Source organism: Cervus canadensis, chromosome 2 (assembly GCF_019320065.1).
Source record: "Cervus canadensis isolate Bull #8, Minnesota chromosome 2, ASM1932006v1, whole genome shotgun sequence".
Lineage (NCBI taxonomy): Eukaryota > Metazoa > Chordata > Mammalia > Artiodactyla > Cervidae > Cervus > Cervus canadensis.
In genome coordinates this window covers 42,334,186-42,622,543 of record NC_057387.1, presented here as the reverse complement: position 1 = coordinate 42,622,543, position 288,358 = coordinate 42,334,186, and the positions used below count along the sequence as shown (strand labels likewise).

The 288,358-nt window shown below is 39.3% G+C and overlaps 2 protein-coding genes and 1 pseudogene across 7 annotated transcripts; 1 reads left to right on the top strand and 2 right to left on the bottom strand.

The window, feature by feature from the left end:
- Positions 1–7,927: 7,927 nt before the first annotated feature.
- Positions 7,928–42,172, bottom strand: LOC122428744 (annotated as a pseudogene).
- Positions 42,173–113,308: 71,136 nt separating this feature from the next.
- On the bottom strand, positions 113,309–237,726 carry PLPPR5 (phospholipid phosphatase related 5). 4 transcript variants are annotated; one of them, XM_043460562.1, is made up of 7 exons: positions 237,490–237,726; positions 192,727–192,859; positions 187,142–187,392; positions 152,182–152,358; positions 142,908–143,042; positions 118,352–118,488; positions 113,924–114,053 (listed from the first exon to the last, which is right to left on the bottom strand). In XM_043460562.1, the coding sequence occupies exons 1-6, from the start codon at positions 237,724–237,726 to the stop codon at positions 118,354–118,356; spliced, it is 1,068 nt and encodes a 355-aa protein (XP_043316497.1). In that variant the 3' UTR covers positions 113,924–114,053; positions 118,352–118,353. The 4 variants fall into 4 exon arrangements, with proteins under 4 accessions (XP_043316499.1, XP_043316500.1, XP_043316497.1 ...); XM_043460563.1 differs by having other exon boundaries at positions 142,923–143,042; XM_043460564.1 differs by lacking the exon at positions 118,352–118,488 and having other exon boundaries at positions 113,309–114,053.
- Positions 237,692–260,924, top strand: LOC122436653 (translation initiation factor IF-2-like). Of its 3 annotated transcripts, none has more exons than XR_006268069.1 (3): positions 237,692–238,189; positions 255,296–255,526; positions 260,874–260,924. XR_006268069.1 is itself a non-coding variant. In XM_043460566.1 (2 exons), the coding sequence occupies exons 1-2, from the start codon at positions 237,692–237,694 to the stop codon at positions 260,877–260,879; spliced, it is 504 nt and encodes a 167-aa protein (XP_043316501.1). In that variant the 3' UTR covers positions 260,880–260,914. The 3 variants fall into 3 exon arrangements, 1 of the variants encoding a protein (XP_043316501.1); XR_006268068.1 differs by lacking the exon at positions 260,874–260,924 and adding an exon at positions 259,279–259,337; XM_043460566.1 differs by lacking the exon at positions 255,296–255,526 and having other exon boundaries at positions 260,874–260,914.
- The last annotated feature ends 27,434 nt before the right edge of the window (positions 260,925–288,358 follow it).

Here is a 288,358-nt window from a genome sequence, read left to right as displayed (position 1 = left end):
GACCAAAAGTGGGCTTGTGATGGCTGATTTTGAGTCAACCTGTTTGGACCACAGAAACACAGAAGATTGTAAGAGAATATTGTAAACAGCTATATAACAAATTGGGCCTTCCCAGATGGTGCTAGTGGTAAAGAACCAGCTTGCCAATACAGATAGACATTAGATGATGTGAGTTCAATTCCTGGGTTGGGAAGATCCCCTGGAGAAGAGCATGGCAATCCACTCCAGTATTCTTGCCTGGATCCCATGGACAGAGGAGCCTGGCAGGCTACAGTTCATAGGGTTGCAAAGAGCTGGACATGACTGAGGTGTATAACAAATTGGACAGCCTAGAAGAAAAAGAGGATCTTGGAATCAGAACAAATTTCTAAGAATGAAGAAATAGAAAATCTAAATCAACTACTAGTACAGAGATTGAAGTAATCAAAAAGTTCCTCCAAACCAAAAGTGCAAGACTTTATCAATGAATGCTACCAGACATTCAAAGATTTAATACCTATACTTCTCAAACTATTCTAAAAAATTAAACAGGAGTGAACATTTCCTAACTCATTTTATGAAGCCAACATCACCGTTATACCAAAACCAGACAAGAACAACACACACACGAACATATGTGCACATACACATTACAGGTCAATGTCTCTGATGAACACAGATGTAAAAATCCTCAACAACATATTAACACACCAAATTCAACAATATGAGAAAAGGATCACATATCATGATCAAGTAGAATTTATTTTAAGGATACAAAGATGGTTCAAGTCAATCAACATGAGACACTGCATTAAGAAAATAAAGGATAAAAAGCATATGGTAAAAAGCAATCTCAAAAGGTGCAGAAAAATTTGACAAGATTCAATACACATTTGATAAAAACTCTCAGTAAAGAGTATAGAAGGAACATACCTCAGTATAATAAAGGCCATGTATGAAAACACACAGCTAACATCACAGTCAATGGTGAAAATTTGAAAGTTATTCCTTTAAGATCAAGACCAAGACAAGGATGTCCACTCTTGCCACTCCTATTCGACATAGTATTGGCAGTCCTAGTCAGAGCATTTAGGCAAAGAAAATAAATAAAAGGCATCCATGTTGAAAAAGAAGATATAAAACTATTCCTATTTGCAGATGACATGATTTTATGTACAGAAAACCCTAAAGACTCCACCAAAAATCTATTAGAAATAACAAAAAGTACAGTAGAGTTGTAGGATAAAATATCAATATACAAAAACTTGTAACATTTTTATATGCTAACAATGAGCTATCAGTGAAAAGACAACCCTCATAATGAGAGAGAATAATAGCAAATGAAAACAACTGACAAAGAACTAATTTCCAAAATATACTAGCAGCTCATACAACTCAGTATCAGAAAAACAAGCCAATCAAAAAGTGGGAAAAAGACCTAAACAGACTTTCTCCAACAAAGACATACAGATGGCTAACAAACACATGAAAAAGTGCTCAACATCACTTGTTACTAGAGAAATGCAAATCAAAACTATAATGAGATACCACCTCACACCAGTCAGAATGGCCATTATCAAAAAGTCTACAAACAATAAATGCTGGAGAGGGTGTGGAGAAAAGGGAACCCTTTTGCATTGCTGGTGGGAATGTAAATTGATGCAGCCACTGTGGAAGACAGTATGGAGATTCCTTAAAAAACTAGGAATAAAACCACCATATGACCCAGCAATCCCACTCCTAGGCATATACCCTGAGGAAACAGAAAACTGAACAATACGCATGTACCCCAGTGTTCATTGCTGCACTATTTACAATAGCTAGACAATGGAAGCAACCTAGATGTCCTTTGACAGATGAATGGATAAAGAAACAGTGGCACATATATGCAATGGAATACTACTCAGCCATTAAAAGGAATGCATTTGAGTCAGTTCTGATGAGGTGGATGAACCTAAAACCTATTATACAAAAGAGCGCAGTGAGTCAGAAAGAGAAATATAAATATCATGTACTGATGCATATATATTTGGAATCAAAAAGATGATACTGATGTATTTATTTCCAGTGCAGCAATGGAGAAACAGACATAGAAAACAGACCTAAGGACACACGGGAGGGGAGGAGGGAGAGGGTGAGATGTATGGAGAGAGTAACATGGAAATTTATAATACCATATGTAAAATAGATAGCCAAAGGGAATATGCAGTATGACTCAGGCAACTCAAACAGGGGGTCTGTGACGATCTAGAAGGGTGGGATGGGGAGGAGATGGATGGGAGTTTTGGGAGGGAGGGAACATGGGTGTACCTATGACTAAATCTTGATGCATGACAGAAAACCACAAAATTCTGTAAAGCAAATATCCTTCAATTAAAAAACTAAAGTGGCAAAAAACAGTCCCATTTACAAAAAGAATAAAATATCTAGAAATAAAGTTAACCAAGGAGGTGAAAGACCTATACTCTGAAAATTATAAGACATTGTTGAAAGAAATTGAAGAAGACACCAAAAAAAAAAAAAAAAAAGGAAAGATATTCTGTGCTCATGAATTGGAAGAATTAACATTGTCAAGTGCCCATGTTGCCTAAAGCAATCTACTGATTCAATGGATTCCTTATCAAAATCCCAAGGACATTTTCCACAGAAACAGAACCAAAAATTCTAAAACATATATGGAACCACAGAAGACCCTGAATAGCCAAAGCTCTCAAAGAGCAAAGCTGCAGGTGTAACACCTCCTGACTTCAAACTATATCACAAAGTCATAGTAATCAAAATAATATGATACTGACAGAAAAACAAAAAATTATCAGTGGAAATAAATTGACAGCCTAAAAATAAACCCACCTTTATATGAACAATTAATTTACATTAAGAACATACAAGGGAGAAAGGACAGTGTCTTCAACATTATTAATTATTAGAAAAATGCAAATCAAAACCAAATGAGATAGTACCTCAAACCTATGAGAAAGACTATTTTCAAAAGGGCAAGAAATGACAAATGTTGGTGAGGACGTGGAGAAAGGAATCCTCGTGCACTGTTGGTGGGAACCTGAATTGGTCCAGCCAACATGGAAGACAGAATGGAGATGCCTCCTTAGATTAAGAACAGAAGTACCATATGATTCACCAATCCCATTCTGGGATATGTATGAATATGAAAAATGAATATGAAAAAATGTGTTTTCAAAGAATATGAAAATATTAATCAAAAAAGATATTTGCACCCCATGTTCATTGAGGCAGTATTTATGATATCAAGATATGGAAACAACTTAAATGCCTATTATGGGATGAATGGATAAAGGTGGTGTTATATAGCTATATATGTATTATCACAAAAAAGATGAAATCATGCCATTTGTCACAACATGGATGGACCTTGACGGTATTTTATCATGTGAAATAAATGGGGAAAAACAATTGCTGTATGATTTCACTCATATGTAGAATATGAAAAATAATAAGCAAACAAAACCAAAATAAATGAATAAACCAAATGAAAACAAATAAGTAGATATAGAGAACAGTGTAGTGGTTACCAGAAAGTAACCACTAGTAAATGAGTAAAGGAATTCAACTATATGATGACTGATGGGAACTAAATATTGGGTGGTGAGCATGTATATATATATAGGCTTCCTTGATGGCTCAGATGGTAAAGTGTCTGTCTGCAATGCAGGAGACCCAAGTTCGATCCGATCCCTGGGTTGGGAAGATCCCCTGGAGAAGGAAATGGCAGTCCACTCCAGTACTCTTGCCTGGAAAATCCCACGGACAGAGGAGCCTGGTAGGCTACAGTCCATGGGGTTGCAAACACACGACCGAGCAACTTCATTTTCACGTGTGTGTGTGTGTGTATACACATAAAATAAAAACCTACATAATGTTGTAGGTCAATGGTACTTCAATTAAAAAATACAGTACAGTCATGGAAATATTAACAATCAGAGAAAGAAATTTTATCACGAATTTGGTACAGTTAATTTATTCTTTTTAGCTTTCAGAAATATTTCATAAAAGTAGACGGCACAGACTCTAATGTATAATCTTGTTGTTAGTGGGTGGTAATACACTGAGATATCTGACACCCAGTTGTTAGAAGATCAGAAAAATGCAAAGTCTAACTGAAAGGCTAATTGTGTTTCACATGTGGCAGCGCAGAAAAGGGGAGGCACACCATGGGGGAAGAACACACTTTCTGAAGGCTGAGAGCCATTCATTTTGCAGTATGTCCAAACAAATCTTACAGAGAAGAATGAATTTGTTCCACCTTCCTTACCTTCATTCAGGAATTTAATAATTCATTCATCAAAAGATCTTTAAAAATACATGAAAGGAAAATAATTTATTGATATACTATTCTGACAATATTTCTCTGGTTTCAGTACAGGAAGCAAAGACACTGGACATTGATTGATTCAGTGATTATCAGACTCTTCTCTCTTACCACTCAACTTTTCTTGACTCAACTGCTAGGTTGCACTTTCAAGAGCTGTTATCAACTAGTCATATGGCTCTCAGTCTTTTGAATCCAATTTGCTTGAAACAAACAAACAAAATGGTGTACAGAGGGTGAAGAGGTGGAGAAAGTCATCCACTAACTCCAGATGTTTATGGGTCACTGCCCTCGCCAGCATACAGGCTGCAGAGCTCCATCACTGCTATTTTTCAAGCCCATAATTCTTTGGGCTTATGGCCCCAATAAGTCTGATACAGAACTTTGATAACAATATAATATTGATTCTGAAATGATGTTTTTAAATACTGTATACTTGATCCTTGGAAGCCTGGTTGCCTCAACAAATTTGTTGGCTATCAACTATTCTTTTTTTTTCCATTGTGAATCTTGAGTAAAGTCAAAGGCTATGAGATCACAGTCCTCTTTCAGGAAAAAAAATGTTAGGGTTAGGTAACCCTGTTTGATTTTATTAGTAACAATGGATAAAATTTTTAATAATGGATAAAAATGTTAATGTGTCAATAAATTTACACACATAAAAGTCTTTACTTGATGAGACCAAAGCAATTATTATTATTACTTGTAAATAAGCAGAAAAGTGAAATTCTGTGTACTATCTCACATAGCAATCAGTATGATTCACACCAAAGTCTGTGTTCTTAGTGTTAGCCTCTCAGTCGTGTCTGACTTTTGCAATCCCATAGACTATAGCCCTCCAGACTCCTCTGTCCATGGAATTCTCTAGGCAACAATACTGGAGTGAATAGTCATTCCTTTCTCCAGCGGATCTTCCCGCCCCAGGGAAAGAACCCAGGTCTCCTGCATTGCAGGCAGATTCTTTATCATCTGAGCCACCAGAGAAGCCCCCTCCTTTAAAGTGCATTCCCTATAGAGAACTTCAGGTCTTTGTTTTGGATAAGCACAAGTTACTTGGCATTTCCCTGAAGCCTTGGGTCTACAGTGGTGGGGAGCCTTGGCATTTTCTAGCTAAATGCCTTGGAAAAGGATGAGGGTGTGAGGCAGTAGGAGGAAATTTCATGTCAACCAATTTGGTTATCCAACCAGTCCATCCTAAAGGAGATAAGTCCTGGGTGTTCATTGGAAGGACTGATGTTGAAGCTGAAACTCCAATACTTTGGCTACCTGATACGAAGAGCTGACTCATTTGAAAAGACCCTGATGCTGGGAAAGATTGAGGGCAGGAGGAGAAGGGGACGACAGAGGATGAGATGGTTGGATGGCATCACCGACTCAATGGACAATGAGTTTGGGTGAACTCTGGGAGTTGGTGATGGACCAGGAGGCCTGGCGTGCTGTGGTTCATGGGGTCGAAAAGAGTCGGACATGACTGAGCAACTGAACTGAACTGAATTTGGTGATCTACCAGGTAGGACTGAGAACTAACTTACAATAGATGTGCTCGGATAGGCTTTTATCTTGTAGCTGTGTGAAGTTTCTTCACTTCCTAAAATATCTGCACAATTAGGGAATGTGTTAGCTGAATGTTAAACTCAAATTATGTGAGTCTATGAAACATGAAAATTAGATTGTATTGGGTTGGAATATTTTCAATAATTGAAAACATTCATTGGGGTTTTTCTTTAAGATCTTATGGAAAAACCCAAATGAACATTTTGACCAACCCAATAGTTTCGTCTTCCTTTTAACCCAGCCCCCATCTTAGACCGTGTTGCTTCCTTTATAATACTCAGTTCAGCCTGTGTTTTTTCTTAATGAAAAAAATGCAGTGAGAAGGGAAATGGGGATAAAGAAGGTACAATTATCAATGCCACTCTAAACTACAGGACTTCAGAGAAACTGTGCTGTTCTTCCAAGTTAGTTTTTTTCAAAGTCTCTTAATGTACAAAATGACATTCTGAGCAAAAACCTCAACTCTGACTATTAGGAAGAAGTTTGAAGCAGGCCTATTAGTACTGTTGTGCTTACTGACCTTTCAATGACAAGGAGTGCCAAGATACACTTTGTAAATCCAGCATACATGTACTAACCCATTTATTGAATGCCATTCAAGATTTCTACTCCAGCTTTGCCATGGTCCTTTGGTAAATATTAAACCACTTTGCTGTTTCAATCCACTGGAGCCCATTATACAGAGTGAAGTAAGCCAGAAAGATAAAGAACATTACAGCATACTAACACATATATATGGAATTTAGAAAGATGGTAACGATAACCCTATATGCAAAACAGAAAAAGAGACACAGAAATACAGAACAGACTTTTGAACTCTGTGGGAGAAGGTGAGGGTGGGATGTTTCAAAAGAACAGCATGTATACTATCTATGGTGAAACAGATCACCAGCCCAGGTGGGATGCATGAGACAAGTGCTCGGGCCTGGTGCACTGGGAAGACCCAGAGGAATCGGGTGGAGAGGGAGGTGGGAGGGGGGATCGGGATGGGGAATACGTGTAAATCTATGGCTGATTCATATCAATGTATGACAAAACCCACTGAAATGTTATGAAGTAATTAGCCTCCAACTAATAAAAAAATAAATAAATAAATAAAATGAAATAAAAAAATAAACCACTTTCCTATTGGAGAAGGAAATGGCAACCCATTCCAGTATTCTTGCCTGGAGAATCCCAGGGACAGAAGAGCCTGGTGGGCTGCCGTCTATGGGGTCACACAGAATCGGACATGACTTAAGTGACTTAGCAGCAGCAGCAGCAGACCACTTTCCTACTGGTGTTTGTTTTATTTAGTTAATATGAGTGTTCTATTCATGATGCCAACAGGGGGTTTGTTATTCTAAGTTCTAAATGTGATTTCCTCACTTGATACTGTGATGCAAAAATGCATTTCATAGACTATTTGCAATCACAGATTATTTCTTGAAATACCAAAGACACTTTAGCTCTAAGGAGCTTAAATACTGTTGTATCTTCAAAATCCTTTGATAAAAACATTAGAAGAAAAGGAGGGATTCACAAGTGTTTTTTCAGTGCTCTCCAAACCCCACAGCACTCTACACAGGATTATTCCCAGATTTTTTATGATTCCATATACAACCAGTTCAACTTTTGATTGACTTTGTGAGTCAGTTCAGTGAAACAACCTGTCAGTTTCATATTATATAATGGTCTAACCAATTTAACTGAATTGCTAGGGACTTTGAAGCAACCAAGCAATCAACCCAGGCAAAGCAGTTAAAGTGATTTTACCTATAGGTACAGTCTGAGTGTTTGATATGAAGTTTGGTAAGTTGGTATGCTTTATCTACACAAAAATTATGTTTTATTTATTATAAAATATCCCTATTGTTTTAGCCTGTATATTCTTCTAAAGTTAAGTTTACATAGAAACATCCTGAATTTTATTTTTTATTTATTTATATTTTCCTTGGTCAACATAAATTTCCTTTAATAATTTCTCCATTTCCAGTAGGATTTCATTTTGAGGTTTGACATATCAAACAAGCATAAAGTTTTGCAGTTTTAGTAGATCTGACTTCCCAGTTATTTAAGATAGAAAATGGAAATGCAAAGTTTGCTTAAGAAATTTAATTTCCTTATGTAATGTCTGTCTTCCTCCTCTTCATCAATCATCTTCTGCTTGTCTATCATTTCTTAGTCGACAGGTAGATACCTGTCCTGTTCCAGATAAACATTTAGCTGATAGGGATTTCTGAAGAGATGCCTTTGATTTGCTCTTACGATATCTAAGGACTTCTAAACAAGGTAAATCATCTGGTGGATCCAGAGAATTTTGGAAAACCTTCAAGTCTTTGTTAGTCTCTTGTATATTTTGGTAGACATCAGTGTAGACCTCTACAGCTTCACTGTGAAATAACACTTCAATAGTGATAGATTCTGAAAATATAGTCTTTATACCCTTTATTTTCTGCTTTTCAAAATTGTCAATAGTTTCCTCCAGATGATGAGTTGTTCCAATAGCATCCACTGTAGCTCTTCGTAATTCAGTTTCTGCCTGTGAAATAACATGTCAATCAGATGGGTTTCTCTGATGTGTTCTTTCTAATTCAGTTAACTGTTTAACTTCTTGATTCCTTGCTGTTAATATTGCTTTGAGTCATCTTATTTTATTTTTACAATGATTCCATAAGCTTTCAAAGGTTCAACTAATACTTTGACTTCAAATCTTTCAACTTCTGCCTGTCAGTAATCCTGAAATCTGGCAAACTCATCAGCAAAGTTTTTCAGACACTGCTTTAAAGTTGGGGTCTCTGTAGAGACATACACATTAATATCATTCACCAGGAGTTCTGCTTTGTGTCACAGTCTGGCACTTTTCTGCATGTAAGCAGCAGAGATTTGGCACAGCTCCCCAGAATGCTTCTCCACATTTGTGACAGCATCTTGTAATTGTCTGGTTTAAATGTCCTAGTTTCCCAAGCTGAGTCTTGGGACAGACTGGGCTGTGGCCTAATGACTCAGGCTCTAAGGCATCCAGGCCCATCCTGAATTTTAAGAAAAAATAAATGTAAACTAAAGAATTTCTAAATTTATCTTTGCGGTTGGTTTAGTCACTAAGTTGTGTCCCACTCTTGTGATCCCATGGATGATAGCCCACCAGGCTCCTTTGTCCATGGGATTTTCCAGGCCAGAATACTGGAGTGGGATGCCATTTCCTACTCCAATAGTCTATTGAAAAGGACTCTAATTTGGCAGTAAAAACCAAAATTAATACACAGTACTTTAACAGATATCACCACTCAAGAATAGTATGAAAAGTATTAATTTTAAAAAGATAAAGTATAAAATATTTACTGAAAACAGTACCCATTAAACAACAACAGTTCAGGTCAAAGCCATCTATTTTTTTCTTTTCTTTTTGTCTGAGTTATTTCACAGAGGAATAGTTGAGATTCCATGATTGTATGTGATCATCTGAATGTTATGGTTGCTTATTTACTATTCAGAATGCTGAGGCTTATAGGTGTCACTCTGAGTAAGAATGAATACACTTAGGGATAGCCATTTTCAACTAAGATGTAATTTATGGGAACAGAATTATCACTGAACCTGAAAAAAATGGACAGCATATATGGAATAAGGGTTATCAAGGTATTATTATCAGGGAATGGAGAACAGTGATGCCCGAAAGGTGGGGAGAAATGTGGTATACTCTATGAATTTCCCTATGTTTCTATGTTGAGAGGGCTTCCAGGCCATAGAATATGGAGACAGGGTATGGCCAACATCCTGAGTTGAAGAGACAAAGCTCGGAGTTTGGGGGAAAAAAGCTGCCTAGAGTTTACCTACCCAAAGGGCTGCAGAGGAGAGAGCTGCATGAAAGAGAACCCAGAGATCTGAGCCCATCTCTGTTTCTTTAGCAGAGTGGTGATGAGTGAACAGGGGTGAGGAAACTACCCAAGACCATGAAAAGAATCACCTAAATGAGTTAAAGATGACAGTCCATGGCAGGGATATAGGGCTGGTTATAGCCTCTCTTCTCTCCAGTGAGAGACTGAAAAACCTCACAGTTCATAGGGCATCAGGTGGCGCTCACTGAAGAGTCTTCATCAATTATAGGATAGTATTGATCTAAAACACTTCTCCAACCTCACCTAACAAATCATAAAAGAAAGAACAAACAGTACCCAAGTAAATTAATTGTGACCCAGAACAAAGCTCAAGAATATTTATGACAATACAAAAATATCCAGTATCTAGCAAAGTGAAGTTCACAATGTTGGAATTCAATAAACAATGTTTGAACAAAATAATAGAAAATTATGACTCATAATGAGAGGGAAAAAAATCAATCAGTTAAAAGTCTGATGTTATAAATGTTATAATTAGCAAATAAAAACATTTAAATAGTTCTCAAAACCCTATTCTGTAAGTTCAAAAAGTATAGAAGTGGAAGATATAAAAAAGAAAAATTTCATGTATATAAATGTAAATTAAAATGTTTGATAAGAATAGCACACCGAATGGGATTTGTAAAGAAGCAACATTCCAGATGTAAAAATTTGCAAGAATGAAGACTTGGGAATATGTCAATTTACAGAAATAAAGCAGAAACAGAAATAAAGAATTTTAAAAAATGAATAGAGAATCAGTGTGATATGGAACAATTTTATGTGGCTAATACACTTAATGAAGTGCTCAAAGAAGACAGGGACTAAAAAAACATTTGAAGAAATAAAGACTGAAAAATTCCAAATTCAGTGAAGTCTATGATTCCCCAGATCAATAATATCAATGAATTCCAAGTACAAGAAACAAGAATAAAACAACAGTTTGTCTAATGATGCATTTGTTGAAAATGAATGGTAAAGAGAAATTTTTTAACTCACACATATGATGAAGAATTTATATCCAGAATATATAAAAACCTCTGAAACTCAATAAAAAAGAGAACTCATTTTTTTTTTTAAATGGACAGAAGGTTTGAATAGACCAAAACAGATATACTATTAAGGCAAGTAAGCAAATGAAGCAACACGCAGCACAATTCATCATTAAATAAATGCAAATTAAAATTGCAACGAAGAACTACCACATGTCTATGAGGATGGCTAAATTTATAAAGACTGAACATCCCAAGTGAACGTGGAGTAGCTGGAACTCTTACATAATGCTGAGTGCTCAGTTGTGTCCAACTCCTTGCAGCCCCATGGACTGTAGCCCACCAGACTCCCCTGTCCTTGGGATTTTCCAGGCAAGAATACTGGAGTGGGTTGCCATTTCCTTCTCCAAGGGATCTTCTGGACCAGGGATCAAACCCACATCTCTTGTGTCTCCTACACTGGCAAGCAGATTCTTTACCACTAGCCCCATGTGGGAAGTCCCCATATAATGCTGAAGAGGATATAAAATAGTACAATTGCTTAGAGTTTGGCAGTTTCTTAAAAATTACACCCACCTCTACCACGTTATCTAGATAGTCAACTCCAAAATATTCATTGAAGGGCAATAAAAGTCTTTTCCACACAAAGACTTGTAGAGTACTATTCAAACAAGCTTTATGTTTAATTGCCAAAATCTCTAAACGAATCAAACAAGTGAACAGATAAACTTGTATTTTATATGTTTGTCACATAATTTTACATATATATTATTTTATACAATAAATATTTATTAAAATTAATATAATTTTATACATGTGTATAACATTAATATAATTATTCTATGCAAAAATTTATATAATGGAATTCTACTCAGCAATAAAAATGAATGAACTGTTGGTATATTCTACAGCATGAATTAATCTCCAAATAATTATGCTGAGTGAATGAAGCAAGTAAAAATAGAGTATACTCAACATAATTCTATTTATATCAAATTCTAGGAAGTGCAAATGAATCCAGAGTGACAAATTAGTCTGTAATCTAAAGTGACAAATTACTTTGGGGACAGGGTATATGGGTGGAGCGAGGAGAGGTTGGAGAGAGCGTTTATAAAAACATAAGGAAATCTTTGGGAATGATGGACATGTTCATTACTTTGATCTTATTAATGGTTTCATGGGTGTATACATAAGTCAAAACTCATCAAATTGTACACTTAAAATATGTGGTGTTTGTTGTATGCTAATATAACATCAATAAAGAAGTTAAAAAAATAAGTATACTTAGGAATACATAGCTTTTCTATCCCTCACTACCCCTGTTAACACTTTTAACTTAGAATGTGCTGTCCTGGATGGTAAACTGTAAGTGCTAACAGTGGCAAAATAAAAGCTACATGTTTTCCTTTGACATTTTTGTGTGGGTGCTCCGTCTTGTCCAACTCTTTGTGACCCCATGGACTGTAGCCCGCCAGACTCCTCTGCCCATGAAATTTTCCAGGCAAGAATGCTGGAGTGGGTTGCCATTTCCTGCTCCAGGGGATCTTCCTGACCCAGGGATCGAACCCACGTCTCCTGCGTCTACTGCATTGGCAGGCAGATACTTCACCCCTGAGCCATCCGCAAAGCTCTGACATTACTATTATCTTATTCGATGTTACAAATAACTGCTAAGTATCTTTCTATATATACATTTTAGGGGCTTCCCGGGTGGCACTAGTGTAGCGGTGCAGGAAATGTAAGAGACACAGGTTCAATCCCTGGATCGGGAAGATCCCCTGGAAAGGCCATGGCAACCCACTCCAGCATTCTTGCCTGGAGAATCTCATGGACAGAGGAGCCTGGCAGGCCACAGTCCATAGGGTCACACAGAGTTGGACGTGACTGAAGCCACTCATCACACACGCATACACATTTTAATCATCTTGGAAACTTCTTCAATGGAATGTTTCTATTGGAGCTGCTGTTTTGCCAATAACTAGTTATGTTACTGGCATAGCATATCTGGCCTCTCCTGGTCTTAGCCCTGGAAGCCAAAGAAAGAAAAGCCTTCTCTGTGATGACTCACCAATCAGATTTCATTATGCAGCTAACTCTTCAGCACCGCAATCATTTATTCCGTGCTACTTGCCAGAGAAATTGTTCTTTGGGAAGTTTAAAACTTTTTGTGGAAACATTTTTGTCATTTAAAAACAATTCATATTTCTTAGAGAAAATTTTGCAAGATGCCCCTCCTCCAAATTTTAAGTATACTATATAGTTATAGCTGCTATTAATATTTGGCATAATTTACCTGTATATTTTATGAAAAATCATATTTATATGTTATGAAAATGCTCTATAAAGTTATATAACCGGCTTTTTCCACTTGATATGAAATGACATTTTTTATACTAAACATTTTCATGGCTGTCATAAATTCAGTCATTTAGATATACCATGATTTTTCACCCATCTCCTGTGTTTAGACTTCTATGTAGTTTTAAATGGTTTACTACTATAGATAACGTTGCATTGTTCACATTTTGCATAAAACTGTTTTCTTGGGGAAATTTCTCTGAAATGGAATTCTCTTCTTAAGCACATCCATAATCTAAAAATTCCTTTTTCTGGTTCAATAATTCATTATTATCTACTGAACATTTACCATGCAAGGTACTATATAGTAGAGGATAAAGACCTGAATGCAGTCAAGTCCTACAGAAGCTAAAGGAAGAAGAGATGACCATAGGAGTTTCAAAGTAATAAGTTTAAATTTGAATTTGAAATCTCTTAAACAGTATTTTAAAAATAGCAAATATGGTATTGGAAGAAGAATGGTGGAGTGTGCTGTATATCTATTCTTCTGCAGGAGTTCTATGCTCTCTGTTTGGGTGTTTCCCTAGTAGTCCCCATTAGCATCAATGTAACTTGAATCACAGGCTCATATGCTAAATAAAAATTACTTCTTGGTATGGCTGCGGTTTTGGTTTTATTGTTGCTATTGTGATCCCATGGACCATAGCCTGCCCAGCTCCTCTTACCATAGGGTTTCCCAGGCAAGAATACTGGAATGGGTTGCCATTTCCTTCTCCAGGGTATCTTCCTGACCCAGGGATTGAACCCTCATCTCCTGCATTGGTAGGCAGGCTCTTTACTTCTGCACCACTAAGGAAGCCTGACTTAATGTCTACATTGCTGATTTTAATGTTCATAGAAATGATACCAAGATGACAGTTTTTGAGCTCCTTAATGTTAGTATGCAAAAAAAAAAAAAAAATCCACATAAACTTCAAAAATTAGAGAATTTCATAAAATTAAAATGATGTATTTTTATTTTTTCAATGTGTATAGAAATTTACTTCCACAGAATTCAGATTTTATTATAAACACATTTTATTGGAAAGTATGCTGTTGGAAATATTTGCAAAATCATTAGTGGTGTTGAGTAGGCAAGAATGAACCATATAGTAAAGGATAAAAAAGAGAAAGAAAAAGAGCAGTCAGAGGCAAATTAAAATCCTGGCTGAATAAGCACAGTATTGGTAATAATGTTATATTGATATCAATGAAAAGACAAATATTAAAATGTACATTGAGGGTTATTTGGTTCACTATTGTGAAACATTTGAAAATGCTTAAAAATGGATCATTCACTCTGAAATGCTCAGAGAATTTGGATAACAATGGACTTTGTGAATAATGTCTGATTATTTAGAGAAGGGAACAATGGATCTGGGCTTCCCAGGTGGTGCTAGTGGTAGAGAATCCACCTGCCAATTCAGGAGACATAAAAGACTAGGTTCAATCTCTGGATCGGGAAGATCCCCTGGAGATGGGTGTCGCAATCCATTCCAGTACTATATTCTTGCCTGGAAATCCCATGGACAGAGGAGCCTGGAGGGCTACAGTCCATAGGGTCTCAAAGAGTTGGACAGGAGGGAAGTGACTTAGCACACACACACATAATGGAGCTAAGGAAAAATAGTGGAACTTATTCTATTCTGTACTGTAGTGAAGGCCTGGGATTATCTGGATGGAGGGACATATGGCCATTTAGTCTTCAGTATTCAGCAGGAAACTGCTAAGGGGTCGTTACTACCATTAGTCTTCTAAAAGCAGCTATGAATAAGCTAGAAAATGATTCATATATAGAGTCACTGGATCTAGTCCATCCCCTACCAGCCCTAATAGACATTCTCAATCAATTGTGAATTTTTCCCCATTAAACCTAACAGGAGTTCGGAATCCTTCTTAGTGTAACACCATGCATGTGTTCATTACCCACAGATGGGCTTTAAAGATATTTAATATGGCTTCCAAATCTGAGATATATTGATGTTTCAGTTTTCTCATTACCTGCTTATTTGATAGAACTCTTGTGAAGGGTACATCAAATAGTTCATGTTAAAGTACATTGTTAATAAAATGCTATAAACTGTTAATGCAGAGATGACAGCCAGGACGATTATTTGTTTATGATTATAAAAATGTGGCTAATGCACAAACAAGCTAAATTCCTTTACCTACAGCCTAGAAGCCCTTTCTGTAGGCAGACTTTTTTGTTAGAGTCACATTAACTCTATTGCATGTGTGTTTGCCATTATACAGTGTGCTTCCCAAGGGCAGGTTAGAGTATGTATCTTTCATCTTTGTATTTCTGGGACTTGGTATAACATTAAAAATATAGAATATGCTCAATGCTTGTGGAGCTAAAAATAGAGTATAAAGCTAGATAATTCGAACTCGCCATTCACTTTTATTACAATCTCAGATGAGGCCGGCAATTCACAATTTTACCTTCCATCTACATTAGGCATTTGCCAGCCACTGTGAGCTTGGATTTTATATAGTTTGGTCTGGATGTCTTCATCCAATTCTGTTGTGATATTTATAAGCCAACACATATGATATTCTTCTAAATTATGTAATAATGTGCTTGCATTTTGCTGGAGATGGTTCCCAAAAGATAAGTATTAATCCAACCACAAATATGTTTACTTTCTGAGATTCAAGGACCTAAAATAGTGATAGAATCTTTGACTGTGTCTCTGTTAAGCCTTGCTACCAACCGCCAACTGATTTTGAGATTCCAAAAAAAATCTTTTCGTGTGTGTCCTCTTGAGCATTGTGCACTTTATTTCCTAAGAATTTAGGATTCAACTCACTCTACTCTGAAAGTGGTGCATTTTAGTTTATAGAAATATTGAGACAGCAACGCCCTAGCAAATTTGTTTTGGAAGAAGAGATGACTATTTCAAGCTCATATTCATACTGCCTTGGGAGAAATTTGTAATCTGGATCCCACAGCTGTTGCTGGGTGAACCTGTAGGGTCGTTTTCCTCTGGCTAAGCCAGTAGGGGGTTCCCACCTCCCGTCTCTCCAGCAAGATGCTCTCTGCATTTTTTATTACTTGTTGTAACCTTAACAACTGTGTTTAGAAATGCATGATTTAAAAAAAAAATTCTCTTTATAAATTATGTATGCTGTATTGACTTAAAATCATGCTCATTCACAGGTTCTGCATTTGAGAGAAAACAAAGAGGATTTGGACAGGGCTAGATTCTTAATGTATTTTTCAAGAGAGGGAGCTAAAAGGGAAAGCTAATTTTTTGACTATCCTAAGAGATGGCTTGTGGATTGATGCCTTAAAATCTTGTGTGTGTGTGTGTGTGTGTGTGTGTGTGCGCGTGTGCGCGCGCACGTGTGTACGGGCACAAGAGACATGTCCCTGAGTATTAGTATGAGATGGATCTATTTTACCTGCCTCTCCCTCAGAGCACTGAGCTACTTCAAAACTTGACTCTAAATACCAAGGCTGTGAGACCCTGTGATAGTATAAGGCTGTGAGCTGAAGGAAAGCAGAGATGCCACATTTTAAGAGAGAATTTTCCAAGAGTAGATAAACAAAGAGGGGCAGGTGGTTGGTGCCGAATTTTCTGCAACACTATGCACCTCAGAGCAAAACGGTGTTTTGCAGATAATAAATTCTAGCAAATATCAGTCTTTTATAGTCTATAATCTTTGAGGAATGTTTTGGTCTGTTTAATAATTATACTTTTGGGAGAAATGAACTTGAAAACATATTAGCCATATGTGGTTTGCATAAGATAAATATACCAGCCTCTGAGAACACTTACTGTTTTTGTTTTCATAAAACCTGCTTTAGGAAGAAAAAAAAAAAAGACATATTTTCAAGGTTTGCCCCTGATTTTGATGTTCTCATTTTTAGAGTTTCTCTCTTCAGCCTGAGAGGAGGCCTTGAGGTCTTTGGGTCTATTCTTATCCTTGACTCAATTGATCCCCAAAGTTGATTTCTCATTTTTAAAATGCATATGACATCATCCATCTGTGTGAATAATGGCAGAAGAATGAACTCACTGTTAAGAATCACTTGTGATTTGGAAAGTTTGGTTTCTGTAGCTTTTAAGTGCATAAAACTGAGTTGAGGTGCATAATGAGTTTGTTTTTTTTTTCGTTCGACAGCAAGATGTTTCCTTCACTGAGCTTTGAATGGGTCTTATGAAGAGGATTTTCAAGTGGTGCCTGCATTTTGACTTTACAAGGCCGTCATTACTGACTTTACAAGAGCTTCTGCGGATATATGTTGCCCTACCACCAACTTTGCTGGTGATATAATTCAGCACTAAATTGGCTCTGAGAATGTTAACCAACAAATTTGGATAGCACATTTTCTGACATCTTATCTAGGGGAATCTTAGCTGTTCCCTTGCAGAAATAAGTTTGGAGCAGGGCTGCAATGCAACCTTAATTACAGGGCAGATGAACCAGCTACAAATGGACATTCTGCTACTGCATGTTCTGTTCCAGAGAAGGATGCAATCAGTTCAAGCTGTTTTTGACTGATGTTTCAGATCATGGTCTTGTAAACAGGTCTGAAAATAGCTGCTTTTTAAAGACTGAAAATTCCTGTAATTAGGGTATGCCTTAAAAATTAACCCTAAAAAAAAAAAAAAGGTTGGAGGATGGAAGAGCTTTCAGTTTTGAATTGCTAGCTGGATGGCTGCAGCACTGTTCTTAAAAGAGGAGGAAGCAGGTCATTAGAAGGGATGTGTCTAAAAGCTGTGTGTCAGAAAAGAAAGGAAAATGGAGTTTCCTTGCTGCTGGAGAACTGTATAATTAACTGGGATAACAAGCACTGATATTTATTGTAGTGGGATGCAAGGAAGAAGCTGAAAAACAAAACTCCTGGTGTCTCTGCTCCACATCTGCCAAAGTAATTTGGGGGTAATTTTATCATTTTAATCTGCGTGATGTTCTTCCCCAGTTGCTAAAGTACCCTGGTGCATACCAGATGTCAGACATTTAATGATGCCTCTGAGGCTCAGGATGGATTGGATTGCAGGTGTTTAATGCTTGCCAGGCCTTTAGATAAACCCAGAAATGGGTGTTTCCTGGTTAGCACTGATTCACAGTACTTCGATCCTTTAGTAAATGTTAATGGCCATTCTGGCCACTAGGAGGAGCTAGAGGCTACTCCAACCACTGCTTGGTATCACCCAAGACATGCAGATGGAAAAGGCTTCATTCAGGTAATTGGGAGCTAAGCAGTTGGTACTATTAAAGATGGAATTAAAACTCCCATATCTCCCAAGAGATATGGCTTGAAATACAGTAAAGTGACTAAGAGTGCATAGTTCCCAGAGGCTAGGATTTAAGTCCTGGCAAAACACTAACAAAGCTCTGAGTCTTGATTTCTTCAACTTTAGTGTAAGGATAATATTAGTACCTATCTCTTAGATTCATTGTGAGAAAAAAATTAAAATTATCCAAATAAAGAGTTTAGCTAGTGTCTGGTACATCCTAAATGCTGCTCCATAAATGTTACTTAGTTTTGATATTATTATCTGATTGTGGAGCTTGGCTTCCAGCTCAGGTGAATGATGACTTAGGTTACCTATGTTATAGTTCCCTTTCTAGAAGTAGTTTACCTGGATATTTGAAACACTAAGTCTGGGGTCGTACAGACTTGGATTAGAGTCCTGGTTTAGACATTCAATAAGTCTGTGACCTTGGGAAGTTTATTTAACTTTGTTAAACCTCAGTTTACTGATTTTTATTTTTTCCTACTTTATTGAGATACAACTGACACATAAAACCAGGTAAATTTAAGGTACAACATGACAATTTGATACAAATATATTGTGACATGATTACTGTAATAGGTTTAGTTAACCCTTCCATCAACGTACATAATTACTTTTTTCCTCTGTAGTGAGAACACCTAAGATTTACTCTGTTAGCAACATTCAAGCATATAATACAAAATTGTTAACTATAGTCACCATGCTGTACATTAGGTCCTCAAAGCTTATTCATCTCATACCTGAAAGTTTGTACCTTATATACATGAATGTTTCTACCTTTTGACCAATGTCTTCTCCATTTCCTCCACTTGCCAGCCTCTGTCAAGCACCATTCAACATCTTACTGGTCATAGGAGATTTTTTTTTTTTTTTTACAAATTTTTTTTTTTTTTTTTTTTTATGTGGATCATTTTTAAAGTCTTTACTGAATTTGTTACAACTTTGCTTCTGTTTCATGTTTTGTTTTGTTTTATTTTGTTTTTTGACTGGGAGGCATGTGGGACTTCAGCTCCCCAACCGGGGATCGAACCTGTGCCCCCTGCATTAGAAGGCAAAGTTTTAACCACTGGACTGTCAGGGAAGTCCCGGAGATTTTTTTTTTAACTGGACAAGTGAGTCTTCTCATTTCTACTGAACTCACATTCCTCCTACTTACAACTTTGATTCTGATGGTAAATTTGTCTCAGTCAATTTGAGATGATAGACTTTGGCTTCAAAGGATATGGTCTTTATTCTCTTAGTTTTAGATGGTTCATTATTTTAGGTAAATATTCCTTGATTTTTAATTTGGCTGCACTGGGTTTTAGTTGGGCTTCCCAGGTGGCTCAGTGGGTAAAGAATCTGCTTGCACTGCGGGAAGCACAAGAGACACAGGTTTGATCCCTAGAGTGGGGAAGATGCCCTGGAGGAGGGCATGGCAATCCCCCCCAGTGTTCTTACCTGGAGAATTTAGCTCTCCAGAGTTTTAGTTGCCCCATGGCGGGTATTCAGTCTTCATTGCAGTATGTGAATCTCCTTAGTTGCGGCTTGTGGGATCTAGTTCCCTGACCAGGGATCAAACCTGGGCCCCCTGCACTGGGAGCATGGAGTCTTAGCCACTGGACCACCAGGGAAGTCCAAAAATATTCCTGAATTTGAAAAGCAGCTCGATGTGATGTTTTGAGAAAGAATCTCTTTTAGCATGAGTTTCCTCATCCTTAAAATGGGAATAAAAAATATCTAATTTTCGACATTGCATTTAAAATGTGCTTACGAAAATAAAGCACAGTGCCTGGCACATGACAGGAAGTCAGTGAACAAGCCAGACTGCTGCAAGAGATGAGAGAGTGCTGGAGCAGAGGGAGCCATACAGTCCAGCTGCAGCTTGGCTCCATGATCTGGAACTTACCTCGTCAGAGGATAGCATCTGGACGTTCACTTATGTAGAATGCTTTCTCTTCCTCCTTTCGGCATGGACCTTTTCTTTCTGTGTCCATTCTTATTTCTCCCTTTCCATGATATTAGACCCAATTCCAAATCAACCAGGTATTAAGTATGCAAGCATAACGTGGTGCCTCTTGGATTGTTCACTGATGCTTTTTTTTTTTTTTTTACTGTAATGGGGGAAGAGTCAACAGTGGCTAAATGCATTGCTCAGATTCTGGGCAAAGTCCAGCGTGAGGACTCTGTCAGACTAGGAAGGTAACCTGTGGACCCGAGGACTGATGGTCAGGGTCAAGCAGAAAGGTGTATAGTATGTGCTCACTCTCTCAGTCATGTCCGACTCTTTGCTGCCCCATGGAATGTAGCCCTCTGTCCATGGGATTCTCCAGACAAGTATACTGGAGTGGGTTGCCTTTTCTTCCTCCAGGAAATCATTCTGACCCAGGGATCAAACCCAGGTCTCCTGCATTGCAGGCAGATTCTTTACCATCTGAACCATAGGGAAGCCATAGAAAGATGTATAAGAAACTCTAAAACAACTCTAGAACACATTCAAGATGTAGTGCCATTTTATTCAGGTTTCTGCACAGGACTCCTTTTTGTAGTTGGCTTCTTTCGTAGCTTGACTTCTGCCAAATCACACCTTGGAGCAAAAATTAAGACAAAACAAAACTTTCCTTGCCACCACTGATGAATGTCTCTTGAAAATTTTTTCAACGGGTGACAAGCACTCTGAGAACAACCAGTTGACAGATGCCTGAAGTCAACAGTTAGAGCTGAAAAGGAAAAATGCGTGTTATAGTGCTGCCTAGTGGGAATTAAAAAATTTCCTACTAAACTTGAAACCCTTTTAGCATACTTGCAATGGTATTTTCTGAGTTAGAAAAGCATGAGAGAAACTAAATGTGAGAAAGAACTGCTGAGAAGATGAAAATATTTTTGCTGACATAAAGGACAGGAAAGAACCCTACAACTTTCAGATGATATTTTGATCAGGACTTTGTAACATGTCCTTATAAGTTACTTTTATGTTGGTATGTGTAAATTATGAGTGAGGAAACACTGCAGAAGAAAAGAGGATTCCATATTACGTTAGAAGATTACATTACCTTGAGTGCATCTGATTACATTATCTTAAACACAATTGAAAAAGTATAAAAAGGCACTTTTCTCTTTCTTCAATAAGTAATTATTGAACAGATATTTTTGAAATGTTGGTTCAGATGTACATGAAATTATAAGCTGGTCTAACATCCATGGTCAAGGTATGGCACTGGCAGGGTGTTCAAAATATTCTGTTAGATATTAGCCTAGTTAGATAAAAGCCTTTGCTTTTAATTTTAAGTTTGATATGAAATAAATTATTTAACATGTCCACTAACACAGATGCTGATTGTCAATCCTGGGAAAAGGGGAAGGAGAAACTAAGTAAAAAAGGTAGCAATACTGTACTCCACAAAATCTGTTTTGCTTACATCACATTCCAGGAATATTGATTCATCCTTTTTCAATATACCCTCTATTTGGTGGAAATCCTTGTGACTGTTTTTGAGAGATGTGATCACAGACAGGAATTTTATTTCATTTATTTGACTTAAGGAGTCAAACAAATATGTTCTGAGGACCTAGACTGCATGTTTCTATGGATTCATGGAATGAGTGGAATGGAGGATTCATTTCTGTCAGGCGGTATAGAATTGCTTCTTTGAGGAGGTGACATTTGAGCTAAGAAGTTAAGGATAAAAAAGACCAAATATGAAAATCTAGAGCAGAGAAAATGGCTGGTACAAAGTCTTGAAGGCAGGAGTGGACCTGATATCTGGGTGCATTGGAAAAGAAGTTTCCCTTAAGAATTCTGAACCACAGACCTGAGTTCAGTGTATGAAACTCTCTTGCATGACTCCCCAAATACTAAGCAAAGAATTATTTTATGGTGGTCATGGTTGGCATTGCCCCAGGTACCTAACAGAGGTAAACATGGATTTTCTCTGCACAGAAAGCTCTCACAGTGAAGCTTCCCTAAACACGCAAAAAGTCAAGTCATAATAAGCGGGAGACAGCAGAACCTATAGTCTACAAAATTAAAGGCTCAAAAAATGGCAAATGCTAGAATGATCAAGACAGAATTGTAAATGAGCATGTTAAATATGTTGAAAAAAATGAAAGAATAGGGTCTCTTTTTAACTAAAAGACTTATATTGAACATATTTTATGTGCCAGGCAGTGTCCTGAGTGCAGATCTTAAACCTGCTAACATCTTAGATATCAAATCTCCAACATCTGTTGGATCATAGAAAAAGCAAGGGGGTTCCAGAAAAACATCTGCTTCATTGACTATGCTAAAGCTTTTGACTGTATGGATCACAACAAATTGTGGAAAATTCTTCAAGAGATGGGAATACCAGACCAACTTACCTGCCTCCTGGGAAACCTGTATGCAGGTCAAGAAGCAACAGTTAGAACAGGACATGGAACAACGGACTCGTTCCAAATTGGGAAAGGAGTCCATCAAGGCTGTATGCTGTCACCCTGCTTATTTAACTTCTATGTGGAGTACATTATGTGAAATGCTGGGCTGGATTAAGCACAAGCTGGAATCAAGATGGCCAGGAGAAATATCAATAATCTCAGATATGCACATGACACCAACCTTAAGGCAGAAAGCAAAAGAGCCTCTTGATGAAAGTGAAAGAGAAGAGTGAAAAGGCTAGCTTGAAACTCAACATTTAAAAATGAAGATCATGGCATCTGGTCTCATCACTTCATGGCAAATAGATGGGGAAACAATGGAAACAGTGACAGATTTTAATTTTCTTGGGCTCGAAAATCACTGCAGATGGTGACTGAAGCCATGAAATTAAAAGATGCTTACTCCTTGGAAGAAAAGCTCTGACAAACCTAGACAACATATTAAAAAGTAGAGACATTACTTTGCCAACAAAGGTCCATCTAGTCAAAGCTATGGTTTTTCTAATAGTCACGTACAGATGTCAGAGTTGGACCAAAAGAAGGCTGAACACTGAAGAATTGATGCTTTGGAGTGGGGGTATTGGAGAAGACTCTTCAGAGTCCCTTGGACTGCAAGGAGATCCAACCAGTCAACCCTAAAGGAAATCAACCCTGAATATTCATTGAAAGGACTGATGATGAAGCTGAAACTCTAATACTTGGGACACCTGATGGGAAGAGCCAACTCATTGGAAAAGACCCTTGTGCTGGGAAGGATTCAGGGCAGGAGGAGAAGGGAGTGACAGATGAGATGATTGGATGGCATCATTGACTCTATGGCTATTAATTTGAGCAAACTCCTGGAGATAGTGAAGGACAGAAAACCTGGCATGCTGCAGTCCACGGGGTCACAAAGAGTTGGGCAAGACTGAGGGGCTGAACAAGAACAACATCTTTTATGGTGTCCATTCAAGTTAATTAATTATCCCAGTTTTTCATCTCTGGCTGTGGAACACCTTTGTATGTGTTCCATCTCCTTGATACTCTTCTGAGTTCCATTCAAGGTAAGTTTGCTTGTTTTTCAAAATGTATGTCATCTACCTTTGGTTCTATGTTGTAGAGTGCATTATGGGCTACTTTAAGAGCACACCTCTTTTCTACTCTGCTTGTGATCCAAAATGAAAGTGCTCTGTCCTTGAGCCTGACACAATGGGCAGATTTGAAAAATAATGATTGATCCAATGGTACATTTCATTAAAATGCACATAGAACTGGCAAATGAGAATTATAAAAGGATTTGAATTATCTGGACCATTGGAATGAAGAGTGAAGGGCTCTAACATACACACACAAAATGATAAAAGAAAAAGGGAGAGAGAAAGAAAGAACATTGTTATTGACATTTGAGTTTGAATTTCATGGTTACTAAAATAACCATATAGATGATTTATACTCAATCTATTCTAGAAATAACAGAAAATGTAGGCACGAACTGATGGTATTGATTACAATTTAAAAAAATGTTTTCAACATAATTGAGAGATGTTGATTCAGTATAAGAATCTTAAATCTTTATTAAGAAATACTATGGCCTCATCTTCTCTGGTGGTCATGTGTCGTTTACTTGCTAAGTTGTGTCCAACTCTTGCGACCCCGTGGACTATAGCCTGCTAGGCTCCTCCGTCCATGGGATTTTCCAGGCAAGAGTACTGGAGTGGGTTGCCATTTCCTTCTCCAGGGGATCTTCCCAACCCAGGAATCAAACCCGGGTCTCCTGCATTGCAGGTAGATTCTTTACCTACTGAGCTATGAGGGAAGCCCCTCATCTTCTCTAGAGACACTTAAAAAAGAAATTATGGGATTCTTATATTCTTTAAACTTTCTTTGTTGGCTAAGTGAAGCTTTGTTTAACAAAAGAGAGAAATATATGAATGACCCATTAAATGAGGTTTCAGTATTCTGGTTTTGTGATATTATTTCACTTAGGCCCTTTCTTGGGTACTCCAGCAATGAACTGGATTAAACTAAAGAGTATGTTTGTGTGCATCTGTGTGTTTGTATTTGTATATTGTCACATACTTTTTTTTTTTTAAAGAAAGAGTATCATTTAAAGCATATGAACTTCCTTCTTTTTGATAGGACCAGCTAATCATATAGGAACAATCATATAGGAGCAATACTAAAAATCCACCATTTTTGTTTTAAGAAAAAGGTGACAGTGATCATGAAACTGCCCTAATAATAGTAATAATGAAAATGTTTAATAACATTTTCAGTCAGGCTTTAATCTTTTACCAAGCATTATTTCCTTTGAGTCTCATAACTGTATGTTTAGTGGATAGTTTTATCTCTAATTAGGTATTGTTTGATAGGAAGAGACCTGATGTACTCAAGCTAAATTAAGTAAAGGAAGATTTGTTACGAAGAGAAAGGAGTCCTAACAAAACCAAAGGATAGGTGATTTGGGAGGTCTCCCAATGTACTGAATCATAGCAGGAAAGCCCTTGGTAACCCAAGCACTTCTCCCCTGCTCTCTTGGTCTGCAAGTGTTTCCTAGTTTTCAGTGTCTGCCTGTCTGTCTCCCAACTTCCTCTTCTTTCCTTGCAGAGAGGTCATTATGTCTGCCTCCAGTTTTCATCTTTAACCCTGGGTCTCACGTGTTTTTCCTGGCAAATCTAGCTAATGACCAGAATCCCTATATTCCAATTTGAAATTTCTGGAGGACAGTGGGATGGGAGTAGGGAGCAGAGAAGCTGAAATGTCCTGTATGGACAAGGTGAAGCAAGAGGTGGGGCCACAGACCAAACTGTTATCTAGGGGTAACTCATCGTGGGTGGGGGCAGCTTAGAGGAGATAGGGTAGGCTAGACACCCAACCTCCATTGTGTCAAAATACATTCCCTTTACAGATGAGGAAACAAGGCTCTACATTCTTCACTACCCAGAGTCCAGCTGAGATCTCAAAGCCCTTAGCATGGTAATTCAAGGCGAAAGCAACAACAATCATTAAAATACATGTGGCAAAGTCCGTCAGTGTGCTGATGACAACTCTGATATTTTCTGAAATATTAAATTCTTTGGAAGAGTTTTTATTTTTTGGTATGTATCTGCTTTTTTGTTCTCTAAACACATAAACAAATAAGACCTTTACCACTCAGAAGAAAATTCCATGTCAAACTGAAAGCTGAAAAATGAAGGGGCTGAATTTTTTTAAAAATTAATTTATTATAATTGGAGGCTAATTACTTTTTTTTTTTTTTTTTTTCATTAGACATGGCTTTCACTTCATTTTGCATATCCTCCAAGGCAGCAGATACATCTTCAGACAGGTCAGGGATGTACACACCATTCGCCAAAGTCCCTCCTTGGGCTGCTGTGAGTATGTCTAATGCCATCCTATTTTGAATTACTGCTTTCCTCATCTGAATCTGTTCTTCGTTCAAAGCTTGAATGGCTTTAGTACTGTCTAAGAGGGCCTGTTTAATGAAATTAGTTAAGGCCTCTACCTTAACCATGATATCCGTTGTCCCTACAGAGGGTATAAACAAGGCAGCAAGATAGTCATACCATTGGAACACAGATCGTGTCCATCTTGCATGCAGATAAGGCAGGTTTACTGGAGGCTGGTGTAGGCTAGGCTTAATTCTGCCATGAGCGAAAGCAAATCCTAATGTGCAACGCCGCACCCAGCCAACTGGTAACCATGGTCATAAGTTAAGCCCACAGAGCCACTGGGTCCCACTGGGGGCTACCCAGTGGATTCCAGGATTATATTTCCAGTCGGAACCAGGCCACTGAGCAGACTGATTGGGGTGATAGGTAACTTCCAAGATTTGTTTACATTGTTCAGGGCACAAATAACAACTCTTTTGGGTCTAGGGGATGGTCTCCAAATCCAACTTTCTGTTCTTTTTGTTCCCAGCAAATAGTAGCAGGGGCAATCAACTGTCCTTTCTCAGGAGTCATCCAGAAATATTCATCCCAGACCTGGTAGTATTGCTCAAGGCACCGGGAGGCCTGTCCCCCTTTTGTAAGGGAGCCCTTTTCCTCTTTAATTCTCATATATGAGGTATAAGCCTTAGTTATCTCCGTAAGGCTGGTGTTCATGTTAAATGTAACCCTATGTCCCTGGCCCATTGATGGCTTCTTCTAACACCAGAGGGCAAAGAAAGGTTATGGTTGGTGAGAGAGAGGAAAGTTCCTTTCTGTTGTTAAAGTCCCCATAACAGAGTGACGATACCCACCAGGGGAGTCTGTCTATTACTGACAGGGGCATAGCCCCACATACCCAAGTTCAGAATTGCATTGGTGAGGCCGAGCAGCAGGAGTCGTTTACCCAGCTCCATCCTGTAGAGGGCTCGTCTGGGACCTCGTTTTCTTCTTCCTCCTCAGAATGATCTTGGTTTCCCGTGGGTCGGTGGGGTCCTTCTGGGTGGTCCACTCGGCGTCCTCCCGGTCAGCGTGGTATGCCTTCTTTGCTCTGGTGTGATGGATCAAGGGACAATACCTGCAACTTTAACTGCAGTAGGGGTAGTTAGAATAACATAAGGGCCCTTTCACCAAAGGGCTAGCAAATCATGTTTCCAATCTTTGACCCATACTTGGTCACCAAGTGTAAACTCATGAATCTGTTCCCCAAGGGGGAACAGCACCCTTTCTTGTACAAACTTAGTTACCCGATTTATTACCTTACCCAGTTCCATCTGCTGTGAAATCCTATCCCCCCTTACCTGAGGCAAATTTGTTGACACCTGTTTTATTATGGGAGGAGGCCTCCCATACACAATTTCGTGCGGAGAATAGCCTTGGGACTGTGGGGTCATCCTGAGTCTGAGCAGAGCCATTGGGAGCAAGTCCACTCAGGAGCAGTCAGTCTCTCTGATCCACTTGGAGAGTCTCTTTAAGTGTCCGGTTTGTTCATTCCACCATCTCAGAACTCTGGGCCTCCTCTTTGTAGATCTGTGCCTTCTTCTTCGACACAAGGTAACCTGCTTCCATCAACAGCTGGAGCAGTGCATTTGTCCCTTTCCAGCATTTTTCCTTGGTCTCAGGCAGCCAGCAGCAGGTTATCCCCCTATTGTAGGAGCTGACATCCATACTCTTCCGGATGGAATGAGTCCAGATCAGAAGCCAAGGCTTCCCCAAAGATGGCTGGGAAGTTTTTAAACCCTTGTGGGGGAGTCCAGATGAGCTGTTGTTCGGTGCTCCCCACTGGATCTTCCCATTCAAAGGCAAAGATGGGCTGTGATGCTGGGGCGAGGTGTATGCAGAAGAAGGCATCCTTGAGATCTAGGCAAGTGTAAACTTTAGTCCTCGGTGGGAGGAGGCTAAGTAAGGTATAGGGGTTTGGAACAGTGGGGTGTAAAGTCACAGTAGCCTGGTTGACTAGCCTGAGATCTTGTACAGGCCTATAGTCCTGTCCTCCTTCCCTTTTGACTGGCAGGATTGGCGTATTCCAAGCCGACTGGCACTCTACCAGAATGCCTGCTTGTTTCAATCTATTGATGTGGGGCAATATGCCGGTTCAGGCCTCCATCCATAGAGGGTACCGGCACCCTCTAACCAGGATGGTGCCTGGTTTGAGTTCCATTATCACTGGGGCATGATGTTCAGCCAGCCTGGGGGCGGGGGGAGGGTTGTCTTCCACCCAGACCTCAGGGAATAATTGAGTTAGCTCTCTCTCATGCTCTTCTGGCCCACCCGGTTCTGCCTTCAGAGGCTCATGCAACCTCCACTCATCTTGGGTTGGTATTGAGAGAGAGGGCAAATAAGTCATAGAGTCCGTCCAGAAGGTGGGCCTCTCCTCAGGGGAGAAAGTCACTTGTGCTCCTAGTTTGGAGAGCAAGTCTCCTCCCAACAGGGGTACTGGGCACTCAGGAATGTAGAGGAATTCATGAATCACTTGGTGCCCTCCCCCCATCTGACATTTTCTGGGCTGGCAAAACGATTTAGTCATCTCTTCTCTGGATACCCCAGTTACAGCGGTAGTCTTTGTGGACAGAGGTGCCACAGGTTTTGTTACTACCGACAGTTCTGCTCCTGTATCCACCATGAAGTCAATGTTTTGGTCCCCCACTTTTACGGTCACCGTGGGCTCTCAGGGACCTGATATCTCTGAGCCCTGGCAGCCTAGTTAATTTCCAGGTCAGCAAGCCCCACAACTGCGGGAGCTTTCTCTTCCTTGCCTTAGGGCATTCATTCTTCCAGTGGCCAAAAGCTCGGCGCCGGGCACACTGGTTTGGCTGTAACGGGCCCAGGGCCTCCCTTGGGACCGGCTGAAGGACTGTCCTGTCCCTGGGGCAGATGAGGTTTTCCGGAGGGCCCGAGATAGACTTAATTACTTTATAATATTGTGGTGGTTCCCTTGTAGCTCAGTCAGTAAAGAATCTGCCTGCAATGCAGGAGACCTGGGTTCAATTCCTGGGTTGGGAAGATCCCCTGGAGAAGGAAATGACAACCCACTCCAGTATTCTTGCCTAGAGAATCCCCATGGACAGAGGAGCCTAGCAGACTACAGTCCATGGGGTCGCAAGAGTCAGACATGACTTAGCGACTAAACCACTGCATTGTGGTGGTTTTTGCCGTACATTGATTTGAATCAGCCATGGGTGAACGTGTGTCCCGCCCTTCCTGAACCCCGCCTTCAACCTCCCACCCCATCCCACCCCTCTGGGTTGTCCCAGTGCACTGGCTTTGAGCGTCCTGGTTCATGCATTGAACACGGACTGGTCCTCTATTTCACATATGGTAATATACATGTTTCAATGCTATTCTCTCAAATTTGCAGTTCCCTGATTATAGGCTTGGTCTCCTTTTGTGAGTTAGGAGACATTCTTTCCTAGTGGTGTGTGATAATCTGGGGCTTTCTGCTCTCTTATATGGTACCCATATAATGTATTTAATGAGAAAATATGGTGTGATTTATAATCCATTCCAAGATATTCAAACACAGATTTGGTTTTTGTTTCATTTGAAAGTTGTAGAGTCATTATTGTTGCTTAAGTAACAGAAAACAGGTTCTTTCAAATAAACTGCAGTTTGACATATTCAATGGTGAATATATGTCTTACCTTTGTTTAATGACCCTAACATTTCTGGCAGGCCTCTGTCTCATGAATTTTCAACAGTGAGGCTCTTAGGGCTATGTGGACAAGGAGTATGAGATGCTGGCTTTTCCCTTACTTTCCTAATATGCTCATTAACATCATTAAGCAAACAATTCTAGGCCACACTAGGAGCGGTGCTTATTATCTTTATTAAATCCCAGCTTCTACTTCAGTGTCTCCCACATAGTAGGTGTTTATTCTTTATTAAATACTATTGTTTCACCTTAAGATTTCACCTGAAGAGACATTCAGTTGGAAAGTTCCACCATTGGAAGGTGTTCAGATTAGGCATCATTAGTAGTTCAGACAGATAACAACTATAAACTGATCCAGAGTGAGCAACAGTTCTGAGTGACCCAGAAATCAACCAGGCTTCAGGTTGCTGTTTCTCTAGGATATTCTGGAAACTGACATAGTATTCCATATTAATGCAAAGCTGAAGTAAGTTTAAGCACTGCTTATAGGCTACAATATAAGATCTAGATCTACAACATAGGATATAGAACATAGAAAAAAAAATTAGTTCCACTCTATCTTTATGCTATTTTCCCTTGTCTCCATTTCCATTACTTCAAAAAATATTTAATAATATCAAATATCCTGCAGGCTGGAAAACAGAGACAAATAAGACAGAGTCCCTACCTTCAAGAACTTTTCAGTTTGCAGAAAATAAAGCAAATTAATAAACAGTAATGAAACAATACTGATACTTCGATTAAGGGAATTATACAAGCATGCATGCCAAGTCGCTTCAGTCGTGTCTGACTTTCTGTGACCCTGTGGGCTGTAAAATGCTAGGCTCCTCTGTCCAAGAGATTTCTCCAACAAGAATACTGGAGTGGGTTGCCATTTCCTTCTCTCGAGGATCTTCCCAACCCAGGGATGGAGCCCGAGTCTCTTATGTCTTCCGCACTGGCCGGCAGGTTCTTTACCACTAGTGCCACCAGTGAAACCCTCAGGGTATTATGGTTACATGTAAAGAAGGAATTATTTTAATCTTGAGATTTGGAGAGTGGTGGTGTGATGTTTTCATAAAGTTTTAATGTGAATGGCAATTCTTTAGATATTTCTTACAGAATTTTTTTTTCACTTTGGGAGATTAAGAAAAAAGTCAGGTATTAACTTGTAAATGAGAACTTTCTACAAAATATTTTTAAGATTATCTCCTTTTGGGGGAATAAGTATTAAACAGACCACCAGGTAGCAGGGTTTCCCAAGCACAGAGAAAAGAGACCACTTGTCGTGCTTGATGAATGTAGGGCGGCTGCTGTGGAGCGTGGGGTGAGGGCATGTGTGATGCTAGAGATGTGCTCTTCTTGGCTGATGTGCAAATGTGTGGCTTTCTCCTGTCAAGGATTCTTACTGAATGTCTGATTCTGGGGTTTGAATTGAAAAGTTTGGAATGATAGTTAATAACCGTTTACTAAGGTATGGGTATATAAAATTCTGAGGGCAGAAAGGCAAAAAGGAAAGACTAGGATCACAAAATAAGAAAAGAAAAATTGCAGGGATTATGTTTATTAGCTCTAGGTGCTATTTTCTAAATCCTAAAACTTTTCATGGGGTTTCAAACCATATGGGTTTAATTAATTTTTTTCCTAGCAGATGTTCAAAGACAGTTTTCACATGCCAAAGATTATGAGAAATGTCCAGCCAAAAGGATACTGGAATGATAAATCTGACAGGTTTTGGTGGTGAATATAACAAATACAATTTACACACTTAGATGCTTATTTTTACTGCAAAAGCTTTTGGAGAAAATATTTAAATCATTATTGAAGGTCTCTGATATAAATGCCTATTAGTTGGCTTGTATCTACCACTGCCTGTCATCTCAACTCAGCCTGTTCTATAAACAGTACATTTTCCAAAACCATTTCCTGAAGTCTAAACACTGAATAATGCTTAAATGAAAAGATGGAAAATAAAGACAGAAAGCCTTCAGATTGGCTTTCTCAGGTACTTTTCCCCCACATTCTATTATTTTCCTTGCCGTTGGAGGTCTAGTGACTCAGTAACATAATTACAATTCATTGATCATAAAGACTAACTCATACTAACCAAATTTAAATAAACTGAATGGATATTTCACTACTTGAGACTAGGGATATTCATTTCCAGCAACCAAATAACCTTCTTCCACCCAAGTCAATTCCTCCCCAGACACAGAGTCTGGGGTATTAAATGGACAACCAGAATATTCCTTGTGCATGCTAAGTCTCTTCAGCTGTGTCTGACTCTTTGTGACCCCATGGACTGTAGCCTGCCAGGCTCTTCTGTTCATGAGATTCTCCATGCAAGAGCATCGGAGTGGGTTGCTATGTCTTCCTCCAGGGGATCTTCCCTACCCAGGGATCCAACCTGCATCTCTTACATCCCCTGCATTGGCTTTACCACTAGTGCCACCTGGGAAGCCCCAGAATGTTCCTTGGCAGGCACCAAATCAGATAAAGGAGAAGTAGAACATTTTGAAGATGGTTTTACTGATCCTGATGAGGCCCCACAAACCTTCCCTTCACAACAGATTTCCCCCTCTCTAGTAAATTTAAAAAAAGTATTTGTCGGATTTCATGTCTATTTTCTTTAGAAAGTAATGGAGTAATACTATCAAATTCATTTCTGCTTTCCATTTTTTTGTGTGTGACCTTTGAAGATATCTCTATTTCTTTTGACACTTTTTTCTTTAGACAGATTTTTTTTCACTCAGACTTGGGTGTCACTTCCACAGTCTCCATGGGTTGAGACAATCACAACAGCCTGTCCATCTTCACTAGGAGGGTACATAAGTCTCACCACTCAATGAGAGGAGCATCAGGATGACATCATAAGATGTCCTGTCTCGTATGGGACAAGATATGTTGATGATGGTCATCTTGCAAAATATAATCTGCCACAGCCTAGTCTTTGTCTACAACAATTCACATTGCTTTTGCATGCCAGATGTGTCTACCTTTGCCTCAAGAGTTCCAACGTTCCATCTCATTAGCACATGCTCAAAATTCAGTATTTCATCATTTGAATTAGGTTTGGTCTCCTCATGAGAGTTTCCTCAATTTTATTAAGTTTAGTACAGTTCCTCTCAATCTAAAGACACGTAAACTAAAAGAGATAAATTGTCTGGCTTTTAGCTCCCTGACCCTAAAATACAAATTCTGGTACATGAATAAGATAACTGCTCAAAATAGGGAGTATATGAAACACATTCATTCGTTGGCTGATAGCAGTTCTGAAATCCAGTGGGACACATTTCACCAGTTCTCTGATTAGGGTTCAATCTTACTTAATGGGAATTCTTGGTAGCACTTGATTCTGTACTCTGAGTTCTTACTCCCTCCCACCTCCAAGAAGCCTGTGGTTTCAGTTGAGAAGCCTTCCCAGCCTGCTTCCTGCTTGCAAAATTTTTTTAAGTGCAAATGTTTCTTTTCATTTTGTACTGTCTCTGTTTCTTTCAATCTGTGATGACAATACTTGTGACAAAGCTGCTGCTGCTGCTGCTGCTAAGTCGCTTCAGTGTGTCCGACTCTGTGTGACCCCATAGACGGCAGCCCACCAGGCTCCCCTGTCCCTGGGATTCTCCAGACAAGAATACTGGAGTGGGTTGCCATTTCCTTCTCCAATGCATGAGAGTGGAAAGTGAAAGTGAAGTCGCTCAGTTGTGTCCGACTCTTAGCGACCCCATGGACTGTGGCCTACCAGGCTCCTCCATCCATGGGATTTTCCAGGCAAGAGTACTGGAGTGGGGTGCCATTGCCTTCTCCGTGTGACAAAGCAGTTCTTTTAAAAAATATGACTTTTCTGTGAATCTTATTGGGGTTCGCTCCCATTGACAAAGCCACAAGTACAAGTGGCTTTAAGACTGGCCACCTTTTCTATTTTGGCCTTCCTGAAAGGAAGCTAAATGACAAAATGCTTAATATTCTTATGAATCCCAGTTTATGGTAGAATCTGCAAGGCATTATCTAAGATCTTTAAAGTGCTTTTGACTTGTCCGGAAGTTCTTATAAGACACTCTATTAGAACTTTATAAAGTCAAGAAAAGAGCCTATAACCCCTTCCAGGATTTGATCTTTGTTGCGACACTTAATTTGAGAATCATGTGCCATTTGGAGAGAGACAAGATATGAGAAATAGTTTTATTTTTGAGCCCAGCAAGTTCTGACTTTGATATTTAACAGTTTTTTCTTTAGCTCAACTTGTTCCTTTCATATTTTATCAAAACTTAGGAAAAGAAGCCAGGTGGTAAATTTAATATTTTGCCTGGAAATCTTAACTATATCATTATTTCCATGATAATACATTTTCTATTTTTTCACATTAGAGCAGGCAATAGTGTTGGCAAGTTTTCTGCCTCTACATAACAAGAAACCCATTTCTGTAGCTTCCAGTAACATTTTTCTTATTTTTCTTTAATTTCTCACCCATAGCCTTTGGGCTTTGAGATCTTTTCTATATCTGTAACATTCCCTTCATGTCCCTTCTAGCTTTCACAGTCTTAAGTTCCTTCTGGCTTCTACCCACTACTGTATCCCTAAACCAAAATCTCATATTTAGGTTTTTGTTATGGCCTCACTCATTTTGGAATATCAAATTATGTGTCAGGCATCTATTGTTTTATAGAGAATCACCCCAAATCATAGTGGCTTAAAACAATAACAATCATTTATTTTGTTCACAACTGTGCAACTTGGGCAGGGCTCGGTGGGGGTAGCTCATTTTTGCTCCATCCAGTGTCAAACAGGACAGCATGCTTGTGGTCTGGATGACCCGTTTTCAGGATGGTTCACTCACTGAAATCTGTTGACTGGAGTTCAACCAGGGCTTTTAGCCAGGGGCCTTGATTCCTATTCATGTGAGCCTCTCCGTGGGTTTCTTGGACCTGCTCATATCGTGGTGACTGAGTTCCAGGTTTGAGCATTGCAAGAAAACAAGGTAGAAATGCATGGCATTTTTCTGGTCTAGCCTCCAAAGTCATATAGCACACCTTCAGCTGAAGTCTACTTGTTAAGTGTCAAGGCCATATTGCTCGAAAAGCATATGGAAAGGGAATTATTGTTACAACCAATTTTGGAAAAAAACAGCTTGGTCCAACTAGGATTGTTGAAAAAGTCTTCTGGTTTATGGGCCATTGATAAGCTATTTTTTATCTAGTTTTCAATCTTAATATTTGACTTATTGATTTATATATGTTCTTTGTACATTGAGAATATTGGTGTCTATCATATCCATTGACAATATTTTTACTCCAGAACATTCCTTGTTATGGTCCAATAGCTTTTTAAATGGACCACACTGGTGTTGCCACCCCCAGCATCCATGCCGGAAGTGTGCTGTGGCCGAGGTGCACAGGCATACTCAAGTCCTCTGGGTTCTCATTTGCTACACCTATGAAAATAAACAATAGAAGAAAGCAAAAATTTATAAAGTAAAAATAAGAATATTATATTTGCCCTGTGGTTGCTGGGAACAATCCTATGCTAGTGAGGTATTTAAAGGAAAGAACTTCCTAGAGTAAGAAGTTAAAATATATCTCTTATATGCAAACACTGGACCGTGCCTAGCACATAGTAGGTGCTTGGTTAATGCTTCCTTAATGACTAGTTTCCTTCCATCAGGGATAGGCTTAGTTTGTGCTCTCCCAAAAGCAATCCCTTAGTATTTTATTTGGGAAGGGAGTTCAGTAACCAAAGAGAGGATGGTGCTATGATGAGTTTCTGGGTGCAGACAAAAAGAGACTTAATTTATCCGGGACTCTTTAAAAGGCTATAAGGAACACACTTCAGAATAACCCCACCAGGAGGCAAAGGATACTGCAATGTCAGGCTATCAGTGCTAGTGCCTGTGGGTTGAGGGTTAATTCTGGGAGCATTTGCCTATGATAGTCCCAGCCCTCTCTGAATGCAGGTGCTTGAGATAAAAAGCCACTGACCTGCACAGGAAGTGCATGCCAAGGCACAGTTGCCCTCTGTGGCAGGGGCCGATATTCAGGTTGGCCTCTGGCAACATTTACTATAGTGATATATTGGATAAAGGGAAAAAGAAAAGAAAACCTGTAAAGACAGACTAACAGAAATGGAACAAGAAAGAAGGGATTTCCACTTGTGGAAGAAAAATTAATTCTCTTACAGCTCCTAAGAAGGATGGAAAACCAGTTACTTTGGAGGTCAAATAATAAAAGTGAGAACTTTAAGTCAATTTCAAAGTTTAGCTGAGATGAATGTGTTGAAGTGGTACATTTCTGAATCAAAAGTAACAGACTTTGGGTGAGAATTATTTGCTCATAAGGTAGCTCTTTAAGTATATTAGAAAAGAGAATGCTGCTTTAATATCAAAAGAGAGATATGAGAGTTTTGAAAAAAAGAGAAAGTGCAAAATCTAACAGACATTTTCTATCTCTCCCTCCCATTTGCATTCCTTCTTTAGAATGTACAAGTCCAAGAGGAATATTGTTAAAAATAGCTATGACCAAATATAGTCTTAGCCTTACTATGAAACCTTTGCTTTTACCTTTTATGCCATCCTGGGACCTCCTAAGGTAATGACATGTGATTAATTGTTGCTTATCACTTAGGGTCTATTTGGCCCTTAGAAACTATCCTCTCTTTACATTAGCTGCAAGCTGCCGCAGTCTAATTACTATTCAGTACTGATCTCCCAGTGAATGATAATAGAATTAACTTAACAAACATACAGAGTAAAAATGAAATGTCAACTTTTATTACATACTTCTCTCCCATCTGCCAGAGTGATTTAAATGCCAGTTTTAAAAAGTAAAGAGACAACCAGCCGGCCTTTCAGCGGGGGCTTTCATATGGCTCCTCAGAGTGGATGGCGTTTGGTGTTCTGCACGCCGGCCCAGGGCACTGGTGTGGCATTGGGTAGCACATGGCAGTAATCCCTTGTCCATCTGTGTCCTTCCTCTGCCTGGGATAAGCTCTTATGGTTGAACAACTCTGCTTGGGCCTTCCTTTTCTGAAAGTTTCCTGAATTTGAATCTTGGCCGTTGCATTGGCAAAAGTTCTGCTTTCCTCATTCAAGAGAGATGTTGCATTTTCTCTTGCTTTCCAGACTGCTATTCTTGTTGGTTGTGAGCCAACGATATGGATGACAGCATTTGGGGCTTGGGTGGTAATTCTCTGATGAAATATGGCAGCTTGTAAGATCGATTTTGGAGGACAGAAAGTATAATTTTTAATCTTTCTGGATAAATCAAAGTCTACTCTAGGATATTAGTAACCCACCCAGAATAAAGCAGATATGTAATCTCCTCCACTTGGCTTATCAATACTTCTTGTATTTTCCCTGTGCTTACTTATTTTCTAGGGCTTCCCTGGTGGCTCAGTGGTAAAGAATGTGCCTGCAATGCGGGAGCCACAGGAGATGTGGGTTCAATCCCTGGGTCAGGAAGCTCCCCTGGAGGAGGCCATGGCAACCCACTCCAGTATTTTTGCCTGGAGAATCCCATGGACAGAGGAGTTTGGTGGGCTACAGTCCTTGGGGTTGCAAAGAGTCAGACATGACCGAAACAACTTAGCATGCACACACTTATTTTCTATAGTCCCATTAAAATGCAAGTTCCAAGAAGGTGAGAGCTCTATTATTACTTCTGTGCAAGCATACTTTCAGCCTCCTTGGTGCATAATAGTTGTTCAATAAATACATTTTGAAGTGTTGAGTGCATGTCATCTTGCTGCCTATTGAGTCCATCCATTTTTAAATATATTGAGTTAATAATCAATGAAATTGGCAAGAACTGAGCCTGCCTTCTCAAGAAGATACCTGGAAAGATAGCTTTAAATGTGCCTCAGAACAGTTCTTCCCCTGTCACTGTAGCAGAGAATGAGTCAAAAGTAAATAAATCAGATGCACTGAAGTATCTCACTTCCTGCTTCTGTCAGGTAGTACCCAAGTCAATCTGAGTTTGAGGTTGGAAGATATAGGACCACATTGCTTAAGGTCCAAAATAAAAAAGAGAAAGGGACCCAGTGATGGCAGAAATGTAGAAGGAGAAAAGATGTTGATTAGAAAATCCTGGAAAAAATATCAATAACCTCAGCTATATAATAACCTCAGATGACATCACCCTTATGGTGAAAAGCAAAGAGGAACTAAAGAGCCTCTTGATGAAAGTGAAAGAGGAGAGTGAAAAAGCTGGCTTGAAACTCAACATTCAAAAAATGAAGATCATGGCATCCGGTCCCATCACTTCATGGCAAATAGATGGGGAAACAATGGAAATAGTGACAAATTTTTATTTTCTTGGGCTCGAAAATCACTGCAGATGGTGACTGCAGCCATGATATTAAAAGATGCTTGCTCCTTGGAAGAAAAGCTTTGACCAATCTAGACAGCATATTAAAAAGCAGAGACATTACTTTGCTGACAAAGGTGCATCTAGTCAAAGCTATGGTTTTTCCAGTAGTTATGTGTGGATGTGAGAGTTGGACCATAAAGAAAGCTGAGTGCCAAAGACTTGATGCTTTGGAACTGTGGTGTTGGAGAAGACTCGTGAGAATCCCTTGGACTGCAAGGAGATCCAACCAGTCAATCCTAAAGGAAATCAGCCCTGAATATTTATTAGAAGGACTGATGCTGAAGCTGAAGCTCTAATACTTTGGCCACCTGATACGAAGAACTGACTCATTGGAAAAGACCCTGATGCTGGGAAAGGTTGAAGACAGGAGGAGAAGGGGACGACAGAGGATGAGATGGTTGGATGGCATCACTGACACTGTATGAGTTTGAGCAAGCTGCAGGAGTTGGTGATGGACAGGGAAGCCTGGCATGCTACAGTCCGTAGGGTCGCAAAGAGTCAGACACGACTAAATGACTGAATTGAACTGAGAAAAGCCAAAGTCAGGAGCCACAAATACTGGTGACTGGAGGGACCATTGGAGGATGTTTGGGACCCTGGGGAAATTTACCAGTTCATCAAAGGTTGCGATGAGACAAAGAGTTAAACCTCTTGGTGTGGCAGCTTCTAGAGAGGTGGCTGGTACATGCATTCTCACCGCCATTAGAAAGAAGTAGCACAGGTCTTCCCAGGCAGCCTTGCTAGGGGTCATTCCTCTTCTTAAAAACTATTGTTTCTCCCAGAATGATGCATCTCCCTGTTGGAGTCCTGGTGTAATAAGCTGTGAAATACTCCAGTCCCTCTCCAATGTTTCCAGTGTCCAAACGCCAACAGTGTTTTTTATTCCTTAAATTATGAAAATACAATAGTACATTTACAGGAGACTTGGAAAGTATGGAATAAAGTTACATGTATTTCCACTATATGTTCCAATTCTTTTTTTAAAGTAGATAATTAAGATTTTTTAGTTGGAGTTTCAATATCAAACTCAAAAATTAATAGAATGAATATACAAAGTAGAAGGAGATCATAGACCTGAAAAGCACTATGAACCAATTCAATGTTATTAAGATTTAACAGTTTTCACAAGCAGTACTTATTTTTTAAAAGAGCCAAATTCATCTTTGTATAGTTCTGATTTTTTTAAAATATTCATTTTAATATTTGTTTCTATATTTTATCTTTGGTTTAAATTCTATTCCTTAGGGAACAGAATTCCTTGTTACTTCTTCATATGACTGGGTTCTCAAGATGACTTGTTCAGTCACTAAGTTGTGTGATTCTTTGAAAACCCGAGGACTGTAGCATTCCAAGCTTTCCTGTCCCTGTCTCCTGGAGTTTGCCCAAGTTCATGTCCAAGATGACTTAAAGGAAGGACTTAAAGGAAGTCCTTATTCCCTGGAGTGCTCAGGGTGGTTAACTCTGGTGGCCATTTCAGATAAACCCTGGAATCTAAGTGGCTTAACACAGTGAAGGCTTATTTCTTTCTCTTGTTGGTCAGGATGTCTTTCTGAACCTTGTAACTATGCTTTCTGAAACATGGGGCCTTCTGGATCACTTTACCAAAGGAAAAGAAATTTGAAAGGGTCAAAGCAACTGAAGTGACACATGTCACTCAACCCACTGACCCAGCTTAGTCATGTAACCATAACTGAACTGCAAGAGATGCTGGGAAATTTAGGAGAGCACAAGGATATTTGGTCAACTCTGTGTTATATGCTACATGCTGCTCCCAGTGTTTTAAACTTTTTGACTAGCTGTATTTCCCACAGCATTTGACTCGTCTTTTTTTTCTTTTCAGTTATTTCTTATAAGACAGAATTTGAAGTACCCTCATCACCTACAACCATTTCGTTCATCAGCTGTGCTACACTCTCTGTATGGTCATTTTTTCTGACCATCATTGTATCCAGACACCTTTCCCACACAAAGCTGAGAGACTTGTACACAGGTGAATAGAACATTAAAACAAAATGTGAGAAGTGTCCTGCTTATGTAAATACAGAGTTTATAGCCACCCACAGAAGGTTTACCTAACCCAGACCTTTCCTGAATGAAGAGATGTCTAATTTGAGTTCCCAATAATTAATTGGAATCAGCCAGGTAGGAGCAAGGGGTTCCAAGGTGGTGCTAGTGGTAAAGAACACACCAGCCAAAGCAGGAGATGTAAGAGACAAGGGTTTGATCCCTGGGTGGGGAAGATCCCCTGGAGGAGGGCAATGGCAACCCACTCCAGTATTCTTGGCCGGAGAATCCCATGGACAGAGGACCCTGGCGGGCTACAGTCCATGAGGTTAGAAAGAGTGGGACATGACTAAAGCAACTTAGCCCTCACGTACGCAGGTAGAAGGAAAGAATTGAAAGTGGGTGTGTCAGGGCAGAGAGCATGTGGGAAGTCAAAGGCCCAAGTACAACAGTGAGCACTGATGCATTCAGCGGCCTCCCAGGTGTTCCCTTCTGCTGGAAGGTGGGATGTGAAGGGGGCGTGGCAGGGATGAGTGAGATACGGGCATCACCCAGACATTCAGGGACCTGTGATATATACTTATGGTTTTGACTTTATTGTAAAAACAATGGGATTCACTGACGTTTTTAAGCAGGGGCACACACGAATCAGAAGTATTTTAGAGAGATTGTTTTGGTTTCAGTGTAGAGGTATCAAATTCAGACTAGAATTGGATGAATTTGGAAGCAGAAAATTATACGAGAATTGTAATAATCTCAATGGAAATGTATAACACTAAAGGTGAAGTCAGAGATACTGGAGATTTTAGAAGATAGCTTTCAAGATATCTTCCACCTGCTCCATCTAGAACTCATCTCCACTGGGGTTTCTAAGTCAAAGGAATCACAACCAACCAGATGTTTTCAACCTCCTAATCTTATAAATAACCAAACTTCCAATTTAGGTTTAAATATGATACCTGGATAGGTGTATATTTATCTTTCTCTCAAATAAAATGTGGGCTTGTTTTATACTTCATTTTATCTCTGTCTGGATTTCTAGGCATATAATAACTATTAATATAAAAACAGTTACAGCATAATGTATAAATAAAGCAAACTTTGAAGTCATTATTATTACAAACACATCTACCATTTCTCAGATGATCTATCCAGTAATTCCTCAATCTTATAACAGTGCTTTGGAATATATTTACAGTTGAATGTCTTTACTTAACAGTAAGAAGAAAAATAATATGGATTAACTGGATGAAGGGATCCCCCAACAGTAACTTTGTTTGGAGGAAGATTTTCATGTGATTATCCCTTTAAGCTACTAATCTGATAAAAAAATATTCAAAATAATAAATTATATTCATCTTTGGAAGACAGACTAAAAGTTACATATTTGGAAGTAAGTGAAGCACATTTATTATAGGAAATACCAATAGCACAGTGTCTTTTTTGACAAGAGTAGGGAATGAAAACAAAAGTTTATTCTGATCCGCAGAGCTAAAGGCAGAAGGTGCTAACATCTAAAAAGAAAATATTGTTGACTCCACCTTTACTACAAATATAGAGCTTTCTTGGGCTTCCTAGGTGGCTCATGGGTAAAGAATCTGCCTGCCGATGAAGGATAGGAGGGTTCGATCGCTGGGTCAAGAAGATCCCCTGGAAAGATCCCACTTTCACACACACATCAATCTTTGGGGCTTCTCTGATGCCTCAGATGGTAAAGAATCTGCCTGCAATGCAGGAGACACAGGAGACCCAAGTTCAATCCTTGGGTAGGAAAGATCCGCTGGAGGAGGAAATGGCAACCTACTCCAGTATTTCTGCCTGGGAAATCCCATGGACAGAGAAGCCTGGCGAGCTACAATCAATACGGGTGGCAAAGAGTCGGACATGACCGAGCATGCACGCTATCTATGGAGCTTTCTTGCTCATAGTTGTGGTGTCAATGTTGATACATTCATAGGAGAATATTAGTTAAAATTGCAAAGTGTAGCTGTGGCATGCAAGCAAATCAGCCTCTTCAACACATACCTGCAGATGAGGTCCGTTCACCATCTGCCCAAAGTGCAGCCATGTCGTGGTTGCATACTTAGAGCTGATCACTCTGGCACAGAAATGAATATCTCAGTGGGAGCTGAGCACCACCACAGAGTTGAAATTCTTGTTAAATTAAGATTACCCAACCCCACTGAGGAGGATAATCCATTTACATATTTACACTCCAAGCTCTTAATTTTCCAGACAGGCCTTAGTAAGAAAGACTGAATTTGCTACAAGAAAACAAGACAATTAAATACTTATTGTATTCCTTTCTTCTTTCCACCTAAATCATGTAATAAATAACAGAACAACATGGTTGCTAATATTTCTAACAGGCTTCAATTTTCAAAGAGTTTCAATTTGAAAGTTTAAGCTTTATGAATTAAGCTGCTATTTGCAAAGCAGAAATAGAAACACAGAGGAAGAGAACAAATGTGTGGATACCAAGGGGGACAGAGGGAAGTGGGGGGAATTGAGAGACTGAGATTGATACATATACAGTGTTGATACTGTGTATAGAATTGATAACTAGTGAGAACATGCTGTATCACATGGGAACTCTACTTACTGCGGGTGGTGACCTCAACAGGAAGGAAGTCCAAAGGGAGAGCACATATGTCTATGTATAGCTGATTCATTTTGCCCTACAACAGAAACGAACACAACATTATAAAACAACTATGCTGCACTAAAAATTAGTTTTAAAAAAGGAAATTTAAGCTTCATGAGGGCAAGGATCTAGACAGTTTTGGTCTTTCTTAGAGTCTTGCCAAGTTCAGAGAAAGTGTTCAGTAAATAATCACAGAGTGAATATAGGAATGAATGGTTTATGTTGCTTCCACTGTACTTTTTGTTTCCTAGAGACCTCTAGCACTCAATTGCTAGTTTTATGATAATTTTATTCTAGTTAAGACTAGGTTTGTAAGGCTAACATTATGTTTCATAAGCAGCAGAATATAACAAATTATTTTAATTTTGAATATTTGCGAAGTTGGTTACAAACGCGTACACATTTTTGTTTCAATAAATTTTTAATAAAACTAAACCCTTCAATATGCCTCTTCATTTAATGTTGTAAGAAAACATGTTCAAGGAAAATGTTACTATTTTTTTTGTTACTGATTCATACTTTGGCTGTTCACAAGATAATCCAACATCATAATTCAAAACATGTATTCAACATATTTTCATAGATTTTTAAATATTATAAAGAGAATTTAGGTAATCGGATCTCCTTTGATCTTCACAGCTTCCATGTCTGTGTGGAATTGGAAGCTTTCTTCCATCAGTGCCTATAACTATAGATGCCACATTCCTGTTGCAAAACTGTTGCAACATTATTATTTTTCTTTTGACAAAGGTGAGTCAATACAACTAGTGTCCTTATAGCACAGAAAGATGATTCTGTGTTCCTAGTATAGGCCTTCAGTTTATATCACATTTGTCTTCTTATTAAAAAGCAAATAATTTCATTCATGTTATGACTATTAAATTCAGAAGTGCCTAATTTTTAATAATTCTAAAACAAAAATAAGCTATGGACTATAGATGTTCAGACATACTAAAGACTGAGAGAGAAATAATTATTAGCAAAATGAAAAAGAGTCACACTTATATCTATTAATCTAAGTAAATACTAAATAACAGTTTGAAATTATTGTAAAAATTCTTCCATAAGTCATATTTTTCACTTTAAAAATGCACACTTTACAGTGTTTATACTCATATTTTACTTATTAATTGGTTACTCAGACATAAATTATAATGTTTTGTGATTATTAAACTTAAACTCATGTCATATGGTGCTCAATGCATACATATTATTGGCAACCAAGAGAAAATTTAATAATGGACACATGATTTATTTCATTAGTGGAATAAAACTGTTTCTTAAAACTATATAGTTTCTAAAACAGCATGAAATAGCCATAATGGGGCATAAACAAAAGCTTTACATGTAAAGTGACCTTGTCATTTTTTTCTGCTTTCTTATCCAAATTGCAGGTTTTTACTTTTAGGCAATAGTATAGTCCTGCCGTCATACAGAACACGAATTTCCCTTGAGCCTTCATTCTTAAGAAAATTTACAAATTACACCAGAATTGATAAATTGTTCCTTCCACCCCAAATCACCGAAAGAACATCATACATTAAAAACTTTATGTCAGTTATCAAATGAGGCATATTGCAACCTAATGGTTACACAGGAATGGTGAGAAAGGACAATTGACTTTGATGTATGGCAGCTTAACCTGGAGAAACTAGGTTCTGCAAAGAAGAGCTCTGGTGAGAAATACACACACAGAGCCGGTAAGAAGGAAATGTTGATATTGTTAAATACACCAGGGTGCCAAATCTGCTCATGTATGCTAAGCATCAAAATAACATTCTGAGCATAAAAGACTTAGAAAGAAAAAAAATCCTGGTTCTAGAATGAGCAGTCAATAATATGACAACTGTAAAAGACTTGGAATTCAGAGATCAAAAAGGAGCTGTAGTCTTTGCAGCTCCATTAGGAATTAGACCCTAACTACTTCCTCTTTTATGACAGTATTCAACTGTGCGCTTTAGATCGCTCAACCGAAAGCCTAATGAGCTCTGTGGAGGCCACACCACCTGCCAAGAAAATAATCCATCCTCCAAAAGCCCCGGCAACAGTATTCTTCAAGGCTCAGAAAAAGTGCTGAAATGTCACTCAAAAGACTTTCTACAATCCTCCCTGGCAATCCTGGAGAATCTAATGAGTGAAAAGCCAAAGTACACCAAAGAAACATCATCTCCAAATTTAGAAGAAAAAAAAAAGGCAAGTTCCATAAGTCAGAAAATTAACGACTGACTGTCAAAAATGACCTTCTTGGAGTATCCAACGACGCCTGTCACAGCTTCTCAAATTACCCAGCAGGAAGGCCCAGGAACTGAGGGAAAACCGCAGTGTAGCAATTCACTGCCCTGCTAATGTGCAACCTGTCCCTAACATTTTTATTTCCATTTCATTTTTGGAGCTATATTTTAAGACTAGATCATCCTTAGTCCAGCGAGTGAACAAATCTGGAAACAAGTGTTACAAAGGAAAGACTTGTCTTTCTTCTTTTTTCCCCCACCTTCTTCTTTTTTATACCTCTCACTGGCTGTTTTTTCCCTCTCTCATGAAACATCAACATAAGTTTTATTTTTATTTAGAAAGAAATAGAACGCCCTCTGGGGCATTTATAAATCATATTTCTGGAGCCTCTTCCTCAGTGTATGGTCTGCAAAGGCATCGGGTGAACCTAGTGTCACTTTCGTTTCACCTCCAGCCTCTGCTCAATTTCCCATCTTTCAATTAAAATCTGTTTTCTTTGCTTTAAAAAAGGGAAACAATTATTTTTGATCCTGAAGTAGGTACTTGCCAGTAGATTGTTATAAAAAAATCACATGCAACCATGAATCAGGCATCCTATCTGCACTCAGAGAGTTTGTGTTAGTAGTTATTATATAAACAAGTACAACTAAAGTTACAATACAGGATGCTAATTGCAAATACAACAACAGAGACCTAACCAGTGCCTAAAGTTTGTACCAAATTTAGTCTCATAGAACTGGGGAACTTTTTTGGAAAAAATAATGATTAAACTGAGATCTGAAAAAAAAAGAACAGGAGTTGAACATTGAATGTGTCACTCTTTGACTCGACAATAAAGAACTTTAGAAAATCAAAGCTGTGATTTCAACTGACAATTCACTTAAGCTCCTTGTGACTTGATTTTTCTCTTCTCTGAAACTAGTTTTATATCCTGATAGGATGAGTGTGGGATAAGGACGTCTGAGACTAAAAAACTAAAGATAGGTACTCAGTGACAAGCTGTTACTATATATTTTATTATTTATAAAAGCTTACATGATGTGGTTCAGTTCAGTTCAGTTCAGTCACTCAGTCGTGTCTGACTCTTTGCGACCCCATGAGTCACAGCACGCCGGGCCTCCCTGTCCATCACTAACTCCCTGAGTTTACTCAAACTCACGTCCATCAAGTCGGTGATGCCATCCAGCCATCTCATCCTCTGTCAGCCCCTTCTCCTCCTGCCCCCAATCCCTCCCAGTATCAGGGTCTTTTCCAATGAGTCAACTCTTCGCATGAGGTGGCCAAAGTATTGGAGTTTCAGCTTCAGCATCAGTCCTTCCAATGAACACACAGGACTGATCTCCTTTAGGATGGACTAGTTGGATTTCCTTGCAGTCCAAGGGACTCTCAAGAGTCTTCTCCAACACCACAGTTCAAAAGCATCAATTTTTCGGCGCTCAGCTTTCTTCACAGTCCAACTCTCATATCCATACATGACCACTGGAAAAACCATAGCCTTGACTTTTGTTGGCTATGGATCAATAAAAGTCATGGACCTTTGTTGACAAAGTAATGTCTCTGCTTCTTAATATGCTGTCTAGGTTGGTCATAACTTTCCTTCCAAGGAACAAGCGTCTTTTAACTTCATGGCTGCAGTTACCATCTGCAGTGATTTGGAGCCCCCAAAAATAAAGTCTGACAGTGTTTCCACTGTCTCCCCATCTATTTCCCATGAAGTGATGGGACCAGATGCCATGATCTTAGTTTCCTGAATGTTGAGCTTTATGCCAAATTTTTCACTCTCCTCTTTCACTTTCATCAAGAGGCTTTTTAGTTCCTATGATGTGGTAGGCAACTATTAAGATGGAGACTGAAAAGATTCCTACTTCCTGGTATTTATTCCTTCTTATCCTCAATTATGGCCTGAATTAATTGACTCACTTGTAAAGATAGAATATGGCAGAAATGAAGGGATGTCGTTTCCAAAATCAAAGTGATAAAAAGACTGGGACTCCTGTATTGGGGCTTGGCTTTCTCTTACCCTCTCTCTGAATTCCTGACTTTGGGAAAGCCAGCTGCCATGTGATGAGGTGGCTTTATGCAGAGGTCCATGTGAGAGGGAGTGAAACTCTGACAATAATCAGACACAAGTGAGTGACAATAATCTTTGGCAATAATCTGACACAAGTGAGTTTGGAAATGGATGTCCCCCACATCCACACAGCTGAAACTTCAGAAGAGACCACAGCTCTGGCCAACAGCTACCTCATCAGAGACCTTGAGCCAGATTCAACCAGCTAAGCTGTGCCTGGGTTCCTGATATCCTTGTTAAACACCTTGGGATTTCTGGTGAAATGCTAGAGAGGTCACAGACTAGAAGAAAAAAGCATGACCAGAACTAAAGGATTCATCATAGGATTAAAGGCCAAACTAAAATAGTTCCCTCCCTAACAGAGTATAAAGTGAGCCTCCATTCACTCAAGGTAATCTGGCAATAATTTAACTGTATTCTCAGACAAATCTCAGTACTATTTGTTTAACAAATAGCTGTTTAACAGAACTCACACTCTCCATAAGTATCATTTACAGTGTCCAATATAAAATTTTTAAAAAATCTACTGGCTGGAATTAATAATACAATGGGAGACAACAGACAAAATTGTCAGTAAACCTGTAGATGGATCAACACAAATCGTTAAATCGAAGACAGACAGAAAAAAAAATCTCGAAAAATGAAAGGAGCCTTAATGTACTGTGGATAGCATCAAGCATCATCATGTACATGTAGTTTAAAAAAAAAATGGGCAGAAAGGAGAAGGAAAAAAAGTAGTTGAGGCAAAAAATACTAAGTGGCAAATGTCCAGATTTGATCAGTAAAAAAGCCTTACAAAGTCAGGAAGCTGAGATAAATACAAAAGGAAAGTTATATTTAGGCACTTCAAAGACAAATTGTTAAAAAGGAAATAAAGAGAAAAATATTAAAAGTGACATGGAGAGGAAAATGCTGAATTTTTGTCAGAAACAATAGAAACTTAGAAGATGAGACAATATTGTTAACAAGGTGATAGTGGAAAAAACCAAATCTGTCAACTTAGAATTCTATATCCAGATACATATAGATTGAATGTGAGAGAATGAAAAAAGATATTTCATGCAAAAGGAAATGACAAGAAAGTGGAAGTTACAGTACTCATAGATAACAAAATAGACTTTAAAGTAAAAGCTGTACACCATTTTTATCTTCATTATTATCTTTACTACTGCTGCCACCACCCTGAGGACCAACAGTGAACAATATGTGATTATTTCCATTTGGCCTATAGTTCACGATGGCTGAGTCATCAAGGAGTTCACCCAAAGTCACTTGGGAGCTTCCCTGGTGGCTCAGTGGTAAGAATTTAGCCTGCCAATGCAGGAGACAGTTTTGACCCCTACTCGAGGAAGATTCCACATGCCTTGGAGCAGCTAAGCCCATCTACCACAACTACTGAGCCAGGGCACTGGAGTCCAGGAGCTACAAGTGCTGAGTCTGCCGGCTGCAACTGCTGAAGCCTGCATACCCATGTGCTCCACAATAAGAGAAGCCACTGCAATAAAAAACCCACACACCACAGCTAGAGAGTGGCCCCTGCTCACTAAGAATACAATGAAAGCAGTCTTTAGAGGAAAGTTCATAGCAATACAGGTCTTTATCAAAAAACAGGAAAAATCAAAATTTGTCTACAAAAAGGCACATATTCAAACATTCATGGCAATGTTACTCATAATATTAAAGAAACCAGAAACAACCCATATATCAATTTATAGAAGAATGAATAAACAAACTATAGTACATTCACAATGTGTAATTTAGCACATCAATAAAAAGGAATGAACAAGTGGAACTCTTCAAGATTTGGGTAATGAATCTCAAAATATTATGTTGATTGAATAAATTCAGACACAATAGACTCTACAGGTGTGTGTCAGAAAACCCAAAATGAGGTCTTACCAATCAGACTGAGGCAAGGGGGAATATAATGCTGAAATATTCAAATGGTGTATTATAGATACATGGTCTTTAAACTGGGAGAGACGTAATCTTCAAGTCCTTTCTTCTTCTTCCTCCTCCTCCTCTCCTTCTCTTCCTTTCCCCTCATCTTTCTCCTCCTTCTTTTTCTTCTTTTATTAATGAATGAAAAGACCAAGAAAAGTAAATGATGTGAACCTCAGTAGTTGTAACTCATGGGCTCAGTAGTTGTGGCATGTGGGCCCTGGAGTGTGCAGGCTTCATTAGTTGTGAAACGTGGGCTCAGTATTTGAGGCTCACAGGCTCTACAGCATGAGCTCAGTAGTTGAGGTACATGGGTTTAGTTGCTCCATGGCATGTGGAATCTTTCAGGACTAGGGACTGAACCTATGTCCACTGCATTGGCAGGTACATTTCTATCTGGTATGCCACCAGGGAAGTTCTCACTTTTTTCTATACATCTGTGTTCTCAATTTTTTTAAAAAATAAAAGTATGTTTATTTTTAGTATCAGCCAAAAATATTAAATATTTTGAAAAGCTTAGAAGTATTTATTAACATTATTTTTCTGTGCAAAAGCTTGATTGAAATATCATAAATACTAATGCTTATGAGTGTGAAAGAGTTAAGATCAGAAAATAAGAGAAAAAAATAGAAGGATTAAAAAATACAAGTGTGCATGAATATATTTAGAAGGTACATATATGATTAACTTGAATTTGCCAATGCGGAGACTAAAAACCATAACTATAAAAAGCCATCGTTAAAATATCTTCCAAGATGAGATGAGAGAATGAATGAGAAAATGTGTTCCAAAGTAAAAATCTAGATAAAAATCCAGTGTTATTTTCTAACTGAGAATCATGAATCATAGCAATTTATAAAAGATGTCTCATAATTGGAGGTGGGGAGTGGATTGGCCTGACACTATCTGGCATGTTCCCTCAGAGAATAAAGTCATATTCTCACAAGATGGGAAAATCAGACCACCTGACCTGCCTCTTGAGAAACCTGTATGCAGATCAGGAAGCAACAGTTAGAACTGGACATGGAACAACAGACTGCTTCCAAACTGGGAAAGGTGTACATCAAGGCTGTATATTATCACCCTGCTTATTTAACTTATATGCAGAGTACATCATGCGAAACGCTGGGCTGGATGAAGCAGAAGCTGGAATCAAGATTGTCGGGAGAAATATCAATAACCTCAGATATGCAGATGACACCACCCTTATGGCAGAAAGTGAAGAAGAACTAAAGAGCCTCTTGATGAAAGTGAAAGAGGAGAGTGAAAAAGTTGGCTTAAAGCTCAACATTCAGAAAACTCAGATCATGGCATCTGGTCCCATCACTTCATGGCAACTAAATGCAAATAGATGGGGGAACAGTGGAAACATTGACAGACTTTATTTTTGGGGGGGCTCCAAAATTACTGCAGATGGTGATTGCAGCAATGAAATTAAAAGACACTTACTCCTTGGAAGAAAAGTTATGACCAACCTAGACAGCATATTGAAAAGCAGAGACATTACTTTACCAACAAAGGTCTGTCTAGTCAAGGCTATGGTTTTTCCAGTAGTCATGTATGGATGTGAGAGTTGGACTATAAAGAAAGCTGAGTGCCAAAGAATTGATTCTTTGGAATTATGGTGTTAGAGAAGACTCTTGAGTGTCCCTCAGACTGTAAGGAGATCCAACCAGTCCATCCTAAAGGAAATCAGTCCTGAATATTCATTGGAAGGACTGATGCTGAAGCTGAAACTCCAATATTTGGCCACCTGATGCAAGGAACTGACTCATTAAAAAAGACCCTGATGCTGGGAAAGATTGAAGACAGGAGGAGAAGGGGACAACAGAGGATGAGATGGTTGGATGGCATCACTAACTCAATGGACATGAGTCTGAGTAAACTCTGGGAGTTGGTGATGGATAGGGAAGCCTGGTGTGATGCAGTACATGGGGTCGCAAAGAGTCGGACATGACTGAGCGACTGAACTGAACTGAAGGGATCCATTCTGTCGACAACAAACAGTATTCAAAAATTCTGACATTTGCTAATCAAAATTGAGCTCCACCTGGAAATCAATGAAAGCAAATGTTTCTCAACTTTCTAACTGGTTCTCCTTTGTCATGCTCCTTGCAAGGGAATTTGTTGTTTGTTGTTTAGTCACTAAGTTGTGTCTGACTCTTTTGCAGCCCCCAAAACTGCAGCCCGCCAGGCTTCTCTGTCCATGGAATTTTACAGGCAAGAGAACTGAAGTGGGCTGCCATTTCATTTTTCAGGGTATCTTCCTAACCCAGGGATTGAACTTGAGTCTCCTTCATTGGCCTGTGGATTCTTTACCACCAAGCCAAAGGGGATGTCGCCTGTAAGGGAAAAACAAATATTTGGTATAATTGATGTACAAGAGCAGTATATGTTTACATGACTTGAGAAAAACACGTTATACTGAAAAACCCCTAGACATTTTTGACTAGTACATAGGATTTTAATAACACTATGCATAACAACTTGAAAGTTTGTAACAGGTCTTTGTTCCCCTTTATAGCCATTTTTTTTTCTTGTTGTTCATTTTGGTTCAGTGTGGTACACTCTCTGAGCCAGCATGGACTTCACATACATGTGTTTAAAAGTTCTAAATAAAGTGTTGTCAACCAAACTTAGAGAAGGATGGAATGCTTAGATAGTCAACTGATATATTATAGAATCATAGGGTTTCTAAACCAGAAAGGCCTTATAGGTCTATCTTCCAATCCAATCTTCTTACTTTTTGGAGCAAAGAGAAGAGAATAATTTGCCCAAAATCACATAACCAGAGAACCAGGAACAGACTCTTGGTCTCTTGGTCACCCAACTCAAATTCATTCAAGAAATAAAGTAACAATCAATCAAATAACTTGCCTTTTGGGGATGCTTTACAGTTTCAATGGTGTTTTTAAATGTATTTCATGTAACCCTTTCAGGTAAAGAGGATGTAATATTTGTATTTTACAGAGAAACTGAGGCTCAGATTCTTTCTAAATAAGTTTACTGAAAGTTCCAGTGCGTAGACTGACGTTAACATTTAATTTGTCTATTGAACAATTAACATGGACTAGACACTGTCCAGAGAAAGAAATGGCACCCCACTCCAGTACTCTTGCCTGGAGATTCCCAGGGACAGAGGAGCCTGGTGGGCTGCCGTCTACGGGGTCGCACAGAGTCGGACACGACTGAAGCGACTTAGCAGCAGCAGCAGCAGGCACTGTGTCAGGTAGGTAGAATCTCACCCTGCTACATATCAGAATCACCTGAGATGATTTTAAGTCTCATCCATACTCTGGCTACATCCCTAAAAAGCCAGATTTAGAAGGGTAAACAGTATGTTTAAAAGGTCCCCCAACAATTCTATGTGGAACCAGATTGAGAGGCACTGTGCTGTAAGAAAAATGCATGCTTGTTCATTTGACAAATATTTATTGAATGCTTGTTATGTGTCAAGCATGGTCTTAATTGCTAAACATGCAACAGTGAATACCACAAAACTATCTGTTCTCATTGTATTTTACATTCTGGTTGAGAGACAAATAACAAATAGAATATTGAAAATGATGATATAAAATGGAAAACAAGCAAACAAAAAAAACTGAAAGCAAAGGAGAGGAACTGTGGCTGTTCAGTCATTCAGTCATGTCTGACTCTTTGTGACCCCATGAGCTGCAGCACGCCAGGCTCCTCTGTCCTTCGCTATCTCCTGGAGTTTGCTCAAATTCATGCCCACTGGGTCAAAAGAGAAGGAGATAGACATTGCCAATTTAAATAGAATAGAACATAAGCAGACATGAAGGTGATGGGTTTGAGTTGAGTGGAGGAAGGGGGAGATGTTACTTTTGAATCAAGCTTTCTGGAGAGAAAGAAAAGCAAACGCAAAAGCTTTAAGGCAAGAGTGTGCCTAATGTACTCTAGGAACAGGAAGGAGGCTGTTAGAGCTGATTTAGTGAGAGCAAAAGTGATAGGAGATGAGGTAGGAAGAGGGGACAGATCATGGAGGGCTTGTGAACATTTTAAGGAATGTGGGTTTTATATAAGAAAGACAGAAATCCAATGGAGTACTTCAAGCAGGAGAGTGACAAGTCTGATTTTCATTTTAAAAGGATTACTGTGTGTAGAATAGATGTTAAGGTGGCCAAGACATAAATTGAAGGTTCAACAGAAGGCTTTACAAAGATCCAGGTGACAGATACTATAATTTAAACCACAGTGATAACACTGTAGGTATTGAGAAATAATTGGATTCTGGATATATTTTGAAGTTAGAACAAACAGAATTGACAATTTGATGTGTGAAATTAGATAATGATACTAACCCAGGATGACTGTGAGTTTTGGGTCTGATGGATTAGGATTTCAGGGCACCTAATAAAATTTCAAAACACTTGAAACCTAAAGTGATCAAACTGAAATAAGAAATGGACAAATCCACAGTTATAGATGTAGCCTTAATAATTGATGAACAAGTAGACTGAAAACCTAGTAAGGACATGAAGACTTGAGCAACATGCCCAATTATAGAACATTACAGTAATAACTGCAAGAGATCAACTCTTTTCTAATGCACATAGACTATTCTCCAAAATAGACAGTAAAATAAGTTAAATAAGTTTGAAAGGATTTAAATCTTTCACAGGATGTGTTTTCTGACTTTAATAGAATAAATTAAAATCAATAATGGTAAGGCATCTAGAAAAGCATCTGAAAATTTAGAAATTGAATAACTAATTCATAAATAATTTATAATTATTTATTATATTTATTATATTATTAATATATAATATATATTATTTATTATATTATTATAACAAATAACTACTGTAACATTACCCACTAGAAATATGTTCAGGAGAGAGCAAGATGGCGGAGGAGCAGGTGGATGCGGAGTACATCTCTTCCCATGGATACATCAGGGATACCCCTTCAGACACAGAAGTGTATGCAGAATACCAATTGAGAGTGGACAGGAATACCTGACCACCAGAAAAGAATGTATAGACCCACGCAAAACTTGAGATCAAGCCCTGAGCCTTTGGAGTGGGAGCACTGACTCCAAGACCCTAGACTACCAGAGAACTAACCCTAGGGGGTTTCAAATGGTGAGAACACACACAAAGGAACCCACTTGAATATAAGACCCGGCATCACCCAACCACCAGTAGCACCCTGTGCAGGAAGCCCATCTAAACAACAGACAAAACAAAAATACAAACCCAATCATCAGCAGACAGGATTACCACCTCACTCAGCCTTGCCCATCAGAGGAAAAACAAACAAACAAGCAAAAACTCAGCACAAATCTCACCCTATAAGAAGCTTACACAAACCACTGGACCAACCTTAGGTGGGCAGAAACCAAAAGGAAGAAAGAATTCAACCTTAAAGCATGGGAAAAGGAGACCTCAAACACAATTAGTTAAAGAAAAATAATGAAAAGGCAGAGAAATACTTCACAAATGAAGGAACAGACTAGACACACAGAAGTCCAAATATGCAGATGTCCATGCTTCCTGCTGTGCTGTAATAAATTCATTTATCTCTGAAAATAAAATTAATATATAAGATAAAAAAAAGAAGTCCAAATAAATGAAGAGGAAATAGGCAAACTACTTGAAAAAGAATCCAGAATAATGATTGTAAAGATGATCAAAAACCTTGAAAGCAAAATGGAAAAAATACAAAAATCAATTAACAAAGACCTAGAAGAATTAAAGAACAAACATGCAGAGACAAACAACACAATTACTGAAATTAAAAATACTCTAGAAGGAATCTATAGCAGAATATCTGAAGCAGAAGAAAGAATCAGTGAGCTGGAAGATAAAATGGTGGAAATAACTTCTGAAGAGCAGAATAAAGGACAAAGAATGAAAAGAACTGAGGATAGTCTCAGATACCTCTGGGACAGTAAAATGCACCAGCGTTCGAATTATAGGGGTCCCAGAAAAAGAAGAGAAAAAGAAAGTGTATGAGAAAATTTTTGAAGAGATTATAGTTGAAAATCTCCCCAACATGGAAAAGGAAATAGCCAGTCAAGTCCAAGAGGCACAAAGAGTCCCATATAGGATAAACCCAAGGAGAAACATGCCAAGACACATATTAATGAAACTAACAAAGACTAAACACAAAGAAAGAATATTAAAAGCAGCAAGGGAGAAGCAACAAGTAACATACAAGGGAAATCCCATATGCTTAACAGCTGATCTTTCAGAAGAAACTCTGCTGGCCAGAAGGGAATGGCAGGATATATATAAAGTACTGAAAGGGAAAAATCTACAACCAAGATTACTGTACCTGGTAAAGATCTCATTAAAAATTGATGGAAAAATAAAAAGATTTTCAGACAAGCAAAAGTTAAGAGAATTAAGTAACACCAAACCAGCTTTACAGCAAATGTGAAATGGACTTATATAGTCAAGAAATACAAGAGAAGAAAAAAATCTACAAAATCAACCCCAAACAATTAAGAAAATGGCAGTAGGAACATATATATCAATAATTAGTTTAAATGTAAATGGATTAAATGCTACAACTGAAAGACAGACTGGCTGAATGGATACAAAAGCAAGACCCATATACAGGCTGTCTACAAGAAATCCACTTCAGACCTAAAGACACATATAGGCTGAAAGTGAGAGGATGGAAAAATATATTCCATGCAAATGGGAAGCAAAAAAAGCTGGAGTAGTGATCCTCATATCAGACAAAATAGACCTTAAAATAAAGAAGATTACAAGAGATAAGGAAGGGCACTACATAATGATCAAAGAAGGGATCAATCCAAGAGGAAGACATAACAATTGTAAATATCTATGCACCCAACCTAGGAGCACCTCAATACATAAGACAAATACTAACAGAAATAAAAGGAGAAACTGATAATAACACAATAATAGTAGGAGACTTTAACACCCCACTCATACCAATGGACAGATCATCAAAACAGAAAATTAATAAGGAAATACAAGTCTTAAATGATACATTAGATGAGATGTATCTCATTGATATCTTCAGGACATTCTATCCAAATGCAGAAGAGTACACCTTCTTCTCAAGTGTACATGGAACATTTTCCAGGATAGACTACATCTTTGGTCACAAATCAAACCTCAGTAAATTAAAAAAATTTGAAATCATATCGAGCATCTTCTCTGACCACAATGCTATGAAACTAGATATCAATTACAAGAAAAAAACTGTGAGAAACACAAACACATGGAGATTAAACAACACGTTTCTAAATAACCAACTGGTTACTGAAGAAATCGAGAGGGAAATCAAAGAAATGTCTAGAAACAAATGACAATGAAAATGACACTTAAAACCTATTCGATGCATCAAAAGCAGTTCTAAGAGAGAAGTTTATAGCAATACAATCCTACCTCAAGAAACAAGAAAAACATCGACTAGAAAACCTAACTTTACACCTAAGACAACTGGAAAAAGAAGAAGAACAACAAAAAAATCCCCAAATTAGTAGAAGGAAAGAAATAATGAAGATCCAAGCAGAAATAAATGAAAAAGAAATGAAAGAAATAATAGTAAAGATTAATAGAACTAAAAGCTGGTTCTTTGAGAAGATTAAAAAAAACCTGACAAACCTTTAGCCAGCCTCAAGAAAAAGAGAGAGAAGAATCAAATCAACAAAATTAGAAATTAAAAAGGAGAGGTTACAACAGACAATGCAGAAATACAAAGGATTATAAGATACTATTATGAACAACTATATAGCAAAAAAAAAAAAAAAAAGGATAACCTGGAAGAAATGGACAGATTCTTAGAAAGGTTCAATCTTCCAAGACTGAACCAAGAAGAAATAGAAATTATGAACAACCTAGTTACCAGCACTGAAATTGAAGCTGTGATCAAAAAACTCCCCAAAAACAAAAGCCCAGGACCAGGTGGCTTCACAGGAGAATTCTATCAAAAATTAGAGACGAGCTAATTCCTATCCTTCTAAAACTCTTTCAAAAAATTGGAGAGGAAGAAACACTTCCGAACTCATTCTATGAGGCCACCATCACCCTGATGCCAAAACCAGACAAAGACAACACACAAAAAGAAAACTACAGGCCAATATCACTGATGAACATAGATGCAAAAATCCTCAACAAAATTTTAGCAAACAGAATTCAGCATCACATCAAAAGGCTCATACACCATGATCAAGTTGGGTTTATCCCAGGAATGTAAGGATTCTTCTCTATACACAAATCAATCAATGTGATACACCATATTAACAAATTGAAAAATAAAAACCATATGATAATCTCAAAAGATGCAGAAAAAGCCATTGACAAAATTCAGCACCCATTTATGATTAAAACTCTTCAAAAAATGGGCATAGAAGGAACCTACCTCACTCTAGCAAAGGCCATTTATGATAAGCCTACAGCAAACATTATTCTCAATGGTGAAAAACTGAAAGCATTCCGCCTAAGATGAGGAGTAAGACAAGGGTATCCACTTTCACCACTATTATCCAACATAATTCTGGAAGTCCCAGCTATAGCAAACAGAGAAGGAAAAGAAATAAAAAGAATCCAGATTGGAAAGAAGAAGTAAAGCTCTCATTGTTTGTAAGTGATATGATATTGTACATAGAAAACCCTAAGATAGTATCAGAAAATTACTGGAGCTTATCAGTGAATTTAACAAAGTTGCAGAATACAAAATCAATACACAGAAATCACTTGCATTTCTATGTACTAACAGTCAAAAATCAGAAAGAGAAATTAAGGAATCAATCCCATTCACCATTGCAACAACAACAAAAATAAATATCTAGGAATAAACTTACCTAAGTAAAAGAATGAAATTAGAACACTTCCTAACACCACACACAGAGAAACTCAAAATGGATTAAAGACCTAAATGTAAGACCAGAAACTATAAAACTCTTAGAGGAAAACATAGGCAGAACACTCAATAACATAAATCAAAGCAAGGTCCTCTAGGACCCACCTCCTAGAGTAATGGAAATAAAAACAGAAGTAAACAAGTGAGACCTGATTATACTTAAAAGCTTTTGCACAGCAAAGGAAACTATAAGCAAGATGAAAAGACAATCCTTAGAATGGGAGAAAATAATAGCAAATGAAACAGCTGACAAAGGGTTAATTTCCAAAGTACATAAGCTGCTAATACAGCTCAATGCTAGAAAAACTAACAACCCAATCAAAAAGTGGGGAAAAGACCTAAATAGACATTTCTCCAAAGAAGACATACAGATGGCTAACAAACACATGAGAAGGTGCTCAACATCACTCATTATTAGATAAATGCAAATCAAAACCACAATAAGATATCACCTCACACAGATCAGAATGGCCATCACCAAAAAGTCTACAAATGCTGGAAAGGGTGTGGAGAAAAGGGAACACTTTTGTACTGTTGGTGGGAATATAAATTGATACAGCCACTAAGGAAGATTGTGTGGAGATTCCTGAGGAAACTAGGAATAAAACTACCATATGATCCAGCCAATCCCCCTCCTAGGCATGTACCCTAAGGAAACCAAAATTGAAAAAGACACATGTATCCCATTGCTCATTGCAGCACTATTTGCAATAGCTAGGACATGGAAGCAACCTAGATGTCCATCAACAGACGAATGGATAAAGAAGTTTTGGTACATATACACAAGGTTATATTACTTAGCCATAAAAAGGAATACATTTGAGTCGGTTCTGATGAGGTAGATGAACCTAAAACCTATTCTACAAAAGAGTGAAATGAGTCAGAAAGAGAAAGATAAATATCATATTCTAATGCACATATGCAGAATCTAGAGAAACGGTATTGAAAAATTTGTTTACAGGGCAGCAATGGAGAAACAGACATAAAAGAATAGACTTATGGACATAGGGAGAGGGGAGAAGAGGGTGAGATATATGGAAAGAGTAACATGGAATCTTACATTACCATGTTAAAATAGATAGCCAATGGCAATTTGCTGTATGTCTCAGGAAACTCAAACAGGGCCTTTGTATCAACCTAGAGGGGTGGGATGGGGAGGAAGATTGGAGGGAGGTTCAAATGGAGGGATATATGTATACCTGTCACTGATTCATGTTGAGGTTTGACAGAAAACATCAAAATCCTTAAAGCAATTATCCTTCAATAAAAAAATATCAAAGGGAAAAAAAAAGGAAATATGTACAAAATTTCTTATCAACATATTAGTAAATTAAGTCTAAGCATATTTATAAGAGGTAATAAATCACAAAAAGTGAGACTGAGTTCCTTAATTTCAAGAACATAAGATTAGACCACATTAAAACACCAATCAGTATGTTTCACCATATTAACAGAATAAGAAACATAATCATTTCAATAGATGCAGAAAAATAATTTTGAAAACTTCAACACCTTTTCATTATATTTAAAACATTCTCAGCAAGCTAGGACTAGAAAGGAATTTTCTTAATCTGGTAAAGGGCATCTATGAAAACTCTACAACTAATATTATACTACTTAATTGAGAATTATAAAAAAATTTTTTCCTCTCAAAATTGAGGAAAAAAAGTATACTGAGGGATCCCAGCCAACAAAAAGCCACAAAAAAGAAATACAATACAAAATATTAGAAATGAATAAGTAATAAGATTTTTGTTCTCAGGCAGTATGATTGTTTACATAGACAATCCTAAATAGCATCATCCTAAAAGATGATGTTGTGAAAGTGCTGCACTCAATATGCCAGCAAATTTGGAAAACTCAGCACTGGCCACAGGACTGGAAAAGATCAGTTTTCATCCTAATCCCGAAGAAAGGCAATGCCAAAGAATGTTTAAACTACCACACAATTGCACTCATCTCACACACTAGCAAAATAATGCTCAGAACTCTCCAAGCTAGGCTTCAACAGTATGTGAACCGAGAACTTCCAGATGTTCAAGCTGAATTTAGAAACGGCAGAGGAACCAGAGATCAAATTGCCAACATCCGTTGGATCATAGAAAAGCAAGAGAATTCCAAAGAAAACATCTACTTCTGCTTCACTGACTACGCGAAAGCTTTTGATTGCAAACTGTGGAAAATTCTTCAAGAGATAGGAATACCAGACCACCTTACCTGCCTCCTGAGAAATCTGTTTGCTGGTTAAGCAGCAACAGAATCAGACATGGAACAATGGACTGGTACCAAACTGGGAAAGAAGTGCATCAAGGCTGTATATTCAGTGACAAGCAAAATATTTTCATTCAAATTTCTAAAAGTTATATGAATATTAAGTCCAAGAAAAAAAAAGCATGGAATGACGAAAAAAATTTAATGCATCTCACCTACTGTCTTTATATCTTTGTGCTAGTCCTAAGTCGCTTCAGTTGTGTCCAACTCTTTGCAACTCCATGGACTGCAGCCTGCCAGGCTCCTTTGTCTATAAGATTCTCCAGGCAAGAATACTGGAGTGGGTTGCCATTTCCTTCTCTAGGGGATCTTTGCAACCCAGGGATCGAACTCAGGTCTTTTATGTCTCCTGCACTGGCAGGCAGGTTGTTTACCACTAGTGCCACCTAGGAAGCCCTTATATCTTTGTAAATTGCCTTAAATTTTTTCAGGAAAAGATGTTTTCCAGTTACAAGTGCTACATAACAAATTACCTGGAACATTTCTGTATTAAAACAATCATTTTATTTTTGTCATAATTCTGTGGGTAGTGAATTTGAGGATTCATCAGGGCAGTTCTTGTGTGGGGTGTCTGATGTGGGTGCAGTCAGATGTGGGCTGTAATTGCAGTAATCCATGCAGAGTACATCATGAGAAATGCTGGGCTGGAGGAAGCACAAGCTGGAATCAAGATTGTCGGGAGAAATAGCAATAACCTCAGATATGCAGATGACACCACCCTTATGGCAGAAAGTGAAGAAGAACTAAAGAGCCTCTTGATGAAATTGAAAGAGGAGAGTGAAAAAGTTGGCTTAAAGCTCAACATTCAGAAAACTAAGATCATGGCATTCGGTCCCATCACTTCATGGCAGATAGATGGGGAAACAGTGGAAACAATGGCTGACTTTACTTTTCTGGGCTCCAAAATCACTGCAGATGGTGATTGCAGCAATGAAATTAAAAGACACTTACTACTTGGAAGGAAAGTTATGACCAACCTAGATGGCATATTAAAAAGCAGAGACATTACTTTGACAACAAAGGTCCGTCTAGTCAAGGCTATGGTTTTTCCAGTGGTCATGTATGGATGTGAGAGTTGGACTATAAAGAAAGCTGAGTGCCAAAGAATTGATGCTTTTGAACTGTGGTGTTGGAGAAGATTCTTGAGAGTCCCTTGGACTGCAAGGAGATCCAACCAGTCCATCGTAAAGCAGATCAGTCCTGGGTGTTCATTGGAAGGACTGATGTTGAAGCTGAAACTCCAATACTTTGGCCACCTGCTGGGAAGAGCTGACTCCTTGGAAAAGACCCTGATGCTGGGAAGGATTGAGGGCAGGAGGAGAAGGGGACGACAGGGGATGAGATGGTTGGATGGCATCATCGACTCGATGGACGTGGGTTTGGGTGGACTCCGGGAGTTGGTAATGGACAGGGAGACCTGGCGTGCTGCGGTTCATGGGATCGCAAAGAGTCAGACACGACTGAGCGACTGAACTGAACTGGGGGACTACCTGGGCTTGATGTCCAATGTGTTTCACTAATATGAAAATGACTTGCTGGCTGTTTGCTGGGATTTCCTTGGGCGGTCAAAGAGTCTATAATGGCCTCTCCAGCATAGTGGTCTAACAGTAATAGGACTTCTTTTTTTTTTTTTTTTTTTTTTTTTTTTTTCCAGTGGGTTTGTTATACATTGATATGAATCAGCCATAGATTTACACGTATTCCCCATCCCGATCCCCCCTCCCACCTCCCTCTCCACCCGATTCCTCTGGGTCTTCCCAGTGCACCAGGCCCGAGCACTTGTCTCATGCATCCCACCTGGGCTGGTGATCTGTTTCACCATAGATAATATACATGCTGTTCTTTCGAAATATCCCACCCTCACCTTCTCCCACAGAGTTCAAAAGTCTGTTCTGTATTTCTGTGTCTCTTTTTCTTTTTGCATATAGGGTTATCGTTACACATCTTTCTAAATTCCATATAATGTGTTAGTATGCTGTAATGTTCTTTATCTTTCTGGCTTACTTCACTCTGTATAATGGGCTCCAGCTTCATCATCTCATTAGACTAGGAAATACAAAAAAAACCTCGAATAGCCAAATTAATCTTGAGAAAAGAATGGAACTGGAGGAATCAACCTGCCTGACTTCAGACTCTACTACAAAGCCACAGTCATCAAGACAGTATGGTACTGGCACAAAGACAGAAATATAGATCAATGGAACAGAATAGAAAGCCCAGAGATAAATCCACGAACCTATGGACACCTTATCTTTGACAAAGGAGGCAAGGATATACAATGGAAAAAAGACAACCTCTTTAACAAGTGGTGCTGGGAAAACTGGTCAACCACTTGTAAAAGAATGAAACTAGAACACTTTCTAACACCATACACAAAAATAAACTCAAAATGGATTAAAGATCTAAATGTAAGACCAGAAACTATAAAACTCCTAGAGGAGAACATAGGCAAAACACTCTCCGACATAAATCACAGCAAGATCCTCTATGACCCACCTCCCAGTAATAGGACTTCTTAAATGGCTGCTCAAATCTCCAAGCATGAGTGTACCGGTGAACATGACGGAAGCTGTGTCACATTTTCTGATTTAGCCTTGGATGTCATGCAGTCACTTCTGCATTCTGTTAGCTACAAATGTGGCACAAGCTTAGCCAGATTCAAAGAGAGAAGACATAAAAGCACAGTTCTTCTTAGGAGCTGTGTTAAAGAATTTCTAGTAATTAAAAAAAAAAACAAAAACGAGCCACAGATAAACAGAAAGTAAATGAATAAAACAAATTTATTGTTTTCTTTTGACTTGAATTGTTGAGATCCATAGAGATCCAGCACATTCTAGGCTGAATAGACAATACTTTTGAGAGGTTTAGATTTCATCTAGAAGTTGAGATCAGTGTTGTTGTACTCTTATAATCTCTCTTAATATTTTCACCTAATCTGTATTCATATTAATTCAGTAGCTGGAGATGGGTGGTTAGGATTTGGGAGGAATTAATATAAATATGTCCTTTTGGTTCAGCATTTTCTCAGGGATAGAAGAATAAACTACTGGTTAGTTCATCTACACTGGAGCAGATTTAGGTGAAAACATAGAGCTATCATGCTGTGCTGTGCTGTACAAAGTTGCTTCAGTAATGTCTGACTCTTTGCCATCCTATGGACTGTAGCCCACCAGGTTCATCAGTCCATGGGATTCAACAAGCAAGAATACTGGAGTATCTTCTCTCCTTAAATCTGGGTAAGCTTGTGCCTCATTTGTAACTAACAGAATGCAGAAGTGACTGCATGACATCCAAGGCTAAATCAGAAAATGTAACACAGCTTCTGTTGTATTCACTGGTACACTCATGCTTGGAGATTTGAACAGCCACAAAATAAGTCTTATTACTCTTAGACCACTATGCTGGAGGGGCCAGTATAGGCTCTTTGGTTGACAGCCTAGGGAAGTTCCAGCAAATAGCCAGGTGGCACAGTGGTAAACAATCTGCATGCCAAAGCAGGAGACACAAGAGATGCAGGTTCGATCTCTGGGTCAAGAAAATCCCCTGGAGGAGGGCATGACAACCCACTCCAGTATTCTTACCTGGGAAATCTCATGAACAGAGGAGCCTGGCAGGCTAGAGGCCATGGGGTTGCAAAGAGTAGGGCACTATAGTGCAACTGAGCACATGAACACGCAGTCAAGCCTAAGAGGAAAAAATTGAAGTCTGAAACTTTTGCAAATTTGTTTTCTGTCTGCAAAATTCATTTCATCTTAGAGCATGGGCTGAGTGCCAGCAGAAACAATGAAAGCTACAAATGTGCAGTTTTCATTCAGTTTACTTCAGCCTCTTGAAACATGTTGAACTTGGAAAGGAGGGGTGGGATCTATAAGCTTAGTCTTTATCTTGAATTTCACCATTTATTTTGGAATGAAGCCTGGGAAAATGCTTACTTAAGACTACCTAGATTTCTTCATTCAAGCTGAATTTTGTAATAAAATAACAATTTATTTGTTCAGGTCTCTTGGCTCTGACATAATAATGCATTGGGCAAATACGAAGCCATATTACTCTATCATGCAAGAAAAAATTTGACATAATCTCAAATGGTTCTCAGAGTCATTTTTCAAACAGGTCTCCTAATTTAGTTGGAAACTAATGGCTTATCCCCAGGAAATATGTAGGAAAACTCTTATTTTATGATTGTGTGCAATAGTAAATGAGATGTTATATAAGCAATCAATCAACTCCGTAAAGCATCATCTGTTCTCTGTAATAAATAGTTTCCTCTCAACATTTGGTTAATTTTTCTTGCTCTGAACTAAAATGTCTCGTTTGAATCCAAACCACAGTGATAGAGCCACATACCTACCTGTTTTTGAGGTTTTGTTTCAGGGACCATACACTTTTATAAAAGGAATGAAATTGGGTAATTTGTAGAGACTATCATACAGTAAGCCAGACAAAGAAAACAAATATCCTATATTAACACATATATGTATGTGGAATCTAGAAAAATGGCTCAGATGAACCCATTTGCAGTGTTGGAATAAAGACATGGGTATAGAGAACAGACTTGTGGACGTGGATGGCAGGGAAGAAGGGGATGGGATGAATTGGAAGATTGGGATTGGCATATATACACTACTACATGTAAAATAGGGGCTTCCCTGGTGGCTCGGTGGTAAAGAATCTGCTTGGTGATGCAGGAGACGTGGGTTCGATCCTTGGATGGGGAATATACCTGGAGAAGGGCACAGCAACCCACTCCAGCATTCTTGCCTGGAGAATTCCATGGACAGAGGAACCTGGCAGGGTACAGTCCATAGAGTAACAAAGAGTCAGACATGAGTGAAGTGACATACCTCACACACACCTGTAAAATAGACAGCTAGTGGGAAGCTCCTGTATAGCACAGGGACCTCAGCTCAGTGCTTTGTGATGACCTATATGGGTAGGACATGGGGGTGGGCGGGAGGTCCAAGAGAGAGGTGATATATGTATACATATAGCTGATTCATTGGAAGGACTGATGTTGAAGCTGAAACTCCAGTACTTTGGCCACCTGATGGGAAGAGCTGACTCATTTGAAAAGACCCTGATGCTGGGAAAGATTGAGGGCAGGAGGAGAAGGGGACGACAGAGGATGAGATGGTTGGATGGCATCACCGACTCAATGGACACGGGTTTGGGTGGACTCTGGGAGTTGGTGATGGACAGGGAGGCCTGGCGTGCTGTAGTTCATGGGGTCGCAAAGAGTCGGACAAGACTGAGTGACTGAACTGAACTGATAGCTGATTCCCTTTGTTGTATGGTAGAAATTAACAACTTTGTAAAACAACTATACCCCAATTTTTTTTTTTTAAGGCCCTGCTTCAGTGATTGCTTTGCTACAAGCTGATACTTCTTTTCTTTCATTTCTGGACTATTAAATATGGCATCTCTGGGAAGGCTCAGATGGCTGTACCAAACCTAGCCTGAAAGAGGTGGCCCTTCCCTCTTTATGTCATTGAACTGGAAACCCGAGCACTAGAATAATGAAATAAAGAGTGCTGGGGTCCAGCCTCGGCAGGATCCAGGGGATACCCTCAGGATGAACGGCGTCAGCGAAAGAGAGAGAGAGAGAGAGAGAGAGAGAGACATGAGACTAGCCTTGATAGGGCCAAGTCTGTGTTTTACTTTTTGACAACAGGTTTTATATCCTTTCTCAGAACGTTTTCAAGGTACAAGATGCTTACTCATGATTACACAGGATTAGTATTACATCATTTTGTTTTTTAGGAAAAGCAAGATGTTTTTTGCTTTCTAATTCTATAGTAATTCTTAGCACATGATCTTCTGGCCTGGAGGCTATTAACATTTTATGCGGGTCAGGTGAATGTAAACCTATTTTCCGTTTTTATGGTGACCTTAACTGAAAGGTAGCAGTCTCATAGGGCAACAGTACAGAGTAGAATTATATCTTTGTTAATACAAAATTAATCCTTCTGCAAAAGTTATCAGTTGTGTTTATCTAAGAAGTTTACCCCATACTGACTCTGCGACTTTGGTGAGGCAGCTTCTGCCTAGCACTCCTGGCTGACAATTAACAACCACCTCATTGTTACCACACTACAGCTAAGTTCTTATTTCTCTAGATCTTTAACTATATTAACAATGGTTTCTATAACACAACCTTAGCACATTAAAAGCAAAAACACAACAAGCAAAACACAGCAAGCAAAACACTGCAAGCAAATCTCAACCCAATAACCACCTATAGAATAATTTTTCTTATGTTTTCTAATAGGACTCCTTTACCCCTTAAAAAGGCTCTATGTCTATTAGGACTTTTATATAATCAGGTTCTTTACGCTATTTTATGATTAGGATATTATAAGCAATCATGCATAATAGTACCAAGGGCATAAATGCATTTGGCTAACAGACTACCAGCAAAGGAGTTTAAATTAAAACACTCCTTTCACCCTGGATAATCTCATAAAATATCACCACCTGGGAAACTTATTGATTAAAGTTCTAAATTGATTCTTATTTGGGAAGAGATCGGGGAAGGCCTTCTGCCTGTGTCACAGAAATTAAGAAGTAGTCTATTGAGGCAGGCATCAGAAAGACAGATGTCATCTTTAAGGTGAGCGCCGGGGGCAGCTTTTCGAAACCCCTGAAAACCTGATCCGCCTTGCCCGTCAGGTTTTCTCCCTCATGGCCTTGTCATGGGTAGGGTCTCGTGTGTTGTCTCCCGGCAACAGAGCCTCAGAATACTGGAGCAAAAGAAATATTAGAGTAATTCAACTTAAAGCTTTTGTTTTACCTCTCCAGTCATGGAGTCCAAGAGTGCATAACTGTCTTTTTCTAGTCACCTGTTGTATATCTTCAGATCTGCAAAGAATCCCTTCTCCATAGAGCTCTTCTGTTACCGTATAAAGATTAAAGCAATGAGATAAGTCAGTACTATAAAGTGTGATGGCCGTGAGCTATTAGACTCATTTTTTGTTATTACTTTTAATTACTAACCCCCAGGCATGAAATATGTTGAATATTTGGAACTCTTGGGATAAATGACTGGTTAAAGCTTTCCTTATTGTGATAATGATTTTGTATGTTTTGTATCTCCTTTTACTACTGGACAGAGGAATCATTCTCAGACCTTAAGTTTTCATCCTTGTCATGTATAATTTATCACATAGATGCTCCCTGTTGATAACAGGTCGTCTTCTTCCTGCCATGGGTGTGGTTTGTTGTTGCTGTTAAGCCACTAAGTCATGTCCAACTCTTTTGAGGCCCCATGGACTGTAGCCCACCAGGCTCCTCTGTCCATCAGATTTCCCAGGAAAGATTACTAGAGTGGGTTGCCATTTCCTTCTCCGTGGGATCTTCCTGACCCAGGGACTGAATCCATGTCTCTTGCATTGGCAAGTGGATTCTCTACCACTGAGCCACCAGGGAAGCCCCTGGATATGGTAGACTTCCACTAAATGTCTGGGCCCATTTAGGTAGGCTCCTGCTGTATTGCCTGAATATGTATCTTCCTAAATACACAAGCCTTTAGCTGCTTATGTATTTGCTCAGAGACAAAGAGCATTAAATGAATTGAATTATCTCTTTTGATCTAACAAATAGAAGAGCAAGCCATTTGATGTAACTTATAAACTATTATCTCCAATTAGCAACTCTGATTATAATTATTTTGATATGCTAATTCTCATGTATTAATGGCTACTTTTTTGTACTAAATTATAGTGCTCATATTTTTATTTGGTGAACTTTAATGGAATATTTAGACAGCTTAAGAATGTGATTCAATATGGCATATATTAAGGAGGACTACCATTAAATAAGAAAATGTTTTGTAAAGCAAAAGTAGGACACAGAAATTTCACATGCTCTTTGTGTAAAATTTGACCCTGAGCTTTAATATTTGCTGATAAAATTACAGACATCTTTGTCTTAATCATTTTACTCAAAAATATAATAATTTAGAGTATATAAGTGAGAAAGCACTCCAGCCACAGCAAGTGTATGCTATAATGTGATTTCATCACTTGTTAAGGGTATTTGAAAAAAACAACTTTATACTGTTAAATTATGCAATTTAAAAAATTTCCTCATGAAATAAGAGTAAGCTCTATCCTTCTGCTGTGACATCATTTTAGTAAGATAATGTAATGAATTATTTTCAAATTGAATCCAAGTCTAAGTCCTAGCATTTTCTATTTACTCCCTTTAAAACGGAAGAGCTGGCCCACAGATAAATTAATGCTGGTCGGTGCACATTTCCCTTTGGCTAACTTTTTTTTTTTTCCTTTTCACCCTGAGACCAGCCATAAGCCATTTGCTTGGGTTTATTAGGTCTTAGAAATGCTTTAACAGTCTGGAAGCTTTCTAATATATCTGCATACCATGCATTGCATCTCAGTGAATGGCATTCTCAGCATTAGAATTTGGAATCTCTTACTGTGCAACAGCAAAATGTATAATAATCCTGCTGACCTAGCTAGTTTGGGGAAAAGTTCTTCTGAAAAGCCAAGTGCTGCTAACTGAAAGCTACCTTTGTTTTATTGAGCTTCTGTTAAGCAAGATAGGGCTTCCCCGGTGGCTTAGCAGGTAAAGAATCCACCTGCAATGCAAGAGACAGAGGAGACACGGGTTCAGTCCTTAGGTCAGGAAGATCCCCTGGAGAAGGGCATAGGAAACCTACTCCAGTTATTTTTGCCTGGAGAATGCCCATGGACTATGGAGCCTGGCTGGCTACAGTCCAAAAGTCACAAAGAATCAGACATGACTGAGGGACTAAGCATGTATGCACACATTAAGCAATCTAATGAAAATCAGAAAACTCAATCATACTTCATAAAAATCAGACCCAACACATATAGGGATTCATATATATTGTTCAAGAATAGTCACACAGAGTAATTATATTCAGTCTTATTTACTGAATGAACAGGGAGGAGCAGAAATAAAATTATGTTAAAACTCTTCAACCTATAAGTTTAAATTCTTTCTTTAGACTACTGCTTTGGAATCCTATAATTTTAATTACATGCCTGAAATAGGTTTTACTAGTATTCTTTTCACTTTTATTTCTCTTTTGCCTCTATCATCAAGTAGGATTTTCTTCTGTTGGTTATATGACGAACAGTGGATTTGAAAGTGACTTGGGGCTTTCCTGGTAGCTCAGCTGGTAAAAAATCTGCCTGCAATGCGGGAGACCCCGGTTGGATCCCTGGGTTGGGAAGATCCCCTGGAGAAGGGAAAGGCTACCCACTCCAATATTCTAGCCTGGAGAATTCCATGAACTGTATAGTCCATGGTGTCCCAAAGAGTCAGACACGACTGAGCGACCTTCACTTCACTTCACTTCACTTCAGAACTCCCAGAGTTCTAAGTGGAGCCTTGAGAATGGCTGGTTTCACACCAGACTATACTTTACACTTTTTCCCATCCTTTGCTCACTCCATTTTGTCGCTATATCTCTGTGACAGATATAGCTAAGCTCTATCTTCCATTTTCATAGCATGAGTTGTTGCTGGGAGCTTTACAGAGCCAGAAACACTTCCTAGACATTTTGCATCCAGGTGAAATGATTTTCATCAGTGGAACTGGAACTGAAGTAGGGTGATCACTTCTGGACCTGGGTTTTTAAAAAGCAATTCTACCTTCTTCAATGTTTCTGACATTGTCTCTCTTTCACCTTCTGCTGGATGCAAGCAGGTGACACAGAAGTCCCCAGAGAATCCAGAGCCACAGAAGAACAGGCAGAAGAACCTGTTTCTCCGAATCACTCTATGAAGGAATGTCATACCTGCCAAACCAGAATTGCCAACTTGAACTTTTGCATGAGTAGGAAAAGAATTTCTTCTGGGGTTAATCATGGAAACTTGGTGATTTACTTGTTACAGCAGCCAATAGTTCCTAACTACAATAGCTTTGTGTGCTTTTATGAATGTACTAAGAAATAAAACTGAATCGTTCAGTTTTGAAACTTCTTATATTACCACTCAGTGACTAGCACAGTGTTCTCATACTCAATGAGTAACAGTAATGACCTGCTCCACGGACACAAAGAAATGGCATAGCTTGCTCAAGTTCACACAGTTAGTAAAAGTTTAAACGCATAATAACTAATTTTGAAACATTTTTTACACTAAACTGTTATCCTTGCAAATTTAATTTATAGAGGGCTTTCTCTGGGCCATCTTTGTATTTTGTATGACTAGACCATCTCAAGTAGTCCTCCAATAAGCATACGTGAAAGGTAACAATAGAATAGACAAAACTAATTTTATAGCTTTTGTACACTTAAGCAACTTTTGAGCACTTGTCCTGCGCATTTTTTTATATGTGAAATCCAAAGAAAGTAAGTTTATTTACTAATTTACAGTGTAGTTAGGTAGCCAAGGTACTTACTTCCCTGGTGGCTCAGATGGTAAAGTGTTTGCCTGCAATGAGGGAGACTGGGGTTCAATCCCTGGGTTGGGAAAATCCCCTGGAGAAGGAAATGGCAACCCACTCCAGTACTCTTGCCTGGAAAATTCCATGGATGGAGGAGCCCGGTGGACTATAGTCCATGGGGTTGCAAAGAGTCGGACACAACTGAGCGACTTCACTCACTTAGGTAGCCAAATGCTGATACAAACAACCGAAGAACTTAAGCAATCCATAGTTAAACATTAAAATTGAGAAAATCTGTAACTTGGATATGCAAGACAACTATTAGAAAGATGTTGCATTAGTTCACTAGGGTTTAAACAATGGGGTGGCTTAAATTCCAGAAATATCTTGTCTCAGTTCTGGAGGCTATAAATCTGAGGTTAAGGTGTGAGAATGGTAGGTTCCTTCTCAGAGTTGTGAGAATCAGTTCTGTGCCTCTCACTCAGCTGCTGGTTGTTGGTTGGCAATCTTTGACTTGTCTTGGCTCATAGAAGCATCACCTTAATCTCTGCTTTTGCCTTCACATGGTGTTCTTCCTATGTGCATATCTATCTCCTAATTTCCTCTTTTTATAAGGACTTTAATCATATTGGGTCGGAGCCCACCCTCATGACCTCATTTTAACTTGATCAATCTTTTAAAGACCCTATGTCCAAATAAGTCACATTCTGGGGAATGTGGGGTTAGGACTTCAACCTATGGGTTGTGGGGGGACACAATTCAAATTGCGTTCAAAGTGTGTCCAAATAGATACCTATGCATTTACTTAATAAGCACATGACTACTAAACATCTCCTGGGTGCCAGTCACTGTTTTGGGTGGGAGGAGAGTAAGCAATAAATAAAACAAATAAAGTCCCTGCTCTCATGACATGTTTTCTCACTGATACTTGCCTAGCCCAAGGTTCTTTCTGCTATATCCCACTGGATTCCTTATGAATTTTCTCAACAAATTAATTTAACATTTTAATCCCATATATTAAGTAGCTAAACTAATACACATATCTCTCATTTTTCAAACCCTGTGCAAGAAGTAAACACTTCAGCTGTATTTAATAAATGAATACCTCCTGGGGATAAAGTTTGGATGTTACAAAAACTACTGATTTTTTTTTTTTAGGTCCCCAGCATGACCTTCAGTGAATTAATTCTGGCTGTGTGCTAAATGACATAACATACAACACTGTAAGCAAATTAACTGCTATTCAGCATAACATTGCTTTGCTCTAATTTTGTATTTCTAAGCTATTAAAATTTAGACACTCCAGGCCCGATACTTCTGAAGCTAAGCAATTTGCAAAATGGTATACTAACAAATGTTCTTACCACATCTGCTCTTTCCAGTGCAGGAAAACTGGCAGGATTCAGGGAAAGAGATCCTTATCGGCAAGAGCTAACAGAAATCAATGCACAGTCGGTCTGAAATAAGTGTGTTTTAAGAGTTCTCCTAGAAGAAATTAGGCAACAGTCCTTTGAGACGTGAAGCACACAAATCAACATTATGATATCCAAGAGTTCTGCCAATTTCTTGAGGGAAAAAATGATCCTTCTACTCAGATGACCTCTTGGACCAGTGAGACTCAACACAGTGCTGTTGGTATCGGGGTAGCATCTGTTGAGTAGCAGGTGTGTTACACAATGCGGGAGGCAGAGCAGTTCTGCTGAACTGGAACACTCTTGGAAACCGGTTCCCAGCTCACACAGGTTCTTCTTTTTGGAACATCATCCACTATCCCCATCTTCCATTTGCCATGCTAATTTTCTCAGCTACGGTTGACAAATATGACTTACTACCATTGAGAAATTCTTCTCAATGTCCCCAATTTCATATTAGTGTCCTCTGCTCTCTGACCCCTTGACACAGTCCTACCCCTATAACAGTTCCCACTGGTTTAAGAGTAAATGCCAACCCACTAATATGTCTCTTCCACTACACAATGAACTTTCTGAGGTTAAGGATTACATTGTTTTCTTTGTTGTAGACCTGATGCCTGAAACATACAGTGCTCAACATGTATTTGTCAAAAGAAAAGGTCAGAATGATAAATATTTTATCCAGTTATTTTTCTAAGAACATATTATTTAAGTTAAACTAGAAAAGCACAGTATAAAATGAAGAAGCATGCAGATATACAGTATTCATTATTAAACAAGGGATTTTCTGTCACTGCTCTGTCATTTATAGCTGAATGACATTTGAGAAGTCAATCTTGATGAAACTTAGCCTCTTCATGAATACAAAAAAAATCTCAGCCACCTGTCAGTGATGTGAAGATTGCCTCAGATGTATACAAAAAACATTTTGTTAAAGTGTTAAGTTTGTTATTATCACTAAAAGAATCAGTGTCAAAAGTCAGATTGCATAAAATTCACTTATGGGAAGAAGAAGTACCCAAAGATCTTCAAGTCTGTTTTATCACCAAATATCCTTTTGGTAAATTTTGCTCTGGTCATTGTCAGCAAATATTTACAGAACTTGTGCTGGAAACAGAATTTATTCATTTTGTGAAAGTGCAGGAAGTTTGGCATAATCCAATGTGTTTCCTGGTTAAATGGTAAGAGTTATTTGACTTCCTTCATTTTGAGTATGGCAACTTTGTAGTGTGTTTGCTCAGAGTAGAAGCTTGGTGTGCTTATACTAGGCTCAGGGAGGCTTCTGTAAGATAAAGTGAAACCAACCACTGTTTTGACTTGTTTGCTTTTCTTTCCTGAAGCATGGTATTTTACTGTTTTAGATTCTTACTGCTATAACAAATTACCACAAATTTAATGGCTGAAAAAACACAGATTTATACTATTATAAATTTGGAGGTCAGAAGAATAAAATTTAACTGTTATCAGGGCTGTGTTCCTTCTGGGGGATTCAGTGGGGAATCAATTTCCCATCTTTTTCAGCTTTTAGAATCTGCCTGCATTCTTTGGATCATGGTCCCTTCCATGTATCTATCACTCCAACCTCTTGTTTCCACTGTTGCACCTCCTACATCCCACTTGACTCTCTCCTCCCCCTTCTAAGGACGCTTGTGGTTATATTGGACCTATTTGGACAATCCAGGGTAACCTCCCCTCTTCAAGATCCTTAATTTAATCTCTTCTGTATTATTTTGTCATGTAAGGAAACAATACATGCAAGGAAACAAAACAAAACAATAGAGGTCCAGAAAGCTGAACCTCTTTAGTCCAATGGACATCTTTGGGAGCCTGTTATTCTATTTACCATGATATCCAAAACATTTTCTCTTCTTGAACTGTTGCTTTTAGTAAAATTAGATTCACTGTTTTCTGGGATTATAAGTGATCAATTTGTAGGCTGTGTTAGGTGTTTTGATCATGTTCATTAGATAGCTCTAGTTGCTGTGTAATAAATAACTTCAAAACTTGCTGCATAGATTAACATAAACACACCATTAAAACTATATATAAGATAGAGAACCAACAATGACCTACAGTATAGCACAGGGAACTATACTAAATATTTTGAAATAGCCTATAAGGGAAATGAATCTGAATGTATATATATATGGACTTCCCAGGTAGCTCAGCAGTAAAGAATCTGCCTGAAATGCAGAAGCCACAGGAGATTTGAGTTTGATACCTGGGTCAGGAAGATCCTCTGGAGGAGGACATGGCAACCCACTCCAGTATTCTTGCCTGCAGAATCTCATGGACAGAGGAAACTGGCAGCCTATAATCCATGGGGTCTCAAAGAGTTGGACATTACTAAGTGACTTAGCAGGTACACACGCATATGTATATGTAAAACACACACACACATATGCAGATACACACACACACACATATATATAACTGAATCACTTTGCTATACATCTGAAACTAGTACAACTTTGTAAGTCAACTATACTTCAATTTAGAAAACTTTCATTGCTCCCCTCCCTTTGGGGAGGAGGTGTTTTCAGAGCACAAGCCCTGCCTTCTCCATCCCTCCATCATGAATAGAATTTCTGCTTGCTATACTGATAAAAACTTTGCTGCTTAAAACAATAAGATTTACTAGCTCACACAGTTTCTGTGGGTCAGGAACACAGTGGTGGCTTAGCTGGGTGGTTCTGGCTCAGGTTCTTTCACAGGCTTCACATGTCCTCTGGGGCTACAGTCGTCCGTGGGTTCACTGGGCTGCAGGAGGTGCTTCCAGGGTCCCAGGGACACTCAGAGACCCAGAGAGCCAGCTAGTGCTGGCTATTGGAGGGAGACTTCAGTTCTTAACCAAATGGGCATCTAAATAGACTTCTTGAGTGTCTTGATATAGCAACTGACTTTCTCCAGAGAGTATTCCAAGAAAAAGCAAGGTGAAAAACACAATGTTTTATGGACTCCCTTTGGAAGTCACACACTGTAAATTCCACAGTGTCCAACTGGCCACCCAGACCAGCCATGAATCATTGTGGGAGGGGACTACACGAGGGCAGAAATACAAGGAGGGGGAGTTTCTCTGAGACCTTTCTGGGGCTTGGCTACCATATTGTAGTGCCTATGTACTGTATGCTGCTGCTGCTGCTGCTAAGTCACTTCAGTCGTGTCCGACTCAGTGTGACCCCATAGACGGCAGCCCACCAGGCTCCGCCGTCCCTGGGATTCTCCAGGCAAGAACACTGGAGTGGGTTGCCATTTCCTTCTCCTGTATAGGTGTACACAAATGAGTGTTTTCTTGGTGTGATTAAATATTAGCCATCTGTGAGACTGAAGGAGCAATCTTTATTAAATCAGCTATGTAGTCACCTAAGATGATTTTAAAAAAGGCAATGATGAACTTTTTCTCAGATGTGAGTAAGAGGTCGGTCCCAAAACAGCATCAGTGTTGGAATGCCAATATTCTGACTTAAATTTCAATGATCTTATCTCTAATCTAAGCCATATTAGAAAAGAAAATTTACTGTGAGATCCACTGCAAGTTATTTCACTTCATTTCATCAGATAAATGTTAGGAATTGATTCTTGACTGTCATCTAATGGTCAAGTACATTAACTCCTAAGAATAGTTTTCCTCTGCTGAAAAACCCACCTGGAAATGTGTGCAAAACTAGGAGAGAGACAAGCATCTGGCCATCGACAGTGTTTCTTCTTTAATGTAGTCTGCTGACATCTTCCCAGCTTGGAAGCTTCACCTATCAGAACTCTCTCTGGTTGATTTCAAGATCCACCACATCCCACTTAGTACATTGCAGAGTATTAACAAATTGCATACTTCACTTTTATATTTAGTGTTTTCTGACAGTATGGTTTTCCTATCTTCTGCATGTAACAGTAACTAAATGAGATTTAAACTATCACATCATGTTTTTATTTATCCTCCTTCCCCAAAAGACAGAGAGGGAGATGTGAGGAGGGTGTGGGGGAGGAAGGAGGAGAGGGAGAGAGAGGGAGAGAGGGAGAGAGAGAAATCTCTGTCTCACCACATGGAAACTAATTTTATCATCAATAAATGTGAGGTCTTCAACGTTGTCAGTGGTGTGGGGGCTGGTTGAGACTGCCAGAGATGCAGCAGTAACACTTTCCTGTAGCACTAAAGAAAGTGTCAAGATAGAGCAGACACTTCAGTAGCCAGAAAAACAGATGCAGCGACAGCCATTCTCTCCCCGGCTATTCCTGGAGACCAGGATTCTCCCGTCATGAAGAACAAATTTGAAACCAGAGTCTCTTCTGAAGACAATCTCTTTCCTGTGAGGCTCTCTGGAAGGCTGTCTTCTCTCCTGCGCCTGAAACAAGCAGGTGCTAGAGGTGAGGCAGGAGCCCTGCTTGCCCTACTGTCCCTGGTGGGCCCTTCTCTTTCCTTTCTAAACCGACAGAAAACACCCACTGCAGCCCGTCTACTAACCCATCTGCCAAACCAACACCTCCTTATTCCTTGAAGATGTTAGATCCAGGCTTACTGTCACTCTCTCCAGCACTACTCCTATCATAACAGTGGACAATTTCAATATTCACTTGAGTCATTTTTCCAACCCCATAAAACCTCAGTTTAACTCCTCTCCTCCAATGACATTTTTCTTCTCAACCACCACACACATTATTTCCATTGATACTGAAATCCCTTCATAACTTAAATCCAAGTACCCTAGTCTCTGAACAGCATCTCTTAGTGCTTTTGCTCACTCATGCTATTGCTCTGATTACTGTTTCAGCCCCCTTTTCAGAGTTAAAATCCACTGATTCTACCACTTTTTTACTTATTCTCATGTCCTCCCTTCATTCCTGAAATTCCATTGTCAATCATAATCATTTCTTTGAAAATGCTTTTATCTTTCTTATGTCTTTTTGGCAATGCCCCAATCCTGGTTAAATATAAATCTCTGCCTGCCTTATCCTGTAGCTGTTCAGGGGAAAGTGGCTGGTGAAAAACAAGCAACCGTGGTGACTGGTCTTACTTAAGTTCACAGTCGATAACTTTCACTGGGCCTCTAACACTGCTCAACAGTAGTGCGGTATTTCATGCTCGACTCATTTCCCAGTTCTCCTAAATGACTATTTTATACCTCTTTTTTCACATGTCTAATCTCTTTCTCACATTTTTGAGGAAGTGATCAGAAAAGGATCTGTCAAGTTCTTGCCATTGCTATGTATTTTATTTCCTCATGTTACAGTAGAATTGCTTGCACTCTGAGGTAAGGCCAGCCTCTCTCTTTTGTGCTAGATCCCTTTACCTTCTTCCCATTCAAGGATACGACGTCAACCAATTCTCTCCTTTTATGTCCAAGTTGATAGTGATTTTCTCTGTCAGATTTGCTTCATTGGTATACAAAAACACTATCATTCCTTCCATCTTAAAAAATCATCTCTTAACCTAACTTCCCCCTCCGTCACTATTCAATTTTTTTCTTGTCTGAGAGCAGCCCTACTAACAATAGTTGTCTCCACACACTGGTTTGGGGCTTCCCTGGTGACTCAGACAGGCACATACTGGTTTACTTCCCGTATTGAACTCATTCTAGTCAGGATCTCTCTCTCACCATTCCGCCACAGCTAGTCTTCATCAGGTCATCAGCTGACTTGCTCGTTCTAAACCGAGGGCCAGTCTCTAGTTCTCACCTCATTTAACCTACAAGTAGAAGCTGACATATTTGATCATTCTTTCCTCCTTGAAACAATTTCACTTGACTTCCAGAACATCATAATATTGCTTTTCCTGCTTCTCCTCAGTTTCCTTGGATGACTCTTCCTTTTGCCTCTCCCTGGCCACTTAATTTTGGTATTGGGGTGCCTCAGAAGTAGGTCTTACTCTATTGGTGATCTCAGTATAGTATATGTGTGTGTGTGTGTGTGTGTGTGTGTGTGTTCAGTCAGGCTCTGACTCTTTGCAACCACATGGACTTTAGCCCACCAGGCTCCTCTGTCCATGGGATTTTCCAGGCAAGGATGCTGGAGTGGATTGCCATTTCCTCCTCCAGTGGATCCCAACCCAGGTATTAAACCCATGTCTCCTGCATTGACATGAGGATTCTTTACCACTGAGCCACCTCGGAAGCCCCAGGATAGAGTGTTGAATTTATTTCAGGTATAAGTTATACACACACGTGTGTGCGCGTGCGCACACACACACACACACACACACACACACACACACACACACACACATATATCAGTTCAGTTCAGTTCAGTTGCTCAGTCGTGTCCGACTCTTTATGACCCCATGAATTGCAGCACGCCAGGCCTCCCTGTCCATCACAAACTCCCAGAGTTCACTCAAACTCATGCCCATTGAGTCAGTGATGCCATCCAGCCATCTCATTCTCTGTCGTCCCCTTCTCCTCCTGCCCCCAATCCCTCCCAGCATCAGGGTCTTTTACAGTGAGTCAACTCTGCATGAGGTGGCCAAAGTACTGGAGTTTCAGCTTCAGCATCAGTCCTTCCAATGAACACCCAGGACTGATCTCCTTCAGGATGGACTGGTTGGATCTCCTTGAAGTCCAAGGGACTCTTGAGAGTCTTCTCCAACACCACAGTTCAAAAGCATCAATTTTTCAGCGCTCAGCTTTCTTCACAGTCCAACTCTCACATCCATACATGACCACTGGAAAAACCATAGCCTTGACCAGATGGACCTTTGTTGGCAAGGTCATATATATATATATAAAATTTAACTCCAACTCTCTCTTGAATAACAAACTCATATATCCAACTGTCTACTGGACATCTCTTGAATAGATAATAAATCTCTATGGTCACAACTCAGTTCATGCTATTTCTCCTCAAAGCCTCTTTCTCTTTTAATCTTCATTTCAGTTAATGGCAGCTCCATCTTTTTGCCAACATTTTCAAATTAATCCTCAATTTCTCTTTTTCTATCATCACATTTACCTATCTGCAAATCCTACTGTGTGTACCTTCAATCAGATTCAAAATCTGACCAATTTCCACAGTCACCTATGCCATCATCTCTCACCTGGATAAATGTAACAACTACTGAACTGGTCTCATTGTTTCTACCCTTGCTGCCTCTCTTTCTTTTCTATTCTTACACAGCAGTCAGAGGGATTAAAATATTTTCTAATTTCCATTGCAATTTGTTCTTTGACCCCATAAACTTAGGGGTCAAAGTGTGCTATTCAATTTTTATTTATTAGGAGATGTTCTACTTTTTCAAGTTGATTTCTAGTTTTTTTTTTTTCTATTTTATTTTATTTATTTATTTTTAATTATTATTTTTTTTTCCAGTGGGTTTTGTCATACATTGATATGAATCAGCCATGGATTTACATGTATTCCCAATCCCGATCCCCCCTCCCACCTCCCTCTCCACCCGATTCCTCTGGGTCTTCCCAGTGCACCAGGCCGGAGCACTTGTCTCATGCATCCCACCTGGGCTGGTGATCTGTTTCACCATAGATAGTATACATGCTGTTCTTTTGAAATATCCCACCCTCACATTCTCCCACAGAGTTCAAAAGTCTGTTCTGTATTCTGTGTCTCTTTTTCTGTTTTGCATATAGGGTTATCGTTATCACCTTTTCTAAATTCCATATATATGTGTTAGTATGCTGTAATGTTCTTTATCTTTCTGGCTTACTTCACTCTGTATAATGGGCTCCAGTTTCATCCATCTCATTAGAACTGATTCAAATGAATTCTTTTTAATGGCTGAGTAATATTCCATGGTGTATATGTACCACAGCTTCCTTATCCATTCATCTGCTGATGGGCATCTAGGTTGCTTCCATGTCCTGGCTATTATAAACAGTGCTGCGATGAACATTGGGGTGCACGTGTCTCTTTCAGATCTGGTTTCCTCAGTGTGTATGCCCAGAAGTGGGATTGCTGGGTCATATGGCAGTTCTATTTCCAGTTTTTTAAGAAATCTCCACACTGTTTTCCATAGCGGCTGTACTAGTTTGCATTCCCACCAACAGTGTAAGAGGGTTCCCTTTTCTCCACACCCTCTCCAGCATTTATTGCTTGTAGACTTTTGGATAGCAGCCATCCTGACTGGCGTGTAATGGTACCTCATTGTGGTTTTGATTTGCATTTCTCTGATAATGAGTGATGTTGAGCATCTTTTCATGTGTTTGTTAGCCATCTGTATGTCTTCTTTGGAGAAATGTCTGTTTAGTTCTTTGGCCCATTTTTTGATTGGGTCATTTATTTTTCTGGAATTGAGCTGCAGGAGTTGCTTGTATATTTTTGAGATTAATCCTTTGTCCGTTTCTTCATTTGCTATTATTTTCTCCCAATCTGAGGGCTGTCTTTTCACCTTACTTATAGTTTCCTTTGTAGTGCAAAAGCTTTTAAGTTTCATTAGGTCCCATTTGTTTAGTTTTGCTTTTATTTCCAATATTCTGGGAGGTGGGTCATAGAGGATCTTGCTGTGATTTATGTCGGAGAGTGTTTTGCCTATGTTCTCCTCTAGGAGTTTTATAGTCTCTGGTCTTACATTTAGATCTTTAATCCATTTTGAGTTCTAGTTTTAATTCCATTGTGTTTAAGAAACATGCTCTGTGTGAGCTCAATCTTTTAAATTTATTAAGACTCATTTTTACTGCCTGGCATAAGGTCTGTTTTGGTCAATGTTCTGTGTACACTTGAAAGCAAAGTATTTTCTGCAGTTGTTGAGGACAGTGCACTAGAAATGTTATTTAGGTCAAGTTGGTTAACAGTGAGTGTTCTTTCAATCTTCCATATCCTTACTGAAATTTTTGTCAGCTTCCACTGTAAATTACTGAGGAAAAAGTGTGAAAATTTCCAAGTGTTTTTTGTGGACTTACCTACTGCTTTTATTTTCCTTTTTTCCTCCATTTTCCCAAGCACTTTGAAATGCGTTATTTGGTTAAATACATTTAAGGTCATTATAACTTTCTAATGAATTGACATTTTTTTATCATTATGAATTCTCCCCCTTTATTTCTGTTAATAATCCTATCTTTGAACCAGAAAACATGTCTACTTTGTCCTATATCAATATAGCCTGTTTTTTTAAAGTTAGTGTTTGCATGCTATATAATTTCCTGTCCATTTTCTTTCAATGTATCTGTGTCTTTATGTTTAAAAATAGATCTCGTATGTAGCAATAGTTGGTTCTTTTTGTTTCCAGTGTGGTAATCACTGTTTTTTAAATAGAATGGTTTAGTCTGCTTAGGTTTATTGTAATTACTGATAAGATTTGTTTTTCTCTCCTAGAAAAATTTTACTTTCCTTCCTCCACCTGGTCACATTTGAGCATGTATTCATTCTCTCATCTTTCTTCTCTACTAATATGGGCAGTATTAGCTTTTATGAAAAGGATGGGTGACAAGGGTTTTTTTCTTGCACTTTTCATTGTCATGTTTTCTACTCCTTCGAGGCCTTTATTTGCCCTTTGTAAAAAATTTTTATTTATTTATCTATTTTTTTTATTTTTGGCTGTGCTGGGTTTTCATCGCTGGGCACAGGCTTTCTCTACTTGCAGAGAACGATTCTTCACTGCAGTGCACAGGCTTCTCATTGTGGTACCTTCTCTATTGCGGAACACAGGCTCAGGTGTATGGGCTCAGTAGTTGTGGCGGCACATGGCCTTAGTTGCTCTAAGGCGTGTGGGATCTTCCCGGACCAGGGATCAAACCCACATCCTCTGCGTAGGCAGGTGACTTCTTAACCACCGAACCATCAGGGAATTCCTTATTTGCTCTTTTAACCAAACATAAGCAAAAACAAAAGCCTCTTTCCATAATCTTATGCTTCAGCATCATTCATGTGTCTCTGCTGCTGCTGCATACTGACCTCCTGATGTAATCAATAATGTCCTCCCCAAACTACTCCCCCCTACATGTGACCCTGGGTCCCCTGCAACATCTGTTTGAATGGATCATCCAGCATTCTAAGTTGCACTGGCCTTGACACCAGAGGTCCACTGTCCTTTTAGAAACAGCATACTTGTTTTTTCTTTGCCAAAGAACCACACTTTGGTTTGAGTCACTACCTTCCCCAAAAGGCACCTAAGCAGTTGCTGATCATTCTAGGGAACTTCCTTCTTCCTTCCTTCCTTCCTTCCTTTCTTTCTTTTTTTTTTTATTGACGTGTAGTTCATTTATGCTGCCGTGTAAGCTTATCCTGTAGAGCAAAGTGAATCAGGCATACATACACTTATCCCTGCTTTTTTGAATTCCCTTCACAATCAGGTCACACAGAGCAATGAATAGAGTTCCCTGTGCTATACATTAGGTTTTTTATTAGTTATCTATTTTACACCTAGTAGTGTATATATGTCAAATCAATCCCCCAATTCATTCCAACCCCCTTTTCCTCCTTGGTATCTTTACATTTGTTCTCTACCTCTGTGTCCCTATTTCTGCTTTGCCAATAATATCATATTTAACATTTTTCTAGATTCCACATATATGTGTTAATATATATTTATTTTCCTCTTTCTGACTTAATTTACTCTGTATGACAGTATATGACTCAGTATGACCCTATAGGTCCATCCACATCTCTGCAAATGACACAGTTTCATTCTTTTTTATAGCTGAGTAATATTCCATTGTATGTATGTACCACATCTTCTTTATCCAGTCATCTGTTGATGGACACTTAGGTAGCTTCCATGTCCTGGCTATTGTAACTGGTGCTGTAGTGAACACTGGGAAATATCTATCATTTTGAATTATGGTTTTCTCTGGGTATATGCCCAGGAGTGGGATTGTTGGGTCATATGGTAGTTCTACTTTTAGTTTTTTAGGTAATCTCCATACTGTTTTCCAAAGTGGCTGTATCAAGTTACATTCCTGCCAACAGTGCAAGAGGGTTCCCCATTCTACACACTCTCTCCAGTACTTTTTGTTTGTAGATTTTTTGATAATGGTCATTCTGATCAGTGTGAGGTTATTCCTCTGTGTATTGATAGTTTTGATTTGCATTTCTTTTGTTTTTATTGTTCTACTCCTAAATATAACATGTGTTTTGCCGCTTATTGGTTTCAAGATTTTTCTGTTTGTCTTTGACATGCTTCAGTTTTCACTTTTTTTTCTTCAGTTTTCACCTTTATGTGCCCCAGTGTGGTCTTTATTTATTCATTCTCCCAGAATTTGATGATTTTTTTCATTTGTGGATTAATATTTTTAATCAAATTTGAAAAATATCTGGCAACTATCTTCTCAGATATTTTGTGTTCTGCCTCATTTTCTCTCTTTACTCCTATATGCTACTTGCATATATCTCTAACTCTTTGTCATTAGTCCATACGATATGTAAACTTTGGCTCACATTTTTCATTCTTTCGTCTTTCTTCTCTGTACCTCGGATTGGATCATTTCTATGGTTTGTGAGATTACTAAAACTTTCATGCTTTTTTTCAAATCTGTTTAAACATCTAAAATTTTTTTCAAAGAGATTTTCTTTTCAGTTCTAAAATTTTCATTTGGTCTTTTTCTGGAGTTTCAACTTTTTACTAAAATTCTCCAGCTTTTTGTATCTTTTGTCCATATTTTTAAGTAAATTATTTAACATTTATAATATATGCGTGCTAAGTCACTTCAGTCGTGTCCAACTCTTCGCACCCATGGACTGTAACCCACCAGGCTCCTCTGTCCATGGGGTTCTCCTGGCAAGAACACTGGAGTGGGTTGCCATTTCCTTCTCCAGGGGCCTCCCCAACCCAGGGATCAAACCTCATCTCCAGCACTGGCATGGAGGTTCTCTACCACTAGTTCCACCTGGGAAGCTGTAACATACTTATAACATATGTATAATAGCTATTTTAAAGCCCTTACTGCTAATTCCAACCTCTGAATAATTTATGGATTTTCTATTGCCCAACTTTCTGTTAAGATGGATCTCTTGTCTCATCTTCTTGCATATCCAGTAATTTTATTATATGCTGAACAGTGTGAATGATATATTGGAGAGCTTCTGGATTAAATTTTCCTCTAAAAATGGAGGTTTGTCCTGATGAATAGTTAAATTTTCAGCAGGTAACTTTGCTCTTGCTCTTGATTTTAGCATGTTACCAGAGTAAGTATCTTAGGCTGCAGTCAACTCCTAAGGCATAGGCTTTCTATGTTCTTGATTGGATGGTCAAGTCATTCCTGAAGGTCTCCCATTGGATAGGTTACCAAATGTTTCCCCAGCGCTGTGAGGACTGTGAAATCTCTGTTCTCCTCTTATCCCGCCAGCAGTTGTTTTCTCCTTGTCCTCCCAGTTTTGTGTCCCACACATGTACAACTTAGAATTCAGCCAACAACTTGAGGGGAATTTATGTTAATTTCTCAGACTTCATTTCATGGTTCCCTCTCTCCAGGGTCCTGCCCTTATCATTACAGATCCCTTAAAATTTCCAAAGTCTAACATTCATTTCTTTTACCAACTTACCTTTTCCTATAACCAGTCATGTAGCTCCTTTTGCTTGTTCAATCTTCTGAGAAATGATTTGGAAATCTCTCCCAGACAGAAAGCCAGCATGAATGGAAAATTAACCTCATGAGCTTGTCTTTCTTTCAAGGCAATGGACAGCCTTACCTTGTCCATTTTTCAGTGTTTGAAAACAGAAACATTTTTTTCTCCAGTATTACAGGTTTTAAAATTTTAATTGGAGAATAATTGTTTTAAAGTCGTGGTGGTTTCTGCTGTACAAGGCAAATCAGTCATAATTATATACACCCCCTCCCTCTTGAGTCCCCTCCGACCCCCCCACCCCACCCCTCTAGGTCATCACAGAGTCCTAAGCTGGGTTCCCTTTGCTATATAGCAGCTTCCCACTAGCTACCTATTCACGCGTGGTAGTGTATATATGTCAATGCTGCTTCCTCAGTTTGTCCCATTCTCTCCTTCCCCAGCTGAGTCCACAGCTCTGCTCTCTATGTCTGTGTCTCCATTCCTTCCCTGCAGATGAGTTTATCAGTACTATTTTTCTAGATTCCATATATATGGATTAATATAAGATAAGATATTTGTCTCTTTCTGACTTACTTCATTCTGTATAACAGGCTCTAGGTTCACCCACCTCACGACAACTGACTCAAATTTGTTCCTTCTTACGGCTAATATACCATTGTATATATGTTCCACAACTTCTTTATCCATTCATCTCTCGATGGACATCTAGGTTGCTTCCATGTCCTGGCTATTGTAAATAGTGCTTCAGTGAATATTGTAGTTTTTATTACATGAGGGTAATTCTAATACTAGCTTCTCAGTAAGAAACTGAATTATAGTTTTGTTACTTTTAAATATTTTAAAAGAGTTTTAAGTTTTTCCCTCTGGAAAAATTTAAATGTTATACTTTTCAGTCCTAGGTAAATGTGCTACGGAAATTAAGAGTAATTAATGTAGTAAAATCACATTTTAAGTGGTATTAATGATGGTGGGGTGTATAGAGGGTAAATTCTAAACTTGACATCTAAGATAACAACTGCATATATGCCAACTTATCATTGAAAACCTTTTGGAACAGAGATTTACATACCACCTTTCAGACAGCTCAACAGATAGTTAAGCTTCTTCCTCCACATCAGATGAAGAAGTTGGCTATGTTAAAGTAAAACTGTAATCTTTAAGCACTAAAGAATGTGGACATGGCAAAGACGGGGAAGGTTATATTGTTTGGGAGAATACCAAAAGGTGTCATTTTAAATATACATTAGGATTTGATAATATTGCATGCTCTGATGCATAGATTTTATCTTATAGATAATTAGCTATGAATATTTATCTGATTATTGTAAAACTGTGATCTTAGAATATTTATTCAGGCAGCAGTGTAAATGACTGGAAAAAAAGGCATGAGACTTGAGGTCAGGAAACAACTGGAAACCTACTGTAATGGAAAAAGTAAAACTAAACTGATAGGAATTGATCTGGCAAAGAGGAAAGGCTAGATTTACAAGGTAATTTTAACGTATAATCAATAGCTCAGGTGAGGAATACAGAGCATGCTGTTTGAATGCAGAGAATGGACCAAATTAAACACAGTACATTAGATTATTAGCTGAAGAAAAACCGTGAAGGAAAAAGAAAACCACTCCACACATTGGGCTATTTAGAAACATTATTCAATGATATGACTGAATTATATCCATGGCTCAAATGTCAGAAACCTACAAACGAAGGCAACAAGGTCTGTAATAAAGAATAAACACAGAAATCCCAAACATTTACAAACTAAGTATATGATCCAGAGCAAAGACAAGGTTATTTTAAAATTATTCAGTGCTGTCAATAACCAGGACTGTTTTAAGTGCTCACATGAGCTGGAAGAAAAGACTGTAATCTCTGTTAATCAAGAGATTAACAGACACTCATGACACTTGCTTGCCCCACACAGCCTGATAGAATAATGTATCTGAACACAGAGGGTCAAAGGTCGTAGAGAGCCAAAGGCTGCATGTGTCTTAGAGGAATAATCAGAGAATCACCAGCTTAGAGTTGCAAACAACTGCCAGAATGCCTCATTTGGTGCACAGGCATACTTATGTAGCCTAAAGTGGGTTGTAAACTAAAATGAGCAATTTTTCCCTAAAAATCCAGATTTCTGGCTTCTCTTGAAATCTTAGAAGATCCAGAAGTAAGTGGAAACATCTAACAAGAGTTGCACCTTGCAGTCACCAGTCCTTATCTGGGTACACCTCACTCATTTATACAATGTAAGCATATTCAGTCTCATATCCAAGTCATGTCTGACTACTGTGGACTATGTGTAACTAAGATGCTCTAGAGAGACAGGACAGAATGAGCTGGAAGTAAAAAGTTGTAAGTGCAATCTACTTTCACTTAAAACCCTTGAGATATTGGAACACAAGCAAGGTTTCTTGGGGTCTCTGAGAAAAAGTACAAATCTAACAGGTCCAGAGAGTTCTGTTTCTACAGAGCACACAACTGGACTTAGTGCTTTGGCTTCAGTAGCAACATACTTTGCATGAGATGGCAATCTCCAGAGGAGCAATGGTAAAGTTGACTGGATGAGATAGTTCCTGGAGGAAGTGGCACTCCTCATCTGAGGCTGCTATAGTGCCTGGAAAATAAGTGGTGCCCAGAGGGAATGGTGGTACTCAGCAGAAGCAACACAGGTTGCTTCCACAGGAAGACAGAGATACCTAGCGATGCTAGAGGCACCTAAGGAGCAGTACAGTACTCAGAAGATGCTGCAGTACTGACAGGCGTGACAATATCAGCATTACTGCTTGATGAAGTGGCTGGGCTATTCTGGCAAAAGAGGAAAGCAGAGAGGCAGAGGAAAAAAGAAAAAAGTGATGTTGTGTAATAGAGTAGCTTACTGGTAGCATGTGTGAAAGATACTTTGAAGATTTACAGAGAAACCTGAGAGCTGGATAGCCTGGGACTAGAGATCTGAATGTAGGAATAAAAGACAGGAAAATATGTGTATAATGTTAATACTGTGCCAGACAGAGAGTAAATATCCATATATACATGCCAGATAAAATACAGGATGCCCAGTTAAGTTAGAATCTCAGAAAAACAGTGAATAATCTTTTAGTACAAGCATATATGCCCAAATAGCGCTTAAAGTATCAGTTCAGTTCAGTTCAGTTTCAGTCGTGTCCAACTCTTTGCAACCAAATGGACTGCAGCACACCAGGCCTCCCTGTCCGTCACCAATCACTGAAGCTTGCTCAAACTCATGTCCAGAGTCAGTGATGCCATCCACCATCTCATCCTCTGTCGTCCTCTTCTCCTCCTGCCTTCAATCTTTCCCAGCATCAGGGTCTTTTCAAATGAGTCAGTTCTCTGCATCAGGTGGCCAAAGTATTGGAGTTGAAGCTTCAACATCAGTCCTTCCAATGAATATGCAGGACTGATCGATCTCCTTTCGGATGAACTGGTTGGATCTCCTTGCAGTCCAAGGGACTCTCAAGTGTCTTCTCCAACACCACAGTTCAAAAGCATCGATTCTTCGGCACTTAGCTTTCTTTATAGTCCAACTCTCATATCCATACATTATTACTGGAAAAACCATAGTTTTGACTAGATGCACATTTGTTGGCAAAGTAATGTCTCTTCTTTTTAATAAGCTGCTAGGTTGGTCATAGCTTTTCTTCCAAGGAGCAAGCATCTTTTAATTTCATGGCTGCAGTCACCATCTGCAGTAATTTTGGAGCCCAAAAGAATAAAGTCAGCCACTGTTTCCCCATCCATTTGCCATGAAGTGATGGAACCATGATCTTAGTTTTCTGAATGTTGAGTTTTAAGCCAACTTTTTCACTCTCCTCTTTCACTTTCATCAAGAGTCACTTTAGTTCCTCTTCGCTTTCTGCCACAAGGGTGGTGTTATCTGCATATCTGAGGTTATTGATATTTCTCCCGGCAATCTTGATTCCAGCTTGTGCTTCATCCAGCCTGGCATTTAAAATGATATACTCTGCATATAAGTTAAATAAGCAGGGTAGCAATATACAACCTCGAGGTACTCCTTTCCCTATTTGGAACCAGTTCATTGTTCCATGTCCATTTCTAACTGTTGCTTCTTGACCTGCATACAGATTTCTCAAGAGGCAGCTCAGGTGGTCTGATATTTCCATCTCTTTAAGAATTTTCCAAAGTTTATTGTGATCCACACAGTCAAAGGCTTTGGCATAATCAATAAAGCAGAAGTAGGTGTTTTTCTGGAACTCTCTTGCTTTTTCAATGATCCAGCAGATGTTGGCAATTTGATCTCTGGTTCTTCTGCCTTTTCTAAATCCAGCTTGAACATCTGGAAGTTCACGGTTCACGTACTGTTGAAGCCTAGCTTGGAGAATTTTGAGCATTGCTTTACTAGCGTGTGAGATGAATGCAATTGTGCAGTAGTTTGAGCATTCTTTGGCATTGCCTTTCTTTGGGATTGGAATGAAAACTGACCTTTTCCAGTTCAGTGGCCACTGCTGAGTTTTCCAAATTTGCTGGCATATTGAGTGCAGCACTTTCACAGCATCATCTCTTAGGATTTGAAATAGCTCAACTGGGATCCCATCATCTCCACAAACTTTGTTAGTAGTGATTCTATGAACAAAATTATCCATTATTTGTCTCAGACTCAAAGCTAAGTGGCATCTGTATTTTAGTTTTCCAAGTCTGACAACTTTATGTCCTTAAAACTTCATTCGATTCTATGGTGACAACTTCCCTGGCAGCCAAGATGGTAAGGAAACTGCCTGCAGTGCAGGAGACCTGGGTTCAATCCCTGACTTGGGAAGATCCCCTGGAGAAGGGAATGGCTACCTGTTTCAGTATTTTTGCCTGGAGAATTTCATGGAGAGAGGAGCCTGGCAGGCTACAGTCTGTGGGGTCGCGTAGAGTTGGACAGGACTGAGTGACTAACACTTCATACTATAGCTTGAATGGGGATCCTAAGTGACACTAGTGGCAAAGAAGCTGCCTGCCAATGCAGGAGATGTAAGAGACATGGGTTCGATCCCCGGGTGGAGAAGATCCCCTGGAGGAGGGCATGGCAATCCACTCCAGTATTCTTCTCCGGAGAATACCATGGATAGAGGAACCTGGCAGGCTTCTGCCCATGGGGTCACACAGAGTTGGTCACAACTGAAATGACTTAGCACACATATAGCTTGATTAACTGCTCCTTACTATTTGGAAGCCATTTTCTGTGTAGCAAGCTTTCCCTCAGGTTTATGGTAGTTGGGTTTAAAACTATTTATATAAAACACAGTGCCACCTAGCTGAGACTTGCTGTTTAACTATTTCATGCCCACTGCATGTAAGTTCCATCTAAGTAGTTATGATCTTGCACTATGTGACAAGTTTAAATATATTTTATTACCTATTGGGAAGAACCCCTTATAACTAGTGGGCATTTTTTTTCTTGACAGCTTACCCCCTCAGATCAGAGAGTCAACATCTAAATTCTTAAGATGTACTTGAACTGAGAGCTTAGTTTTGAAGGAATAAGGCAGTGAATTACTAAGTTTGAGGTGGAAGAAGTCATTAGAGGAAAAAAAAAATTTGGCAGGAGGGGAGACTGTGGTGAGGGACTCTAGGCCAGTTAAATTGTGAAGAAATTGTAAAAGGAAGGAAATTTAAAACTATTTAGTCTATCACTTTTATATGGAATCTAAAAAAATGATACAAATGAACTTATTCACAAAACAGAAATATGGCTCACAGAAGAAACTTATGTTTACCAAAGGGAAAAGGGTTGGAATATATAAATTAGGAGTTTGGAATTAACAGATACACACTGCTATATAGAAAATAGATAAAGAACACAATCCTACTGTATAGTACAGGGAACTATATATTCAATATCTTGTAGTGACCTATAATGGAAAAGGATCTGAATACATATATATGTGTGTGTGTGTATATCTGACACATTGTAAATCAACTATTCTTCATTAAAAAAAAACTTAGTCTCCTTCATAATTTTGTCTATATTCAGCCCTGGCTATGACTCAGAATATACAGGCTTTGGTACTCTCTGGCGCTATAATTAAGTTTTTCTCTCTCTGAGCAGATACAATGTCATTAGAGAGAATCTGAGTCCTCATAGATTTTTGTTCCTCTGGTGGTGGGGAGACACATCCCTCTGATTCCTATCCATGACTGGACTGCTTCTTCCCTATCCACTCTGGGTGGCTGAGTTAAGCTGATTCTGTAGCTGCATACAGTCTCGGTGAGAAGTGATTCAGTGATGGATTAGTACCATCTGCTGTGAAAACTGGGGGTGTGAGAGATAAGAGTTGGCAAAATGGACCAAGAATGGTGTGTCATAATGCTGCCTTTGGAATGTCTTGGCTTATACATTTAGGGCAAGGATAGCAAGAGTCAGGCGGTTCCCAGGCCGATGTCCCAGGACATTCTTGGTAGATCTGGGAGTAGGCTTATCACACGGGGAGAAGCAAATGGGAGTGAGAGTTGGCAGCCCAGATCTGGAAGGAGCTGTGTTCAAATTTGATTCCTTCTCCAGCTGTAAGAGGGCTTCCCAGGTGGCACTCATGATAAAGAACCCACCCGCCAATGCAGGTGACCTAAGAGATGCAGGTTCAATCCCTGGGTCAGGATGACCCTCTGGAGGAGGGCATAACAACCCACTTCAGTGTTCTTGCCTGGAGAATCCCATGGACAGAGGAGGCTGGTGAGTTGCAGCCCATAGGGTCACACAGAGTTGACTGAAGCAACTAACATTTTCACTTTAACAGCTGTGAAATGTCCCCCACCCCAACCCCCGGGAATATGCATGGAAGAGCAAGTTTCTAGGCTTACAGAGGGTTGATTAACCTATCCGCTCCTTTCCGTGTGGGTGGATGGAAAGCACATGAAGAGAGTCCTAAATAGGCTGTGCTAGAAATAGAAGCCTCAAGGGGCCACAGATGCCAAATATGGCACATTTCCCCACAATGTGCCCCCCAGTAATTGTGGCAGACGTTGCTAATCGATCACTGGATTCTTTCCCACTGCAAGCAGCTTCACAATCTTAACCGAGCAATCCAGGCAGCAATTTTTAATAGTGATTGGAAACTAATTTGACATTTCAGGTCAGAGAAGAGATTCTGAGACAGTACAATTCCACTTGGCTTTGAGGCTAAAACAAACATTGGAAAAATTGAAGTTCAAAGACAAGGATACAAGAAGTCAAGACTCAGGCCATCTCCTGCGCTCTGACTCTGCTCCCACTGTGTCTCTGAGACCCTTGGATATGGAGCAGTTTGAACAAAATGCCTAAAAATGAAGATGCTTTGGTTCTTGCTTAAAGGTGTTATTATATTATATGGTATTTTGATTTCATCAGTTTGAGATTAGTTAATGTTTTACTGTTACAAAGGTCGTCCCCCTTCAGATGATGGTAATAGTTGAAAACCAAAAAAAAAAGTTAGAATAATTTTATAATATCATATTTTATTTTTATAATTTTCTAATTTAGACATAATTTTAACATATGATTTTATAATTTATAAGATTATAATAATGTAAATATCAAGGTTTTTTATCTTACCCTCTCCACCCCCCAACACTTCCTCCAGCCTAGGTCTTTCTCTACCGGTTTCTGACTTGTTTTCACAAATGCTGACTATATTGACTCTGTAGAATGTGCTTCTTACATTAATAAGCAGCCCTGATTGCTTAAAACAAGCACAGCACTGATTTCTTAAAAGAGGGGTCCACTTTTTTTCTACTTTGTCGGGCTCTGTCAGCTTTTAGCCTCGTGGCTAAGAGCAGAGAATCTAACTCGGATTTGAGTTTCAACTTTAGACCTTGCTATCTGTCACCTCAAGTAAGTTATTAAGTTTTATACTTTCCTTATATGCAAAATGAGAGGTAATAATATTAACAATAAAGGTGATTTGTGGGGATCACATAGGCTTATGCATGTGCAGTGCTGACACATAGTGAGTGATCAATAAATGTTAATCATTTTATTGTCATCTTCTCCATCCCCTCCTCAAAGATAGTTTAAACTTCTTTATCTCCCCACTTATATTCTCTGTTCCTTTTCGTTTCCTGGAACCAACCCAGCTCTACACGAGACATTTGGGTAGATTCAACCTAGACGTTCAGGAGCAGTGATCCATTCCTTCCTGCTTCCTGTCTCCCTCTTTTCCTCCCCTCCTCTCCTGTTGCTCCTCTTCTTCCCTTCTTTCTTTTCTTCCTTGCAAAAAAAAAAAAAAATTACTGAGGGACTATTATGAATTAAATATTTGCATAATCATTAAGGATGAAATAATGGTAAAAATTGTCTTTTTTTTAAATGAAGATTCCATGAATTAGTACTTCTGAAGTGCTTTAGTACAGTCTGATACATAAGTGCTAAATGTTTGCTAAATAAACCCAGGTTTCTGCTTTGTCCCAATGTCTGATCTTCATCTCCTATTTCCACTGGTAATCAGATTTTTATTTGATCCTCGTGTCTTCATGCCTGCTGTTATGACAAGCCTATTAATTACTTTGATCATGTCAGGACTGAGGTTTGCCTTCATATTTTTCTTTAGGAGCAGAGCAGGAGGAAGGAGAAGAATGTCTGCATTGCCTCTTATTTTCTCTTCCCTTGCTATTTTGGGAGTATTGCATTATTACCTGCCAGATTGGCCTTCCATTTTGGGCCAGCAATGGCCACCATGCCTAAAGCCCTGCAGCCCCATCCCTCGGTCAGAGTTGTCCCATTAAAGCCTACCCAGTAAGCTCTACTCTTTTAAAGAAGCATGAAGCTATTTCTCTTCAATATCCCTCTTTTTTTAAAATAAAATATCTCTAGTTCTTAATTGATATACAAACTAATATTTATAGAGAGGCTGCCAAATAGATATTATGCATATTTATTAATAACTAGTAGCAGCCAATAGATGGAGTTGAAGTCTGGATAGTAAAATATATGGAATTTGTTTTTTGGGGTGCTTGCTTTTACTGAAGTATAATTGCTTTACAATGTTGTGTTAGGGGAGGTGGACTTTGTATCTATCTCTGTCTGTGACTTTCAGGTAGTTTGGCAAATCTCTGAGAATAGCTGTTGTTTTTTTTTTTTCCCCAATCTGTATTATTTTAAAGTAAACATTGTTTCAAAATATTTAGGTTTACAGAAAAGTTGTGAAGATGGTACAAGAAGAGTTCCTGAATACCTAAACCCAGTTTTCTCTCTTATTAACATCTCACCTTTCTATGGCTCATTTTCCACAGTTAGTGAACGAATAGTCACGCATTATTAACTAAACTCTGCATTTTATTCTGGTTTTCTTATTACCTAACATTCTTTGTTGTTGTTGTTCAGTCCTTTGTTGTCGTTATTCAGTTGCTCAGTCACGTCTGACTCTTTGAGACCCCATGGATGGCAGCATGCCAGGCTTCCTTTTCCTTTTTCCTTGTTGTGTTTTAAATCCCTTCCAGGATATCATACTGCATTTACTTGTCCCATTTCCTCTTGACTGTGACTATTTCTCAGACTTGCCTTGTTTTTGATGATATCTTTGAGGAGTACTAATCAGGTATTTTGTGGAGTGTCTCTCAGTGGAGACTTGTTTGATGTTCTTCTCGTAATTATATTGGGTTTATGGGTTTTGGGAAGATGAAGTAAAGTGCCATTCTCATCACATTATATCAAGGATACATGCTACAAACACGGTGTATGACTATTGGTAATAGCTTTGGTCACCTGGCTGAGGTGGTAACTGACAGGTTTCTTCAGCGTAAAATCATTTCTTTTCTTCTCTTTCCATACTGGATGGAAGTCATCAAGCTCAGTCCCCACTTAAGGAGTGGGGTGTTTTGCTCCATCTTCCTGAGGGCTAAGTAGCTCCATAAATTAACACTTCTGCTGCACAGATTTATCCATTCTCCCCCATGTATTTATTCAATCATTTATTTATGTAAACATGAGATCATTGATATTTGCTTTATACCTTGGGTTATAATCCAATACTACTTTATTTGGTTGCACAAATTGTTCCAGCTTGGGCCACTGGGAGTTCTTTTAGTAGGTTCCTGTTTTTCTTCAACATACCCCCACCACTCTCACAGTGTGTGATCTCTTCCTCTCTTTCTGGCACTAACAGATGTCCTAGACACACCTTGCATATTCCTTGCCCCAGTCCTAGGATCAGCCATTTCTCTGAAGAACCCTGCTTCCTCTTACTGGAGAATGATAAAACCAAGATATAAGTATTGAGTCAGCTTGTTGCTATGGGGGTGTCACTGCTTCTAGGCCAGTCTCTTTAGCTGCTAGGAGGCCAGAAGGGAGGTTTAGATTACTCTGAGCAGTTGCAATGAAGAAATGCATGGACTATATGCCAGTTGGCAGTAGAGTGAATGAAAGGTGAGAAATTGCCAGCAAAAGTAAAAGGTGATAGAAGGGAAGTGGTAGCTTGAGGTGGAGCCTGGATAGTGACCATCCAAAAGATCCTGGGAGTGTTTGTCTCTAAAGGCAAGGATCCGATGACAATGAAGAAATTTAAGGTGCAGAACAGGGCAGACAATTTATTAAGGAAGCTAGACTATTTTATCTGGAAATATTAGTAAGACTGTAATATTTTGTCACAATTTTCATTAATATTTTCTTTTTTTTTCATTAATATTTTCTAGTGAAACACAACAGATTAAAAATATTCAAAGCAGTTACTCATTAAGTATTGAATAATTGTTTCCACCTTCATTTTTTGGGTAATTAACTCTGAGATAGTTCAAGATATGTGATGGTAACATTTTAGCTCCTCAAAGCACTGTCACATTGTGTCCCCCATTTTACTGTCAGAACCAACCCATGAGATAGGATAAATATCATTCATCTCTATTTTACAAATAAGTAAATTGAGGGGCTGAATTTAAATTCAGCCATTAAAAGGATGGCTCAAGGTCATCCTTTTAGCAGTGGAAATGAAACTAAAATTTGGGTTTCTTTACTGCCGAGCTTAGACTCTTACCACTTCTTACCCCAGGATTTCTCAACCTGAGCATTAATAGTATTTTGGGTCACATAATTCTTTGTTGTGGGAGCTGTCTTGTACAAGGTAGGATGTTTATTCACATCCCTGGTCTCTGTTCCCTGGATACCAGTAGCACACCTGCCTCCTCCAAGTTGTGACAATTTCTCTAGACATTGTCAGATATTCCCTGGAGGCAAAACTGACCTCCTGTTAGAGAACTACTGGCCTTAGTTCATAATCTGCTTTTAAGCAATACAGACATTTCAGCAATTAAGATATCAAATATCTTAAAATTTAGAATCCACATTTTATTGTAATGCATTAGAAAAAAGTTCTGGCTGATTATAGTACTCACTAAATTTCAGAATTGTATTTGTTTAATATATAGGACATCATTTACAATGGTAATTTAATACAAGAATGATAAAAATGCTAATTTTAGGATTATAAACTAGAGGATGATAACATTTGGTCAGATTAGAGCACAAACATGTTAGGATTTCAATCAAAATTAGATCCACTGAGTAAGGAGTTATTGTTCTCCATGGCCCTTTTAATTATAACATCAAACTCATTATGTAACAGGGAAGAACAAATTACTTTAACCTTTCTATTCTGTTACTTTTGCTACAAGTTAATCACTAAAGGGCTGTGGCCTATAAGCTTAAATTATACATAATGACCATCTCTGGGAAACCTGCCTCCCATGTAATGAGTGTTAAGCTAAAATAACTTTGTTTCAGTTCAGATCAGTTCAGTCACTCAGTCATGTACAACTCTTTGCAACCCCATGAACCCAGCACATCAGGCCTCCCTGTCCATCACCAAATCCTGGACTTTACCCAAACTCATGTCCATTGAGTCAGTGATGCCATCCAGCCATCTCATCCTCTGTTGTCCCCTTCTCCTCCTGCCCTCAATCTTTCCCAGCATCAGGGTCTTTTCAAATGAGTCAGCTCTTCACAACAGGTGGCCAAAGTATTAGAGCTTCAGCTTCAACATCAGTCCTTCCAATGAACACCCAGGACTGATCTCCTTTAGGACGGACTGGTTGGATCTCCCTGCAGTCCAAGGGACTCTCAAGAGTCTTCTCCAACACCACAGTTCAAATGCATCAATTCTTCAACGCTCAGCTTTCTTTATAGTCCAACTCTCACATCCATACATGACTACTGGAAAAACCATAGTCATGTTTGACCAGATGGACTTTTGTTGACAAAGTAATGTCTCTGCTTTTTAATATGCTGTCTAGGTTGGTCATAACTTTCCTTCCAAGGAGTAAGTGTCTTTTAATTTCATGGCTGCAATCACCATCTGCAGTGATTTTGAAGCCCCCCAAAATAAAGTCAGCCACTGTTTCCCTATCTATCTGCCATGAAGTTTAGCTCTCAGGAAACCTCCTGACCAGGCCCATCCATGAATGGCTGCAGGCAGGAAGGAATTAATACATTCCTGCCAGAGTCTGACAGAAAGCAGGGCTTTACTTGTTCCCCTTAAATATAAAATGAGCCTGAAATCTCACTGATGAAGATGGTTCTTTGAGACACTAGTCCACCATCTTCTTGGTCTGCTGGCATTTTGAATGAAGTCATTATTCTTTACCCCAACAATTCAACTGTTGATTTGTTTACTTACTGTGCAGCAAGCAGTACAAGTTTGGACTCAGTTGTTATTCATTCACTCAGTCGTGTCTGTCTCTTCGCGACCCCATAGACTGCAGCATGCCAGGCTTCCCTGTCCATCACCATCTCCTGGAGTTTGCTCAAACTCAAGTCCATTGAGTTGGTGATGCCATCCAACCATCTCATCCTCTGTCATCCCCTTCTCCTGCCTTCAATCTTTCTCAGCATCAGGGTCTTTTCCAGTGAATTGACTCTTGGCATCAGGAGGCCAGAATATTGGAGCTTCAGCTACAGCATTAGTCCTTCCAATGAATATTCAGGGTTGATTTCCTTTAGGATTGACTAGTTTGATCTCTTTGCTGTCCAAGAGACTCTCAGGAGTCTTCTTCAACACCACAGTTCAAAAGCATCAATTCTTCGGTGCTCAACTTTCTTTATGGTCCAACGCTCACATCTGTACACGACTGCTACAAAACCCATAGCTTTGACTACACTTTTGTCAGCAAAGTGATGTCTGCTTTTTAATACACTGCCTACGTTTGTCATAGCTTTTCTTCCAAGGAGCAAGCATCTTCTAATTTCATTGCTGCAGTCACCATCCACAGTGATTTTGGAGCCGAAGAAAACAAAGTCTATCACTGTTTCTGTTTTTTCCCCACTTATTTGCCATTCGAAGTGACAGGACTGGGTGCCATGATCTTTGTTTTTTGAATGTTGAGTTTTAAGCCAGCTTTTTCATTTTTTAATATAAACAATACTACTGTGACCATGCTTTTTAAACATTTGATAAAGGTAATAAAGAGACTGAAATATATTTTTTAATTGCTCCAAACTTACACATTCTAGATTTCACTTTTCTATGTTCTCTTTAATCTTATACATACCTGATTTTTGCATCACGGTAATTACATGGTATAATTTGCATCCTTTTTAACCTAAAATTATATCATAAACATTTTTTCTGTTGCTTACATAATATGCATAATTATCATTTTAATGACAACATAATATTCTGTATAGTTGTTAAGCCATAATCCATTTAACAATTCCCTTGATGCTATATAGTCAGGTTGTTTTTGGTATCACAAATAACACTGCAACAATCATCTTTGTGATTATTAAATTATATTACTTTTGGAGGGAGATTCACAGAAATGAAATTACTGAGTCAGGGTTATGAGCATTTTAGTGGATCATGAAATGTATTGCCAAATTGCTCTCCAAAGGGATTTACATTGCCAGCAGAAATATATGCTTGTTTCAGTTATATTACCTCCTTGCCAGAATTGGGCATTTTAGCCCTTTTTTTCTATGTTTTATAGTTTAATAGTCACAAAATTCACTTTGTCTTCTGTTGTTGGTGCTTCTGATCTAGGGTGTGGAGAAAAGGAAAGAAATATTTCGTGGATGCCTACACTTGCTATGCACCATGTTAGGAAATTTATACTCATTGCCTGAAATACTTACTCTAGCTCTGTTTCTCATCAGCCCTCTCCTGCTTCACTTTCCTTTGGACCACTTATAAGTATCTGAAATTCTGCTACACATTTATGTGCTACTTAATTTTACCGATTTCTCCAATAAAATGAAAATCGCTGAGTTTTGTCTTGTGTATTGTTAACTATGGTAGTACTTGGCCCACAGTAGAGCCTGTAAAAACGTTGTTGAATGAAAATATGAAGGATTTAATTAATTAGTCTCAGTTCATAATCATGTCATCTCTAATGACTGGCCACTGAGACTGTTTTGAGATATATGGTGCTGTTTCCTTTCTGGGTACTCGCTCACTCCATCATATTCAAGTATGGTCAAGCATGGTCTATTTGCTTTGGCCAATGAAAGGTGAGCAGAAGTGATGTGTGTCTCAATGGGGTAGAATGTTTAGGAGCTGGGCATACTCCTCACTGTTCTTTTTCACCTCTGCTAGAGTTAATGCTTGAGTTCCAAATACTTCTCCTCTGCCAGTCTAGGTCTCAAATTTAGGATGGCTATTAAATAGATTAGAAGCTCCAAGAAACCATTGGTAAATACATTTTGTAAGCCAGAAATAAGCAGTAATTAATTTGAGCTGTTATTTGAGGGTTGACTGTTGCAGTAGTAATATCTAGTGTAACCCTACTGATGCAGAATTTAGTGGGTATAAACTGTGTGGTCTAAATCACAGAGCTGGTAGTGGAGAAGCCAGGATCAAACCTGGTTCTGTCTCTGCCATTTCCACTCTCCCAGAGTACCACAGGCAGTAAATAGGTGTATTATTTTGTTAGGGCTGTGTACTACAAACTGGGTGGCATAAATAAGAAAAAGTTATTGTTTTACAGTTCTAGGGGCTAGAAATATTCAATAAAAATGTCAGCAAAGTTAATTCCTTCCGAAGGCCATGATGAAAAATTTGTACCGTCTCTCTCCTGCTTCTTTCTAAGGTTCCTGGCACATGGAAACATTACCTCAGTCTTTGTTTTCATCTTTTTTTCTTTTTATTGAAGTGTAGATGGTTTTACTCTCTGCTTTCATCTTAACACAGCAGTATCCCTTTGTGTCCAAATTTGAGCAAGCTTCAGGAGATAGTGAAGGACGGGGAAATCCGGCGTGGTGCAGTCCATGGGGTCGCAAAGAGTCAGACATGACTAATGACCAAACAGCAACATCCGCAAAAGGACACCAATCTTATTGGATTGGCGGCCCACTCGTCTCCAATTTGAGCTTACTTTAACTAATGATATCTGCAACTTCTCTGTTTCCAAATAAAGTCACATTCTGAGATGCTCTAGATTACAACTTCAACATACTAATGATAAGGGGGCACAAATCAGAAATAAATACCATGAACTTATGTAAGCATATACACAGTGTAAAACAATTCTGTGACTACATCTAGATAAACCTGGATAGAAGATAGTTTACCTCACTGTTGATTCTGTTATCCTTACACAGTGTTCCTGGAAATCTGTTGAATTAGAAGGAGCCAGCAATAATGAAAAAAATGGGAGTTGAAAAATTGCAACATTATCTTTTTAAAATATATATTGTTCAAGTGAACAGTGTTAGAGTCTCAATTGATGGTGGCCCAGCTGGTATGTCCATATGTCTTTAGCATTTCAAGATTAAGACCAAGCATTCAGAATAAATATAAAGGCATCTCAAATGGTATGGATGTGATCCCAGATGCTGTCACCATATGTCTTATGAATTTCCCATTTAAAAAATACCAGGTCTATATCATTTAGCTTATCTGGTATAATACACAAGTTGATATTCTAGCACAAAGCGCTGAATCACAGATAAAGTAAAATACCTAAATGAGCTTGAAATTTTCATAGTACTGAAATTTCACTTTCAATCATTGCAATTTATGTTCTCAAAGGTTGAAATTTCATGTATAATAAAGCTATTAATATGGGACCATATGCTAAAAGAATTTTCTAAGAGAGCAAACAAAATGATTTGACATCTGAGTTGTTGCCGATTATGACTTAAGATAACATCCAGAAATCTCATGTTATGTTTCTTCACTTTTAGTAGTGAGAAAAAAAAATACCCTAATTTAAGATATACTTATCAACATCGTGTATGTAATTATGGCCCCACTTTTGATGATCAGATGACTTTAATTTAAACCATAGAGAGTCATCTGAAATCATGCAGCAGCAAATAATTCAGAGTAGCAGTAGTGAAAACATCTATCACAAGGCCCACATGGTTTTATTACATAAAAGAATTGAGTCCATTTTAGCCAAATTGACTTAATTTTACGTATAATAGCACCATGGTTATCTGTGTTCTGTTGGCATTCTTTAGTTCTTCCGTAGGACACAACTGTGGGAGATGAAATTGTATGGTAGTGGATAACTGTTGGGGACTAAATTGTGTTCTGCCCAAAATTCATATTTTGAAGCCTTACCCTCTAATATGACTGCATTTGGAGATTATGATCTTTGGGGAGATAAATAAGGTTAAATGAGAGCATAAGAGTAATCTGATGTAACTAATCTGATGTAACTGGTGTCTTTGTGAGAAGAGGAGGAGATTCCAGGTCTCCCACTTTCCCTCTGTGTGCACCAAGGAAAGGCCCAGGTTGACACATAGAGAAGGCAGCTGTGTGCAGCCCAGGAAGAGGGGCCCCACCAGATACCAGTTTTGCTGGCACCTTGAAGTTGAACTTCTAGGCTCCAGTAGTGTGAGGTTATAAATTTCTATGCTTTAAGCCACCTGGCCTGTGGCATTCTGTTACAGTGGACTGAGTTGACAATAGCAGGCTGAAAGCAGTTGAGAAAGTGGCTAAGAGAGAAAAATCCAAGACAAGAAATAGAATTAATAGCAGAGTGCAGGGAAAGCCATGGGAAAGTGAATAGGAAAAAAAAAATCAACAATCAGAGCTTCTGAAATTCTTTAGATCAAGGGTACAATGTCCTTTGTAGCTCAGTCGGTAAAGAATCTCCCTGCAATGCAGGAGACCCGTGTTCGATTCCTGGATCAGGAGGATCCACTGGAGAAGGAAATGGCAACCCACTCCAGTGTTCTTGTCTGGAGAATCCCATGGACAGAGGAGCCTGGTGGGCTATGGTCCATGGAGTTGCAAGAGCTAGACACGACTTAGCAACTAAACCACCACCACAACGCCCTTTACACAGCCTTTTGTAACTTCCAAGAATTTACCTTATTAGAGCACTAAAAATGATTCATGTTCAAAAGCCTGGGTGGGTTAAAATATTTATATTTGTGAAGTGAGCCAGGATGTGCATGATATAATTTATCAACTTTACCTAAAGCATCAAGCTTGAGGTATTTGGGGGGAAAAATCACTTTTCTTGATCTCTCTTCTACTCCTTCTACTGAATAGTTTGAATATCTAAAAAAGCACTCTAATACAAACACATTTCTATACACTGATGTAACCAGTATTTCTTAATTTGATTGTATAAAAATAAGTGACTGAATAATCACAATAAAAAAAGACCTAAAGGGAAAAGGGATGGGGGAGGGATCAGTTAGGGAGTTCATATGAACATATACACACTACTGTATATAAAATATATAACCAACAAAGACCTACTGTATGGCGCAGGGAACTATACTCAATATTTTGTAATAACTTATAATGGAAAGATACTGAAAAAGAACATATATATATACTTTTATATATTTTTTATTTATGTGTAATCTATATTCTTTTTCAGACTCTTTCCCATATATATATATACATATATATATATATATGTGAAGTGAAAATCGCTCAGTTGTGTCCAACTCTTTGTGATACCATGGACTGCGGCCCACAGGCTCCTCTGTCCGTGGAATTCTCTAGGCAAGAATACTGCAGTGGGTTGCCATTTCCTTCTCCAGGGTAACTTCCTACCCCAGGGATCGAACCCAGGACTCCTGCATAACAGGTAGATTCTTTACTGTCTGAGCCATGAGGGAAGTCCAGTGGCTTCCTTCCATATATATATCCTTGGAGGAAGAAATGGCACCAGTATTTTTACCTGGGAAATCCCATAAATGGAGGAGCCTGGTGGGCTACAGTTCAAGGAGTTGCAAAAGGGTCAGACACAACTGAGTACACACATATGTACACATGTGTATATATATGTATACACATAAACAAATATATGTATAACTAGATTTCTATGCTATACTCCTGAAACTAACACAATATTATAAATCAACTTTACTTCAATAAAAAAGTAAAAAAATTTAAAAAGAGATCTAATAATGAACAATTATGAGATTACAAAATTCTTATGGATTAATATAAAAAATATATAACTTTCCTTTTAAAAAAAAAGCTTTGGAGACTTCACTGGTGGTTCACTGGTTAAGACTTGGCCTTCTAATGCAAGGGATGTGGGTCTGATATCTGATCAAGGATCTAAGATCCTACATGCCTCCCAGCCAGAAAACCAAAACATAACACAAAAGCAATATTGGAACAAATTCAATACTTCAAAAAATAAATAAATAAAAATAAAGAATAATAAAAAAGAAAGCTTTATATTACATATATGTTAGGGAATTTTAGAGACACCACTCTATGTTTATATGCAGGTCTCTATTTAGGTCTCTCTATACCGACAGTTGTGTATACACATGATACATATTTGTGGGGCTTCCCTGGTAGCTCAGACGGTAAAGAATCTGCCTGCAATGCAGGGGACCCTGTCAATTCAAGGGTCAGGAAGATCCCCTGGAGAAGGGAATGGCTACCCCCTCCAGTATTTTTGCCTAGAAAATTCCACAGACAGAGGAACCTGGTGGGCTACAGTCCATGGGCTCGCAAAGAGTCCCATGACTGAGTGACTAACCCTCAACAACAATAAATATATATGTGTGGAGTGTGCCAGGTGGCCCAGAAGTAAAGAATCCACATGCCAATGCAGGAGATGCAAGAGACGTGGTTTCAATCCTTGGGTTCAGAAGATCCCTGGAGTAGGAAACGGCAGCCCACTCTAGGGTTCTTGCCTAGAAAATTTCATGGACACCATTGTCTGATAGGCTACAGTCCACGGAGTCTCAAAGAGTCATACATGACTGGGCACACACAGTACATATGTGTGTGTGTGTGTGTGTGTGTGTGTGTGTGTGATTGCACGCTAAATTGCTTCAGTCATGACTGAACAACTGAATAATGTATTAATATACATTATTATGATATTATAATAATATCATAATAATGTATATTATATCCATATAGACAGGCAGTCTTTACTTTGTACATTGTTGTGGAACCATAAAAAATAAAATGACCTGTAAACCAAATTCATGCATAAAGATCTTAACAAGCAATGGGAACTATTACAGTTAATCTGCTACCTTTATTTTTCTGTTTAAATTTTTAATTTAAGGATAACTTCTTTACAATATCGTGTTGGTTTCTGCCATACATCAACATGACCATAGGTATACTTATGTCCCCTCCCTCGTGAACCTCCCTCCCACCATATCCCAGCCCTCTAGTTTGTCACAGAGCCCCAGTTTGAGTTTCCATCGGCAATATATTTTACATATGGTAGGGTATGTTTCCATGCTACTCTCTCCATTCATCCCACCCTCTCCTCCCCTCCCACAGTGTTCCCAAGTCTCTTTTCTATGTCTGTTGCCATTACTGTCCTGCAAATAGTTTCATCAGTACCATCTTTCTAGATTATATATGTATATATATGTGCATTAATGAATGATATTTGTTTTTCTCTTTCTTTTATACTTTACTCTGTATAACAGGCTCTAGGTTCATCCACCTCATAAGAACTGACCCTTTTTTATACCTGAGTAATATTCCAATGTATATATGTACCACAGCTTCTTTATCCACTCATCTGTCGGTGGACATCCAGGTTTCTTCCATGTCCTAGCTATTGTAAATAGTGCTGCAATGAAAATCAGGGTACATGTGTCTTTTTCAGTTATGGTTTTCTCAGGGTATGTGCCCTGAGTGGGATTACTGGTCATATGGTGGTTTTGTTCTTAGTTTTTTAAGGACTCACCTTACTGTCTTCCATAGTAGCTGCATCAATTTACATTCCTACCAACAGTGCAAGAGGGTTCCCTTTTCTCCACACCCTCTCCAGCATTTACTGTTTGTAGATTTTTTGATGATGGCCATTCTGACTGGTATGAGGTGATAGCTCATTGTAGCTTTGATTTGCATTTCTTTAATAATGAGCGATGTTGAGCATCTTTTCATGTGTTTATTAGCCATCTGTAGGTCTTCTTTGGAGAAATGTCTATTTAGATCTTCTGGTCACTTTCTGATTGGGTTGTTAGTTTTTCTGGTATTGAGTTGTATGAGTTGTTAGTATATTTTAGAAATTAATCCTTTGTTAGTTGTTTATTTTCTCCCATTCTGAGGGTTGTCTTTTCACCTTGTTTATCGTTCCTTTGCCGTGCAAAAGCTTTTAAGTTTAATTAGATCCTACTTGTTTATTTTTGTTTGTAATTAATTACTCTAGGAGGTGGGTCATAGAGGATCTTGCTGTGATTTTCCATAGAGTGTTCTGCCTATATTTTCTTTTAAGAGTTTTATAGTTTCTGCTCTTAAACTTATGCTTTGTTTTTTAGTCACAAAATTAACAATCTCTTACTGTCAATTTTAAATATGTAGGTAAATAAATTTTAGCAAAACATTTATTTAATATACTAGAAATGAAAACATTAGAAACACTGAGAATTAAATGTTTTATTTCCTTGTAAAAAAGTCTGTCAGAGGAGTTCTGAACAGTGCTTGCTGCTTTCTTCCTGTTCTTTAACTTATTGCATACAGTATTTCCTTTCTGTCTTAACTAATTTTCATACTCCTTTCTAAGTTTATCATATTGTATCCTTTGACTTTCAATGTTGTGGAATATCTCTAAGGGTTACTTTAGTGTGATGTTTTTGGTCATGAATCACTACCTCTGGAATATCTTCATTTAATCACAATCTTGTTTCTTATTCTTGTCAAGAATCTCACTTTTACTCAGTTCCTCTGGCTGCACTCATGGAGTTTCTCAGACAGAGGTGGTAGTGTCCAATTCCCATGGTCATGTGTGCTAGGTTTGAATTTCATTTTGAGCATTATCACCTTTTCTTCTTTGCTACACTTCATCTTTGTTAGCTATTTCCTCCTTTCAGTTGTGTAATTTTTAAAACTGTCACATGGATTTATCAATGGGAGAAAAACAGTAAATACGACTGCACACTTTGTTGGCTATGTGTGAACACAAGTGCAATGATCCCTGGCAGACTCTAAAAAAGTAATATGATTGGTCACTGATCATTATGTGAGTGTGTTACTTAGCTACTTATTAATGAACTGAAGAGCTAGCAATAACAGTGTGAAAAAAATGAAAAAAGTGTTATTCGCTCAGTCGTGTCTGACCTTTGTGACCCCATGTGTACCATAGACCACGCAGCTCTTCTGTCCGTGGAATTCTCCAACCAAGAATACTGGAGTGGATAGCCATTCTCTTCTCCAGGTTATCTTCCCACCCAGGGTCAAACCTGGGTTTCCTGCACCATAGGCAGATTCTTTACCTTCTGAGCCACCAGGAAAGCACATTATGCAGTTAGTTATACCATGGTACAGTACCTAAAATTTGACTCTGTTGTTGGGAGAGGGGTGTTGTATACCTGAACCAAGTGTCTTTTGGGCTGCTAAGACACAGTACCACAGATTGGGTATGAAGAAGCCTGGCAGGCTGAAGTCCATGAGGTCACATAGAGTCGGACACGACTGAGCGACTAACACACACACAGACTGGGTCAAAGCAAACGTTAACGATAAACACTACTTTCCACAGGCCCAGAGGCCGTGAAGTCCAACATGGAGGTAACTGCAAACCCGGAGTCTGATCAGAGCCATCTTCCTGGTTCCCAGACAGCTGTCTTCTTGTATCCTCCCAGGGTGGAGAGCAGTGAGACAGGAAGCGAGTTCTCCTATGAGGGCACTAACACCAAGAAGTCTCCATCCTTATGGCCTGCCTGCATCCTAAGTCACTTCCGTCATGTCCAGTTCTGTGTGATCCTATGGACTGTAGCCAGCCAGGCTCCTCTGCCCCTGGGATTCTCCAGGCAAGAACACTGGAGTGGGTTGCCATGCCCTCCTCCAAGGGATCCTCCCGACACAGGGATCGAACCCTTGTCTCTTAAGTCTCCTGCATTGGCAGGCGAGTTCTTTACTACTCCTCCCAAATATCCCATCTCCAAATACTATCACATTGGGGATTCAGGCTTTAATGTGTGAATTTAGTGGTGGTGGTGGGGGGGTGGATATCCAGTCCATGTGTGTGCGTGTGTTTAGTCTCTCAGTTGTATCCGACTCTTTGCAATCCCATGGACAGTAGCCTGCCAGGCTCCTCTGTCTGCAGGATTTTCCAAGCAAGAATACTGGAGTGAGTAACCAGTTCTACCTCCAGGGGAATCTTTCTGACCCAGGAATTGAACCCAAGTCTCCTGAGTCTCCTGCACTGGCAGGAGGATCCTTTACCACTGTGCCACCTACACTCCACAAATAAGTATCTCCCAACATGAGGCTCCAATCCATGACCTTGAGATTAACAGTCTCATGCTCTACTGACTTATTCAGCTGGGCACTACCATGATAACTGAAGTTTTGAAAATCAGAGTTGCACAAAGCAAGTACATGTTTGCATGCATGCGTGCACGCACACACACACACACACAATCAAAGTATCAGAATTTGGTTTTACATTTCAATTATTATTTTCTTCAGATTTTATTTTTTTTACTTCAATCTCTTTCCTACTCTTTTTGCTCAGATGTTTTCCTCCTCCTCTCTCTCGCTTTCTTGCCCTCTTTCTTTTGTGAATACAAAAAACCTAGGAAGGCTTTCTTGGGAAACCTAGGAGACTCTGCAAGCTCCCCATTGCTCTCAGCTAAGTTCTGGATGGACAGTTTTCTAGCCAGTTTATCTCAAAAGCATTTTTCAGGGATAGCTGGAAATTGAGGATGTGGTCATTCTGGCTCAGATACAATAAGCTTACTCTCTGTTGTCACTTGTGTTTCTCATGCTTATCAGAATAAATCCATACTCTTCACCTTGAGTAATTCAATTAGTTAGGGACTGCTTGAACATTTTCTAAGTCTAGCTGCATGAAATCTGTGGTAGAGTCCCTGTTCTCCATTCATCTTTGCATCCACCACTCTGCAGTGTTTTTTTGCAACCCCTCTCTCACCCCTTGGAACTTGTCCAGCCTTGGGACTTGCCTTGGCCAGCTGAATGAGGTGAAATTGACAATGTGCCAGACTCTTGCATGTTTCTTCTCTGTTTATTCCCTGTGTGAAGGAGATTAGCTAGTCTGATGGAGTTGAGAGACCATGTAAAGAAAATTTAAGTTGTCCAAAGAGAAGCCATCCTAGATTAGTCTATATTCAGATGGCCCCCATGCATGGGAGAATGTCCAGTCAAGATCAGCAGAGCTGTCAGTCTGGTCATGGATTAATGAATGAGCCCAGCTCAGATTAGAAAAATAGCTCAGCTGAACCATAGATTTGTGAGAATAGTATTTGACTATTATGATGGCATTTAGAAATTTTTAAAGCTCGTTGAATGAATATTAACTAGTTAAATAGTACAGTGTTGTTTACAGAGGCAGAGACTTTTTAAAAAATTACTAACTTTAGCTGTTGCTGTAATCTATAAAAATGTCCTTTGCTTAGTTCTGAGATTAGGTAGCTGGTAAATTCCAAGCCAGTTTCCCCCCTTAACTTTAAACAGTCTCTTAAGACAATATTAGTGTCACTGCTGCTGATCAATCCAACCTGAAGGAGTAGGGACCATGTCTCTCTTTCTAACCACTGTTTAGTCAGCATGTTCCTAATTATCTGTTATACAAAATCATGCTACAAATATTTGCTGGATGAATGAAGGTTGAAAGGCCTTCTTGAGCAAGAGCAATACTTCTAAGGAAACCTGATTAATATTCAAAATGTCTCAATATTTTGGAAAGCATTTTTCTCTTTTTAGAAGCAATTTAAAAACACACTTGTTTTGACTCCTGGGAAGAAAATGTTTTTTTACCCTTTTCTACAAATGATAGTGCTTCAGTGCAAAATGAAAATGCATTTATAAATGCAATAATATGAAAGTGGTAAGGAATCTGCTTGCCAAGCAGCAGATAACAGGTTCGGTCCCTGGGTTGGGAAGATCTGCTGGAAAAGGAAATGGCAACTCACTCCAGTATTCTTGCCTGGGAAATCCCACAGACAGAGTAGTCTGGTGGGCTACAGTCCATGAGGTTGCAAAAGAGTTGGGTGCAACTCAGCAAGTAAACAACAATAAGTCAAAGATGGCATCAGTAAGAATCACCCTTCTTAATTATTGGCCTTTTTGAGATGTGAACTTTCAGCTTTTGTCTGATTGTTGGAGGTGATTGTGCGCCCACTCGTCTCTGTTTCTTTTTATGAGAGATCCTTGTGAGCAAGGCCACAGATTTGAAAATGGCAATGTGAGTTTTGACTTTAGATCCTATAATCCATACTTCCAGTCATTGGAAGGACTGATGCTGAAGGTGAAACTCCAGTATTTTGGTGATCTGAGGTGAACAGCTGACACGCTGCAAAAATCCCCAATGAAGGAAAAGATTGAGAGCAGGAGAAGGGGGCATCAGAGGATGAGGTGGCTGGATGGCATCACAGATGCAATGGACACGAACTCGGGCAAACTTTGGGAGATGGTGAGGGACAGACAGGCTTGGCCTGCTGCAGTCCACGGGGTTGCAAAGAGTAGGACATGACTGAACAATACATCCATGGCTCACAAATCTCGGGGTGGGGAGAGCAAAATTGTTATTATACCTTGACCAAGTCCTGAGGCTCTATCACAGCAAGATTCAGCTATAATCTAAAGTGAAGGGGACAGAAAAAAAGAAATTGAATACTTTTATATTTTCTTCTTAGAAGAAAATCATTCATTGAAAATCTGGAAGAAATTTTCTTAATTGATGTTTTAAAAGAAACAACTCACAAAATTCATTAGAAAAATAATGCTTGCCAAATGTGAGATCAATGTTTGTAAGGTGTAAATCGAATCACTTGGTATATGTCCAGGACAAGTTTTTAGAGCTTGCAATAAAAATTTAATAAATGGTAACCTAGAGGCAAGAACAAGGTTATTTATCAGCTTAGCCAAGATGTTTCTTTGATTTTTAAGTAGAAATAAAAGACATTTTTCATTTTCGCCAAGTACTTTATTGAACAGCATATTCACCATTTTGTTCCACTACCTTCTGGCATTTTCCAGGCAACTTCATAATTCCTTCTTTCCAAAACTTTTTATCTTTTTGATCAAAGAACTGTTCCAGGTTCCTTTTATACCTGGGGAATTGAAATTTTTTCCATTAAGAGAATTTTTTGAAGACCAAAATAAATGGAAATTCAAAGGTGCAATGTCTGGTGAATTCAGCAGATGAATCGGAACTTCCAAGCCAAGGTACAACAGTTTTTGCTTGGTCATCAAAGAAAGCTTGCCATTTTGGGTCTTCCTAATGGAAGATTATGGTTTTCTGTTCACTAATTCTGGACGTTTTTCGACAAGTGCTGCTTCAGTTGGACTAACTGGGAGCAGTGCTTGTTGGAATTAATCATTTGGTTTTCCAGAAGGAGTTCATCATAGAGGACTCCTTTCCAATCCCACCGTACACACAAAATCACCTTCTTTGGTTGAAGACTGGCCTTTAATGTGGTTGTTGGTGGTTCATTTTGTTTGCCCCACAATCTCTTCTGTTCCACCTTATTGTATAGCATCTGCTTTTCATTGCCTATAACAATTTGTTTTAAAAACAAAACATTTTTGTTACATTTCAGAATGCAGCATCACATGTGGAAATATGGTCAAGGTTTTCTTTTTCACTTAATTTATGTGGAACCCAAACATCAAAGCAGTTAACATAACTAAGCTGGTGCAAATGATTTTCAATGCTTCATTTGGATATTTTGAGTATGTTGGTTCTCTGCTGTGTAGTATAACATTGACCATTCCCAATTAATGTCTCGATTTAATCATTAATTTCAACTGGTCTACCAGACCATGGAGCATCATCCAGCGAGAAATCTCCAGCATGAAACTTCACAAGCCAGTTTCAACATGTTCAAATCTGTCACAGCATCTTCTCCATACAATGCAGATCTTGTTTTGCACTTCAGTGTTTTTTACCTTTCTTGAAATAGTAAAGTATGTCAAAAATGTTGTTTTCCCTTCCATCTTCAGTATTAAAATGACTCCTCAAAAATTCACCAATTTTGATGTTTTTTTTCCTAAAAATGCATGCTGATATGACATCTGTCAACAATACAATCTAGCAAAATTGTTTCAAATGAAGTTAAAGACTTAGTTAAAACAACTAAGCACTAATAAAACCAACTTACAGAAAAATATGAAGGAATGTCTGGCCAACTCAATACATCTATTCTTTAGCACCTTGCTCATATGTAGGAGGCAAGAGTATATTGTAGACTGTGTACCTGCTCAACATCCCAGGCTGTCTCCAGAAGATTGTGATTTGTAAATAAGAAAGTTGATGATATCCCAGGATGGCCCACTGGATGCAGGGGGTCATTTATCTGCCCAAAGGACTGGTTCAATCAAAACCACATGATGCTCTTCCAAACATTCTCTAGTCACTATGGCAGTCTGACTTTCATCAGGATAGCAAGCATTTTTTATTCCTCTACCCTCAAGAAAGAATTAATGCATGGGACAAAAATCATACTTAATGTTTTTAATTTTTAATATTTTATTTGAAAAATACAACTCACAGCAGAGAACTATTTCTTCCCCTACTGCTCTTTCACAAAGGAAACTGTATGATAAATGTAACTGAGATATTTGGCTAGGATAGATCCTGAGAAAAGAGAGGCCCAGTTAGAGGTGGAATAGACAAAGTCTGTCAAAGAAGGTTCACCTCTCTTTTAACATAAAAGATCCTTTTAGATACTCTTAGGAATCAGATAAAACATGTGCAGAATTTCTGCCATGCAGAGACTACTGAAATTTTCAGGCTGACCAATTTATACTGACCTGGGCCCCAAGTAAGTAGAATAAAAAGATGTCTTTATCAGAAAGATATGTGTTTTCCTGCTTTTACTAGACTATATATATATACATATACATATTTACAAATGAGTATTTTTTTTAAAATGTGTTTTCATTATTCTCAGTAACAGCATCATGGTTAAGGGCTCCTTGCTGACTTCTTGCCCTAGGCATGTGTATCTTTTTATTCTTCTGAATTTCCTTCATGGCAGGATCATTCATTACATAATCTTGGGTCCATGACATTTATATTTACAGATGACATTACTGGTTTAAATCTGGATTTCTGAGTAATTTATAACTCCTGCATTCAGACCAGGTTTAGCAAGGTACAAAGATATATACATATACATATGTATATGTATATATATACGGCTTCCAACAAGAAAAGTGACTAACTGGTTCCTTGAAGACTGATGTCAGAACTGAGAAAACAGACCTCTTTAAGTCTTACTGGTAATCCTGCCTCCTAAAATATTATGATCATTTCCTCCACTTTTATTTCCAGTAAGCGAATCCTCCACCACTGTTATTGCCTTAAAAAAAAAATTTTTTTTTAAAGTGTCAAGGTGTTCCAAGCTTTTTAGTATTCTAAATTTCCTCCGGAACTGAACTTGCTAGAGAAGTCTGAAAGGTAGAAATAGGAATTTTCTGCTTTTCTGGTCCTACTGTAAGTCGTTTAAATCCTACAGTGATGAAAAGAGTAAGTAATGTCTATTTTGAGAGTAATGGAGAAGTCTTTGGTTATATTTACTTTTTGATTTCTGTTAAAATTGCATAAAAAGTTAAAAATTTATTTCCTTTAGTTCTGTCAAGGTTAAGAAGAATCTTTTCAGTCAATTAACTACTTCTCACATAAGACAAAGCTATTCTGTGTAGCTTTGAAAATCACAGTTATTGTTGAGGAATATGTTGAATGGTTTTGTCATAGTCCAATTTATTTTCCTTATATAATAACTTTCATTCTTAACTCCACATGCTCAGTGTAAGGGATTGCCCCTCAGGGCCTCTCCTGAGGGGCTGGGGTTAGGGCATGGGTATGAGGGTTGCAGGAGAGACAGCTGATTGAGGTTTTGACTTTACAAAGACCTCACATCTAGATTCTTGACATTATTTTTAAGTAAGATTATAAATTGATTAGTATATCATATTTTGAAAGTGTTTATTCTTAACACACTAATGTTTAAAATACTGCATAACTTTTATAACTTTATTTTGGCATTTTTTCATTCTTTGTGACATATAGGTGGTTGCCCAGGACGCCACTGACCACTGAAAGGCCTCGATGTGTCCAGATGATATGGCAGTTGTGGCATATTTACAAAGAATGCTAAATCTGAATTTAAACTGTAACTGCCTCACCCTAGTTGTGTGGAGTTGGGCACGTTATTTACCCTGTCTTGTCTTTATTTTTCTCATCTGTAACACTAAAGCCAAACTCTTAATGGTTCTATTGTGAGGATTTGGAATTGCAAAGAGTTGGACGCGACTGAGTGACTTTCACTTTTTTTCATTGTGAGGATTAGATGAAATAACAAATGAAAATGTATTTTGTAAACTATAAAGTACTACAAATATGCAAAGCAAAATACATTGACTATATTTCTTGTGTTTATGTAATTTAATCTGCATTGTCTGGGGGTGATTCTTTTCTATTTAAATTATGTGGAAACTTGACTGGCCAAAGAATGGAGCCTTTGACCACTCTTGAGATGGTTATCTGTGGAAAACTGTTCAATAAATAGGTACGGTTGCTGGATTCAGTCACTTAGACTATCCTAAACACTGCCTGCATTCAAAAACTACAAGTCAACAATTAAATCACAATTGTCAGGAACAAAAATCCAAATAAATAATTTTTAATTATGATACATTACTTATTACAGTAAAAATTGGCATTTTCACCTTCAAAAGCAGAAGCACCAGTCTTAGAATTTATAGTATGAATGGTATTTTAAGTGAAATATAGCATAATATTATGTGCAAACATTATTTTAGTATAGAACATACTTTCTAAAAGTAAAGTAATTTCACACACTGAAATCTGTTAGAATGGAAATAAGGTCATGCTGAATAATGAAATAAAAACCCCCATGACTTTCAAAGTCCACTTCGAATGAAATATGGTATGCTGCCAAATAGAAGATACATGATAAATTAAAAAGCTTAACTAGCTCAAAGTGGAGGGACTTCTCACACAAATATGACTCGTGTAGAGGTTTCTTTTCACTTAGTCTCAGTGATTCTGTGAGAAATTAAAATGAATGTTTTATTTCAGAATTAATTTTTGTCATCACTTTTTTATTGAACACCTACCTACTCTGTGTGAGGCTTTGTTGTAGGTGCAGGGGAGACAGAGGAGAAAGACACAGTCCTGCCCTTGAGGAGCTCACAGTCTAGTGGGGGAAACAGATAAGTTGACACTGATTTTTAAATTATAAAAATGATTAGACAACTTTATAAACCTTTTTTGTCATCAAACACACTTTGGGTGTTACGAATGGATGGTGAAAAGGGATGATGTCCAATGCAGTGAGAGACCATTTGCTTCAATATCATGTGACTTCTGCGAAGGCAGTGATGTGGTTCTGCAAAAAGAAAAAGGAATTACAAAGTCAGAGTCTTGGGAAAACTGGCTTCATAAAAGATTTTGGTGTTTTTACAAATAATCAGTAGCCTTATATAAAATTGTAGCCCAAATACACTTAAATTGCAAAAACATTCAGCATTATTCAAATGAGTTGCATATATTATTATATCAATTTAGCTACTAATTATATATTTTATCCAATATTCTTAATTAACCAAATAGAGGAAAATGTTATACCTGTCTTATTCAAAATTAACACTGAAATTTGGAGAGATAAATATGGTAATGCCAGACATGTTAATATTCTGTTCAGCGTTAATGGAATTTTAATGCTGCATGTTGGAGTTTCAGATTAATTGCTCCCTGTGAGACAGATGGCATAGAAGGAGTGGTGAAATGTTCAGACTGAAATGGCATTTGCTAGCTGACAAAGATCTACTTTAAACACTTCATTTTTGATGCATGAATCCAGACTATGGACTGCAATCTCTGTTGTTTACCTCAACCAAAGAATTCTTTGTAGAGACTTTTTTACATTTTTTTTTAAGCAACTGAATTGTGTACCAAGGAACCCTGTGGAATGGCTAATAATTAAATGGTTTCAGACACACAATATGGCTGCTGAAATATTGCAGTGGAAATCGATATGACATAATTAATCATGCTACATACAGGTCATGTCAGGAGCTAACATAAGTGACAGCCCAAACCAATAATAGCAGCATTACAAAAGGGTTTTACCATCAAATTACATGTTTAGAATGTTTTTCATTGTAGCTTTGACTCTGTAAGTCAAAGATATCATAAATAGAATTTCACATAATGAACACATGCCATGAGATTTCATCCATGTAAAGTGTGGCACTTTACAAGTTAAGGTGTTTTGAATAGCTAAAACATTTTTTGAATGTATGTGAATAAATCCATTTTCACTGAATCGAGGCATATTAACCACAACTAGAAGAATATCACTGATGACTGCTTAAGGCAGATTTTTTTCTAGGTCTTACCCACTTCAACCTACTAGAGAAAAACAGTATCAGTAAGAATCAGTAGTGACCAGAGCATGTGGACCTTTTTACTAATTCCTGATAAGCCCTTAGAAAGTTTAATTTCCCATTAAAAAAAAAAAGTCCTGAGAAAAATGTTGACTAATCAGTGGCTCATCTCTAAATTTTCTTGAGTATTCTTTCCAGAAGCACAAGCATGCTTTTACGACAAAAGAGATCTTTCAGAGTTACAGACTGCACTATGATAGAATAAAAGCCATAAGAACTGTGGAAACAAAACATCATAGTTTTATTTCTAGTGGCCCCATGGGGACTTGAAATCTGTGAACTGAAAAAATACAATTTAATACACAGTATTTCAGTATAAAACTGACAGGAGTGTCACTCCTCTGGACAGGACCCAGCACATAGTAATTTCTGGAAAGATGTTAAGTTATAAATGGAAGATTAATCAGTCTGTGGCAACTGGTGGGTAAAGAAAGAGTAAAGATGTGACACTGGAAAGAAACAAAAGGAGATTTAAACAAGGGAGAGAAAACAGATGCTGCTCCAAAGGCTGCTGGCCTAGGTATCAATTTATCTTACCCTAAATAATAATGTCCATAAGACTCATTAAATTTACTAAAGATGATCCTGAGTGAAGGGGACAACCATCTCCTTGGAAAGCAGAACTGAAATACACTAAGTCCCCCACAAATGAATGAGTTCTGTTCTGAGAGTGAGTTCATAAGTCCAACGATGTTAGCCTAGGTAGCCAAATAACATGATCAGCTATATAGTACTGTACTGCAATAGGTTTATAATACTTTTCACACAAATAAGACATAAAAAACAAACAAAAAATAAAGAAAACATTTTTAATTTTACAGTACAGTACCTTGAAAAGTATAGTAGTACGGGATAACAGTTGGCACTTAGCAGTACCAGCTACATCACCAATGCTTCTGGACATCCTGGGCTTGAAATAAAGAAACTGTACTTCTGTACTCTATATAGTACTCTAAAGTACACAAATGCCCAACCACGTGCAGAGGATACACACACGTGACAATGTACGCCAGACACGTGAACTAACTTATGTGGCTGGACGTGAGAGTGCCCGTTTGCATCTTTGAAAATTAGAAACTTGAAGGTTCATATGTAAGGGATTTACTGTATTAAAAGACCTCAATAAAGCAAAGAAAGTAACAGAAACAAATCACTGGTAATCAGTGCAAGGGAGCAAACAAGCGGAGGAAAAACCAAGTGACAGGTAAAAAAGCTGGAGAGTGACCAAAAATGTGCAGTGGCTGTAGGGACAGCATATAAATTTTCATCTACACCTGGGCTTGAAAGTGAAAGTGAAAATCGCTCAGTCGTGTCCGACTCTTTGCGACCCCATGGACTATACCATCCATGGAATTCTCCAGGCCAGAATCCTGGAGTGGGTAGCCTTTCCCTTCTCCAGGGATCTTCCCAACCCAGCAATCGAACCTAGGTCTCCCGCATTGCAGGCAGATTCTTTACCAGCTGAGCTTCCCTTGTGGCTTAAACTGGGGCTGTCCTAAATAGGGATACGAGGTCACCTTAGAAATAAGGCATTGCACAGATAAGTGTAAGTGAGCTATTAAGATCTAGGTTTTGCCATTTAAAAGCACATTTTGGTGACCCCTAGATCTTCCTTTCACTGCTTATAAATTCCAAGCAATAGTGCCCCTTTCTTTATGCTAAGTCATAACCAGGTTAAACTCAAGGGTAACTGTGGTTCCGGATTGACTCCACTTTTAGATCCCAGGGCTCTGGGGAAAAGCCTGCTTTTTCTAATCAGTACCCTTACACTTTCACATCACACTTAAGCTCTAACCTCTGAGATGGCTTTCCCTACTTGGCTGGAATTAAAAGGATTCTTCTCAGGACTTATTATTTAAAGATGGAGTTAGAGAGATAAACAGATAAAAAGAAAACAATGAAGTGACTATGTGTAGGGAAGAAAACATAAGAGAAATTTAATAATAGTTTCCAAGTACATGAAAGGAGTGTACAAAGAACACAGGGGCCATCTGTTCATTAATTTCACTAACAGCAAACAAATCTAAACTGTAGAATGAAAGAGATGGACTATTAACCTCAGTAGGCTTTAAGAAATAAGATGAGTTCTCTTCCAGCACAGGAATAGTTTTTTCCTGAAAGAATCTAGAGAAAGGACAAACTAAAATCCTTATCATCTATAAAACTCTTATGATTCGCTATTATAACAACTACATGTATGTAAATACATGATTTGAAATATTCAAATGGTATGATTCCTATGCAGGAAGTTATGATGTCGCTCACTTCCCCATCAGCATTTTTTTTTAGCAATATTAAAAAAATCAGAATTGCACTTAATATTTTCAGTTCACCTGTATTGAAGAATGGACTCCCTATGAGTCAAACTAGGTGACAAGGGGTTTTGCCTTTTAATCTGGTTGAATTCTTTATATGCAATATTAAATCTTATTAGTAGACAGGGCAAACTTTCAATAGGCAAACTAAAAATTCATGCACAGAAGCTTAATTCAGAATCTTAAGAAGAAAGTGGTCATACAATTCATCAGGGCAATTACACACACAGAGTACACAGAAGTTAGCAGAGCTTGAGTCCAAAGAGCTGAAGGTGGGAATATGCTACATCCATTAGGAAGTGTGCATCCACGTCCACAGCAAGTCAGTGAGCAAAATACTGAATCCAGTCCTTGAGTGCAGAGGTCCATGGAAAAATAAGTACTTGTTTCTGAAAAGTAGTTTTGGATTCTTAAATTTGATAAACTCTAAGTCCCTAGTATGTCAATTTTTGAAGCTTTAAGTTCCATGTTAAAAATCTTGATTTTTCTATTTATCCTACATCCCATTTGTATAAATTATACTTTGGAATTTTAAAGTTACTTAAAACAAAATTGCTATTTATTTATGACAGGAAAATTTGGCAATGACTTGCTACTTAGTGAGATCTGCCACTCACCATTTTTCCTCGAAAAAATACAGGGAGATGCAAAGACAGCACTTCAGATAAGAGAACAAAAAAAGTTACTACTATCAAGGGCTATTTGATTGAGGAATGCTAAGTTCCCATTAATGAGTGAAATATCAGTGAAAAACCAAAATATATTTGAACAATAAATAATAAAGATAACAATAATAACCAAAATGATCTAGTATCTAGATCCCTTCTGGTTATAATGGAAACTTGCACAGAAGGACACATTTTTTTGTATTTGCCTTAGCTTTGCAACTCAATTCTAACACCAGTGCGCGCGAGCGCACATACGTTTATTGCCTTAATTGAAGGTGTTCACAGTGGCTGATTCCCATTATCCAGCTGAAGAGTCTTGCGAGACAGTCTTTAAAGGACCTTCCCTGTGAATTTTCTTCTTGACCATTCTCAATGGGTTGGATTCGGGACACCTAAAAAATGTATTTTATATATTATTTCAGTGTTGAAGTATTGACTTACTTGGATAAAGCACTCGTTTATTTAAAATCCGATGTTATATTGCTGGACCAAATGCCGAGCTTAAATACTGTTCCAATTCTTTCTTTCTGGATGATTATAAACGGCTTTTGTTTTTTAACTGGAAGTTATCAGCAATCAGCTTTTATGTTAAACATAAAATGGGATCTGTGCATATGGCATCTTAAATTCAGTGATTTGTGTCTTCAACTCTATTGGGAAGGAAGCTGTGTGGCACAGTGGATGCTGCAGTCAGGGAGTGTGAATGTCAAGTGCTTGAAGGTGGGCTCTATAGCATTTTCACAAGCAGTTTAATCTTTCAGAGATCTGGCTTTCTTATCTGTAAAGTGGAACTAATAATACATATTTGAATGGATTTTGATTAGGATTAAATGAGATGATATGCACAAAGGTCCTCGTCTCTCTACACAAACATATTATGGTTGTCCATAAAAGCCAGGAGCAAGACAAAAAGTAAAAAAGAGGAAGAAAAAGAGAGAGAAAAAAGAAGTTTTTTATAATTGGTTGGAATTCCAGGATGCTATAGTCTACAATTCTAATATCCAAACAAGCTTTAAAACCCAAATGTTTCTTTTTTGGTGCAAGCTCATTTGGTGGTGTTTCTTACCACCATTGGGGAATTGCTGTGAGGCAATTTGTACTCTGCTGTGCTGCGGAAATATCCATTTTTGATTACAAAGTGATGCTCAAGATCCTGCTTGTATAACAGAATACACAGTATTTTCTCCTAAAATATAAAATATTTTAATCCAGAGAAACATCTAGCACTACTGATTTAGAATAAGAAATCACAGTCCTATAACCAACAATTGTTACAAACACAGCCTACGTTTTACCAGGAGAAGATAGATGGATGTCATATTCCCAAATACTGGCCATCTTTATTTTGCTATTTGCTTCTTCCTTCATTCACTGTGTCCTCTGATGAGGCAAAATGAAAAGGAGAAGAGAGAAGGAAGAAAAGCAGTCATGTATGAAGTGTGTGCTCTAAGACTCAACTCCATCACATTAGGTTTTCCTCCTGGTAGAGCCTGAAGTTGGTGAGTATTTCAGAAAAGAGAAATGATGTTAAGTCCATCTAAGAAGAAATTACTAGAGAACTTCAAACTTGAGGCTATGAACCACTGTAAAGTTCATCTAAGCAATTTCTTGTTTTAAAAAGTTGGGGATGTGATGACATAAGAGCTAAAAAACCATTTCTTTCTTTTTTTTATGGTGGTTTTGTTTCAATTTAGAATTTTATAATAGCTCTGAGTTTTGTTTCTTCTCAGGAATTTCCTTCTGGTACTATTTGGAGAAAGAGGCTAAAAACTACTCTCCGAGAGAATTGTTCCTCCCTAGAGAAAGGGGGAAACTCTAGGTGGCTTTCTCTGATAAGCTAATTAACCCAGAGGCAGGCCAAGCTTTTACTGGAGTATTAGCTATAGATCTTATGAAGTATTTCCAAGTCCCAAGGAGCCAAAGAAGCTTAAGGCTTTCCACAGTGAATCTTTAGGAGCAGGGGTTCTCTAATTGGCTGCATGTTGGAATCACCTGGGAGCTTTAAACAAATACTGAGGCAACTCTGGAGACTTAGATTTAATTGCTATGAGGCGTGGCCTGGTCAGTGGGATTTTTAGAGACTCTCCAGATGATTCTAGTGTGCAGCTAATATTGAAAACTGTTTCAGAAATTCTGCAGACCCAGCTGGATCCACACCAACCACTGGCAACACGTCCAAATCACCTGAGGTGCCTGATATACTACTGATCCCCTGGCTCAAGCCCAGGCCTACTGGATCAGATTCTTGAGACTGAATTCCAGGAGTCTAGCCTTTTTTTGAATTCTGCAAGTGATGGATTCCTTTTTACATCAGTCTGAGAACCACTGCCAAGAGTTGTAGAAAAGTGATTAGTTAGCAATGTGAGCACTGTCAGGTATAGACAGTCAATTCTTTCTTTAAAATGCTATCACTTCTCTGGCAAAAAGAGCATGGCCTACAAGAGCAGTAATACTGAATGATTCTCAAAAAAAAATAAAATAAAATCTTTGTGTTCTAACACTTCTGGGAATAGCTGCACATTGCATTCCTTGTTTAGAGCTTCACAGGGCATAAGGTGTTGAGATTTGTAATAAACACTTATGTTTCATTTTAGCTCAGTTTCCCAATGTACTGACATGAAACTCCATGCAAGTCTATTAATACAAATGTGTTTATGTTCTTTGGTGGATGTGGGTATCCATGGACTCTATCTGAAGTTTCTTAACTTCCCTAACTCTAATGACCTGTCCAATACTTTTAGTCCACAGTCACAACTATATTGTGAACCACCAACCCTATCTACCTCCTAGCCTATCTCCCTCATACAATAAAGTTTCTCTGGCCATTCTGGAAATTTCCCAACCAATAATTTTTTTCATCTGCTCTAGTCCATCTTACTCTTTCTCAATTTTGTTTCTATTACACTCATTCTGTAGTCCAGTTGAACATTCTTTGATGGCATTCTCAGTTCTCTTGCCCTAGTGCTCTTCTCTCACCTGCCAAACAAAATCTTGGTGTAAGCTGGTTCCTCTCTCTGGAACAGTCTCCTCTCCCCTCTTTGGCTAACAGCCCTTCAGATCTCTATTTACAGGATGTTGCAGAATCAATAAGTTTGGATAGGTCACCCTTTATGTGCTCCTCTAACATAACTATCATCACTCTGTTCTTATAAAGTTATTTATAAATCTAGAAGTACAGACTCATGATACTGTAAACTCATTCATCCTGAGAAATGTACCATAGTGTTTCTTATTTGATATTTGCTACATGTTTCATAGGCTTCCCTTGTGGCTCAGATGATAAAGAGTCCGCCTGCAATGCAAGAGACCTGGGTTTGATCCCTGGATCAGGAAGATCCCCTGGAGATGTGCATGGCAATCCACTCCAGTATTCTTGCCTGGAGAACCCCATGGACAGAGAATTTACTGTACATCACAACTGATGATAAGAAATATAACTCACCAATAAATTGTACCCATGCCTTGATTTACACTGATATTTTAAGCTAATGAATGGCTTCTTATTTATTTCTTTCTAACAAAGGTCTGTCTAGTCAAAGCTATGGTTTTTCCAATAGTCATGTATGGATGTGAGAGTTGGACTATAAAGAAAGCTGAGCGGCTGAAGAACTGATGCTTTTGAACTATGGTGCTGGAGAAGACTCTTGAGAGTCCCTTGGACTGCGAGGAGATCCAACCAGTCCATCCTAAAGGAGATCAGTCCTAAGTGTTCATTGGAAGGACTGATGTTGAAGCTGAAACTCCAATACTTTGGCCACCTAATGTGAAGAGCTGACTCATTTGAAAAGACCCTGATGCTGGGAAAGATTGAGGGCAGGAGGAGAAAGGGATGACAGAGGATGAGATGGCTGGATGGCATCACTGACTCAATGGACATGAGTTTGGGTAAACTCCGGGAGCTGGTGATGGACAGGGAGGCCTGGCATACTGCAATCTATGGGGTCGCAAAGAGTTGGGCATGACTGAGTGGCTGAACTACACTGAATTTTTTAAAACACATTAGATTTGCTAAATAAGTAGCCTAATACTACCTGACAGAGATGAATCAAAGGATATGGGTAATGGATCAACTGTATGATATGTTCATATACAACCAGGCACTGATTAAAATTTCTTATTTAAAAAACTTGCCTACTTGGGCTTGCCTAGTGCATCAGTGGTGAGGAGTCTGTGCAGGAAACACAGGTTCGAACCCTGGTTGGGAAGATTCCTCTTGTTGCAGAGCAACTAGCCCCACGCAGCATAACTATTGAGCCTGTGCTCTGGAGTCCGAGAGCCACAACTTCTGAGCCCACGGGCTGCAACTACTGAAGCCTGCATGCCTTAGAGCCCATTCATACAAAGCCATGTGCATGAAGTTTTATATCAGATGTCCTCATAATTGGGAAAAACTAGAACAGCCTAAATATCCTTCAATAGGTAAACAGATTTTAAAAAATGGTGGTATATCCACACAATAGAATACCACTCAGAAATAAAAAGGGAAGAAAAAGAAAACAGGTAAAAACATGAATGAATCTCAAATGCATTAAACAAGGTGCAAGAAGTCAGACTCAAAAGGCTATATACTGAGTGAGTCCATTTACATGACACCCTGGAAAAGGCAAAAGCATAGGAACAGAAAACATATTAGTGCTTGCTGGTGTTAGGAGATAAAGCAGGAGTTGGCTATCATTTTAGGGTGGTAGGAATGTCCTATAACTTGAATATGGTGATGGTTACATGATGGTAGGCATTTGTCAAAACTCACTAAACTGTGTTATAAAAGGGAATTTTATAGGATGTAAATTATGCCTTTAATAAACTCCAATTAAAAAATTAGGACCATTAACCACTCCATGAATTAAGTCTAAAGGCCAAGTGGTACGTAGAATTTGATTTGTCAGTTAGTGAAAGCATTAGTCACTCAGTTGTGTCTGACTCTTTGCAACCCCATGAACTGTATAACCCACCAGGCTTCTCAGTCCATGGAATTCTCCAGGCAAGAATACTGGAGTGGGTAGCCATTTCCTTCTCCAGGGATTGAACCTGGGTGTCCCATTGCAGCGGGATTCTTTACCATCTGAGTCATCAGGGAAGCCCAGTTATTGAGTTGTTATCTGAATAGTTGATTGTTTCAGTCACAAAAGAAAGGCACAAAATAAATGCATGGAAAGATATTCAAAATATACAAATGAAAATGAGGTACTTCATTTATTTTTGACCTTTAAGATGTATGAAAATTATTAAGAACAATTCTCTTATTCTTAAGAACATTCTCTGTTATTGGAGAGAACACTGTATATCAAATCAAAAACCTTAAGAGTACTCATCATTTTTTTCCCCCTAACATTTCCACTTCTATAAATATATCTTAAATAAGTTTCATTAATTGAACTTATAGATATGTCTATTTTAGCGATGTTTACCTCAGTATTGATTATAATTGTGGGAACTTGGAAGTGGAAGCCATTCACTATGCCAATAGAGGTAATGGTTAATTTATATGGATGAAAACTTTTTCAATGTAATTCTGTAACACTGTATAGCACAGTGATTATGATTTTGAACTCTGTAGTGATAAACATGGAACATAAATAAAAAGTGGAAAATACAGTTCTGTATTCCCATCTCAGAACACAGATAGGTTATATGACCTTGGGCAAATTACTTCTTTAAGTCTCTCTGTAAAATATGAATAAGATACATTCAAATGATTTCTGTAAAAACTAAAATGATATTTTATGTTAGGTTCTTTGCATAATTCCTGACACATATTAAGCTTTCACTGAAGATTTAGCTTTTACAGTTATGCCTGATATGATTATATATTCATTGACCTGTGGCCATATTCACAACATACTGTTACAAGAGCAAAATCAGGATCAGAACGGAGCAACCAGGCAGGTCCTGTACCGCACACAAACCCACCCACACACGCACGGGACCTCGAGGCTATTTTAAGAAAATATTTCCAGTGATCACTGTGGTAGGGTATGGATACTTTCTATTTGTGTTTTGCTTTTCCAGATTTTCACATTTTAAACAATATACCTGAATAACTTGTTGCTTCCTTAACAGAAACAATAAACCACAATAAAATGTGGTTGTTTTCTAAGACAGGGAATAAAGTCATTGTTTATCTTCCTAGTTTCATTCAAATAGAATTTTACATTTTCTCCTCCAAAAATGTTTATAGAGCCACGGTGCTCTGGATTGACTTTGAAGCCCTCCATAGAGTCCCAAGGACCGTCTAGCAAAAGGGAACTGATCTGAGAGAAGAGGAGAATGCAATGGGGAGGAGCAGTTTTCCATGTGTAACTAACGATGCGGGCACTGAGAGGGATTTTTTTTAATCCATCATTGTTTTATTCTCTCCTTAACTAATGATTACATAAATCATATAATTTAAAAATGTAGTCATCAACTCTCTATTTATTTGTAAAATGAGATGAGCTAGCTTGTTTATATTCAGAAGTAATTTACTGAAAAGAGGCTTTTATAAAAGGCCTGTTAGGTAAGATGGAAAAAAAATAATCTATCTTTCATTCTTTGTGAAGTGTATTATCATGTATAAATAGTGTGGAGAAATAAATAATGAATATTTGGAAGCAAAAATAGGAAAAAAATGATGTATGGCAAAGTAATATCAGTATATACTTATTTTTATAAACTAAAATGTTGATGCCTGGTTGGAATTTTTAAGCCTCCATTTAAAATTGTCCTTTTGAAGCAAAATTAAACAAATGAGAACAGAGTACAGCATGCAAACACTGATTTACTTCAAATATTTTTCATAAGTACTCAAAGCTTAGATTGAGAAAAAAGCCCTAAAATTTGAGGGTATTTAGTCCCACTAACTATTCCAATATCTGATCACTAATACAGTTGTTTTGACAAGATCCTATATAACATTTACATTACAGTTCAGCAGCTCTGTAAAACAAAGGTTTGCATTCCAGAAAAAAAACTGAGTCGCAAATAGATTGCCATCATTATTCAAGCACAACATTTTGAAACCTCAAAGGAATTTATCACAGACAGCACCGTAATGTATAATCATATTTGTTTTGGCAAGAAACCACAGGATTGTTTTGCTGTTGCTATGACACTAATGTATGCAACATTTTATAGTATAATATTTTCTGCCACATGTGCTATGCATGACATAGACAATCTGTATAAATTTTTAAATCCATGAAATTTATCTATAAGGATAGGTATATATCTATATATCTCCATCTATTTATTATCTATCTAGCTCCTGAAACAAAATGAAAATCCTATTAAGGGAAGCATTATTGTTTACAGGAGGGAACTAATGTTAACTAATGTTTAAGGTGCTTAAGTGTTAAGCACCTACCATGTGCCAGGAAGTTCATTTGTGATCTGTTAATCCCATCAATCACTCCATAAGGAAACAATTATTATATCGATTTTTCAGAAAATGAGGAGAGGAGTATTCATCGAATCCCACCTAGTCTGACTAGCTATAACGTAGTCAAACCAAGCTTCAAACTGAAGATGTGTGCATGTGTGAGTGCCAGGTCACTTCAGTCATGTCTGACTCTTTATAACCCTATGGACTATAGCTCACCAAGCTCCTCTGTCCGTGGGATTTTCCAGGCAAGAACACTGGAGTGGGCTGCCACGCCCTCCTCCAGGGGACCTTCCAGACTCCGGGATGGACCCTGGTTCCTGCTGCTCCTGTATTGCAGGCAGATTCTTTACCACTGAGTCCTAGGGAAGCTCTCAAACTCAAGACTGCCAGCTGCAAAGCCTGTCTTTCCATCCTCCACCCATCCTAACTCTGCCTAAATTTCTGCACAGGCTTCACTCTGATTTCTATGATTTTATAATCTGAAAGCAGTCAATGTAAATGTCAATGCATGGCCTTTTCTGGGTCACCATGAATTCCCTTAGAATTTTCTTATCCATATAAATTTCCATTACAGTTGCCGTTATTATTTAGTTGCTAAGTTGTGTCTGACTCAGTGACCCCATGGACTACAGCCTGCCAGACGTCTCTGTCCATGGTGTTCTCCAGGCAAGAATACTGGAGTGGGTTGCCATTTCCTTCTCCAGGGGATTTTCCCGACCCAGGGATGGAACCTGTGTCTCCTGCATTGGCAGGTGGATTCTTTACCACTGAACCACCTGGGAAGCCACAGTTGCCATGAGAATTAAACACAACACAGTAATTTCCATCTGTAATATTACACACTTCTTATGCCATTTCTAGATTTTTTGAGTTGTGATCACTGCTCACCACTTTCATTCCAGTGACGCTTCTGCTGATAAGGGAGTGCTTTCACACTATGAGCTTCTTGGGTAGTACAAGCTAGTAAAAAGTCCCTGATCTGATGCACAAAACTGTAATCTGCAATCTTGTGATTCTTTCTAGCATTATTTTCCCTTCCCTGTTGTAGGCAAAAGGGGATCACTTTTGGTTTAAATGATTAGATCACAAAAACCTTAAAAAAAAATAATAATGGAGAAAATTTTTTTCTCAAAACGCATTTCCTCTACCTGGCTCTATCCATTAAATGAGTTCTCAGAGTTATCTCAAATTACCCGTAAGTGGCTATAGCAGCCTGGTCTATTAATACATGCCTTAACAAAACTAAGAAAATGTAGATATCAACTGTTCTCGGATCTACTGGAAATATTCCATTTTCTATCAAATCCCATCCATCCTTATATTTATTTAAAACATTTTTTGTTCCCTTGCCATATAGTCTCCGTTCCTTTAGATTTGTTGTTTGCCACTGGTTAAAACTGATGAGCCATAAGCATACATCATTTGCATGTGCTTACCTATGCAAATCTGAATGGTAGCCTTCTGCCTTAAGAGGGAGAACAAGCAGAGGGCAAGAGAGAGGGAAAAAATAAAAGCACCTAGTGCTCTGCTGCTGGAACGAATGCAGCACGACCCAGGAGGATCCCTGGAGGAAAGAAGACAAGGAACCCCTTTTCTGTTCAGTTCAGTTCAGTCATCAGTCATGTCCGACTGTTTGCAACCCATGGACTGCAGCACACCAGGCCACGCTTTCCATCACCAACTCCCAGAGTTTACTCAAACTCATGTTCATTGAGTCGGTGATGCCATCCAATCATCTGATCCTCTGTCGTCCCCTTTTCCTCCTGTCTTCAATCTTTCCCAGCATCAGGGGCTTTTCAAATGAGTCAGTTCTTTGCATCAGGTGGCCAAAGTATTGGAGTTTCAGCTTCAGCATCAGTTCTTCCAAAGAATATTCAGGACTGATTTCCTATAGGATGAACTGGTTGGATCTCCTTGCAGTCCATGGGACGCTCAAGTGTCTTCTCCAACACCACAGTTCAAAAGCGTCAATTCTTCGGTGCTCAGCTTTCTTTATAGTCCAATTCTCACATCCATACATGACTACTGGAAAAACCATAGCTTTGACTAGATGGATCTTTGTTGGCAAAGTAATGTCTCTGCTTTCCAATGTGCTATCTAGGTTGGTTGTAACTTTTCTTCCAAGGAGCAAGTGTCTTTTAATTTCATGGCTGCAGTCACCATCTGCAGTGATTTTGGAGCCCCCCAAAAAAAGTCTGCCACTGCTTCCATTGTTTCCCCTTCTATTTGCCATGAAGTGATGGGACCAGATGCCGTGATCTTAGTTTTCTGAATGTTGACCTTTAAGCCAACTATCGGCTTTCACTTTCATCAAGAGGCTCTTTAGCTCTTCGATTTCTGCCATAAGGGTGGTGTCATCTGCATATCTGAGGTTATTGATATTTCTCCTGGCAATCTTGATTCCAGCTTGTACTTCATCCAGCTCAGCATTTCTCATTATGTACTCTGCATATAAGTTAAATAAACAGGGTAACAATATACAGCTTTGACATACTCCTTTCCCAATGTGGAACCAGTCTGTTGTTCCATGTCCAGTTCTAAATGTTGCTTCCTGATCTGCAGACAGATTTCTCAGGAGGCAGGTCAGGTGGTTTGGTATTCCTATCTCTTGAAGAGTTTTCCACAGTTTATTGTGATCCACACAGTCAAAGGTATTGGCATAGTCAATAAAGCAGAAATAGATGTTTTTATGGAACTCTCTTGCTTTTTCAGTGATCCAGCAGATGTTGGCAATTTGATCTCTGGTTCCTCTGCCTTTTCTAAATCTGACTTGAACATCTGGAAGTTCACAGTTCACATTATTGCTGAAGCCTGGCTTGGAGAATTTTGAGCATTACTTTGCTAGCATGTGAGATGAGTGCAGTTGTGCAGTAGTTTGACCATTCTTTGGCATTGCCTTTCTTTGGGATTGGAATGAAAACTGACCTTTTTGAGTCCTGTGGTCACTGCTGAGTTTTCCAAATTTGCTGGCATATTGAGTGCAGCACTGTCACAGCATCATCTTTTAGGATTTGAAATAGCTCAACTGGAATTCCATCACCTTCACTAGCTTTGTTCGTAGTGATGCTTCCTAAGGCCCACTTGACTTCACATTCCAGGATGTCTGGCTCTGGGTGAGTGATCACACCATCATGATTATCTGGGTTGTGAAGATCTTTTTTGTATAGTTCTTCTGTGTATTCTTGCCACCTCTTAATATCTTCTGCTTCTATTAGGTCACTACCATTTCTGTACTTTATTGAGCCCATCTTTGTATGAAATGTTCCCTGGTATCTCTAATTTTTTTGAAGAAATCTCTAGTCTTTCCCATTCTATTGTTTTCCTCCATTTCTTTGCATTGATTACTGAGGAAGGCTTTCTTATCTCTCCTTGCTAGTCTTTGGAACTCTGCATTCAAATGGGTATATCTTTCCTTTTCTCCTTTGCATTTCACTTCCCACTTTTCACAACTATTTGTAAGGCCTCCTCAGACAGCCATTTTGCTTTTTTGCATTTCTTTTTCTTGGGGATGGTCTTGATCCCTGTCTCCTGTATACAATGTCACGAACCTCCATCCATAGTTCATCAGGCATGTTGATTATCAGATCTAGTCCCTTAAATCTATTTCTCACTTCCACTGTATAATCATAAGGGATTTGATTTAGGTCATACCTGCATGGTCTAGTGGTTTCCCCCACTTTTTTCAATTTAAGTCTGAATTTGGCAATAAGGAGTACATGATCTGAGCCACAGTCAGCTCCTGGTCTTGCTTTTGCTGACTATATAGAGCTTCTCCATCTTTGGCTGCAAAGAATATAATCAGTCTGATTTCAGTGTTGACCATCTGGTGATGTCCATGTGTAGAGTCCTCTTCTGTTGTTGGAAGAGGGTATTTGCTATGGCCAGTGCATTCTCTTGGCAAAACTCTATTAGCCTTTGCCCCAGTTTGGTGAAATGTATTTTGGTCAGGTGCTGATTCTGATCAGAGGAGTTGTCTTACTCCATCCAGTCTGTTAGAACAGAGTACTATAGACCAGTAGCTTATAAACAACAGAAGTTTGTTTCTCACAGTCCTGGAGGCTGGGATGTCTGAGATCAAGCACTGGCAGATCCAGCCTCCAATGAGGGCACTCTTCCTGGTTCACAGATGGCCTTCTCCCTGTCCCTTCTCACAGCCGCAGGGTTGAGGGAGTTTGTAAGGTCCCTTTATTTTTTTTTTTTTAATATATTAACAAATATTTATTGAATGACTTCTATGTTTTAGAAAGCTCTAAGCACAGGGAATTCTGCAGTATCCCAAATGAGAACATTTTTTTTTTTTTTTGTCATACATTGATATGAATCAGCCATAGATTCTTCAATAAGAACAGTTATTCCATTCATAAAAGTCTCTGCCTTTAAGATCTAATCACCCCCTAAAGCCCCATTGCCTAGACTCATCATGTTGGGAATTAGGTTTCAACATAGGAATTTGGGGTTACACAAGAATGCAGTGTATATGCAGGGGTTATTTAACCACACCAGTGATTTACAGTGAAAACGGGCTAAATGCTGGCCATGATGTCATTAGGAAAACTATTTCTCCATCCCACCCACCGCAGGAAACACGCCAACCTTTCATCTATGTCATTTTCCTGTCTTCTCTTCAAAGATTTCTCTTGATCATAACTAAGAGAAAAATGATCAATGCAAGAAATAGAAGAAAGCAATAGAATGGGAAAGACTAGAAATCTCGTCAAGAAAATTAGAGATAACAAGGGAAATTTTCATGTAAAGATGGGCCCAATAAAGGAAAGAAATGGTGGGGACCTAATAGAAGCATAAGATATAAAGAAGAGGTGGCAAGAATACACAGAAGAACTATACAAAAAAGATGTTCATGACCCAGATAATCACGATGGTGTGATCATTCACCTAGGGCCAGACTTCCTGGAATGTGAAGTCAAGTGGGCCTTAGGAAGCATCACTACGAACAAAGCTAGTGGAGGTGATGGAATTCCAGTTGAGTTATTTCAAATCCTAAAAGATGATGCTGTGACAGTGCTACACTCAATATGCCAGCAAATTTGGAAAACTCAGCAGTGGCCACAGGACTAGAAAAGGTCAGTTTTCATTCCAATTCCAAAGAAAGGCAATGCCAAAGAATGCTCAAACTATGGCACAATTGCTCTCATCTCACATGCTAGCAAAGTAATGCTCAAAATTCTCCAAGCCAGGCTTCAACAGTGCGTCAACTCTGAACTTCCAGGTGTTCAAGTCGGATTTAGAAAAGGCAGAGGAACCAGAGATCAAATTGCCAACATCTGCTGGATCACTGAAAAAGCAAGAGAGTTCCATAAAAACATCTGTTTCTGCTTTATTGGCTATGCAAATGCCTTTGACTGTGTGGTTCACAATAAACTGGAAAATTCTGAAAGAGATGGGAATACCAGATCACCTGACCTGCCTCTTAAGAAACCTGTATGCAGGTCAGGAAGCAACATTTAGAACTGGACATGGAACAACAGACTGGTTCCACATTGGGAAAGGAGTATGTCAAAGCTGTATATTGTTACCCTGTTTATTTAACTTATATGCAGAGTACATCACGAGAAATGCTGGGCTGGATGAAGCACAAGCTGGAATCAAGATTGCCAGGAGAAATATCAATAACCTCAGATATGCAGATGATACCACCGTTATGGCAGAAAGTGAAGAAGAACTAAAGAGCCTCTTTCTGAAAGTGAAAGAGGAGAGTGAAAAAGTTGGCTTAAAGGTCAACATTCAGAAAACTAAGATCATGGCATCTGGTCCCATCACTTCATGGCAAATAGATGGGGAGACAGTGGAAACAGTGGCTGACTTTATTTTTTTGGGCTCCAAAATCACTGCAGATGGTGATTGTAGCCATGAAATTAAAAGATGCTTACTCCTTGGAAGGAAAATTACGACTAACCTAGACAGCTTATTAAAAAGCAGAGACATTACTTTGTCAACAAAGATCCATCTAGTCAAAGCTATGGTTTTTCCAGTAGTCATGTATGGATGTGAGACTGGGACTATAAAGAAAGCTGAGCACAGAAGAATTGATGCTTTTGAACTGTGGTGTTGGAGAAGACTCTTGAGCATCCCATGGACTGCAAGGAGATCCAACCAGTCCATCCTAAAGGAGATCAGTCCTGGGTATTCACTGGAAGGACTGATGTTGAAGCTGAAACTCCAATACTTTGGCCACCTGATGTGAAGAGCTGACTCATTTGAAAAGACCTTGATACTGGGAAGGATTGAAGATGGGAGAAGAAGGGGATGACAGAAGATGAGATGGTTGGATGGCATCACTGACTCAGTGAACATGAGTTTGGGTAGTGGTGACGGACAGGGAGGCCTCGCGTGCTGCGGTTCATGGGGTCACAAAGAGTCAGACACAATTGAAGAACTGAACTGAACTGAGCTGATGCCTGGTCAGTCAACATGGCAAGACAAGGCTGTATTGAGGCAGAATCCACGTCATCTTTATCATTTATCTGGATTTTTACAACAGCCTCTTACAGACTGGTTTCTGTTTGGTTTTGTTTTGCTTCATTGTTGCTCTCCTTCAATTTATTTTCCAATCTGAACATGCCATTTCCTTTCTAACACTCTTTCTTGGCTCCCCCTTTCTTATAGGCTAAGAATCAACCCCACAATGTTGCATAAAAGACTTTTCATGAATTTTCCTTAAATGTGACTGAGAATACTTTTCCATATACTTCTTTTTGGTTTGCATTTCATCTCTAATGGTGTTCCTATTTATGTACTTTGCCTATTCTTCAACTAGTATGTTTTACATATTATAGACATGAACTCATTCAAGTATGTCCTTTATATTTTACATGTTGTTACTGGCCTTTTAAAATTGTTTTAAACTACTCTTGATAAATTTTATTTTTAAAAATGCTTGAAACTAAGATTCTAGTTATTGCAAGAATGAAACTAATATTGAGTCCCTCCTTTATAAAATCTGCAGCTCATCACACTTTGACAATTTTATTGGTATTATCTAAGATTTGTCTTTGTCATTGCTGTATTAATTTTGTAATAGATCTTCTCTTTAAATGAATTTAATAATTTTGCCCTGTTTCTGTCACTGTATTTACCATGTGTGTGTGTGCTTAGTCGTGTCTAACTCTTTGTGACCCCATGGACTGTAGTCCACCAGGCTCCTCTGTCCATAGAATTTTTCAGGCAAGAATACTGAAGTGGGTAGCCATTCCCTTCTCCAGGGGAAGTTTCTGACCCATGAGTTGAACCTGTGTCTCCTGAGTTGCAGGTGGATTCTTTACAACTGAACCACCTGGGAATTCTTACATACCTGGTGCTTTACGGTTATCTTAATGGTTAAATGACCTTTTGGATAGGAACAGAATTCTTATGTCACAAACTGTTTCATGGAAACTAAAAATACATCACTCCATTCTATTCTGGCATCTAATGCTGTAGAGGGAGAAGTCTAGCTAGCATGCTGTTAGTCTCGCGTGTGTGTTCACTTTGTCTGTATTCGCTTTCACTCACTAGGCATACTGCACAACAACCTCAAAGGCTCAGTCGGCTACCAATAACAAATGTGTGTTTCTTTCTCATACTACACATTGGTGGTCAGGTACTATGGTTCTGCTCCAAGCTACAGGTTGAGCCTTGGTCTCCTGCCCATGACTTCCCATTCTGTGACCCAGGCTATCAGAGCAGCCCATATCTGGAACATGGCCTTCTCTGAAAGAAAGGACCATGAGCAACAAGATTGGGCAAAGCTTATGATGACTCTACAAGTTTCTGGTTGGTGGGCTATCTGTCAGGTTCATTCACTTGTCATTGATCACGTCCAAAGAAACTGAAGCAGAAAGGATACTCTGCCTATGGAAGGGGGTAGATAGTAATTAGGAACGATAGTATCAGCTACAACAATATTTACAGAATTCTTTCTTCAGTATTGAAATTTGAATTTTTCACTGAGAAATACCTAAATTCTAGTATATATTTTAACTTTACCTGGTATCTTGCTAATCCTTCGAGTCTAAAGATTCAGATATTTATCTGGAAGGAAAGTTTCCTTATAGTATTTATCTGAATATTGTCCTCTTCTTCAACATCCATATAACAAGTGATTCACTTGTTATATTCTGAGGTATATCCTTCATATCTATTATCTCTACTTGGATCAGTTTTATTCTCTTGTACTTTTACTGATGATTCTGAAACCTGTCCTTAACATAACTGATTTTACTTTCTCCATGGTGGATTTTGTTTTTGTGATTTTGAACTTTCCAGGTGTCACACTGGTAAAGAATCCACCTGCCAATGCAGGAGAGGCAGGTTCGATCCCTGGGTTGGGAAGATCCCCTGGAGTATGAAATGGCAACCTGCTCCAGTATTCTTGCCTGGAAAATTCCATGGACAGATGAGCCTGGTGGGCTACAGTCCATTTGGTCAGTAAGAGTCGGACACAACTGAGCTCACATACGCAGTATTGGTTTTAATCTTGCCATGACAGTGTTTTCTTACATTAGTTTCCTAATTGTACCTTTGTGCTAGCTATCTTTCATCTCTCATTAAACATATTTTCTTTAATTTCTTTGACAGTAGAAAACACATATTATCTACAATAAATTTAATTAAATATCTTGAGTTCATCTTTTTTTCCTAAAAAATGTATTCTGACTCTTAAAAATGTCTCTTCTGTGTCATAAAATCATCTTAAAGAATTTAAGTAGCTGTCCTGATTATTTACGCCTGAATCAGAACAGATTTAGCTCAGTTTATCTTCCTAAACTTAATGGGAGAAAATGCAAAGATCCTTTAAGTGTTTTCATGAATAGTCAGGGGATCCTTCACTTAGATCTTGAGCTGAAGAGCTGGAGAATGTAGTTTTACATCATGTTGATGATTTCCCAGCCTGAGTGGAGTGGAAGAAGCAGCTGAGGCCAAGGACATTTTCAGGAAGGTCAGTTTATCTCTGCACAGTTTCATTGCTATGGTTGCTGAAATGTCAGGACTGCTATTCTGTTAACTTAACCTCTTCTACAGGAGAATGATACAGTCCTTGGATGTAGCTTATTTATTTTTTTGACTGAAGATAACGCCCCATCCCATTTTATAGTACCTATTCAGTTCAGGAAGGGATTTCTTCATCTGGCACGGACCCTTGTTAATGAGAAGCCTGATCAGAGGAATGCTTCTCTGAAGGCTTTCTTTTGGAGTGTACTTGCCTATTTGCTAACCCTGTTTCATATAGTGTTGGTTCATGGTGCTGAGTCATGTGCTAAATAAGACTTCTCATTCTCTCAGAGGTTGCTCCTATCTCTTGTTCTCATTCTTTGAAATTTGGAGGATATGACTGGGATTATATAGGACTCTAGCCACTTTTGCAACATCCAACTTCTTTACTGGCAAAGAAAAATTTTAATTGTCCTTTGGTGACATCCGTCAAACTGAAACTATTCATACTATATCTAGCAGACATGCCTAAAATTTTTACTGTATCTAGTTTTTGCTCTCAGTGACACAGCTATTAAGACATTAATTCCTACTTTACTCTTGCTAATATAAGAGAGTAAAGCTAATGAATATGTAAATGTTTCCATCTTCATTTCCCAGGAGAGGCAGAATCTTTTTATACTGAAGTATAATTGCTTTACAATGTTGTGTTAGTTTCTGCTCTACAACAAAGCGAACCAGCTATATGTGTATATATATCCATTCCCTCCTGAACCTCTCTTCCACCCCATACCCATCCCACTCATCTAGGTCATCACAGAGCACCAAGTTGAGCTGCCTGTGCTTTATAGCAGATTCCCACTAGCTGTTTTACACATGGTAGTGTATTCATGTCAAGCCCAGTCTCCTTGAAGGCAGGAGAAGGGGCTGAGATGGTTGGAGAGCATCACTGACTCAATGAACCCGAGTTTGAGCAAACTCTGGGAGACAGTGATGGCTAGGGAAACCTGGCACACTACAGTCCATGGGGTTGCAAAGAGATGGACATGACTTAGTGACTAAACAACAACAATCTCCCAATTCATCCCATCCTCCCCTTCATCCCCCATGTCCACATGTCCATTCTCTATGTTTGTGTCTGTATTCCTGCCCTGGAACTAGGTTCATCTGTACCATTTTTTTCAGATTCCACATATATGTGTTAATATACATTTGTTTTTCTCTTTCTGACTTACTTTACTCTGTATGACAGTCTAGGTCCATCCACATCTCTACAGATAACCCAATTTCCTTCCTTTTATAGGTGAGTAATAGTCCATTGTATATATGCATAACATCTCCTTTATCAATTCACCTATTGATGGACACTTAGGTTGCTTCTATGTCCTGGCTACTGTAAATAGCGCTGCAATGAATGTTAGGGTACATGTGTCTTAATGGAACTACCACATGACCCAGCAATCCCACTACTGGGCATATACCCTGAGAGGCAGACTTTTGTTTTTCACTCCTATGAGTAATTAATAGTGCCGCTCTTTGTGTTTTTGCTAACCTCCTAAAGCCAGCACCCCTGAAGATTCTGTTTGGGATGCATGGGCTCTTGAAGGCAGGAGCCAGAAAAGGATGCGTTGGAAAGGGAGAAGTGGTGTGACTGAAGAAAAACGTTGGCTCCCTGAGACCTTCAGTTGGTGGGATGTGTGGGTCCTGAAAAATGAGAGGCGCCTGCACACAGCTTGTGTAAGGGCCCCAGGACAGACAGGACCCAAAAGAGAGGTGTGCCAAGGGCAGCTGGACTCTGGGCATGAGGCATAAAGACATGTGCGCTACAACCAAAGTCTCCGTGCCCAATTTGGCAGAGAGAAGTACACCGAATGCTCTCCAAAGGCTTGTGTGAGTCATAAAGAAGGGGCACAGGAATTTAAATAACTCTGGGGGAATTTTTCCAAGGGACTTTGGTCAATTAGAACATATTGATAGTTAATACAAAGAAGTATAACCAGGACCTTCTTAGAGAGCAGCTGAAGAAGACTGAGTAATTTTAAAACACTGTAAGTATTTTAGTTACACAATTTTTCATGACTATAACCTCATCATCGGAAGAAAAAAGAAAAAGAGAGAGAAAAGAAAGAAAGGAAGGGAAGAAGGGAGGAAAAGGAGGAAGAGAGAGCAACAATCAGGTCCACAATGTCAGTGGCTCTCAGATTAGTGTCTATAGGTAATCTTCCCCCTTCTCTCTCTCATCTGCATGATCTTTTTGTTTCCTACTAGAGAGAAATAGGTGAAGGCAATGGCAACCCACACTCTTGCCTGGACAATCCCATGGACAGAGGAGCCTGGTAGGCTGCAGTCCATGGGATCGCTAAGAGTCAGACACAACTGAGTGACTTCACTTTCACTTTTCACTTTCATGCATTGGAGAAGGAAATGGCAACCCACTCCACTGTTCTTGCCTGGAGAATCCCAGGGATGGGGGAGCCTGGTGGGCTGCCATCTATGGGGTCGCACAGAGTCAGACATGACTGAAGCAACTTAGCAGCAGCAGCAGCAAGAGAGAAATATCTTGTGTGGTATTTTGCATAACTGGCTTCATCATATATAGACACATTTTATACACATCAACTTAAAAAAACACATTCTACAATATATTGGAAAACTTTCCACATCTTGATTTACCTCATCCATTTCAGCTGTTGAATAGTAATAATAATTAGTAATGATTAAGGGCTTCAGAGGTGCCAGGCTGTTCTAAGTTCTTGCTTATTATCTTACTGAACTCTTATAACTATCATTGTATGAATCATTCTATGCAGGAGAAAACTGAGTCACAGAGTAATTAAGTAAGTTGCCCAAGATCCAAAGTACCCCAAAGTGCCAGCCATTGTACCCCTAGAAACTGTAAACAGAAGCAGCACACTAAAATGTACTGGATCCCACTGTAGGAACGTATCCCAATGGATTTAATAATTCACTACAGATAAACATTTAGACCTCTCCTGATTTGATATTACAAACAGCTGTAGTAAAGTTACTGGTAACTTATGTTTAGTGAACATTGAGACATGATGGGCTGGTTTCCACAGATGATTAATTCTTTTCATAAAACCAAATGTAATGAATGTTCAGATTTACTTAGCCTTCAGAAAAATCATGACTTTCCTTCAAACTATGGTAATTAACTATATGACAAACTCCCTATAATTAAGGGATAAATTGTTGGCATTTTATAAGCAAGAACACTTGCATGCTGTAATTATTCTGTAGCTTACAGTTTATCAAATGTGTACTTTGAATATAAGAAGTTATATAAGTACATAACTTTTAAAAGAAACCTGTTGTCTGCTCTACACAAGACCGACAACCAGAAAATGATAGCTTGGCATAACCATGCTAAAACAATAGGCCGTAACTGCCAACCGAACTTTAACACCAGGCTCCCTTTCTCTCCTCAGAGGGCCAGCTTAAGGAGCTAATGTCACTTCCCAGCTATCAATTATAAAGATCAAACTACTAGAGAGGATTTTTGCATTCACTTGTTTCCCACTGTGAACTAAGATGAAAAGCAATATATTTACTCCAAACATTCCTTATTAAAGAAGGAAGAGAAAGCTACTCTGGGCTTCTCTGAAGTGATGGCCTTCCTCCCTTTCTGGCTGATGGGCAGCAATACATATCCTCTCAGCAGCAGAGCTCCAAGGGGAAGCCCAAGACTTGTGATTTTCCTGTGTGAGTGCAGACAGGGTTCTGCCTGGAAACAGTGATGGAGAGAGTGGAGAGGGAAGGCGGAGCTCAGCGGGGCGAGTGCCAATGCACTAGGTGTGTAGAGGGAGAATCAAATTAGATTCCAATCATCTTTATTGCCTACCTATCAGATTGAAGATAAAGCACACAAATGTATCATAAACAAAAATGTTAAAGAATAAACACTGATCTCTTGCAATCAATAGATTCTAATAGAATATTTTTGCTTTCATCATCTAGTATCTTAAAAGTCACTGTAAATAAAAATGAATTTGCATAAAATCAAGAACAGAAATATTTTAATCATTTAATACACATAATGATGTAATGGTACACAAGATATTTGGCAAGTCTAGCAGACTTCTAAAGAAACATTATGCAAATAAATGTTAAAAAGCAGAAGACTCAGATCACTGTTCAAGTTAATATATTGAGAGGTGCATAAAATACTCTAATTTTTACCCGGACAATTTTCTTCAAAGTATGTTTAAGATCTCTACCTAATTGCTACTGCTTTTTGTATTTAAAGTTCAACAAGATCTAATTTCATATGTATTATTCACTTCAGTTCAGTTTAGTGGCTCAGTCATGTCCGACTCTTTGCGACCCTTTAGACTGCAGCATATCAGGCTTCCCTGTCCATCACCAACTTCCAGAGCTTGCCCAAACTCAAGTCCATCAAGTCAATGATGCCATCCAACCATCTCACCCTCTGTTATCCCCTTCTCCTCCTGCCTTCAATCTTTCCCAGCATCAGGGTCTTTTCCAATGAGTCAGTTCTTTGCATCAGGTGGCCCAAGTATTGGAGTTTCAGCTTTAGCATCAGTCCTTCCAATGAAAATTCAGGACTGATTTCCTTTAGGATGGGCTGTTTAGATCTCCTTGCAGTCCAAGGGACTCTCATGAGTCTTCTCCAACACCACAGTTCAAAAGCATCAATTCTTTGGCGCTAAGCTTTCTTTATAGTCCAACTTTCACATCCATACTTGACGACCGGAAAAACCATAGCTTTGACTATATGGAGTTCTGTCAGTAAAGTAACGCCTCTGCTTTCAAATATGCTGTCTAGGGTTGTCATAGCTTTCTTCCAAGGAGTAAGCATCTTTTAATTTCATGGCTACAGTCACCATCTGCAGTGATTTTGGAACCCAAGAAAATAAAGTCTGTCACTGTTTCTATTGTTTCCCTATTTACCATGAAGTGATGGGACCAGATGCCATGGTCTTAGTTTTTGAATATTGAGTTTTAAGCCACTATTTTCACTCTCTTCTTTCACTTTTATCATGAGGCTTCTTAGTTCCTCTTCGCTTTCTGTCATAAAGGTGGTGTCATCTGCATATCTGAGGTTATTAATATTTCTCCTGGAAATCTTGAATCCAATTTGTGCTTCACCCAATCCAGCACTTCACATGATGTACTCTGCATATAAGTTAAATAAGCAAGGTGACAGTATACAGCCTTGATGTATTCCTTTCCCAGTTTGGAACCAGTCCGTTGTTCCATGTCCTGTTCTAACTGTTACTTCTTGACCTGCATACAGATTTCTCAGGAGGCAGGTAAGGTGATCTGGTATTCTCATCTCTTTCAGAATTTTCACTTAGATATATATTTTATTGGGGCTTCCCAGGTGGCGCTACTGGTAAAGAACCTGCCTGCCAATTCAGGAGACATAAGAAAAGAGGATTTGATCCCTGAATAGGGAAGATCCCCTGGAGCAGGGCATGGCAACCCACTCCAGTATTCTTGCTTGGAGAATCTCACGGACAGAGGGGCCCTGCAGGCTACAGTCCATGGGGTCGCAAAGAGTTGGACACAACGGAAGCAACTTAGCATGCATGCACGTATATATTTTATTACATAGGTAGGTATCTTGAATCACTATACCGTATAATTTTTCTTTGCTGTTTACCAATGACATGGACATTTGCAATCTGTTTAACTACTTGAGTTTCCCAGGTGGTGCAATGGTAAAATCCACATGCAAAAAGATCTCCTGGAGAAGGAAGTGACAACCCATTACAGTTTTCTTCCTGGAAAATTCCATGGACTGAGGAGCCTGGTGGGCTACATTCCATCGGGTTGCAAAGACTCAGACATGACTAAACAGCACACACATAACTACTTGGGAGCTCTTCTTAACTGTATAATGAGGACACTTATTCTAAGAGGGCATCAGCTAAATCATGGTAGAAAAGAAATTAAAATAATCAATGACTTAGAAAAGGAGTTTATTTCTTTTTCAGAACCATCTAGGGTGTGTATGTGGACTGTTCCATGAGCTCATCCAGAACCCAGGCTGTCCAGGAGGATTGGTCATCTTCAAAAATAAAAGATTATTCCGGTCACTTATCTTTTCCATTTGGTGATAAGGAGTACAGAATGTCTGGGACAAGAGTTTTCAAAGAGATAACCTAGAGGTTATTGCACCTACCCTTCTGCTTACATCTCATGGGTCTAAACTTGGTTGCTAGGTCACACCTAACTGCAGGGGAAGCTGGGGAATAAAGACTACAGCTGGACAACCATGAGTGTAGTTAAAATTGGAGTGAGAAACTCAGTTACTGAAAGGAAGAAGAGAAGAAAGAATACAGGTCATCTATCAGCGGTCTTTGCCACTATAATGATGAAAGTGAAAGTGTTAGTTGCTAGTCATGTCTGGTCTACCTCTTTGCAACCCCATGGACTGTAGCCTGCTAGAAAGAATTCTTCTTTCCATGGAATTCTCCAGGAAAGAATACTAGAGTGGGTGGCCATTTTCTTCTCCAGGATATTTTCCCAACCCAGGGATTGAACCTGGATCTCCTTGCCTTGAAGGCAGATTCTTTACCATTGAGCCACCAGGGATACTCAGCTTTAAAAATTGTTGCAAAGAACAAAATTATACTTTGTAGAGCACGGAAGTGGTTTTGTGGAAGCAATTAGTATAGTATTTGACACATCTTGCATGATCACTAAATGGTCATTGTTATTTTTATCGTCATCACCATCATCATCATCTAATGTCTCTATCCTCATTTAAATGCTTAAAATCCTTCCACAGTATCATGGATAAGTGCTTGCTTAGCTATTCTTGAATCCTTATAGTAAAAAGAAATTTCATTGCTTTTAAGGTGGGAAAGTTAGTAACTAATTTCCAGACATTATTTATCTTCCTACACTTCCTTTTCTTTCATCCTAATTGTGATCTCTGAGATTTCATAAAACAAATTGCATCCCTCTGTCACACAACAGTCCTTCAGATATTTATGGGAAGCTATTGCTTCTTTCTTGAGTTTCCTTTTCCTATAAACTTATTATTTTTGTTCCTTCCAGTCTCTTATAATTCATGACTTTGACTCTACTCACCATCTTAGACATATCTGTTTGCTCACTTAAAAAAATTTACTGTCAACTCTTATGTTTTATCAGTGTTCATCTTAAAACCATGTCACCAAGGGCAGTACACAGTATACCAAGTTGACCTGAGCAAAGCAAACCATCAATCCCTCATTCAGGATATCATTTTCCCTAGTGGGACTTAAAACCATATAAACTTCTAGCAGTCATATCATGCTGTTGACCCATGCTGAATGGTAGACTCCTATACCCTCTGAGCCTTTTGCATTTGTGCAGTTAACCTAGACATACCCTATCCTACAGGAACGTTTTTAAAAAAAAGTCCAAATACGAAATATTTCCTTTATTTCTAGTTAATTGTTAGTGGTACATTTACTGCCATCTTCCAAGAATTTTTAATATTTCATCCAATGTATCAATTATCCCTCACAGATTCACCTGGGGCTTCCAAGGTGAATGGCTCAGTGGTAAAGGCTCCACGTCTCAATGTAGGAGCTGCAGGAGAGGTGGGTTCAATTCCTGGTTCAGGAAGATCCTCTGGAGTAGGAAATGGCAACCCACCACAGTATTCTTGCCAGGGTAATCCCATGGACTGTAGTTCATGGGGTCCTAAAGAGTCAGACATGACTGAGTGTGTGCATCCTATGTGACCCCTCCACAGATTCATACCATCTAAACCTCCAATTAGCATCTATTAATAACTTCATCTAAGATATTGATCAAAATCTGGATGTGGACAGGGCTGAGGAGAAGACATTAGCAACCCTTTGTTACTAAATAAGCAGTCATTTAAACAGTTACATACGTACGTGAATGCATCATCGCTTAAGAAATATTAACCTATCTAGCTCACAGAAGTCTCAAGAAAAGTTATTAAAACCTGGCTTTTCTGTTCATTGCTATGTCCCATGAGGTCCTGACCTGCCACTCAAAATGCTACCTCATCAGGCTCCCTTAAGCCCAGCCTGATCTTCAGGGCCCCCCTGATCAGGAAAGCACACTGGTGTTTCCCTGAGGCCAGAAACTGAGGTTTAGCAGTATTTATTGAGTCCTGAGTATGTGCCAGTTGTTACACTACACAGATTTTCATATACATGAAGCATGGAAGAAATGGAACATGTATTATGAAAAATGTATACATTCTCAAGTAAAACTTATATTTTGCCCATGCGTGGGACCACTGTATAACGTTCCTTATCTCAAAGCTATGGCAAATTGCAGCACAGTTCATGTACAGACTCAACTTTTAAGCCTGAGAAGTTCAAAGAAATGTTTTCTATGTGATACGCATTTTTCAAAGATGTTCTCTTCAGTGATTAAGTTCTTGCTAAATACCACATTAGACTCTGAGCTTATTTTAGTAAATCAAAAATGTGAAAGAACTCTCAAGAATAATTATTCATTTGCTCTAGATAACAATCACACTTTAGAATTTAAATTATGAATCACCTGTACAGATGTTACCTTTTCCAAAGGACTTTCTACTCGAGGAATGCTTATCATTGGCATCTGTGCCAGGTTATCCGTGTGTATATGCTCATTTTCTGGTTGTCTTCCTTTGAAATTATTTACCACACATACAACCTACAATTTCAGGAAAAAATACAATTAAAACAAAGCCATGCTCCCTATAAACATGATCTTTGTGAGCAGCATGATAAACCTAATCACAGTAATAAAGTATTGGCATAACTTAAATATTACAGGTCTATAACTTTACAAATTTATCTTGTAATCCAGTGCAAGTGTGTTCAACAGCATTCATCAATTAATATGTAGCTCAGTTAATAATGACAATGCTATTATTCCAAAATTTTCATTAAATTAGGTTATAGTCAGTGCTCAAACTGATCCAAAAATAACACCATAACCTTATAAAAATTCATAGCAAGCTAACCTTTCCTTAATGTGGCTAACCTACAACTTAATTTAAATGCTAATTATATCCCATTGCTTCAAGATCATTACATTCATAATAAACCTTCTACGATTGGCACTTTCTAATTTAGTAGCATCATTAACCCTAGTTTATTGTCTATTATTGCATCCCATATATATTTGGCATTTCAACAACAGCTTACTATGGCTACCACTGAAATAGAAGACCTTTTACATAAAGGAAACTGACCCTTGTTTCAATTGATTATATCCCATACTAAACCAGAAGTTCTCATATTCTACTGTGCATGAAAATAAAGTTCTGGCACTTAAAAAAAAAAAGACATTCCTAAGCCCTTTCCTAAAAATTCTGATTTCAAAGATGAAGGAGAAGGCTTAGGAGTTGCCACTTTTAAAAGGCATTTCTGAAGCTTCTGATGTAGGTGGATCAAATTTTCAAAATTAGTGATTTAAATAATACAGGAAAATTAGTTGCTTATATTGCTTATATTGAACTAGTAGGTAAGATATTCTTGAGCTTTCTTTTTCTGGGTTTTATATTCTATTATCAAACTGAAATACAGAATTTACTTGTAGCTAGTTTATAACTTAACATTCATTTAAAAAATAAATGCTTAATACACAATCACAAATTTACATTGTATATTTTCCATAAATCACACTGGAAAGTGTGGGGCTCATTATTGAATATTTTCAAAGGTCAATTAGATCTTACTTTTTCTCCAGTTTTTAAATAAAATTTTAAAATCTACAAAATAAAACACACTATTAGAATTTATCTCAGAAAAAACTTCCTTGCAAACTGATATATACTTATTATCCTTCCAATTCCTTGAACAATTACAGATCAGAAGCACAGATCAAAGTCTAATAACTTAATACTCAATTTCATCACTACCATCAAGATCTTTAAAGTCATGGCAAAGGTTTGGAAATGGGTACCTGATAAACATTCTATCAAATGATGAGCCTGCAAAGGACTAATAGATAGTAACTGACCTAAAGTAGAGGTCAGCAAATTTTGTCTGTAATGAGCAGATAGTACATATTTTTGGCTTTGTGGGTGTACAATCTCTGCAGCAAGTATTCAGCTCTGCCATTTTGGTGTGGAAGCAGCAAAGGATATAATCAAGAATTTGAGCCAACAACAATATAACAAACAGCAGTTTCATACCCATTTCATGAAATATATATATACACACACATTTTCTTTTCATTAACATTATGCGTGCTAAGTCATTTCAGTTATGTCCAACTCTTTGTGACCCTATGGACTGTAGCCTACTAGGCTCATCTGTCCATGGGATTCTCCAGGCAAGAATACTTGAGTGGGCTGCCATGCCCTCCTCCAGGGGATCTTTCCAATCCAGGGATCAAACCCTCGTCTCTTATGTCTCCTAAATTAGCAAGCGGGTTCTTTCTTTACCACTATGGCCACCTGGGAAGCACCATTAATGTTATATAAATTTATGGAAAATCAGCAGGTGAAAAAAAACTGCTACAAATTCTTCTGAATTAAAATTTGCTGAAATAACTATATACACAGACAAATGGAAGTCATTAGATGAAGAACAGATTTAATAGTGGCTACTGAAATTAGTATAATTGCTTTTTATACTAATTTCGGTTAGGAAAACTCTGAAAGATATTATCAGTTACCTCTTTGCCTTAATTGAGGGTCAGGACAACACTACTGAAGCAGCTAAGAATTCACATGTGAAATATTTAAATGCCTAATGCATAGCAGATATTCATTAAAGCACCTATTAGCATAATGATTACTCTTCATTACTGCTATTATTTAAATTATAAGGAAGGAAATTATCAAATCTTCCTTAGAATCATATTCAAATATTTAGTAAGTCTTGTCTGGTAACATTCACAAATATGAAATTGACTTCCTATTAGAAAAATGCTCATAGGAAATAGCAATGGCCCTGGTTTTTGATACTAAGTTTGCATGTTCTGTTCTTGGACAGTCCTCTAGCCCTCAGTTTTCTCAATTTGAAAGTGAAGAGGTTGCGACAGACTAGCAAAGTCAGCTCCATTTCTTTGGTTGGCAAAGGTATGAAAAATTCAACAAACGTTCAAAATAAAAGCCAAGATGCATCCATCTCATGACCCTACTCCAAACCTTGATCTTTTTCTGGATCCTCTCAGGGAAAGGTAATTCCCTCTCATCCCCAAATGCAGTTGCATGTGGCTGAAACTTGAACATCTCTTGTATTCAACCAGTCACTCAATTTGTTCAATTCTTCTTCCTAAAGATTTTGATTTCTTTTATCTGCCTTGTTCTATCTCTAACACCAACTCCAAAGACTAAGCAATCATCATTACTTGCCTGAATTCCTGCATGGTTTTCTCAAAACAAAATCCAGTCTTGACTTCCTCCAATCCCTCTCTACAAAGAAGTGAGAATGGTCTTTCTAAAATGCAAATTCTATCATGTCGACCTCCTTAAAACTACTTTTGGGCTTGGCTTCTCACTCCTCTCAAAATGTAAACTCAGGTCCATCTTTCAGCCTTCTTTCTCTATTTCCCAAACACCTTCGGTTTCCTTTCACTTCCTTTTGTTGGCAATACTCATCTCCACCGTCTTTGGGCATCATATCTCATTCATTTGTGATATCTCATCTCTGCATCACCACCTTATTAGTCTTCCTTGACCCCAGGCTGTTTTTATTTGCTGGCAAGGACCTGTGATTCTTTTCACTGAAATACCTATCTCTATATGAAATTATATATCTGCAAGCATAGCATTTTGGTTGATGTGATTCTCTTCCAAGGTTATCAGCTCCATGGAAGCAGACAAGCTTCTTTTTCTGATTACTATTCTATTCTCAGTGTCAGGTGAATGAACAGATTAATAAATGAGCATGAATCGAGGATAAAAATTCTCAAATTTTCTGATGTTCCTATATAATTGAAAGTGACTTTCTTTAGAAACATTCTATTTTTACATTAGTGGTTTCCATGAGTGTAATTCTACCCTCTCTTCCAAAAATTAATACTAGTAATAAGTCACCATTACATATAGATTTTTGTTGTTTTTTTTTCCAGTAGTGATAATAAATTAATCTGATCCATTTGTGATCAGTCTGCCTCTTCCTTGTGGCAAATAAAACATTTCTGCTGTATGGAGTTATGTGCATGGGCTTTGGGGTCAAACAGGCCTGGGGCTTAATCCTGGACTCTTTTATTTACTAATTCTGTGAGCCTAGGCAAGTTATTTAATATAACTAGATCTGTTTGCTTTACCTGCAAAACTAGGACAATAATAGTTATGTCTCACTGTGCATGAGGATTAATTGAGTTAATGCAGTAAAGAATACTCAAATAACTCTTTATTATTACTATTAGGAATATGCATGATAACCTGATAAGCTCTTGCTTTGGTCAGTAAACTTGAATTATCCTGCCTGACACTGTAATATCCATCTTTCTTGCAAGTACTTTGAGGCACCCATTTTTATAAAATAATGAGTCAATCTACAATAATAAAGTCATCAAAGGTGAAGAGTATGGTATCCATAGCCTTCTCTGTACCATGCAATTGACTGACTTGACTACATATGTGATTTCACTTAGCCCTCAAAAGAAGTCTGGGGAGTAAATAAAACAGTTCATTCATTCATTCAACAAATATCTCCTGAGAACTTCCTATATACCCCTGGGAATATATAGTGATGAAAACAAACACCATCTCTGTAAGTGGTTTACATTCTAGAGGGTTTGACAGCAAAAAACAAAACCCAAAATATTATATGTGGTATACTAAAAGTTGAATCGTGCAGTGGAGAAAAGTGAATAGGAAATGAAGAAAGGAGTCTGGGGGAGAGGTAATCACTTTAAATACAGTTCAGGGGAGGCCACACTTTAGGAATAATGAGGAGCTACGTGGGATGGTCAATATCACACATTGAGGAAAACTGGCAAAAAAAAACAGGTGGCAACAGCAGGATTCAATCTAGGTTTTTCTGACTCCTACACCTGTTTTGTTCTCTAAAATATACACAAGAGCATTCCAGCAGAGGCAATGTGCAGGCTGGACAGAGCGTGTGAGAGGAAGAACATTGTCTGGATTCCAAGTGTGGGATTTCCACTGTAAAAAAAAAGGGCAACATAAACTTGACCAGAAAGAGTGCAGCCAGATTCTGGAGGATCCCAGAAGCCCAATGGAAGTGTCTGATTTAATCCAGCACGAAAGAAGCTTGGTTTTCTGTTTGTTTTATTAGCAACAAATTATATTATCCTGTGTATGAAACAGCATGCAAGGCATTTGGAGGAGAGTCTAAAGTGAGAAGGTAGCTAGGAACCGATAGATATAGAAGAGGTAAGCAGTTACATCTCTACAATCAAGAAGTGATGGTCAGGACTGCAAAGAAATAAGACATGGGAGAAAGATTCTGTAATGGAAACGAGCTTTGACTAGATGAATCACCGGGTGTGGGGATGAAGGAGGAGAGTGAGTCAAAGGCATATGCTAGACATTGGGCGTGGGTGACAGGGGACATGAATGCCTTGAACTGACACAATGGCTTGGAGTAGGTTAGTGTTAATTTTATCTTGGAATCATCTTAGTGATCTACACACACTGCAGAATAATTGAAAACACTCCAAGATATTGCAAGCCAGAGCTGTAGTCACTGCTTGAAATAAATATTCTACTCAGTTGCCCAAATGAGAAACTCAAGCATCATCATATAGATTGTTGCCCACTTCATCCTCATCATCTCCACTGTTTCATCAACTTCCAAACCATCCCACCTCCAGCCATGCTCCCCTCCCTCTGTGCAATCAGAGGCCCATCCACCACTTCCCTGGATCTGCATAACTTGTCTCTATCCTCACCTGGAGCTTTATTTTCCAGAAAACATATTTTTAAAGCACAAATCTTATCACAGAGTAAAAGTGTCTAGAAGGAAACAATCTCTCATTTATAAAATTATTTCAGTCATCCATGTGGCCATGCACTGAACATACACAGCATTTCGTTTACACATTATCAATCTGTGTAACAATACTTCAAGGAGACTGTAACCTTATTTAAAGAGGAAGAAACTGAGGTTAGGTAAATTGCTGAAGGGCACAAATTGAGTAGATGGTGAGGATGAGATTGAACCAGACTTTTTCTCTGTTTCAACTGTCTGGGAGCTGACAGAGGCTTCCAAATCACCTACATTTTTAAGCAAGAGCCCAAATTACTGCCATAGCACACAAGGCATTGAGGGTGTCCCCTGTGTGCTTTTTCATTCCCCTTCTTGTCACCCAAGTTGGATGACTGGTATCATTTCTGGGTGCCAGATGTACACTGTGCCCTCGGCCTAGAATACAGGAGGGACTTCATACATGCTTATTTTATGATACATTTCATATTGCCAGTGCACTGTGCTCTTTGCCCTTCATTCCTTATGCCCCAAGCTAGACCTATCTGCTTTACAAACTCTTCAAGTTTATATATTGTCTCTTCTTTCCGATTTGTCCCTAATTCAAACAGAGTAGATCTCCTGAGTATATGTACCATACATCTACCACTACATTCATCCTCTATAGAACTCTTCGTGTTCATCTCGTCCCACCTGACTGCAATCTATTTAAGTACCTGGACTGTATCCTTTTCATGTACTTACTCCCAGCACCAAACACAATGCCTGGGTTAGACTAGGGTCTCAGTAAATGTTCGTTTCATGAAAGAAGAAAAGGAGGGAATAGACTGGCCATTACTGTCTAACCCCAGAAACAGATTCCCAGAGAAGACAAGTCATATTTATCTGAGCCCCTTTGCAGGCCCAGTTAAGCACTACTGCCAGATATAACTGCATTTCAGTTCCATGGGTCTGGAACATCTTTGCTGGCACCTCATCAGGCTACATCTTCTCCTCCTATGGGTATAGGAGGAGACTGTTGTATAAAGCAAAACATATTTTTGCACTGACACATTAAAATCAGAAACACTGTTTTTATGCATAAAAGATTGTTTAGTCATTACATGGTTAAAGCACTTCCATATGACCTTTTTATAAGGTCCTTCTCTTGGATGCATGGGAATGTTTGAAGGGCCCAATGGAAGGTACTGAATATGTGTAGTAAGAGGGTCTTGAGCTCAAGGGGGACCCCTAGTCCAATTCATCATTCCCCACATGGTTCTCAGACGAGGAAGAGAAAGAAAGACATGAGTGTTCTAGACTAACCTTGCAAGGTACCACGATGTTCACTGGCAGTCAAGGGAAGATGGCTACAGCCACAGGAGGAGATGCAGCCTGATGAGATACTGGCAAAGATGTTCCAGACCCATGGAGTTGAAATTCAGTTACATCTGACACTAGTGCTTTAATGCTTCAACTTTTGGCATGCTGTTTGCTGTGCCTATGATTATTTTCTTAGGATTTATGGGAAGCATTTTTTGTTTTGTTTTATAAAAAGTTAGCCTATTTCAACTGTCATAAGTGAAAGCAAGGGAAAGGTTTGGGGCCATGCCTGGGCCTCTGTTTGCATGAGACTACAGGATTTCTCTGGGGGTGGGGAAGGTAGGCCTAAGTTTCCAAGGGACCTTGGACACAGCAGGGAAAGGCATCAGAAAGAAAAATAGCACATAGTCTAGAAAGGGATCAGGGCATAGTCACCACTTTACCACAGGAAGTTCTAGAAGAAATAACCTATATAAAATGCCCAGTACATAACAGTGCACAAATCATTGGTAGCTGGAAAGATTTGTATAAGCTTTTACATACTGTTATAAACTAGTGAAAAGAAGCTGAAGAAAGAAAGTTACTCCTGATAAATAATTTAAATGTAATTAAAATATAAACAATGTTTCTTGCAATGCGTCAATGCAAAGATATGTTCTGATTTATTCAGTAGTCTACACCTTTTTCCATCTAGGTAAAATGTTACATCGGGCTTCTCTGTGGTTCACCAGTAAAGAATTCACCTGCCAATGTAGGAGACATTGGTTCGATCCCTGGTTCAGGAAGGTCCTCTGGAGAAGGAAATGGCAACCCACCCCAGTATTCTTGCCTGGGAAATCCCATGGACAGAGGAGCCTGGTGGGCTACAGTCCATGGGGTCACAAAAGAGCTGGACATGACTTAGAGAATAAACAACAACAACAACAACAAAAATGTTACATATCCATACCTGCTGCTGCTGCTAAGTCACTTCAGTCATGTCCGACTCTGTGCAACCCCATAGACGGCAGCCCACCAGGCTCCCCCGTCCCTGTGATTCTCCAGGCAAGAACACTGGAGTGGGTTGCCATTTCCTTCTCCAGCGCATGAAAGTGAAAAGTGAAAGTGAAGTCACTCAGTCGTGTCCGACTTTTAGCAACCTCTTGGATTGCAGCCTACCAGGCTCCTCCGTCCACAGGATTTTTCAGGCAAGAGTACTGGAGTGGAGTGCCATTGCCTTTTCCGTATCCATACCTACAAAGGATTAATTAAGTCTAAAGCCGAAGAATTGATGCTTTTGAACTGTGGTGTTGGAGAAGACTCTTGAGAGTCCCTTGGACTGCAAGGAGATCCAACCAGTCCATCTAAAGGAGATCAGTCCTGGGTGTTCCTTGGAAGGACTGATGCTGAAGCTGAAACTCCAATACTTTGGCCACCTGATGTGAAGAGCTGACTCATCTGAAAAGACCCTGATGCTGGGAAAGACTGAGGGCAGGAGGAGAAGGGGACGACAGAGGATGAGATGGTTGGATGGCATCACTGACTCAATGGACATGAGTTTGGGTAGATCCAGCAGCTGGTGATGGACAGGGAGGCCTGGCGTGCTGCGATTCATGGGGTCGCAAAGAGTCGGACACGACTGAGTGACTGAACTGAATTGAAAGCCAGATTGAAACAACTAAACCTATGGAACTAAAATCTACAGAAATAGTCCACGGAGATTTTTATCACAGAAGTAGAGACGGCAGGCTTGCCTCATTAGGAGTCCCTAGGTGTGCTCTTCACTCCTTGGCAAAATCTGATTTGAGCAATATTGCCCTGGAAACTCTCCATGGGTTTTCAGTCACTGAAGGTGACCGGTTCATCTCACAAGTGAGGATCACCTGTTATCAGGTTCTGGGACTTGGCCGCTCAGAAGAGGACTATCTGGAGGCACCAGGGCACTTTGGGACACTCTACATACTTCAGGACACTAAGTGCCCTGAGGAAATTTTTTAAACTTTCAAATAACCCAGTCTTAAAAACCTATTTGTAGGGAAGGAATGGAGATGCAGATGTTAAGAACAGACTTGTGGACACAGAGGGGGGAGGACAGGACAGGACAAATTGAGAAAGTTGCATTGACATATACATGCTATCATGTGTAAAACAGTTAGTAGGAAGCTGTGATATAACACAGGGAGCCCAGCCTGGTGCTGTGTGATGACCTAGAGGGGTGGGATGAGGGGGCTGGGGAGGGAGGCTCAATAGGGAAGGGATATATGTGTGTGTGTGTGTGTATAAATTATGATTGGTTCGCATTGTTGTACTACAGAAACCAACACAATATTATAAAGCAGTTTTCCTCCAATCAAAAGACAAATTAAAAAGAAAAAACATCTAGGGAGGTGTAAGTGTTTTTTTAGCCCCATTCTACTTTGCATGAAAATATTCTCTTCACTTTTAAATGTAGAAAATAAGTACTTTTCACCCCAAGCCTGACTTTAGGCAGAACAAATGAAGGAGAAGAAAGAAATGAGTGATTTAAAACATACATATTTCCATTTCATAGACCACCTTTCGAAAACTAAACCCAGTGATTCACACCTGTATTGTCTAGTAGATGGTTATACACATTAATTAAGAAACAAATTATATCTAAAGAAACCTGTACTTACAAGAAATACTGCTATAGATATTCCAACCAGAAAGCCTGCTATCACATCGGACCAATGATTTCGATATTCTGCAACTCTGTTGAGTCCAGTAAGAAAGGCCAAACACATTAAGCCTAGGCATAAAACGGGCTTAGCAAGTCTTGTTCCTTTGGCTTTGATTGTGTTGGTAATGTACATCTGAAATAGTAAACAAAAATCATGAATGTATTTCCTTGATATACACCTTATATACATATCTGTACACACATATTTATAGGAACAGATATATTTATATAATTCAAATAATTGATACAGTTTATAAATTTTTTGAAGAAGCTTCTTAAAAGTAGGGTTTAAAAGTAGTGATTAGTTAATTGTACTTACCTTATATTGAGTAATGGTCAATTCTTATGTAACATTAATCATTTAAGATATTGAGTACAGACATTCCAAGTCACTTTTCATAAACTTTTGATTACTTACTCTCATTTTATCTGAATTTACATTTTATATAAATACTATTGGAAAGGGAAAACTAATGACCATTTTTAATGTTTACATTTGTGTACACCATATTGAGAGGATGCATACTTTATAAAAGGGGCTTCTCAGGTGGCTCAGTGGTAAAGAATCCGCTTGCCAATGCAGGAGATGCGGGAGGTGTGGGTTTGATCCCTGGGTGGGGAAGATCCCTGGAGGAGGAAATGGCAACCCACTCCAGTATTCTTGCCTGGGAAATCCCATGGACAGAGGAGCCTGGTGGGCTACAATCCATAGTATTACAAAGAGTTGGACAGGACTGAGCTACTGAGAGTGCATGCGTACTTTATAAAGTCAAACTTGTGAGCATATCTATAAAAAACAAAATCAAGTGGATTTCACTAAATAGATATTATTGGAAAAAAGAATTTAAAGTTCATTACAGTACCAACATTTACTTTTATGCTGTTATCTGAAATTGTGAAAATTCTTTGTTTAACAAATTTTATCAACCAGCTTAAGAACAACAACAAAACAAAAAACCTTAATTATATGGGAGAAACGTGTCAGTTAAACCAAAACAATCAGTAAACACCTACATTTTTGGCATCTTCATATAAGCTAAAGAAGAACATGTAAGTGTCAGCTGGTTGCACAGAATGAAATCTTTTCAAGTTGTGAGACACCATGGTCAAGAAACCCAGTTCTTCCCCAATCTGATTTATTTTATAGCTCAAATGCTCATAATTTCCTACATGCATTTCTTTTTTTTTTTTCCCATTTATTTTTATTAGTTGGAGGCTAATTACTTTACAATATTGTAGTGGTTTTTGTCATACATTGACATGAATCAGCCATGGATTTACATGTGTTCCCCATCCCGATACCCTCTCCCACCTCCCTCTCCACCCGATCCCTCTGGGTCTTCCCAGTGCACCAGGCCCAAGCACTTGTCTCATGCATCCAGCCTGGGCTGGTGATCTGTTTCTATAGAATGAATCTGTTGACTGTGAAGGAAATGTGTCAGTTATTTCAAGTCACTGAGTGTGTTCAGTTGCTCAGTTTTGTCCAACTCTTTGCGACCCCAAGGACTGCAGCTCTCCAGGCTCCTCTGTTCATGGGATACTCCAGCAAGAACACTGGACTAGGTGGCCGTTCCCTTCTCCTGAGGCATCTTCCTGACCCGGGGATTGAACCCCACTCTCCTGTATTGCAGGAGGATTCTTGGCCGTCTGAGCCACCAGGGAAGCCCCTGTTTCAAGTCACTAGCAATTATTAAAGAGATGGCTTTGACAGTACAATCAAGTTTTTATGACATTAATGTCAGAATCTGATACTGATAATATAGTCAGAAAAATACTTACAAATGCATAAAACCACTTGCCTATTGTCCTCAGTTGAATAAAAAAAAAAAAATACACTTGACTAAGGGATTAAACCAAAATCAGCACTTAAGCTTTTAGTCCATGGCAGCCATTTTTGGATGCTATGAAAATCAGTAATTCTCTTTTCTTTTTTTTTTCTGGGCAAAGTTTGTAGCCCTGTTAGCTGCCAGTACACACTATGAATATTTAAACAGTTCATATGATACAAAGTTTCTACCTAGCCAAGTTCTAGCGTTTTGCAAACTATCTTAGGTCTCAATACTTTAGGGAATAAATTTAAAAAGCTGGATTATCTTCATTTTGGCATATGACCTTCAGAGCTATGTCTGTGTATTCTAAGGCTGTGCTTAGAAGAGCTGAATAATCTCAGTTAAGAATAAGTAGACATGAGAGAGAAATAGGAGGAGATGAGAAGAGAAAAAGATGCTTTTGCCATTCCAAGAGAATATATTAAAGAGTTCTGCCCACATGAGTAACAAGACAAGAATATCACACCACTTCAGGTTTCCAGTGATGCGTCTAGTAGAGTAATTTCTTATTTGACTCACGCATATAAATAGGGAGTGAAATTTAAGCTGCTAGTGAGATTTTCTGACTGATTACTGACTTCTTACCTTTGCATTTCTTCATGTCTGTCAGAACACTGAAAGACAACTATCCTCATTAAGACAAAATGAATATGAAATGATAACTGAATAGTATTAATATGCTAATAATCATTAGAGCTATGATTTTCATGAGCGATGTCTGTTCAACACAATGCTCTAAGCATTTTATTTATTAAGTCCTCAAAATAACCATAAGATATCATCATTACTTTCATTTGACAGATAAAAAAAATTGACTCATGATAAAGCTTATTATGAAGAACACACAACTTGAGTATTGAGGGTGGCACTTTTGAGAAAGATGTCAAAGGGAAGTAAGAATACAGCATTTTGATGCCTCCAACCTTCCTTTCTCTCTTCATTAATTTCTTGCCTGGAAAAAATGGCCAGTGGACATAAACTAAGTATCAGTGAATGCAAGAGAAATACAATTAAAAACAAGGGAAAGAATGTCACCACAGCACATAGGGGTGAGGCTACCTCGGTATTCTACTATTAGGGAGAAGTAGGAAATGGTGTAAGTGTGATTTGTGTAGAATCTGTATAACTTTGGAAAGTATTTGCCTTCTCCTTCATCTCCAGAGGCCACCTCAGATAGAGCTCAGGACTTACTTGTCCAAGTTGTGTTGGCTTACTAGTAATCCTTGAGCTGGGGCTATGATCCTCTTAAGTTTCAATTCATTCCTAAGTTGCTCTATGACTCAAGTATTGTTTATAAGCGGCCCCAGGCTATAGCCTGGTCACTATACAAACTCATGAAGAAGCTTCTACAATAGGAATAGCCTGGGATTTTGCTCTTCTTCCAACAGATCCCCACTTAATGTCCAGAACCAAAAGAGAAGAAAACTGAATGCTAAGGGTTATGAAAGAAGAGTGACATTCGTTCAAATACTTTCAACTTTAAAGTGGATCATAACCCTTTATAATGCACAGATTTTTCTCAGTTGGCATGGATGTCACAAAAGAAAATTTTGAGTTTTCACTTATACATACTAGAAAACTTTCTGGTTCCCTAGTACTTATGAATATGACTGCCTTTTAACCAATCTAATTGTGTTATCCTTACAGAAGCTCTATTATCCTTAATTTGCAGAAGAGGAAATTATGGCATAAGAATCTATTAAGCAAGTTGGATACAGTACAGGAATTGATTATTTATGCTCTCTTGGTTTTTAATTCACTTATGAAACCATCTAGGTTAACCAGATGTCAAAATGTAACTAAAATAAAACACAAACAGAAGGGTGTGTGATTTGAGCATGATGGTATCTGTTCAGTCCTCAGTGGACACTCACTACCTTATAAGCCAAGCCATTTAGCCATAATTGGGCAGTTCTTATTCACCCACCCCACAAATATCTATTAGCACAAATGCAGAAAGCCAAAACTGGTCATTTGCTGCTAACAGCTGGGGTATATTCTTCAACACCTTTTTCCTTGTTTATACACTGTATACGATAACTGACACACATATAAAGGGGTTTTGCTTACTTGCATGCTTTTACTAAAATATAATTACAAAGCCCAGGCTTCCCTGGAGGTTCAGACAGTAAAGAATCTACCAGGAGACCCAGGTTTGATCCCTGGATTGGGAAGATCTCCTGGAAAAGGGAATGGCTACCCACTCCAGTAATCTTGCCTGGAGAATTCCATGGACTGCAGAGCCTGGTGGGCTATAGTCCATGGGGTCACAAAGAATTGGACATGACTGAGTGACTTAACACTTTCACTTCACAATCAAAATGCCCATGTCATGTAGTAATGTGAATGGACATACTTGTAAGAATAATCATCGATCTCGGGTAAACTGAGACAGCACTGTACAATTTTAAAAATAACACTATTATAAAACAAAAATAAAACCACAAATGTTTGTGTTAAGCACTTAGTATACACCTGAAACTGTTATTCAAAGAGGATCCATCTAGGTTATATCCAGAAGGATGAGCATGAGTTCTCAGTGAAGAGGAAGTGGGGGGGGGGAAGTGTCCTAGACCCAGGGAGAGCATCCAGAGCCCCCATGTGTCTCCCAAACACCTGCATCCTCCCCACAGCACTCACCACAACGTATGGTTTATACTGATTTGTTCCCGTCACTACACTAATGACATACAAGCCAGATCTGTCCCCTTGTGCTTAGTTAGTACTTTGCCTGAAACACTGTTAAGCACCTGAAATAACTATTAGACTAAATAAAAGAGGAAATAAATGAAAAATGCAAAGGTACAGGAGAATGAGTATGGAGTATTTCCCTCATAGCATTTGCCACTATCTAAAAACCATGTTCTCTATTTTATGTACATATGTTTATCTGCTGCCTCTATGAGAATATCCCATTAGAGTGAAACTTTGTCCATTCACTCTTCTACCTGAAATTCATTGCTGTCGTTGTGGTTTAGTCATTAAGTCAAGTCCAGCTCTTTTGTGATCCCGTGGACTACAGCCCACTGGACTCATCTGTTTCTGAGATTTCGCAGGCAAGAATACTGGAATGGGTTGCCATTTCCTTCTCCTTTCCAACCCAGGGATCGAATCTGTCTCCTGAATTGGCAAGTAGATTCTTTTACCACTGAGTCACCAGGGAAGCCCATCTGAAATGCACAGAACTCCTTTTACATAGCAGGTACTAAAAAATGTTGAATTAATGAATGTATAAATGGCAAGCTTGGAAAAAAGTGAATTTTTGAACTTTTGTCAGAAAATGTCTTGCATATGCATTTGTTTACTTGCTATTGTCCTTCTCCTCCTGTCTATCTCATATTGCCTGAATCAAAACCTGATACAGGATAGGCACCTGTGATAGAATATTATCTCTCTAGCAATGCTGAAGCTCTAGTCCTGGGAACTTGTGGATATGTCACCTAATCACATGAGTGTTTAAAAGTGGATAACCTTCCCTAGCTTTAGTCAGAAACAGATCTGAAGATGCTATGCTACTGTCTTTGATGATGGAGAAAGAGAGCCACTAGTCAAGGAATTCAGATATCCTCTGAGATCTGGAAAGGTAAGAAATGAATTCTCTTTAGAGTGTTCAGTTTAGCCCAGTGAGACCACACTGGACTTCAGATCTACAGAACTCTAGGATGATAACTTTGGGTTGTCTCTAAGTCCCTAAGTTTGTGGTATTTTGTCATGGTTTGAAAAGAAAACTACTATAATCAATCAATATCTGCTTCCTGCGTGAATGAATGAATGGACTAGAATTTATAAAAGTGACCTATAAGAGGGAACTGTGGCACAGTGATTAGATCACTTGCTCCGGAACCAAAGAGTTTTGGGTTGAGTCCCAGCTCTGCCACTTACTTAAACAAGTTATTCAACCTATTGAATCTTTGAACTCCTTATGCATAAAATGCAAATGATAGAAATATTACCAGGCAGTGTGGAAAGAATTAAATGACATGATACAGATAAAGTACTTAGCACAGAGACAGCGCACAGTAAGCTCTTAGTTCTGCAGGGGTTCAGTCATGGTCAGGTTGGAGAACACAGCAGGACCCAGACTGACTGCACTACCAGTTCCTGCAGGAAGTGCCTGGTGAGCGGAGATCATCCGGACTTTGGCAGCATCGTGGCTGAGCATGGAAAACCCACATTCTTCTCTTGCTTTCATATTCTTTCACTTTCTTCCTTATGCTATTTTGCCATTTTCCTCCCTTTCAAGTTCTCCTCCTTAAAAGATCCACTAATTATTTGCAGGTGATTATCACGAACTCTCTTAGCCTTTGCCTTTTCTTTACTACAAACTAAAAGGCCTTGATTTCATCCATCCATTTCTCTATATAGTTCTTTATACACAGGGACTTCCGTAGTGGCTCAGACAGTAAAGAATCCACCTGCAATGTGGGAGACCTGGGTTTGATCCCTGGGTTGGGATGATCCCCTGGAGGAGGAAATGGAAACCCACTCCAGTATTCTTGTCTGGAGAATCCCCATGGACAGAGGAGCCTGGTGGGCTACAGTCCATGGGGTCACAAAGAGTCAGACATGACTGAGCGACTAAGGACACACAAAGTGCTTGATACATGGTGCAGTGAAAGTGCATATTTACATATACACACACACACACATATATAGTCAAATGATATACTGATATTCAAATGATGCTGAATGATCAAATGATATTGAAAATTGATATTGAATGATCAAATGATATTGAATATCATTTGAAATGATATTTCAAATGATACTGAATATAGTTTCCTGTGCTTTACAGTAGGTCCTTGTTTATTTTAAACATAGAAGTGTGTATATGTTCATCCCAACCTCCTAATTCACCTTCACCATCACCCTTCTGCCAACCACTTTGGTAACCACAGATTGATTTTCTATATCTGTGAGTCCATTCTTGTTTTGTAAGCTCATTTATATCATTGTTTAGATTTCACATACAAGTGACATCATATAACACTTGTCTTTCTCTTCCAGACATGACTTTACTTAATATAATAATCTATAGCGCTGCAAATGACATTTCATTTTTAATGGGCAAGTAATAGTCCCCTGTGTATATACACCACATCTTTTTTATCCATTCATCTCTCAGTGGACACTGAGGTCATTTCCATGTCTTAGCTACTGCAAATAGTGCTGCTGTGAAAACTGGGGTGCATATTCTTTTTCACATTAGAGTTTTCTCTGGATATATGCACAGGAGTGGGATTGCTGGATCATATGGTAACTCTACGTTTAGTTTTTTAAGGAATGCCCATATTATTCTTCATAGCAGCTGCCCCAATTTACATTCCTACCAATAGTGTAGGAGGGTTCCCTTTTCTCCACACACTCTCCAGCATTTAGTATTTGTAGACTTTTTAATCATCACTATTCTGACTGGTGTGAGGTGACATCACATTGTAGTATGGATTTGCATTTCTCTAGTAATTAGCAATGTCAAGCATGTTTTCATGTGCCTGTTGGCCATTGTATGTTTTCTTTGCAGAAATGTCTTCTGGCCATTATTTTCATTGGGTTGTTCTTTGATATTAAGCCATATGAGTTCTTTGTATATTCTGGAAATCAATTCCTTGCCAGTAGTATCATTTGCAAATATTTTCTCCCATTCCTTAGGTTGTCTTTTCATTTTGTTTATGGTTTCCTTTGCTGTGCAAAAGCTTTTAAGTTTAATTGGGTCCATTTGTTTATTTTTGTTTTTATTCCATTACTCTAGGAGATGGATCCAAAAAATATTGCTGCAATTTACATCAAAGAGTGTTCTGCCTATGTTTTCCTCTAGGAGTTTTATAGTGTCCAGTCTTATATTTAGGCCTTTAATCCATTTTGAGTTTATTTTTGTGTATACTATTAGAGAATGGTCTAGTTTCATTCTTTTACTTGTAGCCATCCAGTTTTCCCAGCACCACTTACTGAAGAGACTATCTTTTCTCCATTATACATTCTTGCCTCCTCTGTCACAGATCAACTGACCATAAATGAGTAGTTCATTTGGATTGCACCCTATAGTCTTACTCATGGAACTACAATTCACAATCAGGTTAGAACTGGATTCTTTAAACTGATATCCAAGTTTTAACTACTTTTATTAATACATCCTGAAAAGCAACAGATTTTTTTAAATTTTGGCTTTGTTTTTTTTAAATAACTACATAGCATTTCTGGTCATATTGTTTGGAGTCTTCGCATGGACCAATGCCCTACCAAGTTCCTCTTATCCTGGATTCCTGGAGTTGTTTTCAAAAAAATCAAATTTTTTAATTGCTTTCAAAATAGCAGTCCACCTTGTCAAAACCATTTTGAACTGTGAGGCTGACATCTACCAAACTAGTTCTCCTCTCAGTTTCTCGTTAGTACCATTCAGAGCACCAGTAACAAGACAGTGTCAAGGGCGGAATTCCATGATGCTCCACTGGAGACTTATTTGCAAATTGGTACAGACACTGAACAAAATATGGAGTGTTCACTTATTAAGCCAGGTGTGCCGTGACCTAAAAGTCTTATTATTGTATCCAAACTTATCTATGATCATAAATTTGCCAAATTGCAATGTAAATGTATCTGATGGGGTAATAGAACTCTGTACTAAAATAGAGCTGTGTAATTCTATTGTAATAGAATTGTATGATAGAATTGTGATGAAAGGTAATGTGATGGTGGAAAGGCCATGGACTTTGTACCAGACAGATTTGTGTTCACCTAATTGAGACTTTTCAGAGCTGTTATGGGAAAGTGCAATAAATGGTGATGTATTGAAGTCATGCATTTTAATATACTACAGCATAGCTTGCATGGAGCATGCATTTATTATCCCCCAACAATTGACCTAAACTTTATCATGGGCATCCATCCCGCAGTGGAGAGGAATGGAATGGGGGAGGGGGAAAAACCTGAATAAATGCTCAGTTGTTCTGAGTTTCTCACTGGTCTCTTTCTGGCAAAATACCCTGGCCCAGTTGGAGGCCTTCAAGACTGCATGGTTGAGGAGAGGAGGTGATCTCAGGGCGGCCATAGGGCTGTCCTGTTGCACGGCCTCCCCTGACTTCCCTTTAGCTCCGATGGTAAAGAACCTGCCTGCAATGCAGGAGACCCAGGTTCAATCCCTGGGTTGGGAAGATCCTCTGGAGAAGGGAATGGCAATCCACTCCAGTATTCTTGCCTGGAGAATCCCATGGACAGAGGAGCCTGGCGGGCTACAGTGTGCGGGCTTGAAAGAGTTGGACACGACTGAGCGGCTAACACTACTGCTGTGCGTGCTTCTCCCACGCGTCTCCTGGGCCCTCCCAACAACCACTGTGAGTGTCCCTGTGGCCCACCCTGACCTGGCACATTTCGGCTCACACTCGGGGCCTCAGCACACCCCCTTCTGGCCCTGGGGCTTCTGCCCTCTCTAGCTTGGCCGCAGGTTCCTGCGGCTCCCACAGGACCACCTGCTCTGCTGCTTGACCCACCTGCCACAGGGCTGCCCTGAGCTTAAGTTCTCCCAGCTTCATGGCAGAAAACAGTCATAAGCTGATTTACTTTCCATTTTCTTTTCAACTTTTTTGGAGTATCTGTAATCTGGTGGTCAACTTCCTTCTCAGGGTTTCTAAACTAAGGGTGCTCACCCAAATGCTTATGCCTGCCATTCTACCCTTTTCTCTCCTCCAATCCTCCCACTTCTTGGCAAAGAGATGGCACCGTCCACTCCCAGGTGTGGATGCACCATCCTTTTTATATTATATCCTATGTACTCTCTATTGTTACCTTGTAATAATATATGCAAATCTTCAAATTTTGCTTTTGGTATGTAAAGGTAGCTTTGGAATTTAGAAATTCCTGTCTCTTAGGACAAATGAGACTTGACTATTGAAGCCAAACACTACCTTCCTTTTCTGATTGGTACTGGCCCATCTCTCTTTTTTCAGTTTCATTGAGGAATAGGGCTTCCTCGGTGGCAAAGAATTAACAGTGGTAAAGAATTCACCTGCTAATGCAGGAGACGTAAGACACAGGGGTCAATCTCTGGGTCGGGAAGATCCCCTGGAGTAGGAAATGGCAACCTACTCCTAGAATTCTTGCCTAGAGAATCCAACTGACAGAGGTGCCTTGAGGGCTACAGTCCATGGGGTTGCAAAGAGTAGGACCCAGCTGAGGGACTGAGCATACACACACATTGAGGTATAATTGACAATTTTAAAAAATGGATATACTTAAGGTATACAACATGATGTTTTTTAACATGTGTTTTAAGGGAAGAATTGATTGAAACTGCCCACCCTGGCCAGGCACCATATTAACTATCTACATGAGTTATTTTATGACAGGAGGTCCTGGTAAGAAATACGGAACTAACGAGCCACCACCAAATAGAAGAATTCAAGAACTAGGGACGGTCAAAAGGAGACACAATGTGTGGTGAGAACATTTAAGATCTACTTACTCTCTAAGCCAAACGTCAAGTCTACAAAACAGTATTGTAAACTATAGTTACATTGCTATATATTAGATCTGTGTGGTATGTGTAGATATAATACTATTCAGCATTAAAAAAGTAGGAAGTCCTACCATTTGAGATAACACAAATCAACCTGAAGGATGTTATGCTAAGTGAAATATTCCAGTCAAGAAAAGACAAATATTACAAGATCTTACCCATATGTGCAATCTAAAATAGTCAAACTCATACATGTAGAAAGTGGAGTAGGGGCTTCCAGAAGCCCCTACTAGAGGACAGGAAATTGGAAGATAGATGTTGACCTTTCTGTTATGGCATTTTCTTCTCTGAGACACTGAATAACAGATGAGAAATCCTAGAGCTATGTTGTACAATATAGTAGCCACTAGTTAGAACTATTGAGCATTGGAAATGTGGATAGTGGGAACAAAGGACTGTATTTTGTAGTTAATTTAAATTTTAAAACTGGCACTTGCTTTATTAGAAAACTTTTAAATATATTCGGAATCAATTGGTTATGTGCTTGTACTTCTACACTGTAAATTTATGAAACCTAAATAGAGAGCAAATGCTTGAGAGGAAAATGTAGTATCAGAACTGAGATCTATTACAAAAGTCACAAAGACCCTGAATTTTGAAAATTTTGCAGAAAAAGGAATGCAAAATATTTCATTAATACTTCTCATATTGATAGATGTTGAAATGTTAAAATCTGGACATACTTGGTTAAACAAAATAAATTTCAAAAATTAATTTAACTTTTTGCTTTTTAAAAAATATGACTATTACAGAATTAACAATCATATACGTGATTCATTTTATATTTCTACTTGATAATGCAGACCTAGACAAAAGCATCATGATTCAAAGGAAATTAAAATATATGTTAATATTCAAAAATATTGTCCTCATTTCAGCATTTATTGTTATTTTATTTATCATATTGGTTGGAGTTGGGTACTGCACATAAAATCATTTTTTAGGACACTTGTCCTCTGACAATAGTTATCTATATCTTTTACTTATATCTAATTTTTACATCTATTAACACATTACTGTTTCAAGAAGCACACAATGTAATAAAATAATTTTATGAAATTATCTTGAATTTTCAGAGTTAAACTATCAAAGTTAGTCCTTTCTTCAGGTTCTGATTATTATAACAGCTTTTAATAATATTTTGCCTCTAAAGATTAATCAATTGCTTCATATTTTATTGATACCCTTTAAAGACTTGGTGGATTCCATATATAGTCAGTGTAAACCAGGAGGAAAAGCTCAACTTTAGGAGTTTAGGGACCTGGGTTAAAATATCAATCCACCACTGATTATTTCTGTGACCTTAGAGTACTTAATTTCTGTGAATCTTATTATATCATTTGTTAAATGAAAATGACAATATCAGTTTGTAGGATTTAGCACAATTATCTCACAAGTAATGTAAGTTTTATTACTGTCACAAGGCACCATGAAGATTTGTGCTTGCTCTGTGCCAGGAATAAACCTAAAGGATTAAAATGATATATTTGGATTAAAACTACATTTTCTGAGAGAAATAACAAATTCTATTGTTTAACTTATGGGCATGGGAATAAAGGTCCTTGAACACATTGCATCTGAAAAACCAAGAGTGGCCATCCATTTTCTTTACAATATACTTAATGGGTCCCTAACAAAAGATTACATAATCACAGACACAGAATTTATCATGTAGTTGATGTCCCTGAATGGGTAATGCTAGGGAGTCACAAATGTGAAGTGAATTAACAACAAGCTCAGTGTTTAGGACCAGCTGGTACGTGCAGTTAAGATCAGAATACGCTCAGTGGCTCAGCTGCCCTCAGTACAATGGCCGACTGATGGTTTGGCTGTGAACGACAACCCCTTCATCACTGACGCATTACCTTATCCCTTAAGTGCAGCCGTGGCTGGTTTCACATGGAGACCATTTCTCTCCAGTATGACCCCTGTGATAAATATATTGTACACAGCAATTTGTCCATCAGCCAGAAGAACAAAAATGCTTTTACTAGACATTTTCTCACATTTCCATCATGTAACAGCTGTTTCCATTCACCACACAAAAAGTAAATAATATTTAGATAAAGATAGGCTTCTGTCGTTTTCATTTTGCTCCCCAGTATCTTGCTCATGACAATTATGAAAAGACATCATTTTTGTTTTGAAACAATATATATTTTTTTCTCCTTTGCTAGCTTATGAAGGATAGAAATATCCTTTCCTTTCTGTCACCTCGGTGACTAACATGGTGCTTGGCTAACTCTAATCAATCATACTAAAAGTTAAGATCACCTGAATGCTTGCTATATGTCAAGAACTGTGCTAACTTCAGTACCTGTGTTAATCATGTAATCCAAATAACCCCATGACTTTGGTACTTAACAGTAGCAGTAACTAAGACATAGAAAGGTTTAGCAACTTGCCCATGGACTTAGGGCTAAAAGTGATGAAGCAGCATTCCAAATTCAAGATGTTAGTGAGGGCTTCCTTGGTGGTCCAGTGGTTAAGACTCTGGACTTCCAGTGGAGGGGGTGCAGGTTCAATCGATCCCTGGTTGTGGGAACTAAGATCCCACATGCCAAAGGGCATGGTCAAAAAAACTATAAATTTCAATCAGTTAGCTGTCAAGTCCATGCTCTGACCACCACCATGCCACATGCAGTAGTCTCTCTCAGTCAGAAGACACAGATTCGATCCCTGGGTCAGGAAGATCCCCTGGAGAAGGAAATGGCAACCCAGTCCAATATTCTTGCCTGGAAAATTCCATGGACTGAGGAGCCTGGTGGGCTACAGTCCATGGGGTCACAAAGAATCGGACATGACTGAGCAACTGAGTGCCCGTGCGCATGCACACACACACACACACACACACACACACACACCCACCCCTTGAGATCAAGGACTAAAAGGCTTTGCCTTCAAATTCTTAGCATATTATAGGTGTGCAATGGTTTTTGTTAAAGTAATGACTATATAATTGAATTAACTGTATTGTCAGTGTTTTGAATGAAACCAACTAATTACTGTTTGTTTAAATCTAAATTTCTTCTTTAAAATGTGGCACAAGTGCTATCAATTGATATATAGTGAACCAAGATTATTTTACTTTGAGCCCTTCTAGATATTTCTTATCAGATATTAAGATAATTAGTGTCATTGAATATTACTGGAAAAAATGAATCTAGATCTGTGAGTTTACAGAAAAAGACAAAGTTTACTGCTAAAGAAAAACCTTGGGAATTGTGTGACCATGAACTCAACAGTGTGATAAAGTAAGCCAGCAGGGAAACCAAAGCAAGTGAACAAAAACTACTGCCATCTTGGGTGTATTTGCACTGGGTTAGTTGTTAAGGTGCTTATGTAAATATTACATCTTTGACATTCCTTAATATTTGCATTTGTAAAGCATTTTGTGATCACAGAACTAAAGAAGTGCAAAATAAGGAAGTTCACAGATAATCCAGATGCTTCTAAATCATATTCCATTAATTCTTGGGAAATTAAAAAAGGGGCTTCTAGAGCATGTATGAGGAAGTGTGATGAGAGGATTGCACGATTCTATGTTACCAGGACTGGTTATTTAATTTGCAAGGTCCAGTGCAAAGTGAAAATGAGATCTCTGTGAAGAAATCATCAGCAATGTCAGGATAATGAATAGAACATCAAAACCAAGCATGGGGCCCTCCCGAGCACGGGCCCCGCCTGACAGCACAGGTTACACACGCAATGAAACTGGCCCTACATGTTATGATTTCCATTTTGGAGAGCCACTTGGAAAATTACCTGAAGAACAAATGGATTACAATGGGCAGGAGGAGAGGTATACAAGAGGCTGTAGGAAAATGATATTGGTAATCCAGGCAAGCTACCATGAGGGCCCCAACCACATTTGTAGGTGGGGTGAAGAGAAGTATTTTATGTTGAAGTAACACCTCTTACAAGAGTTCAACTTTTCTATTTAATTTTCCCTATTTCAATTATATTTGTAAATTGCCCCCAAACTACCATCTTAACACCACAGATCTTCATGAAATGAAAATACCCAGTAAGAAAAACTTTATAAAGAAAATCAATCACAGAATGAGTTTAAAAGACCGTGTCTTTATTCTATGTTAAAAATGGTCCACCTGAATTAGCAAGTGTCATCATCACTTAGTTAAACTGAATAGCAATGAATGTACGTGCACACTGGGGCCATTAGGAACGCTTAAGCATAAGAAATATGTCCGACTGAGGTGCAGCGGCTATCTTTAGTGTTCCGGCACGTGCACTCTGATTTCTGGCTCCCCTAAGAAACCAACTGTGCTGGAACACTACGTAATGCCACTGCCTGTGTGAGTCAAAACTCTACTCCTGGGAAACTACAGAGACGTGAGCCACCCAGAACAAGGGGTCTCAGGTAAGGCACCTGGGATTCTGCAGAGTCAGCACTCCAGGTGAGCACCTTGGCTTCACTGGCTGCACTGGGGGGCGGGGGGGGGGGGGGGGGGCGTGGCTCAGAAAGGACACGTGGGAGGCATTCTGGATTCAGACTTTGGCTCCAGCATACACTGACTGTGTGACTTTGGGCAAGTGATTATATTTCTCTGAGTCTGACTTTTTTTTTCATCTTTAATTTGGGAATTATAATAGCTCACAATTGTGAGGACTGAATCATATCAGCTACGGAAGCCAGTTAGCACAGTACTGGCACATATGGTAAAAGCCTGCCACTTGTTAATCAGCTATTCACACAAGTACGGTGGACCTCTTAGGGAAAGTAAGAATCAAAAGAGCGTTCATTTTTAGGGCTTTTTTTGAGTGTATAAGTATTGTGAAATTGACTGCTGGAGGGCCCAAGGGGTGCTGCACAGCAGGGATCCCCAACCCCTGGGCCAGAGACTGGTTCTGGACCATGATCTGTTAGGGACCGGGTTGCAAGGAAGTGAAGCTTCATCTGTATTAACAGCCACTCTCCTTCACTTGCATTACCACCTGAGCTCCGCCTCGTGTCAGGTCAGCAGCTGCAATGGATTCTCATAGGAGCACAAACCCTACTGTGAATTGTGTATGTGAGGGATCCAGGTTGTGCGCTCCTTATGAAAATCATGATTTCCATGACCCACCCTGGTCTGTGGAAATATTATTATCTTCCACGAAACTGGTCCCTGGTGCCAAAAAGGCTGGGGACCGCCGCTGTACAGGATGCTGAGGTTATGTCCATGAGAGCCACAGACTGGGCTGGGGACAAAGGCCCTTTCAGCCAGCATCTCTGTGGATCCAACTCAGCTGTGTCCATATCCTCAGGCAATGAGGAGAAAGTAGGACCATTTAAGGGTGTGCAAAAGCACCTCCCCACCCTCGAGATGTGCATGGATTCCCTTTGGGCCTCATCTCCAATGATGAGATTGAGTAAAGGTTTTCCTAGTTGAGGTTAGAATGGGGAAGAGGCTCTGGGGGAGGGCCTGTGGAGACTTACACAAAAGCCAAGGTGTATCCCCATTACCTCTCTTGTCTCTAATAAAGTGCCAGAGAGAGAGAGTGCCAATGCTTAATTTACTTAAGGAATTAGACCTATTTATTCAGAAGAATTGATCCAGGGCTTTGTATAGGCACAACCTCTGAGTATCATTTTCTCCATCACTATAATTAGAGACTATGAATTTATTAGGGGGCAAGGGCAAAACATCTTTTAAAATTTCCTAGTAACAAATAATGAGCAGCTGAAATAGGCTGTCATCATTTGAACCAATCAACAGACGTTTCTAGATTGCCTTATATTCATGTTACTGCTGGCACTGGGATGGCTATAAAGGAATGGTCTCTAATGCCAGTGAATTTATAGTCTACTGGAGGCAAAAATACATAAATGATAAAACAACTGGGCTAATCTTTACTTTTTTAAGTGGTCCTTTACCAAGGCCTTTACAGATCAGAACAGGACCAGTGACAGCAGTTTACCCCAGGTGCAGGCAATAACAGGAATGCAATAATAAAACCAACTATCTGCTCTTTATAATTGCCAGGCAATTCTAGACAATGTCAGTGAATACAGGCTTCTGCCTCTCAGAATCCTGTTGGTTGTGGCAGACTGTATTCTTCAAAGATGGCTGCAATGGTCTCCCATTCCCTTGTCACTCCCTCATTAAAAGGTGAAGTCAAATTCTCCTCCCTTTGAAACTGGGCCATCTTGTGACTTGTTTGTAAACAACAAAACACAGCAGATGTGACACCATGAACTCATAAAAGCCAATGAGCTCTGCTTTGTTCACTGAAACACTTGTGCCTGGAGTCTCACAGGAAACCTGACCACCTGAGGCTGCCATGCTGGGAGGAAGCCAAGACATACAGAAAAGTCACGCATAGGTAGCCCAAGTCATCAAGTCCTCCCAGTCCTGATGCAGCATTTGAATTAACAACCCTTCAAATAATTCCATGCCTGAGATATCAAGGTATCCTTGGAGCCAGTCTTTGAGTCTTCTCAGTGGAGGCCAAAAACATCATACATAAGAAAGATAGCCAGGCCGCATCTTTCTAAATATCTGACCTACAGAATCTGTGAGCACAGTAAATTGTTTTATGCCATCAAGTCTGGGACAGTTTGTTAAGGAGCAAGAGTAAGTGGGACACTGGTTTAAACTGAAATAATTGCTATTGTTACTGTTGAGTGTTAATATATATAATGATCTTCAATCAGCACATTTTTACTACAAAATTTCTAATACATATTGTATTGTACATGGAAGTTAATTTGACCTCCCAGCTATAGTACTTTTGCCTTCTGGCATGTGCATTCAGCTATATATATTCATCTGGAGAGTAAGTTTGCTGTAAAGGCTGGGAACTGTTCAACCATGCTTTGGCCACAAAGTGTCTCCAACTCCTATGGTGCTAAAATGATAGCTTAGTAAAGGTAAAGATGAAGAAAGAGAACTTGAACTATTTTGATTCTGCCAATTTATGTGACTACCTGGGGTTTAACTTAATGAAATAATAGGTTATTTCAATATAATAAAATAAAAAAATAATGTAAATGCAGAGTATAGTATTTTGCTGGGAATGTGCAAATTTTATTTCATACATAAAATATTTTACTAAATTTTAATGCCTTTAAAATATATGTCCATTGACAGAAAAATGGATAAAGAAATTGTGGTACATATACACAATGGAATATTACTCAACCATAAAAAGGAATGAATTTGAGTCAGTTCTAGTAAGGTGGATGAACCTAGAACCTGTTATACACAGTGAAGTAAGTCTGAAGGAGAAAAACATATATATTAATGTATATACATGGAATCTAGAAAAATGGTACTGATGAACCTGTTTGCAGGGCAGGAATAGAGATGCAAATATATAGAACAGACATGGACAAGTGGGAGAAGGGGAGGGTGGGAAGAATTGAGAGAGTAATACTGAATCATATCCATTACCATATGTAAAACAGATAGCTAATGGGAAGTTTCTATACAACACAGATTGCTCACCAGGTGCTCTGTGACAACATAGAGGTGGGGTGGGGTAGGGGTGGGAAGAAGGTTCAAGAGGAGGGGATATATGTATACTTATGGCTGATTCACGTTGTACAGCAGAAATCAATACAACATTGTAAAGCAATTATCCTCCAATTAAAAAAAACTGAAGCATTTTTGTTTTAACTTGAAAAATGAATCAATATTATAATATTTATTACTGTTACCATGTAACTATTGCTGAAAGTAATTTTTCCATTCAGAGGAAGGGATACTAAAGAATGATTTTTTTTTTTTTTTAAGAATGATTTTCTTTGGTGTCAAATATGCTAGGTGTGCCACTGAACATAAGTAGATTGAAAGTGAAAGTCGCTCAGTTGTATTCCACTCTTTGTGACACCACGGACTATATAGTCCATGGAATTCTCTAGGCCAGAATACTGGAGTGGGTAGCCTTTCCCTTCTCCAGGGGATCTTCCCAACTCAGAGATCGAACCCACGTCTCCCTCATTGCAGGCAGATTCTTTACCAGTTGAGCCACAACGGAAGCCCAAGAATACTGGAGAGGGTAGCTATCCCTTCTCCAGTGGATCTTCCTGACCCAGGAATCCAACCGGGGTCTCGTGCACTGCAGGAGGATTCTTTACCAACTGAGCTATCAGGGAAGCCCTTGATAAGTAGATTACTTTCAATTAAAAAGACGAGACTAAACTTCAAAAAGGAAAGCACTTTGATCTAGGTAATAAAGACAAAGAACATGTTTCTTTTCACTACAGAATGTTTGAACCCTGTTCCACACAATACACCTCCCATATGGGAAGCATAGACTCTATCCCACTACCAAAGCCAACAGGAGCTGGACAGTGCCTTCCTCAAAGCCCTGGCCAGAAGTTTGCTGGCACATGAGCTACACTCAGTCAGTGAGATATGCCTGAAAGTGATGCAAAGAAGCAAAGTGAAATATCCATTTTATTAGCAGTTGTGGTGGCAGCCATGCTGGTGGAGGCCCTACCAGAGGGTGGCCTTGTGGGGTCCTGGGTCCTGCAGGCACAGCGGTGTATCCTCACCATGTCCTTCCTGTGGTCAGGTTCTGGCTGAGGTTCTGGCTGCTCAGGTTCCATTGGCTCCTGCTCATTCCCTGAACCTAGTTTGTAAGCCCATCTTTTCACCTCATTTGGGCCAAATCAGCCAGATTCACTTTCCATTATGTGTAGTGGAGAACTCTGGTTGATACACACAAAGATGACTAGAATTTTGACTAGCTGAATACGGAAGTAGGAGGTACTGAAGATATTGTATTAACAGGTCAGGAGAACAGCAAAGGTAAAAGTACTAGAGTGGAAAAACTATTGTGGTTAGTAACTCATGATTATCTGGTGTGAACTGAGTTCATGTGACCTGGGATCTGAGCTCATGAAACAGGGTGTGGTAAATGAAGGGAGGTGTCTTAGCTGAAGCTGCCGTAACAAAACACCAGAGACTGGACGACTTCAAGGACAGGTATTTATTTCCTCACAGCTCTAGAGGTTGGAAGTCTGCGGTCAGGGCCCAGAATGATTGGGTTCTGACAAGAGCTTTCTTCCTTGTTTATAGAAAGTTGATTTCTTACTGTGTCTTCATATGGCACACAGAAAGAGCAAGCTCTCTGGTGTCTTTTCTTATAAGGGAACTAATTCCATCTTGACGATCTCATATAAACCTAATTACCTCCCAAAGGCCCCACTTCCAAATGCCATCAAGTGGTGGTTAAGGCTTCAATATGTGAATTTTACAGACAAAAGTCCATATAGTGAAGGCTGTGGTTTTTCCAGTAGTCATGTATGAACGTGAGAGTTGGACCATAAAGAAAGCTGAACACCGAAGAATTGATGCCTCTAAATTGTGGTGCTGGAGAAAACTCTTGAGAGTCCCCTGGACAGCAAGGAGATCAAATCAGTCAATTCTAAAGGAAATGAACCCTGAATATTCATTTGGAGGACTGATGCTGAAGCAAAAGTGCCAATATTTGGCTACCTGATGTGAAGAGCCAATTCATAGGAAAAGACCCTGATGCTGGGAAAGACTGAGGGCAGGAGGAGAAGATGACAGAGGATGAGAGAGTTGTATGACATCACTGACTCAATGGACATGAGTTTGAAAAAATTCAGGGAGATAGTGAAGGACAGGGAAGACTGGCGTGCTGCAGTTCATGGGGTCGCAAACAGTCGGGCACAACTTAGCTACTAAACAACAATAGTAATTTTTCAGGGGACACAATTCAGTCTATGGCAGAACGGAACACAAGCTTAGCCAGGAGGAAGGTTTCATATGCCACATATAGGGGTGTGACCCTTGAAGGGTTGATGAGGGGAGGCTATGAAAAGCTTTTGTGCAAAAACAGACTTGTTTAAACTACTGCTTTAGGAGTGTTACTCTAGTGGCACAGTGTAAAATGAATGGGGTGAGTGAAGAACTTTCTTAGGAAGCTACTTTGGGAGGCTACTGCAATAGTCAAGGTGAGTGACAGAGGAACCATGTTCAAGGAGAAGTATGAGGGGCAGAGTGGAGAAGAGAAGTCTAAATTTGAGAGATACTCCAAATGTGGAACCAACATAATTAATCAGACATCTGGATGTGGGGGTGTGGAAGTGGGAGGAGTTGAGGATGACTCAGAGGTTTCACTTGGGTAACTGAGACAGCAGGAATGCCAATAATCAAATCAGAAGATAGAAAAGCAGTAGCTAGTTTGGAGCAATGGCAGGTCATGGTTTCGATTTTTGAAATGCAGAATTTAAGGAGCTGATGAAACACAATATATTTATGTTCAAGTTAGGAATAAACTCGGAGTTCAGGAGAAAGGTAGGGCCAGGGAAGGAGCTTTGGGGTTCACTTGAAAAGACATGGAAGTGGCGGTGAGTGAGATCACCCGTGAGAGAGATAACTGAGGGAAGAAAAAGAGGTCAAGAATGGAAGTCTGGTAAATGCTGGTAGGTGGTTTTATGACATTGCAGTAAAGCACTTCTAATAAGGGAGGCCAATTTAGAAAATAAAATGTTCCCAAAGTTAAAAAAAAAGAAAAGTTCAGATAGAAGGGGGTGATCAAGAGTCTTAGTAATGCTAAAATGGTCAGAAAGACAAGGGTCTGAAGAGGCTTTTGATAAGATCTCTGGTGGATGAAGTCTGAAGAGTAGTTTACGTAGAGTGTAGCTGGGGTGGAGAAGGGCAAAACCCACATAATAACTAGTTTATAAGGTGAGGAAGTATCAATTAGTCTTTCTAGAGGCAGTCTTTCAGAAATGAGAAGTTAGTTCAAATTTATGGATGGTATTGTAGGGTTGTTGGTTTCATTTTTTGATGGTGGAGATTTTACCATGTCTCAAGAAATCACATTTTCCTACATTGTACATAAGCTAAAAGCACACATTCCTATATACAAAAAGATGCCTGATTAATATGTTTGACAAAGGAAAGAAAGCAATAAATATACTATCTGTAAAACATTCAGCCCAGTAAGCATGCCATAATAACAGTTATTATTTTTATATTCCAAATTTCTACATTATTATAGAAGAATTTCTATTTGTTATTTGAAGTCATTTGGTCTCCTTTCAAAATTTTCTTTACAAGGCATAAACAAACAAAAGGCTCAAAGCAGACTGTGTTCACAGGAGAAGGTAATGTCTTTTGTAATACAGTGGAGATGTGCCAAGAACCTCTGATTTGAACTATCAGTTCAGTTCAATCACTCAGTCGTATCTGACTCCTTGGGACCCCATGGACTGCAGCACACCAGGCCTCCCTGTCCCTCACCAACTCCCGGAGTTTACTCAAACTCATGTCCATTGAGTCGGTGATGCCATCCAACCATCTCATCCTCTGTCATCCCCTTCTCCTCTCACATTCAATTTTTCCCGGCATCAGGGTCTTTTCAAATGAGTCAGCTCTTTGTATCAGGTGGCCAAAGTATTGGAATTTCAGCTTCAACATCAGTCCTTCCAATGAATATTCAGGACTGATTTCCTTTAGGATTTGAACTATAGCGTCCATCAATTTAGAAGTTTGATGACTGAAATTACAGAGTTATAATTTTTCCTATACATTATGGAACTTCAAATGCAAATACATTTGGCACAGAGAGGATCACAGAAGACAACACAGCACACTCTTAACCCCTTTCTGTGCATATCTTATGAGAATCTCTCTAAGTTAGAACTAGATGAAAGCCGTGTGGCAGCCAGAGAGGTAAGTTCCTCTGATCTCCTCTCAGCAAAGATCAAGCTATTGTGCTGTTAGGAGAGCAGTGAGCTGAGAGGCTCTGCCTTTAAAGCAGTTGGATTCACCATATTATTTGAGCAGGGGCCACAATCTTCCTGGCCAGCCCCCAGTCAATGACTAAGCATAGCATGGGTTCTAAGGCCTGCCCATTTATGTCCAATGTGGGCTCTTTTAACGGACAACCTCTGCTCAGAACTGGCTAAGACTCTACCTATCCAATCTTGCATCTTTCCTCTAACTTTTGCAAATATTGCCCCCCTCCAATAAATCTCTTTCACTTCTTGGAGAATCCTAGCTAATGGAGTCGGTACCAGGGCTGATCTAAGATAGCAGGAGATAAGATGAGTTCTGGAACGCATCCTGGCTGGAAACGAGGGCCCCATCCTATGTGGTGTGTGAGGCACAGACAGTATACCAGGTAGTTATGCAATTGCTAAAAGTCACCAGTAGTGTCTTGGAAGAATGCTCTGGTAGGAACAGGCTAACTCATCAGTCCCTAACCATTTTGGCACCCAGGACTGGTTTCATAGAAGACAATTTTTCCATGGACCACAAGGAGGGGGAATGGTTTCAAGATGATTCAAGTGCATTACATTTATTGTGCACTTTATTTCTATTATTATAATTACATTAACTTCAGTTTGGATCATCAGGCATTAGATTCTGGAGGTTGGAGACCCCTGGGCTAAGCAACTCATTCTGGTTTACACAAACATCCCTGATTTCAGCACTGAAAGTCTGAAGCCTGGTGGTTGGTCTCTCTAGGTGGGAGTAAGATGTTAGCCAGGTCAATGATTCAAGCAATTGAGGAATCAGGGAAACAATGCCTTCAGGGATAATAAAATTGGCTGATTCTTATTAAGTCTTGCTGGTGCCCTACAGAGAGAAAATGAAAAGCTGAGGGGAATTAACAAACAAATGAAAACTGAGTGTGTAGGCCAGAGAGCCTCTTTGGCAACTTAGAAAGAGGTTGTTTATTCTGTAATATGAGGGTAGAAAAAGCTGAAGACCAACTTATGACATACTAAGAGTCAGGGGACCTTCAAAGATGACTGAGTGCTCAGCTAAGACAGGTCTATTACGCACACAAGGTCAGGACCCTGGTGTGGAAAATCTGAGACCTTAACACAAAGGACAGGGACATCTGGGTGGATATGACTGAGATTTTGAATAACGAGACTGCTGTAAACCCTTAGAGCCTTCAGATGTGGCCCACCTCTACCTACAAAATGCTAATACTCTGTCAGCTTACCCATGCCAAGATGCATGACTGGGGAAATAAGAAGTCACTCCCTCCCAGTGACCGGGGGCTCCCTCATGATCTGCCTCCACTGCTCCTCCTGACTGCCAGGCCAATGACTAAGACTAAGTTGCCAGGATGTGAGGAACCTGATGAGAAGCAGACAGACTCCACCCTTAAGAAGCTGCTAGAAGTAGCCAGCACACACAGGCTGGAGGCAGGGAAGACCTAGGGGGCTAGGTTTTGAGAGGACTTTATCAATAAGAATGAAACAGAAAAAGGATAAGCAAATGTTTGTTGACATAGGGACACTTTCCCTAAGCACTTAGGATTTAACACTCTTGCAAGGCTCCAGGGAACAGTAAAAACACCTTGCTGGGCTGGCTCCTAAAAGCCTAGAGAAAATGACTGCTTTCTCTTAATAAAGCTGACATGCCTGAATTGCCTTGGCAGTTGTTGAAGGAAGGAATGAGAAGTCTCAAAGAAAGGGGCACTGCTGGAATGGACATATGATATGATCACAAAGGCCTGCTAAAGGGTTGTGCACCATGGGAGGACCTAGGTGATGAGCTATTCGTTGAGGTGTCAGGAAAGTGTCAGCAAGAGGGCCACCAGCACGATGCAAAAGCCCAGGAGCACCCCTCCTGTGCAGCCGGGACTGATGGTAGAGGAGCCTATCACAGAGCTGGGTTCCCCAATACCCATGTGGATGATGGGGAGCCTGAAGAAACAGAGGCATTACGGTGCTTAACCATCAGACGCAGGGGTGGGGTGGGAGGGAGTGTCTCAATTATTACAATAATGCAGAGGCCTGAGTGACAGTCAGGGGGATTTGACCAGCTGAACGTTTTAGAGATGACTTACAGATCTCAGCCTTCCCTCGGAGCAAAACAGAAGGACAGCCAATGAGACAACTTTTGGACCCAGAGGGAAGGATCTGCAACACTACAGAAAATATATATTGTAATGACTTTCCCAGTTCTGCCCCAAAAGGACCGGTGGCCATTCATTCAAGTGACTATACACTGGGGAAAAGAGAACATCCAGATATTTTGAGGAGTATTGGACAGAGGATCTGAGTGGACACTGTTACCTGGATACCTGAATTAACATCATCATGGTCTCAGGGTAAAGTAGGGTCATGTGAGGACTACATAATGAATGAATCCAGACCAGACTCTGGCTCACAATGAATTTACTAGGTCTCAGAGCACAGCCAGTGGTCATTTTCCCCTAGGCAGGAGGAGTACTGGGCGAATTCAATTGGAAGCTTGTGAAAACAGTATTCTCCCACTCCTGTCAGGATAAAAATGAAAAATCATATTGTATTAGGAAAGGGAATGGTAAAGATTTAATGCCACCACTTAGGATCTCAAGAATGCAGGGGTTGCAGGTCTTCTCATGTGTCCATTTAATTTAGCAGTCTAGACAGATCCTGGAGAATGACTATAGACTACTGAATCTTCAACCAAGTAGAGCTAACCACTGATTTGTCAAATGTGTTGTTTTCTATCTCAGGCAAGCAAGAAGATGAGAAACGGTTCACTTTCACTTGGAATGGGCTGCTCCTCACATCTCAGTTTATGTCAGTGCTATGTTAACTCTCCGACTCATTGCCGCATCAAAGTCTGAAGTGAGGTGGACATTTTGGCCATCTTACTGAAAGCCATGTTGAGCCTTTACATCCAAGACATCATTCTGACCAGGCAAGATAAATGAGAGGTGGTTAGCACACTGGAGTCTTGATGGACACTTGGGGAAACATCCCGCACTTATGAACGCACTTCTGGCCAGTAACATCAAAGTGGTACTGCCTACAGTGGAGGTCTAATAAGCATGAAGCACGGCCAGTGGTCGTTAGGTTACAATGCAGTCAACTATCGTACTTCTAAAGAAGTTGAAGACAAGTTAGAAGTTGTCATTTTTAAAGCCACTAAAGTCCTGTACCATCTGAAAACACTATGCAGAACATAAGATACTCAAAATTAAGCTTCATAAGAATAAAATGGTCCATCTAGTCAAAGCTATGGGTTTTCCAGTGGTCATGTACGGATGTGAGAGTTGGACTGTGAAGAAAGCTGAGCGCCAAAGAATTGATGCTTTTGAAGTGTGGTGTTGGAGAAGACTCTTGAGAGTCCCTTGGACTAAAAGGAGATCCAACCAGTCCATCCTAAAGGAGATCAGTCCTGGGTGTACATTGGAAGGACTGATGCTGAAGCTGAAACTCCAGTACTTTGGCCACCTGATGGGAAGAGTTGACTCATTGGAAAAGACCCTGATGCTGGGAGGGATTGGGGGCAGGAGGAGAAGGGGACGACAGAGGATGAGATGGTTGGATGGCATCACCGACTCGATGGACACGAGTTTGAGTAAATTCCCGGAGTTGGTGATGGACAGGGAGGCCTGGCGTGCCATGATTCATGGGGTCGCAAAGAGTCAGACACGACTGAGAGACTGAACTGAACTGAAGAATAAAATATGCATTTACTTAAAATCAAAGTACAGTTAAAGTCCAATAATAATGACCATTCGTACTACTTTTAGTTTTTGAGCTACTTGGCTGCCTGGAAAATAGTACACAAAACAGGAACTTATGGAATGCATACTTTTTTGACAACCTTCCTAATTCATATTGTGCAACATTTCAATGAAAATCAATGAACTAGTTTTCTTCACTGACTGTGTAAAGCACTGGGAGATAAAATGTAACTGCCTTCTGTTCACTGGGACACACCTCAGGAGGTAGTGTGATGTAAGAAACCTAATACTGGCTCTGGCGTCATACCACCCTGGGTCACAGTCCTGGCTCTAGCAAATACCAGCTGAATAACCTTGACTGAAATTACCACGCATGCACACACACATGCATCCTTAGTTCTGTTACCTGTAAAATAAAGATACCCAAATTTCATTCCAGCCATTGTGAAGATTAAGGCATAGAGAGTTCTTAGTATGGTGCTAGATTGTTACTTTCAATAAATGAAAGCGTGGTTCCACTTAGCTGTAGCATCTAAGTAAACTGGTGAAAGTGTTACCTTGCTCAGAAGTATCTGGCTCTCTGCAACCCTATGGACTGTAGCCGGTCCGCCAGGCTCCTCTGTCCATGGAATTCTTCAGGCAAGAAGAATCCAATACTGGAGTGGATAGCCATTCCTAAGAATTCTCCAGGGAATCTTTCTGACCCAGGGACTGAACCAGGGTCTCCTGCATTGCACGCATATTCTCTACTGTCCTGAGCCACCAGAGAAGCCCAACTAAGCTGGTGATGGTGTATAAACCCTGAGGTGTACATCAGAGCACTGGCTCTGGGTCTACATCTGACTTTCCTATTCCTGTGCTCTCAGAGAAAACAGGGGTCTCACAGCTGCTCAAATCTATACATTTCATATCACTTGACTCTGGTCTCATCAGCACTAGGACTTTCAGTCTTAAGGAAACCAACTGAATTCAAATGCTTATCATTTCAAGTCTGAGACTGACCATCTCCTTAAAATCGTCCCTTCACTTTTAGTTTCTTTCTTTTTTAATTCCCTCTTTATTCTTGATGTAAAGAATCTGCCTGCAATGCAGGAGACCCTAGTTCTATTCCTAGGTTGGGAAGATCCACTGGAGAAGGGGTAGGCTACCCACTCTAGTATTCTTGGGCTTCCCTTGTGGCTCGGCTGGTAAAGAATTCACCTGCAATGCAGGAGACCTGGGTTCGATCCCTGGGTTAGGAAGATCTCCTGGAGAAGGGAAAGGCTACCCACTCCAGTATTCTGGCCTGGAGAATTCCATGGACTATATAGTCCATGGGGTCGCAAAGAGTCGGACATGGCTGAGCAACTTTCACTTTACTCTCTATTAGACCATTTTAAACTTCAGAAGGAGTTTACATTAGTATGTACAGGCTTGATGCATTCCACATATTCAATATATATTTACAGGAATTGGAGTAAATAGAATCATTCTAAAGAATTGCTTCTGTATGGCATTTGTTTGCTTATTAACTCAAGCATGAAGTCTCAGGTTGGTTTATAAGGTCTTTCTGATTTATTTATCCTTGCTAATTCTTAAACCCCACAATCCCACCCCCACCATGTACTCCTTATGAGAGGTACCCTCCCTCAGTCCCTCCAAAATCTATCTGCTCTTTTTTGCTCCTGGCCTTTGCTCTCCCTGTCCCCTTACCGGGAATGACTCTTCTTTACCTAATCAAATCATATTGACCTTCAAGACCCATCCTAAGTACCACTTACTTCTGAAGCACTCCCCACGGTGCTTGCCAATAGTGACCTCTTCCCTCTTGGACTCTTGAGAAAGTACTGAAGGATCCCCCAGCTGCTCCAATCTATACATTTCATATCATCTGACTCAGAGGCTCCCACTGTCATTACAAGTGGGTACTTGTAATGTGGTAAAGTGGGTACATTAACAATCATATTTCACTCAGAACTTTATTATGTGTGTACCATCCACAGGAAAAACTTATCCAGTAGGCACAGTGATACTTGTAGGGACCTATGAAACTGTCTTAATATTAAAACCAGAAGGAAAAAGTGAACAATAAATAAAACATTCAACATATATTATTTATAAATTTGTTCTTATAGCAATGAAGTCATAACATATACACATGCTATTGTTGCTATTTAGTTGCTAGTTATGTCTGAGCCTTTTGTAACCCCATGGACTGTAGCTCATTAGGCTCCTCTGTCCATGGAATTTTCCAGGTAAGAATACTGGAGTGGGTTGCCAATTCCTTCTCCAGGGGATCTTCTTGACCCAGGGATCGAACCTGTGTCTCCAGCATTGGCAGGCTGATTCTTTATGGCTGATCCACCAGGGAAGCCCACATATATATTTTAGGGGGTTCTCAGGTGGTGCTAGTGGTAAAGAACCTGCCTACCAATGCAGGAAACATAATAGACGCCAGTTGGATATCTGGGTCATGAAGATACCCTTGAGGAGGAAATGGCAACCCATTCCAGTATTCTTTCCTAGAAAATCCCACGGACAGAGGAGCCTGGCAGGCTATAGTCCATGGGGTCACAAAGAGTGAGACATGACTGAAGCTACTTAGCATGCATGAACATAATTTTTAATGGCAGAAGTGGCCCGTGAAGGCACACATCCAAGTGCTAGGGACTACAGAAGTCATAATGGAGCCCTGGCTATCTTACATTGCCCCATTATGGTAAGTCCTATTTTCCTAATTAGAATATCCAAAGGCTGCCAGCAATCCTCAAACTGGAGTTTGCTAACACCTAAGAAACCCCAGACATATTAATGAAATTCTGTGACGTATTTTTCAATATTTCAAAGAGCTTAATACAAAAGTATATTTACCCATAATAAGGCCACATGCACTAATTGAAATGTACTCTTTGCTTTTGGCTGGAACTATACTAAGGCAAAGGCCAGAGATCAAATTGCCAATATCCGCTGGACCATCGAAAAAGCAAGAGAGTTCCAGAAAAACATCTATTTCTGCTTTTTTTTTTTTTTCATAATTTAATTTTATTTTTTTTTCTTTTATACAACCCTTTAAAGTTTTCTTTTCTTTTTTTTTTAATTAATTTATTTATTTTTTATTAGTTGGAGGCTAATTACTTCACAACATTTCAGTGGGTTTTATCATACATTGATATGAATCAGCCATAGATTTACACGTATTCCCCATCCCGATCCCCCCTCCCACCTCCCTCTCCACCCGATTCCTCTGGGTCTTCCCAGTGCACCAGGCCCGAGCACTTGTCTCACGCATCCCACCTGGGCTGGTGATCTGCTTTATTGACTACGCCAAAGCCTTCGACTGTGTGGATCACAATAAACTGTGGAAAATTTTGAAAGAGATGGGAATACCAGACCACTTGACCTGCCTCTTGAGATACCAATATGCCGGTCAGGAAGCAACAGTTAGAAATGGACATGGAACAACAGACTGGTTCCAAATAGCAAAAAGAGTACATTAAGGCTGTATACTGTCACCCTGCTTATTTAACTTATATTCAGAGTACATCATGAGAAACGCTGGGCTGGAGGAAGCACAAGCTGGAATCAAGATTGCCGGGATAAATATCAATAACCTCAGATATGCAGATGACACCACCCTTATGGCAGAGAGTGAAGAGGAACTAAAAAGCCTCTTGATGAAAGTGAAAGAGGAGAGTGAAAACGTTGGCTTAAAGCTTAACATTCAGAAAACTAAGATCATGGCATCTGGTCCCATCACCTTCATGGGAAATAGATGGGGAGACAGTGGAAACAGTGTCAGACTTCATTTTTTTGGGCTCCAAAATCACTGCAGATGGTGATTGCAGCCATGAAATTAAAAGACACTTACTCCTTGGAAGGAAAGTTATGACCAACCTAGATAGCATATTAAAAAGCAGAGACATTACTTTGCCAACAAAGGTCCATCTGGTCAAGGCTATGGTTTTTCCAGTGGTCATGTATGGATGTGAGAGTTGGACTGTGAAGAAAGCTGAGCACCGAAAAATTGATGCTTTTGAACTGTGGTGTTGGAGAAGACTCTTGAGAGTCCCTGGGACTGCAAGGAGATCCAACCAGTCCATCCTAAATGAGATCAGTCCTGGGTGTTCCTTGGAAGGACTGATGCTAAAGCTGAAGCTCCAGTACTTTGGCCACCTCATGTGAAGAGTTGACTCATTGGAAAAGACCCTGATGCTGGGAGGGATTGGGGGCAGGAGGAGAAGGGGACGACAGAGGATGAGATGGCTGGATTGCATCACAGACTCGACGGACATGAGTTTGAGTAAACTCCGGGAGTTGGTGATGGACAGGCGGGCCTGGTGTGCTGCGATTCATGGGGTCGCAAAGAGTCGGACACGACTGAGCGACTGAACTGAACTGAACTGATACTAAGGCAGTTGGCAACATTGGTGATCTCATGCTGCTGAGTGGTTCTGATACATGAAATCCACAGAAATTTTTGAGATGTAACCAGAGAACCAGAGGCCACCATAAATCCATAGGTCAATCACAGAATACCCAGATATAAGTATCACTTCCAGAAGCCAGGTAAAATTATGGTGAATAGGCAGAGTACCCATGTGTCTTCAATCATTCACTGTTTGTTATTTAATAATTGTATGTATGCAGTTTTAATAACTGAATTGTGCAGTTTCAAACAGCATATTACATTTTTATTACTATGGACCATTGTTTAATATCTGGGCTTAAGTTGGGATGGGAAAGTGTTACTATGTTAAACAGAACATTTAAAAACATGGAGTTCATGGAGGAGTGGTAGCTGGGAGGGAAAAGGTAAACTATAAAAGGGTCTATGGTGATGAAAATACTGGAACCCAATGGGTACTTGGCAGATATCTTTAGTTCCTTCCTCCACCCGATACCAATTAACACATAGTTGAAGGCTCACAACAGAAATGTCAATGGACTAATAACAGTGTGGCACCAGTGGTCAAGTGACAGCATAGCAGCCACATTATGAGTAGATGCTCAATAAATACTGTTTGATGTATTGTCTACCAGACACAATTTTGCTCATTTGAAATCTGGAGCTCAAGGACCATATACATTTCAGTGTTAAATTACTCCTGAGTGGGGATGATTTACAGGAATGGCTTTCTGATGTCAGCCAGGTCTCACCAGCCAGTGAAGACAAATTTGTAAAGACAGTTCAGAGATTTTCTTTTTACCTTCTCCAATCCTTTCTCCAAATACTGTCCCCATCTAGACAGTCTCATGGAGTCAACTGCTTCAAAAATGGGCATGCTTCCCCAAATTCTGTTTGAGGTTTAGGGTGGTTTGTTAAGCAGCAACAGATAATGTAAAAAGACTATTAAATATAATTGACCCTTCCCTTTTTAAAAAAAATATTTTCAGAAAACCTGAGGTCAGAATTGGAAGTGATCTAGAGAGACCATTCTATGACTTTTTGTTTCAATGGTTTATGAGGTTAACTGGAAAGTCATCAAACATTACGTCTCATTCCAATTCTGGAGTTCATTTGATTTTAACTGAAAAAAATTTTATCCATTTTATATGAAAAGAAATGCCACAAAGCTTAATTTAAATATTATTCTAATGCAACTCAACACTGAATTATAAATTTAATGGTTGATGGTTAAATAACCTCCAGAATTTTTTCCTGGGAAACCGACAGCATTTGCAAAAGTAAGCATAGGATTTTCTTCCCTGAAAGTTCTCAGAAAAGCAAAAGATAACAACTCTGTGATCAAATTATCCCCACAGCCTTAATTAAAGTGAGATGCTAAGGGAGAGTTCGAGTTCCTTCATTTTATTTACTAATCCACAAAGAGAAGCATCAGGAAAATGTTCTTCAATTCTTATTTGCATACTTCCTAATAGGGCTCATTTATTTTTATTTATGTGTTTACATATGTTTATAACACCTTCACCACAATAAACAAATATATCTCTGCCTAAATACAGCAATAAGCCTATTTCCACAGAGAATACTGAAAATATGGCTGTTTTCCCCTATTCATCTACATGTAAAAATTCTGGCAAGCATTTCCTATTGAAACCCCAACATTTTTATTATAAAGTTTTCCCAAGGTGTCTCCAGTGAAGCTGGAGAAAATATATGCATGTGTATAGGTTCAACTATAACAGCAAATCCTGACTGTACTGCCTCCATTTGCAGTAGGAGTTATATTCAGAGTTGCCATAGCAGCCACCCACGCTCACACACACACAAAGGGGTGGTGGAAAAGAGAGAAAAGCAGTTAGCAGAGAACAGAATCTATTGTTCACAAGACAGCGGTACCTTTCAATGTAATTACAAGCAGGAATCCTGATTTTTAGTCTGAACCACTGTTTAACAATAGAAGATTTCTGAGTGCTAGATTGTTATTACATTTTTCTTTTCTCTAACATAGCTACCACCTGAACCTTTGGCTTTAACTTCTATGGATGCAAAGGTTATGTAGGACCAGGAGGGAATCAGCTAACCACACACACATCAGGGCTGTGATGCTGCTTACTCACTTCAATCGGGTCCAGCTCTGTGCGAACCCAGGGACTGTGGCCCGCCAGGCTCCTCTGTCCACGGGATTCTCCAGGCAAGAATACTGGAGTGGGTTGCCATTCCCTTCTCCAGTGATAAATAATCACCTATTACACAAATAGTAAAAATAATAAAGAAATTTTAAAATAAACAAAAACTAGCTAAAGTATTAAATAAATAAAAGTAAAGCACTAGTGCCTGGCATATACTAAATGCTCAATAAATGTTTGCTAATAATAATAATTATTATTGTTAAAACATCTCCAAGTGTTTATTACAGACTAGAACAGTGCATGCGTGCATGCTCAGTCACGTAGTTGTGTCCAACTCTTTGATAACCCATGGACTATAACCTGCAAGGCTCCTCTGCCCATGGGACTTTTGAGGCAGGAATATTGGTGTGGGTTGCCATTACTCCTCCATGGGATCTTCCCAACCCAAGGATTGAACCTGCATCTCTGGTGTCTCCTGTATTGGCAGGTGGATTCTTTACCATTGTGCCAACCTGGGAAGCCCCAAGTCTAGACTAGAAAAGTGTGACTTATAATTCAGACATAGCTTAAATAAGTGCCTTTAAGTAAGCTGGTAAAACAAACAAAAAACAGATAAGAAGTTGCTAAACAAATGCCAGCAGACACACCATTTTAGCAGAATAAAAACACCAAGCATTTCACTACACTAACACATTCACTACCATTGGCATACCCTGATCACACAACAAAATCCATATTAGTGCTAAGATAATCAGGTAACAGTATTTGGGGTCTGAGAGTATTCTGGAATTTGTCTCAAGTCACTGGCTTGGCACATGTCTATACGCAAGACATGTTTACAATTCATGTGTGTTAGTTGCTTAGTCGTGTCCAACTCTTTGCAGCCCCATGAACTGTATAACCTGCCAGGTTCATCTGTCCATGGGATTTCCAGGCAAGAATACTGGAGTGGGTTACCGTTTCCTTCTCCAGGGGATCTTCCCAACCCAAGGATCGAACCCAGGTCTCTTGCATTGCAAGCAGATTCTTTACCATCTGAACCACCAGGGAAGACCTTTACAATTAATATCCAGATACAAATACAAACATAAGATTTAGATGTGATGACAGTGAATGAAAAATGTTTTACTGTTCCTGATTCACACAAGTTTTAAATCTTCATATTAAGGCTAACTGCTCTACCTTCTAGGGGAGGTGGAACAAAGAGTTAAGCAATTTAGTGACTAAGAAAGAACCACACATGGATTAGAAGATTTTATATCAAGTCTAGAAGTACCTTAAAATGTGTAGCAGAAAGCAAAACTAATGGGCTAAAGAAATAGGGGGCAATTAGAGGAACAGTGCTGGTAGTATGAGAGAAAGAAGAGAGTTGTAACTGGAAAATTGTACAGAAGAGAAAATGGATAGAATGGGATTTGGTCCTTAATGCTATAAAAATTTTCCTGATGGGATTTCTTTTAAAGTCCAAGAAGCAAATGGTAGAATTAGCTTGGCTTAAACACTTTAAAAATGTTAAAATGCACACCCTTATGACCTCCAAAATGACTCTGCCATTGTGAGTGTTATATACAATGCTATAGTTCCACTCTTAAATTGTCTTTTATCTAGAAATCTTTATTTCCAATATCAAGCAGAGGTGCCACAGGAAATATTCTCTCTTTTAGAGATAAACTGACAAGCTTACATTAGGAACGTTAGAAACATTTCCATAATCAAATAGCTCTCTGAGGGGAAAAATAATTCTGAGTTTTTTCAAGCAATTAGAAATTAGTCAAATTTGGCTTGACATTGACCCTGAGATCTCTTGTCATTGAGCTGAAATCAGAAGTAGTTACTGGCACCATTGACTAGGAGGACTCCAAAAGGAAAAATGTTCTGCACTTCTTACTGGAACTAAGAAAAAGTCTTCAAAGAACACTTTTGGAGCGCAACTTTATAGCTTCAAGGCAGCTTCTGGTGATAGAGGGTAAGAATGATGGATACAAACGCTGGGGACAAGAACTGCCTGAAAAGGCTGCTCTTCTTCCTACTTGTGCCCATCGCTGATGCACTCAGTGGTGACCACTTCCTTCGACCTAAACGTCCCAAGAGATCTGCATTTTCGGTCTGGCTCTTACCACTAGAATGATGGCAAATACTCAAGAATAAATAAAATGTGTATAATTTATAATGGCATTTGGTTAGTTCTAACAAAATCCTAAAACAGTGATAGAGATACTGAGATGACAGAGTTACCAACAAAAAAGAACTTTCTAGAAAAAGAGTGTCTCTTTCTCTACCTTCACCAGAGAACACTGGAGGTTGAGGAGGCAGCAAACAGGCCTCGGTAGTTCTCTTAGTTGTACTATTATAAGTTTATAAGGACTGCATAGGACAAATTTGTTTCCATTAAGCCCTATTTAATATAAAGACCAACATATTCTCAAATGGAAATGCTAATGGCTATATTTTTTAATACAACCAACTACCCACACATAATCTCATGAGAGTCAACTGACTTAATTTTAGTCACAGTACCAACAGCTATTATTAAAGATAAATTAAATGGCCTGCAGAAAACTGTTAATGTGACTTCCATTATGGCAGGGAGAAGTAGTTTCTACTTTGGGAGAATTACCAGAAAGACAAATTAAGAATGGCTTCTAATCCTTACTTACTGTCAGATACATAGCTGCATAGACACTGAGAGCCGCTTCTTTGGATGGAAATGTCTTCCTCGCTCTCATGATGAGATCTGGGTTGCCTGTGCAGGCTTCTTCCCCACTGATGAACTGCGTATATTGCTGACACCCAAGCGCCGTGTAGTTGGGTTTACACAGGGCAAGAAAATGGGGAGCCAGGTTTCCTGTGACAACTTGTCCAGCATTTACAAAGATATCTGTTGCAAACAGTCCAAATGTGTAAATTCCTGAGGAAGAAAAACACACCATTTTCAACCCTTTGGTTTGTTGTGGTTCAGTTTACAATAAACCAACCGGGAAATATTTTAGAAACTACAGAGTAGTTCACACACGTCCATCCATATGATTCCTTCCATTTCACTCCCTCCAGCTTCCCCCTTTGCTTTCTGAACTAGTGGGAGTGTTAAATTATTTAACATATTGAGTTGTCTGCCACTGGCTACATGTTTATGCATGGCAGGTTTATAAGACATAAGATAAAAGAAGAAAATATATTCTAAGACTGTGTTTGGGTAATGTGATTTTTTAAATGGAGACGTGTTTCCCTTGAGAGGGCTCAGTCTATCACCTTCTACTAATGTTAGCAATCTTTCTTTTATCCCTATTTTTGAATATCTTACTAACATAATACAGAGCAGTCATCTCCCTTTAATTATACCTCTTAAGCCCATTCTAACTAATATTAACTCAGCTGGAGGTGCCAATTAGCAAAATCCTAGGCCATCAGTTTTTAAAAAGCATGTAACTGCTAAGTCCCAGCTTATCTTTTATGTATTGAGTTTCAATTTCTCAAGTTTGGGACAATTTAGTAAATAATAAAGCAATTAGATTATAATTTTTAAATTATCTTCACAATATTAAAATTTACTTGCTTTGTTTACCTGAACATAAAAAATTAAGTACATAAATTTCCCCCCTTTTGTAAAGATTATGTCAATTTACTCAAAAACCAAAACTATTTTCTAAATTTTCTAAATAATTGGCCACTAACGCCAAAACTTATCTCTATATTTAGGTAAGAGAGGCAAAACAGATTCTTTGGCATCACTGTCAAACTTACAGCTACAATCTACAAAGATGTGGTATCAATGTAAAGAAATCTATTCTTTTATAATTTTTGATAATAAAATTCATCAAGGACATTTTAAAACTATACCAAAATACTACTTCCCAAACAGCTGGTTCATTAAAAAGACATATAATTCTATTATGATAATTAGATGGTTTTTTTCTTTGTCACGTATTTCTGGATTGTTTATTTCCTAAGGCTTTACATAATTATTGATGTGTTGCAAATCAGCAGGAAAAAATATTTTTCCAGGATTAGATACATGACTATCCTTTTCATTTTCAAAGCATTATATAAGATTATAAAAGGTTCTAACACCCAGACCCGCACACAGCAAAACTCCATGTGTATATAAACCACAATGAAACAAAGACCTTAGTTCTTTATTGGAAATGTTTACAAGGAAGAGCTTTCTTTCCATCTTACCAGCATTCCATGAGTCATACAAGTAAATGTTATTAAAATCAGAAATTTGGCAGAGGCAGAGAAAAAGAAGACAATAAAGCTCAATAAAATGTTATTGTATACACCCTCACCTTTCAAATCCCATGGCCTAGCATGGGAACCTAAATGACAAGTGTTCATCTCTCTTCTCTTGAAATCTAGGCTAAGATGTACTCATTGTATTTAACCAAATCATTCTTTTTATCTGGTATAATAAGTTTTCCTGTCTAGAGAGGAATATTTGATAAGGATTTGGAAATGTCTCTTGATACTTATAAAGCTCCCAAATGTGCTTCAGAATTAAAATAGTGCATCAGGCCCAAGTCCAATATTGAAGTTGACTACAGAGATACTTATTAAAGTGAAATCCCATGAGTGTATCCTCCAGATACATTGGCGTGTGACCTCCAGAATAAAGTCACTAAAAAAGAATGATGTCCTATTCTATAGTAATGCTTTTCTTACAAGCTTCCCTTTTATTATAGCAAACAAGAAACATCCAAATCATGATAAACAAGGAAACAAGGAACAAAGCAACTACTTCTAAATATCTTATAAATCACATAAGTAAGAAACACGCACAGGCTTAAATGCACACTTTATGCCATCCAGGCAGAGCTCGTTTTATTGAGCTTCACTTTATTGGACTTCATGAAGAGTACTTTTTTTTTTTTTTACAAATGGGAGGTTTGTGGCAACCCTGTGTTGAGCAAGTCTACTGACACTATTTTTCCAATAACATTTGCTCACTCTGAGTGTCTCTGTCACATTTTAGCAATTCTCCCAATATTTCAAAGTTTTTCATTATGATTTATTTGTTATTGGTGATCTATGATCAATTATCTTTAATGTTACTATGGTAGTTCTTTGGGTGCAAGACATACTGTACCCATAAAAGGCAGTAAACTTGATAAATGTGTGTGTTCTGACGGCTTTACCAACTACTCATTCCCCTATATTTCTCTCCCTCTCCTCCAGCCTCCCTACTCTCTAAGACACAACATTACTGAAGCTATGCCAATTAAAAATCCTACAATAGCCTCTAAATATACAAGTGAAAGGAAGAGTCACACATCTCATCCTTAATCAAAAGCTAGAAAGGATGAAGCTCCATGAGAAAGGCAAATCGAAAGCTGAGACAGGCTGAAAGCTAGGTCTCTTGTGCCATTTAGCAAAGTCATGAATGCAAAGAAAAAGCTCTTTAAGGAAATTAAAAGTGCTACGCCAGTGAACACACAAGTGATAAGAAAGTGGAACAGCCTTATTGCTGATTTGAAGCAAGTTGTAGCAGTCTGGATGGTTCCAATCAACCACAGTACTCCCTTAAAACAAAGCCTAATCCACAGCAAGGTCCTAACCCTCTGCAATTCTACAGAAGCTGAAAGAGGTGAGTAAGCTGTAGAAGAAAAGCTTGAATTGAAGCTAGCAGAGGATGATTCATGAGGTTTAAGGAAAGAAGTCATCTCCATGGAAGGAAAGTACAAGGTGAAGCATCAAGTGCTGATACAGAAGCTGCAGCGTTATTCAGACGACCTAGCTAACATCATTAATGAAGGTAGCTACTTTAAAGAACAGATTTTCAATGTAGATAAAACAGCCTTCTATTGGAAGAAGATGCCACCAGGCACTTTCAGATCTAGAAAGAAGAAAATGCCTGGCTTTAAAGCTTCAAAAGACAGGTTGACTCTCTTTTTTGGAGCTAATTCAGCTGGTGAATTTAAGGTGAAACCAATGCTCACTTACTATTCTGAAAAGCCTAGGGCCCTAAAGAGTTAGGCTAAATATACTCGGCCTGTGCTCTGTAAATGGAACTACAAAGTCTGGATAACAGATTATCTGTTTATTACATGGTTTACTAAATATTTTAGGCCCATTGTTAAAACCCACTGCTTAGAAAAAATATTCAAGTTTATTACTGCTCACTGACAATGCACCTGGTCACCCAAGAGCTCCAATGGAGATGTACAATGAGATTAATATTGTTTTCATGCCTGCCAACACAACATTCATTCTGCTGGTCATGGATCAAGGAGGACTTTTGATTTTCAAATCTTACTGTTGCAGGGAAGAGCCAATTCTGATTCCGTGTTGGATCTGTTTTCTTATTTTAATCTTCACTTCTCATTGCTTTTTTACTATATCACTCATAGTGGTCTGTCTCCAGGAACCCTGTCCCTCTGCCTTTGTTAGAGACAGTCTGACCAAGCCCACCTGTGAGTGGCTGCACAGAAGAAGAAATTAACATATCCCCTATTTTGCAAGATAAATACCTTTTTACTTTACTTCCTCACCTACTTTCCCTCTCTGTTCTATAAAAGAAGCTGGCACGCAGACTCCAATAAGATGGTCATTTTGAGCTATTAGTCTGCCATCTTCTTGATCAGCCAGCTTTCCAAATAAAGTCATATTCCTTGCCTCAACACTTGGTTTCTTGATTAACTGGCCTATTGTACAGCGAGCAGAGTGAGCTTGGACTCAGTAACATTATTATTTAAGAAGTACATTTCATAAATTTGTAGCTACCATAGACAGGGATTCCTCTGATGGTTCTGGACAAAGGGAATTTAAAATCTGGAAAGAACTCACTATTCTGGATATCATTAAGAACATTCATGATTCATAGGCAGAGGTTAAAATATTAGCATTAACATGAGTTTGAAAGAAATTGACTCCAACCCTCATGGATGATTTTGAGGGGTTCAAGAACTAAGTGGAGGAAGTAACTGCAGATGTGGTGGAAATAACAAAAGAATTAGAAGTGGAGCCTGAAGATTTGACTGAATCACTGCAATCTCATGATAAAACTTGAATGGGTGAGAATTTTCTTCTCACAGATGAAAGTGGTTTCTTGAGATTGGAATCTACTCCTAGTGAAGATGTTGTGAAGACTGTTGAGATGACAACAAAGGATTTGAAATACTACATAAAGCACCAGCAGGGCTTGAGAGAACTGACTGTAACTTCAAAAGAAGTTCTACCATGGGTAAAATGCTGTCAAACAGCATTGCATGATACAAAGAAATCATTAGAGAAAGGAAGAGCCAATCACTATGGCTAACTTCATTATTATCCTATTTTAAGAAATTGCCACAGCCACCCCAACCTTCAGATTCTACCAATATGATCGATTGAGGCAAGACTCTCCACCAGCAAAAAGATTACAACTCGTTAAATATTCCAATGATGATTAGCATTTTTTAGCCATTTTTATTTTTAAAAGTATTTTTAATTAAAGTATGTATTTTTTCAGACATAATGTTATTGCATACTTAACAGAGTAAAATATAGTATAAATATAACTTCTATATGCACTGGGAAACCAAAAAAGTCATGTGACTCACTTGATTGTGATATTCACTTTATTGTAGTGGTCTAGAACTGAGTTCAAATATCTTGCGAGGAATGCCTGTATATTCTTTAAATATGGGTGCAAATGAATAAAAAAATTTTACTTAAGTAGGCATAATATAATTTAACAGAATTTAGGTTCAGTTTTATCAAAAACACTTCAGTTCTGAGTATATTATTGCTTATTTTGTTATTAAATGATTCTCATACAAAGATTAAATGGGTCAAGAATACAATTTTGTTGGCATTACAAAAAAAAAAGCAACAACTGAGAAGTAGTTCATGGAGTGCTACTTATTATAATTAACCAATACAGCATTTCTTTTATTTGTCCAGCTATTCTTTTTTGTCTTTTGTGATATTCAGTAATCAACCTAGATCATCATTTCTACCTAAGCATTGTTTCTGAAATTTAACAAACACTAAACCATTTCTTTCATTTACATAATTTTTAGTTTCTTTTAGAATATTAAATATCCAAGTGTGGTGGGATTTTTTTTTTTCCTTAAAATAATGTGGAAATGACACCATGAAGTGGAATTTTGCAGAACAGGAGAGAAAATAATATGAAGTGTTTATTTTAAAACCAAATTGACACATTTCAAAGAAAATATAACCTAATATTTGCAACCATTTTAAAGGTTAGCTTATACATAAACATTATTTCAGAAACAATAAAAACAATTCAATGAACACATACCAAGAAATCGTACAGTTCTCCTCACCAGTGGGTTTATATAGCAACAGTCTCCAGTTAAAATAGTTTTCTCCTGGTTTTCAAAATCCCTTGTGGCCAGTTGTAGGCAAAACACAGCAGTTTCTCCAACTATTATCTTGCAAGGAAATAAAAGATTAAAGAATATTAGAATTTAACCAGTACAAATGCAGAATATCTCTACTTTTAAAAAATGAATAAAAAGGAGTTCTTTTGAGTGGTAACAATCTCAATATAAAGCTGAGCCATATTTGGTTGACCAAACCTTTTTATTTATAACCTCCCCCCATATATATAAAACTCATATTTCTCTCAATTCAAAAATGTATGAAATTAATATGGTATGGGATAGGGGGTGGGGTGGGATGGAGGTCCAAAAGGGAGAGGATATATGTATACATACAACTGATTCACTTCGTTGTACAACAGAAACTAACACAATATTATAAAGCATCTATACCCCAATTAAAAAACATGACCCAGCAAGGTGCTGGAGCAAGTGTCATGTGTCCTAACAATATTGATGAGGAAATGAGCGTTTGAGGTTAAACAATCTGCTCCCCATAAGGCCAATCACAAGCCAGACAGAAATTGCTGACTCAGTCCTCGATCTTTTGACTCTATTTAATACCATGAACAACCACACTAGAAATAAGATTATGAGAAAAGAAACCAGAGCCAATAGCGTGTCTCCTAATTTGTCGTTGTCTAGGTTACGTTTTAGGTCATCCTACCAAGGTTAAATATAGGACCATATGGGGACTCCCTGACACCCACTGGAGAAGTGACTTTGGGGTCTTTGTGAAAAGCAGTATCTATGATTACAAGATATTCAAAATTCTAAGTGGGAGGTAGACAAGGAGCTCACAGGAGATCAAGTGTTTGACTTAATTTTATCCCAATATGCATCCCAATATCTGTATGCAGCAGATCATGAGGTATCTCTGAATTTTTATCCTTCCTTCTGTCTCCTTTTCTTATCCTATATTTCTTTTTACAAGTATGTGAGGGTTCAAGGTTTAACCAGAAGATGTTGAGCTGAATGAATTTAAAGGAATCTAGTCTTGTCTGCTGGTGAGGCACAAGTGAATTAGGAAAGGCTAGAGTCAAAAGCTTTCCAAATCCTGAAGTTTTTGACTTTGGCAAGGTAGAGCAGGTTTGTGATAAAACAGTTCATTCAGCCTAAACAGGCACAAGAGGTATTTTTTACACGTTCGTCAGCTGCCACCAGGGCCCTAGGAGACACTGACAAATAGACAAGCTGAGTGTCTGACACCTTCTTATCTCCTGTTCTGAATCACTCTTTCATGGCCTACCTTCCTCTCTGCTTCTCCTTGAAAGTTCTCCTTTCTGAGTTTTCAGTCTCAACTTTTTCCAAGTCTGTTTTGTCCAGAATGTTTCAAATTCTAACATTCTATCATCCACTCCAGATAATCAGCTGACTGGTGCCCTGATTCTGCCCTCTGAGCCTCCTCTTCTCCAGGGCAGGTATCACGGTGTCTCCACCAACAGACTGGCTCCATCCCTCAGTACACTGAGCCCCGAGCTCAGTCCGTTAACACACTACTGGCCCCAGACTGTAGCAGACACCCAAGAATTCTGAGAGTATGAATTAATTCATCCTCAATAGATCAGAGGTCTTCGTCTGCCTCTGACTTTTACTTGATTCCCAATAACCAACATTTTCTGCCTTCTTCCTGCAGTGAAGGCTCTACCTTACACCCTAGTTCCTGTAACCAGGTTCTGTGTGCTTAGTTTCTGACTTGCTTACCCATTTATAGTTAGCAGACTAAAAGCTGCCTTGTTCAAGCTACTCTTCCGAGTTTTCCTAAGGATAACCTCTTGCTTGTCTGTATCTCTGCACATTGCGCTTTTCTGAGTTTTCTGTTTAGTCTTGAGCATACCTGACAAACACTGTCAAGGTCGATATTATTTGGCTACCACTAAAAGTGTGTCTGGGTGAGTTGTTCAGTAGTGTCTCACTCTTTGCCACTCTGTGGACTGTATATCCCACCAGGCTCCTTCGTCCATGAGATTTCCCAGGCAAGAATACTGGAGTGGTTGCCACGCCCTTCTCCAGGGTATCTTCCTAAACCAGGGACTGAACCCAGGTCTCCTGCATTGCAGGCAGACTCTTTACCACCTGAACCACTAAAAGAATCCCACTCGGAGAAGGCGAGGGTGGGATGTTTCGAGAGAACAGCATCGAAACATGTACATTATCTAAGGTGAAACAGATCACCAGCCCAGGTTGGATGCATGAGACAAGTGCTCGGGCCTGGTGCACTGGGAAGACCCAGAGGGATCGGGTAGAGAGGCAGGTGGGAGAGGAGATCGGGATGGGGAACACATGTAAATCCATGGCTGATTCATGTCAATGTATGACAAAAACCACTACAATATTGTAAAGTAATTAGCCTCCAACTAATAAAAATAAATGAAAAAAAAAAAAAAAGAATCCCACTCAAACTGGATTAAGAAGAATAGGGAATTTAATCTAAGGTTGGCGGGTTATCTCAGAACCTAGTGTTGTAAGGCACAGGATTAGGTCCAGGGTTGGAAATGTCTCAGGAGTCCAGGCAACCATTCTCTCAGTCTCATTCTTGTCTGGAGTCACGCTCTCACCTCAGTTCTCTGAACGTCTGACTCATTCTCATCTTTCTGCAATCTGCATCTCCTGCTTCTTAGGGTACATGAGTATCCCAGCAGGCTCCAAGAACTCTGTGTTCAACATGTCAGCTCAGTTCAAGGAAAATTCAACTAATTAGATTTACTGAACCCAGAGTCAAAATTCCTGGAAGGTTCAGCTTGAGACAGGTGTCTCTTCTGGTCCAATTAATCAAGGTTAAGAAGGTGTGATATGGTGTATGAAAACTGCCTTGTGGGTAGAAAGGTTAGTTTTCAAAGAGTTGCAGTGATGTCTACTTCAAATTCCCATCCGTTACATCTTTCTGGACCTCCTTCCTGCTAGCTCTTGTCTAGACTAGCAATTTCCATCATGTTCTCTGGATCCTGTGTTTTGTTTGCATACCTGGACTTTACCTAATCAAATGCATGTGCCTAGGCCCTAGTGTCTGCTTTTCTTTAGGGGGTATGTTTGCTCTTATTCTCCCTCCCTCACTGTGATATCTATGGGACTCCTCAACAAAATCATTTTCTTAACTGCCCCCATCTCAACTTCCTAAGTCAAAACTCCCACTGCTACAACTCTCAGATAAATTCAAGTCATTAAAATAACACAATTCTTATTATGATGAATACCTAGGTGCCTCTGAGTTAAGGACACTGCACTGATCTTTAAAGAAGGGTTTATAATCCAGCTGGGTGGACACAAAATGAAACTATGGTGGAAGGCTGCACATGCTGAGTTTTGACTGGTGTGGACAGTAAGTGCCAGCAGAACATTTAGGAAGAGTCACTGAGTCACTGAAGGCATCTATGGTGGCCATGAAATGTGTGCCGCTAGGATCTCTGCTCTGGGAGGTTTTTGGTCTGATGGTCCCAGGTGTCACTCCTTTGGATTAATTACTGAGTCACAGGCTTCCCAGATGGTTCAGTGGGTAAAGAATCAGCCTGCAATGCAGGAGGCTTGCAGGAAATGCAGGTTTGATCCCTGGGTCAGGAAGATCCCTGGAGGAGGGCCACGGCAGCATTCTTGTCTGGAGAAGCTAATGGACAGAGGAGCCTGGCAGAGTACAGTCCATAGGGTTGCAGAGAGTTGGACACAACGGAAGTGACAGAGCATGCCTGTGACTGAGCCACTGCCTGCAGGCTCTCCTGGCAATGGCTAGCACAGTGGGGGAATTCAGGTGAGTCTACTCCTCTGGGATGTGGCATAAAGACGCCCCACAATTCTGGTCAAAGTTTTCTTGGAATTGCGCTGTACTCTGAGGTGCCTCCTACTCCATCCTTCTTCCTTCCCTCTCTCCTTCACATGAGTCAGATCTTTCTCATAATCTGAATGCTCTCCTTGCCTTCTCGGGCTTACCACCCTCCAACTTTTACAAATGTTTCCCTTGATAAATCTCTTATATATTTAATCACATTTGGTACCTGCTTCTAGGAGAACTGGTGGCTCAGATGGTAAAGAATCTGCCTGCAATGCAGGAGACTCAGGTTCAGTCCCTGGATCAAGAAGATCCCCTGGAGAAGGAAACAGCAACCCACTCCAGTATTTTTGCCTGGAGAATTCCATAGACAGAAAAGCCTGGTGGGCTATAGTCAATGGGGTCACAAAGAATCAGACACAACTAGCAACTAACACTTTCACTTTTTTCCCCTAGGAGAACCTAAATTAACATAACATAAAAGAAAGATAGGGGGTGATCCTTACTACACTTCAAGGAAGAATAAGTATTAGACGGATGGAGAGAATTTTGATGCAAGCCCTACAGAGAAGGCAGTATTAGAACAGGAAAGGAGATAGTATTTCTCCCGGTAGCGCTCAACTTGACCTGAACATAGGCTAAGGTGGATTGAGTTTGCCTTGGAGGTAGAGGCTCTGGTCAGTGAATTGCAGACCTAAATTCTATGTTCCTTGATTTTTATTTTGATTCTTTTTCTCTTCGCCTGTCAGAAGCCCACTCTAGAGGACTTCATTTCTCCTAAGGCTTTACCAACCCCTGCTACTAAATATTTCTCTCTCCCTTGGGCTCCAGATGCAAATCTCCACTAATTACAAAGTAAAACCATTTATTACATAGAAAAATCTCTGCATGCTCAGATTGGCATGCTGAAGCGCTCCAAGCCTTGCCATCTGAAATGAAATTCCTGTCTCCCACCCTAAACCTCCTGTCACCTTGGACATACAGGCTGAAATTCTCATCTTTACCCCGACACTAAAACCTTCATTTCCTTCCTTTGCCTCTATCAACTGTTAAATTCTATCAGCTTCCCTGGTGGCTCAGTCCAGTAAAGAATCCACCTGCAATGGAGGAGACTGCCTGCAATGCAGGAGAGTCATTTCTTCCTCATCATTTCTTTCCTGCATTAAAGCATCATCAGAACTCACCTCTGTGCTTTCATTTTCCCTGCTCAAATTGTGTGCAATCCAGGTCCTCGATTTACAATTTCCAGTGTGTCCTCATAGGCAAGGGAATACCAGGAGCTCTTGTAGCAGACTATTTACAGATTAACCTAAACCCATCTTTTTCAGCTTCTCTTACAAACCTCCAGACACGCTATGTTCTAGTCACAGCTAAACATTTTCATTCTCAAACATACCAGGCATTCCCATATATTCTGGCTTTTACACTTGGGCAATGGTAGGCAGTTCTGTTCTTAAGACATGATTTACATATTGCCTACTCTGCTGCAGCTCTATTCCTGGGACAAGCCATCCCTCCCTCTCTGCATTCCAATAGCACTTTGTACATTTATTATGGTACTTTACACATGCTTTTATAAGTATCAGCAACATCTGTCTCCTCCACTTAATTGAGAGATTCTCTGAGACAAGGATTGTATAATGTTTTCTTTATACTTTCATATTAAAGCACGGTGACTGGCAATGAATATGAATGGCTGCTAGAATGAATGAAATTTACCTCAGTCTGCCCTTAGAGATAAGGACACCGATCCAGAGAGAAATAAAGAAATTAATCATGTCTATTCCTGGCACAGCCAAAATTTGAATCCAAGTTTAGAGCTATTTTGACCACAGCCTCTATCTAGGATCGTGTAAGCCTTTCCTCTAATTTTTCCAGGTTTAGCCAGATCACCTCCCTGCTCCACTCTGACACTCCTCAAGACTCACGTCACACCCTGGAGTTCCATCATATTTCTACAGTTTTAAGGGAAACTTGCTGGGGCACAGAGCACCTTTACAGCTCCTGGGGTCTCCAGGTATAAGAGAACTGAGTATAGAAAGACTTCCCTGATCCTTTTGATGCACATTCCAACCTTCCAACAAAGACCAAAAGAGCTTCACACCATCCTTTCTAACTCTGCCATTATTATTATTTTTTTGAGGTTCTGTTTTCAGAGAAATTTCTTCATATTCCTACTGCATGCTTTTGGTTCTCATATGTAACTGAGGACCTGGTAGTTTGGTCATTTCACCACCACTGTCAAGAGAAATTCTTAATTAGGAGTCACCGCCTGCCATTTTCATTAGATTCCCAAATAAGCTCTTGGTGAAAGATCCTAACTGGCTGTTTTCTCTCCTGGGAGTGGGAGACAGGAAACATGAGAGGATGAAGACACAGAAGCAAGAGATGGAGATGCTAAAAGCTTTGTCACTCCATCCTTTGTCGTTTTCCTTGATAAAATTCCCTTTCTCTGTGAACTTATAAATGAAAGCTGTTTCCAGAGAGAGCTGAGGGGATGAACGGTGTTACCCGAGCACGGACCCTCCTCCTGCCTGCCACAGACTGCAGCTGGCTACAGAGAGTGAGAAAGGAGCAGAACACTGGGAAGGACATCAGTGGCCTGGGGGGAAAATCAACTGATTTCCTGAGGGCCAGCAGTTCACAGCGGGCATTCCTTCCGCACCTCAGCAAAGATCCTCATTCACTGGGAAATAATAGAAAAAGGAAAAAAGACTCTAATGGTAGAGGGAAGTGTAGGCTGGCACAGTAAGAACACAGCAGGAAACCCTCAGCTCATTTCTTGCATCTGTTTTCCAGCTCTCCTCATACGGACCCACTCACCTCATCTCACTCACCTCTGCCAAGAGAGGTGAAGGCCCCTGCTCCCCCAGTTCTATCAGAAACCCTCAAGCAATGTCCGTGGAAGTTCACTCAAGATCCAGGACGATGTATCCAGAATGTGACAAGACGCCCACCGAGGGCTAGGGAGCTGATGCTGAAGGGCTGTCACTGCCTCACAGGGCTGCGTGTGAGCACCTGTTCTCCTTGAGTCACGGTCCCCTCCCCACTGCAAGCGGACAGTCTGCCTCCTCCGAGGAAACAGTTGTGCTCCTGAACCTCTCCCCACCCTGAAAATGGAAGCCCTACAGTCCACTGAGCAACCAAAACGGAGTGCTGTGTGCTAAGTACTATGTCCTAGATACTATGATACATCATCCTCCAACTGAGCCATCCGTCATGCTTTACTGAACTCAGCGTTGACATCATGAAGCTCCGTGAACCCTATCCCGCTTATCAAGCTGTACCTATACACCACCCCCCCTTCCTAAATGACCCATCCATGTCTCCATCTCATCTTTGAGGACAGATCTGGTGCCCGGTTCTGTTTTTATCTTCTACTCTGTTCACCAGTGAGTAAAATGCCCCAGCTGGCTGATGAATAGCAAGCTACAAAAATGCAACTGTGAATCATAAATCACTAAGTATAAACATCTCTGTTATGAGCACATGCTGCCCTCATACCTCAACTCCCAAAGGCTGACCCTCTGGGAGCTGTTATTTCTTAATGACAAACTGAAGCAAGTTTTTTCTTATGACACCATAGTCAAACTGCAAACAGCTTCATGTTTTCAGTTATAAAAAATCCAATGAGAAATTCCTCTCCCCTTCAACTGGTGGCCACTCAAACATACCCATGCTTCATCAGCTTGAGATGAGTACAAGAAAAATATTTCAGATGTACTGCAGCAGCAGAAATCAAGCAATCAGTGTGACGGTACTTGGCATGTGTCTCACACACTTCAGATATATGTCAAATAATACCTGAAAAGCAACCTGAATTCATAAAATTTTAGTAATGGCACACAGTTAAATTTTAAGATGTAGGAGGGTACCAGGTTTATATGTTGGTTCCTATCAAACACATCATGCATTCTTGGTTATTATAAAGACATACATATAGAGAGTGAGCTCATTTCCCATCTAGCCAAGGAAAGTTCTAAGCTATACTAGGAGGTAAAAAGCTACATTGGGTACTATCTTATTAACTTTGTATCACAATATAGAGAAACAGGTTTCTCCCATGTATATATGGATTTCATACTTGCTAAGTAAGACAGTTGCTAACTTCTTGGAACAGTTTCCAAGTAAAACTGAGGTTCAGAGAGAGCAGAATAAATTGAACTAAAAAAATAATGTTTGGCTTCCCTGGTGGCTCAGATGGTAAAGAATCTGCCTGCAGTACAGGAGACCTGGGTTCAATCCCTGGGTCAGGAAGATCCCCTGGAGAAGGGAATGTCTACCCACCCCAGTATTCTTGCCAGGAGAATCCCATATCTCATAGACAGAGAAGCCTGGTGGGCTATGGTCACTGGGATCGTCAGACACAACTAAGTGACTAACACTTTCCCTTTGCCAAAGAAGTAACAGTTGTACTATCCCTCCTAGCATTTAAGAAACTATGACTATGTCTTGCTATAACCTGTATATATGTCAGAATTTGACCACCAAAAACTTGTGTTCTCGATTCCATAGCATAAAGTAGCTACTTAGCCTGGACCAACCTTTCCTGCACATCTGCCTCCAGGTGACTCATACCAAGGGATGAGTGACTTTTGACAGTTTCAGACCTAAAAGGCAGCAAACCAGGTGTCTTCCTCCATGTTCTCTCCCTCTATCTGCTGACCAAAAGCAGACATTTCTGGGTCCAGCAGTTGTTGGTGCCACAAAGTGGAAGGAGGCCAGGTCCCCGGAGGTAGCAGGCCTGCACTGGACTACCACGTGAGTGGATGATAACTCTAATGTATGAAGTCACTGAAATGTGGGACTAGTCACTGAAATGTGATAGCGGCTAGAACTTGCTAATTTACCTGTTTTTCATAAAAAAAGGGTTAAGTCTCAGGCTCAGAGTGTTCTGCAGAAAAAAATGGTCTAGAATAAAAACAAAAAACATTGATTTTTCACTGTATTTTATGGTTACCTTCTCTATCAAGTGATGCTGGTATTCCATTTATAGTAATATGTTTTCTTTTATAATAATGTTGGTAAAGTAGATTGCTTTGAAGAAGAAATAAATGATAGTTGAGGTGATATGCTACCATGATAGAAATCATGAAGGTGAGACCCTGAGAGGCAATTCTGGGAAACTTTTAGTAATAGCTAATATAAAGCTCAGATAAAGCAAAGGAAACAAAATGAAAATGCAACCTATGGAATGGGAGAAAATACATACAAATCATGTACCCAATAAGGAGTTATTAACAATACGGGAGACCTGGGTTTGATCCCTGGGTTGGGAAAATTCTCTGGAGAAGGGAAAGGCTACCCACTCCAGTATTCTGGCCTGGAGAATCCCATGGACTATACAGTTCATGGGGTTGCAAAGAGTCAGACATGATTGAATGACTTTCACTGATACTAATACAAAATCAAAACATATAAGAACTCACACATCTCAACAGCAACAACAACAAAAACCAACCCAATTAAAAGTGTACGAAAGAATTAAATAGGTAGTTTTCAAAAAAAGATATACAAAAGACCAACAGGTACATGAAAAGGTGCCCAACATCACTAAGCAACAGGGAATGCAAAGCAAAACCATAGTAAGATATCACCTCACACTTGTCAGAATGGCTGTCATCAAAAAACGTAAGAGATGACGAGTGCTGGCAAGGTATCGAGAAAAGGCAACCTTTGTACATTGCTGGTCTGTGGATCAGAAGGGAGCTGGTACAACTACCACAGAAAACCGTACAGAGGCTTCTCAAAAAAATGAAAAATAGAACTACCATGTAATCCAGCAATCCCACATCTGAGGGATATTTATCTAAAGGAACTGAACTCAGAATACTGCACTCATATTCATTGTGACATTTTTCAAAGTATCTAAGATTCGGAAACAATCTAAGTGTTCATTTACAGATGAATGGATAATAAAGATGTTGCATACACATGTAGTGGGATACTGTTCACCATAAGCAAGAAGGAAATCCCATAGTCTGTGACAACATGAACGAAACTTAAGGGCATTACGCTAAGTGAAATAAACCAGATAGGGAAAGACAAGTATTGCATGGGATCACTTACACATGGAATCTTAAAAAAAAAAAAAAAAAGAAACAGTCAAGTTCATGGAAACAGACAGTAGAACAGTGGTTTGAACCCCAGGGACTGGGAAGTTGGGGAAATGCAGATATACTTGTCAAAGGGCACAAACTTTTCGTTATAAGATTAACATCTTCTGGGGGTTTAATGTACAACATGGTGATTATAGCTAAAAATACAATATTATATACTTGAATGTTGCTAAAACAGTAGATCTTAAACATTCTCACCACACACACACAAATGGCAATCATGTGATGGGACAGAGGCATTGGTTAATGCTATGGTGGTAATCGTTTTGCAATATAAAAGGTATCAAATTAACACACTGGAACCTGAAACTTATACAATGTTATATGTCAATTATATCTCTATAAGGTTGAGGAAAAAGCTTTTAAGAAACTTACATGACATGTACTATTTTTTAGGGACTATCCTCAGTATTTTGGAAATATTTTCTTTTGTTGTTCAGTCGGAAAGTTATGTCCAGCTTTTTGCCATCCCATGGACTGCAGCAAGCCAAGCTTCCCTGTGCACTATCTATAGGAGTTTGCTCAAACTCATGTCCATTGAGTTGGTGAAATTTAATATTTAAAACAATCCTATGAGATAGGTATTGTTATTGAAATCCAGCTGCAGATGAGGAATATCAAGCAGAGATAAAGTGCCTACAGTTGGGTACAGGTTGGGTACAGGGTGAGGAACCAGCATCTCAACCCACGGCAGTCCACCTCCTGAGACCATGCTCTTAACCTTTACATGTTACTAGCAGCAGTTAAGACGTGGGTGTGTGGCAACCGGGAAGCCTTAACACCCTGGGAAAGGACAGTTTTAGCACAACAGTGGGTCAAAGGCAGCTTAGAGTGAAGGATGTGAAGCCAAGAACTAGATTTATTCCTGAGAATTAAGGTTTGTAGTCTTTAAAAAGGAGACTCCTGTTCAAATGCAGATGACAGGGGACAGAAAAGCAACAAATGGATGGGGCAATCATATTGAACCATTTTTTAGTTGGGAAACTAGAAGAAAGGGATCTGCTTTTTTGACAGTGCTCTACGGACAAAGATTCTCAGATGTGGTCCCCACAGCAGCAGCATCTGCAGCACCTGGGAACTGGATGAAAATGCTGCTTGGATTCCATCCCAATTCTAATGACTCAGCAACTCTGGGCAAGGGTTCAGACCATTAGCGTTCACTAAGCCCTCAAGCCCTCTCAGGTCTTCCCTGGTGGCTCAGCGGGAAAGAATCAGCCTGTCAGTGCATGAGACATAGGCTGCATTCCTGGGTTGGGAAGACCCCCTGGAGGAGGGCATGGAAACCCACTCCAGCATTCTTGCCTGGAGAATCCCATGGACAGAGGAACCTGGCGGGCTACAGTCCATAGGGTCACAAAGAGTCAGACATGACTGAAGTGACTTGGCAAGCAAGCAAGGGAATGTGGGATGCCTGGAACAGTGTAACAGAGCAGTTTGATAAGTTGGAATAGTGTGAAAGTCCAGACACTAAGCCTGGGGTGCATACATGTGTGCAATGGGGGACAGGGACGGGGTGGAGCAGCGTGAGGATACAGAGAAAGGAAAAATGGTCTACCTCACAACAAGACGCGGACTTACATGCTATGCTCATTCTTTTTTTTTCTTTCTAATAATTCAGTTCAGTTCAGTCACTCAGTCGTGTCCAACTCTTTGTGACCCCATGAATCACAGCATGCCAGGCCTCCCTGTCCATCACCAACTCCCGGAGTTTACTCAAACTCATGTCCATCAAGTCATCCCCTGTCATCCCCTTCTCCTCCTGCCCCCAATCCCTCCCAGCATCAGGGTCTTTTCCAATGAGTCAACTCTTCACATGAGGTGGCCAAAGTATTGGAGTTTCAGCTTCAGCATCAGTCCTTCCAATGAACACCGAGGACTGATCTCCTTTAGGATGGACTGGTTGGATCTCCTTGCAGTCCAAGGGACTCTCAAGAGTCAAGCTTGTAAAAATAACATTAAAGAAAACTTCTTTCCTAATTGAAATAAAAGCTAATTAAACTTTACGTGCTATCCATACTTGGCTCAACCATTCATATAAATGTAGGAGACATAAGCTATGAGAAAAATGAATCATAAGAGCACTGTAATAAAATTCATTCTGTATACCTGTGTTGTTTTTTAAAAATTTTTTAACATACAAGGTCAGATTCTGTATGTTCACAAATCTGTAAGCCAGTACTGTTATAATGCACCTGTCATTCCTCAAAAGAGCTAGTTCATCATCAATAAAATAAAAGTTACATTGTTCAGTTGTGTCCCACTCTTTGTGACCCCTGGACTATATTGTCCATGGAATTCTCTACACCACAGTACAGGAGAGGGTAGGCTTTCCTGCCTCCAGGGGATATTCCCAACCCAGGGATCGAACCCAGGTCTCCTGCATTACAGGCGGATTCTTTACAAGCGGAGCCATAAGGGAAGCCCTAATAAAAACTAGTATACAGGTTATTAGCTTGCTTTCACGGAGAAGGCAATGGCACCCCACTCCAGTACTCTTGCCTGGAAAATCCCATGGATGGAGGAGCCTGGTAGGCTGCAGTCCATGGGGTCGCGAAGAGTCGGACTTGACTGAGCGACTTCACTTTCACTTTTCACTTTTATGCATTGGAGAAGGAAATGGCAACCCACTCCAGTGTTCTTGCCTGGAGAATCCCAGGGATGGAGTCGCACAGAGGCAGACACGACTGAAGTGACTTAGCAGTAGCAGCAGCAGCTTGCTTTCAAGCTCTTCTAAAGTACATGTTTGAATTAATTTCCCCTCTTCTTATCAATAATAAAAAAGCAACATGAGAAAATTTAAATAGTCTTTGGGACTTGAAGATAATAAAGTTTCTAGAAATGAGCCTTTGAAGCACAAGCAAAAATTAAATGTCCCTATGTCAGTGCTTCTAAAACTAAGTTCAACAGGATGTTAAATAGTTTTTAAGAGGGGTTGTGGGGAGACTCTTGGGTGAAAAAAAATCAGGTAAAAACTCTAACCCCTCCTGGAGAGTCACAATGTATATTAGCACATCAAGATTCATAATTTCCAGCTGCCCCAGAATGGTATTATTCTACTGTCTTCATTTCACAGATGAGGACACTAAGTGTAGAGAGACTACCTGTTTATCTAAGGGCATTCAGATAAGAAGTGAGGAAGCCAGGACTCACTCAACCCCATGCGGTCCAGTTCTGGCATTCAAGTTGACACTGTACTGTTTTATCATTTTGTTTTAATTTAGGAAGAAAAGTCTGGCAGTTAAAGCTTTCTTGTCTGAACTTTCTGCATTTAAAGGTGTAACTTCCTCCCAATTAGCTTTCCTGCATGACCCAAAGCATGACAATCTGTTAAGGAAAACTTAACTTTTCTGCCCAGTGCTCCCCAAATTTCTCTAATCTTAGCAATCTATCTTCTAGGTAGAGATTGTATCCCAAAGCAAAATCTTCTTCCTTATTTTTTTAAGAAGAGAAAAATCCACATTTAGGAAGGATTAGCTATATAGCTATTTATGATAACTGCATAAAAGAATTAGGGCTCTTTAGAAAGAAAAAGTAAAGCTGAGAAATACTGGCATTATAAAGTGATGATGAACTCATTCACCACTCCCCTAACATTAGGTAGAGAATGTCTAAAACAAAAGAGATCAAGTATTAATTCACACAATGAGAGAGAAAAATACTACTTTGAAAAATGACACTGGTGGGAAATAAAGAGGCATTTAAGAACAGCTTTGAGATGTTTTTGTGAGCAGAAAGCAGTCAGGGAAGTAGAGCGGGATTTACCTGACCTTTCCAATCAATGGCTAAGAAAGAATGACATTTCTTCTCTACAGTACAGAAGAATTATACTTTTCCTCACAGGATTTCCTTGGAGTGTCTACTGGCTATTGAGTCCAGGGGGGATTATCCCGGGTCCTGAAGTATTATATTACTGTCTTATGTGAAAAGTAGAAGTGTCAGTCACTAAATTGTGCTGGACTCTGCAACCTCATGTACTATAGCCCACCAGGTTCCTCTGTCCATGGGGATTCTTCCTGCAAGAATACTGGAGTGGGTTGCCATGCCCTCCTCCAGGGGATCTTCCTCACCCAGCGATCAAACCCGTGTCTCCTGCATTACAGGCAGATTCTTTACCATCTGAGCCACCGTCTTATAGTAGACAGTAATTCTACCTTTTTTTTTTTCCTCGAGAATCTATACGTCTGTTTAAGACTTCTCCTGAACCAAAATGCAAATTTCTGTTGTATTAATATGCCAGGATTGAATGATTTGTGGTCACCTTCAAGTGCCTTAACCACATTAAGGGAATATGTATTCAACAGACTAAACTCTAATACTCTGTGTAACACTCTCCTTTTCATAAAAAATATGTTTCTGAGGTTACAGCTCTGCCTTAGAAAGGAGAAACAGTATTCCCTGCAATTTCAAATTCATCATACAGATCTTTCTCTTGAGGCCATCTTCTTCCGGTTTTCCTGGCTTTTATTTCTCTCATCTTTAAATAGACGGGCAGGACAAAAGTCTTTTAAGGCCATTCATTTTTACTAAAAAAAAAAAAAAAAAAAGACTAGACATTTAAAGAACTTTATTTTTAAAACACTCTTGCAGGGGAGAAAAAAAGCTGATTACACAGGAAATCCTTCTACTTTACCAAGCCATTAAAAATGTTGATGAGAATGTACGAAGACTTGCATGATTGAAACCCAAAAATAAATGAATGAGATGAATCTTGGAACAGAAGCTCATTTTGCAGCCTGGTCTCCCTTGCATTTGGTGTATGTGTAACTTTTCATCTTATTGCTCCCAGTGTATTAGGAAAATGTATAATTATAACTTAAATGTGAAACCCTAACAGTTCTGATTCAGTTGGCTTCATTAATAAGAAAGCCAAAGTAAGGGTTTCCAAGATAAAATGGGAAATATGTTTCAGAAAACTGATTATCCCAAATGCTCTTGATTTATGCTTATGATACATACATATTTATTATATAAATTCATAAATACATTCCCTTTGTTGTCATTTCAAAAAGTGATATATGTAACACTTACCATGGACCAGGTACTGTTCTAAACACTTTACGTATATCAATTTGTGATCCTCACAACTACCCTATGATGTAGGCATTATTCCTTTTCACAGATAAGTGAAAGTCGCTCAGTCATGGACATGAATTCTCCAGGCCAGAATACTGGAGTGGGTAGCCTTTTCCTTTTTCAGAGGATCTTCCCAATCCAGGGATCAAACCCAGGTCTCCCACATTGCAGGTGGATTCTTTACCAGCTGAGTCACAAGGGAAGACCTTTCACAGATAAACTGGAGCACAAAGAGATTAAATAATTTTCAATCTAACAGCTAATGGCAAACCTGAGATTCAAACCTGGAAGCATAACTCCAATTTTAATATTATATTCATCATTAAAGGTTTTCGCAGGAATGGAGTCAAAGCACTTTATAAAATCCATATTAACCTACTTTATGACTCAATGTCAAGGCTGACATTGTAATATTTTATTATTTTGCTTTAAGAAGAAAAGTCTAGCAGTTAAAGCTTTTCACCTGAACTTCTGCACTTATGAATATAATTTCCCCCAATTAACCTTCCTGAATAAAGCACAAATTTGGAATTTGTCCTAAAAGTTAAAAAAAGCCAGATGAGACTTACAGATAAGATATTCTAATGAAGAGTTGTTGTTGTTTTAGTTGCTAAGTTGTATACAACTCTTTGCGACCCCGTGGACTGTGGCCCACGAGACTCTTCTGCCCATGGGATTTCCCAGGCAAGAATTCTGGAGCAGATTGCCATTTCTTTCTCCAGGGGATCTTTGATACCCAGGGATCGATCCTGCATCTCCTGAACTGACAGGCATATTCCTTACCTTTGAGCCACCTGGGGAGCCTATAATGAACAGTTACATGTATTCAAACAAAATGTCCAGAATCTGTATGGACAGGCAGAGTACAGTGCGGCTGGGAATATTAATTTCTGCAATGTCTTCCCAGCCTTCTGCATTTTACTTTAGAATCAGCCTGTTATTCCAAAATGTCATTCTGAAGTACTAGTGATGCGGCAGCTTGGTGGGAGTTTCAGATAATATTAGCAGGAAGTTCATTTTTAAAACTTTGAAGAAAAATTACAGATTCATATCTTTTCTCAAAGGAATAATGACTAAATATGTATTTGCAGATGTTTAACAGAATAGGTGGCTCAGTGGCAAAGAATCTCCTTACCAACGCAGGAGACGCAAGAGACACAGGTTCGATTTCTGGGCCGGGAAGATCCCCTGGAGTAGGAAATGGCAATCTATTCCAGTATTCATGCCTGGGAAATCCCGTGGACAGAGGAGCCTGGTGGGCTACAGTTTACAGGGTTGCAAAGAGTCAGACATGACTGAGCATGCACGCATGTATCCTTTGCAATAGAACAGTAGAAGCCTACAGAACTGATGTAAAAATGTTTCTACACATGAATTATTAAGGGAAAGAAAGTCTGACTTTGAAATCCATTATCTCTTCTGTATATAGCTTACTCAGTTTCTCTGCTATTTTCCTACCACACTCCCTGTGAGAATCACATTAACTTTTACACATATTTGAACATGTATGTAAACAAACTGCCCTTAGATACGAATACCTGACTTTTACACTTGGGAGGAATTTGATCTTATCCAGACCCTTTAACCTTCAGAAAACTTGTTCAAATGCCCAAGCCAGGCATCATCTTAGATTTTGCTTCTCTCCTGAGTCCTATTGCAGGCTGTCAAAATATTGAGAGTCATCATTTCTCAGCAGTCAGAAAGAGGGTTTTTGCTGAAAACATAAAATGCCAGCTCAAAGCCCTCTGGCGCCAAGGTCCATAACTGAGCAGCAATATCCAATGAAGAGTTTAGAAGCAGTTTTCCTCTGTTCTTTTGCTTCTGTTTCATTCAGAAACAAAATGAATCTTTCTGATCTCTCTGACTGCATAGAATATCTTCATGTTAATGGTTCTGGTTTTCATATTGACCCCAGAGGGTGCGGGCCCGCTTCGGTCTCTCCACTGGGATCATCTGTGTGGTGGACCAGTGACAACACTTCAGAAGGTTAAACGAGCCCCCACTTACAGAGCACAGTACTAAATACTGTGCGAAGGACACAGGAATTTCTTCAAATTTTCTCGCTTCCACCTCTGACTGACCCACGGTGGATCTTGAGAGGTGCTGGGCCTGAACAGACACCGGGTGGGAAGGACAAGAGTCCTCTCAGGGCCACGAGAAGAGGATTCTGGTTTAGCAGCCTCTCTTTCCAACTCTAAAGTGCTACAAAACATCTCAAAATCATAATTTTTTGACCTATTGCTTATTACATTTCACAGTTGGCAGGCATTTTGAGAATTCTGCAATTCAGTGCCAAAAGGTAAATTTGTTAACAGATAGCTGAAATTCCATGAACATTTGAATCCTGTGAATATAGCACTCAAAGACTCAGAAAAACATTCCCTCAAAAAGTGACAGGAAACAATTCTACTTAATGAGCAATTCTGAGCACAGTTTTCTGGCCAGCAGTTTTAGACAGCTATTAAAATTTCAATCAAATTTGCTTTCAAAATCTTAATTATAATCTCTCCATATGAACTTAAGCAAAACAGTTGAAATGAACCTGTTATGTGCAGCACTGATCATTTTAGAGGTTTATTCAACATCAGTATTTATAATTCATTACAGCATTAGAATATTCAAGTGAGTTAAAATTCTTCATATCTTGAAATAAAACAAAAGCCCTACTTAATAAACATTGATTGAACCCAAACCTACAGGAAGAAAATACAGTAGTTTGCCTAATCAGTATTAACAGCCTCTCTTCCTCACAGAGCCTTGATTTTGCTCAGTTAGCAACCTTCTCTTCCGGCCATGACCTTCCGGGGAATCAGGGCCACCTCGGCCTCAGGGGATGAATGATCTGTGAGTCCTGATAGCCTCGTGTGTGACTAGTTCAGGCCTGGGTATGTAATAAAATTCTGCCTAAGGAGGGATGAGGTGACTGCTGAGAGAGGGTGCTTCTGTAATAGGGATTCTTGCTTAGAAACTCACAGAAGAAATATTCTTCTAGAGATTATCAGGTTTGCACATGATTCCAGAACAAGGGCGGTCACTGCATAATTATGAGGGGAGCTAGCAAGAGCAGAGTGGTGGTGGTTTAGTCTCTAAGTCATGTCTGAATCTTTTGCGACCCCATGGACTGTAGCGCCCCAGACTCCTCTGTCCATGGACTTCTCCAGGCAAGAATGCTGGAGTGGATAGCCATTCCCTTCTCCAGGAGAATTTCCTAACCCAGGGGTCAAACCTGTTCTCTTGTATTGCAGGCAGTCTCCTGCATTGCAGGCGGATTCTTTATCAACGGAGCCACCAGAGAAGCCCCAAAAAGCAGAGTAGATACATATTATGTCACAATGGAAAGAAACGGGCAATCTGAATCTTCATTGTTCAGAAACTAAATTAGGCATTTTTAAGCCATCCAAACTTGGTACTCTCTGTTATATGTTGCAATAAATTTTCCTTATTGTTAAATGGTTCAGTCAAGAGTTTTCTGTTATTTACAGATGAAAGCAATGTAATTGATACAAAAAATAACGCCCTGAATTTATGAAGTACTATGGAGGATTTAACAGAGAAGGCAACGGCACCCCACTCCAGTACTCTTGCCTGGAAAATCCCATGGACAGAGGAGCCTGGTGGGCTGCAGTCCATGGGGTCGCTACGCATTGGACACGACTGAGCGACTTCACTTTCCCTTTTCACTTTCATGCACTGGACAAGAAAATGGCAACCCACTCCAGTGTTCTTGCCTGGAGAATCCCAGGGACGGCGGAGCCTGGTGGGCTGCCGTCTATGGGGTTGCACAGAGTTGGACACGACTGAAGCGACTTAGCAGCAGCAGTAGCATGGAGGATTTAAAATATACAAAAACAACATTTAAATACAGATAACCACAATACCATGTTGGTAAGTATGGGGGTTGAAAACTGGAAGGAATTGCATTAAACTGGTGATGCTACGGTGGAGAGTGAGAAATAAATCTCATGAAAGTTGATTTTATTTTTTTTCTTTTTAACATGGCAGGTGGCTTAAAAGGATAGGGCTACATTTGTAACCATGACTGTGCTGTGCTGTCTTGTTGGATTCTTTGAGATCCCATGGACTGCAGTCTGCCAGGCTCCTCTGTCTACGGGATCTGCTTGGTGAGAATACTGGAGTGGGTTGCCATTTCCTCCTCAGGGGGATCTTTCTGACCCAGGGATCCAAGCTGCATCTCTTGCATCCCCTGCATTGGCATTTGGATTCTTTACTACTGCATCACCTGGGGAGCCAGGGCTATGTTTACCACAAAGTTAAACAGAGTGAAGACTGTGGAATGAGACTGAAAAAAGAAACAGGAAAAAGAGCTTTATAGGTGGGGTAACCACGTACTTTGTTATTCAAACTGCTACACTTTTGAGTGTGAAGTGGGAGCTGAGTAATACTGACATGAAGACAACAGGAATAAACTGGGACTGACCCAGGGAGCTCAGCTGGTGAAGAATCCGCCTGCAATGCAGGAGACCCTGATTCGATTCCTGGGTCAGGCAGATCTCCTGGAACATGGGTAGGCTACCCACTCCAGTCTTCTTGGGCTCCCCTGGTGGCTCAGACAGTAAAATAATCCACCTGCAATGTGGGAGACCTGGGTTTGATCCCTGAGTTGGGAAGATCCCCTGGAGAAGCACATGGCAACCCACTCCAGTATTCTTGCCTGGAGAATCCCCATGGACAGAGGGACCTGGCATGCTACAGTCCATGGGGTCGCAAAGAGCTGGACACAACTGAGTGACTAAATAGCAGCGGCAGACCCTGACAAGCCAAGACATGTGGTTACCACAGTTACAGGGCAAAGTGGAGAATGTAAATAAAGTCTCACAGGAGGAAAAGTATAGGATATCCCTAAGAAACAGTAACTGGGCCAATTTGGCTGGACGCAGATGACATATGGGAACCTAACAAGCGATTATCTTAGGTCATGCTGTAAATGGCTTGAGATCTAAGTGAGAAGTTGGTACTTCATTTTGTTCCCAGTCAGAGCCTATAACATTTTTGGGCAGGGGAGTGGTGTGATAAGACCTGTGCTTCAAGAAAATCAGTCTGGAAGCACAGGAGACTAGTGGAAGGGGTGAAAAGCCAGGTTAAGTAGCTGTTGCAGTAATCCTTCCAGGTAATGAGCCAGGTTTAGAGCAGTGGGGGAGTACCATGGTGCATGTAAATAATGAGAGGTGAGCAGGAAAAAGAAAAGCTTAAGGGTATGTTCTGAGACCACCTACAGCCTCTGTCCCTGGAATTCTCCAGGCAAGAATACTGGAGTGGGTTGCCATTCTCTTCTCCAGGGGATCTTCCTGACCCAGGGATCCAACCTGGGTCTGCTGACCTGCAGGTGCATTCTTCACCCCTGAGCCACCAGGGAAGCCCTCAACTGTGAAGTGGGAGTTAAAGAAAGGAACAAAGAAGGGACACAAAGCAGGAATGTCAGCAAGATGGAAGAGCATGATCCTGTCAAAGAAACCAGGAGAGGAGAATGTCAGGGGGTGGAGGTCCTTGACCAGCAGCGTTTGGCGCTGCAAAGAAGAGGAGGAAGTTAATGTCCAAACAAGAGGTTATTGGTGGTGACCTCCAAGAAAAGGTCTAGCAGTGATGAAACCAGAAAACTTTTTCATCTTGCCTTTGCCTTTCACAAAACCTTGTTAGCTGAATCAATGGAGCAATTCCCCAAACAGTCTAACTGTAAATAACCTGACAACGGGATCAGCTTAAATAATGAGGTCAATTTGGTGAGAAGTGAAAGATGGGACTCTGAAATGGATAACAGTGCTTCATCCTACTTCATTCTTGGCTCTGTATCTCCCACTTCCCACCCTATTCACAAAGCCAGGGCCACTTGGGTATATTTCTTTCCCCTTTATCCCCCAAGTTTAATCTCTGGTCTCCCAGATCTCTGAACACCCTGACTTCAGGCAGGAGAGAACTACACTGCTATAGCCCAGGCTCTGTGATTCAATATCAAGCCTGATGCTAATTCCAGTTGAACATTCTGGCCTATATTTGATAATGAGATTTATGCCTTGTTCCTGAAATGCAATTTCTACTTTGTGCCTGATTTCTGCTCGCTCTACCTTGGTCACCTATGTAGCACCCCAGCAACCTTATGGATGAGACTGTCAGTCCCCCTCTGTCTTCCAGGCAGTGGACCTCTTCTAACTTAGCAGCAAGTCTTCCCCACACCCACCAGCTCTTAGCTCCTGGGAGCTTTGTTCTGCCCAACACCAGAACATGCCCCAGGCCTCCCTGATGGTGACTTTCCTACAATACCTATCTTCTGTAACTCTTCTTCCACAGCCTGTGTTCTGCTGCAAGACCCGATGCCCAGAGCACCCGTGGGGTAGTCTACCCTCCTGTGCTCATCCTTCAGTTGTTCCCATTCCCAGCTCTTCCTGACTTGATACCTTCCATTGGATTACAGAATGGCTCTCTGCCTCACCTATGCTGATACAGGGCAGTAGATGTTTGTATCCAATCTCATCTTTGCAAAGAACATCCTGGCCAGCGGGAACACTTGGAAATTGTAATCAGAGGAAAACAGATTCTGTAATGTGCTCCTCAGGGGCTTCCCTGGTGGTCCAGATGGTAGAGAATATGCCTGCAATGCAGGAAACCAGGGTTCAAACCCTGGGTCGGGAAGATCCCTTAGAGAAGGAAATGGCAACCCACTCCAGGATTCTTGCTTGAAGAATGCCATAACCAGAGGAACTAGTGAGCTACAGTCCGTGGGCTCGCAGAGAGTCGGGACACAACTGCGCACCTAACACACACAAAATGTGTTCCTTTGTTAACAAAAACCATGGCATGCGATTTATGTACTTAGAGATGTGTAAGAAGCAACTGAGAAGCTCTGATCCACACATACAGAAGAACTGAAGGTTGCAACAGTATATTTTTTAACAATATTTCTAGTATGAATAAAGTTGTCAACAATGATATTTTGGTGACTTGAATTAAAAGTACCAATATACCCTATGTGTAATTTCAAATAGTAAAGTATTCACTTCTTTTGATATCTATCCAGCTTGATTTGAAGCCTCTAATATTACTAATTGAGCACAAACATGAACACAAGCTTTTCTTGATGGGGGTATTTGCTTGAAAAAGGGATTGGCTGGAACCCAAGAACATTTACATAATTAGCACCTTCAATAAAAGTGAAGGAAGAGAGAAACACTTCCCCATTTCCAAGACATCTGGGCCCAAACTCCATCACACCAACAAAGAATAAATAATATGTCCTCTTGACTGTGTTGAAGGACATCACATATTAATATTTGTGGGTTTTTTAAAACAATTTTCCCACTACCTTATGAGAGTCTTTTCATTGTTTAACCTCTACTCCCAATAAGTTGCCTGACATGTAACAGATATTTAGTAACAGTTACATGAACCAATGAATGAATGAAACAAAGAAAAGATACAAGTGATTGAACTGGAACCTTGAGGGAACTTGCTGCCACTGTGTGGGCTGAGGATAAGACAAAACCCTATTATTTTTTTTCAAAAAGCAAGAATGCTTAAATGATGCCTTGAATAACCTTTCTCCACATACTTCTTTAACATAAACAAGGAGCTGGCAAAAGAAAAGAGCAATTGGAGGAGAATCCACACGCAGCAATGAATTTTTTCCTCCCACAACAAAATTCATGAGAGGGAAATCTGTAATTTCCCTTCTGATCTAAGTTTAAGCTTCACATTGTGCTAATATTTTCACATCTTTCTCTATTTCTTAACCTTGATGAAAAAGTGTGTTTTAAAAATCATATTTGAAGTGGTTATAGTAAATCAACTGCTTGTTACCTTGATAAAACCTTTAAAAATGTCTATCCAGGTGTGTCTTCTGAAGTACAGCTCAAAATGGTGCATATCAATCCAAAAGTATTCCTTAAAATCATAAGAAAAATAGATGAGGAAACCACTCAGCTTCTCTAAGATTATAAGAAAAACATGTCTACGTCTGCCCTGTCTAATATGTTGCCATTAGCCTTGGGCACTTACTTGGCTATTGAGCACTCATAAGGTGGCTGGTCCAAATTGAGATGTGCTATAAGTGGGCTTCCCTGGTGCTTCAGATGGCAAAGAATCCACCTGCAATTCAGGAGACCTGGGTTCAATCCCTGGGTTGAAAAGATTCCCTGGAGAAGGGAATGGCTACCCACTCCAGTATTCTTGCCTGGAGAATTCTATGGACAGAAGAGCCTGGCAGGCTACAGTCCATGGATTAACAGAGAATCAGACACGACTGAGCACACCCACACATGTATTTCTATTAGATATCATGGGACTAGATTCTATTTTTATACTCCCTGGTCCATCATAATTGCAGATGGCTCAGTAGATTTTTGGTTTTCAGAGGAGCCAGAGCAGAAACAAGATCTGCCAGGGTATCACGGATATAGATTTTTTAGGCATTTACTTACTGTGCACATCTGATTGATTCTCTAAGGCAGAAATACAAAATTAAATAAGAGAAGAGCTTTTAGAAAACTTTTCACCATGTTTCTTTGTCTTTTGGTCTTTAAAAGATAAAATGCTCTATAATAAACACTCTACCAAACAACTGAGCTACATTTGTGGATGGATTAAGTAAATAGACAGGAAACTCCAGTGTGTTGGATGGGTATTTTAATCAACTGTTCTGACATTTGTCACGCTCCTGAATTAGACCCCGCTCTGATGTGTCAATGCCATCTGAGGTCTGATCTGCAACAATCAATTCACCATCCATTCCTCCTATAAGGTCTAAGTAAAACAAACATGTCAGAAAGGAATCAACTCATAAAATGTGTACCTTTTTTTCCTACCTTCCTTTCTGAAAGCAACATTATTATTGTTTCTATAGACATATGCTAACATATCTAGAACTTCCAACTTTTTTCTTTACTATTAATTTTTGTGAATCAAGTTAACCTTTTTAAAGACACCATCTACTTAAATACAGCAAACTCAATAAACTCTTTGAAGTGAACCAGCCTCTCCCCTTATAAAGTCTCCATCTTTGCATTATTTAACTATTCCTTTTTCCTGGTATGTTTCTAATCCACTCAGTTTCCCTATAAGTGGCTGATATTTGTGGATATTTGCTAGGGAGGGATGGTTTATTCTCTGGTCAAGAACTGGGCTAAGAATACTGCTGCTGGTTATCTTGCTGCTGGATATGTGATATGAATAAAGAGTTTTTAGTAAGTTAATATATTGGCAAAGGCAAAAAAAAAATCATAGAAAAGGCTCTTATAGAACACTGCCATCATATATAGTATATACTTCTACCACAGTAGACCAAGCTTTTGGAAAGTACCTGTTAAATAAACCAGTAATGAAAGATAACAAAGATGAAAAGGAGACGGTGGAATAGTGTGAATGTAACTCTTTTAAAATGCTCACACAAAACTATCTCTGGTGTTATAGTTATGCTATAAATGATTAACGAATGCAACTTTTGATGAAAGTTGTAAGATTTTTTGACAGTTCCAAGGTTTTGTCAGTCAAAAACCAAAGAAGAAAAGCAGGAATGAGTTCTAATTCCTCTAATGTCTACAACTAGCTTTTTTAACTTATATGCAGAGCACATCATGCGAAATGCCAGGCTGGATGAAGCACAAGCTGGAATCAAGATTGCAGGGAGACATATCAATAACCTCAGATATGCAGATGACACCACCCTTATGGCAGAAAGTGAAGAACTAAAGAGCCTCTTGACGAGAGTGAAAGAGGGAGTGAAAAAGCTGGTTTAAAACTCAACATTCAAAAAACCAAGATCATGGCATTTGGTCCCATCACTTCATGGCAAATAGATGGTGAAACATTCTAAACAGTGACAGACTATTTTCCTGGGCTCCAAAGTCACTGCAGATGGTGACTGCAGCCATGAAATTAAAAGACGCTTGCTCCTTGGAAGAAAAGCTATGACCAACCTAGGCAGCATATTAAAAAGCAGAGACATTACTTTGCCAACAATCCATCTAGTCAAAACTATGGTTTTTGAATTAGTCATGTATGGATGTGAGAGTTGGACTATAATGAAAGCTGAGCACCAAAGAATTGATGCTTTTGAACTGTGGTGTTGGAGAAAACTCTTGAGAGTCCCTTGGACTGCAGGGAGATCAAACCAGTCAATCCTAAGGAAATTAGTCCTGAATAATCATTGGAAGGACTGATGCTGAAGTTGAAACGCCAACACTTTGGCCACCTGATGCAAAGAACTGACTCATTGGAAAAGACCCTGATGCTGGGAAAGATTGAAGGTAGAAGGAGAAGGGAACAACAGAGGATGAGAAGGTTGGATGTCATCACCAATTCGATGGACAGGAGTTTGAGCAAGCTCCAGGAGATGGCTATGACAGGGAAGCCTTGTGTGCTGCAGTCCATGGGGTCGCAAAAAGTCAGACACGACTGAGTGACTGAACTGAACTGAATGTCTACAACAGTTGAATCTCAGCTACAATTCCTGACTCTTTTATTTATCTTTGTATTATCAGATTTTTGCCCCATTCCTGGCATAGAGAAAAATATTAATATGAATGTCTGCTGAAGAAAGGAAGGAAGAAAGAGAAGAAAGGAAGAAGGGAGGGAGACAGGAAGAATGAAAAGAAACTTGGTTTGGTTGAATCCCAAACTGAATGCCTGCCAGCTGAATGAATGATATTCTCTATGACAAGGGTAGGATCTGACTGGAACACTTGTGAATCTCACACCATATACCATGCCCTAGCATCAATGTTTCATCACCCATCCATCCCACACACTCACATAACCCGTGCAGCTCCAAATTTATGCCTTCGCTAATACACTAATATGATAAAAACTCTTTATTCATATCACATATCTAGCAGCAAGACAGCTTCCTTTTTATGTTACTATGAGGATCCACAAGTCCTCACATTTTCATTTTTATCATACCTGCTTATCTGGGATCCGGCAACAATTGAGAATAACTTGGGAACAGCAGAATTGACCAAAGGAAGTATGAAAAGATAGTTAAATACAAATGGATCCCAGATAATACTCTGGGAAGAAACTAACACTCCCTCCCTTTTTTCATTTCCATCTTATTTAATGTTCTTACAGTTCAGCTCTTTTCTCCTAATTCAAAATACCCATAAATTCTTAAATTTGAATCCTTAATGCAAAACATATATATTCTTCTGGTTGTTTAGATCAACTCAGTATAGTCTTGATTCACTCACTGAATATGTTTACATCTTTAAACCCACCTCATCTTACTTTTGGGCTTCCCTGGTGGTTCAGCTAGTAAAGAATCCGCCTGTAATGCAGTAGACCTGGGTTTGATCCCTGGGTTGGGAAGATCCCCTGGAGGAGGGCATAGAAACCCACTCACTCCAGCATTCTGGCCTAGAGAATTCCACAGAATGCACAGGCCATAGGGTCTCAAAGAGTTGGACCCGACTGACCGACTTTCACACACATACACACCCATCTTAGTTTATAAGCGCCATGTTTTCAATCAGCATTTCAGCTATCTGATGTTCATATGGAATTTTTACCACATTCTCTAAACCTTTTTTCTCCACTTGTGATGTGATTATTGTTGCATCTGGACTTGTTTCAATTACACATGAATTATTGCTCCTTCCTATTGTTTCTAACTTTCTTTCTCCTTCTAAAAACTCCCTAAGGCAGGCAATTGGACTAAATGCAAGAAGCATACTCCCTCTTTTCAAAGTTCCCCCTGGAGCCCCTCAGTACATCTCTTGCATGTCACTGGAGGGGCAGGAAAAGAATGGGTTTTGGAGGCTGTGAGATCTTCAAATTGCTTAACTGCTTGCAAGTAACTTAACATTTTTTGTCTCAGTTTCTTCTTTTGCAAAAGGGTGACAATACAAAAAGAAAGAACCTTTGTGAAAGCTGAATCACATGCCCTCCTCCCAAATTACCATGTTTCAAAGCACTAGCTTCTCTACCATGAGCATGTGCTATAAGATGACCAAGAGTCAATGAAGTCAGGTCTCAGGGTACACTAATCAGTAGCAGATCCGGGATTCAAGCTCAGATATACCTAATCTAAATCTACCTCAGTAAATATTAGTTCTTTTTCCCTTCCATCCAAATCCAAACATGCTTGTCCTTCATGGAAGCATCCTGCATTGAGTAGCTAAACTGCCATGTTCCCAGAGAAGCCTTCTCGATGTAATGTGTGTTAGTCGCTCAGTTGCCTCTGACTCTTTGAGACCCCATGGACTGGAGCCCGCCAGGCTCCTCTGTCCATGGAATTCTACAGACAAGAATACTGGAGTGGGGAAACATTCCCTTCTCCAGGGGATCTTCTGAACTCAGGGATCGAATCGAGGTCACCCACATTGCAGACAGATTCTTTACCCTCTGAGCCACCAGGGAAGCCCGTTCTTTGTAGGCTGAGTTCAAACCGATCATTTTCTTCACTGGTCAACCACAGAAGTTCCCTCGACATTCATTCAGACATCAAACAGTGGCCAGGTCCCAGGTGCTCTTCTAGAACCAGCACAAGTTTTTTAAAACATTAAGGTTATTTCTGCATGAGCCTAGATCCTTGACTGGACCATGAGCTTCCTGAGGTCAGGAAAGCCCTGCTCATTTATCTTCACACCAGCTGCCCTTTTCTTTACTCTCTACAAAGCACGTTAAAGATCAAAGGTTTAAAACACCAGGGACGGGTCTAATCTAAACTCTGCCATTGTTTTACTGAAACACTGTGAGAAAATTTAATTTTTCTGAGCCTGGGTTTTATCATCTCTAAATGATTATACAGGATAAGAGGTCATGAGGTTGCTACTGTTGATGTCCCATCATTACTTTAACACATGAATGCCAGAACCAATGTTCTGCAGAACACTTCTGCAGGAACAGCTGTAAGGTCTGAAGTCTGGTTCCATACCAAGGCTTTCTGAATTCTGTTGCCTCACATCTGTTGTTTAAACTTGGCTCAGAATCAATTTCTGAGCCTCTGATCACTGCCTACTGGGAAGGATTCCTGTTCTCCACTGCCAGTGATCCTAATCTGGGCTGCCAAACCCCATAGCCCCAGACTGTGTGTTTGGGGCCTCATCTCAGCACCCTGTTCTGTCCCCTTGACCCTTCCGGATATGCCTATTCAGACCAGCCTGCCTTTTCTTGCTCAGGAAGCCTTCCTCCATACCACCACCTCTTTGCTTCCCAGCACTGCCCTGCCCTGCCCTGCTTCTCAGTGCCCCAGTTCCAGGCTGCCATCCTTTTGGTAAACCTCGATCAGGACAGGTCCCTGATGAATAAGTGACCCTCTATCAGAACTGCCTGCAAGAAGCCTGCCTGCCTGCAATCCAAGCTGCCATCCTTGCTTTAGTCATAGCAGTCCTAAATGTACTACCAGCTCCCCCATCCTCTGTTACCAAACCCATATGGGGCATCAGGGATGCTCTAGACCCCTTTTCTTTTGGGAAAAAACAAACAAACAAATGAACATTAAAATCCTGTGGTCTTTCTGAACCTCCCACTTCTTTTTACTTATGCCCAGCTTTTCCAGACTTGGCCAGCTTGTATATTGCCAAAGCTTTGGCTGCTGCATTCTTGACACGCCATTAACCTGACTCCTTTTACATGCTTCCTTTGCAACCTTTAATGTGTTTCCTCTTTACAAATCCCTTTAAGTTCTCCCTTCCAGGTGGATGAAACCAAGACACTAACACACTCACATCATAAAATTTATGCAAATCCAATTAATCCAATCAAAGTTTGTTTGTGTAAAAGCCTGTCTTATGTGCTCTTTAAAGTCATTTCCCATGAATGGAAATCTTAATTAGATGACTAAATTTAGAAGGATAGAGCATCTTGCAAGAAAAGCAAGCACATTTAATCCTTAATGCCATAAACTGGAAAATCTGAGCTTCACCTACCAAGAATAGTACAGTTCCATTACACATAAATTTCAACCTTTTTAAAAGAAGTGCACGAGCATGTCCTCACATTTCTAGAGCAACATGTAGATGCATATTTTTCACTTCACTATCCAACTGAAAATGAGAAGACCGAAGACATTTACTACAGAGGTGAACACACCTGTTAAGTAATTTATAAAATGCAAGTTAAAATGACCTCATTATAGAAGCAAAACGCAGCAATAGTAACAAAAATATCCTAGCCAGTTTTAATTGTGCATACTAACATAAGCTTTTGCAATTGTACAAATTTAGCACTGTCCATGTTGCAAATAATGATTTAATATTATGTAATATATGTGTCTGCGGAGAAGGCAATGGCAACCCACTCCAGTACTTTTGCCTGGAGAATCCCATGGACGGAGGAGCCTGGTAGGCTGCAGTCCATGGGGTCGCTGGGAGTCGGACACGACTGAGCGACTTCACTTTCACTTTTAACTTTCATGCATTGGAGAAGGAAATGGCAACCCACTCCAGTGTTCTTGCCTGGAGAATCCCAGGGACGGCGGAGCCTGGTGGGCTGCCGTCTATGGGGTCACACAGAGTTGGACACGACTGAAGTGACTTAGCAGTAGCAGCAACATATGCATCTGAAGGGTTAACTTCTTAGTTAAAATCAGTTACAGAAATAAAATTACTTTGTAAGACAGGCAGACTTAAATGTCACATTTTGCAGATAGATTAAGTGAGCCTAGAGGTTAAACAGTATATCACAGGTTTATCTCTTCAAGCTGATAAGGGAATTTTTACTTCAAACCCTTGAGTATTACTGTAATGTACTTTTTACTAAACATCCTTATGTTCTGAACCTAATTACCTTTCTATTCCAGATACTCTTAGAGTTTCTTCAAACAAGAAGGTTTCTCGAGTCTAAAAGACTTTGTTCTTTGCTTGGAACACCCTTGCCTCACTTACCTGACTAGCTAACATCACCTCCTCTCAGAAATATCTTTCATGCCTTCTTCCCTTTCCCTCATCCCAGCTCACTGTCAGTTATCAGGATTAGGATATTTCAACTCTTCACCTACATGGAACTTGAGTTCCTTGAGAATGGAGATTCTTTCTTCCATCTTTGAATATGTAGAGCCCCTGACACCACAAAGCCTTGTCCAGGGAAGTCTAGCAAACGTTTCCTAAAGAATAAATGAGGAATGAATTACCAAATACCAGATCACTGTGCTTTAAAGTGATTAGGAGTAGGCTATTTCCTTTGTAACCATTGGATTCTTTGGAGAGGAACTAATTTGCACTTGTTTGATATTTCACCCTAATTGGGAAATCCTGAATTTCAATGAAAAGTATCCATAAACAGTAAAATCCAAATTTCATTTTCCTGGTTCCTTCTGAAGTTAATTGAAGTTGTAAGTGATTCTGCCTGAACCAGAGCACTGAATCTTCCTTTACTCATTAATGTCATTCTCTAAAGCACCACTAATTTTTATCACTCTCCAAGGAAAGAAACTCCTCTCAAAAATAGTTCCATGTATTGAGTCAAATGTTTCAACTCTTAATCTATAATTACTAATGAAAATGTACAGAGTATGATTCAGACACCCTGAGTGACAATAAAATCTTGACTCATCTCATTTAGAAACCCTGCTAGCGAAGATCTGAATCCTACTTGAGAACACCAAAAAAGTTTTCTAATTTACCAAACATGCAAACTTCATGTGTGAAATGTATTGGTGGTTTAATTTACCAAATAGAATGGAAGATGATATGCTCTTTAAATCAACCAATTTGTTTTGAGAAACATAAAGGACTGAAAATAGAGAAAATATCACATGTGATGAAGAAAGAGCATATGCTACATAAATGCTTATATGTGTGGTGTTAGTCATGTCCAACTTTTTGAGACCCCATGGACTGTAGCCCGCCAGGCTCCTCTGTCCATGGAATTCTCCAGGCAAGAATAGAGTGGGTACCCATTCCCTGCTCCCTGGGTTGGGAAGATCCTGACCAATTTGTTTAGAGAAACATAAAGTACTGAAAATAGAAAAAACATCACATTTTGAACCAGTGTCTCCTGCACCGCAGGTAGATTCTCTGCCATCTGAGCCACCAGGGAAGCCCACATAAACGCTTAAGTAGTGACGATTCAAAGTAATAAAAATTTAATTGTGCCTTGGGCAATTAAGGACATGGGGGAAAAGACACAGTAGTTACAAAGGCACAATCTGATGATGTTAAAGATTTTTACAACAAATGATAGATGTGTGAAATATTCTCCACACGAAGTAAACGAGATTTATTTTGAACTACATTCTATATGTGTGTGTGCCTGGTCACTCAGTCACGTCCAGCTCTCTGTGGCCCCGTGGACTACACAGCCCACCAAGCTCCTCTGTCTGTGGAAGTTTCCAGGCAACGATACCGGAGTGGAGTGCCATTTCCTACTCCAGGAGATATTCCCGACCCAGTGATCGAACTCATGTTTCTTAGGTCTCCTGCATTGGCAGCTGGATTCCTTACCACTAGGGCAACCTCTTTGAAAACATGGAAAAGTTGAGTGTACATGGGAAAATATTTGAAACTAGAGATGACTGGCAAATAAAGTCAAACTCATAAAGATAGGTTTTAGAAAAATAATTAGGACTTTATGGTTTAAGTATCTATGAATAGGTACCCCAAATAATTTTAATTTATACTTCTCTAATTCTCTTCTCTTAAAACACACAAATCATTACTTATATCTACTATTTGAAAGGCATTATATTGGGCATTATGTGGTGAACAAGAGTCAAAGATACACAAGACATATTTGTTCTTCTATAAGAATTTATAATCTTTTGATGGCCATAATATTTGCATGCAATTAATCATAATGCATAGACATGTAGTATACTACATTGTATAGGCTACCTATGGTTGGAAAGATTTTATTAGTCATTTGATCCCAAGAGGGCAAATCTGATCATAATCTTAAAGGCTGAACTCCTAGATCAGACTCAGAGAGAAAGTGCCACAATCTCTTAGCAATGTTTGCCGTGGTCATGGGAGGAGCAGTGTGCGTTATCATACAGTATCTTTGCCTACTTGGTGACAAATTTAACCTACTTCCTTTATAGATAACATAACTGACCACAAGATGACTATACTGATCCCAAGGCGAAAGCATTAAGAAAAAAAGAGTATGAAAGATTTCTGCTCTATTTGCCAGGAGTGCAAGTACCTATGAAATATACTATTTGGTACTGGCGCCATGCTTTAAAGACACAGGACATCTGAGAAAAGTCAGATGTGAGTGGCCAGAATGGTAAAATGGGACTCAAATTCATGCTCTGTCAAGCTGAAGACCATAAATCTCAAGAAGAGTCAGAGAACTGAAAGATAACTTCATACATTGGGCTTCTCTGGTGGCTCAGACTGTAAAGAATCTGCGTTCAACGCAGAGAACCAGGTTCGATCCCTAGGCTGGGAAGATCCCCTGGAGAAGGAAATGGCAACCTACTCCAGTAATCTAGCCTGGATTCCATGAACAGAGGAGCCTGGTGGGCTACAGTCCATGGGGTTGCAAAGAGTTGGACACGGCTGATCAACTAACGCTTTCACTGGGAAACCATCTAGGTTGTTCCATGTGGCTGCAAAAGGTGAGAGACCACTAAGCAGAAGACAAGGAGACAGGCTTTCACTGTCAAGGTAGAGTGTCCTAACAGCCAGACTGGTTTCATGCACAGAAACGGCTTCTCAGGGAGCCACGAGTCCGTTTTCTGCCCTGAGTAGAGTTAACACCAGTTATCTAATGTTACAGTGGCCAAAAAGCTATGTGGCTTTCTCAAGGTCTCAAAAGTAGCAACTAGCAGAGAAGGAAGACAACTCAGGTCACTTGCCAGTCAGATCAGTGAGTCACTGCTCCTTTTATTTATTTAATTTCAGATCCATGAAACCTGCATATACAAAATTTATTAACAATTCTCTGCATTCACTAGTTCCATAAAACAGTACATTATGACTATTGTTCCTTTTGTCTTGCTTTCTCTCCACCTCCCCACTCCACACCTGCAATTACCTCTGTTTTATGTAAGTATATAAGGGGAAAGAGTTATTTAAAAAGGAGTTTATGGGGAAGATTGCCATTGATTAGATGCATCAGGAGAAGTGTTAGGAAAAAGATGGAATTGGAGCTGCCCAAATTAAAGAATAGAGATTGTTTAAAGAGATGGAAACCAAGGGCAGGGAGAATCCCATAAAGCACAGAGCAGAGAACTGCACTTTCTTAGGCCACTGCTGTTTCACAGGCAACAGCACCACAGGACTGGACCAAGATTCAAGAGTATTTCTAAGTTTCTCCAAAAAGAAAGGATTCAAAATATATAAATGTCTATCTTTTTCCCTGAAATAGATCGCTGAATAGTTCTTCCATGACTCTAACTAGATGCCAAACTTATGCCAAACTAGTATGCGAAATGTAGTAACTATGCCGTGAGTGCAGTTGTTCAATTATATAGTGTGACAACTATATTGTGCTATGTTAAAATCATATTATAAGAATTTAAGATCTGTGTATCAAAAATGGGTAGTTTTTTGTTATAGCCATTTGAAAGTTGCAAACGTAATTTTACTTTTTGTCTGAAAAGATTTGATGTCAGCACAATAAAGGAAAGCATCATAGAACCAAATGATTTTGGTTAAATTAAATGCTTTTTTCCTAACCTGCTACTACCTCTTCACTATCACAGATTAAGTGTTAACTGTAAATACAATATTCAATCAACAGTATAAATTCATAAAAAAGAAGCTATCAGAATAATCACATACTCTTCATCTCTATCTTTTAACTATTAATAATATTGCTATGCAGAATGATTTGTTGTAGGCACTCATAACCCCTCCCAGAGGTAACAAAAAATATGGTCCTGAGGAAGAGAACCATCTCTGTGTTAAAAGCTCATATGCAGGTACATCACTTCCGTGCTGTGGGGTCATGAGCTAGTTGATTAATCTTTCTGAGCCTCAGTGTCCTCATCTGTAAACTGGGATAGCAACAGCGCCTATCCCTAATATTTCGAGGATTAAATTAGTTAATATGTGTAAAGTACTTACAAAGATTGATGTTCACCAAGTGCCTGTATATGTCCTGCTATTGGTGTAGTTTCTCACTAGCTGCGTGGCCTTGGGCAAGTCATGTAATCTCTCTGGCCATTCATTTGGAAATTAGGAGATGAAACTAAATGATCTCTAAGGCCTCTTTCATGATGAAAAAGTTCCAGCTACAAAGAAGCATAATCTCTCTCACAATGGGTTCACAAATCTTTTCCAAAAATGGAGTGGCAGAAAAAGCCTGTCAGTGTGGCTTGAATAAAGTATCTACTGGATTCCTCTATCTGTATTCTAGACTGAGCCCCAGGAAAAAGGAAAAGGGGACCCCAAGGAACCATGTGATGGAGCCAGTGAGAAGAACAAACAAAGGCCTCTTTGTGAGACCAAAAGGGTTGTCACGTAGTTTTGACTAAGTCTCTTCATTCATTTGAGTAACTCAGCAAAGCCCACGCTGGAAAGGCACGTGTGAAGGAAGAGGTCATTGCCACCAACCCGAAGATAGTGGTTTGTTTTTCAACTGGAAATGTCAGGAGCTCATTTTAAATTACAAGATGAGGCCCCAGGTGCACTGCCTTTATCCAAGACTGCTCAATTTTGATGTTTGGGAGAACATGGCGAAATACAGGATATTTCTCAGTCTCAAGAGCACTTCCGTGCAACCCAGTGTGAGAAAAAGCTAAATCTGAAATCTTGATTAAAAACCTCGATAGGCAAGTACAGTTTCTGCCGGCACTGCTGAGAGCACCCTTAAAAAAGGGATCATTATGCTCGAAATGCAATACACAATTTCCACAACATAGAAGTTCTGGTTGTATCAACACATGTCCTTAGAGAGGAAATGCCGTAAGTTACTTTGGTAACTGTAGATATGTCAAGACTACATTTGTCTTTAAGCGCCCCATGATTTCATGAGCCTTTTATTTCCTGAGATTGTTTTGAGAGGTTTAGAGAAGGGGGAAATTAGCTTTAATCCTGTTTTTGGAATTTGGAGCAAGTCAAGCAATCTCTATGTCTTGTTTTCAAGGTAAGCTACCCATGGAAAGTACTCAACAAATGTTTGCTCAGGGAAAGAAGGAAAGAGGAGCGAGGGAAGAAGGAAATCCCAACAGTCACAAGAGTTTTATCAGAAAGGTCACATACCAAAGAGGCTGCCATAAATCTTTTTGCCATCATATGTTAATTAACAGGGGTTCTCAGGTGGCACTAGTGGTAAAGAACCTGCCCGCCAAAGCAGCAGGCGTAAGAGACACAGGTTTGATCCCTGGGTTGGGAAGATCCCCTGGAGGAGGGCATGGCAACCCACGCAAATATTCTTACCTAGAGAATCCCATGGACAGAGGCTATAGTCCACAGGCTCACAAAGAGTCGGACAGAACTGAAGCAACTTGGCATGCATGCGTGTTAATTAACAACTAAAGTAGCATTGTTGATAAATATATATATATATATATTTTATTTGATCAAAGAAGAGACTTTTAGTTAGCATGATAAATGCTAAAAAAGGACTCTTGGTGAAATTCAAACTATGCAGATTGGCCAAAATAGTTTGGAAATACTTCCTACCCTTGAACAAACAAGGTATAAAACTCCTGCAAGGCCTGCAACCTATAGCCCTCTGACTTGTTCTCAATGGACAGGAGTATTTCTGCTTGAAGTGTGTCAATCAGGGGACACAGAATCTTACCTTGACTATGCTTCTTTTCTATATATCTTTCATATAAGGTTTATACACTTAAAATACCTCAAAGGGCAGAGAACTGCCAGAGGAGAGAGTGAAAGGACTATTTTGCCTATTTTAATGAATGGTTATTAAGTGTGTGCTCAGCAGAATTTGGTTATTACAACCTCATCATCACAAACTTCAATTAGTCCCTGGATAATTTATCTACCCAAAAATAACCAAAGAGCTGGACATGATGAGTCAGATTATAAAACTCTGACTTTGAGATGCTCAAATCTAGTGATGGAAACATGAATAACAATAAATACAACATAAAGCACAATATAAGATTTTTTTAATGCCATAACATGCTAAAGAGGTGGCACAGGTGGCAAAGAACCCACCTGCCAATGCAGGAGGCTTAAGAGATGTGGGTTCAGCCCCTGGGTCAGGAAGATGCCCTGGAGAAGGGCATGGCAACCCACTGCAGTATTCTTTCTTGGAAAATCCCAAGGACAGAGAAGTCTGGTGGGCTATAGTACACAGGGTTGCAAAGAGCTGGACACAACTGAAGCAACTTAGCACACATGCACGTGCTAAAGACATGAAGGAATCACTGAGGTGAATGCAGCTATCTCATCTAAGGAAAAACATCTGCTCACAGGAGTTGGTGCTTGGTCTGAAAGGATACAGAGGAAAAGTTCCAGAAATTTTCTTTCTTAGGAGAAGGGTGGGGGAGCACTATAAAGGTTAGAAGCAAGGGAGACAATGAATTCATACACGAAATTATAAATTTATTAAATACCAAACACACACACACACTTCCATTCACACATGTTCTCTCAGTGAGAAAAGTCCACCAAAAGACTGTCTTTAAAGTTTAAAATGCACCTGATCTGGAAACTAATCTCAAGATTCTGTTTTCACCAAAAAAAAGAAAAAAAAGGTGATTTTCCTGACAGTGATTCTCAAACTACATCTGTCATAATAAGACTAAAAAAGTAACCAGCCTGCTGAGTGAAAACTGGCATTCTCAGAAATAGATTAAATATTACTGAATATAGAACTCCATTTCACATGTTATATTCAGATAAAATATCTCCCATTAAAGAGATTCCTATGATTTTCCAAAGGCTGTCAAAAAGATCTTCCTAACTATAGGTTAAGATCTCTGACCTCAGAACTTGCCTCCTCCATTTATCTACATGGAACACTGAGCTGGGAAAAGCAAGTTCTATTGGCTATTCCAGGTAGCTCAGTGGTAAAGAAATTTGCCTGCCAAGGTAGGAGACACAAAAGACACACGTTTGATCCCTTGGGTCGGGAAGATCCCGTAGAGTAGGAAATGGCAACCTACTCCAGTTTTCTGCCTGGAAAATTCCATGGACAGAGGAAACTGGCAGGCTATACAGTTCATGGGGTTCCTAAGAGTTGAACACAACTGAACACGCACGCCATGGCCATTTGGCTATTCCACTGGTCTTAGAAACCAGTGAAGGTTTATCTTTGAACACAGATTTTAAATTCCCCTTTTTATGCCTGGTTGTAAATGAACTCATACATTTACAAGCATACGGTTACTGTAAAGTGCACAGTGATATATAATCAAGATGCTTTAACTCTCCCCTGTCTTCTAGGAATGACACCATTTATGCTGTCAGTCAAATTGGTGGGCAACGGTAGGCAGCCAAGAGAGAAGAGGACTTGAAGTAATTGATTCAGATCCCAGTGGAGCAAACTGCTTGAGCTCCTTAGATGTGTTACCACACATAGTACCTAAAAAGAGTTATTAAGCAGAGTTAATGATTTGCCACTTCCATTCAACAGAAATGATTAAGGGTAACATCCTTTTGCCATGTACTATCAATAGGTATCACTGGCATTTATGTTAAAAAAGCAGCTATCACCTACTATTTCATGCATGCTTATATTTAATTCTTAAAAGGTATGGGAAGTATCATCATTTCAGTCTTAGAGACAAGAAAGTTGAGGATAAGAGATATAATTTCACGCAGTGTCTGAACTGTTGAAGGGCAGTGAATATGCCTCCCCTGTTATACATGCCAAGTAATAGCATTGTGCCTAGCACACAGTAGCTGCATTGTTATCATTCCAAACTTACAAATAATGACTTTTGGGCACAGTTCTAATTTAAAAATTAATATGATACAATGCAAACTTAACAGATGGTATCAACACTGCTCCCTGGAAACATTATTTCTTTCAAATTACACAAACGAATGGGATAACTCTTTATAATAATCTTGAAAATAAGAGCTTACTGAAATATTTTGAAAGACAGCATTGGGTATTAGAATTATGTGCTATAATAATTAGGCCATTTCATACTGTTGGCTTTTTATTTTTGCTATTCTCTCTACAAGAAACTAAGAAAAGAAGTATAAAAACCTCATTCATTTTTCTACTCCACAGAGTAAGTGTATTGGGCTGGCAAAGACATGCTATCAGCAATATAACCATCTCCAATGACCAAGCAGCTAGATAACCCACGTAATCTGCTCATGTTATGTTTTCCTTTTATGCATGCAGTGATTAATTGTCTCTAACATGCATTTACACCCACTTGATCCTCAAAACTCGCTCCAAAAGACACGAGAGATGGGCAGGAATAAGTCAACATTTTTCCAGATAAGCTAACTGCCGCAGAGAAGTCACAGGGATAACGAGTGACAGAGGATGGAGGGGGTGAGAAGGGAAGGAGGGAGGGAGGGAGGGAGGGGATGAGGGGGAAGGGAAGAGGAGGAGGAGGGGCAAGAGCAGAGGCAGAGGGAGAAGGAGAGGAAAAGGAAAAGCCAGCTGGTTTTCAGATTCCTGACCCCCAACAATCTCTTAATCAGCATGCCAAGGGGAGGGGATAAATGAAAAAAAGAGACTATCAAAGGAACGCAGGGAGGGAGAAGGGAAAGAGGGAGGATGGATATGAATGAATGAATATGAATGAGAATATCTAAGTAAAGAAAAGCCCTCAGAGACATGAGGAGGAGTTTGAACAGAGTCATAAATCCTCAAAGTGTAGTTCTTAACTTTTAGGAATCTTGGGCATTTCTGACAATCGGATAAAGCCACGAGGCTCTTACTAGAAAAATGCATACATACATGCACACACAGATGGGCACACATACATACATATGGTATTTTATACCACAACTTCAGTGTGTTCACTACTCCTCCCAAATCTAGTGCCAGGGTCCACTTTAAGAAACACGTTTTAGATGCAGAGGACACCTCAGCTCTCCGTGCACCGCTGTTTGCAGATCTAGAACCAGAGGGTTCCACAGAAACAGCCCGCAGCACCATACCCATGTGTGCCATAGAGATAAGCAACGTGGCTGCAGATCAGAACAGAAACAGCTTCAAATCCGTCCTGTTGCCACCCACCTTTCCATGACATTTCAAGCTTGATAGGAAACAAATCAATTTCCTACACTACACATTGAAACCATTATCTACTCTGGAACACAAAGTTTCCCATCAAATCAGAAAAAAAAAGAAAAGAAACCGAAGAGAAAAGGTTTGAGAAAAATTTGACCCTTTCAGTATGGAATCCCTATGACTAATGATCTTTAAAGATCTGTTTGACATGTAAGGATAAAGGTACATTACAAAATAACTAAATATACAGGCTTTGACAATTCTGGCAGTCACTGAAGGACTCTGGACTGATCATCTCACCTTTTTACATCCAAGTCTCCTTCATAAGTTTACTGTGAAGATTAATTATATTAATGGATTGAAAAAATTTAATACAAGTCTGACATCTAATCTCAGTAAACATTTAATTTCTCAGTAAAAAGTGGGCTTAATGATAGTGTGTGTGTTTAAAGAAAGTATTATGTTACTATGGTGAGCATTAAACAAAGGAACACATTAAATTTATGTTACACAGTGTCTAGTGCATAGGAAATACTAGCTAGTGTTAGCCTGCTGAAGAAATGAAGGAGTTGTCAAAGGCAGAAATCACTGACTGGATTGGAATGACAGAGGTCTGATTGAATTTTACTGTTTTTGCTACTCAGGCTCCCCAATTTTGTGGGTGATGGATAGAACTAGGTGGCTTCTGTCCACCTTGAATATTTTATCAGCCCTGGAGCCCCTAACAAAGGTATTTTGCTAGGCTTCTTAAATAGGTTGCCTTGATTAATTATCCCCAAACCTTGGGAGGACTAATGGTAGCTAACACATATACAGCTGGGCACTAACCTGATATTTACATACGTTAACCAATTTCATACTCATAAGATCTCCATTTTACAGAAGAAATGGGCACAGAAAGACAGGCTCAAGTTCATATAGCTGGAAAGTGGCAAATCTGGGCTTGCAATCTGACCCCAGAATTGTGATCTTAACCTCTACAGACACTGCCTCTCAGGAAGCAGTTGTTTAATCCTTGGTTATGAATAAGTAAAATTTCCCAAGTTCACATCGATAGTGAGAAAAAGCAGGATAAGAATTCAGACCTAACACCAATATCTGTGCTTTTTCTCCTGCCCACACCACAGAAGTATAGTGTATTCTGGGAGTGGAGACAGGCAGAGTTAGGAGTGAGCACCCAAGGCAAGATTCAAGGAAGGAGATGTCTGTGGGGAAGGTTCAAATATTTAACAAGATGGAGCTCTGGATATGAGATATCTGTCTATCACCATCTACTTCCACCACATTTAGAAATGCAACATCCTTGGGATAGCAGCAGCAGCAGCCCCATGCCTCAGTCTCAGAGCTGAGGGAGCTTCCCTCGGATGCAGGCATAAAGAATCAGAAATGTTCCCTCACTCTCAAATGTGCCCAGCTCACTGTTGTTTTTCCAGTCTTCATTCTGGCTCTATGAAGAGGGATGGTTTAGCTTTGTCTCCTTCAGATCATCTGTGTTGCTCAGAGATCTAAGGAACAATAGGAGCTAGTGTAGTGGCCACAGTATACAAATGGAGAGAGCAGAAACCATTGTCATCACCAGGTCTTTTAATCAATGAAAAACACAGGTCCCGTATTAAGTTTACATCTGTAAATCCTGGAGGTGGTGTTTTTGTAAATGTGATACAGATCAAATTGAACAATACCGGTTTTAAAAGAGTCTGTAAACCATGTCATCTTTGTAAATGAGTCAAATTACAGGTGTTTCCTGAGAACACGATTAAAATAATAATATTTCACAACACAAAATAGACCTGGAGATAAAGAGCCTAAAATTATCTTACACGGATATTTAATAACAGAAGAGCCCTACAGTACGGTCCCCAAAATGTCCTAAAACACCACCCATCACACAAGTCCCTACTCAGTTCCCAACAAATTGAGAAAAACTCAGCCCGGCATTCCAGGACTCAGTGCTGAGACCCTAGTCTTCCTCTTCAGCCATACACCCCTGTGAGCCCCGCACAGCACTTTAGAAACAAGACCGACCACCCCCTGTTTCACAAGTACAAGCCGCATTCTCTCTACCAAGCATGTAGTTCATGTTCATACAGCTGCTTCTGCGATGTCCGGGCTCAAACTCCATTTCAGCCCTCCTTCAAATCACATCTGAAAAGCCACCATTTGCTTCAAGAACCCTTTCTCCCCCTCTTCAATTAAAAACGATCTTGTCCTCTTTGAACCACCAGGGGTCTTTGTGGTACATATATATGTGTGTGTGTGTGTGTATACATATACATATATGTGCATATGACATTTCTATTATAATGGTTTATGACTTTTGGCATGGTTATCTACTTTCCCAACTTAGTGTGTAAACCCTTTAGGATCAGTGACCATAGTTTACTTCTGAAATTGCCTTTTTATAACCACTACTCTGGCTAATAGAGTGCATGCAACCCAGGAATTCAATAAGCATTTACTGAATTACTATTTTGTTAATAATGTTAATTATAGAGTGATCTCCTCTGGATGATCAACTATGAGCCAAGAATGGTATTTACATATCATATCCCATTTAATATTCAAAATCCTGTGACTTAGAAAATCAAGAATTAAGGAGTTGTAAATTAGTTGTTACACAGCAATCAAGGTTACATAGCAAGTAGAATCTCCAACTCTTAACACAACAGCATAATGCACTTTGAATCTGTCATACTCCAAACACGTACCCCAAGTCAGCACTATATATAAGTGACAAAATGTAAAGAATATATTGCTTTTCACTTTTAGATAAATAAATTTGGCAAATTTGAAACCGAACCACTGATTGTGGTAGTGAGGAGAACTACTTTCCAAAATTAGTTTTAAGGATTAGAAATGAGTTTGAAGGTTAAAAAATATATATATATCACATAGAATCTTTATCACTACAGTCCAAGAAATGTAGAAGATGGGGAAAGAGACCATTTGAGCCATTTGTTTAGAAGAATGATTTATGAGTAAGCTGAACTTGAATGCTGTAATGGAAAAGGCACAGGTTTGACACAGTAGGGTTAAAATTCGGGTGTAATGTTTTTAGGCTTGGTCCTTGGCAAGTTAATTAACCTTTCTAAATCTCAGTTTCCCCAAAGGTTGACAATAATAACAGCTTTCATAGGTAATTCGAGTATTAGATAGGTATAGGGAATACAAGGGCTTCCCAGGTGGTGCTAGTGGTAAAGAACCCGCCTGCAAATGCAGAAGACATTAACAGATGCGGGTTTGATCCCTGGGTCCAGAAGGTGCCCTGGAGGAGGGCACGGCAATCCACTCCAGTACTCTTGCCTGGAGAATCCCATGGACTGAGGAGCCTGGCGGGCTACAGTCCACAGGGTCGCAGAGTCAGACACGACTGAAGAGACTTAGCACACACGCACAGAGAATAAAATCCAACAGATGACAGGTATTGCTAACACTATTATTAGTAATATTGTTTTCATGAAGAGTGACTGGGCTAGGTCAGTGTTCTTGAGAGGAATGGAAAGGCAGGGCTGCCATTACTGTTCCCAACCATTCACACCGTGAGAGAGTACTCCTGGGAAGAGCAGAAGGGGAAACCAAGGCCAGCAGCACAGCCAGCCTCAAAAACCCAACACCACCTTCTCTGCACACTGACTCCCAAATTCTCTCTTGTAACTAAAAGAACTGAAAATCAAAACATGGAAATCAAGCTGGATCATTCCTTTTAAAATCTTGTGAGTATATTCTAGATCCTCATCCTGGCAGCCGTTCTTAGCTTCTTTCAGAGAAAGTGTTCTCTGGAACTAGGACAAGCAGTATGGCATTTGGCATTAGGTCGCAGAGGCATCAAACACCACACTCACCATTTTCATCTTCAGGTGCTTCTAGTTTATTATCTGATCCTCGGGGGCCTCAAATGTTAATTGAATATATCTCCTGGAAGTGCTGCTCTGAGAAGTATACGTGGCCCTGACTATTCAGTGCCAAGCACAAAGTAGGCACTCAATAATGACTAATGAATTCCCTTTCCCCTTAATAGCTCCCCCTAAGTGGAGAATAATCAAGTTCTTTGCGCAAATATGCTAGCATCCCTAAATGGCACCTGCCAATGGGGACAGATACTTGGATCTGAAAAGTGCTATCTCATTTAAATGAGGAACAGAATGGTAATTACCAAGGGACAAGTTACAGACATTACTGATTATGGTTGTACCCAAACCAGTGTCCTGACAGTGACAGGCTTTTCTCTTAAAAAAAAAAATTCTTGAAAAATCCCTGAGCCATTTAGTCTCTTGAAAAACATGTGCCTTGGAAACCCAACATCTGCAGAAAGCAAAAGGGCCTGAGAATCACCAACTAATTTTTTATCTTACAGCTTTTCAAAGAGGCGAGAAAATAAACATGACACTGAATTTGGACTTTCTGGCATAGTTTAGCAAATTACAATGGAAAAAAACAAACACTTTCTGGTGCAAGGTCTAACACTTTTCAAACCAGTAAACTCGAGCTGGATTTGAAGTCAACTATCACAGTACCTGTAATAAAGTTACTTTTAAGTTACCAAGAAGTTTCTTGACTTGTTTATGGAATTCCAATATGGGTGGGAACTTATCATTATTTTGTAAATTATTGACTCATTTCCCCTGAAATCAAAGAAACCATGAGTATCCAAACCTTAGATAAAAGAGATGTTCTTAACATTCATTACTGCAATTCAACCACTGAAAAAAAAAGTACCTTTTCTTTCCCTCTTCATTTGTTATCTGTTGAGAGAGAAGGGAAGAAGCTACCACGGGAAGGGAACCTCCAACACTTTGACAATATTAAAGGAACCATATATTGTCTTCTGAAAAAACACCAATTCTCCTACCGATAACTTTGCACCACATTCACATAAGAAATTATTAAACGATTATTAGCTTAATAATTACATATGTATATGTGTGTGTATATATATTTATGTGTGTGCATGGGTGTCCGTAGACACACACACACACACACACACACACAGAGTTCATAAACCCAAGAGACATTCTCAGAGAGGCTCCAGGGGAAAAGGACTTAAGCAGCCCAGGGAGTGGAACAGCCTTTAAATAAATCTTGTAATTTAAGCACAGCTCCCGCTTTTCAGCAGGCACTGCTTCTGGAGCCTCTTCATTTAAGAGTTCTCATATTCTTTTTTAGGGATTTGTGCCCTGATCAGCTTAGTGCCATTGGCTCTGCCTTCGAGAAAGAAAGCAGGAGCTAAACCGGTCCTATGCGCCCCGACTGTGGAAGCAGGAGTCCCTTCCACAACCCAGCAATTGATCCCCGTCTCCCTCTCGCCGGCCCCGCGGCCGCTCGCCTTCCAGTCGCTAGGTGAGAGGCGGCGGCCAGCAGAGCAAGGCCACAGAGTAGATGAACCCAAGATTCAACCCGCTAACTCACCTCCTCCCCAGCCCCGACTCCCACCCATCACCTCCTACAACCCCCTTCCCTCCCATCCCCCTTCGTGACACCCCACGGTGCAGCCACCGCGGGGTGCGGGGAGGCAGGGGCGGCAGCCGCGGAGAGCTGGGGGCTTCCTTCGCACCCACCCCCGACGCGCCCTAAAAGACTGTCCTCTGGGGAAGGGGCTGCCGGCAACTTGGAGGAACTTAGAAGGCAGAGGCTGAGGCGCCCGGACCTCGGCGGGGCCTCAAACCAGAAGGCGAGGGGCGGAAAAACGGTGTCGGGGCGAGGGCGGCTGCCCCCGGGCTTACCACGAGCACGGGGACCCCGGCGGCCAGAGAGTACAGGAGCACGGGGGGCACGGCGCTGCTGTCCTCCGGGCCCGGGTAGGGCTTGCGGTAGGCGCTGTCGTGGCAGAAGAAGCCCTGCACGTTCACGGTGAACGTGTCCGTGTACTCGAAGTAGTACGCCAGCATCACCGTCCCTGCCATGATCACCATCTGGAAATAGAGCATGCTGCTGGTGAGCGCCGCGGGCCGCAGGGGCATGCACGCCCCCCGGGCCGGGCCGAGCCGAGCGTGCGGCGGACGGACCCCCTCCCGGGTCCGCCGAGGCAGCCACCCGGGGGCGCGGCGGCGGGGGCGGCAGGAGGACGAGGCGCGGGAGGCGGGATGGAGCTGCCGGAGGAAGAGGCGGAGGCAGGTCCGGGTTTCGAGGCGCCGGCAGGCTGCGGAGGCGGCGGCTACCCCCCGGACGAACCCCCGCTCCCCTCCCCGCCCCCTGCCCGCCGCAAGCGCCGCCCGCCCGGGCGCGGGGTCGCGCGGGAGGGCGGGGAGTCCCGGGCGGCCGGCAGCGGCCACGCAGGAGACGGTTCGCGATGCAGCCGCGCAGGACCGAAGCCCCCGGCCCGCCCGGCGGAGGGGCGGACCAGGCGGCGGCGGCGGCTGGGACAGCGGCACCTGTACCCCTCGGAGGGCAGACGCAGTGGAGCTGGAGAAGCTCCTCGCCGGGGTAAAAACCCAAAACGGGGGGAGGGGAGGCAGCAGAGAAGGAGCTTCTAGAAACTCCCTTCTGAGGCAGCAGCTGGACGGTTTAGGAAACCCGCACAACGCCTGGGAAAACGGTGCGTGGATGCGTCTTCGGGGGGCAGCCCCGCGAAGCGCAAAGTCCCGCTGCCGCGCAGCGACTTTCAGCCGGCGCTCCCTGGGATTCCTTAACCCCGCGCAGGACACACGCCCAGCGCTGGCTTCTAGGCGCAGAGAGAGGCATCATCTCAGAGGATTTTAGATTCGGAGTTTCTCTGCCTCCTCCTCCAGTTTCCTAGGGCTTTGTATGTAAAAACAGAAATCAGAGCTCCGGAGTTCCGGAAGCATCCTCTTGTACAACGGCCCCTTCCTCGCTCACGTATTCTCCTCTGGCTTATCATCTCAGTTTCCCTTTATTAGATGCCTGTGAGACGAGGCACATTCCTAGGACCCAGCGGTGGCAGCCACTAGGGAAGGAAAAACGGACCGTTTGCCTCACCTCGCTATTCCCTGAGTTCCCGGTGTTGCTGCAGTTCCCCAGGGGTCAAGTGAAAGGATCGGGAGACAAAGAGGGCTCACACCACAGGCATACAGAACCCTCCAATACACTGGCCATGCACGCGTGTGCGTGGGTATGTAAGTAGCAGTGAAACTGCATGTATGTGAAGAGCCCGTCCGTGCGCCATGTGTATCCCTGTCTGCAAGAGGAGGCAGCAGACTGAGGGGGCTGGGGGTGGGGGAGCTTAGGAGAACCTGACACTGCTTACCTTCCCCTCCAGAGAGAAGCTAGGAAGCCTGAATGCCAGGCGAGGGGATGAAAATACTCCCGGAGCCCTGCTCTTCTCATTACAACGTGGAATCAATCTAGCAGATTTCTAGAATATTCATTTTAATTGGTTGTAGCTTGATGAATTTTAGAGGTGGGCCTTTATCATCAGTAAAGAAACATTTTTAGGCGAAAAAGCCCTTTTAAATTTGGCAAATGATAGTTTAGGATAAGATAATAAAGGCAGTGTGAATTTAATGTAGAATATTTTACCTTCTACGTTGTTAGACATCATTTAATAACTGATTACTTAGTGCTTACCAGATAAACAACACTTAACAACCTGTATAATAAACAGTTTTGGGCACTGGGCGGAAACTGTTGCTAAATGGACAAAAAAGATATCGTATTGTGAAAATGTAATTACTGCAGAGATGCATGGTCTCGTGCTACGTTTAGAAAATCATTCTAAGACTGTAAGAGTGTCTGAACTGCAAATCTGGTTCTAAATAGGAATCCCCCAAGCCTTCCTATTTAATAGAATTTTTTGAAGAATGGTGCTAATTCTAAAAGGTAGATTTTAAATGTAACTTTGGATTAAGGAGAGTCTAATGTAGGTAATTTATTCAAATTAATGAAAACCTTCATTTTAACAAGTTAATTTAAATTCAAATTTAAAATGCATTGTAATGCCTTTTACACAGTGTCCTGGTGCACTGTGTGACTAGTGGGCTTCCCAATAGAGAGGAGACTGTACTTCAGAGACACGGGGTCGGGAAGATCACCTGGAGGAGGGCATGGCAGCCCATGCCAGTGTTCTTGTCTGGGGAATCCGGTGGACACAGGAGCCGGGTGGGCTGTTGTCTGGTGGGTCGCAAAGAGTTGAACACAACTGAAGCGGCTTAGCATGCTTGCACATGTGCCTAGTACTATGCATAACAAGCAGTGCTGTTCACTGCTCTGGCCTCATCTCATCGTGAGCAGGGAAGGGTACATTGTACCATTCACAAAGGTATTTAATCTGAATAAATTAAGGACCTTACCCCTCTAAGCTTAAACAACAGGGAAGTGTTTTCACATATGAAATTGTTGTCAAGGTTAGAGAATCACCATCTTTATCTCCCTAGATAAACGTAGCCTGTATACTTCTTTGCAACACAGGGCAACATAATAGCACCAACTCAGGTCCTGCCTGAGTTCAAGTCATTCTACCACTTAACCAGTTTGGGGAACCTGGGCAACATGCTGGACTTCTTCCTGCCTTAGTTTCATCACTGCTAAAATTGAGATGATACTGGTACTTACTTTACAAGGTTGATATGAGGATTATTGATGCTTATTATATCTGGCACATTGTGTTTAAATTCTATAAAATATACCCTAATCATACATGTTTCTAGCAGCCTTAACCCAGGCCACTCTAATACCCATCACCAGTCACTTCCTTCTCATTTTATTGCTTGCAACATGATTCTGGGTGTATCCATATTTCTGTAGGAATATCTTGTTTTTCTGTAGATCTGTGAACATTCCATCTTCTGTTTCAGATGGTATCCATCTCAAGAATGAGATATTATTTTCCTTCAGAATTCTCAGTATCCCCGTCATTTGTTCATGCTAGATGGTCAAACTGGTGTTGCTGACTGATTCGTGGTTGACTTACCATCCAGTGCTGAAATTCAAAGTTAATATGTTCTAAAGATACCAACATAAAATTTCTATGAATATTTGAGCAAATTGGTTACACATAGAAATGGTGTGAGGTGGATGAAAGAGCGTGAGCAGTGTGCCCTGGCACTGGTTCCTCTCCTTTCCTGAGCCTGAGGTTTCTTAGAGACAAAATGAACTGATTTGTCTCACCTCTGGGCTTATTTTGACAATTAAATGAGAATATGTAAAGTGCCTGGCCCAAAGAAGTACTTATTTAGGATGTTTCTTCATTTTATTTTCTTATGAATCATTTAAGCTAATTCTTTTCCAAAATATGTATTTTCAATTTCAAAGAATCTTTTGGAACCCTGCCTCAATTATTAATTTAACTATCTGTTTCTAGATTAAAAACAGCACTATGCATATTTAATCTTTTGGAATCTTGACCAAATTCTTAATTTAATTCCTGGGTCTATTATTGTGCTTTCAAATGTATTATAGCAGTCAGTCTTTCTTAACGAAAAACAAAATTCTCCCCATCTTTGCTCCCACCAAATTGGATAATATAGGTCAAAAGTGTGGTATTTAGAGCTCTCTTCTTTTCCAACTTCCAGTGATTCATATTGTATTTGTTTGTGCGTGACTTAACAACCGCTCCATCCCACCATGTTTCCTCACCTATAAAACCATGGTAAATACTGGGACAGATCTTGGGGGAATTATTTATCAATTCCAGTACCTCTCATCCATTCACCGCAATATTCATGCTCTAGTAGGAACTAGTAAGGTGCTAGACTGGCATAGGAAGATACAGTCCTTGTCTATATGGTTTGTAACTTTTCTTCTATAGATAGAAGACAGACATACAGAAAGTCAGGGTGGAGGTGGTCTTTAGATTGGCAGCAAGTGAAAAGACCATTTAAGTAGTCCTTGGGAAGTCAAGTGCTGAGTATTTGTGGGTAGCTAGATGAGTGAATGTATTCTTCTTAAGTTTTAGAACCTCAGGTGCCTAACAGAGGGGAATAGGAAATGGACCTGGCTCCTCAATATTATGACCAAGTGGGTTCTGTACATCGAATCTATGCATATCGAGAGTCAAGAGTGAGATTCCCTGCTCAAGTTCAAGGATTTGGACCTCATTCATTTATAGACAGAATGTTTGTTTAAAGTTAGGACCCAGCTTTACTTATTACTAGATTTTATTTATTGTTAGGTTTATATCACAGCTATTTCTTTTTTTTTTTTCAACTTATTATTTTGCATTGGAGTATAGCCGATTAACAATGTTGTGGACATTTCAGGTGGACAGCAAAGGGACTCAGCCATACTTATGCATGTAACCATTCTCCCCCAAAAGGATTCTTCCCTGGTAGTTCTGTTGGTAAAGAATCTGCCTGCAGTGCAGGGGACCCAGGTTAAATCCCTGGGTCATGAAGATTCCCTGGAGAAGAGATTGCAGACCACTCCAGTATTCCTGCCTGGAAAATCCCATGGACAGAGGAGACTGGTGGGCTACAGTCTGTGTGATCGCAAGAGGCGGACACAACTTAAGCGACTAAACCACCACATTCTCCCCCAAACTCCCCTGCCATCCTGGCTGTCACATAACATTGAGCAGAGTTCCATGTGCTATAGTAGGTTCTTATTCCATTTTAAATATAGCAGTGTGTACATGTCCGTCTTAAACTAAGACTTAGAGAACAGACTTATGGTTCTTGGGAGAAAGGATGGGGAAAAGGGAAAAGGGGAAGTTAGGGAGTTTGGGATAGACAGAATGTTTTTGGCAGAGATGCCTGAGCATTTCCAAAGACCAAAGAAGATGCAGAATTACAAACATTGTTTTCCTTGTGTTTAAGGTAACTCAGAGGTAAACCCAGGCATTTTCCTGACGTTTTCTCACTCCATGTACAACCAGAGATAAATAACATTACAATGTCAATGCATAGCTGAGATGATGAGGTATGAAGAATTCAGAAGGCTTTACATAAATTAGGGAAACTCTCAAAAAAAAGAGTCCTTCTTTTAAAAACTTCAAAAATTTGTGTTCACAATGCTTAACCTGTGCTAAAGGTGTTTAAGGAGATTCGCACATGTGACAAGTCACATGACTTTGCACTAGTGAGGAACTTTGAATATTAACATATATATTAGTAGAAGACCTCATGGGAATAGGTTTGGAAAAAGGCATATTTTAGGCCAGACAACTGCATTCAGAATAAGTAAGGGCATCTGGTAATTCTTTCTAATACTTACTGAACGGCAAAAGACAGTCTCTTAACAGATCTTTATTGACGTGGATCTAGAAAATGAACAAGTGCACCAGTTTACTAACTTCAGGAGAGTTTGATATAGAGAACACCCCTGAAGCTTGAATAAGAAATACAGTGTAGGACTGGTTAACTCAAGAAATGTTGTGCTTAAACCCAGTCATATAAACTCAAAGAGACGACATCCTCAAAGTCAACCTAAAGAGAGCTAAGAACATTCGGGATTATACCTATGGCATTTCATTTTTGGCGTCATAGCATACTGCATCCTCACAGAAAGATTTTCAGTGCTTGATTTAGGAGGTAGCTTCTTTCTCAAGAAAACAGGAAGAGAAACCAGCTAGAATAGTAATTTGTATGTCTGTCTTTGAGGTTCCAGCTGTAATAGGATGTTTATTTCAAAGGTCGGATGCTTTTGACCAGGAGAAGTGATACTTATCTTCAACTAGGACCACTAAGAAATCTTGAAAGTGCCTCACTCTGTGCTGTGTTACAGCTGTTCTAGTCTATATGTACAGTGTTTTAAGTTTTCACTTTCAAAAGAGTTGACACCAACGAAGCACATGTTTTATTAGAAAACCTAATTATATTTCACTGAATTGATGGGCCAAGTTAAAGCACAAAAAAATTATTAAATATTAAGGCTGGGAAATAAAAAAAAAAACCAACATGCTGTTATTTAAAATTATTATGTTATTATCCTATATTTAAAATTTAAATTATTAAGTCAATGAAAGTTATTTAGGACATGTGGCTAATACTTAAACTGTATGCCCATGACAGTCATTTAGCCTCTCTGAATCTCAGTTTGCTCATCTGCAAAATGGGTTAATGAATCTTTACAAAGCCATCAAATGGCTTATATTTATAAAATGCTTAATAAATATTAAAGCACTGGACAAATCTGCATTTGAAAACATTCTAATTAGGAGAAGAGGATACCTAATCTGACTGGGTCCTGGATCTTCTCCCCAGCACTGTTTCAAACCACAGAAACTCAGATTAATTGCTGCCTGGTCTGTTGCTATATCTGAATATTGAATTGTTGACCACATGTTTTAATGATAAAAAATTTGTTACATATATCTCCATGGATCCATAACATCAAGGAAAGTTTCAAAATATTCAAGGTCCCTAAGAATATCTTTAAACAATTATTAAGGATAAGAACATAGAAGTGTGGCAGTTAAGTATGATGGATAAGCCCGAGGACCCAGAACTCTACAGAACTGAGTTTATATCTTTACTCTGTAGATTCATAATTGAGGGACCTTGGCCAAGTCATTTTAATTTCTGTGGTGTCCTAAAGTGGGGATAATGTTGCCTGCTTCACCAAGATATGGTATAGAACCTTGGCCATTCATGACTATAAATGATCATTATGGATATTGTTACTCTTCTGGTATAGTTAATCCTGCCACTGCTGGGTCAGCAAAACTTTTATTGATCCATTTGGAAATGTGCCTGCATGAAATTCTGCTGAACTATCTTTGTAACTTCATGTTACTTGAAGACACCTGAAAGTCATTATGTGTGCTATGATAAATGAGAACCATCCTACTAAACAAAATCACAAATCCTGCTAACACTTTGAGAAACAGTTTCTTTAGCAGCGATATGGAGCATGTGGGAAAAACTATGCTTATGACAAGCTGTGGGTCTTTTGTCAAGGATACAGCTTGTGAATGCTAATCAGCATTTGTTCGCTTGTCCTTCAATGCACTACGTAGTGGTTGAAACAAAGATGTAACAGAAGCTAGACACTCAAAATGGTTCCTTCTGTTCAGGGTCAACTATGAGCTTAATATCAGAGGATTTTCAAAATGCTGTTTTGGTGAGAGCATAAAGGCTTCTGGCATGATGAATTTCTGGCCTAAATTTCATCTTTCTTGAATGGATTAGTAAGTGACTGGGCTTTTCTCCATCTACAAATTTACAACTATAAGCATGGAAAGTAATTTTTTGGACAAGTAAAGACATAATGTCTTAATTACTGAATTGGAAAATAGTAAGTAGCAGAAAAATTTTCATTAAAATATAAGTGCTTGTGGATTGTATCACTTTGAAAGAAAGTGGAGGAAACGTTTGGAAAAGAAACATCACTGTGCATATCGTTGTGTTTACTCTTGTGATTAGCACTCTATGCTGTTGAGTATGATTAATCATATTTCATTACTATAATCAACGTTTCAGTGTATAATGGTGTCTTTAATTTAATGTAATTGATAAAGATAAAACATTTTACTTTGTTTTCCACTTACTGATATTTTGCTTTAATACTTCTTTTGGCTCATACAGATCTCCAATAAAAATAGAAGAACATGAATAGTAAAATCTTAATTAACTTCAAAAAGGCTCTTAAATAGGGTATCCTGGGAAACTACTGCTTTTATTAATAGAAACCCTCTACCTTTTTTTGTCAGAACTGTTAAATTAATAATCAAATTATGCTGAATATACTACATTTTTCTTTGATGATCTGACATAAGGGTCATTATTTTGAGTTCAGTTATCACTGTTCATTAGTGTGGTGGTTCAAGATGTAGAAGATTAATTTTTGTAACTGCTGATAGTAGGATAAACTCTGGACATTTTGTTTAAAAAATGCCCCCAAATATATTTTTATTTACTTGAAACCGCAATACTATTTATTGAGTGACTACTATATGCTAAAACAGTTCTCCCTCCACTCCATTTACTGAAGAGGTATGACAGCATCAGTCTTTCAAAAAGTAGTATATAGAATGCTACCACGTAGTGAGGGTCCTAGTCTATGTGGAGTCTAGTTTAAGTATTTTCACTAATTAAGATACTTGTTTGTAATTCTACAGCAGCATAAAACGAAAGTGGCTCTGCAGTGCCACAGAGTTCTCATTTCAGTGTTTAGTGGACCTGGAAATGAGACCATAGGCTCAGAGAGTAGATGCCCCACATCCTTTTAACTTTGGATGATCCACCTTAGCTATTGAACCAAACCAGAAATGAAAGTTTCAGGAGAGCTGGGGACTCACACCTATATCAGTCTGCTTAGGTGGCCATAGCAAAATACCATAGACTGGGTGGCTTAAACAATAGAAATTTTTGTTTTTACAGTTCTGGAGGCTGAAAGTTCAAGATCAAGGTCCCATCAGGCTCCCCACCCCCCCTCTTTTTTCTCTTGGTGAAACCTCTCTTTCTGGATTGCTGACTGTGCCTTCTAACCATGCCTTCATGTGGCCTTTACTCTGTGCTTGCATGGACAGGTAGCTCTTCCTCTTCTCACAAAGACACCAATCCCAGCAGATTAGGGTCCCAGCCTTATGACCTCATTTAACCTTTGTTGTCTCCCTTTTAGAAGCCCTATCATCAATAGTCACACTGGAGGTTAGAGCGTAACAATATATGAGTAGTAGCTTAACAATATATGAGTAGCTTAACTATATGAGAGGACATTATTCAGTCCACGAGAGCATTCCACTCTCTCCCAATTCAGTATATATTAAAGTGTTTCATTAGGTTGCACCATATAAAATAGCCATTTGAGGGCACGAGGAGAAGGGGGTGGAAGAGGATGTGATGGTTGGATGGTATCATCGACTCAATGGACATGAGTTTGAGCAAACTCTGGAGATAGTGAAGGACAGGAAAGCCTGGCCTGACGCAGTTCATCAGCTCACAAAGAGTCAGATATGACAGTGCCTCAACAATAACAACAACAGATGAGAAATAGTTTGATTACTGGCAACTTCAAATGGATCAGCCTATACAAGGTCAGTACAAATCTTCTTGATTGCTGAGATGTCCAGGTGATTATTTCATAAATTGTTATGTTAAGAAAAATAAGTTATATTTACTCACTTTTTAATGATGTCTGAGCCTCCCAATCTGATAGATTTCTAGATGAAGTCTTTAAAATTGTTTGAGATCAAGTAAATTTTTACTACCTCATTGTAAAAGTCAGAAAGTATGAGTTAACACTGAGTCAATGGCACATAACTTTAACAATTTACTTGGCAAAACAACTGCTCTAAAACCCACCTCAGCCTAATTTTCAGACGATAAATGTTGGTACCTGAAGGACAGTCTTACTCAGTTGTGCGGCCAGATGTATAAAATGAATAAAATACGTGGAGTCTGGGCTAAGCATACGTATTTTTTACCTTTGGGTCAGAAATTTAATTGCTTCCTCTTGCTCATATTGGTGAGGAAGCCAGATGCTGTGCTCCAGGAATTGCAATACATCAATTACTGACAGGTAGTCGAGTCCAGTATCAAGTGAGATAAGAATGCTTAGAAATCAGCTTCATCAGAGGGTTTTACCACTGCTGTCCAAATCATTCAAACCTCCTTTGTATTTACATATTGCCTCCTTCTCTCCAGCTGGCTATGACTACTTTTCAAGGAGCTGATAATATACGCATCTGTTATAAATCATCATCAGTTTACATGGACCCCCAGTTCTGCTGCTGCTGCTGCTGCTAAGTCGCTTCAGTCGTGTCTGACTCTGTGTGACCCCATAGAAGGCAGCCCACCAGGCTCCTCTTTCCTTGGGATTCTCCAGGCAAGAACACTGGAGTGGGTTGCCATGTCCTTCTCCAATGCAGGAAAGTGAAAAGTGAAAGTGAAGCCACTCAGTCGTATCCGACTCTTCGTGACCCCATGGACTGCAGCCTACCAGGCTCCTCCGTCCGTGGGATTTTGCAGGCAAGAGTACTGGAGTGGGGTGCCATTGCCTTCTCCACCAGTTCTGCTGGTACTGCTCAAAACAAGTTTACTAGATGCTTGGTCTCTAGAAAATTATTCTGTAAAATCACCTTGTATTAGAAAAGCATGCAAACTAGTGGTTTGCATTTGTTTGGAGACATATTTAGAAGTTCTCTGCAAAGATCTGTACCAAGCATAGTAAGAATAGATTACCTCCCATCTGCTCATAAAAGATTATATAAATCAGTAGTATGAATTTCCACACCTGAAAATCAGGAAGATGAAAATTACTAAAAATATATACTATACTACCTTAACTTAGTGGCAGATGGAAGGTAATACAGACACTTGACTATTTACTATGTGCCAGACATTTCACATGTTTTAATTGTATTTGTGCTAGGTTACTTCAGTTCAGTCTCTCAGCAGTGTCTGACTCTGCAACCCCATGGACTGCAGCACACCAGGCTTCCCTATCCATCACCAACTCCCGGAGCTTGCTCAAACTCATGTCCATTGAATCGGTGATGCCATCCAACCATCTCATCCTCTATTGTCCCCTTCTTTTCCTGCCTTCAATCTTTCCCAGCATCAGGGTCTTTTCTAATGAGTTAGTTCTTCAAATCAGGTGGCCAAAGTATTGGAGTTTCAGCTTCAGCATCAGTCCTTCCAATGAATATTCAGGACTGATCTCCTTTAGGATTGACTGGTTTGATCTCCTTGCAGTCCAAGGGACTCTCAAGAGTTTTCTCCAACACCATAGTTCAAAAGCATCAATTCTTTGGCGCTCAGCTTTCTTTATGGTCAAACTCTCACGTTCATACATGACTCCTGGAAAAACCATAGCGCTGACTAGATGGACCTTTGTCGCGAAGTTATTTCATTCATGTGCAACTCTTTGTGACCCTATGGATGTGTAGCATGCCAGGCTCCTCTGTCCATGGGATTCTCCAGGCAAGAACACTGGAGTGGGTTGCCATGCCCTTCTCCAGGAGATCTTCCCAACCCAGGGACTGAACCCAAATCTCCTAAGTCTCCTGTATTGGCAGGCAAGTACTTTACCACTAGTGCCACCTTGGAATCCCACTAATTTTTTTTTAGGTATATCTAAAACTCTGTAAGTATCATTACCTCCCACTCTGCCAAAACTGAATTTCAGAGAGTTTCCTCCTGATCCATGATTAATGATAGCAGTACTGATGTCTAAATCTAGATCTGGCTGGTTGCTAAGAAATTTCTAGGGCATCATATTGACAATTTTTAACATGTTGTACCAATTCCACAAATATCATTAGTATTTAATGTAAATGTATTAAATATATACTTGAATAGAATAAGCTGTGGTGTGTCCATATTAAGGAATACTATTCAACAGTGAAAAGGAATAAAACTCCGTAGCTTGGAGGAATCTCAAAGGCCTTATGCTGAGTGAAAGAAGTTGTTTCAAAAGGTTATATACTATACAATTCCACCTTTATGTCATTATGAAATGACACATCTACAGTGATAGAGTACAGATCAATGCTTACCACAGGCTAGGAGTGGCTGTGTTGTGTGATTTTAAAGAAATAGCACAAGGGAGTTCTTTGGGTGATGGAGCTGTTCTGCATTCCAATGGTTGTGACAATTATCTGAAATATACATGGGTTATAATTCATAGAACTGTACTCAAAACATCAATTAAAAAAAGGAAATATTTGAAGTGTGGAAAAATTATGGAAAAGACATCACTATACTAATAAAACTTGAAAACTTTATAGTTTTATTCTTACACTTAGAATGACATGTTTTATGAAAATTTTTAATCCCATACAGAAAGTTGTAAATTATGACTTACCTGTATTTGAAAGATGATAAAACTTGACCCTTAGGAATAATGAAGACTAATATGTACCTGCAGCCGTCTTTTGGAATATATGTCTATCTCTTAACGAATATTGTGAACATTTCAGAGAAGAATTCAGTGTATTAATGTAAACATACCATTCAATATCTGAGAAGAAAATAGATAGGGTTCTTCTGCCAGACCTCCTTCTCATGGGAGCAGCTGGCAGAAATAGGCACCCTGTCCCAATGATTAGGGAAAAGCATACCAGTTCTCTTGTAGAACTAGAGAACTAGGAAAGAGACGTTTGGAAAAAACACATTAGTGCATACTGAACCTAGAAAATGGAGTTTGGAAGCAGGTGGGGCTGGTGGAAGGACAGGATGCCAGAATTTAATCTGGTCAAATCAGGTAGTCATCGTCTGGCCTCTCCTGCCATCCCTTGTCCACATGCCATCCCTAAGTGTAACAGCTTACTTAGTCAGGATTGATTTAGCAACTTGCATCCTTGAAAACAGAGGCTAGGGAGGGAGAGACTAGCCCTTTACATGGATCTTTTATAGCTTCAAAAGGTTATTGAGCTTTCCCAAGACATCAGACATGTTGTTAAGTGAGTTAATATATGAGAAAAGTGTGTACCATAAGTTGTAGGTTACCATAGAAGTGTTGGGCTTTCCTGGTGGCTCAGCTGGTAAAGAATCTGCATGCAATGCGGGAGACCTGGGTTCAGTCCCTCGGTTGGGAAGATCCCCTGGAGAAGGAAACAGCTACCCACTCCAGTATTCTGGCCTGGAGAATTCCATGAACTGTATAGTCCATGGGGTCACAAAGAGTCTGACACAACTGAGTGTAAATGTTGTGCTGTGCATAGAAATGTTAGTTATTATTAACCTTAAAACTGGAAGACTGACTCAGGGGGTATATTAAACTAGAGGAGGAACATCCATAAGGTAATCAAAGTACCAAATGCTCAGCCCTTGAAATTTTTAAATGTGTGTTTCTGGTGGACATAATCCATATGTGCCTGTGCACTGTGCAAATATTCATATTGCACATTAATAAGTACATATAAATGAGTTGAAAATTGTGAATTACTCAAAAAAACCACAGCAGACCATCTTGATGAGATTACCATTTCAGGAAAAATCCATTAAAATGCAAATATGTTAAATAAATCAAATTTGGGAGGTCAGATTTTCTGGGAAAGTGCAGTCTGTTAGCAATATTGCATCTCTACAGGATTTCCATCTGAATTGTACTAATGATGTGCAGGCTCGGAGTGCAGTGAAAGAAAAATTTCTGAGACTGTGGGCTTCAGTTTTAGCAGATGTTGTGTGTTCTGATAACTAAATCAAAAGGAGCTGGATAAAACCTTTGCACAGACTTTACATATATTTGCTAGGAGAGAGAGACTCTATAATGAGCATTTTAGAGGAAAAAACAAGGAAATAGACACTTTTAAAATTACATAATTCAGATCTATCAGAAGATTAAGTACATTTACAGCGTTACACTAATGTCTTCTACCAGGCATCCTGGTTAAAGGCTTCAGTTCTATTTTAACAGTGACTTTCTAGGCAAAGGTCCTCTTCATCCAAATGATTCACTGATAGTGAGGATGACACTTCTGATGCTTCTGATGCTCCCAGGCTTCTCAAAGGAAAGCTAAGATTCAGACGTGATATAGTAAATAGCTATTTGGTTCATCATCAGTGCCTTGTTCTGCCCAATGCTTAGTCTTATTCTTTGAACTCATTCAAGCAAGACTGTTTAAAGCCACTGTCTATGGCAACCTAGTACATGCAAACTCAAAACATTGTGTGTGTGTGTGTGTGTGTGTGTGTGTATGTGTCTTGTTTGTACACTTCAGAGCACTTGCACCCCTGATGATATTCTGGAACTCCATCTTTCTTTATGCTAACAGGGTTCCCCAAATTTGCTGCACATTTTAATCCCTAGAAAGTCTTGCTGGCCAGGTCATACATCATACTAATGAATCAGAGTGTTAGGAGTTCTGAAAACTGTCTGGAAAACAGGCAGTAGTAGTTTGTCTTATTTTGTTTTTTAAATAATCCCCCAATGATTCCAATATGAGCAAAATTTGGGGACCACCAATTTATGGCCAGTCTGACATAGAGCATAGTGCCAATGCCTGATACATGGCTGGCACTCCATGGATATTTGTAGAATAAATAAAAGAATCTAAACTCATATCAGGCAGTCTTCTAGCTATTGTGGTTTGATTGCACCTGGCTTCCCTGGTGGCTCAGATGGCAAAGAATCTGCCTGCAATTTGGGAGACCTGGGTTTGATCCCTGAGTCGGGAAGATCCTAGAGAATGAAATATCTATCCATTCTTGCCTAGAGAATTCCATGGACAGAGGAGCGTAGAGAGCTATTGTCTGTGAGGTCGCCAAGGGTCACACACGACTGACCAACTAACACAATACTTTTTGCAGTAATTTCCCCAATACCCACTCCTCCAGATGACAGAGAGACAAATCTCAAATCTCATTAGTTACAATATTCAAATCAAAACAACACCATACTATTTTTTAAATCTTGAATTATAAATGGTATATCTATCAATTATGAAATCCCATCCTGGTAAGAATATGGTGAACATCCTAAGAAAATAACTGAAACTTAATAAAATGGAGTTTAATCATATTATTTATAACATGACAAAATGAAAGGATTCAAATCTCCAGCACATTTGAGTAAATTATGAAAAACAGTTTATCATGCCACAAATGAAAATACTCATTAAATGCTTTTTAATAATGCTGAAAATGTTTTATTAGAATAATCATTAGGCCCAGATTATTTTATTATCCCTTTTTCTCTAAGACTTTATTGAGAAACATATCACATTCATAAAGATGAAACAAACAAAATACAATGATGTCACTGATAAGGCCATAATTTAGGTCTAAATTGATACAGTAAGCCAAGACAATGTGCCTAAAATAGGGAGTAAGGCGTGTCCCACAAAGGAAATCTACTTATGTAACCCCATTCTTATTTAACTCTATCACAAATACTATCAGTTTAGCCCACGCTGTGGTCTGCAGTACTCGGCAGTCATTTCACAGAGTAGGTAGGACCTGAGTGGAACTATAGTTGGATTTTAATCAGAGGAAAAATTTTGGCAGGAACTTAGAAAGCTTGAAGTTTTGAACAAAGAAATGGAGGGTAGGAGTGGGGCTATCATGTTTCCGAGGCAGGTGGAAGGTTGACTTAAAGTAGACGGTTAGTGTTGGGGAGAAATGGGAAAGGATTTTAGCTAGGAGGCTAAACCCAGATTGTAGCAAGCCCTAGCAAAACAGATTCTAATAGTTTGAGTTTTTCCTGCAAATAATGTGCTGCGTCCTCAGATGCTCAGTTGTGTCTGACTCTTTGTAGCCCACCAGGCTCCGCTGTCCATGGGATTTTCCAGGTAAGAATACTGGACTGGGTTGCCATTTCCTTCTCCAGGGAATCTCTCCAACCCAGGAATCGAACCCATGTCTCTCATGTCTCCTGCATTGGCAGGCAGATTCTTTACCACTAGCACCCCCTGAGAAGCCCTAAAATTAATGGGGAGTCATTTCCCTGGTGGCTCAGTTGGTAAAGAATCTGCCTGTAATACACGAGGCCCTGGGTTGGGAAGATTCCCTGGAGAAGGAAATGGCAACCTGCTCTAGTATTTTTACCTGGAGAATCCCTTGGACCGAGGAGCCAGATGGGCTATGTGTTCACAAAGAGTCAGACATGATTGAGTGACTAACACCTCCACTTCCACTTCATCTAAACAGACTGGTTAGGAAACAGATAAGTTCACACAGCACATTGTGAGGACTGTCTGGACATTGGCTTGTATGTAATTCACAAATGAATTATATGGGATGGGAGACACTCAGCTGAGCAGCTGGGAAGCAAAGGCAGTTATCCAAAAATGCAAGAATGATCTTTTCAAAATTCAATGCTAATCATGCCATCCTGCTGTTAAAATACTTCAGTGACTTTCTTTGATAACAAAATAGAGAAAATATACCTTAACATGGTGTACGGAGCCCTATGTGGCATGACCCCTACCTATTTCTGCAGATCTCCTACTCTCTACTATATTCCCTTTAAATTTGTCTTGACTTCTTGCAACTTTCACTCACCGTGCTCCCTCCAATTGTAAGGCTTTTGCACATAGAGAATGCTGCCAGCAATGCTCCTCTCTGCCCTCTTTGCTAATTAACTCCTGCTCATGCTTTCTATCTCAATTTGAAGGTCATTTCTCAGAAACACGATCTCCCATTTTCCTAATCCTCCTATTAAAGGCTCACATAGCACCAAGCACCTTTAGACGTTGTAATTGTCTGTGTTAAGATTGGCCTTCTCTGGGGGCTCAGCAGTAAATCTGCTTGCCAATGCAGGAGACACAGGTTTGACCCCTGGGTAAGAAAGATGCCCTGGAGAAGGAAATGGCAACCCACTCCAGTATTCTTGTCTGGGAAATCCCATGGACAGAGGAGCCTGGCAAGCTACAGTCCATGGGGTCCCGAAAGAGTCGGACACAACTTGGTGGCTAAAACAACAACACGTTAAGATTATCTATTTGTTAAAGTTACTATTTGCTAGCTCTTTGTGTGCTTTTCCTAGCCTCATGAAGTCTGAATCAATGGTTTACCTTTCTTTTATATCTCCACTGCTTAAAAAAGTACCCTAGCTGATATATACTCAATACATAGTTATTGAATGCATGGGTGATAAATGCAGAGTAGAAAAAAGTGGTATAAGTACAAATTGAAGAGAAAGGATAAGTGGCAGAGACATATTAAGAGAAAAACCACTAGGAAGAAAGGAGAGCAATGAATTAAAGATGATGCTGAAGATTTTTGTCTGGATAACTGGGAGTGGTAGTGCCATTGACCATGATGGAGAAGATCATGGGATGAATAGGTTTTGCATAGTAAAGTTTTTGCCTTGTATACGTTAAACTCAGAGACACAGAATTATCTACCTAAAAATTATGACTAACCTAAGAATAAAGAATGTCCCACCTTGTGTGTATATGCATAGTTCTGCATTTCCTTATGGAGAAACCTGCCTTAGAGTAATACTCAAGATGTGCATTACTCATTTCTGCCCAAGAGGGAGCAGTGATTTATCTGACTGGGAGTGCAGTGACAATCACTGCTTCACATTCTCCACTGGATAAATCTTATCGACTTAAAGGCTTAAAAATCTGGAGATTCATTTCCCCCTTTCTGTGGGAGGCAACTATTCTGGGTATGTATGTCTGCCCTACAAAGCCAATTTGTTTCCTTAAATAGATTCCCTCAATCTCTGAGCTTGGGCTAGGTGGAGAAACAAAGAACATTCCATCCCTTTTTGGACCATGGATCTATAGAAACAGTTAATAACCAAATGCTAATCACCTGTGTCCAGTTTTTCACTTGCTTCAAAATTATGCAGTAGACTCAAGAATGTATTAGCCTCCTATAGCCCCAATATTCTGGAATGTTTTAGAAAGAAAAGTATAAGTGTGGAGAAAAATAGAGCAGCTAGTCTAGCAGAGAAGTAATGGTTGAAAATGTTTGACAAATATCAAGGATTTTTCCAGTGTCAGGCAGATCTCGGAGGGAGAGTTCACAAAGGATATATGAGGAATATAAATCAAATCTGCCAAGCAGGCATGGGGCATGAAAACAGAGCCTGAGCCACTGAATGTGGTGATTAGGTACCCGATCACCTGTACAATTTTATTCTACGTGAGATAGTCAAAGAGTAAGCCAAGTTTCAGAAAGCGGTAAGGACACAAAGGCATTGGGTCTGCTTAATTTGAGAATCAGTAATGTGAGGGGAATAGAAGAGTGGCTGTGCAAGGTAAAGACTTTTTTGTTCTGTTCTGTTTTCCCGTGAAAGGAAGAATCAGCGCACACATTGGTGACTGAGAACCAACAGAGGTGTGAGTGAATAAAGGAGCCAGAGGGGAAGGACTCGTGTTTGATTTTGAAAGGAACTGAAAAGAGTGAGAAGACGAGATGAGACATAGGATCACCCTCCGTGAAACCATCTTTTCCCACTGAAACTGATGGAAAACAGAAAAAGGTTTATGAGGTCCTCTACCAAGAGGAAGTTGAAAGAAAAGAGCCAGTAAGAAAGTCTTATCAATCAAAACATAATGTTTTCAAGAAGGCTGATGGTTCTCACTTTATCTGAAAATAGGCACCGTTTCCTCTTTAATTTAGTTCTGCTATCAGTCTCTCTTTATAGAGTAAGTGAGAAGTGTACTAAAATAGAACACAGTAACCCAATTGAAAAAAAGCAGAAGTTTAGAAGACTATATATATATATATATATATATATATATATATGAAGGGACCTGGGCATCCCAATTTGGAAACCCATACCCCTGGGAGAAGAAAGCTTAATCTTGAAGTTGAAAGGCAAACCTTAAGATTCCTGCCTCCAAGAAACATGGCCCCCACTCCTTTGACTTTTTATCCCACTAGCTCCTCTTCTTCCCTTTCCCCTTGGGAAAAAATAACAAGGACACAAAACACTTTTATTTTTCTCTTTTTATCAGTTAAAATAGCTTATGAATATGACTCCTTTTTGATGAATCCTATATCAGAGCAACTAAAGTTGTGCCAAATCTGCTGATTGATCCAGTGCCATATTTTGAGGCTGAGCTAAGTCATGGGACACATCCAATCAGCATAGCATGGGAAAAATGAAAAGCAGAAAATTAACCCCATGAGGTTTTTCACATGGTCTAGCACTTGCCAGTGAAAATCAGTAATGTATTATGCACCTCCGCCTTTTTATGAGAAAGATGAAAACATTTCAAAATGTGGAGTAAAGCTGTTTTGTATTGAATACAAAAAGGAAAAGCAATGTGGTCCATGGTAAGATTGATTACATATAAGATCATTATGTTGCAATGATTTTCTTCATGTGAACTGAACCTGAGAAAAACAAGTTTATTAATTATCAATTTTCATTTGTTCCCTTTTAAAAATTGGGGATCCAAGAGGAATAAGATAATTCAACACTTTCCCATGAATCAGCAAGTTTGTATCAATGGAAAGTAAACTTCTTAACATGAAAGCATGAATAAAATGAGTTATAAAAGGGGTTAACTACTTTCAGGATGTGATAATAAAAAATAAGAAGTTTATGTGGTTGGTATTATACTAACTGCCTGATATTTTTGCAGTATTATTATGAAACGTTTCAAACACTCAAAAAAGTTTATGTTTATATTTATTTATATATAATTACAAACTTATAGATTTAAAAGTATTTGAAGTGTTTAAAGCCATTAGATTGTTATTCTTATTTATATTCCATCTACCCTATTCTTGGCCAGAGAGTGTCTTCACATTGGTTTCCTGTGTCTTTTTGGGATGTGGTTTCCTTGCCTCTGTTATGGTAAGATGTACCAGAATTGTCTTATATGTGTTTTGCCCCAGACCTGGAATGAGCTGTTTTTCCAAAATACTTTGATTCTGAATAGGGGAAAATGATGTTTACAAACCAAACCTGATCGATCAGTAAGGGTTGCTCTCTTGCCCCCACTTTGGTCACGGTTTCTAGGTCTTTTCAATGGATAGAGCTTTTTTTTTTTTTCTTTTAGAGAAAATACACCATGAACTCATACTGACATTTTAATTCAAGTTAGGGATACCAGATACATATTTAACCTCTTTGGTCCTATATCTGTACTTCTTTTTCCGGTTTTGAAATTTCTTCAGTTGCATAACTTAGAGTCCTTCACAGTCAACAAATTCAGAAGTAAAATCATGATTGCGTGTCACCTTCTCCACACCTGATTTTCCCTTCTCATTCCCTATTCCAGTGAAAAGCAATGCTTTGCGTCCATCTGGTACACCACTAGAACCTCGGAAGTGATTTCATTCTTTACTGTCTCATGCACACATTAAGTCAGTTTCAAGTGCAACAGATTAGACCCGCTCTCTCTGAAGTCCTCTCTCTTGTCCACTTCTCAGCCACCATCTTAGTTCAAGCCTCATGGTTTCCTGTCTGTTTCATCAACAGACATGCCCTACGTCTCAGTGTGTGCCTCTAATATCTCCTCCCAACATGTGAACAAATAATGTCATTTCCTTCCTTAAGAATCTTTGATGCCATCTCCTCTCTGTCTGCTCTCCACCCCTCTACCATCTTTAAGACTGCAGACTTCTGTATGCTTAAAGTTCTTCCTTTTCCCTCTTCTTTTACAAGTCTCTGCCCATGATGCTCACTTCCACATATGCTTGTTGAGTGAAAATCCTTCAGCTGCCTTCTCTGATAACCCCCATGGGGATTAAAACTGTTGACAGGTGTTCACACAGTTTTTTACATTTACCTCTTATTCTACCCATTTTACTTCCTATAGTTACTGCTTTTGTGGTCTTATTTGCTACTATGTGCTCCTTTAGAGCACAGGTTATATAGTTAAGAACCAATTGTTGATAGTAAACACAATTAGGCTTATATTCTAATTTTGTCTTTTCCTAGCAGTGCAATTTGGGCAATTTAACCTCCCTTCCGGATCTTAGTTTCCTCATCTGTTAACTACATATGACTGTTGTGGGGATTAAATGAGGCAATGCCTGTAGGGTGTTTGATATAACTCCTAGCTCATTAGAGCTTTCAGTAAATATGTTACTACCATCATCTATGTCAATAGAAGGTGAATGAAGGTAAAATGAGGACAAGGTCGATCTCCAGGGAAGGCAATCTTAGCACCAAAGGCAGATACTTATGCAAGAACAGAACTCAGGGCCCACTGGGGACAGAAGCCGCAGGTCAGCAAGTGACTCCCTAATTAGACCAGGAGTGACATCTAAACCAGACCCAAGAGGCAACTCTCAATTGAGGCTGTCAGGAGATGGCTGGGAAGCTAGGTAAAGAAAAGTAGGACGCACAAGAGACAGTTCTCAGAAAAGTGCTTTCTGTACAGCTTTTCTGGGTTGGGAGATTTGAAGTCACGTGGCTCCTTTAAAGAAAAGTATTTGGGCTTCCCTGATGGTCCAGTTAAGAATCTGCCTTGCAATGCAAGGGACACTGGTTTTGATCCTTGGTTTGAGATCTCACATGCTGCAGAACAACTAAGCCCATGCATCACAGCTAATGAGGCAGTGCTCTAGGGCCCGAGAGCCACAACCATGGAGCCCACATGCTTCAACTACTGAAACCCAGATGCCGAGAGCCTGTGCTGCGCAAGAAAAGAAGCCATCTCAATGAGAAGCCCATGCACTGCAGAGAAGAGTAGCTCCCACTTGCCACAGCTAGAAAAAGAGGCTGCACAGCAGCAAAGACAGCACAGCCAAAAATAAATAAAATTATAACAGCAGCAGCAACAACAAACCCTCAAAGGTTTCAAACAAAGGAGCAGTATTAAAAACAGATGCCTGGTATTAAAGGTAGAATTTTGTCTCCTCAAAACGATATGTTGGTGTCCTAGTCCCCAGTATCTTATTTAGAAGTAACATCTTTCCAGAAGTAGTCAAGGTAAGATGAGGTCTTTTTTTTTTTTTCCCCTGATCAAATTGAGTATTTTTTTTTCCCATTTATTTTTATTAGTTGGAGGCTAATTACTTTACACTACTGTAGTGGTTTTTGCCATACATTGACATGAATCAGCTATGGATTTACATGTGTTCCCCATCCTGATCCCCCCTCCCACCTCCCTCCCCATCCCATCCCTCTGGGTCTTGCCAGTGCACCAGCCCTGAGCACTTGTCTCATGCATCCAACCTGGGCTGGTGATCTGTTTCACCCTTGATAGTATACTTGTTTCAATGCTGTTCTCTCTGAACATCCCACCCTTACCTTCTCCCACAGAGTCTAAAAGTCTGTTCTGTACATATGTGTCTCTTTTTCTGTTTTGCATATAGGGCTTTAGAGTGGGGTCTAGCCCAGTATGACTGGTATCCTTATAAAAAGGGGAAATCTGGACACAGAGACAGACATGTGCAGATGGAAGATGATGTAAAGACACCCAAGGAGAAGATGGCCATGTGACTGGAGCCCTCAGGCCAATAATGAGTAATGCATTCTTCAAGGAATGCCAAAGACTTGCCATCAAACATCAGATGCTAGAAGAGGGAAGGAAGGATTGTCCCCTAGATCCATTAGAGAAAGCATGGATTGCCAACACCTTGATTTTGGAGTTGTAGCCTCCTGACCTGTGAGGTAATACATTTCTATTGTTTTAAGTTACCTAGTTTGGGGTGCTTTGCTACAGCAGTCCTAGGAAGCAGATACATCTGATGATACAAAATAATAGCCAGTCCTTTTGAACTGTGCATTAGACCCTGAGCTAAGCTCTTTTTACAAGTTTTCACATCCAGTCCTCACAGTCCTAGGGATTGGGAGCAACATGTCTATTTTATAGGTGATCATACTGAGCTTTTTTGCTTCCTTGGAATTTTCCAGGCCAGAATACTGGAGTGGGTAGCCTTTCCCTTCTCCAGGGGATCTTCCCAAACCAGGGATCAAAACCAGGTCTCCTGCATTGCAGGCAGATTCTTTACCAGCTGAGCCACAAGGGAAGCCCAGCTGATAAAGGGCAGAGCCTAAATCTGAACCTGTTCACACCTCACTGACAGTTCATGCTCTCATCACTACATATTGCCCCCCAGTGCATACAGTAGCAAACTGGAGCTTTAGAGTAAATATGGAGCAACACCTGAGTTCACGGTGTTGTCATCTAAATAAACGACAAGTGTCACCTCTGTCTGTGTGCCACCTTCCTCCAGTTTTGGTAGCATGGGAGAGAACAGAGTTAGATGATCTGGGCTCAATTTTGGTTAGAATAGATGTCTGCTTTGGGGCAGACATTTAACCTCTCGATTTCTTCTTATTCAGAAAAAATCTCCTGATGCTGCAACTTCTCCTTGTATCTCTTCGTAGTTATTTTTTCATTTGTTCATTAAACAAATGTTTTCTCAGCAACCACCATGCTATGCTGTGCTCCGTCCTATCCGACTCTGCAACCCCGTGACTGTGAGCTGCTAGACACCTCTGTTCATGAAATCTTTCAGGCAAGAATACTGGAATGGGTTGCCATATCCTCCTCCAGGGGATCTTCCTGACTCAGTGATTGAACCCATGTTTCTTGCATCTCTTTCATTGGCAGGCAGATTCTTTACCACTGAACTACCTGGGAAACCCAATTATATACCATCAAAGAAGATAAGGTATTGGGATTTCAAAGGGTGAAAGTTTCCTCTGCCTTTGGGAACTTTCAGGGCCTATTCTAGCACTTGTGTTGATGTTAAGGATGCGTCAGATGTTTTTTCCACTATTTCTTCAATATGTGTAGAAATTAAGAGCATAATTTGGAGAAGAAAGATCTAGGTTTGAATCTTGGATCTCCACGTATTGTTTATGTATTGTTTATGTAATGTTGGCAGGTTAAGCTTCTACTCTTGAAATTTCTTATTTGTAAGAATAAGATTATATTAATACTTATATTTCCATTTTGCAGGTATGACATAAATCTTGTGACTATACAGTGGAAGTGACAAATAGATTCAAGGGATTAGATCTGATAGACAAAGTGACTGAAGAACTATGGACGGAGGTTCATGACGTTGTACAGGAGGCAGTGATCAAGACCATCCCAAGAAAAAGAAATGCAAAAAGACAAAATGGTTGTCTGAGGAGGCCTTACAAATAGCTGAGAAAAGAAGGGAAGCGAAAAGCAAAGGAGAAGGAAAGATATACCCATTTGAATGCAGAGTTCCAAAGAATAGCAAGGAAAGATAAGAAAGCCTTCCTCAGTGATCAATGCAAAGAAATAGAGGAAAACAATGGAATGGGAAAGACTAGAGATCTCTTTGAGAAAATTAGAGATACCAAGGGAACATTTCATGCAAAGATGGGCTCAATAAAGGACAGAAATGGTGGGGACCTAACAGAAGCAGAAGATATTAAGAAGAGGTGGCAAGAATACACAGAAGAACTATACAAAAAAGATTTTTATTACCCAGATAATCATGATGGTGTGATCACTCACCTAGAGCCAGACATCCTGGAATGTGAAGTCAAGGGGTCCTTAGGAAGCATCACTATGAAAAATGCTAGTGGAGGTGATGGAATTCCAGTTGAACTATTTCAAATCCTAAGAGATGATGCTGTTAAACTGCTGCATTCAACATACCAGCAAATTTGGAAAACTCAGCAGTGGCCACAGGACTGGAAAATGTCAGTTTTCATTCCAATCCCAAAGGAAGGCAATGCCAAAGAATGCTCAAACTACCGCACAGTTGCACCCATCTCACACACTAGCAAAGTAATGCTCAAAATTCTCCAAGCCAGGCTTCAGTAGTATGTGAACCGTGAACTTCCAGATGTTCAAGTTGGATTTAGAAAAGACAAAAGAACCAGAGATCAAATTGCCAACATCCATTGGATCATCAAAAAAGCAAGAGAGTTCCAGAAAAAACATCTACTTCTGCTTTATTGACTATGCCAAAACCTTTGACTGTGTGGATCACAATAAACTGTGGAAAATTCTTCAAGAGATGGGAATATCAGACCACCTTACCTGACTCCTGAGAAACCTGTATGTAGTTCAGGAAGCAACAGTTAGAACTGGACATGGAATGACAGACTGGTTCCAAATAGGGAAAGGAGTACGTCAAGGTTGTATATTGTCACCTTGCTTATTTAACTTATGTGCAGAGTGCATCATGTGAAATGCCAGGCTGGTGAAGCACAAGCTGGAATCAAGATTGCTGGGAGAAATACCAATAACCTCAGATATGCAGATGACAGCACCCTTATGGCAGAAAGCAAAGAAGAACTAAAGAGCCTCTTGATGAAAGTGAAAGAGGAGAGTGAAAAACTTGGCTTAAAACTCAACATTCAGAAAACCAAGATCGTGGCAGCTGGTCCCTTCACTTCATGGCAAATAGATGGGGAAACAATGGAAACAGTGAGAGACTATTTTTTAGGGGCTCCAAAATCACTGCAGATGGTGACTGAATCCATGAAATTAAAAGACTTTAATTTACCTGCTCCTTGGAAGAAAAGTTATGACTGATCTAGACAGCAGAGGCATTAAATGTCTGCTAAAAAGCAGAGACATTACTTTGCTGACAAAGGTCCGTCTAGTCAATACTATGGTTTTTACATTAGTCATGGATGGACGTGAGTGTTGGACCATAAAGAAGGCTGAGTGCCGAAGAACTGATGCTTTTGAACTGTGGTGTTGGAGAAGACTCTTGAGAGTCCCTTGGGCTGCAAGGAGATCCAATCAGGCAATCCTAAAGGAAATCAGTCCTGAATATTCATTGGAAGGACTGATGCTGAAGCTGAAACTCCAATATTTTGGCCACCTAATGTAAAGAGCTGACTCATTGGATACGACCCTGGTGCTAGGAAAGATTGAAGGCAGGAGGAGAAGGGGACGACAGAGGGTGAGATGGTTGGATGGCATCACTGACTCGATAGACGTGTGTTTGAGCAAGCTCCAGGAGTTGCTGATGAACAGGGTAGCCTGGCATGCTGCAGTCCTTGGGGTCGCAGAGAATCGGACATGACTGAGTGACTGAATTGACTTTATTGCCATTTTGAGAGTTAAATGAATAAAGGGTACAAAGCAAACAGTTGAGTGCCTGACAAATCAATAGGCTTAATGAATCTGGTATTATTAATCATTTGGTATATTTTCTGGAACATAATAAATACTCCAATGGTTAATAAATTAATGAGATTAAATAGCATGATAAAAGTATTTTATCAACTATCAGGTTATAAAATGCAATATATTTCCTGCAAAATATGCATATATACTCAATTATTCCATTACTAGTTTTTTTCCCAAAGGATAAAATTTGATAACTCTTCAAAATGCTGATACTTTTTAATTTTCTGGAAATATTGGTGATAAAAACAAATTGTCGATACTTGTTCCACAAGCCAGAAAAGGTAACTAAATATGAGTGCACTGATAGCTCATTTGCATGTGAGATAAATTCAGGGCTAACTAAGCGACTGTTTTGCTGGAATCTGCTGCTTAGTTAAAAATTAGTCTGACTCATAATTTTGACAGATTAGAGTAAACAATGACGATAAAAAACAAAATGACCAGATTGTTCGAAATAGGCATTGCTTTTTATTTACTCATAATGTGACTGTCTCTGAAAGTCTAAAATCTGTCAAAGGCCAGCCTGAATAACCTATTTCAGAAACTATTTACAACCACTGGCCTAGACTAAGTACCAATCTGTTTTTCTTTTATTCCTTTCACTTCACACCATGTTGAAGCAATTATTTGAGTATGGGTCTTATTTTTTTATTGCTGGATTCTACAGTTATTGCAAGAAAAAAATAAATCTATATGATTAATATCTTTTCTTCTCATGTCACTTAATATAGTGTTTTGCACAGAAAGAAAGACCTAAATTAATTTAGAAAGAAATGAATTTAAGAAATTCATTAATTCATTAATGAATTTAGAAAATCAGTAGATGAATACAGGAATAAATAATAGTTGCATTTCTGAATCACTACTTTATTCAGAAATATTTGTCATAAATATTATCAACATTTTGAATGCATATATTTCCAAATTTCAGAAAATTGGTTGATGTATTGCAGTGAGCCTGCCTGTCACCTTTCACTCATTCAGTCAACACTGTTTACTGAGTGCCAATTATATACAGGGAAGCCTGGCGTGCTGCAATCCATGGGGTTGCAAAGAGTAGGACATGACTGAGCGACTGAACTGAATTATATACCAGGTATTATATAACAGAGTGAAGATCTGTTTATTTACCAACAGAATGTTCTTTCTAATATGGAAAATCTACTGTGTTTTACCATTATCTTTCAGATAAAGTTGACAAATTTTTAGCATGACACACATGTATGTGCCTACCTCTCTCAATTTATATTTTGCTCTGTGGACTCCTTGCCCCCGCAAATCTGTTCTCTAGCCTTGGAACTCCGTGCCATTTTTCACCATCATATAAACCTTTACATAGTATTACCCTTGTTCAAACCGTTCTCATCCATTTTACAATAATCTCTGTTCAGTATTTTAGACTCATCTCAAAGTCACCTACTCTTGGCAATATGTCTGGGCAGAGTCATCCTGACCTTGTTATGTGAAATTTCTCTTTGCATCCCTTATTTGTTTCTGTCATCACTTTAATGTAATCTATCATTATTGTTGACTTACTAGTGACTCTTTCTATTGGATTCTGATTTCCTTGATAGGAAGCCATCTGAGTCATTTATCCCTATGTGCTTTAGTACTAGGAAAATCAGAAGTGCTCAATAAATTTCTCTATGAATGAGAGAAAAAAAAATCAAGGTATACTTTAAACTAGTCATTTATTATAATTACCAAATTCTACATTGTAATGAGCATATGTTGCCTAAAATATGTTAACAACAATAATAAAATATATTTTTATAGTGCTTTATTCTTCCCCGAAATGCATTTGAACTGATTTAAACTGAAGATTTATATTTAAAATCAAAGTGTATACACTCAATGCTTATTCATTTCAGGGTGACCTACTTTTAAGAGCACTTGTGATTTGTGATTTTCCTCCTTCCAGGAATCTGATGGGACAGCAGTCTCCATCCCCTTGAGGATGGGTGTAGACCTGTGACGTGCTTTAGTTTAAGCATTGTGAAGGTAGGTTGAGTGGCAGCTTCCACCTGGAAGCCTGGGGAAAACAGAGTTGATTGCTGTCAGCATGACACCATACTGGCTTGTATGCTTCCTCCCCCACTGGATGAAGACCTCAAGGAACGGGGCTCACTACTGACCTGAGATGGATATGTTGCAGGAACAATGAAGACAAAACAAACAAATCCAAATCTTTTGTTGCTGGAAGCCACTGAGATTTTGAAGGATTTTTTCTTTAAATAACTGCAACATATGTTAGTCTATTTGATTAACAGAGTATATTTGCATATGAGAATTATTCAATGATATTTTCCTATATAATTTACTCTCATTCTCAGTCATTATTTAATCTTCAGAAAGATTATGAACAGTATTAAAATGTGGTTTTGCTGGTTCTATCTGTATCTTTAGCAGGAATGCTTAGGGAAAGAAATTGAGACCATCAGTATCAAAATCATACATTTTGATGAGGAAAGAGGAATAACTGAGGGTAGGTGAAAACATGAGAAGTGGGTTTGGTTTAGAAGAAGTTAACATTAGAAAAGAGTCTGTGCCTAAGGTCTGATGCCTCACTTGCTCATGCTATTGTCTCTTTTTCAAAAGACAGGGGGAAAGAGTAGCTGTATCAATATGAATGCAATAGGTCTATTTCAGAGCAGAGAACATGTTATGTGCAAGTACCAACCTCACAGCTTTCATTAATGCCTGGGGTCTGAAAGGGAGAACTTGACAAGGATCCCTGCTCTTGGGTTCTTCCTCCTCAGGGTGCTCTTTGGATCATGAATTTCAGAACTCTTTGAGTCAGGCTCAGAGTTTATTCAAATTTGTTTCCCCAACATTTTCATGTAAAAAACATTTTCTTGAAGATGTTAATTGGTTCAAGTGGACTCAAATATTTACTATAGATGTTCCAAGGACACGGAGAAAAAGTAAGATAAGTTGACTAATTATTATTCACACAGACACACATAATTAAAACAAATCCCAAAGTAAAAACATTAAGCTTGTCTTAAGACCAAAGAGAATGAAATAGAATAAAATCAATAGCTTTTTCAAGTTTTCATATCAAGTCCCTAGTCTTCGAAATTTGAATTCAGAGACCTTAATAGCTGGTCAAATTCTTACACTAATTAACAATGTTATATATCTTCTCTTTAGACTTCAATGAACTAATTTGTATCAACATTTATTCTGTTTTAAACAACTATTATCTCATTCTATGCTTTGTGTGTACTTATGAAACTAAAACTTTTCTGAGATGTCATGATAAGATGTTCCTTACTCTCTGTAAAACTCAATATATCCCAGTATGATTTTCTCATCTAACTAAAGCATTCACTACAGGCATCCTTTAAATAGTAAGCTCCTGATGAATTTAAATGCTGACAGTTCATCAACTAATTGACAGAATCTTGAAGGGCAAAGAAATGATGAAGGTGTTACGAAGGACTGCCAATTGCAAATCAATCAGAAATGCATATAAAATAGCTCTTCTAATGTAAGTCAATGTAATTAGATTTGCCCTTATTTGATTTGCACATTGCTTTTCAGAAATTTACCTAATGAATAAAAGACATGTATGCATAAAATTAATTCAGAAGTTTAGCACTTGTATGCTCTGCCTCTAGGTTGCAAGTTTTTCAAATTAATTTCTAAATTTGCTAAAACAAATTTTTAGTCAAATGAGAGTAACTTTTCTTACACACAAAATTAGTGACATGAATGCATTAAAACACTTATCTATTTCCAACACCTGAAACTTCCTTTGCCACACCATATCATCATTTAGGTCCATTCAGAAGCCTCTCAAATCTATCTTTCCTATTTTCTCCTGCTTTTCAGACCTATCTTTCCAACTCCAAAAAGAACACATTCACTAATCCTGAAATTCAGTATAGAATGTATTTTTTCAAAACCAATTTATGGAACACCAACTTTGTAGGTACTGTGTTGAGTGGGAAAAGACAGCGCTAACCAAATAATACATTCCTAATATTATTTAGGTTCCAATCTTTGATTCCAAACTATACCCATTGGATAAAAACTCTTCAGTTGTTCCCATCACTTAAAAAATATTTTAGGTTGTATTCCTTGGAGCCATTGTTTTGCTTTTTTCCCTCACTTTTTCTACTTTATCTTATTTATTTATTTATAATTGAAATACTGTTGATTTACAATGCTGTGTTATTTTCAGGTATATTGCAAAGTGATTCAGATTCTTTTCCCTTATAGGTTATTACAAAATACTGTATATAGTTCCCTGTGCTATACATTAGGTCTTTGTTGGTTATCTATTTTATATATAGTAGTGTGTTCATCTCAAACTTCTAATTTATCCCTGCCTCCTCTTCCCCTTTGACAATCATAAATTCATTTTCTATGTCTGTGAGCCTATTTATCTGTCAGTGATCTTTAACTTTCCAGATTATTCTTCAGAAGACATTGAGCTTAATTATCACATTACACTTTACAAAACTGACTTTCAATGAATTCTTTGCTAAGCATATCAATTCCATAATTTTTTATCATTGTCTGATCCTCTTTAAGTGATATCAACCAGTTTTCAGCTCCCTCCTGAAATTTTCAGGAGGGAAAATTTTCAGATGGCCTGCACCCAGGTTTGTATTGTCTATGTCCTAGCTTCTCACCATTTGCTGTCTTAGAATTCTCCGCCCTCTTCTTTTCAATATCATTTCTTCCTTTCACTGAAGTTTCAACTCAAGCCTCACTTTTCTCCTGATATTTTTCTCTCTAACCTAGTATTTAGAGATAGACCTTTTCTCCAAAATTCTATAATATGAAAAGTCAACAATTTAGTTCTTCATTCTATCCCAACTTATATCATTTCCTGATTATTGCATATTAGCCTCCAGTCCTCTTCTGTTCATAGGGTTCTCAGAACTGACAAATAACAATGCTCATCATGGAGTATTTTGTCCCCTCAAAAATGGCATTAAATTTTCTCATTCCCTTTTAAATATCCCTCTTTGCTTACAGCAAAGGCTCTGTAAGAGCAGTCTATTGATGATATGTTTATTTTTTGTTTTTTTTAAGATAGAAAACCTGGAATCTTCTTTTTAGGTTTATAGATTGTTAACTTTCCTGTTATAATTAAACCTTGAAGCCCTACTTGAAATATTCTACTCCTAGATTCCATATAGCACTCTCTCTCTCCAGTGAATAATTTAGTTTCCCACATCAGAAGTTTCCACTAAATAATGAAGCCACAAAAATGTGACCCCAGAGAACATTTACATTATTTATTTCTATTTGTTATAGGAACTTCCTTTAAACCTGGAGTGTCTCCTAGAATATATAGTTGGTTTTAAATTAGAACATTTTATAACTTGTACCAAAATCCATCCACTATCTTTGTAAGCCAAAAATCCTAAAATAATATTTTTAAATTTGTAGCTTGCTACTCAGTCTACTCTTTCCAGACACACTTGCACATGGTAAGACTGTGGGCCAATATCTCCCTGTCACCCCTTCACCTTGTAAGAAAGATGAGGCCAGTCTATCTTCATCTGGCCAAGCCTTCTGCAACCACAGGAACCAAAGAATGTAAACAGGGAGGTGCCCGCTAATTGGGTACATGTGTCATGTTTTATGCAGCTAGTCTGTTCTTGAGTGAATCTTCCTTGCCTAATCTTCAAAGGAACACAAACAAAAAGCTGCATTATTTTTATTGTTTTCTACCCTCTTGGTTACTTCACCTAATAATATCACATACAGGGTGATTTCACAGGAGCCACAGTTTAAATCTTGTTAGGGCTTTGCCTAGGGAAATGCTGTGTGCTTCTTTTCCAAGTCCGCTGCCAAAGCTTCAGAATCTCCTGTTCATTCTGGATAATATACACAGAAAGGGAGAAAAAAGCTGATCCTCTGTTTTCTTTAAGTTAAATCCTGCCAGGGAAGATTAAAAAGAAAATCTGTCCTTTTGTATGTCAGTGTTTATCCCTAACATAATTTCATTGCATTTGAGTACTTGCAAAGCATATCTTTGTTTTTGCGTGCTCAGGCTTAGGCACTCAGCAGTGTCGAACTCTGCGACCCTGTGGACTGTAGCCACACGGACAACGCTGTGGACACCAGCCTCTTCTGCCCAAGGGATTTTCCAGGTAAGAATAGTGGAGTGGGTTGCCATTTCCTCCTCCATGGGATCTTCCTGACCCAGGTATTGAACCCGCATCTCCTGCATTAATAGGTGGAGTCTTTACCACTGAACTATCTGGGAAGCTGTTATTACAAATCCTGTTTATTCTATTTCTATGTGAAATGAACTGGCCTATACTAATAAAAACGGATGGGTCATGGTGGAGAGTTCTGACAAAACATGGTCCACTGGAGAAGGGAATGGCAAACCACTTCAGTATTCTTGCCTTGAGAACCCCATGAACAGCATGAAAAGGCAAAAAGACAGGACCCTGCAAGATGAACTCCCCAGGTTGGTAGGTGCCCATTATGCTACTGGAGAAATAACTCCGGAAAGAATGAAGAGACGGAGCCAAAGTGAAAACAACACTCAGCTATGAATGTGACTCATGATGGGAGTAAGTCTGAAGTTGTGAAGAACAATACTGCAAAGGAACCTGGAAAGTTAGGTCCATGAATCAAGGTAAATTGGAAATGGTCAAACAGGTGATGGCAAGAGTGAACATCAACACTTGAGAAATCAGTGAACGAACATGGACCAGAATAGGTGATTGGGTAATCCAGATGACCTTTATATCTACTACTGTGGACAAGAATCCCTTAGAAGAAATTGACTAGCCCTCATAGTCAACAAAAGAGCCCCAAATGCAGTACTTGGGTGTAATCTCAAAAATGACAGAATGATCTCTGTTCATTTCCAAGGCAAACCATTCAATATCACAGAAATCCAAGTCTATGCCCCAACCACTAATGCCAAAGAAGCTGAAATTAAACAGTTCTATGATGACTTAAAAGACCTCCTTGAACTAACATCAAAAAAAGATGTCCTTTTCATCATAGGGGACTGGAATGCAAAAGCAAGAAGTCAAGAGGTACCTGGGGTAACAGGCAAGTTTGGCCTTGGAGTACAAAATGAAGCAGGGCAAAGACTTAACAGACTGTTGCCAAGAGAACACACTGGCCATAGCAAGCAACCTCGTCTAACAAGACAAGAGCCAAATCTATATGCAGACGTCACCAGCTGGTCAGTACTGAAATGAGACTGATTATATTCTTTGCAGCCGAAGATGGAGAAAATCTATACAGTCAGCAAAAACAAGACTGGGAGCTTACTGTGGCTCAGATCACGAACTCCTTATTGCCAAATTCAGACTTAAACTGAAGAAAGTAGGGAAAACCACTAGGCCCCTGTGATATGGCCTAAATCAAATCCCTTACAATTATACAGTGGAAATGATAAATAGATTCAAGGGATTAGATCTGATAGATCAAATGCCTGAAGAATTATGGACAGAGGTTCATAACATCGTATAGGAGGTAGTGATCAAAACCATTCCCAAGAAAAGGAAATGCAAAATGGTTGTCTGAGGAGGCCTTACAAATAGCTGAGAAAAGAAACAAAAGGCAAAGGAGAAAAGGAACAATATAAATCCATCTGAATACAGAGTTCCAAAGAATAGCAAGGAGAGATAAGAAATCTTCCTCAGTGATCAATGCAAAGAAATAGAGGAACTCAATAGAATGGGAAAGACTAGAGATCTCTTTAAGAAAATTAGAGATACCAAGGGAATATTTCATGGAAATATGGCCACAGTAAAGGACAGAAATGGTATGGATCTAAGAAGAAGAAGAAGAAGATATCAAGAAGAGGTGGCAAGAATACACAAAACTATACAAAAATGATCTTAATGACCCAGATAACCAAGATGCAATCACTCACCTACAGACAGGCATCCTGGAATGTGAAGTCAGGTGGACCTTAGGAAACATCACTCCCAACAAAGCTAGTGGAGGTGATGGAATTCCAGTTGGGCTACTTCAAATCCTAAAAGATAATGCTGTTAAAGTGCTACACTCAATATGCCAGCAAATCTGGAAAACTCAGCAGTGGTCACAGGACTGGTAAAGGTCAGTTTTCATTCCAATTCCAAAGAAAAGCAATGCCAAAGAATGTTCAACTACCACACAGTTGCACTCATCTCACACACTAGCAAAGTAATGCTCAAAATTCTCCAAGCTAGGCTTCAATAGTACATGAACTGAGAACTTCCAGATGTTCAAGCTGGATTTAGAAAAGACAAAAGAACCAGAGATCAAATTGCCAACATCCATTGGATTATAGAAAAAACAAGAAAATTCCAGAAAACATCTACTTCTGCTTTATTGACTATGCCAAAGCCTTTGTGTGAATCACAACAAACTGGAAAATTCTTCAAGAGATGGGAATACCAGACCACCTTACCTGCCTCCTGAGAAATCTATATGCAAGTCAAGAAACAACAGTTAGAACTGAACATGGAACAACAGACTGGTTCAAAATTGTGAAAGGAGTATGTCAAGGCTGTATATTTTGACCCTGCTTATTTAACTTATTGTAGAGTACATCATGAGAAATGCCAGGCTGGTTGAAGCACAAGCTTAAATCAAGATTGCTGGGTGAAATATCAATAACTTCAGATATTCAGTTGACACCACTCTTATGGCAGAAAGTGAGGAGAGCCTCTTGATGAAAGTGAAGAGGAGAGTGGAAAAGTTGGCTTAAAACTCAATATTAAAAAAATGAAGATCATGGTCTGGTCCCATCACTTCATGGCAAATAGATGGGGAAACAGCGGCAAAAGTGACAGACTTTTATTTCCTTGGGCTCCAAAATCACTGCTGATGGTGACTGCAGCCATGAAATTAAAAGACACTTGCTCCTTGGAAGAAAAGCTATGACAAATCTAGACAGCATTTTATAAAGCAGAGATGTTGCTTTGCTGACAAAAGTCCATCTAGTCAAAACTGTGGTTTTTCCAGTAGTTATGTATGGATGTGAGAGCTGAGTGTAAAGAAAACTGAGTGCTGAAGAATTAATGCTTTTGAACTGTGGTGTTGGAGAAGACTCTTGAGAGTCCCTTGGGCTGCAAGGAGATCAAAACAGTCAGTCCTGAAGGAAATCAGTCCTTAATATTCATTGGAAGGACTGATGCTGAAGCTGAAGCTCCAATACTTTTGCCACCTGATGTGAAGAGCTGACTCACTGGAAAGACCGTAATGCTGGGAAAGATTGAGGGCAGGAGGAGAAGGGGACGACAGAGGATGAGTTGGTTGAATGGTATCACTGACTCGATGGGCATGAGTTTGAGCAAGCTCTGGGAGTTGGTGATGGACAGGGAATCCTGATGTTCTGTAGTCCATGGGGTCACAAAGAGTTGGACACGACTGAGTGACTGTACTGAGCTGATGCTAATAAAAAGAATCTGACTGATCTATCTCAATCATGTCTAACCTGCAGCGAGTATCTTGCGTAGAACATAACAAAGCCTTGAAAAGTGGATGAAAAATGAATAAATAAATGAATGAATGCTATTTTTGTTTAAATTTAATATTTCTATAATAATGGCTTTATTTTTTCAAGTATATACCAGTCATTAATGACCATTCTTGAAATTTGGGGAATATTTTGATGTATTTTACCATTAACAAACTCTAAATAAGTTATGGGTTTTTAGGTGTAATATGTACATTTTACAACCCAAGGAGTTGTCTAGGTTAATAATAAAAGGAGTAAAGGTGATAAAACTGTGAAATAGTAAGTTTTCTTAATGTTCATATCAACTTAGCACTTAGATTTTTGTGTCAATCAGATCAAGGTGAAATTTTCCACTAGCAGGGTAGTTATATGCTCATTAAGGTAATCACCCTGACTTGGTCAAGCTGAGTTGGCTCTTGTATGTGCTTCCACTGTTATCCTTCTACTCCATTGTGTAGTTGTGCCTACGATTCCCCAATCCCATCTTTCCACACACAAATCCTGTGTACCTTTAATAGCAGTTTCAATGGCATCTCTTCTATGAGGCTTTCCCTGGGTATCAACTGAAATGACTGTTTTTGTCATAAGATTTTAACTATTTGGTTATAGCTACTTTGGTTTTAACTAGTTGGTATAATGACCACTAATTTAAAAGCCAGACAGTCCATTCCATTTCAATATGTATTGACTGAATGGTCAAGAATAGGGCACTATAATCACACTACTGATTTGACAAAGAGGAATACTTGTAACCGATACAATTATTTTTGTTTATTATATGTTTTTGTTTCTATAGGCCCATAGAAAAACAATATTTCTCAGCTTCTTTTGGATTTGCATTCAGGTTGTATGATTGGTTCAGATCAAGAAAATGTAAGCAGCAGAAATGACTTGTGTTGAAAAAATAAAACTAAAGAATATAACATAAAAGAAACAGATTCACAGGTTTAGAGAACAAGCTAGTGGTTACCAGTGGGGAGACAGAAGGAGCAGGGGCAAGATAGAGGTAGGGGATTAACAGGTACAAGCTACTATGTATAGAATAAATAAGCTGCAAGGGCATATTGTACAGTACTGGGACTATGGTCTATATTTTATAATAACTAAAAATATAATATAGCCTCTAAAAATTGTGAATCACCATGTTGTACATCTGAAACTTATGCAATATTGTACAGCAATTATGATGGCTTAGTCACTAAGTTATGTCTGATTCTTGGGACCCCATGGACTGTAGGACCCCATGCTCTTTGGCCATGGGATTTTCTAGGCAAGTATACTGGAGTGGGTTGCATTTCCTTCTCCAGGGGCTCTTCCCAACCCAGGGATCAAACCGCATCTCCTGCATTGCAGGGGGCTACGGCTGAGGCACCAGGGAAGCCCATAGCAACTATACCTCAATAAGAAAACATAAAGAAATGACTTGGTTTGAATTAAACGGAGGGAGCTATCGGCACCTGACCTCATTCTGTGCCTTCTCGAGTAGCCATGTGTTGAGGTGGAGGAACTAAGACTGAGGTTTATGACTGGTTAATCATGGTCAAAGATTTACTCTCTCTGATCCATGCTTGAAGGAGACCCTGTGCTGACCCACATGGCCCTTTGCATGAGTGAGAAATAAACTTACTGAATGTGTCCCCGGAATTTCAGGGTTAATTTTTAATCATGAATAGCTTTCCTCATCTTGACACCTATTCTCTCCTATCTCACAGAGTAAAGCTGAGGATCCAGTGAAGAAAAACACTTTTCAAACATATACGCTATGCCAAGTATTATGCAAATTGCTTACCTATATGAATTAATGTAATAATATATTAAAATACCTGGGCTTCCCAGGTGACGCTAGTGGTAAAAAACCTGCTTGCCAATACAGGAGATGTAAGAGATGTGGGTTCAATCCCTGGGTCAGCAAGATCCCCTGGAGGAGGGCACAGCAACTGACTCCAGTATTCGTGCCTGCAGAATCCCGTGGACAGAGGACGCTAGTGGGCTGCGGTCCATAGAGGCGCAGAGAGTCGGACACGGCGGAAGTGACCGAGCACAGCATAGCATCACATAGGAAAATCTCATGGAAACTATAAATATTTGTGTGAAAGGATTAATGCTTTGTTCAGGCACATGTCTTTCCACCTTACTGATCTGTAGGGCCGTTAAGAATGGATTGGAATATAACTTATTTACCAGAGGCAGTACTGACCAATACTTAAGAATGTGGCTTTTAGACTCACATCTTAACCATACCACTCACTTGCTGCATGATTGTGTATTAGTTACCCAGTACTTATGTGTCATGTTCACTTCTCTCCAAAACACAATGACTACTACTACCTATCTCACTGAATTTTTGTGAGGCATAAATTATTTGATACACATAAAGTGCTTAGGAAAACTAAGGCTTCAAAATATTTTGCTGTTATTTTTTCCCACGTGTTCTCAGAATTCAGCAGTATTTTGGGAGAGTAAACAGATATTAAGGCTATGTTTTCTCGTCTCTGCTCTGATGAATTTTCTTAGATTATAATATAACTTTACATATCATGTCTTTAGTCAAGTTGACTGTAGTTTCTTTCCCACATTTTATATTCTGTGCTTTTAGCTTACATTTCTATATTAAGATTATCTTTTTAAAAATATAAGAAAAATGTTTTTGATGCCGTGTGGATGTACACATGACACGTGTTGACTCTAAACAAAGAACTACTTTTATCTGCTGAGTTGGTGGAGATAGAAGAGGTTGCTCTCAGACATCTATTTGCATAAGCTGATTTGAATGGGGCAGAGTCTGAGGCAATGAAAGTGAGCAGCACGTTGTCCTTTTCCCGGAGCAATACTACAACGTAAATAAATCCTAGCCCTGTGGAAAGGAATGAGGCTTTAACACAAGGACATGCTTTCATAAGGACCGCTGTGAGAATAAGGCACTTGAAGTGCTGAGTCAGATAAGCCTTCACTTTTAATTAAGGAGCCCAACCTTTATAGTTTGTCTGCTAATTAAAGCTGTGTTGACAAAATTGATGTTTCCACAGAGACAAATTTACTATTATACTATTAAAAATGTAAAGCACTATTTTATATTTTTATGCAGTAATGATTTTATTTATGCTTTTTTAAGGAGCCAGGATTTAATCCATAATTATAGGTATCAGCTTGAACAAAGAATATATTTTTTACTGAATGAAAGATTTTAAAAATTCTATTGTGCTTTACAATTTTCAAAAGTTACATATATATGTGTGTGTGTGTGTTTTATTTCATCTGTAATTAAGCCTATTTGACTTGAACATCTTGTAAAATAATCTGAACTCAATAATTTTGGTTTACCAAGTTAATCAAACAATTTATTCAGTTTTCCATTTGTTCATTCATTTACTCATCAGTTATTTATTGAACAGCTACCATGTGCCAGGCATTGCGTGAAGGAGAGCAATATAGACGCTGTCTCTATTCCCATGAAGTCTGTGGTCTAATGAGAAACGCATGGAGTCAGCAAGTAAGTATGTCATTGTGAAGGCAAAAAGTATTACAGGGAAAATGAATAAAATTGTTTGACAGAGAATACAGTGAGAAGAGTCACTTTACTTTGGTCATTCAGGGAGAACCTCTCTGAAGAGTCATTTAAACAGAGACCTGAAAGTGACAAGAATCCAGCCTTACAGAGTCTGAAAAAGAACATTCTAGATGAAGGGATGACCCCCTGAAAAAGTTGCAATGAAGTTTATACACTGGATGGTAAGTAGTGAGAGAGTGGTATTAGCTAGGCCAAAGATTAAAGAACATTATAGTTTACAGGAAAGAGCTGAATTTTTTCCTAAATACAACAAGAAGATACTGTAAAGTTTTACACAGTTATGAATTGATTTGTGCTTAAAATAGATTACAGTGACTAGTTTATAAAAAAAAAGGTTTTAAGCTGAAAGACATGTATAAAAACTATTGTCATAAGCCAGAGACTTGGACCAGGACAATAAATAGGCAGAGAAGTTCATAGATTAGAGAGTGATTTAGAAGAAAAGTCAAGAAGGAGCTTCCCAGGTGACTCAGTGGTAAAGAATGCAGGAGACACAGGTTTGATCCCTGGGTTGGGACGATCCCCTGGATGAGGAAATGGCAACCCATTCCAGTATTTTTGACTGGGAAATCCCATGGATAGTAGAGCCTAGAGGGCTACAGTTCGTGGGGTCACAAGAGAGTTGGACACTACTTAGTAACTAAACAATATAGGATTCAGTGATGGATTGAATATGGAGACATAAAGCGTAGAGAGGGAAAAGAGATGTCCAGGGTGACTTCCATGCACGTGGTAATAAACATCACGCCCCTGAGTGGATGATATAACCCCATGCAAAGATGCGCAAGACAGGAAAGCTTCTCTGTCTAAAGTCCAGCTTCTTTTGACTGTCTGAATCTTCATATATTCACTTTGGAGCTATAGGAGCATCACATCCTGAGCTGCAGCTAATTTAAAAGCAGGGGATGCACAGCTAGAAAATTACAAAAAAGATCTTGAAAGGCAAATTTCTACTTTTTTCTCTTCAATTTGTTCCAGCTTTTATTATATGTGTGAGAATTAGAAATATAAAGACTTGAGGGAAATAATACGGGAACATGAGTAGAAAGTCACAGAAAATTAGTGGCATAAACTAATTAAGTCTGAAAAAGATTTAAAGGTTGGGTTGTTTTTAAAATTTAGGTCAATAAATAAAACATTTCGGTTCAAATTTTCATGTACTTCATCAAGCTTTACTCTCTCCAAAAATATTTCTAAAAATAGAAATTTCAATGTCTCACTGAGTAGAAACAATGTGTTTTTCCAGTTTTTCATGCTCAAATTGTTTAGGCAACTCCATAATTTCATGGTACTAAAGTGTGCTTTCACTAATGAACATACAGGAAAATGAAGCCAAATGGGAAAATAGTTCTTATCAAGTAGTTAATTCAACTGCTATTTCTATAGATCCAGATTTCAAAGGTGTACAAAGATGCTTATGTTTAACCCACCTGTTACTTAATTTAACTGAATTTCCAATAAATGCCATAGTTTGGATTAAATGTTAGAAAAGCAAATTCAAATGTGAGATGGGGAAAGCCTTTAATTTGGGGTGGAGTCAGGAATGAGGTTTTTGTGAATGGTAACCATATTTGACATTTTTAATCTCTTTGAATTTGTTTATGTATCTATAAAATGAGCATAATATAACCCTTAGTGTTGTTAAGAAAGTTAACGCAGATAGTGTATGCAGAATGCAGATGTATTATTAGGCATCATTGATTGCTCTGAGAAGATATACTATGTATATGGACCAGAAGATAAATATGTATTGTATACAGTGCAAACAAGATATAGTAAATCACATACTAGAAGATAAAACAAGTGGTATTATTATTTAGCCAACAAATATTTATTGAGAGCAGTTACTTAAAAGATACAATCTGGATGCTGGAAACAGAGAAGTGGAAAAAAAAACTCTCACTTAGATTATATTCTAGCAGGAAAAGCTGTTTCTTGATAAATACCTATGTGATATTTAGGTAGTGATAAATATGCAGAAAAATTATGCAAAATGAGAAAGGTAGAGACATACTGTAGGAGAGTTAGGTAATAAAGTGGAATTTGAGCAGATACTAAAGGAAGGGATCTATGTAGTGGCTCAGCAGTAGAGAATCCACCTGCAATGTAGGAGACCCAAGTTTGATCCCTGGGTTGAGAAGATCTCCTGGAGGAGGGAATGGCAACCCACTCCAGTATTCTTACCTGGAGAATTCCATGAACAGAGGCCTCTGATGGGCTATAGTCCACGGGGTCACAAAGAGTCAGACATGACTCAGGGACTAACTAACTAAAAGACGTGAAAGGCAAACACGGGACTGTGTGCGGGAAAACGTTCTCAGGGAAGGAACAGCGGGTGTCAAGGTTTGAGGCCCGAGTGTGCTCATCGCGCTCTTGGATTTCCAAGTAGGACGCTGTGGCTGGAGCAGAATAATTGAGATGAGATGAGGTCAGAATGAGAAATTAGCAGCAGATGACATCATAGACTTAGAAGGGTGTAAGATCATGGGAGAGTTTTATTTTTTTAACAAAATGCATCAGTGGAAAATGAGGTTGATTTAGCAACCATACAACCAAAGAAATTTCAGTAAGTTTATTTTTCTTCTACTTTTTTCTTGAATATAACTGCTTTTTTAACTTTCTCTATTTGGCACTATGGAGGACAGAAATAACATTAGCTTATGCCTTATAATAAACCAAAATGATATTATTACTCATCTCTCCTTTCCCCAGGCCTCTACCCTGACCATATTCCATTAAATGAATAAAGAAGGAAAAAGCTTCCCAACTAAACTTTCAAAACTTCTGTCAAATTTATATCCTTAAATGATTTCACATAGGAAGAATACATTTGGTTTTGACTTATTGGGATCTATATTACCCTTACAAAATGAATAATACTCCTAACTACAGAAGCTGAGATGACCAGAATTGTACTGGATGTCCTCAAACTTTTCTTTTTGGGTTCTAAAATCTTATAACTCTGTGTAATTAAATCAGCATAATCAATAGCTAATGAATAAGCCACCAGCAATAGCTTCATTTTAATTTTCTTTGCATGACTTTTTCTTCTATTAGGTGTATATATTTCATGATTTTTGTCATTAAGTTGTGAGAAAAATGTAAATTGTATTTCTTTATAAATGATTTTCTCTAAAAGTTTCTTCTGAATGGTGAGTGGGAAGAATGTCATGACTAAAGCATACAAGAATGATTGCACAAATATATTGTTGCCACTGCAATAGCATAGTGATATACATACAACTCCTAAGGAATATACTTTGATGCTTAAATGTTTGTCCTTTTTATGTCCAGAGAAATTTAAGTTATACAATGTATATATCATGTCAGGCACTATGTTGAACATTTATGTTGTTATTTAATTTGTACATCAATATAAAATAAGTGTTACTATTCAATATTACTTGCAAAGAAATTCAGCCTCAGAGAAATAAAGTATCTTCCCAATATTGCATATATTCTTAAGCAAACAGTTACACAGATACATAAAATAATGCCTACATGAGCTATTGCCAATTCAACTTCACGGAAAACATGTTAGAGAAGAAATGAAATGAAAAAGAAATGAAAATACATATCATAAGCTGTCACTGAGGATTTACTGTTTATTTATGGGGTGTATTATAAAATGACCTTCATCATCAGAAACTTAACTAGCTCAATGCCAGCACCCTTTTAAATAGAGAGTATCATCTTTGATGTTTGTATAATGATTTTGCTTTTGGAATCTATCTTGCCTGAGTAGAAGGAATTGTCAGATGAAAACCATGTCTTCCAGACATTTTTGCCCTATATAGAAGTAGTAAAGGGAGGTGTCAGGTTAAGGAGGGAAAACACTATAGTCAACAATATGTAACATGACTAGAAAACTCCTTGAAGAATTTGATGTGTGAACAGTGCTTTGAGACTCTTTAAGGGACTGTCACTTGGATTATTATCAAATCTGAGGAGAGTCAGCAGTCCTAAGACTATACCCATGAGGTCCCAGAAACAGACCAGTATTCTAATACTGCTATATGGGAAATCATTTCCATCACTTTTATTGATTTTGCAACACCAAGACTCGTAAGACGTCTACATATTCTACATCTGTTAGATGAAGACTAGGAAGCTATGCTGGCTGAATTCCATTAGAAGGTCTTTTGGCGATTAAGCTAGACTTGAAGACTGCTTGATTCAAATGCCCTCATGCAGGAAATTAGAAATCAATTACTGTACTGAAGACCATTTATAACAAAGACATCTTTACACTTCTGAATTTTTTTATATTTGCTTTAACTTTTAAATTAATTTTACACTCCTTGAGTTTGCTTTGTTATTCTTTTTAAAGCTCTTGAGCTGAATGATCTGTTTATATTTTATTTAATAAGAGTTCTAAGACTAAGATAATTCCTCTGAGAAATGCTTTTTTCCATAATTTTTTAACTTCTTTATTTTAGAAGTAAATTAGTGTAATAAACTCCCATTTACTCAGCTCCAAATATATCAACTAATGGTCCATCTTCTTTCACTTTCTTTTACTGTTGGATTATTTTAAAAGAAATCTTAGACCTCGTATCATTTTATCTATCAGGACCTTGAAATGTCTATTAAATATCTTTTGCCCTACAAGTCTCTCTCTTTTTCTTTCCATCTCTCTCCATCTTTTTACTGAAGAAATCTGATTTTTTGTTTCTATTATTCTATAGAAGTTTCCCAAGACTGGATTTTGATGATTATTTTCTTTAGGTATCATGTATCATACTTTTTTCTGTCCCTTGTTTTCCCTTTAAATTGGTCCTTATCAGAGCAGATTTGATTTCAATCAAAGGTGTAATTATGTACTTCCATCAAGAAACACATTATGTTGAGTGTCATTTTGTCATATTACAGCCATTGTTGATTATTGCCTGGAGTATTTACATTAGTTCTGCCCTAGGGGGTTGCAGAGTAGTAATTTTCACTTTTATCATTCTTTTTTTCATTTACTAGCTGCAAAATTTCCATAAGAGGAAACATTCACTCATCAATTATTTGTTTTTTTCTGGTGTGTAGTTCCTATATGAAGGACAAGATAAATAATTGATTATTTTCTTTTTCACATTTTTCAAAATATTGAATTGGTTTCCTATTACCTTCATAGATATCCAAGGATTTTTTTAAAAAATAATTGCTTGGGGGAAGTGAACGATTGAAAGATTTTAACATACTTGTGTTTCAATCCAAGGCAGATATTCTTTTTTTTCACAATACTCACTTTGTCCAGTGGAAATCTTTTCATGTTTGTTCTGGAGTCATTTTGACATGAACTCAGTATACTGTGAAAATTTTATATCTGTTATGAAAAATACTCTGGACTCATCTTGTACATTTGTACATTTCCTAAACTGAAACAAAACTGAAAACAGCTTTCTTCAATGAGTTCTGGTTCCTTTTGGCAGAAAACAACATCCAGAGACCACAGTCACAGTGCTGAGGTCACATCTCATAAACTTTAATAGAAACTTCTTGTCATTATTTTCTAAATAACAATAATTGCAACTTAAATTTTTTCTTTGACCTAAGAGACACATTTCATGTACACCCATGGAAGATTCAAGTCAATATGTGGCAAAACCAATACAATATTGTAAAGTTAAATAAATAAATAAATTTAAAAAAAGAAAAAAATATAATTTGCTAAGTAGTCAAATGTTTTCCATAATTATCCACCTAGAAAAGGTCAGTTTTCATTCCAATCCCAAAGAAAGGCAACGGCAAAGAATGCTCAAACTATCACAAAATTGCACTCATCTCACATGCTAGTAAAGTAATGCTCAAAATTCTCCAAGCCAGGCTTCAGTAATACATGAACCGTGAACTTCCAGATGTTCAAGCTGGTTTTAGAAAAGGCAGAGGAACCAGAGATCAAATTGCCTACATCGCTGGATCATCAAAAAAGCAAGAGAGTTCCAGAAAAAACATCTGTTTCTGCTTTATTGACTATACCAAAGCCTTTGACTGTGTGGATCACAACAAGCTGTGGAAAATTCTGAAAAAGTCAGGAATACCAGACCACCTGACCTGCCTCTTGACAAACCTGTATGCAGGTCAAGAAGAAACAGTTAGAACAGGACATGGAACAACAGACTGGTTCCAAATAGGAAAAGGAGTACATCAAGGTTGTATATTGTCACCCTGCTTATTTAACTTATATGCAGAGTACATCCTGAGAAACGCTGGGCTGGATGAAGCACAAGCTGAAATCAAGATTGCCGGGAGAAATATCAATAACCTCAGATATGCAGATGACACCACCCTTATGGCAGAAAGTGAAGAAGAACTAAAGAGCCTCTTGATGATAGTGAAAGAGGAGAATGAAAAAGTTGGCTTAAAACTCAACATTCAGAAAACTAAGATCGTGGCATTTGGTGCCTTCACTTCATGGCAAATAGATGGGGAAACAGTGGAAACTGTGGCTGACTTTATTTTGGGGGGCTCCAAAATCACTGCAGATGGTGATTGCAGCCATGAAATTAAAAGACACTTACTCCTTGGAAGGAAAGTTATGACCAACCTAGGCAGCATATTAAAAAGCAGAGAAATTACTTTGCCAACAAAGGTCCATCTAGTCAAGGCTATGATTTTTCCAGTGGTCATATATGGATGTGAGAGTTGGACTATGAAGAAAGCTGAGCGCCTAAGAATTAATGCTTTTGAACTGTGGTGTTGGAGAAGACTCTTGAGAGTCCCTTGGACTGCAGGGAGATCCAACCAGACTATCCCAAAGGAGATCAGTTCTGGGTGTTCATTGGAAGGACTGATGTTGAAGCTGGAACTCTGATACTTTGGCCACCTGATGTGAAGAGCTGAGTCATTTGAAAAGACCCTGATGCTGGGAAAGATTGAGCGCAGGAGGAGAAGGGGACCACAGAGGAGGAGATGGTTGGCTGGCATCACTGACTCAATGGACACGAGTTTGGGTAGGCTCTGGGAGGTGGTGATGGACAGGGAGGCCTGGTGTGCTGCGGTTCATGGGGTCACAAAGAGTTGGATATGACTGAGCAACTGAACTGAACGGAACCCTTTTGTTATTCTTTTCTTTACCAAATAAAATCATGCACACAAATTTTGTTTTTTTGTAGTTTAATGAGTTTTTGGTGGCTTAACGTAATATTGGAAAATATTTCATGAGCTTCTGCAGAGAAAGTATCATATCTGTTGTATGACACTTAAGTTTCCTAAACACATTTATATCTGTATCTCTTAGATCCTGATCCTGATATTTTGCAATTTGTCCACCTGAGTAAGCTGTATATTAAGTAAGAATCTAAGAAAAACATTTAAAGAAGTTAGAAGTAAGTTTATTTTTCTCTTTTGTAATAGTCCTAACATAAACAATCAAGGGAAACATGCAAGTCCTTTCAGCCTGCCTTTCTGCCATTTCTAGGAGGTTGTTTTCATCCACATGGTAAATGGTTCACCACCATGTTCCCATCTCAGCCAGCTGGAAGGAGAAAGGGGTCATAGGGACAAATATACCTCTTGTTCCTAAGAATGGGACCTAGCAGTTACATACACAAATTCTGCTCACATCCTTTGGACCAGAATGTGATATATAGCCACACTGAGATGCAAGAGAGGCTGGGAAAGGGAATGTTTATTTTAGGTAGCTCTGTTAAAATGTGCTTATTACAAAAGCAGATGAGAAATCATATTGGGTCAGGAGTGTCAATTAGCAGTTGTAGAATAGCCTGAAGGATGCTTCATCCTTGAAATCACAATTTCCCCAATATTTGTTTACGTTTGGTCTCTTTCATTAATCCTGGCTTTTGAAGTCTAATGTTTTCCTTTGATCTAGGTATAGGCTTTATTTCTAATTAGGTAAATTTCTTCTTCAGTATGTCTGGAATTTTCTGTCCTATATGTACGGCTGTTTTCTTCAAGCCCACTCATTTCTTTAGGACATGTTTAGTTTGGATTTGTTGTTGTTGTTTAGTTGCTAAGTGATATCCAACTCTTTGGGACCCCATAGACTCTAGCCTTCCAGGCTCCTCTGTCTATGGGATTTCCCAGGCAAGAATAGCAGAGTGGGTTACCATTTTACCATTTCTTCTCCAGGGGATCTTCCCGACCCAGGGATGGAATCTGCGTCTCCTGCATTGGCAGGCAGATTCTTCACCGTGAGCCACCAGGAAAGCCCTTAGTTTGTATTACAAGCACATAAGCACATAATTACAAAGCACATATTTCCTACTAATGGAAGGATTTGAGCTGGATGAATACCATGTCTAGAAAGGGAATCTCTAATTTTTGGTAGAAATTTAGACTGATGAACTCTAAGATGTTTCTCAGTTCTAGGAATCTGATACTATAAAATGTTTGCCTTATTTTCTCTTTTATGCACCTCTTATGGATTTCATGGACTCTGTGAAATCTACAGGGTGTTCTCAAGGATGTTAAAGTCACAATAACCAGAGTAAGATACAGGTATGTTATTTGTAGGGAAATATTTGCCTACGTGGATCTCACCATCTTGAATGAATTGTTTTCTTACTGAAGTTCTTATGAATCTCCTGAATCTTCATAAGCAGAGTCTCCTAGAGTCATTGTTCTTTCTCTTTCCTAAGGTGTCATCTCAAGAATACATGACTGGATGTCCTTTATTGCCAAGAAGTTTCAATAAGCTACTTATTCCTATTTGGTTGTGCACTTATCATGTGCCAAACTCTTGTAAAACAAAGATGAAAAAGACTTGATATGCCCTCATGAATCTTGTAGTCTAAATACCATGATATGGGCATATGATTGGAAAATTCTCTAGAAAAATATGTTAACTCTTAGAACATATATAATACAAACATCTGTGGACAAAAGGAAAAGGTTAGTTCTCTTAAGATTTTTAGTTAACTATCAATGAAGTGAAAAGTCCTGTTTATGTAGACCAGTGTTAATATCTGTTCAAACTATTGAAAAAGCAGAAAGTCCTAAGGTATTTTGAACTACTGATTAGAATAACTGAACAACTAATAAATCAGTCTAAAAATTTTGGGTGGAAATAGAATAATTTTCTAAAGTTCCTTTACATAGACAGAGAGTTGTAGAATTCTACAGAAGTCCAATAGCCTAACATCTAGTTAATGCATAACTGTATCAACAGATTTTTCCCATTCATGTTTCAGGGTAAAAATTATCTAGCAGTACCAAAGCACTTTCATAAAATCAGAGGCCAGTTTTGAAGACTGAATGAAAGTATTAGTTTTACAAACCATGTGTTTTATTTTTATAATACTTAAGTGGTGATTTAGCATGCCTCTTTGTGAGAGTTAGTGCAAAAGAAATTTATTGAAACAAAAAATGTGCTAAGTTTTAAAGAAAAACTTAGCAAAATACCCACAGTTCATGCCCAATGGGCAGGCAACCTAATTAGACTGATTGGCCTAATGCCGTCCCGGCAACTCACCCTACATTAACCACTCAGTTAACCACGTTTTAAAACTGGGCCAACAATGTTAAAACCTCATGGGGTTCATTCTTAGTTCTTTATGCCTTAGTACAAACTGGGCACCTCTAAAATTGCAAATGACTTGAGGAAATAAAAGAATACTGGCAACAACTTTTGTGTTATAATGCTGACCCGGGCACCCTTTCACTATGTCTCTGTTATGCTTGCTTGTGTCACTCTTCCCAACAGCCTTGATCAAACACTTTTGTAGCTACTTGTTGACGGTAATTCTGTTTTATGAGCTGTGACTGAAACTTGTCTTATCCTATATACTTCACTAAGCTAGCTTCATTTTTAAATGGAAAAACACCAAGGACTATCGAAAATATTTTTGACACAAGCTGGGAACATAGTATTTGTACTATACCTGATATGTATACATATGTGTCTGTCACACCAAACAGGAAACATTAATATCAAGATGGAGAAATGTATCAGCTGGCACTGAGAACGGTCTACATCAGTCTGCCTTAAAGAGGACATAGCCCCAGAGAGCATCCCTCCTTCTCTCCTTTTGGAGGTTTTCGGCAAAACAAGAATCTTAGACAAAACTCCTAAGGCACTGTTAATGCTTACGTGCCGTGAAAAAGACCTGGAAGGTACCACATGTCCTAAGAGTGAAGTTGATGCGGGGATGAAGTAGTTGAGGGTCCAGCTATGGTACTTGCCAGAGGTTCTACAGAGGTCTGGCAAGAGTTGAATGTGCTATAGTCAAGTACAACTAAGTACACAGCCCTGAAGCCACACGTAGGATCTCTTACTTGAAAGTGAAGGGATGGTTCATCAGGAAGGCAGGATCTCTGGGTCCTGATCAAACTAGAGAGGATGCAATAAATCCCCCAATCACAAGTGTTAGCACAGTACACCAGCAGGGCATACAGAGACATGTGGGCAGGACTGTCCCTCTCATCCTCTCATCACCGTGGGTTCTGTAGCCCTTTACATCTCACGACTTGAGAACATCTTGGATATATCAGAGAAAGGACCGAGAATCTGGAAGAGGGAGAATTTGCTTGAAGAAGACTGTTATGTAAAGGAGAAGTTTAAGTTATTGATCAATATAAGTTACTGGATTAAACTAAATTCTATTTTCCATGCTTCCTAGCATTGTTGGAGAACTGTAGGAAGGTGATTTTAAAGAAAAAATACATTAGTTATAAGACATTAGGCAGATGTGGGTGTAAACTGAGGACTCATTTGCAAATATCTACCCTCAGTAAACAATTAAGTAGTTGTGTGTTTGTGATCAGTTGCCGGGGTGGGGGTTGGCCACGTTAGGCCAGTCGGGAGTCCTTGTTTGGGACTGTCCGTGTGCAGTCTGCGTGTGCCCTGTGGCTTTGGTAGGGGAGCTGAATCTGAAGGGAGCATGGGCTGTGTCTTCTGCGATGCTCTAGTGGTGTTGCCTTGGTGGGAGGTAAGCCTGGGAGTTGGAAGGGCTAGAGTGAAAGCCCTGTGCAGGCTGGGGCTTCTCCCGGGAGCAATGGCTGTTGTCCTGCTATCAGGGAGTGGGGCTGGGGCCTCAGGGGCTAGAGCAGGAGCCCTGAAGGAGTGGAGCTTCTCCTCCTGGCCATGGCAGTCTCTGCTTTGGTTGGGGACAGATGTGGGACCCAAGGCCCTGGAACTGCTCTTCTGAGCTCTCTTTGCTTTTCCCTGGTGCAGACAGTGGTGGTCTCTGCCTTCGCAGGGAGAAGTGTAGGAGCAGGGTGAACTGCAGCAAGAGCCTGGTATGGGTTGGGGTGCACTGGGGCAATTTTGGCAGGTGGCCAGAGCATCAGGCAGTTTTTGATTTGTGGCCTCTGCCTTGGTTCTGGAAAAAAGCTAGACTGTGCATGTGCTTTTTAAGAGTGGAGTCTCACTTCCTTACAATCCTCAGGTAAGCCCACTAGTTTTCCAACACGTCAAAGGGACTCATCTTCCCAGTGCTGGACTCCACTGGGGTCTGGACTCTCACTTCTTAGGGAGGATCCCCAAGCCTGTGACATCCCCTTTCTCTTCTGGATCACCCCTTAAATGTGTGGGTACCAACTAGATCAATTATCCTTCTTGCATGTATGCTAAGTAGCTTTAGTCATGTCCAACTCTTTGTGGCCCTATAGACTGTAGCCTGCCAGGCTCCTCTGTCCATGGGATTCTCTAGGCAAGGTTACTGGAATGGGTTGCCATGCCCTCCTCCAGGGGATCTTCCTGACCCAGGGATTGAACACATATCTCTAAAGTCTTCTGCATTGGCAGGCAGATTCTTCACCACTAGTGCCACCTGTCAGACTCTATATGGTTCTTTCCTCATAGCCTTGGTTGAATAAGAACTAGGTTGTTCTGTTAGTCTCCAGGTAATTCTTACCTGGGTTGCCATGTATGTAATTGAAACTTTGATGTGCTTGTGGATTCCCTCAGTTGAGCTCAGTGCTTCCTACTCCACCATCTTGATCCCCCTCTATCAATGATATATTATTAAGGGAAAAATACATTCTTACAAATAAGTGGGCACTTGTACAGTGGATGCCCCAGTTTATAATTTTAAGGTATGTGTATTCATATGAACAGGAAAAACCCTGGGAGGTTACCATGACAATGTTAACAGTAATGTCTCTTGGAAGTAGAATAATCAATGATTTCCATTTTTTTCCCTCTGTTTAAGTATTGTTTGAAATACTTGCAATGACATGCTTCATATTTATAATTTTAAAAAGTCAAGCTATTTTTAGGAGAAATGTCCAAAAGTTTATACACAATATAATGCTGTGAAAAAATGATCAAACACCGTTATTATAAAATTTAGAAGGGACATAATCACCACAAGCTAAATCCTAAGCAATGTACTCTGCTTCCATGCTGTAAGATAG

Bases quoted from the DNA above. Each gene is read 5' to 3' on its own strand.
- LOC122436653 (XM_043460566.1), top strand. From the start codon at position 237,692: ATGCTGCTGGTGAGCGCCGCGGGCCGCAGGGGCATGCACGCCCCCCGG.
- PLPPR5 (XM_043460562.1), bottom strand. From the start codon at position 237,726: ATGCCCCTGCGGCCCGCGGCGCTCACCAGCAGCATGCTCTATTTCCAG. The intron at 192,860-237,489 runs GTAAGCCCGGGG...TTTCCTTGCAAG, and splicing joins CCGGGGTCCCCGTGCTCGTG to ATAATAGTTGGAGAAACTGC. The intron at 187,393-192,726 runs GTATGTGTTCAT...TTTCTTCCTCAG, and splicing joins GAGAACTGTACGATTTCTTG to GAATTTACACATTTGGACTG.